Genomic DNA, 239,357 nt, shown 5'->3' with positions numbered 1-239,357 from the left:
AGAAGCAGGGGAGCCCCGGGCCCTTTAAATAGCCCCCAGAGCCCTGGGATAGCGGGGGCCTCGGGGGCTATTTAAAGGGCCGGAGATCCAGCTGCATCTGCTGCACCCCCTGCCCGCACCACCCCTACACTTCTGCCTGCAGCCAGCCCCTGCCCCCTGCCTGAAACCAGCCCGCCCCACACCCACCTGTCTCCAGCCAGCCCCGCATCCCTTGCCCTGTCTCCAGCCAGCCCCATGTCCACTGGTGCCCTGCAGTTCCCAGGGCAGTAACCTGCACAGCTGCTTCAACGAGGGGGGCAGGGAGCAGCTGCGACCCACAACTGTGCACATCACTAGGTTGACCAGACAGCAAGTATGAAAAATCGGGACAGGTGCTGGGGGGGTAATAGGAGTCTCTATAAGAAAAAGACCCAAAAATCGAAACTGTTCCTATAAAATCGGGCCATGGGGTTGCCCACCCCCAGGGAGTGGTGGGGACCCACACATGTGAAACGGAGCTCATTAATAACCGATCAACAGCCTATGATGCAATGTAATGTATTATGTAGAGCGTTATGGAAAGTAAATAAGACAGGGAAGAAAGGAAAGGCTTTTTTCTTGTTGTTGTTAATCATCCCCCGGGCCCCGCACTTCCCGAAGCCGCCTCTGCCTCCCAGCCTCCCCGGGGACGCTCCGAGGTTTGGGGGGAGGAGGAGGCGGTTCATCTCCCTCCGCCCCACAGTCCCGTGCTGTAGCCCGGAGCCCCCTGGCTCGGCCGCAGGGAAAAGCGGCGGTTAGCGGCAGCTTGGAACGGGGCGGGGCGCGCGCGCAGCTCCCGCCCCCGAGCGAACAGGAACGTGGACGGCGGCTTCCCGCATCGCCCCGCCCCTCGCTCGCGCGCTCAGGCCCCGCCCCTCGCGGGCCGGCCCGTTCAGCGCCCGCCCCATACCTCTGTGCTGCGTGTGCGTGAGGGCGGCCGGCTCCTTCGCTCCCCTGCCCTGGAGCCGCCGCCGCGAGCGGCCCTTTGCGCGGCGTGGCCATGTGCGAGCCCCGCAAGCAGGACATTGTCGCCATCTTCAAGCGGCTCCGCGCCGTCCCCACCAACAAGGTAACGGGGCAGCGGTTGGGCGGGAGCCGGTGCTGGGGGCGGGGGGAGCTGCACTTTGTTAGTGACACGTCGCACTGTTGGGAGCGGGAGGGGGCGGTGCCAGCGGGGACCCCCTCCCCCCGCTGTAACTGGCCAATGGGATCCTGGGGGGCCACTCTCCCCCTAGCGGTGACGTGCCAAGGGAGCCATGGGAGGGCCCACGGACCCACCAGCGCTTCCCCCATCCGCGATGGGCAGCGCTTGCAAGAACTGTGTGTGTGTGTGTGTGTGTTTGGGGGGGGGGGGTCTGTCATAACAGAGGAACAACCTTTTGTTTAGTCTGGCAACGGCGGTGGGGGGCCTATGGTTGCTCTCTACAGGGGAAACACTAGGGAGGGTGAAGAGCTGTATAAGCTAAAAGATGATGTTGGCACAACATATGAGTGTAAACTATCCATGAACCAATTCAGGCTGGACGTTAGCAAAAGGTTTCTAACCCCCAGAGGAGTGAGGTTCTGGAACAGCCTCCTGAAGGGAGTAGTGGGGGGCAAACAATTGGATTAGTTTTAAGTGGGAGCTGGATAATAATAAATTGGATTGTGTGATGGGGTTGCTTCTGATGGGGGGGGGGGGGGGGCTTCACTTCCGGTTTGTGTCTTATGTTCCCAAAGCTCATGCTTCAAGGTTTCGGTCAGCCTCTGGTCGGTGTCAAAAAGGATATCCCTGGCCTCCCCCAATTTAATGTGTGCGTACGTACAGTAGAACCTCAGAGTTACGAACGCTTCGGGAATGGAGGTTGTTCCTAACTCTGTAATGTTAGTTACAAAACGTTATGGTCGTTCTCTCAAAAGTTTACAACTGAATATTGACTTAATACAGCTTTGAAACTTTACTATGCACAAGAAAAATGCTGCTTTTAACTATTTTAATTTAAATGAAACAGGCACAGAAACCGTTTCCTTACCTTATCAAATCTATTTTTTAAACGTTCCCTTTATTTTTTTTTAGTAGTTTATGTTTAAAACTACGTATTTGCTTTATTTTTGGTCTCTGTTGCTGCCTGATTGTGTACTTCCGGTTCCAAATGAGGTGTGTGGTTGACTGGTCAGTTCATAAATCTGGTTCATAACTCTGAGGTTCTACTGTATATATATTTTTAATCTCCTTCTTCTGAAGGATCAGGGATGGCCACAGCTGCAGATGGGACATTAGACTGGGATCAGAGCACTGAGGTGGCACCGAGCATGCTCTCTCTCTTTCTCTCTCTCTCTCAGGGTCTTGGCTGGCTGGTTCTTACTCACATGCTTAAGGTCTAAGTCAGGGGTAGGCAACCTATGCCATGCGTGCCAAAGGCGGCACACGAGCTGATTTTCAGTGGCACTCGCACTGCCCGGGTCCTGGCCACCGGTCTGGGGGGCTCTGCATTTTAATTTAATTTTAAATGAAGCTTCTTAAACATTTTAAAAACCTTATTTACTTTACATACAACAATGGTTTAGTTATATATTATAGACTTATAGAAAGAGACCTTCTAAAAACGTTAAACTGTATTACTGGCATGCGAAACCTTAAATCAGAGTGAATAAATGAAGACTCGGCACACCCCTTCTGAAAGGTTGCTGAACCCCGGTCTAAGTGATTACCACATGTGGGGTCGGGAAGGAATTTCCGCCCAGGCTAGCTTGGCAGTTGACCTCGGAGTTCTTTTTTACCTTCCTCTGCAGCATAGGATGCAGGTCACTTGCCAGGATTATCTGGGTATGTCTCAATCATTTCCCTGTCATTGCAGGGCCCTCTGGCACTGGTGCACCTTAGTCCCTCCTAATCTCTTCCTGTGGCACCTAAGAGTCTAGTCTACTGTGGGTTGTAACACTTTGGTCTAATTTTGGTTGTATTTAATGTGCAGACACTGGGTATTGCTAGTGACCTGTGATGACCTAGTGGTCCCTTTTGGCCTTAAACGCTAGGATTTGATAATGTGACTGAGCTCAGCATATGTCTAGAAAACACCCATCTCATTCCGCCTGTAATTCTTATTTTTGCTTGGTCTGTGACACCCTTCTCTCCCCGATGCACAAACCTCCCCTGAGTGACTCACCCCCAGCAGGGCTCTTGTCATAGCCTCCCCCTGCTTCACTGCCCCTACTCCCCCGCCTGCTCCCAGTGTGAAGAAACTTGGGATCTAGCCTGCATCTTTTCCCCCCATCTCTCTTTCTGGGAGAGGTGAGTATGGGGAGCAGGGTGCCATAATCCCTTGAATCCCAACTTCCCCTACTTCCAAACAGCTGTTACTTTATGGATAGAGCTTCCCATATTCAGGACAAACACAAATGAACCCCCTCAATCCCTGTGTGAGGTGGGTAAGTAGCATCATCTCTATTTTACACCTGGGGACTGGAAGCAAAGACAGTTTCAAAACAGAAGCTATGGGTAGACTGCAGTGGATTTAACATCTTGTCTCTTTCCTGAAACTACTTGAAATTAATAAAAGTGGCATCATTCTTTTTGTAGTTCATAAATTGTGCTGTTGTCTTATTTCAAATTACTTGGACCATTGTCCAATCGGCACTTTGTTTCCTCAGTGTTATGAGGCACGGCTTCATTTTGTTGATGCCTTTGCGCTAAGATGTTCAATTAGATTTTATAAACTAAGAAGAAAACTTTATTCACTAAGAACCCCTTCGAAACTATGCAAACTAATTTCATTGGCCCTCTTTCACACCTAATGAAAGGAAAAATCGAAATATGAAAGATGCATGATTTGTAGTATAATCTCAGAATATTCTTCACGGTTTTCTCATCAAGAATTGTTTTGTGCTTTGGCCCTACCAAAATAGACCAGTGGTTTTCAAACTTTTTTTCTGTGGACCCAGTTGAAGAAAATTGTTGATGCCTGCGACCCAACGGAGCTGGGGATGAGGGGTTTGTGGTGTGGGAGGGGCTCAAGGCTAGGGCAGAGGGTTTGGGGTGCAGGGGTGAGGGCTGCAGGGTGGGGCCAGAGATGAGGGGTTTGGGCTGTAAGAAGGGGTTCCAGGTTGGGGAGGGGGGGGCTCAGGGCTCTGAACTGGGGGTGCAGGCTTTGGGGTGGGGCCAGGGATGAGCAGTTTGGGATGCAGGAAGAGGTTCCAGGTTTGGGGTGGCTCAGGGCTGGGGCAGGGGATTGGGGCGCGGGGTTGGGGCGCGGACTTACCTCCGGCAGCTCCTGGTCAGTGGCGCAGCCGGGGTGCAGAGGCAGGCTTCCCACCTGTCCTGACACCGCAGACTGCACTGCGCCCCAGAAGCGGCCAGCAACAGGTCTGGCTCCTAGCCGGAGGCATGCAAGTGGCTCCACACAGCTCTTGCCCACAGGCACTGCCCCCCCCCCCCCCCCAGCTCCCATAACCGGCCAATGGGAGTGCGGAGCCGGTGCTCAGACCAGGGGCAGCGCGCTGAGCCCCGTGGCCCCCTGGCCTAGAAGCTGGACCCGCTGCTGGCTGCTTCCAGGGTGCAGCGCAGTGTCGGAGCAGGTAGGCACTAGTTTGTGTTAGTTGGGCAGCACTGCCGATGGGACTTTTAACGTCTCAGTCGGCGTTGCTGACCGGAGCCGCTGGGTTGCTGAGCACGGCGATCCAGTGCCTTTTGAGTTGCAACCCAAACTTTGAAAAACACTGAAATACAGTGAAAATTAAATATATATGTATCTTGGAACTGTCTGGGGCACGGATTCTATCTTGTTACTGTTTGTAAGTGCCTAATAAGATTTTGATCTTATATGAGAAACAGTAGTAATGTGTTGAGGCCTATCTGGTCCAACATTTTAGCCTAATTCTCACTCTAACGGGTATGGGAATGAGGAACATGAAGCCCTGTCTTCACTGCCTTGCCCCATAACTCAAGTACCATCCACACACACTTCCTCAACTTGAATATAGTGGTGTTTTTAACTCAGGTTGGCTCGTCTGTCAGGCATAGACTAAAGCTTGAATTAGCACAATTTGTTAGCTATTCTGTTATGTGGATGCAGACTAGTTCCACTCAAATACAGCTCGTCCTCCAATGCCAACCCTCAATTCCCCCCATGTGCCCAGAGAGGACAAACAAGTTCTAATTCAATCCATTGGGAAATAATTTATAGAGCAGCTCAGCTTACTTTGGTGCAAAGAACTTTTAAAAATATGCCTGTAGAAGTCTTAGGGCCACACACAAGTGAGGGCAGCAGCTGAAATGTTCTTTCCCAGTATGGCTTCAATTACTCAAGTTAGGCTAACTCAAGAGGAGTATCTCAAGTGTCCTTAACTCAAGTGAACTTTGCAGGGAAGACATACATTGCATCTTATTCACTTCCAAAGACAGAGTGAAGAAGGGGGAGAGGGGAGGAAGAAAGACAATTCATTGTCCCAAACAGCTTTCCTGTATCTTTGTGTGCGTGTATATGTGTATGTTGAAGTGAATAATGTTTGTCTTCAAAGGTAACATATTTTTGTTCATTTATTTTTATTTTTTTTGTTACAACTTGTCCTGTGTCCTCTTTTTCTAGGCATTTCCTTATCCTCCCCTCCCCCCCCCCCCCCGCCCCCCCGGCTTTCCATACTTTCTTTCATGTTCATTTTTTGCTGACATGAGGAGGAAGTGCAAGACTGGGAAAAGCTGTGTATTCTCATATTTTTTTACTAATGTCCTTTGGCTGTACTGCTGCTGTAAATGTTAAAATATACAATTTGGGAAGAACTTGGGTATTGTTGGCACAATTTATTACAGCCCTCCCACCCCCGAGCAAAATAAGCTGTATTGGGAAAACTGCATCTACACTAGAGGCTTTTGCTGACTGTTATGTTGGTCACAGATCACATCTTATCATTCCCCTGACCAACACAGCTATGCCGCCAAAAGATTGTAGTAGATACCTGGCCCTAGTCTGCTGAGACGGAATCTGACTTGCTACCTGTTTTATGGTTGTGTCTATGCGGAGGTGAGAACTGAAAAATTTCCCTTTTACCAAAAAGGGTAGAAGGAAACTACCCTATAGATATTTGATAGGTTTCTTTGTAGTCTTAGAACTTTTCACTAGTACCCTTTATCTTCACTTAGTAAGGCCATGTCTACACTACCACTTATGTCACTCAGGAGTGTGAAAAAACACTCCCCTGAGCAACATAAATTTTGCCTGCATAAGTGGTAGTGTGCGTAATGCGAATAGCTACCGCCACTCTTCGGGGGTGGTTTAATTATGTCGATGGGAAAGCTCTCTCCAGTCGGCATAGAGCGGCCACATGAGAGATCTTAGTGGCGCAGCTGCATTGGTGCAGCTGTTCCGCTGTAAGATTTCTAGTGTAGACCTAAATCTTAAAATTTTTGTATAATTAAGTAATCCTTTCAGCTAAGTATATGACTTAATTTACTGACCTTTCAGAAATTGTAAAAAACATCAAAGCAGCTGGTTTTTGTAATTTTTGTGTCATTGTTCAATGCTATAAATTAGGGGTAACTAATCTCTTTAAACATGGGCTGTCTTTATTTTTGTGTATAGTACAGTACCCATTGACAATGCTTCACTAAAAGATCAGAATTAATTGCCTGAGCAAAAGTTTTGTAACAGTCAAAATAGATTATTTATCAACACTGTGTAGTTTGATATATGTTAATTGTATTGTTTTAAAATTAATATATCTAGAGAGGACATTACTCAGAGGGGTCAGTGCTGAATTCAGTTAATCTGCTCAACTCCTTAAGTGCCACACTCACCAAAATCTCTTAGGGCTACATTTGGTGCATCTCCATATCTGGTAGTGGTATATATCATTATATATAGAAAGATGGTACTATGTGAGTACTGGTTTAATAAATGCATGTTGCAAGACACTAAAGAGTTTATCTGAGTTATCTGTTCTCTGATGCAAACATGCTAATTAGCTGACGCTTGATTTTTCAGAAATGACTATTAAGCTGATGAACAGAAAAGCTTCCTTTAAAAAATATTTTAACATCCAAAATCAATGCAGTAAAAACAGTATTACAAGCAAAACTCGAAATAAAGTAACTGTGAATGATTTTCTGCTTTAATTGCCTGCTAGAACTTAGGATCAGGATTCTGCTTTCCTTGCTGGTGTTGACAAATGTCTGCACCTAAAACAGTGTAGGGAATACCCCAGCTCTGTTTTTAGGTGGAAATGATTTCATAAACTATTTCAGAAATGCTAGTTCTAATTAAAATTTATATTAATTTCCTGTCGCAGTTCATGCAAGTTGAGAATAAAAAGAGTTCAGAATGCTGAGTAAAATGAATGTGAATATTGTTTTAATGAGGTGGACGATTCTACTTCTGCAACAACAGTGGTGTGCACAGTGCATAATACTTAAGATGCAGTGTCTACAAAATAGCAGACTTCAGAAAGTAGTGTATACATTGTTTCTGTATACCTAACTATTTACAAATGATACGTGATTTCATACTGTGAATTTTCACAGAGGACACGGTAAAATTGCCAGTTCATTTAGAGCTAGATCCTGCACCAGCAAAGACACTGAACTTCACTGCACTGTGGCAGTCAAATTTACAAGATGATGCAATCAGTTTTATGATGCAATCAAGAAAGCTATAAGAGAACAAATGTTTATAAATCACATAGAAAAATGCAATATTTTGGACTACTTATTATGTTGAACTTTGTAAACACTTTGTTGTTTAAACATAACCACTTCCTGACATTCAGATATTTTTCTCCTATGTTCATTGGGCTAGATTGTTAGAGTCTAGGACCCAGAATAGAGCTGTAAGTATATTCTGGTGTCTCATGTTTAGAAACAAGCAGGTTGGTCTTATTAGCTTCAGTCCAAGTGTATGAATACTTCCTTTCCTTCAGTTAGAAGAAATTGGGGGAGGGGAAGGGGAGTGAAGGAAGACCAGGTTAATATTTGAAATATTTTTTATTATAATTTGGGATTATTAAAAAAAAGAGATGATGAGTTTTGGACATTAAGTCTGTGCTGATAGCAAGATTTTTTATAATGTGGCATAATTAAGGGCATGTCTGCACTACAGCCTCTACAGCAGAACAGCTACAGTGCTGTAGAGTAGACCATTCCTATATCAACAGAAGGGATTTTTACACTGATGTAGTTAAAACGTCTCTCTGAGAGGCAGTACTGTAGCTAGGTTGAGGGAAGAATTCCTCTGTCTAGTTAGTTGCTTCTACAGCAGGGCTTAGGTTGACCTAACTTTGGCACTCAGAGTGTAAAATTTTTCACAGCCCTGAGCAACATAGCTAGGTCGATCTAATTTTTAAGTGTAGATTTGGACTTAGTCTATTTGCAGTAAATGTTTTAAAGGAAAAAGATCTGTAAACTTTACCGCTTCTGTAGGCTGAGAGCATTGCACACATCAGGGGCTTTTTGCATTCCCCCATTTACTCCTCCCACAAGCTTCCTGTGTGCTAGTCTCCTATCCCATCTTCCTCTGTTTCAGGGACTCCCTGCAACCCTCCCCCAAAGCCAGGGTCTATGTCAGCCCCCTCATTACCTCCTTTCCCACCGTGCCAGGGGCTCTGTGTTTCCCCCTACCATAATGCCAAGGGCTTTTTGTGCCTCCACATTCCCCCTATGCTAAGGACTCTGTGCGCCTCCACATTTCCCTCCTTTCCTACCATGCCAGAAGCTCTGTGTTTTCCTAGGGTCCCCTCCCTCCATACCATTGTCCCCCATTCTCCTCATTATAATAAGGGCTCTAAGTTCCTCTCCCCCCCCCCCATTTCCTCCTCTTGCCCATGTCAGGGGCTCTGCGTACTCCTTTTCCCCCCATGTTAGTCACTTCTACTCATACGAACACGTACTCATTCCATCTATTTAGAATGTAACCCCAATTATTCTTCGCTTGCAATGAGCTCTTTGTGCACCCCTATCCCCCATGTTCCCTTCACCATTCTTACAACAGTCTGTCTGGGAGACAAGTCATTCAAGGTGGTGTTACTGTAAACTCTGTTGGAAGGATGGGCAGAACTGAGGTGTGGGGTATTATGCTGAATGTGTTTGTGGCTGCCATTAACCAGTCTTTATCTATAGACATACTCCTGAGGTGGTAGGAGCTGCATTTGCTAACCAGATGCAAAGGCCTCCGTTTGTGTCCCATATTCCTCTTCTGTTTTTCACCAAAATCTGTACAGAGTTATGCCCACTGATGCCTAGAACATTCCCTATAATCTTAGAATTGAAGTTCAAAAGTTATGTTACAGACAGAGAAATGCCATCAAGTTGAGTGTCAGGGCTCACTTCCCTCAGCCACCAAAAAATAAGTCAGGATTACTGAAACAAAACATGAAAGCTGAAATATGAAACTGAACTAATTTTTCCATGCAGTTCCTGAAAATAGATGCACAGGCCCAAATCCTGCATAACTTGGATGGATGCAAGGGATCCTTCCTTCAGGCAAAAGAGTGGCTGTGTGGCACTTCTGCCTGCTCATTTCTTAGGGTTACTATATTTCAGCAAACAAAAAAGAGGACGGGAGGAGCCCCGTCCTGCCCTAGCCCCGCCCCTGTCCCTCCCACTTCCCACCTCCCTCAGAACCCCCAACCCTCCCCCCCGCTCCTTGTCTCCTGACTGCATCCTCCTGGGACCCCTGCTCCTAATTGCCCTCCAGAACCCCCCCACCTAAGTCTCCCTGTTCCTTGTCCCCTGACTGCTCCCTCCTACAACCCCCCCACCCTAACTGCCCCCCAGGACCCTACCTGTACCGTGACTGCCCAAAACCTTATCCACCCTCCCCAGAAAGCCCCCTCCCCATCTCTTGACTGCCCCATCCAAAACCTCCCTGCCCCTTTTCCGACCCCCTGGCTCCCTTGTTGTTGGCCTTTGCCTAATGTCTCTGTGAGCTTGCTCAGGAACGGCCTGAGCCATTCGTCCTGGCACACTGGGCAACAGTGGAGGAGGAGCGGGGGAGGAGCTCCAGGCTGCCGGAGGTGATCTGCGAATGCAGGGAGGGAGGGAGTGATCTCTGCTGCAGGGGAAGCGGAGGAGGGGCTCCCTCTGGCTGTCGGAGCCCCATGTAAGTGGCACCATCCGGCCGGCTGCCATGTTAGCCGTGCGCGCTCTGCATGGGGTGGGGAGGGAGTCCGGACATTTACAAATTCCCCCCGGACGCTATTTTTAGCTCAAAAAGCCGGACATGTCCGGGGGAATCCGGACGAATGGTAACCCTACATTTCTATGTTATGCGGAACCAGAGGGTCAGTGTAACAGATCCTCTGGCTCTATACCCAAACAGACACATTAGGAGCCACAGAGAGCTGGATTAAGTAATACATGGGAAGAATGCTTACCATACTGGTTTTGCTGTCAGGGACGCTTTGCATCTACAGGGGAAAAGGAAAGCATGTGGGACGTTGTTACCAGCAATATTAACTGATGTTACATTAACTCATTGAGAAGAGGATAGACCCAGTTGGTATTAGACACAGGTCATCCGAATCATTTATTACCAGAATGTCCTTGAAATGCTATTCCTTAAACACTTGTTGTTTTTAGTAATATAGAATGAGTTGTAACAAACTTATTCTTGGGCTATTTTGATATGAGTTCTTTTAAATGTGCATGTCGCTTGTCTCTTTTAAACACAAAATCTTTAGAATATAAAAACTAAATGGCTGATAGCATAAGTTGATTGCGAGGAAGTGTGTTACACTTTTCACAAATATTTTGAACAAATTGAACATTATGATAAGATTCTATAATGTATGTATTTGTATGTTCCCAGCAGTGTGCTAGATGCACTGCAGGTATGCACGAAGACAAATTCTCAGCCCCAAGTATCTTATAATCTATGTAGCTGTTTACATTCTAAATAGATGGAATTAGTAAGTGTTCGTATGAGTGGAAGTTACTACTTTGTCATTAAATATGTTGAATTTAGGAGTTCCTTAGAAGATAGTGGATTGAGCCGGGAGTTTCAGATGTCTAATACTGCATGCTCCAGATTAATTGTGAGAGTTGGGCAAGTTGCTTAACCTCAGTTTGTTTCCCCATCTATAAAGTAGGGATAATATAAAATGAACTAGTCAACCTGTGGTCTGGGGATTAGTTTTAAAATGCTAAGCACTACATAGGTATTAGTCAAAAAGTATCTTTTAGTGGGAATTGATTAATTTATTCGTTAATTTATCTTTTTTAGGTGTGTTTTGACTGTGGAGCCAAAAATCCTAGCTGGGCAAGCATAACATATGGTGTTTTTCTTTGTATTGATTGCTCAGGGACCCATCGATCACTTGGTGTTCACTTGAGTTTCATTCGGTAAGTAGTTAGTATGATTCTATGCTAAATAAGTGGTAAGATTTGTTTCCAGTATTTCTGTCACGACATTATGTGGTTCTTCAGAAGCTTTTATTGTGGACACTTATTAATGAGGGAATGAGCTTTTCATTCTAAGTTACTGGTTCACATCCATCTCATGATGGTACTGGCTACAAGTTATCTGCTGTGTATTTGGGAACTAGATAAATGAGAGAGGAGAGAGTCTCAGTAGAGTTCCTGTTGTGCACGTGTTCACATTGCACAAGCTGTGGTACAAAGATAATTAAGTCCCTTGTTGGCAGCCTTGTTCAAACTTTCTTGCAGAAGATGAAGATTTGAACAGGCATGAAATTGAACTTAATTCTCTCATCTTTATGGTTCTTCCATATCAAGATTGAGCCAGATTTCTGCAGCATTGTGTAAAGATTGTTTGCCATCTTTAGCTTTGTGTTACAAGGTACTGAGTATTCTTTCATGGGTACATGCATCAGAAATGTTTAAAAGGAGGGTATGCCTCTGTTCTTTAAACCTGTAATAGTGAAGTATGGCACCATAGTCTCTTCATTGTGGTAGCAGGTGAGATCATATTTGCTTTCCCTGATAAAATGAAAAATGTGGAAAATTGGTAACAGGTGTCATTTTCCCTGCCTTTGAATATTGAAGGAACCTTCACAAAAACTAGGTGATTATCTTTGCAGGAATGAGATTGTCAAAGTTTTATATTCTCATACATAGGCACAAATGTAAATATTTGGAAAGGGAGTTTTATTGTGTCAGGACTTCCACCATATTGCCTGCAGTTTTCATTTTCTTTTTTGACTTTTGTAATTGGAAAAACTTTAAACCCAGGCAGAAGCCTAATGTAGCTTTCCCTATTCACATAGCCTAGGTCTATACTTAAAACTTTTGCTGATACAATAAAAGTGGTTAGAAGTGTGATTTTTTTTTTTAATTTTTTTTTATTTTAAACATTTTTATACCAGCTAAAGCCTTTGTGTAGATGCAATTATAGAAGCAAAAAAGTTCTTTTACTGATGTAGCTTATTTTGTTCAGGCAACTGGTGTAAGCTATGCTAGCGAGAGCACTCTTTTGCCTGTATAACCTGCATCTTACAGTAGGGGAGTTTGCAGGTGCAGCTATGCTATTAAATATTTTCTAGTGTAGACTAGACCTTAGACACTGAAGAGTTAATTAGAGTCCTGGGAGAAATTCTTTGCTAACCTTGTCTTACCTAAAGCTATGCATGAGTTTTATGGACAGCCCAAAAGGTACTTCGATTCTTGGGACTGTCCTGAGTAAACCCTTTAATTTTGTCCTCAGTAAAACAGACAGGATCCCCATGCCTACAAGGTATTCCATACTATACCAACATAATAACTCCACTTCCCCTCTGAAGTCGGTGCAAGTGCTCCTGGTGAGGACACGCACCACCGACGGAAGGAGGGTAGTGTGGATGTGAAAAACTGCAGTAATTACTGCAGTGGCTGTATGTCAACTTAACTTAAGTTTGTAGTGTTGACATGCCTTGAGTTAGTGTAGGGGTTTTGTGTACAATAATACAAGTTTTGAACTGTAATATTTATTACAAACTTCTAGTTTTTCTTAAAACCACTTTTAAAAGATGTATTTAAAATTCTTTTTGAAAATAACATTTAAAATGTTTCCTCTGCTTAGATCTACGGAATTAGATTCCAACTGGTCTTGGTTTCAGTTGAGATGCATGCAAATAGGAGGAAATGCTAATGCCGTAAGTATATCTTAGAAAGGTTTTTCTTATTTCAAGTATTTGCTTTTTATGTTTAACAGCTTCACACTTAGCTTTATTGCTCATTTCATGTGTTAGTGAAGAATTCAGGGATGAAGGAATTAACTCCACAGCCCCCTAGAATATTTGTGTATTTTTTGAGTGTTTCAAGTTAAAATAATGAATTTATTGCTGCACTCCTAAAACTTTATATATCCTGTAGAGAAGAAACTAGTTTATATGGAAATGGAGTCATGACAAATATGTGTGCTGTTTCAAGAGATTTGCACAGACCTCAAAGGCATAAGACCAATAAATGTGTCTCTCTTAGAATTCTAGCAAAATACAATAAGTTACTTTGAATTTTCCATGTGTTTTGGCCTTAGTGAAGGGAAGAATCTGCTCTGCTCAAAGATTACACAAGCATGAAATATTATTGGTTATTTTCTATCCTAATATTCTAAGAAAATCAAAAGACAAAAATGCAGGTCTTTTTTAAAGAAATGGCAAATACCCAAAATAATTAGGTTAATTTTTACTTCTATGTGCTTTTTTTGTTGGCCAAAGCTTAGTTTTTAAAGTTAAATGAATACAGACATGGTGAAGGGAAAATATTAAAATATTTCTCTTCAAAATTTGTGTTTTGTCATCTAATACACAATGATAAGAGTTCTTGTATGCAATTCAGTTGGTACCAATGGGGCCCTTGTAAATTAATTATCTAATATGAGTTACCATCTGAAATTTGCGATACCATAGCTAATGAACTAAAAATTTTCCAGGTAACTTGGTTTCTGTAATAGTTGCACTCAAATTCTGTTAAATTGCATTGTCATCTATTTCATATGAATTTTGTTTTTTACTAACTCCGGTTTTGGAATATTATTAATTTTTGCTATTTCTTTACTGTAGTTGCAATTTAATCTTGAACCTCAGCTACCACAGTGATTAGCTCCCTAGAAATATCTAAGGTAGTTAGAAAATCAGTATAGTCTTCTGAGGTTCTTCTTCTTCCCAGAATAGCTTTCTCTTGTAACTAAGGCTGAGATTTTCAAAACTGTGTGCCTAAAGTCATGCTTGTAACTGTATATTTAGAGGCCTGAATAAATGGCCAGGGTTTTCATAGTGCTGAGCACCAGAAGTTTCCATTAAAGTCACTGGCAGTTTATTTGGACATTTAAATATGTATTTAGGAGTCTAACTTTAGGCACACAGTTTTGAAAATCTTGGGCTTAGAGCCTATTACAGTTAAGACTGAAGCACAGTCGCTGGATTTGTTAGCCTTTCTAGAAACTGTTACACTCTTTTCCAGCCTTCAGCTATACAGTAGCACCTCACTTAACGTTGTAGTTATGTTCCTGAAAAATGTGACTTTAAGTGAAACAATATTAAACAAATCCAGTTTTCCCATAAGATTGAATGTAAATGCGGGGGGGTTAGGTTCCAGGGAAATTTTTTTGGGGCAGACCAAAGGCATTATATACTGTACAGTACTGTACTATATTGTTGTTGGGAAGTGCCCCTGGCTTACCCCACACAGGCACAGCCCGCTGCAGGCAAGGACGCTAGGAAGCACCGCTGCAGCGGCAGCTTCCCTGGAGAAGAACAGGCACCGACTTTGCAGGGGGATGCTCCAGGCCCGTCTCTTCCCGTCCCTGCTCCACTCCACAGGGGTGGGGCCTGGAGGTGGATAGGCTGTCTCCTAATTTTGAGTAGCCAGATATCAGGTCTATAAGAAGAGCTCAGCGTGGAGCAATGTATCTCAGGGAGGCTTTGAAAACCCATTTTAGTAATGACCCACAGTAATGTGTCCTGCTTTTCTATATTGTGCCTATCCATAGTCTGAACCCTGCTGTGACCGCTGTTTTTCTTTCTCGTGCACATCTCCCACCCTAGTGCCTCAGTTTCCCTGACCCTCCTCTTCTCTCATCCCCCATGCTTCGAATTAATAAAGATGATTTTGTTTTCAAGACATGGACTTTTATTCAGGGCTTTGGAGCAGAGCCTGGAGCTGGAGCGCAGAGCAGCTCCGGAGCAGTGGAGCTGCAGGTTTTTGCCTGGAGCTGGGGTGGAGCCAGAGCACAGCTCCAAAGCCCTGCTTTTATTGCACACAGATCTAGTGTGACGTTCCCCTCTTGTGGTATCTGGACCGGTGATCTGCTAGGTCACTTCAATCCTTGATTCTGGAAGCCAGCCTTACCCTGCTCTGCTGTGAGAACCCCCACTCCTGGGCTGTTCACGCACAGCCTCTAGCATGTAAGATGCTCCTTGGATGGTGCAACCCAGTGACACTAGCCAATATTTCTGGTCCCGGACACAACCCTAGGAACCTCCGTCTTGCAGTGTCCAGTTACGCCCGCTGGACGCTGCAAGCTTATGTTTGCTAATCAATTTAGCAAAGAAATTGATATGTACCAGGCTTGTTATCCCACGGGGAGACTCTGACATGCTTCAGACCAAACATACTGCTTCAGATAGAATAAACAAACAGATTTATTAACTATAAAGATACATTTTAAGTGATTATAAGTCAAAACAAAACAAGTTAGATTTGGTCAAATGAAATAAAAGCAAAACGCATTCTAAGCTGATCTTAACACTTTCAGTGTCCTTACAAACTTAGATGCTTCTTCTCACCACAGACTGGCTGGTTGCTCTTCAGCCAGGCTCTCCCCTTTGATCAGTGCTTCAGTCGCTTGGTGTGGTGTCTGTAGATGCAGGTGGAAGAGAGGGAGAGAAAGCATGGCAAAAACCACTTTTATCATGTCCTTTCTTCCCTCTTGGCTCCCCTCCCCCCATAGTCAGGTGAGCATTACCTCATCACGGTTCCAAACTGACCAAAGAAAGGGGGGGTGACTCCCTTGAGAGTCTAACAAATTCTTTTGTTGCTGCCTAGGCCAGCGACCTTTGTTCCTGTGAGGCTGGGCAGGGTTTGCATGCCCTGCTGAGGTGTGAACTGCCTGTCTGCTCTTGGAGAGTTTTTGCCTGGGCTTATTTTAAGCCAAGAGGATACATTTTCAGCCTAATAACTATATACATGAAATTATAGCCTATAACATTACGGTAACAACAATGCTCAGTGTATCATGAGCCTTCGAAGTCACCCAACATGACAAACTTTGCATTGGATACCACACAATCATTTTACAAGGATGAACATGGGGATTCTGGGGGTTTCCCCGAGGTACAGAGCGTCACATTTCCCCTCTTAGTTTACTTAGTTAGTCACTGACTGTCACATATAGGCACTGAAAGATCTAACAAAGAGTTAAATCTGGGAAAGATGGTGGAACAAAATTGGGAGAGGGAAAACATATTAATCTTGTCTTTAAAAGCTCAGCGGCCTTACACTGATGTATGACAGGCATGTGTGGCTGTTATTCTTGGCACCCTTCCCTGGGGTTGAGTGGAAGGGATATTGCATTGGCCCCCCTCGCCTACTGGAACCTGTGTGAGGGGGGAACAGGGAGTACAGGGATGTTGGAATGCTATTCTGCAGGGGCTGCAGAGGGAGTCGAGACTCCAAGTGTTTCTCTTGAAGGTCAACAAGATGTCTCTATATGTCTGTCTGTTTCTACAGAATACCCAGCATCTCCTGCTGAGTGCCATACTCATTCTCACGGGCTGCTCTCCTGCTCGTGATGTCTATGTCCAGATTTTCAGAGAGCGCAATACTCCACGTCCTCTGCTCGGTGTCCACTGTCCCAGAGGCGTTCATTATCTCATTAAACATGTCATCACACATCCTCTTTTGCCTTCATCTTATCTGGGAGAGCCTCTTTGCCAGTGTGGAGTAAGAGCTGAATGCCAAATTTTCAGCTGTAAACCATGCAAAGCAGAGAGGAACCACTGTCAATGCAGACCCAGGGTCTAGTGCAGAGTTGCTATATAAAAATCACATCCCTGAATCCACACAAGTGTAAAGCTGAACATTTTCATTTCTACAAAGTATTAATTGAACTGTTTTGTTGTCCCAGTCATGGTGAGTATGGCCTGCAGGTAGGGGCACTGCACCATCTTCAGCATTGGGTAGGCAACCCATGGCGGGACCAGAGGTGGGCAGGGGGCCATGCCACCTCCCCTTTGTAACATGGGCGTTGTCTGGAGAATGGAGACCAGTTTTCCCCTCTCCCAAACTGCACGCCTTGGCAGAGGCAGCATGGGTGTGTGTGTGTGTGTGTGTGTGTGTTTGCAGTGGCGGGTGGCCACCACAACATTTTCCTTCCCCCACCACTCCCACCATTGCTGCTGCTGCTTTCCAGCACCTGAGGCTTGCAGTTTCTGAGGTCAATACTGACCCCTGCCACCTAAATTACAGCCATGTGTTGTAAAGCGTTGGTGAAGGGGCAGAAAATCACAAGGGGGCCCCACAGGCACTATTATTTGTGGTTCAAGCAATTTAAAATGAAAACTACCATCATCTCCCATAGGTGACTCGAGCTAATATCACACTCCTGAGGTTAATAGAGGCAGCAACAGAACAGCTGCTGAAGGTGTCAGTTACAGACCAGGTCCTTATGCTGCTATGCTGTGTACTGTGATGATGCCAGATGGATTAATACTGGAGTGGTGTGGGAAAGTGTCCTACTGCAGTGGAAGGAATAAGGCAGCCCTCCCCAGAAACCTTCTACAATACATTGCAGTGTACTTCCATGAAAGTTTCCTGGAGATCTCTGAAGGATTCCCTGGATATCCGTGTGTACATAAAGAATCTTTTTTGCACCCTCTGTATAGCTGGTACAGTCACTGGAAAGCAGATAGCCACTCTACCTCAACTAGTTTTTTAAAATAAAAAATAGCATACAAGAGCATGTGACCCCAAAATATTAATTGGAATTGCATATTCACCAGAGGTTCCTTCCCTGGCATCATGCTCATCCATGCTGCTGTCCTGTGACTGGCTGCACTGCTCCGGGGTTAAAAACAGCTCCTGGCTCTCCGGGACAATGGATCCCCTGCTTGCCTTTCTCCCATTCTCCTCCTTTTCTTCCTTGTCCAAGACCTACTCCTCAGTATTGCCTGCAGTGGCCCTGGACTCTGATTCCTCAGAGGTATTGATGCTGCTCTTGGGTGTTGTGGTGTGGTTGCCACTGAGAATAGCATTCAGCTCCATGTAAAAACAGAATGTCTGCAGTGACTGTTCGTCTCCCTTACCTTTTGATATGCCTGCTGAAATTCCTTGATTTTCATGTGACGCTGCGTGTTCCTGGTATAGCCCTTCTCCCCCATGTCCTGAGCGATCTGCTCATGTATGGCAGAATTGGAGCTATACCTGTACAGCCTCTTCTCCCCGCAGACCCAGAAGATTCACCACCTCCTGTGTACTCCAGCGTGGAGCCGGCACAGTCAGCTATGTAGGCAGGCGCTCTTCGCCAAACAAACAAGAAATGGAAATTCAAAAGTTCATGGTCCTTTAACAGGGGCGGGGCTGTTTCCTGTGTACCTGACTCTGGGCAGCGGAGTTGAGAACGGTGACTAGGGTGGTCACAGCCGAGCATTGTTGGACATCTGCCATAGGCCAGTTAAGTCAACGTAAGCAACACAGTGCCTACATTGCCACCACGTCAACCTATGTTGAATTAAGCGCTACGCCTCTCGTGGATGTGGAGTAATTAAGTTGACATAGTAGGCGAGTTACGTTGGCGGAAGGGACCTGGTAGCGTAGACACCGACATGAGGCAGCTTACGTTGATCTGTGTAGTGTAGATCAGGCCTATGTTTATTTCTTAAATGTTGTAGTGGCAGATTGTTTTGTTTAGTTAAAATACTTGCAAATATGCCAGTGTCTAATGTAATTTCCTAATATCATTGCTATAAATGGTAACATGCTTTATATATCAACATAGAATTAATGATTTTACTAAACTAATTACTAATGTAAGAAATCATTTAAGAATAGAATGTTTATACTAACAGGGAATTCATTAATTACTGGTAATGCTCAAGCAACTCCCTCATGCAACTCAGGACGACAAGAAATAAATCTCTCTCCAAAAATTGTTATAAAGAATCAACAACTTATTTAAATAACTCTTAGACTTTACATAAATAATTACTAATTTTAAGACTGTTTTGAAACAAAAAGCTCTTATATAAAAGAACGGGTGTGTTTGGACTTTCTGAAAGCATTTTATTTTCTGTTGAACTCTAATAAAATTGAAGTGCTAACTTCAGAAAATGAATTGAACAAAAAGGTAGAGTTAAAACTCTAACTTCAAAGATGTTGTGAGACCCTCCTGCCCCAAAGACAAAAGAGATATAACTGTCAAGAAAGAATTACAATAGTAATGCATATCTCATTAACAAACTACATCTTCATAAGATGAAGAGGCTCTTAAGGACAACTCAGGAAAGTACTGAGCCAGTGAAAGAATGACAGCAACCAACTTGGAATCTAAACATGCATGAAAGAGATGTTTTCCTATAATTTTCATGAAAATAGGAAGGAAAGGGTATAAAACTGTGAAGTGAGCACCTCCTCCATCTCACACATACTGCTACCCTGCTTAAACAGCAAGCATTCCACAACTCATCCTGTCCACCTCTACAAGCAAGCTACTACTACAGATAGCTAAGAACAGAAAAGACTCAAGAAGAAACCATACCCAAGGAAAACCTACCCAAGACTTCAATGTGGATTGGTGAGAAGGTAACAAAGACACTGCGAAGGGATTATATTTGAAATTCTTGTAATGATTTTATTGGGATATGGAAATGCTGTGGTAACTCAAGATACTAACATTTTCTCCTGTTAACCATCTAATGGTTAGACCATGTATTTCTGGAGAGAAGGACTGGCCTAACATTGGTAAACAGAGAAATAGTAGGATTTAACTGGATTTGAGATTTTTAATATTTGTAATTGACCTGTCTCAAGACAGGTGCTTAAAGTAACTAAAAGTAACAAATTTCAATATTTCTTTTGGTTTCATAGGATTTAATTGAGATTGTTTGTTTGCTTTGCCCATCTATAAGCTTGCTAGCTATTAATAAAACCTAGACAAAGTTCACCTGCCCTTAAACCAATTATGTCCATATGTAAATAGTTTTTAAGTATCTAAGATACTAAGACTGGATTCACAATAATTTTGGGAAACAATTTACCTTGGTCTCAATTAACCAAGTGTATGTCTACACTACAAAATTAGGTTGATTTTATACAGTCGATTGTGTATGTCCCCACTAAGTGCATTAAGTTGGCGGAGTGCATCCTCACTACCGTGGCTAACATTGACTCACGGAGCGGTGCACTGTGGGAAGCTATCTCACAGTTCCCACAGTCTCTGCTGCCCATTGGAATTCTGGGTTAAACTCCCAATGCCTAATGGGGCAAAAACATTGTTGCGGGTGGTTTGGGGTACATGTAGTCAGTCTCCCCTCCCGCCCTCCATGAAAGCAACTGCAGACAATTGTTTCGCACCTTTTTTCCTGGGTTACCCGTGCAGATGCAAGCATGGAACCTGCGCAGCTCACCGCTGCTGTTGTGAGCATTGTAAACACCTCGCGCATTATACTGCAGTATGTGCAGAACCTGGCTAAGAGACGGCAGCACGAGGACAATTGTGAGGAGGACATGGATACAGATGTTCCTGAAAGCATGGGATGTGGCAATTGGGACATCATGGCGGCAGTGGGGATAGTTGATAGAGTGGAACGCCGATTCTGGGCCTGGCAAACAAGCACAGACGGGTGGGACCGCATAGTGTTGCAGGTATGGGATGATACCCAGTGGCTGCGAAACTTTTGCATACGTAAGGCCACTTTCTCGAACTCTGTGAGTTGCTTTCCCTCGCCCTGAAGCTCAGGAATACTAAGATGAGAGCTGTCCTGACAGTTGAGAAGTGAGTGGCGATAGCCCTGCGGAAGCTTGCAACGCCTGACTGCTACCAGTCTGGGAATCAATTTGGAGTGGGCAAATCTACTGTGGGGACTGCTGTGATTCAAGTAGCCAATGCAATCACTGATGTTCTGCTATCAAGGGTAGTGACTGGGAAATGTGCAGGTCATAGTGGATGGCTTTCCCTAATTGTGGTGGGGCGACAGACGGAACCCATATCCCTATCTTGGCACAGGACCACCTTGCCAACCAATACATAAACCACAAGAGCTACTTCTCAACGGTGCTGCAAGCACTGGTGGATCACAAGGGACGTTTCACCGACATCAACGTGGGATGACTGGGAAAGGTGCATGATGCTCACATCTTTAGAAATGCTGGGCTGTTTGAGCAGCTGCCAGAAGGGACTTACTTCCCAGACCAGAAAATTACTGTTGGGGATGTTGAAATGCCAATAGTTATGCTTGGAAACCCAGCCTACCCCTTGCTTCCATGGCTCATGAAGCCATACACAGGCAGCCTGGACAGTAGTAAGGAGCAGTTCAACTATAGGCTGAGCAAGTGCAGAATGTTGGTAGAATGTGCCTTTGGACATTTAAAAGCTCACTGGTACTGTTTGCTGAATAGGTTAGGCCTCAGCACAACCAATATTTCCATTGTTATTACTGCTTGCTGTGTGCTCCATAATATCTGTGAGAGTAAGGGGGAGACATTTATGGCGGGGTAGAAGGTTGAGGCAAATCGCCTGGCTGCCAATTTTGAACAGCCAGATACCAGGGCGATTAGAAGAGCACAGGTAGGCGTGCTGTGCATCAGAGAGGCTTTGAAAACCAGTTTCATGACTTTCCAGGCTACAGTGTGACAGTTGTGTGTTTTTCTCCTTGATGCAAACCCACCCCCTTTGTTGATTTTAATTCCCTGTAAGCCAACCACCCTTTCCCCTTCGATCACAGCTCGCAAAGGAAATAGTCATTATTGTTTTGAAACCATGCATTCTTTCTTCATTAATGTAAAATAAAAGGGGGGAGATAACTGATAAGCTAGTCTGGGGAAGGACAAGGCCACATTGCTTATTGTAGCCACAGTACAAATCAAAACTGTTTGAATGACAACCTTCTGTTGCTTGGGCCATCCTCTGGAGTCGAGTGGCTGGGTGCCCGGAGCCTCTGCCCCTGCGTTCTTGGGCATCTGGGTGAGGAGGCTATGGAACTTGGGGAGGAGGGCAGGCAGTTGTACAGTGGATGCAGCGGTGGTCTGTGCTCTTGTTGGCTTGCCTGCAGCTCTGCCAGACGCCTGAGCATGTCCGTTTTCTCCCTCATTAGCCTCAGCATTGCATCCTGCCTCTTCTCATCGCGCTCACTTAATGCTTTCCTGGACTCTGCCACTGATTGCCTCCATGCATTCAGCTGTGCCCTATCAGTGCGGGAGGACTGCATGAGCTCAGAAAACATGTCATTGCGAGTGTATTTTTTTTTGCCTTCTAGAAACATTTGCACCTATGGGGGGATAAAAAGGGAGAGTAAAATTTAAGATGATACATTTCTGAGAACAAAAGGGAGACTCTTTCACAGTGAATCAAGCAATTCACAGCAGACAGCACGTGCTTTAGGTACAAGGTCGTATTTTGCCTTTTATATTGAGCGCCTGCCGGTATGGTGACACAGCACACATGACTGGGCAACAGAATTTAGTTTCCAGGCCGCCATGGTAAGCCAAAAGGTACACGGGTTTGGCTTCTAACACCTTCACACCATGTGGGAATGTTTTCAAACTGCAGCACCCTCCTTTCCCATAGCAAGAAATGCCAGTTGGGTTTGCCATTTAAAAGGAGGGACTGCAGTTTTCGGGTGGATGTGCAGCACACACCTCCCCCCTACGGGTGGCTATTTGGGACGATCCCTTCACCCTTCCCTCTTCTGCATGGCTATTCTCAGGAATGATCCCTTTTAGCCAAGCGCAAACAGCCCAGCATGAACGGGGTCCTTTTACTGTTCCCTTACAAAAATTCCCCAATTTCAACCTGGTGACCATGAATAATATCACTCTACTGAGGCTAATACAGAAAGATATAGACCGAATGTTGCTTGAATGCGACCAAAATCCAGGACCATTTGCTGCCATGCTTTGTGCTGCAATGATTTCAGACTACTTGCTACTGGTTTGGCGTGGTAAAGTGTTCTACTGTGGAGGACGAAATAAGGCAGCCCTCCCCAGAAACCTTCTGCAAAGGCTTTCAGAGTACCTCCAGGAGAGCTTCATGGAGATGTTCCTGGAGGATTCCTGCTCCATCCCCAGACACGTTAACAGACTTTTCCAGTAGCTGTACTGGCTGTGAATGCATCCCAAGTGTTCAGGGCAAATTGCTTTTAAACCCTCTACTGTAGTTACAAATGTGCACTCACCAGAGGTGTCTTCTCCGCCTTCAGGGTTGGGGATCCCACCTTGGGAGGGTATTGGCTCCAAGGTGATGAAAAGGTCCTGGCTACCGGGGAGAACAGATTCACCACTTGCCTGCTGCGCATTCTCCTCATCATCCACAAAATCCTCTTCCATGTTGCGTGAGACTCCCCCCTTGCAGGTGTCCATGGACAGTGGTGGGGTAGTGGTAGAGTCCCCCCACCCCCAGAATGCCATGCAGCTGATCATAGAAGCGGCATGTATGGGGCTCTGACCCAGAGTGACCATTTGCCTCCTTTGTCTTTTGGTAGGCTTGCCTGAGCTCCTTGACACACGAGGCACTGCTGTGTGTCCTTGTTGTAGCCTCTGTCCATCATGCTCTGTGCAATTTTGGCATATATATTAGCATTTCTTCTTGTTGATCGGAGTTCTGCCTGCACAGATTCTTCTCCCCATACAGCAGTCAAAGCCAGTGTCTCCTGTTTGCTCCATGCTGGAGCTTGTTTGCGATTCTGGGGGGCTGCATGGTCACCTGTGCTGCTGAGCTCACCATGCTGACCAAACAGGAAATGAAATTCATAAGTTCCTGGGGCTTTTCCTGTGTACATGGCTAGTGCATCGGAGTTGAAAATGCTGTCCAGAGCGATCACATTGGAGCACTCTGGGATAGCTCCCGGAGGCAAATAATGTTGATTTGCATCTGCACTACCCCAAATTCAACCCAGCAAGGTCGATTTTAGTGCTACTCCCCTCACCGGGGAGGAGTACAGAAGTCGATTTTAAGAGCCCTTTAGGTTGACGGAACGGGATTGCTTTTGTATTCATTATAAAATCGACCTAACGTGGCTAAATTCGACCTAACCCTGTTGTGTAGACCAGGGCTAAGTGAAGAATGACCCACAGATGGCATCGTCAAAGGTGTAATCTCTGCTAAAAGCTCTCCACAAAGAGGCATAGAGAAAGTGGTTACTTCAGTTACAGTCTCTGATCATTTGGGTTGTTTTGTTTAATATTTTCTTTTCCATTTTTTAATAATAAAATAGCCATGGTTAATAACTGTGATTATTTTGCTTGGTTTTTAATCATGGTGTCCTGTAGGGGTTCTTTTATAAATCTTGTGTCTAAAATGGAGTCACATCCCCATAGATAATCTCATGAATAGACTGTATCAATAATTCCATGTTTTGATTTTTGGTTTTCCATGATTTGGCAGTAAAAGAAACAAGTAATGAGAGCTGACCTATAATTTCTTGTTTCTTTGGACTAAATATTTTTGTATGTAGTGATGATGTAGCCATGTTGGTTCCAAGATATTAGAGAATCAAAGAGGTTGAGGTAATATCTTTTATTGGACCAACTTCTGTTGTCTCTCTTACCAACAGAAGGTGGTCCAATAAGATATATAAATGTTAGTAATTTTTAAAATAAAATTATTTGGCATCTAACCATTTAAAATTGCCTTGTTCTACCACACAAATGTTTAATTCTGTTTCTCATAATATGCATGTTTTTGTTTATTTTTATAGTCTGCATTTTTCCATCAACATGGGTGCACAACAAATGACACCAATGCCAAGTACAATAGTCGTGGTGCGCAACTTTACAGGGAAAAGATTAAATATCTTGCAACACAAGCAACAAGGAAGCATGGTACTGATGTAAGTAATGCATTAGATCATTCATTTTAATATAAAATAATTGATTTCCTGGCTCCAAAGTAATTTTAGATTTCTAAACAGTAGCCAAAATGTAATGTAGAGTGGTGTTTTGTCTGTTTTTGTAGCTAAGTAAATACAAATTGCAGTGAATCTGTGGGGCTAGGAGATGAAGTAGTGAAACTAATCTTGTTAGTTGGGGAGGGAGGGAAATGCTAAGAAAGTCAAGTGTGAGCTAATATTGTCACACAGTTTTGGATTAATCAGATGAGTATTACTGTGTTAATAATTATGAATGCTAGAACCTTACAGAGTTCATTAAAAAGATGTCATTTTTATTGTTTTTAATTACAGTTATTGTAGTTATGGATTAACATATTTATGAATTTATGTAACTTTAATGGAAAAAGTGTCAGTATTTTTTTTTTAAAGTATATGTATTTTGCTTCTTCTGGAGTTGATCCCCTATCAGTTAATAGAGCAGGTGAAAATAGTACAAAAAAGGATGGTCAGCAAGGATTATGAAATGCATACTTTAAAAAATACTTTTGGGGTTTGGTAATGATATAGGGACTTTCTTTCTCTGGGTCACTGGCTCAAATCCTACTCAAGCTAGTATAGAAGTAAAGTTACTACCAACTTATTATTCTGTGACCTTTATGGAATAGACGGCTAGTATGTTAGTTTTCTAGTCCACAAAATTCGAACTACCATGAGAAGTGACTTTCTTATCAATTGTCTCAGGGTGCAGGCAAAGGATTAAAGTCCTGACTTGCAAGGTCCTGCAACGTGCTGAAAGCCTTCAGCCTTCTTTCAAAATCAATGGGGAGTTAAATATCAGTACCGTGCCAATTGAGCCCTTAAATGTGACGGAAACTTTGTCGCCCTCTTATTCTTGGGAGTGAGTGGGAGGATTCCTTCAAAGTAGGGCTAAGCCATGTTAAGAAAGTTTGGAAGGCTTTTTCCAGTTGTTGTCTAAGTCTTGTGTTTTGATTGTTATACTCTGATACAGAATAGGAATATTAGGGGGAAAAACATAGATAGCTGTGAGATATTTGGGGGAAAAAATGGTTTTATCTTATCGGATCAAGTTCCAGGGTGGTTAACGGTTCAAACAACATTTGCCCACAAAGTTCACAGTGAGGCATGTTTCCTAGGAAGAATTCAACAGTCTGGAGGGAAACTGCTTTTCACAGTGGGAAAAGAAAGATTCATTTAAAAATCAAATGGGCTTAAAAAACAACAATAACAACCTCCCTCCCCATATATTTATCTGGGAAAATAAGCAGGTAGCTAGCCTGAAAAGTTATTTTTTAAACATTACCTTATGCTTTCCTGTAATCATCTTAGATTGCTACTTAAGGTACTTGGTGGCTTTTTTTAATTGCATATAGCATAGATACACCTGCACCATGATAAATATTTTTTTGAGATTCTGAATTTTTTAAGGAAAACAATATATCTTTGAACTTTTGAACAATTCAGTTTAAAATTGTACATATAATTATGGCATATATAATAGGTATGTGATGTAAGGAATGTTGAATATGAATCAAATTGTTGAAACTCTAAAACCTATTTTTATTTAGTTCAAAGTATGTTTGTTAATCGCAATCAAATGCTACATTTTCATTACATTATAATGAGCACTTTAGGTTTTGAAAGCACTACATCAGGGATCGGCAACCTTTGGCACGCGGGCCAGGCTGGTTTGTTTACCTGCCGCGTCCGCAGGTTCGGCTGATCACGGCTCCCACTGGCCACGGTTCACTACTCCAGGCCAATGGGGGCTGTGGGAAGCGGTGTCCAGCACATCCCTCGTCCCGTGCTCCTTCCCCTGGCGGGCCACATGCCAAAGATTGCTGATTCCTGTACTACATCAACACTTAAAAGACCATTTTTTCAATTCTTGTTTTTATTAAAAAGGTTCAGAACCTGCTGCTTCAGGTAACGGGTGAGAAAAGAGAACCAGCCTTGGACAGTTATTAGAGTGGGACAGCAGACAATGTGGAAAATGAAATGTGTTGCCTTTGGGATAAAAGGCTGTGTCATGAATCTGGCATTGTCCGTATGATCAATTTAAGTCTTAGTTTTTAAAAAAAACTTTCATTTTTGTCCTATATATTTGGAAGAATTTTTAAATATATTTGTGTAATCTCAGATGGAAGTTGAAGCTCTGATCATAAGATGTTTTTTTTTTCTAGTTGTGGATTGATGGCTGTGGAATTCCGCCTGTGTCACCCCAGCAAAAAGAGGAGGATTTTTTTGCATCACATGCTTCTCCGAAGGTATAGAATATGCTGTACATAATTCTTACATTAGTCTTTTCAAGTGCTCATTGTCTCAGTGTTGTTAAATGTATACTTTGTGATAGATAGATACTAATCTCTGAAACACAACTTTTTTATAGGAAGGATGCTAGTCTGACAACAGTTGGGTTGAAGCTACTTCCCTATTTATTTTGTGACCCATAGATGCTGTACTTTTAGTCACAGTAAATTTGTCAGACGAGATCAAAACATTATAACTAATTAAATCTACCATAAATGTATAGTAAATCAATACAGGTATAATAGCTCCTAGCAAAAATTTGTAAGTGGAAATTTCTCTGAAAAAATAGAATCTCCAGAATACTTATTTGATCTTTATAAGAGCTAAAGTATTGTACTTCATGCTGTCACTATTCTTTTAATTTTAGTTCACCTTTTCAGCTGAAACTTAGTCTGCCTCACTTCCTCTGTGCCCGATGCACCTTTCTACAATTTCACATGGAAGTGATAGAGGCAACATTCAGTTCAGTTGTTAGAGCTTCAGTAGCCTTGGGAGTATGGTAACAGAAAAATCCAGTATCGGGGTAGCCGTGTTAGTCTGTATGCACAAAAACAACAAGGAGTCCGGTGGCACCTTAAAGACTAACACATTTATTTGGGCATAAGCTTTTATGGGTAAAAAACCTCACTTCTTCAGATGCATCTTATGCCCAAATAAATCTGTTAGAAAAATCCAGATGCCTGGATTAGAAAGCAGTTTTAGCAGCTATGATCTTAAATTTGTAGTAGCTTGATATTATTACAAGCAATGTCAAGTATTGCCATAATAGAATGCCCAAAGAGATAAAGAACCTTTCACAAGGTTCAGTATATTTCTCAATGGGGAGAGAATGACGATAAGAGAAACACAGCAATGGTCAGTTTCAGTTTTCCCCAGACAAATTAGCAGTGACTGGATGACTACCATAGTAAATATCAGTGTAAATGAGGTAGGATCTGAGGCTAAAACAGGAAAAAAACAACTTAAGAATAATTTAAACAAGTTAGATGTGTTCATGTCGGCAGGGCCTAATGAAATACATCCTAGAATACTTAAGGAACTGGCTGAGGAGAACTCTGAGCCATCGGTGGTTATCTTTGAGAACTTGTAGAAGATCGGAGAGATCCCAGAGGACCGGAAAGGGGCAAATATAGTACCTAGCTATAAAAAGGATATAAGGACAAACCAGGAAATTATAGACATCAGCTTGACTTCTGTATGGAAAGATAATGGAGCAAATAACGAGTTTGTAAGCACCTAGAAGAAAATAAGATAAGTAACAGTCAACATGGATTTGTCAGAACAAATCATGTCAGACCAACCTAATATCATTCTTTGAGAGGGTAACAAACCTTGTGAGTAGGGTAAGAGGAAGCAATGGGTGTGATACCTTAACTTTAGCAAGGTTTTTGATATTGTCTTACATGACCTTCTCATAAACAAATTATAGAAATATAGCCTAGATGAACCTTCTATAAGGTGGCTGGAAAAGCGTATTCAGAGAGCAGTTATCAATGGTTCACAGTCAAGCTGGAAGGTCATATTGAGTGGGGTCCCGCAGGGATCTATCCTGGGTTCGGTTCTATTTAATATCTTCAAAAATGATTTGGATAATGGCATAGAGCTTACACTTATAAAGTTTGCAGAGGATACCAAGCTGGGAGGGGTTGCAAGCATTTTGGAGGACAGGATTAGAATTCTAAATGATCTTGACAAACTGGAGAAATTATCTGAAACAAATAGGATTAAATTCAATAAGGACAAATTCCTTCCTAAGTATAGTACTTTGCATAATTAATTGCACAAATACAAAATGGGAAATGACTGGTTAGGAAAGGCAGAAATGACCTGGAGGTTATAGTGGATCACCAACTAAGTATGAGTCAACAATGTAATACTGTTGCAAAAAAAGCGAACATCATTCTGGGATGTATTAGTAGAAGTGTTGTAAGCAAGACCCGAGAAGTAATTCTTTCACTCTACTCAGCTCTGATAAGGCCTCAGCTGGAGTGTTGCTCCAGCTCTGGGCACCACACTTTGGGAAAGATGTGGACAAATTTGGAGAAGGTCCAGAGGAGAGCAACAAGAATGATTAAAGGTCTAGACAACATGACATACGAGGAAAGATTGAAAACAATTTGGTTTGGTTTGTCTGGAGAAGAGAAGACTGAGTGTGGGGATGTGGTAGCAGTCTTCAAATACATAGAAGTTGGTTATTAAGTGGAGGATGATAAGTTCTCCTTATCCACTGAGGACAGGACAAGAAGTAATGGGCTTAACTTGCAGCAAAGGAAATTTAGGTTAGACATTAGGAAACAATTCCTAACTGGAACGGCACTGGAACAAATTACTTAGTGAGATTGTGAAATCTCCGTCATTGGAGGTTTTTAAAAATAGATAAGTGCAGGGGAATGGACTAGATGACCTGTCAAGGTCTCTTCCAGTCCTCTATTTCTGTGATTCTGTACTGACAGACTAGCCCTTGATATGCAAAATGCCCATTCCTCGTCAGTTTACGAAGATTGGTATTAAAGTTGTTATAGTATAATAGCGTGCACAGTGCTTTATAGGCAAATAAAAAGTTACCCTCAAGTGCTTACTAGCTAAATTACTTAAAAAATGACAATGAAAATGACAAGATTAGAGTGGGTATAATTTTTTGGGGAGTTTAAGGAAAGGGAGATGTCAGCAGTTAGGCACGGAGCCCTACCCATTACTGTCACGGAGGTCGCGGATTCTGTGACCACCGTGACTTCTGCAGGGGCCAGTGTGGCTGACCCAAGGGTTGCCCAAGCAGCTGGCTCCGGGACCAGCTGCTCAGGTGACCTCTGGGGACAGCCACACCAGCCGCTGCTTCGATGGCCCCAGCAGCGGTCCCCGGGCAGCCAGCTGGAGCAGCCGTGGCTCTGGGCAGCGGTTCCTGGGTGGCTGGCCAGAGCAGCCGCAGCCCATGGCCCCGGGCAGTAATTTTTTGTTTATTGACTGCGACGTGTCCACAACTTTTACTAAAAATATCCGTGACTAAATAGTAACCTTAGTAATGGGGCAGTACCGCTCATAGAGTGCATTTTCAATGGAAAACAATTTTTACATTTTTCCTCAATTTTCACTTTAAATTATTTTTTAAATTAATTCTTATTGTATTTGTAAGGCTTCACAGAAATTTTTTAAGGTGCGATTCAAATCCATCTGGCTGCATGATTTTGTGGTTCCCTGTCAGCATTAGTATCTGAGTGTCTCACAAACATTAATACATTTATCCTTGTAATATCTCTGTGAGGTAGGGAAGTATATCCTCATTTTATAGATGGAGAACTAGGGCATAGAGTTTAAGTTGCTTTCCCAACATCACCCAGATATTCTGTGGCAAAGCCCAGAATTGACCTAGCTATCCTGAATTCCGATTCAGTATCTTAGTGACAAGACAATCTTTCCTGGGACTGCAAAATAAGTTGAAGACTTCTAAGCATAAAGACAGGTTTCAGAGTAGCAGCCGTGTTAGTCTGTATCCGCAAAAAGAACAGGAGTACTTGTGGCACCTTAGAGACTAACAAATTTATTAGAGCATAAGCTTTCGTGGACTACAGCCCACTTCTTCGGATGCAAGTTATCATGGAAGATGGTGAAAACAAGAGTGGGAGAAAGAGGCTAATGATTACTTGGGCAGAACCAAAGAAGAGAGCAAGAAATGAAAATGGTGAAGTAGAGTTGTAGATGGGAGTAGAGTTGTACATATCCTTGAAGCTTAGGACCAGAACCTGGAACTTGACGTGGAAGTCAGTAAAATAATTTAAATAGTGAAGGGACATGGTCTGAACAGGAGAAAAAGATGATTTTCACAGCAAGTTTTTGGATGGCCTGTAAAGGAGGGACTCCAGAGAGGAGCAAGTTGGCAGTAGTCCTTGCAAGAGATAATCAGGGCATTACAATGATTTTAACAATAGGGTTGTAGGAAAGCATTAATTTGAGTTGTAAAGGAAGAACAAGCAGGAGTTGGTGACAGGTGCGTTGTGGGGAGAGCGCATAATAAATGATGCCAAAGTTGCAAGCCTGGCTGGTGGGCAGGATAGTGAAATTTTCTATCAAGAAGGTGAAGAGCAGGTTTGCCAGGAAAAGATGAGATGGCAGCTCAATGTCCAAAATGAAACATTAAGAGAGTTTGAGATGCAAGACTACAGAAAAGGGAAGAGTTTGGGGGTAGAGCAGTAAATAAACTGTCCAGCTTTTCTGTAGCATATCATCTTGGTCAAAATGGAATAACCAGTGTAGAATAACTACAGAAATACTGTAAAATATAATAAAACAATTACACCTCTATCTCGATATAACGCTGTCCTTGGGAGCCAAAAAATCTTACCGTGTTATAGGTGAAAACCGCGTTATATCGAACTTGCTTTGATCCGCTGGAGTGCACAGCCCCGCCCCCCCGGAGCACTGCTTTACCGCGTTATATCAGAATTCGTGTTATATCGGGGTAGAGGTGTATACCCTAATCTTTAAGTGCTGAGGACCCCCCACAAGCCCTTTGAAATAAATGGGAGATAGCAGACGCTCAGCACCTTATGGAAAAATCAGGCCATTAGTATGTATCTTGTTAGAAGCAGCTGTTTTTGGTAAATTTATTTACTCCCTTATGTGGTTTGTGTATTATGGTTGTACCTATTTAACAAGAAAAAGGTCATTACTAATTGAGGGTGATTTTTAAAACAAACTGTAGCTATGATATGAGAAATCAAATCCAAGTTACCCCAAAATGTGTCATACTGAAAATGCTAAGATCAGTCACTGTCTTACTTAGTCAATGCAGATACTATTTGTATTTTACTTAATGCATTTTATTTTCTGTACATTTTTATTTAGTAACTTCCTTTTCCTGTTGCAGGTGAGTAGCACAGAATGGGCATCATCAGAACCGGAGCCAGTTTTTCAAAAGGAGGGTTCTTCAGAAATCATTCCAGAAGCTAATGAAGGTATGGTTCATCCTCCCTCCATTAACAATAAACTAAGTTCACCTCTGTGTTGATTTTAGTTTTTAATGCTACTTATTATAACAATAACAGTTATGCACCATGTAATTGTGTTCTGCTGGCAATAATTTAAGAAGCCTTTGGGTAGGTAGGGAACACTGTGTAGAGGGGTCATGCCGTGCTGTACAGGACTGCATGTGTTGTTAGAGACACTTAAATTTAATTTGAAACCCTTTGGGCCAGATTTTACTCTTTGAATGATCCATTAGACTTGGTCACATTGGAAATTACTGAAAACATAATGCAAGTCTTACACCAGAAAGTCATTTTAATAATGTATTTACATTTTTAAAGATATTTTATTATTAGTTAGCAGTTCATAGGTTACTAATAGATTAAAATTTGGTGTTGCTAGGTTACTTGAGGGCTTTTTCTCATAAATCAAGTAGCAGCTTAATTGTCTAAGATTTTATTTTATTTCACATTTGTTAAGTGAAATATATGGATAAGAATGTTAATAGTAACACTGATTTTTTTTTTCCATTATAGTTTTGTATGTGAACTCATGAAAACTATTCTGCTTATGTAAATAAAAAGTATATTGATTTTTTTTCTGCAACACTACAAATCTGAATTATGTATTTTAAGAATGCAGACAATGACCTGTAACTCAACCAGAGACTTAAGCCCTATTTATATTGAGAGTTAAATCTTGTTAGCAGAACTGGCTTTAAATAAGACTTAGAAGTGGCTCAGGCTAACTCAGTTTGTCTGGTCTATGTGAACCAGCCATTACCCTTAGTAGGAAAACAAAAAATGTATGTCTACACTACGGGATTATTCCGATTTTACAGAAACCGGTTTTTGGCAACAGATTGTATGAAGTCGAATGTATGCAGCCACACTAAGTACATTAATTCGGCGGTGTGCGTCCATGTACCGGGGCTAGTGTTGATTTCTGGAGCGTTGCACTGTGGGTAGCTATCCTATAGCTATCCCATAGTTCATAGACTCATAGACTTTAAGGTCAGAAGGGACCATTATGATGATCTGGTCTGACCCCCTGCATGCTGCAGGCCACAAAACCGTCCCTACCCTTCCCTTGACTCTGCTGATGAAGTCCCCAAATCCTGTGTTTTAGTGACTTCAAATGGCAGAGAACCCTCCTGCTAGCGATCCCTGCCCCATGCTGCGGAGGAAGGCGAAAAACCTCCAGGGCCTCAGCCAATCTACCCTGGAGGAAAATTCCTTCCCGACCCCAAATATGGCGATCAGCAAGACCCCGAGCATGTAGGCAAGAGTCACCAGCCTGACCCTTGTTAGCCATTATACTATTTACCTTCCATTACTCTGTATTCCTCAGCTAATATGTAGTTCCCGCAGTCTCCTCTGCCCATTGGTATTCTGGGTTGAGATCCCAATGCCTGATGGGGCCAAAAACATTGTCGCGGGTGGTTCTGGGTACATCCTCCCCCTCCCGCCAGGAAAGCAACGGCAGACAACCGTTTTGCGCCTTTTTCCTGGGTGAACAGTGCAGACGCCATACCGCGGCAAGCATGGAGCCCGCTCAGCTCAAGACAGCAGTCATGAACATTGTAAACACCTCGCATGTTATCGTGCAGTTTATGCTGAACCAGAACCTGCAAAACCAGGTGACGAGGAGTAGGCTATGGCAGCGCGGCGACGAGAGTGATGAGGACATGGAATTCTATCAAACCGCGGGCCCCGGTGCTTTGGAGATCATGCTATTAATGGGGCAGGTTCATGCCGTGGAACGCCGATTCTGGGCCCAGGAAACAAGCACAGACTGGTGGGACCGCATAGTGTTGCAGGTGTGGGATGATTCCCAGTGGCTGCAAAACTTTCACATGCATAAGGCCACTTTCATGGAACTTTGTGACTTGCTTTCCCCTGCCCCGAAGCGCCAGAATACCAAGATGAGAGCAGCCCTCGCAGTTGAGAAGCGAGTGGCGATAGCCCTGTGGAAGCTTGCAACACCAAACAGCTACCGGTCAGTCGGGAATCAATTTGGAGTGGGCAAATCTACTGTGGGGGCTGCTGTGATGCAAGTAGCCAAAGCAATCACTGAGCTGCTGCTACCAAAGGTAGTGACTCTGGGAAACGTGCAGGTCGTAGTGGATGCCTTTGCTGCAATGGGATTCCCTAACTGTGGTGGGGTGATAGATGGAACCCACATCCCTATCTTGGCACCGGAGCACCAGGGCAGCCAGTACGTAAACCGCAAGGGGTACTTTTCAATGGTGCTGCAAGCACTGGTGGATCACTAGGGACGTTTCACCAACATCAACGTGGGCTGGCCAGGAAGGGTTCATGACGCTCGCATGTTCAGGAACACTACTCTGTTTAAACTGCTGCAGCAAGGGACTTACTTCCCGGACCAGAAAATAACAGTTGGGGATGTTGAACTGCCTATAGTTATCCTTGGGGACCCAGCGTACCCCTTAATGCCATGGCTCATGAAGCCATATTCAGGAAGCCTGGACAGTAATCAGGACGTGTTCAACTACAGGCTGAGCAAGTGCAGAATGGTGTGATCCTGCTGCCGTTCCTGAAGCTCCACCAGACGCCGGAGCATGTCGGTTTGATCACGCAGCAGCCCCAGTGTTGCAGCCTGCCACCTCTCATCTCGACCGTCCCTTATGGCCTCACGTTCACTGGCATCTTTCCTGTACTTTGATACCGTGTCCTTCCACTCATTCAGATGAGCTCTTTCATTGTGGGTGGATTCCATGATTTCCGAGAACATTTAGTCTCGCGTCCTCTTTTTTTCGCTGCCTTATCTGGGATAGCCTTCGGGACGGAGGAGAGAGGCTTGAAAAATTTGCAGCTGCGGGAGGGAGGGAAAAAAGGGAGAAAAATATTTAAAAAGATACATTTTACAGAACAATGCTTATACTCTTTCACGGTGAACAACACTAGTCACATTACATAGCATATGTGATTTCGGTACAAGGTCGCATTTTGCATCTTGATATTGAGTGCCTGCGACTTTGGTGTTCGAGAGCACAGACGCAGGTCCGGGCAACAGAATTCGGCTTGCATGCGGCCATGGTAAGCCATTGTCTTTCGGCTTCTGCAGCTTTCCTACAAGCAGCGCCCTCCTTTCCCACATACTAAGCAAAGCCCATTGAGTGCTGCAGTTTTCCTGTTAACGTGCAGCAGCAGAAACCAAACTTACCCCCCCCATCCAATTCTCTGGGATGATCGCTTTATCCCTCCCCCCACCGAGTGGCTAACTGCAGGGAAGGATTTCTTTTCAGCCACAGGCAAACAGCCTGGTAGGAACGGCCACCTCTGTCCCCTTAATTAAATTTCCGTATTTCAACCAGGTTACCATGAACGATATCACACTCCTGAGGATAACACAGCGAGATAAAGAACGGATGTTGCTTGAATGCCAGCAAATACCGGGACGATACGCTGCCAGGCTTTGTCATGCAGTGATACCAGATTACTTGCTACTAGCATGGCATGGTCAAGTGTCCTACCATGGAGGACGGAATAAGGCTGCACTGCCAAGAAACCTTGTGGAAAGCTCCAGGAGAGCTTCATGGGGATGTCCCTGGAGGATTTCTGCTGCATCCCCAAACACGTTAACAGACTTTTCCAGTAGCTGCACTGGCCGCGAATGCATCCCAAGTCCTCAGGGCAAATTAATCATTAAAAAACGCTTGCTTTTAAACCATGTTTTATATTTACAAAGGTACACTTACCGGAGGTTCCTTCCATGGCCTCATTGTCTGGGGGTTGGGAGGGTGCTTCAGTCAGGTTGAGAAAAAGATCCTGGCTGTTGGGAAGAACGGAGTGCTGTGTGCTCTCCACAAGCTCGTCATCATCCTCCTCCCATCTGCAGAATCCTCAGGCATGGCTGAGGTTACCCCCGCCTCGGAATCCATGGTCAGAGGTGGGGTAGTGGTGGCGCCCCCTTCCTCCCCACCCAGAACTGCATGCAGCTCAGCGTAGAAGCGGCATGTCTGTGACTCTGACCCGGAGCGACCGTTTGCCTCCTTTGTTTTTTGATAGGCTTGTCTGAGCTCTTTACCTTTCGTGCGGCACTGTAGTGAGTCCCTATTGTGGCCTCTCTCCGTCATGCCCTTGGAGATTTTTTCAAATGTTTTGGCATTTCGTCTTTTGGAACGTAGTTCTGCTAGCACTGAATCCTCTCCCCATATAGCGATCAGATCCAGTACCTCCCGTACAGGCCATGCTGGTGCTCTTTTTCAATTCTCGGACTGCATGGTTACCTGTGATGATGAGCTCTGCATGGTCACCTGTGCGCTGCACGCTGGGCAAACAGGAAATGTAGAACAAAAGTTCGCGGGGCTTTTCCTTCTACCTGGCCGGTGCATCCGAGTTCAGATTGCTGTCCAGAGAGGTCACAATGGTGCACTCTGGGATAGGTCCCGGAGGCCAATACCGTCAAATTGAAGCCACACTAACCCTAATCCGAAATGGCAATACCGATTTCAGTGGTACTCCCCTCGTCGGGGAGGAGTACAGATATCGATATTAAGAGCCCTTTACATCGAAGTAAAGGGCTTCGTGGTGTGGACGGCTGCAGGGTTAATTCGGTTTAACGCTGCTAAATTCGAGATAAACTCCTAGTGTAGACCAGGCCCAAGAGCTGTAAACAGGGTAGGGATTAGTATGCCATGTCCTGCTGGCCAAGGAAAAGATGTTAACTTGAGCCAGTTTTAAATAGGTTTTTAAAACCAATTCTGTTCAGATGTATTTTTCCCCCTTGTATCATTCTGTTTTTCCCATATTTGGTTACGTCCTTGTAAATAACACACATAAGTCAAAATTTTCAACCTCTGGTTCCTGGAATTTGCTAATTTTTACTTCTGTATCTTCCAAACATATTTCAAGCTTCTCTTTTCAGGTTTTGTAGCCCAAGACAGACACTGAAATTTTGAGCAGTTACAATAGAAATTATCTGAATATCACTAAAATGCCCCTTCTACCTGCTGTTTTGTGAGTCACTGGTAATGTTACTATAGGAGACATGTAATTTTAACTGTGCATCAAGCACTATATGTCTCTGTGCAAATACAGAAAAGTACAGGTAAATGAAGAGAGAACCAGGTTTAAGATTGTGGGCAGGGAAGTTACCTTAAAAAAAAAAAAAAAAAAAAAATCTTCTGAATTCATGAGCTGTTCAAAACATCCTACTAAACATACTTCTGTTGTTCTCAATATTTTTTAAATTTTTAGGTGAACCAGACCATGGACCAAGTGTTGATTGCCTTAGTGTGTCACCAAAAGCTGCATTAGGTAATGGCCCTAAACAGATAGATGAACAATATATTTTACTCGAATATACGTTGTTAAAGGAAATGTTGGGTTGGGAAGAAATGTGCAAGTCTTATTTTAATATTTATACACATGGGCTAACTGAAACAGATTAACTTGTAATATAATATGTTAATACAGCTGTTTCTGTTAAACAATGTATGACACTTAAAAAGTGATTTTTACTCAGTGCTCTTTGTTTTTATTTCTCATTTTAGCCGAGTTGCTGAATTTAAATGCTGCAGGCATCGCACCTAACAAAGGTGATCATTAATGTTTTAGAGCTCCTGTTGGGCTGCTTCAGGTTCCACACTTAAGCACACAGGTGGAATAGAGCGTTGTACTGTAATTCATGGCCTGCTATTTACATTAAGCAAACACGTGTTTCACTAATAGGCTTGTCTGTCTGTCTGTCTTAAACATAATTTTGCTCTCTTTCCAGCAATAATTTTTAGTTTAAAACCATTTTCTAATTTATTGCAGAAAAATTAATAATACACATTTTTAGCATGTAAAGTTCATAATTTAAGCAACACTGCAGAGATGTATCTTACAGCATAAATTAAGTAGTTGTAGGGTAACTACCTGAGGTAAACGTAATAAATTAAGTTTTCCACAAATGAAAGAAAATATTCCCAAAAATATATTATAGTCTTTATGATAATTTTAGTAACTTATTATAAATATGATGGTATTCTTATAGGGGGAAAGTGTCTGTTCCTTCATGCTGACTGAAAATGGCATTCTGATGTCAAGAGTAGAGCAATTATTATTATATAAAAAAATTTAAAACTAGCTTTACATGCCACTTCACAAATATAAAGACATAGTCTCTGTACCAAGGAATTTAAAAGCTAAATAAGTCAGTAATAACAGAAAAGTTACTAGTTGAAATGGACCATCTTGAAATGGAAAGTTGCTTTCAGTACATATTTACAGAAAACGTGTATTGCAATGCAAAGTTGTAGTACAAGAGCAAGTAACTCAAACAAATTCCCGCCCAAATCATTCCTCCTAGGTTTATCCATGGAGAGGACTTTCCATACACAGGTCTTTGTCATCCCCCCTCACCCCCCCGACTCCCCTCTTTCTCTCTCTCTCTCAAAATCTCTCTGCATTTCTGGGGTGCATGTGGGGAGAAAATGTACGCTGAGAGGGCTGGGGAAGAATGGGACCCAACCAGAGGCATACACATTGTCTGGCCTCATGTAGCTTAGGCAAAAAAGATAATACAGACCAGGCTACCAGGGAGAGAGAGAAGAGGATGCTGGAGGCTTGAGCTAGTGCAGAGGCACTAGGTTTTGTGTGGTTGAACTGGCTCTTGTGGACACTGAGTCTGCCATATTTGGAGAAGCTGTTCTTGTGACTTATCCCCCCAGCAGAAACAATACGCCCTCCTCCCCCCGGAAGGGATGATCCAGGCTAGTATTTTTAAAGTTGGGTTTTTTTATGAATTGGAAATTAGTCTAGAGTATAGGAAAGTCAGATTCATCCTCCCATCCAAATATATCTGAGTGTCCTCATTATTGAGAGGTGCAGATTCTGCTGCAGATTTTTACACACAGAAAAATACTAGGCAAAAATAACTTTATTAAATGAATCTTCACAGCATTATTTGGAGCTGGAGATATATATGTAGCTAATAAAACATTGAAACAGCAACTTTGTAATAAAACATGGCACACCTTCCAAAAGTAAAATCTCTTTGGGTACATATAACTGGAGCTAGAGATACAATTTCCAGCTCGGCTAGACATACCTGCATTAGTTCTGATTGAACTAGTGCACTAAAAATAGGAGCATAGCCATGGTTGCATGAGCAGCAGGACAGGCTAGCTGGTCTGAGCACATACCTAGAGTTTCAGATATCTACACAAGCTGCAAATTACATCTCCAGCTCCAATGCACTTATAGTAAATGCAAGTTATTATGAAGGTACTATTATTATACTGAGATTTGAAGTCTTGGCTCAAAGTGTGAGTTTCAGTTCGTACTTACAAATTATTTGTTAGTACTTAATTAAGTTTAAGGAAGAATAGTATGCCTTAGGGTACATGTTTTGCATATTTCAAGGAATATGTGCCACAGAAATAAACTGAATGCTTTCACAGTTATATTGAACATTGCAAGACCACCTGTTGCCTGTAATTCTCTGTCATGTAAGATGGCTTCCAACTAATTTAGAGCTTAAACTAATTTCACAGTATACACAAACATTCATTGGACGTTATGGATTATTATAGTGAGAATAATTTTAAAATTCCTATTATGAAAGTTATATGCTTTGGCTTAATGTGTCAGTCACTGTGAAAGATTACAAAATTTTCTTCACTGTTTTATTAAAGTCATATTAACAAAAATCTCTATATTAGGGATTTTGATAGACATTATGCAAAATAACTTCACTTCATTTCCACACCTCAAAATTTAGTATTAAACACTACGGTTGAAATTTTCAAACTTTAGGTGCCTAAAGTTAGATTCCTAAATCGATATTTATGCACTTAAATAAAAACAGTTAAATTAGCACTCTAAAAAAGTAAGTGTTTAAATATAGATTATAAATCACCTAATTTTCAGAAAGGTTGAGCATCCACAAAATCCAATGATGTCCACAGGAGTTGTATATGTTTATCCACTGTTAGAGACAAGGTACTGAACTAAGTGAATCCGGGGGGGATAGCTCAGTGGTTTGAGCATTGGCCTGCTAAACCCAGGGTTGTGAGTTCAGTCTTTGAGGGGGCCACTTAAGGATCTGGGGCAAAATCAGTACTTGGTCCTGCTAGTGAAGGCAGGGGGCTGGACTCAATGACCTTTCAAGGTCCCTTCCAGTTCTAGGAGATAGGATATCTCCATTTTCAGTCTGATCCAGTTTGACAAATCCTTTGCTTCTATTTAGGATTCTGATTTTAGGCACCCAGGTTTGAAAATTTAGCCATAAATTGTAAACACTAACAAACAGGAAAACAAGATACATCAAACATTAAAGTATAGTAATACAGCTAATTTCTAAATTTCTTCATGTAGAAACTGCAGTATTCTAAAGCAGCAGAATGAACTGCAAACTTATAATCCAAAACTTAAATTGTGGAAATATGCATCTGCAAGTATTGATAAATGTAAAGTTATATATGCCAAAGTAATGATTGTTAATCTTTGCAGAGGGCACCTCCATTATGAAAAAGAAGCCAAATCAAGCTAAAAAGGGGGTAAGTCTGTAATTAATATATATTTTTCCCCATATCATTTTGTAGAATTTAAAAAGTATTTAAACTGCAATATAGAATTTTTTTTATCTAAATGTTTCATGCAATGACTGTTAAGAACATGAGAATGGCCATACTGGGTCAGACCAAAGGTCCAGCAAGCCCAGTATCCTGTCCTCTGACAGTGTCCAATGGCAGGTGCCCCAAAGGGAATGAACAGACAGGTTATCATCAAGTGATCCATGCCCTGTCACCCAATCCCAGCTTCTGGCAAACAGAGGCTAGGGACACCATTCCTGCTCATTCTGGCTAATAGCCATCTATCCTGAGATATCCTGACTGTGTTGTATCAGCAACGATTTGCATCACTAAAACAAATTAGAAAATCTGAATTATGACAAAATATCCAACAACCTTATAAACAAAATGGTCTTCTAAACTCTTGTTCGGCTGCATTTGTTTAAATATTTATTAGTAGTAGTATTGTGAGGTGGAGTACTTTATCATCTGTAAGTCACTTTCTGATTTCATATGATAATACTGAGCACTTATTGAATCTGGATATATATATATGCAATTAACTGAATTCAGTAGACATTTCGTATACGTACCAGAGAGCAGAATTTACTTTGTGTATGTATTTTATCATGTTCACGGATTCAATTACATTTCATATTTGCCCCCAATTCTGCAAATCACTGTATGCAAGTGCACTGCCACTGAAGCCAGTGGAGCTGTGCTTTGGCTCAAAGTACATTTTGCATTAAGTGAATTAGAGGAGCAGGGCCTAAGACTTTTTATGACAGTATTTTTATGTTAAAAATAGCAGTACCTTCTCCGTTGCGCGCGCGCACACACCCTCCAATAAAATAAAAAGCCTTCTGTCCTGTGTACTTTGAGATTTTTTTTTAATGGCTATCATTTGCATGTCTGAGATTACTGAATGGGAAATGCCACTGTACCAATAAATAAATAAATAAATAAATCATTAACTTGTAAAGAGACTACTAAGTACAACTCTGAACTCAAGCAAATTGCAACCCTGATTTTGTGACGATCTCAGTGGGGAGAAAGGGATAGCTCAGTGGTTTGAGCATTGGCCTGCTAAACCCAGGGTTGTGAGTTCAGTTCTTGAGGGGGCCATTTATGGGTCTGGGGCAAAAAAATTGGTCCTGCTAGTGAAGGCAGGGGACTGGACTTGATGACCTTTCAAGGTCCCTTCCAGTTCTATGAGATAGATATATCTCCATATATTATTATTTTTATTAGATAAATTTAATGCAGAAACTAACATTAATGAAATGTTAAGGTTGAGAAATTAAGCATATAGAGATATGAAATTGCAGTTAGGCTCCTATCCCAATAGCAGTGAGGCTCCTTTATATTTTATAGTACTCAGTACAGAATTTATCAGAATAGAAACAAGGTCTGACAAACTGCAGGAGGTTCATCAGGCTGTAATTGCTGTTAGGGAGACTAAAGAAGTTCCTGAATATCAAAGGCCTTCTAATGGAGGCTGAGAGCGGCATTTAGGAACGTATTGCTTTATGGTCTTCTCCACTCTGAATTTTTATTACTGATACCAGATTCTGTGGAATCAGGTACAGTGCTTGATTCTTATTTCAAAAAAATACTAAACCATAGGACAGTTAATATAGTTACCTACAGAGATAAAGCATTTCTTTTCTTTTTAAAATAAAGCTTGGTGCCAAAAAAGGTGGCTTGGGAGCCCAGAAAGTGAGCAGCAAGAGTTTTAATGAGATTGAAAAGCAAGCACAAGCTGTAGATAAAATGAAGGAACAGGAAGATCTACATGTCAGTAAGAGAACTGAGAGGGAAGAACCATTGTAAGTATGAATTACTTATAGAAGATAAAACACAACAGTAATTTTCTTAGATTTATCTACTAACATTTAGAATAATGCCAAGTACTATTTGGTGTAAATAAAGCTTCAATTGATGTTTGTATTTTACTGCAATAATGTAGCTTATATGGGTTGAAAAGTAACTTACAGAAAGCTGTGTTTAAAAAATAATAACCACAACAACAAGATTCTTCATAAAGATAAGAAACTTTTTTGGCAATAGTGAAGAAATAGAATGAAACACCATTTCCTATTTCATCTTCTGTTAAAAGCAAGGAATAGTTTGAGTACTGTTACCTGTACAAATCCATGATCGAGTACGTCAGGGACATCCTATATCTTTATCAGAACCTTCTAAAATGCTTTTGCCTGTGGGTTGCCTCATGTGTATTCAATAGGTAATGATCATTCAGACCCAAAGCAATGTAAGGAGCTATGTACCCATTCTGTCCCTTGTTTTTTTTCCAGTAACTGGAACATCTAGTTGAAACCTCTGTAGCTTCTTCCTGCAGATTTCAGATGGCTATATGTTTTTCTTTCATTGTTTGTAGTTTTATGGTCGTTCTCAACGGAGTTAATATATTTAGCAGTTGACTTTTGTAAATTTGTACTGTTGCAAAATTAAATCCTTCTTTTCCTGGAGCCAAGGGTGCCCTCCTTTAAAAACCCATTGGGAGTTCCTCAGGTTGTTTGTAGCCTACGGGGGTCATCCAAAGTTCAAATTACCACTTACATCGGGCTTGTCTTTGCTGCAGTGTAGCTCAAGATATATCTCAAATGTTATTCCTAACCCAATTCCCATCCACACACACAATCTCTAGCTCACGTTAAGTGGTGCTTTAAACTCAGGCTTGCTGACCCATCAGGGTATGTTTACACTGCAGCTAGAAACAGGTGGATAGATAGACTGAAATTACTGGAGCTTGAGTTATACTGAAAATAGCAGTATAAATGTTATGGCTTGGGCTCTCAAGTCCATTTGACTCCCTGAGTCTGAGCTCGAGAGGGTAGCCCAAGTTGCTGCTGGAGCTGTGATGTCAACAGTGCTATTTTTAGTGTGCTAGCTCAGACACCACTAGCATAGGTCTACCCTGGCTGGGAGGCTTACTACTGGCTGCAATGTAAACATACCCTCAGAGGGTATTGGTTGTGAAGCTCATATAATGCTGAGGCTTGAGCTAGTAATGCATTGGGGATGCAGCTACAGGCTACAAGCTTGAGTTAGCACAACTTGTTAGATGCCAATCCAATCACTCTGTGTAGTTCAAGTATTATGCCACAGTGTGGCAGCTCTGACTTGAACTATGTTAGCTTGAGTGTAATAACTTGAGCTGACTGTTTTAGTGAAGACAGACACACAGTGTTATCACTTTGTTTCCAACTTATCATGATCTTGCACTGGATCTTCGCTCTCAAGGGGTTTAGGGCACATTCTACTAGCTTTAAGGCAACTACCATATTTTGTCTCAGAAACATCCCTTTAATAGATAATAGAGCTGCTACCTGGAGCTCTGTCCATAACTAAGAAGCACTAACCTCTATATATGTCTTCTAGTTTTGTTACGAATTTGGAAGACTCATTATATTTTTATTTAGTTATGTCCTCGTCAGGGCCAGTATTACTGCTTGCCAATCTCCAAGTGTGACTCTTTGAAGACAGTACTTAATGAAGGAAAACAGGCTACCCATCTGTGAATGAGGTTCTTTGCATGATTGCCTTCACAGATCTGTAGGACCCATGCTGTGTTTCTACTTCTGTGGAGTCTAGGTAATGGAAGGATTGGAGGGACAGGGCTGAGGCTTTGGGCCTAAGAGCTTGAAACAGTGAGGAAGCATACATGTGACCCTCATGGCCAGAACTCTCTAGAAACTTCTGGCAAAAAATGTGGGGTGCACATGCATGCCCCAAATATGTGGATCTCTGGCAATCTTGTCTCACTCCAGTTATAGGCAAGTCTCCTGTTTTTTCCCTTAAAAATGCTTACTCTTTGATTTGTAACCTCTAGATGGCAGTGCATACAAAATTTAGAGAAGCATGAATATACTTTAACTTACACTGGGCTCCAAACAATATCTCTGCTGGGTTTAATTAAAAAAAATTGGAAACATTCAATAGGACTTTATAAAATAGCTAGAATGTGAATGTTGCTTTCAATTCACAAAAGTTTTGATGAAAAACCTGTACTCTTTTCTAAATGAAGGGCAACATTTAAAACCCTGTATACAAGATTTCTAGGGTTTTAATCTTTTCTCTCCTTCTGCTGTTTTTGTGATGTGTCCTCTGCAATAGAGTGGATAAGTGGACTTATTCAGAACCATCAACATGCTATTTATTTTAACCAGAAGCAGATCTGAAGGTTTGATATTGCTAAAATATCCTTGATAAACTGTGGTCTTCAGCTCAGTCCTTAAAATCTTGGTTAGTTGGTTGGTCTTTTAAAAATTAAAGTCTAGTAGAAGTTTCAAATTGAACTTGGCACGACCAGTTTCAGTTGCCCTATAATAGAGCCTGCTGTAAATGGGGGAATTAATAAGAACTTAATATACTTGCCCAAAAGATATGCCCTGGTTTGAAGACACGTATTTTTCTTATTTTCTTGATTTCATTAATGCTTTCACAGAGGTGTAACAGTAAGTCTATTTTATTTACAATTGTAAAAGTCAAAATGCATGTTTTTAGAAGTGAAAGTTTTCTCAGCATATAAAAACATGCACGGCTTCAGAATGGATAATTCCAAGAAAAATCTCCTTTCAGTTATGTTTACTTCTAATGCAGTTTTTTTATTTCTATTGCTATATATCCATTTGCCTAACTATCATAACTGCTTTAATTTCCATTGACTGTTATTTATACACCTTTTTTATGTCTTCCATTGTAGAACACTTTATTCAGTGAATTGTAGACTTAAAGGAGTACATGAAGGCTTAAGAACCTTGCTTTCCTTTATAGACCATCTTCATTTTAGTGATTTTTGGCCTATTTTTTTCAGATTTATTTTGTGCATATTGACTTTTCTGGGATATGTATATCCATATACAGTTTTAAAGAGTTAAATTTAAATGTTAAAATGTTAAGGTAAGGTTGACTCTTTAGTTTTAGCTAATGTGCTTGTAGAGAGAAAGTGACAGTAATCAAATGTTTAAGATTATATTTTCTCTCTGAGAGAGGTATGTGAATATCTCACTGTTAAAACTAGTAGGATTTATATATTCATTGAGAAAATATACTTCATAGCCTTAAGATTTCATACTGTAATTTTCTTGTCACAATCATATTTTAAATGTAGTTTGACATTTTCACTCTTTACTATTTGAAGAAATATATCCATCTTTGTAAGATTATAAATCATATAAAGACCAGACCTTTTCCCTCTTGTGTTTTTGGGTGATATAGTATAACTGCAGATTCATGAATATGTACATTTATGCCTTAAAAATGTACATGGTAACGAGTTAATTATTACTGTAGCTAGCCACATTGCCACAGGAATATCATTTCCCAGATGTACCTTAATTTTTAAGGGGGACACTAATATGTTTTAAAAGTATTTTTGAATATGCATTTATTTTAAGTACACCTTTGCTACAAGATTTTAAATGTTACCTTCGTGGCTGAGGCAAGATATTGCATACTTCTGCATTTTGTCACTCTTTAACAGCACTGTATCGCTTTAGGGAATGTCCTAATCAACAAATTATGGTTTATTTAAATCAGCAGTAAGGGGTTAAATTGGATACAAAACATGGAGTATTGTAATGGCTTGTTAGTGTTCTTCTGTATCAGACTGGCTGGTATGCATTTATAGTGAAATCCTTTTGAAACTGAAAACACTTAATGTGCATGTACAGTATCTAACCCTCAGACTGAAATATCTGATTAAAACTTTGTACTTCATTTCCATTCTAAGATCTTCTGTGGAGGGTTTGTCTTAGCTGGTTTTCATTATAAACTTCTAAGCATTGGGATTTATAACAAAGGCTGATCATGTTCTTAACTGTGGATGGTATAACAGTACTTGCTCTCCTGCTACTTCTTTGATATAATCCAAAAATATTGAGGCAGCATGATTATATGTAGAAATGAGAGAGCCAGAAGGCAGAACCAAGCAAAAGGATCAGCATTTTGAAGATGGCTTTTAAATACATAGTGGAGAGACAGTACTCTTTTAAAAATTCTGTGTATGTGCCAATTACCAGGCAGTCATGTCAGAATACATCATCACAAAAGTGACATTAGATAGTTGAGGAGATGTATTGATTCTGAGTCCTGAATTGAATTTAGTTGGACTAAAATTCCATCAGCCACTTTGCGTATGAAAAATTTATATTTTTCACCCATAATACCCAGATTTTCAAAAGGATGTCTGTCTGTCTGTGTGGGTGAAGTTTACACTGGTGTTTTACACGTGCAGTTGATTTGTGGTTGCGAATCAGATAGAGAGGCTGGTACTCTAATTGACACCTATAAATCATTTTGAAGGGTACAAAAATACAAGACAGAAATTTTTGAAACTTTATCCTTAGTTCAAATACCTTTATTCTGGAAAAAATAAAAAAGGTTTAATTTTAAAAGTTCTACTTGATTTACATGTATATTAAAACAAGTTTGTATAAATGTGATCTTGCGTGTATTAGGATGTTCATATAAACTCAGTGCACGTGCTTGAATCTCACTTTACATGCGTAAGTAGAAATACGCACACACTTCCCCATTCACATAATTCCTCCCCGCAGGAAATGCAAAAAGTACATTAAGATAACCTTATAGTTGAGATTTTACATGCAAAAGTTTGGACTCCTGGGATAATTATTACAGCAACCCTAACTTTCATATGTTGCTCATGTTTAGAGGGTTAGTCAGTAGCAAATACTGTTGTCAAGGTAGCACAATTGTTCCCCTTACAACACCCTTTTCTGCAGCCCAGCATCTCCCAGAATTACTGACATCTGGGCTGCTCTCCTCTCTGCTGCTCAGAGGCAAATCAGTTTTGGAGCTGCATGAGCCATGCCCCTTCAGTTCCTGCCTACTGCACATTTCTCTGCCTCAGTGGCACCATAGCATGCGGATGGTGGTTTTTAGAGCTCCTGCCTTCCCATCTGCCTGGGGGGGACGGGACTTTTTTGTCAAAATTTATGGCAGTGTTGAGCAATGACGCTCCTCCCTTCAGGCCAGTTTTTTAAGCTGGGTATTGGAACCCCCTGTCGTCTCAGCTGCAGTGCCTTCCTACTGGCTCCTTTTGTCTTCCAAGTATGCCAGAGCAGCCTAAAAAGCACCAAATGACATCCAAGTGGTGCTCCATCAGTAAGACTGCCCTTCCAGGCTCAGCAGATGGTGAATTGTGCCCAGCCTGCACTAGTGTTATGTCCCTACCTCTATGTCCTGGGGCTGTGGGTTGCACAGGCATGTAGGATCCCCCTGGAGCAACTGCGACTCCGATGTGGGGAAAAATGGATTAGGAGACTATGGGCAGAGTGGGGACAGGCTTCAAGGATGACAAAGTGGACCCCAGTCATCTGACTCAGGGGGTAAGTCCTAAGGGGTCCCTGGAGAACAGAAAAGGCAGACTTACAGGGTCACAAATCCTCTCCTTCACAAGTCCTAAAATGGGTCCTGAGTGCCCTGGTAAAAGAAGTAGGGCTTGTAAAAACACCCCATCCTTCCCAATTCAGCCAGAAGGGGTCTGGAAGCTGTTCCCCTCATGGGGGAATGGGACCCAACAGGGGAGGTCTTGGAAAGAGATCTCCCGAGAGTATTTAGGGCCCTCAGCAAAGGTAGCCACAAAAGGCCTCACCGAAGCTGCAATGGAGCTTGTATGTTCACTAAGGAAGCTAAAAAAAGCTAAAAAACCAAAGAAAGCAAAAACAAGGAACAAAAAGTGTAGAAGATCTAGGAGCTATGAGTCTACTGACGACTTATCCTTCACAGAAAATGGAGAATTGTCAGGCTCTGACACCAGTCAGGATCGGGGAAAGATTTTTTTCCTCCTGAGAAATTCATGGCCATGTGCAGCAAGGTTGTATCCACTATTCAGATTCTCTTAAAAAAATCTGGAGAGTAAGTCTCTGAGCAAATTTCTCCCCTCTAAATCCTCCCCTGAAGCTGCAATTTCCCTACTCTCCTTCAAGGATATAGTCAGGGATGAATACGATAATGAGATTAACAGAAATTTTCTCAGCTTCTATAGGATTCATATACCAAAAGTCCCAATTACTGAGATACCAAAGGTTGATGCTGACTTGGCATCCCTGGCTAAAGGTATGTTTATGCCCTCAGAAAGGGAGTTCTATTCTAAGGATTCCCACAGATAGAAAAATGAAGGCCAGAGTTTATAACAGAGACTGATCACATTCTTAACTACAGATAGCATAACCAACTACTTTAAAGACTTTGAGGCCTCCTCGGTTGCTTTCAGGGTATCCCTAGCAGCTGCTTGATTTGCAAGGGCATCTCTCTGCTGTCTGGAGGATCTCAGAGCCCTCAAGGATACATATCACCCTGACTTCAGCTCTGTTTTAACTAAAGTTTCCCCAACAACTGCATTCATTGCTGACGCATCAATGGAGGCAAAGAGATTCCCAGTCAAAGCCATGGCCTCAAATTCGGTGACCAGGTTCCATCTATGGCTCTGTCACTGGAAGGTGGATAGCTATGCAAAGCAGGTGCGGTGCTCTGCCAAATTCATGGGAGCCCTGACTTTTTGAGAGGAGCTAGACAGGGTAGTGGTGGCAGTGCTGCAAGATTTAAAGAGTACCTTCCATGCCTTTAAAAGAAAGGACAGACTGGCCTTCATCCTCTCATAAATAGCAGTGAAGAGACAGCAGGTTCTCCAGTGGAAAGCTGTGGAACTGCGGCTCAGGAGGAAAGACCTGAGGGAATCCTGTCACTCCCAAAGCCTCTTTATGAGGAAGACCACGTAGGTCTCTGCCTGAAGCTGAAGATTGGAGGCAGGGTTTTCAATATCCTGGAGGTATGGGTTGCTTCAATCATGGACCAGAAGGTCATGTAGATAGTGAGTCAGGGATACTCCCAAGTCACGGGCTCTACTCCATCTGTTTTTCATCCCGTCTCCCTGTAAAGAATGGTCTAATGCAGAATGAGATTTCTGTCCTGGATATGGGAGAAAGAGAGTGTTCCCTCTGGAGAAAGAGTCTCAAGGTTCTTTATAATTCAGAAGCATACAGAGGGAATTTGAGCCATTCTACAGTTCAAAGGGCTCAACAGGTTGATGAAGAAACCAGTGTTTCAGATGGAGACCCTAGCCTGTTTGGTGTCTCAGAGCGGCTCGCTTGGCCTGTCAGGCTTTTCTGCCTCATCTGAGGGGCAGCATGGTTCAGATCCTGATGGACAACACCAACGCCGTGTTCTATATCAACAAGCAATTTGACCTCTTTTTCCCAAGTGGGATTTGTACTGAGAGCCCTGACAGACCATCCCTTCAAACCACTTACATCAGTGTCATCATTTTATTTGTCCATAAAAACTTATCTTCTGAAAGTCAACATATCTGCCAAGTGAGTGTCAGAGCTGGTGGTGCTCTCTATGCAATAACCTTACTGCATGTGTCATGAGGACTAAGTGATGCTCAGAACTCCGGAATCGTTTATTCTGAAGGTGAACTCTTCTTTCCAAGCTTCCCAAGGAGTGCTTCTACATTCATTCTGTCCAAGGACACAGCATCCCACCTAGGAGAGGTGGCAGTCCTTAGATATCAGAAGGGCTCTGAAAATTTACCTCAAATGTAAAGAGTCCACAAGGAGATCCAGGTACCCTATTTGTATCCTTCCATCTGAAATGCCAAAGACTCAGAGCCTCCAAGTCCTCTTTTGCTAGGTGAAATGGACTGTATGTTGTGGAAGCATACAAGGCATCAGAGATTCCAGTTCCATAAGGGGTCAGGCACACTCCACATGATCGCTGGCGACCTCATGGGCAGAAAGAGCTACTGCATGCACAGCTAGCATTCGACCAGGTGACCATCACTTTTATGAAGTGCTACAAGGTAGATTTCCTATCCTCTGCAGAGGCATACTTTTGGCAGGAAGATTCTGCACACGGTGGCCTGGAAATGATTTTGCTCATTGAGCAAATATTATAGATGGGGAGGGATACCATTTTCTTATTTCTGACCTTTTCTGTAATCCTCCCTACATCTGTTTGCTGCTCACTACTTCCCAGACTTCAAGAATTGTGGGAGACACTGAGAAAGAAATTTTCCATTCTGCAGCTGATAAATTCCTTTCTGCTAGCATTGTCTCCCACAGTTCTACCTACTCTGGCTGGCTTATGAGTTGAGTCAAATATTAAATGGAATAATTATTGGGAAATTGTTATCTCTGGAATATTTGTTATTAATGATATTATGCAGGTGTTACAGCTTGGGAATAATTCTATAAAGCAGCTGCAGGGGGACATGGCCACATGGCTCCAATACTGATTCGTCTCCATGAGCTGCATAGAGAGGAGAGTAGCTAAGATGTTGAGAATTGTGGGAGACACTGCTAGTGGAAAGGAAATTATCTGTAAAAAAAAATGTGTTTCCATTTTACGTATAACGTCTTGAAAAATTCCTTCATTAGGGCTGAATTTTTTCTAATTGGTCTGCCTAAAACTGAGTTTGTTGATCAGGACATAGTGGCGAATGAAAAACAGACACAGGGATAGATATTTTTATTAACTTAACGGTGGGGAGGGGCACTGTCCATGCACCCTCTCTCTCATACCAAGCATTTGACTGGATCCAGAGTGGAGTTACAGGGCTCTCACCATGTAACCAATAACTTGTGGTAGATCCTCTTCTGCCTAACCCCTAAGACTCAGCTCACTTCTAAATCCTGTTGCCACTCTCCCTCCCCCATTCCTCCCATGCCGGGATAGAGAGTACCAAAAGGGATTTCAGTTTGAGAAGACCTCGTGTCTCCCCATCTCCTTGTGGCAAAAGGTCCATCAGAAATATCCCATTCTCATTTACTTCTTTCATTTTAGCCTTTATCCATATTGGACACTGCCTGCAAGTTTTGATGAACTAAACACTTCTGTATTACCTCCTAATATTTAAATTTTTATTCTTACTCCTTTTAACCTAAACTGTACCTCCACAATTTCTAGATTTTTGTCAGTTTACCCTCTTGGGGGAATTTTTTTTCTTGATCCTAAAAACTGGTAATCATTTGGACACACAGCATCCTGGAAACACAACTAGATATATGTCTCAAAGGAAGGGAGGGTGGGGCAGCAATCACAGCAAGATGGCTCCTGGTTGCCTGGGATGGGGGCTAACTGGCTCTCATGACTGCCTTCCCCCCTTAGTTGCTTCCAGCTGGCCAATGGGAGGCAGAGACGCCTCTATCCCAAGCACACTCCCACATGCAGTTTGAGGCGCAAGGAGTGGCAAAGCTACAGTCCAAATGTGAGCTCTCCCCCTTCCTGGTTCAACCAGGGCCGCTCATCCTCCACACCCACTATGATATGAGAGGAGCAATTTTTTTTCTTTTTATGTAGAGGAAAAATTTTTCACCTATTTCAGTGGATAAAGAATACTTTTTAGACTGTGTTCAAACGCTGGTATATTTGGATGCTTGAAACTTGGCATGCAAACACTCCTTAATGAGGAGTAGAGTATATGGTACATTTTTTGGGGGGGGGGAACACATGGGTTGACTTAAGAGAGGAAAATTGTATATCGAATTTTCACAATACAACAGTCTAAAGCAGTGGTTTTCAAACTTTTTTTTCTGGCGACCCAATTGAAGAAAATTGTTGATGCCCCCGTGACCCAGCGGGCAGAGGGTTCGGGTGCAGGGGTGAGGGCTGCAGGGTGGGCCGGGAATGAGGGGTTTCGGGTGTAGGAAGGGGCTCTGGGTTTGGGGAGGGGCTCAGGGCAGGGGATTGGGGTGCGGGGTTGGGGCACCAGCTTACCTCGCTCTGCTCCCAGTCAACGGTGCAACGGAGGTGCTAAGGCAGGCTTCCTGCCTGTCCTGGCACCGCGGACTGCGCTGTGCCCTGGAAGTGGCCAGCAGTAGGTCCAGCTCCTAGGCGGAGGCACGCAAGCAGCTCGCGTGGCTCTCGCCCACAGGCACCACCACTCCAGCTCCCATTGGCTGGGAACTGGCCAATGGGAGTTCAGAGCTGGTGCTTGGGCCGTGGGCAGCGCGCGGAGTCCTTTGGCCCCTCCGTCTAAGAGCTGGACTTGCTGCTGACTGCCTCCGGGGCGGAGTGCAGTGTCGGAACAGGGTAGGGACTAGCTTGCCTTAGCCAGGCAGCACTGCCAATGGCACTTTTAACAGCCCAGTTGGTGGTGCTGACCAGAGCCACCGCAACCCAGTGCCTTACATTCCGCGACCCATTACTGGGTCGGGACCCACAATTTGAAAACCATTGGTCTAAAGGTGTGCAATTCGAAACAGACCACAATTGCATACTTTCTGACCTGTACATCTATGTTTAAACACAGATTGAGGCACTGGCTGTTCATGCTGACCCTTCTGTCCCCTGGCTTTCTTCTCTAGCCACCTTATCTGTCCAAAAATAGTTTGTTTGAAATAATTGTAAAAACTGAATGCATTAATATTGATCACTTAACTTTTGCATTTCCTGACTTATTTTAAGGTTCCTACAGCAATATTAATTTTATCTCTATTGTCAAATGGAGTTTTCTGTTGCTTTCCTACTAATGTTACTGGATTGGGAACTAACAGTTAAGAATTAATTTACATTTATTACACATCTGTGTATTTTTGTTTTAGTGTATCGTCTTTACGATTGGCCTACAAGGATCTTGAAATTCAAATGAAAGAAGAAAAGTTAAATATGGCTGGTAAAAAGAAAACTGAAGTAGACAGACTTGGCATGGGATTTGGCAGCAACAGAAGGTATGTGAAATTCTGTAAACTGTATATAGCCCTATACATTTACCCTTCACTTTATGCATGTTTTGATGAGGGAAGTATAATTAATATTACAGGGATCAGAAAGGAAATAGAAAATGCATAATTGACCAGGAGCTATTTTTAAATCTGTTGCCAAAGAATCTGGTATTTGCCATTCTTGGAAGCAGGATACTGGACTTTATGGCCTGCTGGTATGGTAAATCCTATATTATGTACAGTGCATCTCACATTAAACAAAACAGTCAGCTAACTGAAGTTTGACTTTATGTTCCCAAAGGTTATTGTATCGTGCCTCTCCACCAAATTTCTTCTCAAGTTAACTGACTATCAGGGAGCTAGCTGGTATGTTTTTACTGAGCTCCAAGTCCTGTAAGCTTAGAACACAGCTCCTGTTTAGAGCTCCAAGTCATTAAAAAAGCAGGCTTAGCAAGCTTTAAAATCAGAGAAGATGGCCGGCATGTTCTCAAGCTTGTTTGACAGTGTTAGAAAATATACAGTGCGGACTTCAAAGCTTCCACCTCTGTCCCCAAACTTTAATTATTCATAGCTTTTGGATGTCCTATATTGGTAAGCTTTCTGATTTGTACACATTTTTAAAATATTTTACAATTCAAAAGTATGTTTTTTGGATGTTAGAATCATAGAATATCAGGGTTGGGAGGGACCTCAGAAGGTCATCTAGTCCAACCAACCCCCTGCTCAAAGTCGGACTAATCCCCAGACAGATTTTTGCCACAGATCCCTAAATGGCCCTCTCAAGGATTGACTCACAACCCTGGGTTTAGCAGGCCAATGCTCAAACCACTGAGCTATCCCTTTCTCCCCACTGAGATCGTCACAAAATCAGGGTTGCAATTTGCTTGAGTTCAGAGTTGTACTTAGTAGTCTCTTTACAAGTTAATGATTTATTTATTTATTTATTTATTGGTACAGTGGCATTTCCCATTCAGTAATCTCAGACATGCAAATGATAGAACAAGAAACACCCACAACTGCAAAACCAAGAAAAAAATACAATGATGAAGATGATTCATATTTTTCTTCCCCTAGTTCAAGGTAATGTATTAAAATTTTTGTTTGGATGTGATAAAAATATTGATATAAAATACAAGACAAGGCAGCATTGCACACAACTCTGCATCTGTTATAGTTTAGAGTGAACTTATTTGAATGGAAAACTTGCAAAATAGTTGATTTTAATATCTCAGTGACAAACATTTATCAATAGTACCTGCTTTTATTTTTGAACCTTTTTACTATTTTAATAAGTGAAGAGTTTTGGTTGGAAGGTGGGAACCGTTTAGATTTCTTTCTGCTGATTTGGTGCAGCGTTTTTGTTTTTTTTCCCCTCCTCCTCTATTTTAACTTGGGCTTGCCGATGGGTCTATTTTATATGTTGCATTATTTCTTAATTTGGGTGTGTGTATTTGCAAAGCCAGTTGGCGTATGTAGGGGATAGGAAAATCTGATTTTTACCATTTTGGTCCAGTGGGTTCTGCATCATGTTAGCTTATTCTCTTTCTTCACTTATTGGTCCTCTTAGCATGCGTAACCTAACTCTCAAACCTAACAATAGGCTTCCTATTAAAGTCTGACACTAGAATGCTGAGATTGATAGAAATATATCTAATTATACATCTGTGTGGTCAAACATGGAAAACTTAGATATTTCAGATGTATCTCTTTCATATATTGGTAAGCTTTCTGATTTGTACACATTTTAAAATATTTTACCATTCAAGGTTATGTTAAAAACCAAAAGCAAAGGAAAAATGTTATATTTTCGTTCAAAGCGCATATTTATGCATGATAGATATTGCTATCCCTGAAGGAAAAAAGAGCAAGTCCTAAAGGCCTTAATTGCTATGAAACAGGTGTTCATAGATTGAGGTAGGAACAGATGGTGCTTTTATAAATCTTAAGTATTGGGTTGCTGCCAAAGAAACAGGAAAAAATAGGCTTTGAAAAATTGTACCTAGTTACCTGCAGAATGTCCAATTAAAACACAAAGACTTTTACGTCACTACTTTGTAACGTAATCACTAGTGGTAGAAATGCAGGCATGGTACCAAATACACGGGCAACAATGTTGTAAAATAAAACATGACCCATTTGAATGCTTCTATTTGTCCCATGAAAAGAGCTCTTATTGCTCTCAAATTATTCATTAGTTCCTTGGCAGTCAAATTATGAATTATGGACGAGGTTTTTATATCTTTGTTCAATAATTAGACGATAAATCATGACCTAGCTGTTTATTTTTGTATTAGTCATGGTAATAGCAGAATTTAGTTGAAACTGGTGTACAAACTCTCCACTTCAAAGAGAATATAGCCAGTTAGACTTTGCGGTTTCTACCACAGTAAATCTCCTTCATTTTTAGCCATAGCTATGAAAGAGAGGAAGGTTATTTTAATGTTGTCTTAATATACATCAGAAGACAAAATAATTTAGCTGGAGATCAGACCAACAATACATATCTGTAATATAAGGGTAAAATCCTTTAAAAAATTGTAGTGTCTTCAAAAAAGGAAACAAATCTAAACAGTTGAAAGTCTAGAAATTTAAGTTAAGGTACCAAACAACATGGGAATTCCCTTAGTCTTTTTTGTTATATTTATTAAATATTTGGCATTCATTGGGAGTTGAGGAGCAGAATACTTCACACAGCTGTGAAGCTTCACAGGGCAGGAGAACAAGGATGCAAGGGCATGGGACTTAGGAACTCTATGTCAACCTTGGCTCCTCGCTCCCAAGCCAGTCTCTGAGTCAGCTTCTCTGTTCTCCCTAGTTTTGTTGTTGCTGCCCCTCACTGCTTCTCATTGTTCCCTGCATCCTATCCTTACTAGGCTTCTAAAAGCTGCAGAATTGGCTGATGGCCTCAGTAAGTAAGGAGGAATGATGGACTTGATGTGGCCTCTACTGTTGTCCACTACAGTTCTTGCAGTTATATGCCTCCCCCTATACTGGGGGAGCAGGATAGTAGGATGCATATAACTCAGAAGCTGATGTGGTAAATAAGAAGGGCTGCAAGATACTCTGATACTAAGCCTGTGGAGCTTGGAGCTCTGCTGTCACTCTGGACTGGTGGTGAATGAAAACATAAGAGTTTTGTAGGAGTCACATAGATTACGTGAAGTGGGAGTCAAGCTACTTGTGCTGCTGCTGAGGATTGCTGCCTTCCTGCAATTTACTTCATATATGATACCACATTGTAAATCCTAAATTCTAGTCCAGCGTTTCTCAAATGCAGCCACCAGTGGATTTTTTTACATCCACGACAGCCTCCAAAACATGGGCAGAGATTGGGGACGGGGCAAAGCAGCGCCCCCTCCCTGCAGTGCCTACTGTTGCTCCTGAATAGCTATTACCAAGGCCAGTGAGATGTGCTGTTCGATGTTTGTGCTGGCGCTGAAGCAGGGATCAGCACCCTGTACCACGCAGCCTCCTTGGGGGTTCTGGGCAGCACCTCTGGAGACATGTGGGGCCGGTGTGCATGGTGCCAGAGGTGACTCTTCTCAGTGGAGGTGGCTGCTTCCCTGGGCAGCTCCCCCATTCCCACCCCGCTGGGACACAGAGAACTTGGGTCTCTGCAGGCCCACCTTCCCCAGAGCATGCTCTTGCTGAAGGGCTGTGGGAGGCAGGGGCAGAGAGACGGGTTTGTGAGAATGACCATCAGCAAGAATTGACTCCTTATAGTTCTGATCCATGTTTAGTGATGGTAATTTATACCAGCAGGGAATCTGCTCTCTGGTTTACTTTTTAACAGTTCCCAAAACACCTAACTGATATTCTAATCTCTGCCCTGCAAAATACCCATTATTTTAAGTTTTTTAGAATTGGGTGTCAGTGTGGATCCCACTGTAGATGTGTGTGCACACGAGAGAGGTTTAGATTTTGTTGTTGTTGTGTTTTTTTTATTAATAGCAGCGTCTGTTGGGGCCATGCATGGGCCCTGTATCTCCTTGTGCTCCTGTACAAGGGTATAAATGGTAGGGTGGTTGCAATCCTACCTCAGTTCCCTTTTACCCGCTGTGACAGCAAGATAGCACCTGATGAGTGTCTGACCTGCTAGTTCTTAGCTCAGGCTAAATTCCTGCACATCTTAAAGAAAACCTTCAGAACTACTTTTGTTCTTCTACATCGACTGCCATGAATTTTTCATCTATCTGAACTGAACTCTGCAGTCAAACCCTCAGTAGGCCACTCCCTGCAGACAGACTCCCTGTACAGGGCTTCTTAAACCTTCAGGCTTTAAGCCCTGTTCATCCTACATGAACATGTAAATCACAAGGTGTGAGACTAAAGCTTCATCGTTTGGAACAATCCATACAGGTCTCATCAGACCCTGAGGAGACCAGCTTCAAAGTTCTGCTAGCAGATCAAGCCAGTTTCATCCAGTGCCCTGTCGAGCAGACAAGTGACCCCAAAGCCTACCACAGGGAAGACAGCGCTGAGTAAAGACCTGTCCCTGAGGGGGCCTGCTCTGAACACAGAGGCAGAGACTACAAGTAGAGCTCAGTGTCTTCTCAGAAGGACAAGCCCTTTAAAGCCTCTGAAGATAAATCCACCAAGTCATGGATGGTTGTGAGGTTTGGGGAGAAGGAACAGCGTATGGTGCAGCACAATCCTCCAGCTCTGATGATGCAACCTTCTACATCAATACTCTGGAGAGGATCCTCTTAGATGAGAACTAAGACAGACATTGATGCAGAGACTCATACTGGTACAGATTTTGTTACCGAGAACACCATATACTTCAATGCCACCCATGGAGGAGGTCTACTCCACCTCATCATCTCCAGGGCATGCATTCACCCTGTCTTCCAGTGGAGAGCTCTGTCTCCTGAGGTCATTGGTTTCAATTTACTTTATAGGGTTCAGCATCCACCAGCTCATCAGGAATGGCATTAGCCTGTCCAGTACCTAGCAAGCTAGCCAGCCATATTCCTGTTGCATGCCACCGAGGCCCTATTGGGGGTACTTGGGCCCACCATTTCAGGCATCCAGAAATTGGTCTCCACCAGATTTGAGGAAGAGGTCATTTTCATCAGTGTCCCTGGCCAGACTACCTATGCCAGAATACCAGGGAGAGCCAGATTCAAGGATGGAGCAGCACCAGCACTCTGTATCACTGCCAAAGGATCCTTTGTCTTCATCACATGACAAGGCAGTATTCTTAGCATTGGTACCATCACCGGATGACTTTAAAGCATTCCAAGAGCTCTTTGTGAGGATTGCTGAAATTGTAGAAATTGAGATGTCTGTCATATTTGAGAAATCCCAGAAGCTATTTGACATATTGTCAGCTTCTTGTCCAGCCAGAATTGCTTTCCCTATAATGAAGGACCTGGCCAACGTCATGTGGCAGACACTGTTCAAGATAAAGCCCACTGGGAAACAAGTTAAGAAGAGGTACCAGGTACCTCCCACAGAGTTTGAGGTTTTTCTGTACTCGTCCCAGTCTTGGCTCTTTAATCATGTTGGTGGTATAAGCAGACTATCCCCGAAGGACAAGGGCTACAAGGCATCACCTTGTACTCCTGTGCTTGTGTATAGCAGCATGTGGCTAATTGTGGGGTGGGAGGGTCTTAGAGCCTGGGCTCCAGCCCAAGCCCAGAGGTCTACATTGCAATTAAACAGCCCCGCAGCCTGAGTCGAAGAGATCTGGCACAGGCCAGCCGCAGGTGTCTAATTGCAGTTTAGACATACCCTTAGTGGCCAAGATGACCATACAGATGGTAATGGATGCTTCTGATGCCACAGCCACATCTGGATGCCAAATATTGGAGAGCAGCACTTCAATCTCTATTTGATACAGCTGAAACTACTCACTCCCACTGTCCAGGGAAGACACTGCTTGCCAGTCACCTTCAGCGGTAACCACACTGACCACATAGTGAAAGAAAAAAGAACAGTTACTTACCCTGCAGTAGTTGTCATTCTTTGACGTGTTGTAGTCAGTGTGGATCTCACAACTCACTCTCTGCCCTGATTTTTAGAGTCCTCAACAGCAAAAGCTTTGAATTTCAAGTAAACTGAGGGAGGGTTGCTGCTGCTCCAGCCTTCGTGTCCTTTCGTGGCACAGGACACACATGTAGACCTGATGGACACTGCTCTTCAAACTCCCTCCCTCAACCCCTCTCCCCCTCCAAAAAAAAACCCACTCCGATCTTAAGCATGAGCACCTACGATGGGATCCACAGAGATTACATCTCAAAGAATCACGGTTACTATAGAGCAAGTAATCATTCTTTTCATATCATACCAGTATTTACATATACATTTCACACATATAAGTAATAATTTTGCAGAACCTTCTTAGATGATGTATTCTTCCATAAGGAGAAATACTGACAAAACATATTTAGCTTAAGTTTCAAAGCCATTTGTAACAGTTTTGCCTAGTTTAATCTGTTAGCTTTTGCAGGCATTAGTAATTGCGGAATAGCTGGAGTGCTTTGAGTTAAATAAAATAGGACATTTTATTCAATACTTTTTCTCTTTTTTCATTCAGGTACTTTGATTCTGCAGAGTTGAGGAGCAGCACTTTTTCTAAATGGGATGACAATACAGATTCCTTTTGGAAGAAAGAGAGCAGTAACAGAGACACTGACACATTTCTAACTTCAAAAATTACAGACTATGCAGACAGGTATACAGAGATAACTTGTACTAACTTCAGTACAAAGAGCTAAACCTACTCATCTAATTTATGAGCATAGTCCTGATGACTTAAATGGTATTGTCTGTGAGACTAAGACTAGCAGGATTTGACCAAAATTTTGATAATTAGTAATGAGGTTTCCTTACATATGTAGCATGAGTTTCTTCTGTTTCCCTGTGTAACTTTTTGTCATTTATTACTACTTATTACATGTTGACTATTTATTGAGTGTTCAGCATTGTACAAGACACAGTCATTCCCCAAAGGGTTTATAATCCAAAAGACATGCACAGAAAAGAAGATGTAATATAAGAGGAAGTAAACCTACATTGTTTCTATATTTTTAGTTATTCTGATCCTGCTCATTTTTCTTCTGTAGACCTCCTGCCTCCTACTTTATTTAAGTTGGTCGCTAAATGAATTAAATAGTGATGCACTTGGGACTAAAGTTTATTTAATATATTTACAAGTAACAGATTTGTTTTTTTTTAATTAGTCTAAAATAAGTATTTATTGTTTTCCACAGGGAAATATTTTCAGTTTTATAGTCAATGACAATTGTAGTCTGCAACCTTCTTTTTCAGTTTTGATTTTAAGTTAATTTTGCACATATTCATTTATTGACACCATCCAACCTGCATACTAAATGAATATCCATTCTTAGAAAATAACAGCATGTGATTGTGTAACTAAGGACTGTAGCAAAATGCAATCTTAACATTTTTCAGAGTAGCAGCCGTGTTAGTCTGTATCCGCAAAAAGAAGAACAGGAGTACTTGTGGCACCTTAGAGACTAACAAATTTATTAGAGCATAAGCTTTCGTGGACTACAACCCACTTCTTCGGATGCATATAGAATGGAACATATATTGAGGAGATATATATACACACATACAGAGAGCATAAACAGGTGGGAGTTGTCTTACCAACTCTGAGAGGCCAATTAATTAAGAGAAAAAAAACTTTTGAAGTGATAATCAAGCTAGCTTAGTACAGACAGCAATGCCCCTCTGCCATGTACATTGGCCAAACCGGACAGTCTCTACGCAAAAGAATTAATGGACACAAATCTGACATCAGGAATCAAAATACTCAAAAACCAGTGGGAGAACACTTTAACCTGTCTGGTCATTCAGTGACAGACCTGCGAGTGGCTATATTACAACAGAAAAACTTCAAAAACAGACTCCAACGAGAGACTGCTGAGCTAGAATTGATATGCAAACTAGACACAATCAACTCCGGTTTGAATAAGGACTGGGAATGGCTGAGCCATTACAAACATTGAATCTATCTCCCCTTGTAAGTATTCTCACACTTCTTATCAAACTGTCTGTACTAAGCTAGCTTGATTATCACTTCAAAAGTTTTTTTTTCTCTTAATTAATTGGCCTCTCAGAGTTGGTAAGACAACTCCCACCTGTTTATGCTCTCTGTATGTGTGTGTATATATATATCTCCTCAATATATGTTCCATTCTATATGCATCCGAAGAAGTGGGCTGTAGTCCACGAAAGCTTATGCTCTAATAAATTTTTTAATCTTAACATTGACATTTCCTGACTTTAGAGTGTTTGTTTGTGAAACTTTGACATTCTTTTAATGTTATATTTTGTAGAGAATTCTGAATATATTTAGTTGCCAGTGAGATGTGGAAGGTAACGATAGTTCAAAGATGATGAACTTCTGTACTACCACTAGGCTAAGCCTGCTGTAAACAGTCTCTCATTTTGAACACTATTTTTTACATGTTCACTTTGGGCAGAGTTTAAGATAAATGTGGCTTACAAAGTAACTTTTGTAGAATTAATCTAATCCTTGTTGACACCAGTTTTGCTTGCTTTTGAATAAATCTCTCTTGAATTAGTTCTTCTAATTCAAACCAACAGAACTCATTCAGTACAAGTTATAGTCAAGTAGTATTTACCCATCTACCTATAAAATTATCACTGAAATATTATGTTTCTGCCACTATATCATTTTTTTAAACAACAGTTCTGTATATTTCTTGTTGTCCTTGTTTCATATTGACTTGTATTTAAAAAAATATATAAACTAGGTACATTTTTTGTTTTGGTTAAAAGGAGATAAGATTGCTTTCAGTTCAATCATGTTATACTGGATAGAATTTTTAAAAAATTGCATTAATGCTTTAGGCCTACATCTCGTCGTAAACCTGAATATGAGCCACCTTTAAGCACAGATGAGGCACAAAAAAAATTTGGCAATGTCAAAGCTATTTCATCAGATATGTATTTTGGAAAGCAAGACCATAGCGATGTAAGTACAAAAGTTTCTATGCAAAATAAACATATTTTTGGATGCTCAAATATTCTGTGATGACTTCAGAAAATTGTGTTAGTTACTAATAATGGGCAGGGTAAGTAGCTCGGATTAGCTAACGGTCAGAGAGAAGGTTGCCTTTGGGGAGTTTGCAGAGACACATGGATTTTTATCTGTGTTCTACAGGTAAGACTCTGTAGTCCCTTACCAGGCACCCGAGCAAATGAGCAAGACATGCCAATATACTGTTAGTGATGTTTTATTTGTAATTCTTTTCTAGTATGAAGCTAGAGCTCGTCTAGAGAGACTTTCTGCAAATTCCTCCATAAGTTCAGCCGACTTGTTTGAAGAGCAAAAGAAGCAACCAGCAGGTACTAAAGGAAGGCAATGAGAAAAACTCCATTGTATAAATGTACTAAGAGTACTAGTTTCCAGTTGCACTGTATCAGAAATCTAGCTCTCCCAGTTCCCCACAAGATGAAGTATATAAACTGCATTCTGTGCTTAGCACTTATTACAATAATTTTATGCCATGTGTCTATGCAAAAGATAGGCTAAGACTTGTAAAGGTAAAGTCTTTTATCAATGGGAAATGATAATCTGAACAAAATAAGATTAGGAAGTCAAGTGGTCCAGTATTTTCTGATATATCAGGTAGGTTTATATGGCACATAAGTCGTACTAAGTAGATTTTAATCTTTACATTTGGTAAAAGTCATAAACATAAAATCATTATTGAGGGAGTAAGTGACTCAGGAAGACCCAGGACACTTAGATAGAGTAGTTACTAGATTTGAAATTCTTCTTCCTTAAATGCCTTCGGGCATATGTGTGTTTAACAAATACTTACTACTAGGCAATATTACTTGCCTAGTTGGGCTTCTGTGAAGAAAGCTATGCAAAAGCCTAGTCTATATTATCTCAGCTCTGCCCCACTTGCATTAGCAGGGTGCAATAGCAGGTGGGGTTTGTCATAGGTAGGATTGGGGGAAGAGGAGAAAGGATAAAAGGGAAGGTATTGGATTGGCTGAAATTTAGGCTGGGACATAGTTGCAGCCTTAGTACGTTGTCATTCTAGTCCAGTTATTTATTTGACCAGTCAGTAGCATGGCATGAAGCTATAAAAGACAATGAGACATCAGAGCATTTTAGTGCTCGAATTAGTTGGGTTTCAATTATGTAGCCAGTGGGGAAAGGGAGGTAATTCAAACAATTTTTTTTAAAGAATAGTTAAAAATCTGTAAGTTATTATAAATATAGTCTAGAAAAGTGAGATACCCAACATCCCAGTTTCACTTTAAAAAACAACCACACAATTCAGTTTCAATATCTTAGTTAATTGTGGAAAATTAAAAAAAAAAAAAATCATTGTTTTCATTTTGGCTCCAGTGAAAACACATTTGATATTGCATTGGCCTCACTGAATAAGGTATGCACTGTTAATTTACTGGCTAATGCAGCAGTGTCACTTAGCACGAATTCTCAAATCGAATTTTAGTCAAAAGCACCTAAATTCAAGCAACTTGGAAGACTCTTGATAGGAAGGAAGCCACAGTCACTAACTTAGAACTGTGGCAGTTCACTAATATCCTCAGTATTGTGTGTGTATGTGTATGTGTGTATATATATATATATAAATAAAGGGGGACACTATATTTTAAAAACCAATTTTTTTCCCTGAATTTTTAACCTACGTATTAGTGTTACAGTTTATATCTACAATTACTATAGCAATTGGAAGGAGAAATATTTTTTTTCAGTTTGTTTATTTTGTGCATTTAACCACACTTTTTGTGGAGACAATTTCATGTTTCCCCCTCTTGTCAGTTCTCTGTGTGGTTTATGTGAAGCTCTCATACAGCAATGGAGGGAGGGGATGGGAAGGAAATAGAAAAATATGATTGTAAAACAAGGATTGGGGGAGATGTACTGTCTGAAACTACTTTTAACTTATATTTTAAAAATAGATTCAAATTCAGGTTGAAGCCATCCCTTTAAATATACTATCTTGTTTTAAAATGTCTTGTAGGTACCAATATTTGAGTACAGTACAAAGTATTACATCTCATGAAGACACTATATGTGCTGTGAGTGCATTCATTACTAGGGTTACCATTCGTCCGGATTTACCCGGACATGTCCTCCTTTTGTGTGCTAAAAATAGCGTCCGGGGGGAATTTGTAAAGCACTCACAATGTCCGGGATTTCCCCCTCCCCCGGCAGAGCGAGCGGCTGGGAGGGCTGCAGGAAAGTCCCGGGCTGGACTCCGGAGCAGCTTCCTCCTCCCACCTCCCCCCCCCTGCATTCTGAGCCGGCCGGCAGCTCCTCCTCCTGCAGCCCGCTCCGGCAACCCTGTGCAGGGCCAGGGACCGGGTTTTGTGTTGTGCAGGGGAGCTCAGCCATGTGTCCGGCTGGCACAGAGCCCAACACCCTGTTCTGAGCAGCAGGGTAAGGGGGGGCAGGAGAAGGGACAGGGAGGTTCTGGAGGGGGCAGTCAAGAAACGGGGGGGGGCTTTTGGAGGGGAGTGGAGAAAGTTTTGGGCAGTCAGGGTACAGGTAGGGGGTAGGGTCCTGGGGGGCAGTTGGGGGGGGGTCTTAGGAAGGGGCAGTTAGGGGACAAGGAACAGGGAGTCTTAGGTAGGGGGTGGGGTTCTGGAGGGCAGTTAGGAGCAGGGGTCCCAGGAGGGGGCAGTCAGGGGACAAGGAGCGGGGGGTAGGGGGCTGGGAGTTCTGGGGGGAGCTGTCAGGGGGCAGGAGTGGGGAGAGGGATCGGAGCAGTCAGGGGACAGGGAGCAGAGGGGTTTAGATGGGTTGGGAGTTCTGGGGGGGGCTGTCAGGGGGTGGGGAGTGGTTGGATGGGGCGTGGGAGTCCCAGGGGTCTGTCTGGGGGTGGGGGTGTGGATAAGGGTTGGGGCAGTCAGGGGACAAGAGGCAAGGAGGCTTAGATAGGGAGTGGAGTCCCGGGGGGCAGTTAGGGGCAGGGGTCCCAGGAGGGGGCAGTCAGGGGACAAGGAACGGGGGGAGGGTTGTGGGTTCTGGGGGGGCGGGAAGTGGGAGGGGCAGGGGCGGGGCTAGGGCGGGGCTCCTCCCGTCCTCTTTTTTGCTTGTTGAAATATGGTAACCCTATTCATTACTGACCACTTGAAAAATCCATATGGTTTATGGTGCTCAAGGAAGTGCATCAAATAAAGATAGAATTTTGTTGCCAAAGATGAGAGACTTTTACAAACTCTTTTTGGCTGGTATCACTAAGAAAATAATAAAGGGAGGAAGATACTGTAACAAGGTAGTAGCTTTTCCTCTGCCCACAATGGATCCCCTGCCATGCCACAGTCTCTGAGGCAGCTTTATTGTGACAACGAAACAGTTCTTCTACCCACTCTGGGTTACAGTTCCTGGGGAATTTTCCCCTTTGCCTTTCAGGTGCCCACTGCCTTCCCTCCCAGGGGACTCTGGCAGTTCTACTGTGCCCGATTACTGCTTCTGTGTCCTGTTCCCTGAACACTGCCATCCAGGCTTTTCTCCCTGGAGGCCCCTTTTCAGAACAGTTCCTCTCAGGTTCCCACTTCCTCCCCTCCCAGGGGACTCTGGCAGTCCTAGCTCTCCAGGGGTCCCTATTCCCATGGAGCAGGCAGTGTGAGAGCCCCATGTCTGTGCTCTCTGCCTCTTTCCTGACTGGCATTCAGCCTGACTCTCACAGACTCCCTTTCAAAGGGGTCTCTCCTTCTTTCTAGTCCCAGGTGCTCTCTTTTTTAAAGCTCATTTGGGTCAGCAGATGAGACAGAGTGCACTGGCCCTGCACCCTCTTAAAGGGCCAGTATCATCCTGTGGTATACTGTAGTGATTTGAACTGCCATTTTTAATTCACACAGTAGTCAGTCTGACACACACACACACACACACACACACACACACACACACACACACACCCTTCAACTATGGTGGAGAGGTAGTGTCCTTATCTTTTGAAAATTGCCTAACTTTGAGAAGCACACAGACAGTGATTCTCTATAAAATGAAGGTTTCATGAACAGCACTTAAGGTTTATCGTAAAACACTTCCAAAGTGTGTGTGTGTTGTAAAAAATCTCAGGTTAAATGTCTGCATCTTTTTAAAAAAACAAATACAAAAATAAGAGCTAGGAAAGGCTACAAAAACAGCCTCTAGTGTAATTAATTTCAAGGTTATTGATTGTCAGTAGCAATAACTGGTCAAGTTTTACTGACAAAAATGCAAGATGCTTCCCAGAAAGCCATGAGAAAAATTAAGTTGCTTAAGATATTAATTTACATTATATCTGAAGTATGTATATTTGTTCTTTGGGATTTTCATTTTTATTAATTTGATTTTCAAAATTAGAAGACCAAAGGAAATCTGAAGTGACAAAGTTCATAAGAAAGTAAAAATTGCAGTTCAGAAACTTGGTTGTGTCTTTGCTACTGTTGTTTCAGATGGGTCTCACAGGTATAAGTGAAACTTGAATCCATATCACAATGTTGATTTGACTAAAGAATCTGTGGAACTCAAGTCTGGTGATACCACTGTAGAAATAGCCAATACTGACCTTAAGGGCAGTGCAGAAAACGTATTATTGAAAATGACTTTGCATCTTTCACTACAAATAAGTTCTGCTATCCTGAACAGTTTTTAATATTAAATACCAACTTGCATCACTAGTGTCTTAGAAATTATGGGTGGGAAGGTACCAATTCAAATTATGGTTGGTCACTAAAACAGCCATGTTGTAGACTTGCCATTAGAGATGACAAAGGTGTAGTTTTAATAGAAAGTTTGGCATCTTTTGCCTTTTAAGAGTCTAAAATAGTGACAAATTCTTGCTGGAAAAAAAAGGAGCAAGAATTTTTGCAAGTGGTCAAAATAGTTGTTTTGATTGTGGTTGTAGGAAAAAAGCTCTTCTCTTAAGGAAAGAATATAAAAAATTGGAGGGACGATATCTGACCACGTTACCCGTAATGGTCTGAAAGTTTCTCTTCTAGGACTGCACCTTTTTCCTTATTGCCCACAAGGTATCATTTCACTGTAGTGGAAAAATGAGAAGAGTATGTTTTGCAGCCATAGGAAAAAGATAAGGAATGATTATGAGGCATGATCCACAGATCAAGGAAATTTAAAATTGCACTTTGGCATATAACTTAATGTGCATTTACCTTATTTACCTTAAAAAGCAACAGAGAGTCTTGTGGCACCTTTAAGACTAACAGATGTATTGGAGCATAAGCTTTCGTGGGTGAATGCCCACTTGCTCCAATACATCTGTTAGTCTTAAAGGTGCCACAAGACTCTCTGTTGCTTTTTACAGATCCAGACTAACACGGCTACCCCTCTGGTACTTATTTACCTTATAAGTTACATGCCACAGTAGCAAGCAGCTTTTTTTTTTTGTATTTTGAGCCATGTTAGTGTATTGTGAAGCACATAACTGAAGTACCATAAAAATATTTTTAAAAGCTCAATTTGAGTTTGATATTATGCACTGAATGTACAGATTGTTCAAAAATTTTGAGTGTTCGCCCTCAGTGTTTCTAAAGTATGTTTCTGCCACTGTTTGTTTAATCACTAGGATTCTCAGTGTGACCTTTTGTAACACTATGGGCCTGACCATTAGGTTTTCTATACCAGCATCAACCCATTAATTTCTGATTGAGCTACCTGATTGTCTTGTCCCTATAACTTCTAACCTTTCCTATAAAAGGAACAGTTGTAGAAAAATTATGCCTTCTGAAGAAGCAGAGTTCAGCTCTTTGTATTGAGCACCATATGGAGCTGCCAACATCTAGAAAAGTCTTGTAATGGATGTCACGTTCTGAGGTGCGGTCCAGACCAATGAAGAATTGTCACATCTTACCATGAGTGCCTCACAATGCCTTGCTACCGTGGTTTTCTGCCTGGGACACTCACAGTTAGCAACAAGTATGCACTCTGTCTATGTATTGGGCAACCCTGGTCCAATACTTTGGATCCTGGAACCTGCCTACAATGTCACAGACTTCCACTGGTCTCCACCAGTCTTTGTTAACAAGTGGTAAGGAAACTCCACACTCTCCGCAGCCCCAATTTTCCCCCAAAATGTGTGTTCTGAAACGTCTAACCTGACCTTGGAACAATCAGAGGACTGTTAAGGTCCATTGCTCCTTTAAAGAGTCAGTATTCAAGAGTTTGTTACTTTAACTGGAGTTAACAAAGAGTTGAGTTTAAACACAGCACTGGACTGGTTGACATTAAAAATAAAACAAGTTTAGTTACAGTGATAGATCTTAAGTGAGTATAAGAATTAAAGTAAGAAATGTTACAAGAGAAATAAAGATAAAATACTTTCTAGTAACTAAAATTTAAGCTCGAATAGGTACAAGGTAAAATCCTCGTCCCATGTTTCCATCAAGATTCCTGACCAAACTCCTGGGTCATGATCCTATCCCCCAAAGTCAAAGGCACCTTTGTCATCTTAGGGGAAAGACAGATAACATGGGGTTCTTCGAAGAGTGTCCCTGTGGGTGCTCCACTTTAGGTGTGTTGGCCCCCTGCATTTGTAATCAGAGATTTGTAGTAGCAGTACCCCGGTTAGCCGTGCACGTGCGGCATCTGTCTTGCACCACTCCGAGTGGCCATTTAGCGTGCGCAGCCAACAGTCTCTCAGTTCCTTCTCTACCGCCTTTGGCTTGAGTCGGAGCGACAGCAGCGTCTGTCTATCTTGTAAAATTGTTTATATTCCCAACTCTGTTTATCCCCTTTGTCGGTTTTCTTTTGTTTTCCCGTCCTTATTTACCGATTAAAAAAAAAAATTATTATTTTGTTTGCCCCACCACCACCACCGGCGGGTCTCCGCTGATGTTGATTGAACCACGACCTTCACCTTAGGCATGCCTGGTTCCCCCCGGCTTTAAACGTTGTCTGATCTGCAGGCTATCTGTTACTGTATCGGATGGTCACGCTGTTTCTGGGAAATCCATATACCACAGAAGTGTCCACCTTGCAAGAAAATATCTGCCAGGACACTGAAAGCCAGGGACCTCCAACAAAAACTATTAATGGTGGAGAAATCCCTCAGGCCAGCCTCCGACCCAGAGTCCAGGACTCCTCCTGGCCAACGGTCTCTAGCAGCAGCCTCAGACAAGGGCTCCACGCAAACCGTGTCTAAGGACCCTGCATCTAAGAAGTGAGATGAAGGATTCCCTCAAGTGGTGGATACAACCGCAAAACATCTGTTCAGGGGTCCCATTCCAACAAAAAGCTCCCACTATAACAATCACCACAGATGCCTCCGTAGTGGGATGGGGAGCCCATCTGGACAACACCACCATCCAGGGATGCTGGTCCCCAGCAGAAACCAACCTACATATATACATTCTAGCGCTCCGAGCAGTCAGAAAAGCATGCGAACACTTCCTTCCGCTTATCTGCAACAATACCGTCAAAGTCCTCATGGACAACTCAGCCTGCATGTTTTATATAAACCAACAGGGTGAAGCTCAATCATACTCTTTCTGCATCGAGGCACTCCACCTATGGCAATATAGACATTTCTGCAGCTTACCTGCCAGGACTTGAGAATACCATGGAAGACCATCTGAGCAGACACTTCTCACAAACCCACGAGTGGGAGATGGACTACCAGACCCTCATGACCATATTCAACCAGTGGGGGTTCCCTACTACAGACTTATTCGCAACAGCTCACAATACGAAATGCCCTCAATATTGCTCCCGAGCGGGGCTCGGGCACCACTTATTGGGTGATGCCCTCCTCACAAAATGGGAAGCACCACTAATGTACATGTTCCCCCTGATCCCTCTACTAAACCGGGTATTACACAAAATCAGACAGGACAAGGCCAGGGTCATACTCATTGCACCCACATGGCCCAGACAGACATGGTTCCCATACCTAACACAGATGGCGGTGAAACCTCCTTGAACCCTCCCCCAACTTCCTCATCTCCTGACACAGGAGGCCGGCCATGTCATTCACCCCAACCTAGCGGTTCTCCGTCTCAAGGCCTGGTTACTTCATAGCTAATGGGGCTGGATCATGATTACTCTGAAGAAGTTAAAGATTTTCTCTTGAATAGTCACAAGCTGAGCACACGCAAGACTTACGCTCATAAATGAATACGTTTCTGCACCTGGTGCAAGGCTCATCATATGTCTCCTCATTCTGCCCCTCTAGCCAGAGTCCTGGACTATATACTAGGTCTTAAAAAGGCAGGCCTTTCCAATCGCTCCATAAAGGTACACTTAGCAGCAATCACCTCACTACATGAGGTTAGATGGAACCACGATCTTTGCTCATCCAACCACTAAACGATTCTTAAAGAGCATGACCAACATCTACCCTCCCCTAAAACACCCTACTCCTATATGGGACTGTGACGGAGATCGACTCACCATCGCTGGCACCCCCTGCCGGTTGCTCCGGGAATTAGCTCTTGACCGCTCCAGGGCGTCCTTGCCACGTGGTAGCTCGCCCGTTGTCTCCATTCTGCTGCCCTGTGACCTGTGTTGCTCCCTGTTCGGCGGTGTCCTCTTCATCTGCTTCTACCCACTACTCTGGTCTCACCCCCTTCCAGGGTTGGCGGGGGAGGAATTGTTAACAGCAGTCCTTCTGTTTGCCCCTGCCTCGGTGGCCAACCGCAACCTTAGAGTCTAGCCCCTCGTCTCAGGGGCAGGTCACGGTCTGTCTCAGCCCCTCTCCTCAGTGGCCAGGGGCAATGCAAGGGGGGAAGGGGAGAACCCGGGTCCACACGCTACTCTGGGTCCCGACTCAGGGACCCTCTAGCGGCAGCCTCCCTCTCTCCTCCTCCTCTCCCCTCTCGTCTGCCTAGTTTCCCTGGGCCACTTCCCCTTTGGCCCTATGCACCTTTATGACCCCTTCTAGCAAGGGCCGCAGCCTGGCAGGTCTATGGGCCAGAGCTCCGCTCTACTCCCCCAAGCCTGCCCAGCACTGCTCTGTCCAAGGTGCTGCTCCATAGCTCAGGAGCCAGTCCTTCTCTCTCGCTAGTCAGGGAGTGACCCCCCTCTCCTCTGGTAGGCAGCCTTTATATAGGATCTAGCCTGGCCCTGATTGGCTCTCCCCAAGCATTGGCTGATTGGCTGCTGGTCTGTGCAGCCTCTCAGGCCTGGTTCACCCCTTTTCCTCAGGGGGTGGGGCACCGCCCCACCACAGGGACCTTAACCTCGTGCTACGCATTCTCATGGGCAAGTCATTCGAACCCCTTGCGACTTGCTCACTGCTACATCCATCAATGAAGGTCTCCTTCCTTATTGCGATCACTTCCACAAGAAGAGTAGGGGAGCAAGAGGTCCTAATGGCACACCCGCTGTATACCACAGTCTATAAAGACAAAGTCATCCTAAGACCCCACCCTAAATTTATACCTAAAGTAGCCTCTTCATTTCATTTAAACCAACCCATTTACTTACCTGTGTTTTTTTCCGAAACCTCATGCCAGTGCCGGGGAGGCATCCCTTTACACACTCGATGTCCATAGAGCTGTGGCCTTCTACCTAGAAAGAACAAAGACATTTAGAAAATCATCACATCTCTTTCTCTCAGTCACAGAGCAATCAAAGGGTGAGGCCATCTCTGAACAAAGACTAAGTGGATTTCTGGCTGTATCCACCTATGTTATCATCAGAGCAACACCCCTGCTCCACCTGGGATTCGTATGCACTCCACCAGAACGCTATCCACGTCTGTTGCGTTCCTCAACAAGGTAGCCATCGTAGACATTTGCAGGGCAGCTATCTGGGCCTTGGCCCACACGTTTACCAAACACTATGCCCTGGAACTTCATTCCTCTCCCAACACTCAGTTTGGACTCTCTCAGTGCTATCCACCGTCAACAAAGATACTCCGAAGCCCCTCGTTCCATCAAGGGGTACTGCTCCATAGTCACCTAAAGTGGAGCACCCACAGTCGAAGAAGAAGAAAAGGTTACTCACCTTGTGCAGTAACTGAGGTTCTTCGAGATGGTTGTCCCTGTGGGTGCTCCATTATCCTCCCTTCTCCCCTCTACTTTGGAGTTTCACACTGATTCTCTGGGTTAGAGAAGGAGCTGAAGGATGGTTGGCTGCGCACGCTAAGTGATCACTCGGAGCGGCGCAGGATGGCCAACCGGGGCACTGCTACTACAAATCTCTGATTACAAGCGCAGGGTGCCAAGACATCTAAAGTGGAACACCCACAGTGACAACCATCTCGAAGAACCTCAGTTACTGCACAAGGTGAATAACCTTTTTTCTTGGCCCCCTTCTCTTTTATAGTCCAATGAATCTTTGAAATGGATTCTTCTGAAGGGTAGCTCCAGATAAATCTATTTCCAACAGTGAAGTAGTGTAATGGAATACACTCCTGTATTCACATGCTACACACTATTGTAATATACTTTTGTACAAAGTATGCCTTATAAGGTATCATTTGAAAACTCATTATTTGCTGGTCCGTATTGTCCTGGTAAAATACGGATGGCAAGATTCCCCCTATGATAACAACACATGTTCCAAACCCCACAGCCCTGCCCAGGCAGAAGTCAGGTCTGTCCTAAACAAAGGAAGCAATGTGTGCTTGCCTTAATTTGCCTTTCCACAGTAAACAGAGTCATCAAGTAGGAAGGGAAAACAAAAGGAAGTTCAAACAGGTGAAAAAAACATATCCTTGTCTTCCTGGGTCTCAGCTAGAAATATTTTTCAAGTGGGGGACTGAAACTATTAAAAAAAAGGAGGGACAAACGCCTCAAGGGACACACGCCCCCCCCCTCTCCCTGCCCACCTCATTCTCCACAACTGAGAAACCAAAAGGAGACAGCCATTGGACTCTAGGGCAGGGGTCCTGACCTGCAAGTTTGGTCAGTAATCTACTGGAACCTGTGGTGAGAGAGTTTGCAACTAAGCTAGTTTCATAAGTAGATACTAGTGAGAGTTTTCTCTTTCTTTATTTTTCTTGTAACCATTTCTAACTTTTATACCTCGTTACTTATCCTCACTTAAAATCTCTCTTTGTTGTTAATAAGATTGTTTTACTGTTTTATCTAATCCAGTGTTTTTAAATGGAAGTGTCTGGATAGCTATTTAAGGTACTAAACTGGCATATTATTTCTGTAAAAGAATAATGGATTTAATATATTTGTATTGGCCAAGAGAGGGCTAGGCAGTACAGGACAAAGATTTCTGGGGGAAGATCTGGGACTGGGGGTGTATTGGGGTCATCCTGCAGTATAACTAAGGCTGGTGAGAGACCAGGTGTACCTGGAAGGCTGCAGTTACACACAGACACTCCAGGTGTGGCTTGCATGCTGGAAGGCTGTTTGTGAGCAGCCCAGGTGGGAGCTACTGTAAGGCACACAAGATTGCAAGACAGGTGACACCACTACTCATTTCCCTCTGGAGTTGTCTGCTAAAATGCAAATTGTTTAGTTCTTCAAGTGATGGTACCTATGTGTATTCCACATGTGGGTGTGCATGCATGCTATGAATCTGAGTCTGGAAGAAGTGTCCATTGACCCGCACATGCGTGGTGCTTCCCCTTGTGCTTCAAGCCAAGGGTATAATAGATAGCGTTGGTCAACAGCTTTTCGGTTCCCTTTTACCACCGCGCGGCCTGAGTCAGAACCCCTGTTCCTTCACACTCTCAGTTTTGCTAAGAGAGTGACCACTCCTTGTTCTGTGTATATAGTTGCAGATAGTTGGATTTTGTTGTTTTAGTGATATATATGTTAGTGTAGTTCTTTCCCTGTTTGTTGCTACCCTCTGGAATAAATCCTGGTACTGACAATGATCATCCAGCAGAGAGAGTGAGAGAGGAATAAGTGCCTTGCCTGGCAATAATGAAGCAGCAGCGGGGACCAGCAGAGCCAGCAGAAACAGTTCAATATCTTCCTCTTCCTCACAGACCAATAGTGTCATTGGGCGAATGTGGGACGATTGATAAGAGGCCTGCAACAGTGCCAGGGTGCCCAATTGGCCAAAAACAAGGGTCCCTGAGATGTGGCGGGTCCCACAAGTAACAGTACCAGGCCTCCGCTCCTGGATCATATGTTTGCGAGGGTGGGGGTGGTAAAGGCAGTCTAGACCATGAGTCTGAACTTCAGCGGGACATGAGAGAAAATGAGGGTTCCAGCTCTGAGAACTCTGAAGATTGTTCCAGCAATGTGGGGGGACTGTCAGTACCAGAGGTCTGCAATGCAGCAAGCTTCTCTGGCAGCTGCAGCAGAGGTTCATCCTCCTGGTTCATGGACCTCCTCAGACTCTCCACCTGCACACTGCTCTGTCTTTGAACACTCCCAGATCTATTCTCACAAGATCAGGGGAGAATCTGGCATTCCAATCCGGGCCCTCTTCACCTCACAGACTGGTATTTGGATAGGGGTTGAGGGTAGACTGGACATGCTTCACCCTGGTATGACAGATCCTTACTCAGAGCAGTAGAGAATCCACTAGGTCATGCCACTGAGCAAAATGGAGTTTAGGGAAGGAAATTAGTAATATTGTATCCAATTGAAACTGCAGGAGGAATCTTATATGTTGTCAGAGTTTAATTACTCAACTTGGTATATGGAGTGTACAGTTTTAGAAAATACAGTGAAACCCCGCTATACCGCGATGTTTGGGGTCCAAAAAATTACATCGCGCTAAATGCGGGGTTGCGGTATAGCGGAGTTTCAAGCTCATCAGTGGTCCCCAAGGCGGTGCATCGATGTGCGCTGCCTAGTGCCCAGCAGGGGGGAGAAGCTGCGGCCCTGCGTCTGCCGGGGACAGTGAGCACCGGCGCCGACAGCCCTGTTGTTCTCTGTCCCGGGCAGGCGCGGGGCCGCGGCTCCTCTCCGGCTTCAAGAGGAGCCGCGGCCCCACACCTGCTGGGGACAGAGAGCTCCAGGGCTGCCGGCGCCGGTGCTCTCTGTCCCCGGCAGGCGCAGGGCCGCAGCTTCTCTCCCCTGCCTGGCACTAGGCGGGGGCCCATCAATGTCCTGGCAGCCATCATGGCGTTGGGGACCACTGGTACAGTACATACAGTACTGTATTACTGTGTGTCTTAAAGGGGGGCCAAATTGTGATCGCGTTATATGCGATTTCGCGTTATGGCACAGCGCCTTATTGTGGGGTTTGACTGTAGCATGTTTAGTAGGAATATGTACCAATTCTCAAATGGAAATTTGAAAATATAAAGCAAGATGAGTGTGAGTAATTTGATTAATTGTTTTAGATCTAAAGATTTCTTTTAATTTTTAGAACTTTAGTTGGTATGGACATTCAGACATTCATGGGTTTGGTGTTCAATGTAGTAGATAATAGCTCTAAAAATACACTATTTTTAATACAGTATCACTATGTTTTTTTATCCCCTATATAGGAAATTACAGTATTGCAAATGTCTTGCCTTCAGCTCCTGATATGGCTCAGTTTAAACAAGGAGTGAAATCAGTGGCTGGAAAACTTTCTGTTCTTGCTAATGGAGTCATGACTTCTATACAGGTTAGTAAATTAGGAAAGTAAGAAATATTACGGGGTGGAGGGATAGCTCAGTGGTTTGAGCATTGGCCTGCTAAACCCAGGGTTGTGAGTTCAATCCTTGAGGGGGCCATTTCGGGATCGGGGGCAAAATCAGTACTTGGTCCTGCTAGTGAAGGCAGGGGGCTGGACTCGATGACCTTTCAAGGTCCCTTCCAGTTCTAGGAGATGGGATATCTCCATTTATTTATTTATTTTAAAAAAACAGGATAGATATTGAAGTTTTGTCATGAGGATTTAGTCACATGATTCCTGTTAATTAACTCCTTTGGGAAGAAAAGGTTATCATTTTTATGTAACGTAGCTGAACTGTCCGAGAACTTTCATAACAGATGGTAAAATATTTAAGGCTTTTTATGACTTTCCAATTAATAATTCATTTTTCTTAGAGAAGTTTCCATATGTACATTTGAGACTCTTAAAAATGACTAAAGTGTTCCTTTTCTTATAGTAATTGACTGTGCATTCTATCAAGCAAATTTGTTGCTCATATCCTATTTTAGAGTAACTAGTAGCAATTTAACTGTTAGGCTTTTGTCTCTGTAACTGTTGTGATAGAAAAATGTACTACAGAGTCCCTGCATGGAAGGACCAGTATTTTAAAAAATAGACGCTGAAATTTAAAATCCTCAATTCATAATTAGGCACCTAAGAAAGAGGCCTGGTTTTCAAAAGTACCAAATGCCCGTCAATTTCCACTGAGCTCAGATTAAATCAGTGAGAGCTGCTGGGTGTTTGACATTTTTGAAATTCAAGAGCCCAATATTAAGCTCTTATTTTTGAAAATCTTGGCCAATTTTCTAAATGTGGTGGCTTTAAAAATTAAACTTCACTTACTTTTAATGAATATTACCGTATTTAATTTATCTTGCTGTGGAAGACATGCCCATGAGTATTTTGTTCTTTTCCTTTTTTCTAGGATCGATATAGTTCTTAACCAATTGCATATCATCATAATTAAGTACACTAAAGAAGAATTTCTCTCCAGATATGCCAGTGATCGCATTGCTGATTGAAATGAAGGCTGCCTTAAGGCTCTAGAATATTTTGCAAGTTGTTTTGCTATTTTTGTTTACCGTGTTACTTTTTGGTTCTTGGAATTTTTTGACTGTCACTTTATTTTTATGTAGCAAAAACCTTGTAGTAACTTGTTACATCACTTATGCTTTTGTTCCTTTATAGTGTTGTATCTTCCACTGTCCTTAGTGTAACATACAATACATCTTTTTTTTTTTAACTCTCCTCTCCTCCCCCCCCCTCTCCCCCCAAGTTGGCTGTGGGGCAGGGAAGAAAAAGGTGGCTAGGTGGACGCTTTACATGGAAAGATGAGATTACTGATCTGAATCTCTGCATCTGTAGTCATAAACCTCAGATGCCACCTGTATACAGAGTTTGGCTGCTGACGTTTTTTTGTGGCCTGTAGAAACGAAATCTTAATTTAAAAAAATCATTCATTGAGATGATATTTAGTGTATTATAGCAAAATATAGGACTTGATTTGGACCTTTGCTTGTCAGGAAATAGAAGCTCTTGAAATTCATGTTGTTCAGCATTAAAATGACAAGGGAATATCACCTTTAGAACATTATTTCCTCTAGAAAATATTTTGTTTAGGGTGAGGTATGAGATATATATAAATACTCAGAGTATGTAAGGTAACAAACTTAATTTTGTCATGGGATCTATCTATTTATTCATAACTTTGAGAATTATTAAAAAATTGCAATATAGTCTCCTTAAGTGCTTTTAAACAATCAGTATCGTGTACAAAATGAACAAAATTCAAGTATACATAATTATAGGGACAAATAGAGTAGTTTAATTGACTATTTAGTTTTGTTAAGTATTTTTAGAACAATCTTAGTTTTTTGATAAATTACGAAATATGTGAATAAGAAAATATAGTGGGGCTGTGTTTTAGACAGCCTGCAATTTGCCATTGACAAAGTATATTGCAAATTTTGTGGATCTAAAAAAACCCCAAAATGAGTTTCCAACTGATTCTGTTCTATAGCTTTATTTCTTAAACAAATCTCAAATTTGTAAACTGCTAAAACCTAATAAAAACAATTGAAATCAGTTGTATTTTTCTTACATACACGTATGCAGGAGGCCAGTCTTTAGTTTCTTAACCCACCATGCATGTTTGGTCTCTTTACTAATGCTGTGCTTGCTGTTTGGAATTAGTCTTTAATTAAAAGACACCAAAGTGGCCATTTCATATCAATTTGCTATATTTGTAAAGAACACCGCTGATTTGGGGTAGGGGAAGGAAGCTACAGTGCCAGTAGCTTTGTATATTAAGATTTTAATGTAGTGTTCAGATGTATCTACGTTTCCTATCTAACTGACCAAATTTGAGTCACGTTCTTCTTTAAATTTAATCTTTACTTGCTGCTATGTCTGATACATCCTGATTTATTAATCCAAAAATCCTGGGCTGGGCTTTTGTCCTGGTTAACTACACAGCTTTACTTTATTAGACAGTGTCGTTGTCGTTGTTTCAGCCCTAATATCTAGATACAGAAGACTTGAACTGCTTCTCTAAATTCCACCTCATGTTGTATAAGGAAATGCCATATTAGAAACATCCATGCATAAATATTGGTATTGATGAGATGTCATTACATGAATGAGGTGATTATTCACAGTCTTGGTTCTATGGAAAGACTGGTATGTATATTGTGAGGAACATTGTTTTTCTCGCAGGTGCTCTGTTGAAAGAACAAATCACAAGTGGAAAAGGCTGATAAATTATAAATAAGCATAAATGTAACCATAACAAATTGCAGGTAATGTCTGTCAGAATAAAACCCCTCAGTTATCTTAAAAGCAAACATACCATAGAAAAAATCTGATTTACATGCTTCCTGATAGTTTAAAAAAGCAAAACAAAACACAGTAATGTTGTGGAGGGAATATAACAGGGGTGGCCAAACTTACTGACCTGAACCACAAACATAATCTTCAGAAGTTTGAGAGCCACAAGACACACACAACCTTTGTGCATGCATTTAAAAAAAAATTAACATCCTACTTTTACTGTATCACGGCTAGGTACTGCTAAAGCTAGAGGTCTTGTGGGTCTCCATCCGTTGTTAGGTTTGTCTTCAAGATCCAGCTCTTTGATTACATTTTTGAACTGTAGACGAGTCTTCCTATTTGAATGGATGAAATTGACAATTTCTAGGACAGTTTTTGTAACATTTTCATACATGGAGTATCTGCCTGCGAGATGTTCATGATGGATGATACAATGAACAGGGAAAAACTCCGGATATTTGGGATAGTTTTTCAAGAGTCTGATAAGGACTACTTTTTTCCCCCCACCATTGCAGGTGCTCCATCTGTTGCAACACTGACAAGTTTATCCAGCAGTACGTCAGCATTTGTCAATGCTTTGTCAAGTGTGCTCTTTACGTCAACACCGTAGATTGTTTCTTTTAGCGCCACTAAGACCAACATTTCTTCTTTCACAATTACATCCGTAGGAAACACAGCAAACAAATATTGCTAGTTGTGGTTTATCTTGTATATCTGTGGATTTGTTGACAGCTAGGCTGTATGGTGAGAATTCTTTAGATTGTTTTGCATCTTGCTTGCAACATCAGCACTGATCTGGGGAGATGCGCCTTTCCACAGAGTGGTGTGAAATTGTAATTTGCTTTATTTGTCATTGAAGTTTTTTGTTACTTGGATCTAAAAGTGCAACCACTTCTGCAATATTCTTCTTAACAAAGTCTTCCTCACAATATGGACATTTAGCATGAGCGATATTCCATGACATAACAAAACTGTCTTCGGTTATTGTGTCAGCTTCCTTAATGAATGCTGAAAGTAATGTCTGACTGTTTAGGCATAATTTTAATGTGGTTAGCTTGTTTTTCCTTAATTCTGTTTCAGGAGGGTATTTAGATGAAAAGTTATTGTTTCATTTCATAGTGACGTTTCAAGTTGCTCGCTTTGTTGTGAGTGAATGATGCATTGCAGATAAGGCCCCGGGGTTTGTCATCTTTAACACTGAATGCAAAATCTTCCTCCCATTCTGGCTTAGTACTGTGGTTTTTCTCCTTCATACTTGCCTTTCTTACAATTTGAAGATGTCATTGTCATCCACGAAATTAACGTAGGATTAACACTTAAAGCTAAAATTATTCAAATGTGACTTATGAACAGTAAACACAGCCTGTATTCTGTGGAATGCAGGGAGATCATGAGCACACAAGGTCCGCACAGCACAACGTCTGAATACAGAATGATGCAAGTTCCTGAAATAATGTGCATGTGCGAGCTTCTCTTTCTATCAGTCTCACTCTCACACCATTTGGTTCACCAGGGCTTAAATTCTCTTGAAGTACTTCCTGGAGCCCCCCCATGCACACCCCCCTCCCATTCTCCGCCTTCCAGACTGAAGTGCCAGGGTGCAGAAGCCCTGAACCCCAGTGCGCTCCCCCCACGCAGGGCTAAAGCCCTGAGCCCCATCACACACACACACACAAACACACACACACACACACCATGTGTAGGGCTAAAGCCCTGAGACCCTCCTTCTCATAGGGCAAAAGCCCCTACCCACACCACCCTGCCACAGGGCAGAAGCCCCAAGCTCCCCCCAGTCTGGTAAGCAGAGAATGTGTGGGGGGGACACCCACGGGGGATTCCGTGAGCCACACTTTAAAAGAGCTGCAGTTTGGCCATACCTGGAATATAAGCCTAGAATTTTACCAAAACCTTGTCTAATGGGCTGATAAATAGATTTAGTATTTTTAGAGAATCTTTGTCCAACTCAGTGTGTTCCAGACAGGAAGGCTTGTGTTTTTCTTTTACACATTTTGACAATTTCTGTGTATTAAAAAAAAAAAAAACACCACCACAACGTGTTGCAGTACACTGCACTCTGAAGACTGCCATTAATTTTTTACTATCATTAGTGAGTGCAGAAGCTATATGGGAAGGGTATCAGGCTGGCCTTTCTCAGTTAATCAAAAAGGGCAAGTAGTAGAGACTTTCAGTTTTTCTCCTGAGAAGAGACTCAAGGATTCTGAGCAATTAAACACTTTGCTACAGGGCAATGATCCTTTTTTTCCTAGATGGAGAGCGACTGGGAATTCAGGTCCTGGCACAAAAGCATGGAAGGTAATTGATGTAAGACTCCGATAAATACATTAGCATGATACTTATGCTAAAATCAGAAGTTAGCCTTAACTCCTATTGAAGTCAATGGGATTTAATCACAGAAATGTAGGGCTGGAAAGGACCTCTTTAGGTCAGCACTGGGGACAGGAATAGATGAGGCAGAACCAAGCAAACCTGCACTATCCCTGACAGGTGTTTGTCATTGGAGTTTTTTAAGAACAGGGTAGATAGGGATTCCACAACCTCCTTTGGAAATCTATTCCAGTGCTTAACTACCCTTATAGGTAGAAAGTTTTTTTCCTCATATCCAGCGTAAATCTCCCTTTACTACTTGTTCTACCTTCAGTGCACATGAAGAAAAATTGATTTCCCTTCTCGTTATAACAGCCCTTAGTATACCTGAAGATTATCAGGGCCTCTCTGTCTCCTTTTCTCAAGACTAAACACACCCAGTTTTTTAAACCTTTCCTCATAGCTTACTTTTCTAAATCTTTTATCATTTTTGTTGCTGTCCTCTGGACTCTTTCCAATTTGCCTACATCTTTCCTAAAGTGTGGCACCCAGAACTGTTCACAATATTCTAGATGATGCCTCACCAGTGCTGAGTAGAGCAGAACCATTACTTCCCTTCTCTTGCATACAACACTGCTCCTGTTAATGCACCTTAGATTGACAGTTGCCTTTGTTGCACCTTCATCATGCATATTCTTGATGTCTAATGCAACATATCCTTCCCTTTTTCCTTGCCTGTCTTTCCTGAACAAGCAATACCCCTCTGTACCAATACTCCAGTCATGAGATTTATTCCACAAAGTCTGTGATGCCAATTAAGTCATAATTTAGCTTATTTACTAATATGTCCAGTTCTTCCCCTTTATTCCCCATTCTCCTTGCATTTGTGTACAGTCATCTGAGATGTTGAGCAGATTCCTCCAGGGTTTTTCCTCTTGTTGACCCTATTATAATTTTCCTCCTCCCTCCCTCCCACTCAATATTTAGCCTTCTGTTAAAGTCACCTTTTTTTATACTTTTGTCACTTGTCCCCCTTGAAACCTAGATTAAAGCCCTCTTCACTAAACTGGTAAGTTGGTGTGCAAAGTTGTCTTCCCCTTCTTGGTCAGGTGGACCCCATCTCTCCCCAGCAGTCTTCCTTCCTGGAGACAGCATATGCTTAAGTGCTTTCCTGAATCAGGGCCTTGAGTACTGACACAAATTGTTATCTTTAGGTTTGAGTTCATTTAGTGAAATAAGTGAAGCAGTTAACGTTTCTAAGCTATTGTCCTATACTATGCAGAGGCACTAGACAGCATTGCATCAGTTTACAATGGGGTCACATTTTAAAGATTTTCTTTACAACCTTGTAGGATAGAAAAAATTACGGATTAACAGAAATTTAGATACAGGAGCCAAACGCTGTCACAAAGGTTAGATTCTGCAGCAAATTCCATAGTAAGAGAATTATAGAATACTTGGGGTTCTGTCTTTCAGAGGTTCACTAACTGTAAAAATTCTCATTTTCATTTCCCTCTGCTCAGTGGAATTCTTAGTTAATTCACAACCTTACAATATACAAATCTGTAGGATTTTTTTCAGCACCACACTTGTCTCTGTTATCCCAAGGTTGAGCCATAAACTGGCTATAAGAAGCTGAAATATCTGAGATTTTTCTCCTCAGCACTATTCCTTCCTCTCCTCATGCCTGCCTCCATCCACCCCAAATTCTATACTATTTGGGAGGGGGGGGGGATTCACAAAAATTAATTTCAACTGGGGGGGAGGGAAGGCCCCTCTATTATAGGAATCCAGCCACTGATGTATTGTCCAAAGTCACAAAAGTCCAACAGCCTGTTTCATAAACAATTTTATATAAGTCAGCAAAAGTTGAAGACAGACAGACTGATGCAAACCTGCATGTTTAACTTACCAGAACTTTAATTAGGGGTCTTCAAGGCTCCATGTGTAACAAGGAAATGAAAGGTTCTAGAAATCAGGGGATGTTTACAGTTGAAATCACTGAAATGTGCTTTGATTGGTCATTGTTAATGAAAAAAGGTTGCTACCCTATTTTTTTGGATATTAGCTTGGTGGGCAGGGCATGGACTGGAAGGAGTCAGCTTTACGATCATGGCTGCCACTCCTACCATCTCCTGGAACCATGAGCTCCATTATGCCTTCATTGGGTGCTCCTGCTCCTAAGTTATGAGCTTGACTGGATCAGGTCAGAGACCTTGCCGCCTCCAGCTGGAATGTGAGATTTGCATTTCTGCTGTAATCCCCTCTGTTGGGTATCATTTTCACCCTCCATTCCCCTTCTTTCTTTTATGCATTCTTTATAAAAAGAGTCTGGCTTAGCTAGCCAAGACAGCTCCATCTTTTGCAACACTGCTGTGAGCCTATGTTCAGAGAGGCAGCTAAGAACAATGCCTGAAACAGCCTGATGCTGGTTCAAGTTTGCTGCATTTTGGAATGGGTGATCAGACCATGTTCTGACTTGTGTTTCTCCAGCAGCAAGGTTGCAAGTGTAAGTTAACACGAGAGACAGAAGCTGTGTTTTCTGTCTTTGCAGTTCTTTTCTCTCCCCTTTGATGTGTTTGTCTTCAAGGAAGCAGGATTAAATTAAGTATCGACAAATCCCAACTACCTAAACTAACCTTTTCGTTTTTCACCATGAAGGATAGTAAATACCATCTTTAATACAATCTAAAAGACTGTCAAATGAGTGTTTCTCTCTATAAAAGACTATACAGCTAAAGGGGAAAAATATTGTTAAAATAAATCCTTAATACTTAACATTTCAAATAATTTCATTTTTGTTGGTTTTTATTTCTGTCTTTAATAAAAGATTTTTAATGGTGGTAAGCCATTTTCAGCAATAACTTGATATCAAGCTCTGGACCATTCTTAACTGTCTAATGTTGTAATAGTGAACAAGGGTTTTAGTTACATTTTAGTCCATGTTGGGCCTGAGACATCCCCTTTTCAACCCAACAGGTGACATTAAGAACTATCTATCTTGCCTACACTCTGTAACTCCCCCTTATCAATGCAGTTCCATGGTTTTGGTGGCAACAGTATAGCACTTCTAGCTACCCAAAGGCCCAACATTTTGGAGGCCATTCTGAAGGCTTGCAAGATTTTCCAAAAGCAAATATGCACGGAGTGTAGTTGTCCCCAGGAATTTGTCAACATTGCAGCCTGCTCCCTGTGCCCCCTAGCACTGCTCCATCCTGCTTTTCACTAGAAGGTAAAGGGTGGGGGGAATAATGCTATAGATCAGCCTAATCTCAGCTCTGCACCTATTTTCCTTCTCCTGCCAATAAGAAGCAGAAGGGGCAAGGCTGGGGACCACAGGGTTCCTCTCAGAAGGAGCTGGTAGCATCTTACAGGCTCCTGGGGCAGCAGTAAAGTCAGGTCTGAGGGTGGTGTCACCTCCTAAGGAGAGGGAGTCATTGGAGAAGGGGAAAAAAGGAGGGATGATTTGGAGAAGACCCGCCACAGAGGATAGAGAAGGAATGAGGAAAGAACCAGATTGGGGGAACCACCACAATGAGTTGAAAAGGAAAGAAGTGTGGGGATACTCAGTGGGAAGTGGGAGAAGGCAGAAGAAACTGGAAGGAAGATATGCTCCCATTTAGATGTAAGATGAGAGAGCAGGGTCCCCTGAAAGCTGCCTACCAAAGCTACTTACCAAAGGTGCACTAGAGCTGGTAGGCACCCATTTGGTCTGCCCAAGAATATAACTGGTATAAGGAAAGTTATGGTCCTGTTAGGCAAAAGGGGGAATGGTGGTTGTTGGGGAGTCATGCCATGGGGCATATTTGGCTTTAGATAAATATCTAAGATTACAGCTGGTCAAAAAAAATTCAAAATTTTTTCCATTTTACAGGATTCAAAATAGACTGGATTTCTATTTTCAGGGAAATTTTCCACATTTTAATAGATATTTTTATTGAAATTTTATCATTAGTTTTTGAAATTGTTAAATTTTCCATTTCCCAGTTTTCTTACTGAAAACGGAGTTTTGTTAAACAATTTTTTTGATTTTGAAAACAATATTGATAAAGTCGAACATTTTACAAAAGGTGGGAACTATGAGTTGCTTTTTTTTTTTTTTTAAAGGCCATTTTTCAAAACAAAAAACTCTGTGGGCAAAGTATTTTGACCAGTTCTACTTAGGATCCTTCTTGGAACTAGCTGATTTGTGATCTTTTGGGATTCTCCTACCCATGACTTTACATGTATGTAACTTTGGTGCGGTTTGCATGCTGGTGCATGTTTTGCAATCCATCTGTTGTGATGGAATACTGTAGTGCAATACATGAGTCTGAAGGCACCGAGTACTGATTTGACAACTGGTGGGGGAGAAAGTCTTTAAGAACAGGCTGGAAACTAGTGATTTTGAAGTTGAGTTAATTTAAATGTATTAAATAATCAAGGCTGCACTTGAATTCCCCACTAATGAGGCCTAGCACAGGGAAGCCCAGCCATTATCCGATCTCTGGAGCAAGGAGGGTTCCATTTCAGGGAGGGATCTGGGGCCTGTTACTAAAGGTAAGAGACAGGGAGAGTTGGAGGATACCAGGGGTCTCACAAAAGATTTGATAAATTTGAATAAACTGGAAGCATCCAACTTTGGGAGGTTCATTGATTGCTAAATTAAGCCATCCCTCAATCAGGCAATGTGTTTGGTATGTGGTAAGTATTTTTAACTGTGTGCAACAGTTTGTAGTTGTTCGATAATTTGATTTGCTATGTACACTAGCTGCCAAATGAAAATGAACATGTTTTTCTTCTCTGTTCCCATTATGTTGATTGTTATCTATTTTGGCTTCTTTTTCTGGTAATACATAATCTATTTATAACAACGTTTACTGTTTTCCTTGCATGTCTTTTCCTCCTGATTGTATCAAATTTACCTGAAGTTGCAATAACTCTTGAATTAATAAAAACACATGTCAGTGCATGAAGGTCCAAAAACCCTTGGTAAAATCTGTGGTCTTTCTGATATACAGGTCAGAAATTTGATCGAATGGAAGTGAATAGAATGCATTTTGTGTCTGACAGTGGCTAATTCAGAATTCTCTATTTACCTTATAATAGTAAGCTGCATATGCTACCTTTTTATTTTCAGCAGCTGATTTTTCTAATGTTTAATGGTACCGCCCCATTCCGTCTTAAAAAAAAAAAAAATCAGGAAATGCATGCAAGTAAAGCAGCAATGGAAATCAGTAACTAAAGGGTAAATTCAGACCTTTTTATAAACAGGTGCAACTCTGATAGGGTTGCAAAGGGAGTATTAATTTTCAGCATCTGATCCTGCATCAGTAAACAACTGCTGCGGAGCGTAACACATTGAACACTTGCGTACATACAGAGGTGTACTAACCCATTCCTTAGTTTTTAGGAAGTGTAAATGCAACTTCAACTCACATAGGAAATAATCTGACAGTTTCTCAAACTTTTGGAAGGTGAGCCCCTCATCAGGAAAATGAAACCAATTCTTCCCGCTCACCTTTCCAACTTCGGATGAGTGAAATCCTGAGTCCACTGAAGTCAATGGCAAAACTGATTGATTTCAGTTGGGACAGGATTTCTCTCCAGATGATGTTAAAGGCCTATATTTTAGATCTTCATAATATACTTCCTCTCCTTTCATATATGTTTTGCTGTGCAGTGGAATAAGTAACAGTGTTAACACAAAGTATCAGCAGTGACATCTGACTTAGAACTTATCAAAATAAATGGGAGAGTTCACACCCCAGAGATATTTTTGGGCTCTCTGCAAACTCAGGAAGATGTTGCAGTGAATATACACCCATCATGATTTTGAAGATTTGTCACACCCATAACAGATATAGACTAACTTTTATATTTATATATATATTTATTTATATATATATATAAATAAATAAATAAATAAAGGAAGCAGAAGTTCTAGAGAACAATTTGAGAGCTCTGTTCAGAATCTTTGAACACACTTTGAGAAATGCTAATCTAACCCTATGGATTATATACATGTATCAATAGGGCTGACTGCACTTCTGGTGCTCAAACAATAATACTCATTTGCCCAGTGGAGTTGATAGAATCTGAAAGTCGCTGTCCCATTTTTATAAATACATCTGAAAAGTCAGATTCTCTGGTATTAAGAGTTCCCTTGGAATGCAGAGAAGATTGTACAATATCTCACTCTAAAATCATGCTGGAAGAGTTTAAAAAAGCACTGAGAGGTAGCTTATGCCCAAAATAGAAGTTCTTTGAGTGCTTGCCCACACAGATTCCAGGCTTGGTGCATATGTGCCCCACACATGCAAGATTGAATTTGTTTTGAATAGCAGTGTCTGCAGGGGCCACGTCTAGGCTGTGGGAGCTTTCACAAGTGCATAAGGGTGGGAACCTCAACCACCTCTTTGTTCCTTATTACCCGTGGTGCAAGACAGAACCCCCACCGTATCAGTGTCTCTTTTCCTACAGAGAGGTTAGTTAGAGTTGTTATTTAGATACGTTTAGTTAATACCTTTTAATAATAAAATTTTTTTTTACTTAGGTTTAGGACTTTGAAAGGGTTACTTGCCCTCTCCCCCTGTCCACAGGCTTAAATGGCCAAAGTCAAGTCTACAGGATTCAACACGGAAATGCCTATCAATGCCAGACATTCAATATGCCTCTTATGCCTAGAGAAGGACGTATACACTGCCCAGTGTACAAATCTTTCTCAAAGTGCACCCAGAAAGCTAGAGAAAAGGCAGACTTACCCTCACAGATGTCTCTAGGGGATATCTTCAGATCCTGGCAAGTAAGTTGACTGACCCAGTCAACTCTCACTCTGGTGCCCCAGCAATCTTTTATGTCATCCCAAGCTCATGAAACACTCAGAAGTCCTGCTCCGTGCCGCTCTGGCCTCAACTCAGGAAGTGGGCCATAAGGAGCACTGCCCCAGAGGCCAGGGAATGCACAGATATCCCTCAATCAGGAGACAATCCTCCTCTAGGGCTCCGTGTATATCTAACGTGAAATTGGCAGTGATGATCACTTCCACACTGCTCCGGTACTCTCAGGGGGCAGACTGCTCTCTGCTACTGCATTGGATAACTTCTTACCATTGACATAGAGAAAACCAGTGTCAGGTAGCATATAAAAGTGATGTTTTTTCGTGTTAAATAGAAATGTGCTAAAATGTAAGTAGAGAACCGGTTTGGGAGACTAAATTTAGTCTTGACAATAATGAGGCCTGTTAAATTGTGGGTGAAATAAAGTAAGACAGAAGCAAGTTAGAGATATTAGGCTATAACCCCAGACCATTGTAAACATATTTGGGCCTAACCGGTTTTAACAGGAGTTCTAGAGGAAATGTGTATGTTTTGGAAGAACGCTTTCTATATTGATAGTTATTGAAATGGTATTTATGTGGTTAATTAAGACAATGTTTAATATAGCCAGTGAGGGAGTAGAAGGTTTTTAAATTATGGCAGGACAAGTATAGTTATGGTAAAAGTCAGGTTTAATTAATTAAGAGGTGTTATTGTAAGTGATTATAAAAAGGGTAGCATACTAATTTTAGTAGATTAGCACGCTCATCCACCATGAAGGTATCAGAGAAAGGATTACGAAGGATTATATATCCATTCTTGTCATTTGGGGACTGATCACCCCTGGCTGCACCATTTCATCTTGGAAAGAGAGTATGAAATGTAGGTCATGCTTATACTGTGGTGTCTTTTTGTTTTAATTATTTTAAATAGTCTTTTGAGTGACACAATGAGTGATATAATTACAGTTCTCCACTAAAACTAAATTTATCTGTAACCGCCCTGAGGCTCAAATCTCAAGCATTTAATTTGGTTATTGGTGGTATTATTCAAATTTAAAATACTAATTGAAAATATTTTAATCAAAGGTTACGATCAGCACCAACCACCATGATGTCAGTGACTCATACGGCACTGATGTACTCATTAGTACAGATGCACGCTTCTTTGGCACTGAAACAATTCTTGGCCCCAGCTATCATACCATGAGACCAAGATTGGAATCTCTGCTATCGGACAGCCTTAGTGACGGTGTTACACAGATGATTTCTCTATAATGGCCAGAGACTTAACTAGACAGAGGACTCCAGACTAGTGTGCTCCACCAATGGAAAAGGAATGCCACTTCTCAGCCTTTTCAGGGGAATATAGCAGACCCTCTTCACCAGAAGGTGACCCATCCCCACCATGACTAACCCAGTGGGACATGGACAGACAATAGAGGAAGGAATCCCTATGAAGCACTCAAGTCTTCTGGACTGAGAACAGAACCCCTATGCTGGAACCCTCCCATATGCCCTCCTCCCCATCAGTACCCCTACCAACCCAGCCCCTGTTAGTCTCGAGGGATATCAACCCTTTTTATTAAGAAACCAGCTCGCCAGACCAAGATCACCCTTGTCTAAACAGCAGATCCAGCCACTTCTAGCACTTGCTCTGACACATCATCAACTGGTGGCAGGAGAGCAAGAGCTCTATTTGCTCTTCCTCATCCCCTGATGAGGCAGTCAACCTTTCTAGAGTCACCTCAGTTGAATTTTTCAGGATCTGATGAGATTAGTGGGAACTTGGGTATCCCTTTAAAGCTAATCCAAGAAAAGCAACATAAATAATTATTTGCAGTGTTGTTTTAGCCTTGTTGGTTCCAAGGTAGGTGACGTAATATCTTTCATTGAACCAACTTCTGTTGGTGGAAGGGACAAGCTTTCAAGCTTCATAGACCTACTCCTCAGGTCTGGAGAAAGTAACCAGAGAGTCTGAGCTAAATACAAGTTGGGACAGATTGTTACGCGTAAGGAGTTCACAAATGCTGTCGGATGCCACTTAAAATGAAGTGGGCAATTAAGGGTTTAGCAGGCAATGGGTTGTGTTACAAACTGTAATGTGCCATACAACCAGAATCTCTGTTTAAGTCCATGGTTTTTAGTGTTCAGCAAAGTTATGAATTTAAGTTCCAGGCTCGTCTTTTGAAGGCCTTCAGGTTTCCTTTGCAGATGACGACTAAGAGACCAGATATGGAATGATCGTTTTGTGAAAAGTGTTCACCCATAGGTGATAGGATATTTTTGTCTTATCATTTTTCTGTGCGAGTCACACCGGCTCACTACCCACTGGTGCTTGGGTACTTCGTCCAGCTGCAGGGTCTCCCTCGGCAGCCCTTGCGGTCCTGGAAGACACAGTAAGCCCGACCCTGGCTCAGAGCGGGGCAACAATGCTACGTCAGGGGCTCAGGCCCTCAGTCAGGGCTGAGCAACCAGCAGGAGTATTTAGCCCAGGCCCTAGGTCAGGGCGGGGCAACAAACGCTGAGTCAGGAGCTCAGGTCCTCAGTCAGGGCTGAGCAACAATAGTAGGCCCAAGCCTCAAAAGGCCTGGGAGAGAGGGAGACTGCCACCCACAGGTTGGGTGGCAGGGGGGACGCAGACCCTCCCACTCCACTGCATCCCAGCCCGGGGCCCTAGCAGCAGCAGAAGACCCGCTGCTGTTAGTGGGGATCCTGGTCGCAACACACTGACATAGGCTCTGGCAGTGCTGCAGCCAGACTGGGGTCAGCTGCCCCCGGGCTACTTCCACACTCCCCCTCAGGGCCTACCTGGGTCCTGGTGTCAGCCTCTGGGGGATCCAGGACCATGGGTTCGTCAGGGCAGGAACTGATCGGCAGGTCCGGCGGCTCCTCTGGATAGCGGGCGCAGGGCAGTCCAGCAGCTCCTCCAGATAGCAGGCGCAGGGCAGGCCCGGCCAGGCCAGTCCTGGCAGCCGCCTTGGGCCGCGGGGTCTTCGCAGTCATGAGCTAGGCTGGAGACATCTGGTCTTTTCGGCAGCTGGGGCCTGACTGAGTTGTGAGGGCGAGCTTTTATACTTCCGGGTCGCCGCCTGGCCCTCTGAGAGGCGGGCTCAGAGCTCCCTAGCTCCGCCCACTCCAGCCTCTTCCCCCTCCGGGGCAGCAGGGAGCCACACTGCCTCACTACACACCCACATAATTATTGTTGAGACATTTAATGCACTGGTTGAGATACACCATATGTTGTGATAGGCATATGTAGGACCCATAGATCTTGAAAGTTGCATAGTGGGGAGTACTGACCATCATAGCAGGGGAAGTTATATCTGCCCATTTTGCATCTGTTGTTCTGGCAGGGTTTGGTGCCACTTTGAGCTGATGTGCCCTGGTCTATGGGGAGTTTGCTTCTGATGATGAGGTTGGAGGGTTGTTTGAAGGCCAGAAGAGGGGATTTGGGAAAGATTTCTTTCAGGATGTGATCCCCATTCAGTATGAGTTGTAATTGTTTAATGATACCCTGCATAGGGTCTAGTGTTGTGTGGTAAGTGGTGTGTGGTCAGTGTGGTGTGTTTTGTTTTTCTTTTTTTTCTGAATTGAAACAGAGTCTCTTGGGGTATTTGGGTGGCCCATTCCATGATGTGATCTACTTCTCTGTTGGAGTGTCCTTTATTTAATGAAAGTGGTTTTAAGTGTCTTTAGATGTGCATCCCAGACTTTCTCCTTGGAGCAAATTCTGTGGTATCTGAGTGCCTGGATGTGTAACAGATTTCTTGGTGTGTCTAGAGTGATTGCTGGATCTGTGGAGGTAAGTGTCGTGAGACGTGGGTTTTTTTTCATATAGTCATTTGTAGAGTTCCATTGTTAAAGATAATGGTGTCCAGGAAGTTGATGCTGGTGTTGGAAGCCTACATCACGTGTGAACCACCTATACTTACTAATCTGTTCTATCTTGTATTTAGCTCAGACACTCTGCTTATCTTCTCTAGACCTGAGGAAAAGCTCAGTTAAGCTCAAAAGCTTATTCCTTCCACAAGCAGAAGTTGGTCCAATAAAAGATATTACCTCACCTACCGGCTACCTTGTCCCTTACTTAAATTATTAGACATTCTCCAACCCTCATCTTAAGGCAGAATTGCCTACCTATTAATGAGGGCCTTCTGGAACTAGCAAATATCATATGGTGAACTCCTGCATCTATCCCAGTGACTTCCAAGCATGCACACAAGAGATGCCAGGTGCTGGCTACAAATACTCCTTTCAGGAGCCCACTCCAGGTACTCTGGTTGTCCAAGATGTTCATGTGAGAGCAATAGCCCAAATCCACTCACAGAGAGAAAGATCCAAAGAGATTAGATCTTTTGGAATGAAAAGTATACTCCTCAGTGAGACTCCTACTAAGAGTTACCAAGTGGCAAGAACTTCTTTCGAAGTATGATTTCCTGCTGTGGCACAGACTCGCCACCTTGATGGACAAGCACCCCAGTGAATAGTAGGATGAGTTAAGGTCAGCTATGACAGACGGGCAGCTCACTGCTAGAACAGCACACCAGGCAGCGCTTGATGCATCAGATATGGTAGCTAGGACGATGGCTCCAGCTGTAACAATGAGGTTGTCCCCATCCTGGCTACATATGTCTGGCATCCCTTGTGAAGCCCAAGTGATCACAGAGGATCTACTCTTTCAGCGTAATAAACTGTTCCAGAGTGGCATGAACGGGGCATTGCACTCAATAAAAGTTTTGAGTGACCTTTTGCTCACTGGATCTATATGTTCCAGCTCTGAGACAACAACAGTCCTCATACAGATACAGGCTGCAGTAGTAATGCTACCCTCAACAGTGCGCTTCAGGGCCACCAAGGAGCAGGAAACATTCTCACCAGTGATATTCTTTGGCCTCTTCCTTGGCTGCCATGCACCAGGGACAGACAACCAGAAAACAGTTTTGACTGGAATGTTCAAAGTCCGGCTGGATGACCTGTTGATCCATTCCTTTCTATTCAGTTTGGCAACAGCCTGTTTTATTTCAGAGAAGCCTAGGTTGCAATTGCCTCAGACCAGTCTCACTACCCAGTATACAGTCCTGCCCTTTACCACAGCATTACGTGTATTTAACCAAGGGTTTTGTTGCAGTGACAGTTCACCTAAGGAAACTAGGGGTCTAGGGTTACCCTTATCTGGACAACTGGGTAATTCAGGGATTGTCCCTGCATCAAGTCACAGACTATACAAAAGACTCTAGTGCTCTTCACTTCTCTGGGCCTCAGGGTCAACAAAGACAAATCCACACTAATGCTGATGCAAAGCACTGAATATATAATGGTAGTGTTTCATTCTGGGCTACCAAAGGCATACCTACCTCAGAGATTCCAGATTCCAGACCCCAGACAATGACAAATGTCTTACGGCAGCTCCACGCCTGTTCCACAATGCAAGCGTGAACCTGCCTCAGTCTTCTGGGACACATGGTGGTGTGCATGCCTGTCATATAGCATGCCAGACTTCAACTTTTTCCACAGCAAGGGTGGCTGAAATCTGAGTATCTGCTCAACAGACACACCATGGACAAGGTATCCTTCCCCATAGAAGTCCTGTCATTGTTAGATTAGTTTGCCGCCCCTAGGCTGGGAAATAATTGCCGCCCTGGTCCCGCCCCGACTCTGCCCTTTTCCCGCCCCCCCATTCCAACCCCCTCCCCAAAGTCCCTGCCCCAACTCCGCCCCCTCCCTTCCCCTATTGGATCCCTTTCCCCCAAAAAATATGCAGAGGACTTCCATTCTCCAACATCCCTTCCATTAAAGACACTAATTATGAGTGCCTCCACTCAAAGGTGGAGACAGCACCGTATTATTGCCTAGGCCGACAAGGCCTAGGCCTAGGGCAGCAAATTTTCAGGGGTGGAAGCTCCCCTCCGCGCCTCGCCCCCCTGCTCCAGCTCACCTCCGCCTCCTCTGCAAGCGCGCCGCGGCGTCCTGTTTCTCTCCCCTCCCAGCGCTTGCACCGCGAAACAGCTGGGGGAAGAGGTGGGGCCGGGGGCAGGGATTGGGGAAGGGATCCAATAGGGGAAGGGAGGGGGCGGAGTTAGGGCAGGGACTTTGGGGAGGGGGTTGGAATGGGGGTGGGAAAAGGGCAGAGTCGGGGCGGGACCAGGGCAGCAATTATTTCCCAGCCTAGGGGCGGCAAAATTATTAATCCACCACTGGGTGCCGAGCAACCCAGATCAACTTCAGACTCATGGAAAACGGCTGGTTCCTGACACCGCCCTCCACACCAACATGCTAGAACTCAGAGCAATTTGCATGGGAAGCATTTCTGCCTCTCCTTTGGTGGCCTCACAGTGCAAATACTTACAGATAACACCACAGTGATGCATTGCATCAACTGGAGGAGCCAGGACTTCCCTGCTATGGTCAGTAAGCCGTACGCCTAATGATTTGAAGGATTCACCATAACATCCCACCATAGCTCTCCATCTCCCAGGGCTTCAGAACTCCCAGGCTGATTGCCTCAACAGAAACGTCTCAGAGAATCACAAGTAGTCCTCAAACTCTCTGTCCCCTGCACTCTCTTCCACAGATGGGGTTGAAGGAGCCTCAGGAGGGTGGGTTATTGTTTTCATTTTCCTGAAATGGGACTTGACTTTCAAACATTTGGGAGACAGTGTGTTAGTATATGTGAGCCAGAATGTGAAACCAGTCTCTTTCATGATCAAAGTGAGTGAAATTCAAAGAAGCAAACAAATGGTATAAAAAGGGTTAAATAAGTTAGATGTTTCTCTTGTGTCAGGTTTAATCTAAGATGCTATTACTAACACAACTAAGAATAAATGTTTTAAAATATATTGAGGAAAATGAATTCCTGGTATGACTCCATTGAATGGAGTTACAAATTTGACCCATTAACTATAGTCTCTTCTGTATCACTTTAAAATTGGTGGTAGGGTCTGTGTGAAACATGGCAAATAATCCAGACAGGCTACAAGTGGTTTGTTAGAAATAATTCATTATTATGACATGTCTTTGTCAATTTATGAGCTCCATTTTTGTTTCTGAACAACTGCTGTATTTCAACCTTCTTTTCAAGTGTAACCTTTAGTGTGGCTTCAAGCATTCATTCCGAACCAGAAACTTGGCACCATGAAAAGACTGTATCTGGGGATTAGCGACAGAGCCATCCGCATTAGACAGCTCTCCCCTTGTGGTACAGTGGGGTTGCTACAGGTGGGGCTATTGACTTTGAATGACTGCCCAGAAGCCAGTGGAGGGGTTGGAGCATGGAAAATGCCCAGCTGAAGAGCAGGAAAACGAAAGGTGTCAGAAGCTGTTTTAAAAAGAGAAACGCTCTAAGTAATTAATTTAATTACCAAAACCAGACCATCCAAAAGGAGGAGTGGAGGTAGGAGGAACTTCGCCTCTCTTAAGGACTTGGATCAAACGCAGAGACTTACAAAAGGAGGTAAGATCAGACGGAGGGGAGTTTGTAATTTATCCATGGATCTGTAACTCTTATGCTTCTCAAGAGTAAAGTGGTGGTGTATAAGATATTCCTTGGCTAAGCCTATGTTGCCACATTTCCCCTGAAGGGTGTAACTAGGAAACCAGAGCTCCAGCAGCCAGGTGGAACCTAGTTGGAATGTGTCTAAGCAACTGGGGGGCTTAGGCGCACTAAGGCGCCGGTTCCACTGTGTAGGTGGCAGACTGTTTTGTTCCACGACCCAAGAAGGGTGGTGGACACAGAGTCTGCACCTGGGAGTGTGCCTTAGAAGAGTGGGCAGTCACTACCTGGATCCAGGGGGGTTAAAAGCTTACAGCGTTCAGTGGGTGAATCTACTCACGACAGACTGTCTGTTCTGAGAGCTATGTATGTAAATGGGAAACGCAATAGAAACATATTATGTGGAAAGGAAGTTCCAGTTAAAGAAAAACATCTCAGGAAAACAGGAAATGTTATTCTGGAAGAAAGATGCCTATTAATAGAGGGAAAATGTACACAATGTACTTTGCAATCAAGTCTTTACTTGATAATGTGAGGCAGAAAATCTATAGTAAATGAGGCTATCTCAGACCTGAGGTGATGGAAAAATCCCATGTTAAATGGAGCGTGCAAATAACACCCCGCCTACAAGATGACTCATTGGACAGTTGCATAATTCTTAGGAAAGCCTATGGAGGTGGCTATACCATCAGGCTTTCAGTTAAGGGCTGGATAATTTATGAGAATAATTATGGAATAATCTCCATATCATTGGCTTGAATTCAACCTGGGTTGATGGTGACTGAAAGCTCTTACTATTTGAAGGCAACACAATGGCTTACATGAAAGTAACTGGATCATCAACCTAGGTTTTTATACCACAGCCATTTCCATTGTACTTGAGTGCTTCATCTGTAGGTTGCATACTTGTTGGCAGTCTCAGTGGAGAGGGCTGAATGGAAGTGGAGACAGAATTCCCCTCTCTCTCTGAAAGGTAGCCCCTGATCTTCAGGGCTGAGCAAGTTGATGAGGGACGTTTGCATGGAGGCTACTTGTACACTGTGAATGATTATTGGAAGCTGGGAATGGGCGATGGGAAGCTGGGAATGGGCAACAGTGGATGGATCACCAGGTGATTACCTGTTCTGTTCATTCCCTCTGGGGCACCTGCCATTGGCCACTGTCGGGAGACAGGATACTGGGCTCGATGGACCGTTGGTCTGACCCAGTATGGCCATTAGGTTCTAGAGCCAGAAAGACAGCCCCACCTAAATTTTCCCTCCCCTGCATTCCTTGGACAGCCAGGAATTACTAACGTCAATGGAGTTTAGGAGGCTGTGTTAATCTCCATACTTGCCAAAAGTTCAGGGCTGCCAACTGTCACGCACTCTCACATTCCTGCATGTCTCACCCATCCAGCAGAGCTGTCGGAGGGCAATGGGCTTTTCCTACAGTTCTGTCTTTTAACCAGCAGAGGCCCCAGTGGCGCATCCTCCTCTTGCTCCCCCCTCTCCCCCGCTAATGGATCAGAGCTAGAAGCAAGCAGCTGGGCCTGAGAGCAGGCAGCTGGTGCAGCAGCAGAAGACAAAGCCTGATGTTGGCCCCAGGCTCCCTCCTTGCCCAATCCACCTGCACTAGACAAAATCCCCAGCTGCTGCAGTAAACATCCAGCCCCAGGAACCTCCTGCCCCTCAGGAGCTGCAGCACCTTCTTCTCTGAGAAGATTCAGCATCCCCTAATCTATAGGAGCCCCCATTGCTGCCCAAACACCTCCTCCCCTCACCCCGGAGTTCTGTGCTAGCTCTCATTGATACCAACAGTCCAGAAGCCACCCCACAGCTTCCTACTCCGATTCCTCCACAGACACCTTCAGGCATTCATTCAACTGGAGCAGCTTCCCCTGCCACTGCCGGGGCAGGGTGTCTTGACAGTAAGCTTAATTTATGGGGATATGCAAATTATTTGCAGATATTCAAATGATCTCTTTACATAATTTACATAAAACATCACAGCTGGAGCAGAACACAATTAGGTACAAAAGTCCTGTGTTGGATGGTTCCACTCAAGAAGCCTGCCGCGCTCTCCACATCATGGTGCATCATGACAGAAAACAGGTCACTTCGTTTTGTTTGTGTCAAAATCATTGGCTTTCTCTCTCTCCTAATCATGCCTTGTCTTCTAACACCAGGTCACTCCTACACACACAAAGCCAGAGTACATACAGAAGTGGCCACATCAACACTTCCAATGTAGGCACCTATATTTGCACGAATAAAAGCTCAAAAAATATGGCCACCCAAATGTTCATGGAAAATCAACATAAAAAGAGCTCTGACTGCAGATGGTTTAAATTGCTTGTTGGATTTAAGGAGCCTATTTGTAAATCAGTGATTTCACTATGTGCCCAGCTCTTCTGTGGTTTGGCACAATACCTGTTTGCAGTCAGTAGAGATGGCCAGACTCCATGCGTGTTGTGTTTTTAATTTTGTTCCTTTAAGGCTCTTTTTTGGTCTGCTTCTAAAAAGCTTTTCCCCACCCCCACCCCCAAGGCATTGATTATAAAGGCCCAAAAGCTACCAGTGAACTAGGTCAGGTTTGCAAAGGTAGTAGGTTTAAGGGGACAGAAAATTATAATTTTTTTGTCATGGCCGCAATTAGCACCTATTTTTCTTACTGGAGTGTTGAAAACTGTATTAAAATTGTAAGCTATCACTTTAAGTGCTCAGGACTTTTTTCCCTGCTCCTGCTCAAAGGCTGCGAGGCTCAGTGGGGAAATGTGTGATCTGGGCCCAGCAGCAGTCAGTCTGCAGAAAGCCAGCCTCTAGTAAGCTAGGATGAGTTGTGCCTCTCTGCTTTAGGGAGTTTTGTGGAATGTTCTGTGGATCCCCTGCAAAGCGTGAGTGTGAACAAACAGACAGATAGACCATGTCCAGCAGAGTGACAGTAGGGTTACCATATTTAAAAAATAAAAAAAGAGGACACTCCACATGGCCCTGACCCCGCCCCTTTCCCACCCCCGGCCCTTCCCCGCCCATTCCCCAAAGTCCCTGCCCTAACTCCCCCCCTCCCTCCCAGCCACGCGAAAAGGGCTGCCCAAGCGCTACCGGCTTCATGGTTTGCCGGGCAGCCTCCAGACCCTGCGCTCCCAGCCGGCGCTTCCCCAGCCCAGCTGGAGCCTGGGAGGGGAAGCGCCCAGCTGGGGGCACAGGGGCTGGAGGCTGCCCGGCAAACCACGAAGCCGGTAGCGCTCGGGCTTCAAGCAGCCCCCTTGCCTCCGGACCCTGCGCCCCCGGCTGGGCACTTCCTCTCCCGGGCTCTGGCTGCTCTGCTCCTCCCCTGACTCTTCGGCTCTGTTTAAGAGCCAAGCTGCCCGAGCCAGCGCTACGGGCTTCAGGCAGCCCCCGTGCCTCCGGACCCTGCACCGCCGGAGCAGAGCAGCTGGAGCCGGGGAGGAGAAGTGCCCGGCCGGCGGCTGGGGTCCGGAGGCAAGGGGGCTGCCCGAAGCCGGTAGCACTGGCTCGGGCAGCTTGGCTCTTAAACAGAGCCGAAGTCTGAGTCAGGGGAGGAGCAGAGGAGCCGCGGGAGAGGAAGTGCCCGTCTGTATTTTTCCTGGACATGTTCGGCTTTTTGGCAATTCCCCCCGGACGGGGGTTTGATTGCCAAAAAGCCGGACATGTCCGGGAAAAACTGGACGTATGGTAACCCTAAGTGACAGTGAAGAGTCACAGGATATGCCACAAGGAAAAAACAGGAGAAAACAGGAAACAAGTGAGTTTCCCTAAAATTGTAACGGTCATATGCTCACTGGAAAGTGAGAGCAAGCCCTGGAAACTAATCTAAACCCTGTCTGGAAAGTCCAAGTGCAAGAAAAGTTCTTGTTGGGTATAATGGCAGTGCCACATGAAGCTCCAAAATGGCCCTGGAAAGGATCTGTAAACTCCAAACAGGAGGGAGAGGCCTGAGAATATTTTAGAGTTGGAGGAAAAAAACCCTACAGTACACTGTGTGCTATTCTGGAAAATTAATATAGAACTGTGATTTGATCAAATGTAATTGCACAGTCATTTCCTATGCCTCTGCTGAGTTACTCCAGACAAATCCATAGTGAATGATCAGCAGTAGCTTGCCATCTAAAGAAAGGACCAACTCACTGTGGCTTATTTTACTTTCCTAAACAAAGAAGATCCATGTAAAAATAAGGCTCAATTCTGCAAGGCGCTGAGTGCTCTCTGCTCCCATTCTCCTTCAGTGAAAGCTGGGATGTGTGGTTTTCCACCTGCTGCTGCAAAGGGCTCAAAATACCTCACATGGCAGCACCTGTCACAGGATGCCACAATGTGTAGTTGGCATGTGCGGATAGCACACAGCCATTCATCTTCCCCAGCAAGATTTTCATGGTTTGTGGCTCTTTGAGTTTTCCTACCTATGCTACTACTGGTCACTGCCACTTTTTCACCTGACCAAGGACCTGTATAAAGGACCTGATGACTTCAAAGGGGCTCAGTGCAGGCATAAGGGTCTACACACTTGAGTGTGATTGCAGATTTGAGTCTAATTTTTGAAGGACACTTATGTGGATCTGCATGTCCATTTTTACTATTAAATGCAGCAGATAGCACTATATATAATTAAATGACTGCTGCTGGCTTGTGTCTAGGAGCAGTGTACAGCTGAACCAAATGCTTGTGCAGCACCTACCATGATGAAATCCTGCCCTGGTTAGCCTCTAGGTGCAATCAAAATATTAATGTTAAATTCTAATAAATATGATAATATAGTTAGTGATACAGGCCGCAACTGAGATTGGGACACCATTGAGCTACTCAGTACATCCACAAATAACTAACAGTCCCTGTGTGATGGGTTGGATCACAGAAACCCCCTTGGCAGCTGCCACCTAATGTACCAAGACTACTTTTATTCCTATTTTCCCTACCAGCTCAGGACTCCAGCACCCTATCTTGCTGAGCCAGACACTCCCGTCTGCTCCAACACAGACCCAGGGTCTGAATCACTTGTCCCAAAGCTGCAAGTTTACCTGAAAACAGCTCACAGAAGTGTGCTTGTCTCTAGCACTCAGATGCCCAACTCCCAATGGGGTCTAAACCCAAATAAATCCATTTTACCCAGCATAAAGCTTATGCAGGGCAAACTCATAAATTGTTCGCCCTCTATAACACTGATATGCACAGTTGTTTGCTCCCCCAGGTATTAATACATAGTCTGAGTTAATGAATAAAAAGTGATTTTATTAAATACAGAAAGTAGGATTTAAGTGGTTCCAAGCAGTAACAGACCAAACAAAGTAAGTCAACAAGCAAAATAAAATAAAATGCGCAAATCTATGTCTAATCAAACTAAATACAGATAAGTTCCTCACCAGTTCCAGAATGCTCCCTTTTACAGGCTAATCTCCTTTTAGCCTGGGTCCAGCAATCACTCACACCCCCTGTAGTTACTGTACTTTGTTCCAGTTTCCTTCCTTCCAGTTCCTGGGGGAGGGGGGGAGTGGAGAGGCTCCTTCTTTAGCCAGCTGAAGACAAAATGGAGGGGTCTCCCACAGGTTTAAATAGACTTTCTCTTGTGGGTGGAAACCCCCCCCCCCCTTCACTCCTATGCAAAGTCCAGCTCCAAGATGGAGTTCTGGAGTCACCTGGGCAAGTCACATGTCCCTGCATGATTCAGTCTTTACAGGCTGAAGCCATTGTCCACATGGTATCTTGTACGCCTCCAGGAAGACCTCTTATGTGGATTGGAGCATTCCAAGATGCATTGTTCCTCAAGTGCTTCCTGATCAGGTACTTAACCTTGCGAATTCCTTCCTAAAGAAGCTGACTAAATGCCTCACAAAGCTCACTTAGAAACCAAGCAAGCATACAGCCCATATTCTTAACCTCAAGTAGAAAACGATATATATGTACAAATAGGATGAATAGATATAGTAGACCATAACCTTTATGGGGATATGTTACATGGCACAGGCAGCACAAAACATATTCCAGTTATGTCATACATACATTTATAAGCACCCCCCTATAAAGCCTTTGGGGCAGGGTGTGACAGTGTACCCCATAACTACTTACAATCTACATAGCCAGAACTAATGGTGGAGAAAGGAAACATTATTCCCATTTTGTAGAACTGAGATTAAGGGTTTGCTCTGAAGCCAATGGAAAAGCTCTCATTGACTTCAGTGGGCTTTGGATCAGGCCCAGTGTCAAACAAGAAGTCTGTGGCAGAGCCAATAGTCTGATGCATTTATGCAAAGTTAGTATGTGACAATCCTGCTGAAATAGAAGAAACAATTTAATCTAACATGACAAAGATGAAAGAAGAACATAGCTCTTTCTCTAATGAATGAAAACAGTGCCAAGTAACTTGTAATGGAAGATCAGTGCAATAAGTAAAAAAGCAAAACAAAACTCCACCCCGGCTTGCAAAAATCACTTCTCATCTTTTTGGATCAACATTTGTCTTACAGACTAAATAGAAATTCCCATCCCCTTATCCAAACAAATCCTTAATGTAATTAGAAAAGAAGTTTAAAAGACATATCCAGAGATAAAAGACAGATTAAATGTATTAGCAATATACAGAGCCCAGAAAATGTATTTATGTTGGAGTCCAATTCCTGTGATTCAAACAACTCAGCTCTCTGATTCCCACGTACATTTTAGTAATTTGAAGAGAGATTTTTCTGAAGCAAAGCAACAAAGCCAGTAAAAAGAGAACAAAAGTAAAGAACAGAATGATGTGATTCTGCAGAAATTATTAGACAGATGGAGGAGTGAGGGGTGAATACTACTATAAGGGAAGTGTGAGGACCAGCTGGTAAATTTAATGTTGTTGTGAAGAGGCAAATTGGATCCTACAGTTTTTAGTACAAATTAGATTTAAAAGCAAAATTGACTTAAGCCAGATGTACGCTAGAAACTTTTGCTGGTGTACTAATATCAATTTAGGGGTGTGATTATTTTGGTGACACTTTTGTACTGGCAAAAGCCCTAGTGTAGGTGCAGTTATAATGGCACAAATGTGCTTTCCCCCAAATAACTTACTTAGCTTGCCAAATCAATATAAACAATACCAGCAAGAGCCCCCGCCCATTTTATTGGCCAGGATAAGTTGCATCTACGTACACTAGGAGGCTTTGCTGCTATGTTGGTTTAGCTATACTGGCAAATCTTTTCTACCATAGATGTGACCGTAGTTAAGAGAGAACCAAATCATGAGCAGGCAGAGGAATTTTATGCTGGCCACGCCTCTGTTGAAACCAGGAATAGCTTTGTTTAATGGAACTGAGCCCACGGCTCCTGAGATTCAAATCTGAAGTTCTGGGAAAACTAGACCAGTGCTTTATACACTGAGAGGCTGCAAATTAGCTACGAAAGGGGCTAATAATGAAGGTCTGATTTTCTTTGCGGTTCAGCGTGAACAAGCCACATCCACTCTGTGTGTGTACATACACGCGTTCTTGTATATGGAGAAGTATGACTCTGTGGCGCTTATAAAGTAATGACTATCCTTATTTAGACATATATCAATATCCAGGTTCTAAAATTCTGGTTTGTTTTCAGCATTAACGGGCTGAAAGACACTTTCAAACTGAGATTTGACACTAGGTTCAACAGCAGGTGACACTATAGAGTAAATCTAAAAAGTATCCTGTCAAATAAAACAAAATGCTTATTCCAGTACAGTCAATTATCCAATGGTGTAGCTAGAGCATTGGTGGGCTGTAGTCCACGAAAGCTTATGCTCTAATAAATTTGTTAGTCTCTAAGGTGCCACAAGTACTCCTGTTCTTCTTTTTGCGGATACAGACTAACACGGCTGTTACTCTGAAACCTAGAGCATTGGTGTTTTTCAACATGTTATGGGCCAGCTTTACAGCTGTGGCTGCTGTATTTCAAGGCATAACGCTTATCTGGATTAATGACATGTAAATTCAGACCTGTTGTTGGGTAACTCCAAAGTGATAAAAAGGAGATTTCAAGATGATAAATTGAGAATAAAGAAAACAGGAATGTTTCTGATTTTAAAGTACCATAATATAAGTCACAGAATTCATGTTGGAGGAATTCACCCCAGTTTAAAAAAAAAAAAAAGTAGAAGCTACAGTGCAAGAGTGTAAACATGGTCTATGACCCAGATCCAACTCCATAATGTATTTAGTTGGCCTGCAAGACACATTCCAGTTCTCCTTAATCTAAGCTTTCATTTAAAAAAATAAATACATTGCTGTCATTCATGGCTGCAGAGACTATCCAACCATGAACTGTGATGCCGTGATGTCTGCCTGAGGCTGCAGAGAACCTGAAAGTATGTCTACACTGGGGCTGGAAGGTACAATTTCCAACTCAAATAGACATAGCTGTGCCAGCTCTGATCAAGCTAGCATGCTAAAAATAGAAGTATAGCCATGGCAGCATGAGTGTTGGGAGGGACTAGCTGCCCTGAGTACAATCCCATCCAAGACTGTTGGTATGTACTCGGGTGGCTAGCCCTTCTTGCTGCTCACACTGCTGTGTCTACACTACTCAATCAGAGCTAGTGTGGGTATCTCTGCTCAAGCTGGAAATTATACAAGTGTAGACATGCCCTGAAACGACAGCACAGAGAGGTGAACTTCCCTGTGCTTTATTAATCTCATTGGCATTTAAACTTTTAATATGGGAGCTTTTATGAAGGCAGTTTAGAGAATGTGCTTTAATGGGCAAACTATGCTTCTTAATGATGACAAAGGGAAGAAGAGAGAGAGGAACTTGATTATAAAGGAAGGCTTTTCAAAAAACGTTCTTTGTGAGGCAACATGCTTGGTGGAAGCAAATGGGAAAGAGTGTAAGAACTCATGACTCAGATGCTAGCTAGCCATTTGGAAGACTCTGAAGGGATCTGGACAGACAGACGTGACAGAGTGAAATCTGGCCCTGTTGAAATGAATGGGAGTTTTGTCATTTACTTCAGTGGGGCCAGAACTTTACCCAAATGTCTAGTTGGGAAGTTCAAACCTTTCCAATAATAACACAAACGCAACAGGATGTGCTGTTGCTGAACACATGGTAAAACAGGCAGTGCTTAATTTGTAATGAAAGAGGCACAAATTAAGCACTGAAAACAGGACTCAGAGCATCCAGACATTAATCCCTCGTATAACTCCATTGACAAGGACCAAATTTGTCCCATGATTATTGATGATGTTGTCTATGGTAGTACCTAGGGACCAACTGAGATCAGGCGCTGTTCAAAGATAGACTAGTAGACAGTCCCTACCCCCAAAGAGTTCACAATCTGAATAGACAAGACAGACACAGTCTTGCAGTTCCTCCTTCCTCTGGCTCAGCAGCTCCAGGTCAAAACTGAGGGTATGTCTACACTACGGGATTAATCCGAATTTACAGAATTCGATTTTTGGCAACTGATTGTGTAAAGTCAAGTGTATGCGGCCACACTAAGCACATTAATTCAGCGGTGAGCATTCATGTACCGGGGCTAGCGTTGACTTCCGGAGTGATGGGTAGCTATCCCGTAGCTATCCCATAGTTCCCGCAGTCTCCTCCGCCCATTGGAATTCTGGGTTGAGATCCCAATGCCTGATGGGGCCAAAAACATTGTCGCGCGTGGTTCTGGGTACATCCTCCCCCTCCCTCCGGGAAAGCAATGGCAGACAACCTTTTTGCACCTTTTTCCTGGGTGAACAGTGCAGACGCCATACCGCGGCAAGCATGGAGCCCGCTCAGCTCAAGACAGCAGTCATGACCATTGTAAACACCTTGCGCATTATCGTGAAGTTTATGCTGAACCTGAACCTGCAAAACCAGGCGACGAGGAGTAGGCTACGGCAGCGCGGCGACGAGAGTGATGAGGACATGGAATTCTATCAAACCGCGGGCCCCGGCGCTATGGTGATCATGCTGTTAATGGAGCAGGATATAGCCGTGGAACGCCGATTCTGGGCCTGGGAAACAAGCACAGACTGGGGGGACCGCATAGTGTTGCAGGTGTGGGACGATTCCCAGTGGCTGCGAAACTTTCGCATGCGTAAGGGCACTTTCATGGAACTTTGTGACTTGCTGTCCCCTGCCCTGAAGCGCCAGAATACTAGGATGAGAGCAGCCCTCACAGTTGAGAAGCGAGTGGCCCTGTGGAAGCTTGCAACGCCAGACAGCTACCGATCAGTCGGGAATCAATTTGGAGTGGGCAAATCTACTGTGGGGGCTGCTGTGATGCAAGTAGCCAAAGCAATCACTGAGCTGCTGCCCAGAAACCTTGTGGAAAGGCTTTTGGAGTACCTCCAGGAGAGCTTCATGTAGATGTCCCTGGAGGATTTCCGCTCCATCCCCAGACACATTAACAGACTTTTCGAGTAGCTGTACTGGCCGCGAATGCATCCCAAGTCCTCAGGGCAAATTAATTATTAAAAAAACGCTTGCTTTTAAACCATGTTTTATATTTACAAAGGTACACTCACCGGAGGTCCCTTCCATGGCCTCATTGTCTGGGGGTTGAGAGAATGCTTCAGTCAGGCTGAGAAAAAGATCCTGGCTGTTGGGGAGAATGGCGTGCTGTGTGCTCTCCGCAAGCTCGTCATCCTCCTCCTCCTCCTCCTCATCTTCCCCGTCCGCAGAATCCTCAGGCATGGCTGAGACTACCCCCGCCTCGGAATCCACGGTCACAGGTGGGGTAGTGGTGGCGGCCCCCCGTAGAATTGCATGCAGCTCAGCGTAGAAGCGGCATGTCTGTGGCTCTGACCCGGAGCAACTGTTTGCCTCCTTTGTTTTTTGATAGGCTTCTCTGAGCTCCTTAACTTTCACGCAGCACTGATCTGAATCCCTATTGTGGCCTCTCTTCATCATGCCCTTGGAGATTTTTTCAAAAGTTTTGGCATTTCGTCTTTTCGAACGAAGTTCTGCTAGCACTGAATCCTCTCCCCATATAGCGATCAGATCCAGTACCTCCCGTACGGACCATGCTGGGTTCTCTTTTTCGATTCTCGGACTGCATGGTTACCTGTGCTGATGAGCTCTGTGTGATCACCTGTGCTCTCCACGTTCGCGGGGCTTTTCCTGTCTACCTGGCCAGTGCATCCGAGTTCATATTTGCTGTCCAGAGCGGTCACAATGGTGCACTGTGGGATATGTCCCGGAGACCAATACCATCGAATTGCGGCCACACTAACCCTAATTCAAAATGGCAATGTCGATTTCAGTGCTACTCCCCTCATCGGGGAGGAGTACAGAAATTGATTTTGAGAGCACTTTATTTCGAAGTAAATGGCTTTGTTGTGTGGACAGGTGCAGGGTTAATTCGATTTAACGCTGCTAAATTCGAACTAAACTCATAGTATAGACCAGACCTGAGGCACATTAGCAGGACGCCAGGGAGTTTGCATTGGCGTCTGCTGCTGCCTGTGCTCTAGTTGTTACATGGATAAATATAGAACTTCAAACTCCAGAGCTGTCAGTCGGCTGCCTCTCCGATTTCTACACTAGTCCCCCCTCTCTGGCCAGCAATTAAAAAGAAAAAAAAAGGGGGTGGGTGGGAATCTTAAATTGACACGTTTATGTCGACAAACTGAGTGTGTCAGTGTAGCCAAAAAATTAACAGCTTAAGTCTAGATTTTATATCACACTGGGATGGGAAACCTGCTTGTTGCAGGGACAGAAGGAGGAGGGGCCCTTAAAGAAAAACTTGACACCATGTACAGTTCCCAAGGCAGCTGGGGGTACTCAGGCCATTGTTTTCACTGAGTTTGGAATTATCCTCTCTCTGCCAACCTGTTTCTCCAGTTTAGCTCATAACCTTCCAAGTAAACGGCCGGTCAAGCTGTTCCTGTAATGCGAGACCAAGGTGGAAAAGCAGGTAAGATTTCCCTCCTCTCCTCTCCCCCTTCCCCCCCCCCCCCCCCCGGCCCAGTTTTCATGAGTTTGCTTTGGTTGTGTGGACTTGGTGTGGCACAGTTAAAAAGAACAGCTTTGGCTCTGATATTCTTGCTTGATTTTTTGATTCGATGTGGTGCCTCTTCACTTCAATGTCATTGGGGAATAGGGTGACCAGATGTCCCGATTTTATAGGGACAGTCCCGATTTTTGGGTCTTTTTATTATATTGGCTCCTATTACCCCCCCACTCCCTGTCCCGATTTTTCACACTTGCTGTCTGGTCACCCTATTGGGGAACCTATCCAGGCAGATGTGTGTGATGAAATTTCTTGGGAGTCCCCTGGCAAGCTGCCTTTTGCAATAATTTGCAAATAAGAATTTGGAACCCCTCCCTTTTTTTCTTAACAGAGTTGCTTTTTTAAATGATCCTTTACCATACATAGCACTGTAATGTACATGGCAATTAACAGAATATTTCCCTGCCCCAAAGAGCATATACAATCAACATTCAGAGAGGAGTTTGCATATTTCTGCCTAACAGTGGGCCAAATTCTCTGCTGATGTAAATTGTCACAGACTTATCAAAGTCAATGGAGTGGCTCCAATTTGCATCAGGTGGGCTTTCCCACCAGTTTTCCTTTTCCAGTCAATCCTCAATTTGTTTAACAACATATGCACCCGTTCTTTGATCACAGGAGAATTGGAAACAGCCTTCTTTCTCTTAGTATTTTTTTAATTTGCCACCATAAATACAAGAAACATAACAGAAGAAATATAGACAAGTAGAGAACTGGGAACTAAGACTCCTTGGTTCTGTTCCTGGCTCTGTCACTGACACTGTGAGAGGTTTGTTAGTTACAAAGGACTCCACATCTGCAGTCCTGTAAAAGTTAATAGAAAATAATATCCTTTTCATATCAGCTTAATACCTGATACAAGATACAGAATCTTGATACTGTTTAGCTAATGCTAGCTAGATCGCATTAATAACTAGCCATATAGATTGTAGGCCTGATCCCATTGTGGGTATTGGGCATGCTGGCAATGTAGAACTAGAGGGTCTATAACTAAAGCTGTATAGAACTGGGGCAGTTGTGCTTTACAGGGGTTCAAACTAGTATTTTGCTCAATCCATGTGTGTTACACACTCCACCCCCTTTTTGTTTTTAAAATGTACAAAATCATGAATTTTGATTCAATACAGTGAATTGTCCCAGATTGTACAAAAGATGTATGAAATGGAGCCAGTCTTTCAGTGAACTTGGTCTGAGTCTTGAGTTTAAAATGAAATCCTAAACCGGGTGAGTTTTGAAGTGGCTTTGCATTGCTTAGTGACTGTTTCCTATTACTCAAAACTTGTTTAATTTTTAGATGAAATTTTGCAGCTCTTTAATTCATTATATCAAGTGAACTTATGGGAGAATTGCACACACAAAACAAAACTGTCACAGTTTTTCAAAGAGACATTATTAAGGACATTCTACAAATACATTAGATGCAAGAGGAAGACCCAGGACAGGGTAGGCCTGTTACTCAGTTGAGGGAAGCAATAATAGAAAATGTGGAAATGGCAGAAGTGGTAACTGACTTTTTTGTTTTTCACCAAAAAGTTTAGTAGCAATTGGACGTTTAACTTACTGAACACCTGTGAAGATGAAGTAGGATCAGAGGCTAAAATAGGCAATGAACAAGTTAAAAATATCTTCATCAATGATTTAGATATAGAGAGTACAATTATAAAGTTTGCAGATTATACTGCAAGCTGGGAGGGGTTGCAAGTGCTTTGGAGGATATGATTAAAATTCAAAATGATCTGGACAAACTGGAGAAATGGTCTGAAATAAATAGGATGAAATTCAATAAGGACACATGCAAAGTGCTCCACTTAGGAAGGGACAATCAGTTGCACACATACAAATGGGAAATGACAGCCTAGGAAGGAGTACTGTGGAAAGGGATTTAGGGGTCATAGTGGATCACAAGCTAAATATGAGTCAACAGTGTAACACTGCGTAGTGGGGCAGTTGCCCCACTCCTGGAGAACAGAGATTAAAAGCAGCCAAGCTAGGCTGATTGGGGAAGCAGCCACAGCTGGAGCCACACCCAAACAGGCCCCAGCTGGCCCTGATAAGAGGGCTGGGAGTCAGAATAAGGTTACGATACGTCCGTTTTTTCCCGGACATGTCCGGCTTTTTGGCAATCAAACCCCCGTCCAGGGGGAATTGCCAAAAAGCCGAACATGTCTGGGAAAATGCCGGCTGGGCACTTCCCCTCCCGCGGCTGCTCTGCTCCTCCCCTGACTCTTCGGCTCTGTTTAAGCCCCCATGCCTCCGGCAGCCCCCATGCCTCCGGACCCTGCACCGCCGGAGCCCGGGAGGGGAAGTGCCCGGCCGGGGGCGTAGGGTCCGGAGGCAAGGGGGATGCCCGGAGCCCAAGCACTACTGGCTTCACGGTTTGCCGGGCAGCCTCCAGACCCTGCGCCCCCGGCTGGGCACTTCCCCTCCCGGGCTCCAGCTGTGCTGGGGAAGGGCCGGCCAGGGGCGCAGGGTCTGGAGGCTGCCCGGCAAACCCTGAAGCCGGTAGTGCTCGGGCAGCCCTTTTCGCGTGGCTGGGAGTGGGAGGGAGGAGGAGGCGGAGTTAGGGTGGAGAAGGGGGCGGAGTTGGGCGGGGCTGGGTGGGAAATGGGTGGGGCCAGGGCCCCGTGGAGGGTCCTCTTTTTTTATTTGTTAAATATGGTAACCCTAAGTCAGAAGCTAGAGGAGTCTCACTTTAGCCCTGGAGTGGGAAGGGCTAACTGTTTGGGAGCAAGGTACCTGAGGTGGAGCAGTGCTGGGGAAGGGCAAGAGGAGCTGGGGAGCTCCAGCCTGGGAAATCCCCAGGCTGCAGGCCCTGATAAAGGCCAAAACTGGTACAGGGGTTGCAGAGGTGCAGCCTAGGCTTAGGCAGAGGCAGCTGGTCTGACTCCCATGCTGATGATGAGTGGTTTACAGCCTGCCATCTGCCCCAGGGAGCGGGGGCTAGATGATGACTGGCAGTAGCCACTGAGGCAAGGTGGGTTTAGAGGGTTGGGGGGTTCCCCAGGGAGCGGAGACCCAGAGTGTGGGGTACTGCTGAGGCAGAACCCCTAGGGTAAAGAGCACTGGGGTCCGGGAGGGACACAAGGGCCAGTGGTAGGTGAGACACCGGCCTGCAGAGGGCGCTCCAGAGGCTGGCGAGCTAATTCCCGAGACAACCAGCAGGAGGCGTCACGCCGGTGAGTCATTGCCCCCCCACACACTTGCAAAAAAAAGCAAACATCATTCTAGGACAGAGGTTCTCAAACTGTGGTCCGCAAGCTCCATTCAGGTGGTCCACGGAGAGTTCTCTGTAAGGTGCATGCCTGTGCAGCTGCACACGAGAGAATGAAGGGCCACCCACCTAATTAGGTGGCTCCACTAATTAGGTGCCTGGAGAAGACACACCTGTAAGGTGAGGTGGTGGCCTTGGGAGGAATAGGGGGTAGGTGGGAGGGGGAAGTGGGGTGAGAAGAGGGGGTGGGGGGCATATGGGACGTGCAGGGCTGTGGTGGTCAGAGAAAGAGGCGACTTTCCCCAGCTTCAGGGCTGTGGCTGCCGGGGAGAGACAGCCCTCCTTCCCAGACTCAGCTCTGTGGCTGCTGTGGCGGGGGAGAGACCCCTCCCCCTTTCCAGCCCCAGCTCGGGGGCTGCTGTGGTGGGGGGGAGAGGCACATCAATCGCATTAGAAAGGTAAGATTACTGATATTAAAATATGAGTTGTGTGCTTTTATTTGTAGAACTAAAAAATGTTAATTAAGGGTTTTTTTTATATAGTGCTTTTATCCAAAGCGCTTTACAATAGTTAGCTAATGGTAAAACAACATTTGGAAAAATCATTAAGTGGTCTGTCGAGACCCTCAGCAATTTTCAAGTTGTCCATGAAAAAAAAAGTTTGAGAACCACTGTTCTAGGATGTATTAGCAGGAGTGTTCTAAGCAAGACACGAGAAGTAATTCTTCCTCTCTAGTCTGCGCTGATTAGGCCTCAACTGGAATATTGTGTTCAGTTCTGGGCACCACATTTCAAGAAAGATGTGGAGAAATTAGAGAAAGTCAAGAGAAGAGCAACAAAAATGATTAAAGGTCTAGAAAACATGACCTGTGAGGGAAGATTTGAAAAAAAAATGGGTTTGTTTAGTCTGGAGACTAAACATGATGGGGGACATAACAATTTTCAAGTACATAAAAGGTTGTTACACGTAGGAGGAAGAAAAATTGTTCTCTCAACCTTTGAGGATAGGACAAGAAGCAATGGGCTTAAATTGCAGCAAAGGTGTCTCAGGTGGGACATTAGCAAAATCTTCCTCACTGTCAAGGTGGTTAAGCACTGGAATAAATTGCCTAGGAAGGTTGTGGAATCTCCATCATTGGAGATTTTTAAGAGCAGGTTAGACAGACACCTGTCAGGGATGGTCTAGATAATACTTAATCCTGCCATGAGTGCAGGGGACTGGACTAAAAGATCTCTCCAAATCCCTTCCAGTCCTATGATTCTGTGGATCCCAAAGCAAATACGTGCACGCTGAAATATGACTAGTAGACATGCAAAATAACATTTTATCAGTATTGTTGCCATGCCCTAGAGTGACAGTGTGTGAATCATGTATGTAAGTGGTGTCCCCTCTGGAACTTAAGAGAGTGGATATATTTTAGTGACATGCTGCCTTGAGTTGTTCTGTTTGTGTGACCCCTTTCTTTGTTCTTGTTATGGGGTTTGATGATGGATTGATTGCCTCTGTTATTAATAAAGACAGCTCTAGAATGCCTACAGGTAAACCTAGATCACTTGAAGACTCTCCAGTAATGGGCATACTTTGCTCACTAGTTATGCCCCACAAAAATTTAACAACAGTGAGGCACCTGGTGTGCTGAGACCACTGCCTGCTATGTTGACCAATATTGTCTTTGTTTCTTTGTATTCCGCCTCCCCTCTATCTCTGTCTCCATGTGTTCTCTCTCATCTTATATAGTGATTGTGACGTCTTTGGGATAGAGGCAGACTTTTTGTTCTGTGTTTGTACAGCTCCTGCTATGATGGGTGTGGAACCTCTAGGTGCTGAAATCAAAGAAACAGATAATAATGTGACCATTTCCAGATGTGGGGATGTCCTCATTGGGTAGCTGAGCCATGCCTGTCAGGGCTACAGCTGAATTCCTTTGGAAAAATCTTCCTTCTGAACAGAGGTCTGGCACTTACAGATCAGGAATTCTGTGGGAGAAGTGTGTGAGGAAATAACAGGACAATCTGGTGCACTTTATACTGTAGGATTGGTACAACGGCTTCTTCCACTCGGTCCTGTAAGGATCCACAGATCTTGACCCTGATTCTGTGGGTCCCCAGACAACCCTCACATCCCAGTTGCCATCCAGCAGCTTGTTAGTAAGTGGTAGGCTGAGCAGCTAATGGAACTTTAGCACCACCTGTGGGGACCTGATTGGCAGAATGCCCAGCCCCAATGATCCAGCGGTGCTGTTTAAGCCTGAAGCCGGCACAAAAAGTTGTCAGTGCAATTGGGTGAATTCTTGGCTGGCTGCTACATTGGACCCTACCTTCTCACCTGAGACCTGCTTGCCTAAGACGTCTCTGGTTCTAACTTCCCTGTCTTGTTTTGGGTTCCTTCCTTGTTCCTGGCCCCGGCCACTGATCTCTGCTCGGATTCTGGCCCTCGGCTTGGCTTCCAGCTGTGGCCTTGGCTCTGCTCCTAACTCCAGCTCCGACCACTAGGTACGACTGCCCTAGCCCCAGTCATCACATTCTTTTGTATTCCTGCTTGTTAGTATTGCTATATTACTATCGTGTGCACCTTCTATTCAAAGCTAGAGATCTAAATAGTTAAAGAACCATCATGTTTCTACAGGACCTATCCTTATATAACTCATCTCAGTTATGACATCATGATTTACTTTTGTTATGCATATCTTCTTTGCATTGGAAATAACCCATTGGATGACATTTTTCTAGATGGTTTAATGTTCAGTGGAAGGAGGCTCACTTGGAAAGATTAGAAGCAGAAAGAAATGCAATTTGTGAACCCACACATGAATTTTTGAAATTATTTTAAAATTGTTCTGCATTGATCTTCATTAACTGGACATATGGGTGGGAGAGCAGAACACTATTCAGCTAGTTGCCATTCCAGAAATATCATGATGCCTTAAATCAAACAGCTCTTGAGACACGTGTATTGTGAAAGTACTCTTAACGCTTCCCATGCAGCACAAAACATAGACAAAGAAAGAAATGATCACAGTCCTTGAGAAAGTACAAGTGGCACTTCAAACATATAGGGTTAGCTATTTAGATGGCTGGTGAGTCATTTTGCCTGACTTGTACAAATTATGTATGTGCATCCCTGGGAAACCAAAACAAGTTGTGTTTGAAGGCTACAGTGGGTCACAGTCAGGGCTGCCCAGAGGATTCAGGGGGCCTGGGGTCTTCGGCGGCGGGGGGCCAGAGTGGAAGGAAAACCCCCCCCCCCCCCCGCTGCCGAATTGCCGCCGAAGACCCGGAGCGGAAGAAGCTCCGAGGGCCCGGGCCCTGTGAAAGTTTTCCGGGGCCCCTGGAGCGACTGAAGGACCCTGCTCCAGGGGCCCCAAAAACACTCATGGGGGCCCCTGCGGGGCTTGGGGCCTAGGGCAAATTGCCCCACTTGCCCCCCCCCGGGCAGCCCTGGTCACAGTGAATGTTTTAAATCTGCCTGCTTCTAAGAAGTCACTCTATTTGTCAGCTATATACTGCCAAAGGTTTCTGTGGGACTTTCTGAAGATCAGTGAGGAGTCCAGTGGCACCTTAAAGACTAACAGATTTATTTGGGCATAAATTTATGCCCAAATAAATCTGTTAGTCTTTAAGGTGCCACTGGACTCCTCGTTGTTTTTGTGGATACAGACGAACATGGCTACCCCTCTAATTTTTGAAGATCTATTACAGTCAAACATCCTCTTAACTCGTGGTCATACACTGCTTACAGGGAAGTTATTTACTAATATAATCCTGTCTTGTTGTTTTATAGAGTCTATTAGTGTACTTTGTAAAGTATGTAATCCCTAATATGAAAAACAACCAAATCACTTATGTACAGTAATTAGAACAGTTTGGAAAATGTTCCCCCCAATATCCCATGGAAAATTTCAACATTTAATTTAAAAAAAATGTTGGTGAAAATACCTGAAAGTCAAAACATTTTGGCTGAAAACCATCAGGTAACCACCCAAAGTCATTAAAGAGGTACTGTGAGCCTAATGACCCAGGTTTACCTGGTCAGCCATGCAGCCATAAGTTAAGGATTATAAGGAATTTTCCCAGAGATCCCATATTAGGTGTTGCTTCTATGCTTTTTGAGTGAGCAGAAGCAGTTGCAGTTGCAGTGTGATTCTGAACAGAACCAGAGGCAGATAGATGATGCTTCTCAGGCTGGCTGGAGTGGCTTATTTGGTTTTTAACTGAGCAAAGAAATACATCCTTGTTGGTTTTGTTTCTACCATATTCAGGGAAACAGGACTTCTTCTTTGAGTGCTGTCCCTGTGGGTGCTCCACTCCAGGTGACGGTGTGTCCTGGCGCCATTGATTGGAGATGCTGCTGTCTTGCGGTCTCGTTAGAGTCTGCCTGAGCGCGCGCGTCCCGTGCCCCCCTCGGTTCCTTCTCAACCATCCTTGGCTGAAAATGGGACTCGGGGCAGTGCTGATCCTCTTCCCTGGTCTCTGAAGGAAACAATTACAAAGAATATAGAAATAGTTAGTTAGTAACACCCCAGTTGTTTCCCTTCCCTTAGAATAGTTACTTAGTTTAAAAAAAAAAAAAAAAAAAACTTTTTTCCTCAAGCTTGTGTCCTGCGGAGACACTCTACCCCGGCATTCCCAGTTCAATAATGCCGGGGTTTCAGGATTCAAGAAATGTGCTTCCTGTCAGGACTCTATGCCAAGGTCCAATGGACACTCATGTTGTGTGAAGTGCCTCGGCGAGACACACATCCCTGCCAAGTGTGTCCATTGCACGAGCCTCAAAACCAGGGCTCGTTGTGACAGAGACCTGCGGCTGAAAATGCTTATCATGCAGAAATCCCTGCAGCCGCCTCTCCCTCACGTTCCCCGGCCAAGTCCAAACCAATTGGGAGCATGGCTTTACCCTCTCAAGCGAAGAGGCAAGAAGCCCAACTCTCTCCAAGCAGAGACTTTCACAACGGTAAAGGGTCTCCTGAGAGATCCTTCCCCTCAGTACTGACAGCGCCAAAAGCAGGCACCTCCAACCATCCCAGCACCTCAGCCATGGCTCCCGTGCAGCACAGAGGCAGGGACCCAACTTCCCGCGCCAGGAAGGTCTCCTCGGCACCGGTCCCCTCGGCACAGAAAATAGACCCGGTGCTGACAGCGCACTCTGCCCCAGTGCTGAAAAGAATGTCAGCACCGAGCCTGCCTGCCGCTCCGATAGCAGCAGCAGACCTCCCGCAGGGTGCCTACAAGAAACCCACAGCACTGGGAAAAGCCAAACAAAAGTCTGTGCACGCCTCTGAGCACAGACCACACGCAGCAGAGTCAGAGCCTAGGGAACAGGAACAACAGTTCCTAAGTCAGGATGACCTTTCAGTGGCACCTTAGCCTAACTCTCCGCTCCTGGACACACAGTGCTCACTCTTTCACCAGCTGCTCTCCCCACCTGACCTGGCTACCTTTACTGACAGCGATTCTGATATGCAGCAACAGGCGGAGTTCTCCCCACCTCCCTCTCCTCCTCCACTGGAACCTTTTGCAACTCAGGTCACGGCTGACAACCACCAGCCTCAGTTTCCCTACTTTGCCCCTCCATGGGCGGCACCTAACTTTTCTTATCTGATGCCTTGGCCTCATTGGTACCCTGGGCCAGCTCCTACTGCCGTTCGCCCTCATGCTTCTTCCACCAGACCACAAGCTCCTTCTGCACCTCTATCTCCAGCTCCGTCTACTTCTAGAGCACCTGAACTCCCCTCTGAAGAGGTGGGCTACGGACCATACCCTAACTCTCCATCAGCTCCAGACAGAGCCCTCATGCCTCCACCTCCACAGAATGTGTATGACTTCAAACAGTTCCAGGAACTTTTCAACAGGGTGGCACTCAGCCAAGACATCCCTTTAGAGGAGGTCCAGGAGACACAACACAAATGCCTCAAAATCCTCCAACCCTCTGCGCCCTCAAAGATCACGCTTCTCATAAATGAAGCTCTCCTAGAACCGGCTGACACACTCTGGCAGACCCCATCCTCTATCTTACCAACTTGCAAAAAGGCAGAACGTAAATATTATGTTCCTGCTAAGGATGTAGACTTCTTATTGTCCCATACACAACCAAATTCTCTTGTAGTGGATGCAGCAACTCACAGGACGAAACAGCCACGCTACTGGCCCACCCCGCAAGACAGGTACCTCAAACACCTAGACATCTTGGGCCACAAGGTTTATACCTCCTCTACTCTGCAATTCAGAATTGCAAACTATTCCGCCCTACTTGCTAGCTATGACTTTGATAACTACAATAAACTCTTTGATTTTTACCTCCCATATTCCGGAGCTCAGGAGAGGAGACTTTAAGTCAGTCCTTGTCGAGGGCCAATTGGTCTCCAGAATGGCCCTACAAGCATCTCTGGACATGGCGGATAAAGCTGCCCGCATTACTGCAACTGCACTGGTTATGCGCAGAACTTCCTGGCTCTCTGCATCCGGTATCTCCAAAGACCTGCAGACCAAAGTAGAGGACCTCTCCTTTGATAAAGACAAACTCTTTTCCAAGAAAACTGACGAAGTCCTTCACACCATGAAAGACTCAAGAGCGACCCTGCGTACCCTGGGCATCTACCCATCCCTTCCCAGGAGACAACGGCCAGAGGCCACGCACACAACAGTATCACTGGCCTCAGAACAGACCATACAATATATCCAGGAATCACCTTAGACCTCCTAGGTGCAGACAAAACCAAGCACAAACAGCTACCTCCCACCCATCGGGAAATAAACGCCAATTTTGAAGCAGGATATCAAGGGAGGAAAAATAACTTTTGAAGTGGTAAGAGAGTGGCCCATTACAGACAGTTGACAAGAAGACTGGGAGTGATTGGGTCATTACAAAACCTAAACTTAATTTTCCCATTACTCATTTTTCCCTACTGTTACTCACACCTTCTTGTCAACTGTCTGTAATGGCCACTCTCTTACCCTTCAGAAGTTATTTTTCCTCCCTTAGTATCCTGCTGTCAATTGATTTATCTCGTTAGACTGACCTCACACTTAGTAAAGCAACCCCCATTCTTTCATGTATTTATACCTGCTCCTGTATTTTTCCCTTCATGCATCTGATGGGTTCTAGCCCACAAAAGCTTATGCCCAAATAAATTTGTTAGTCTCTAAGGTGCCACAAAGACTCCTTGTTGTTTTTCCTAGAACCGAGGTATGGTGACAGATGTGGGGCTGCTGTGTAATAACTTTATGAATACTGTGTATGGCATGGTTATCAAGATGTTTACTGTATAAATATGTTGGACTAGTTTAAGAGCAGATTGATGGAAAAACGAGCAGGAAGTCAAATAATAGCTCAAAGTAAGCTACCTCCTGGTAAACAGTTCATGGTGGTTAAGAGACAATGCTATTAACTGTGAAGATCCTGTCTCCAAGTTACAAGGCTGGTTTGGCCAGTGCTGGGGGCCAGCTGATCAAATGGACTATAAACAGTTTGTGTCCAAAGATCAAGCATTTGTTGATAAGCTGTTCAAACTGACACAGACACACAGATGCCATTGGGATGTCTGAAGAAGTTAGGCCTTTTTAGACTTCCATCAGGAGTCAAGAAGCTTCTAGGTAAGATAGACACGGGTATAGACTGTTTTATTATTGTTATATATTTTTTTCTCTCATGTTGTGCTTTGTTCCTATTGTTAAGATTAAACAATACTTTGGTTTAAGAAGGCTGTCTGGTCATTCCATCCACTGGTCACAGACTCCTGAGGGCAAAAACCCCAGGTACAAAACGCAGTCAGAGCGACAGTGTGAGCATAGTCAATACACAGGGTACTATAGCTCAGGGTGTGGTCTGAGAATGGTGAGAGACCCCAGGAGATGTGAAGGCACTAGGCATGAAACCTGAGGGGTGCACCCAGAGAGGATGCAGCTAGCTCCGTAACGGTTACAAATATTTTTTTCAACTGTTGTTCTTTAAAGCAGATCATAGGCCCCAATCATATAAGCTATTGCAGGCAATTGGGCCTCTGCGTCCACATGAACCCCATCAAAGTCAGTGAGGTTCCCTGAACATACAGGGGTCCAATTGGCCGGCCATAGGGATCTGCCTGTAGAATCGGGACCATAAACAGAACATATTGCCCATGGGGACATATCAATGATACAGTGTCTTGTGGAGGATTGTTTGACAATATTGATTTATATACCCAAAGCTAGACATATTAAACATGTCAGGGCTGAAATATGCTATCTTTGCACCCTTGACTTCTGCATCAATGAACTGAAGTATCCCGAGACTGCTAGCAAAATGCGGCAGTCCTACTGAGTGGTTTAAAGACTGAGTTTCTGCTCCCATTTGAAGTCAATACAACAAGAGGACGGGAAAATAATATGCTTGTTAAAACTGCGTCTGTCAATGTTTGACATGTGTAAACACCTCTTCACAGGTTAGCTCTCCCCAAACAGATCAGGTTGCTGACACGGCTGCGGCATTGTAGCTGCATTTTGTTTTAATTAACTCCGCTGGCTACTCTTTGCTATGAAGCCAGGAAAAGTGAATGTTTGGAATCATTATTGAGATTGTTCTTTTAATTTCTGTGTCTTTTCAAGTGAATTGTGAGTTAGCACAGGACTGGCAGCCTCTTCAGCTTTATAAGACGCATCTGATGTGAGAGCCATGGATTGATCAGGGAGAACAGGTCAAGCTTTTAGACTGACCAGTTGATGTCCACAAAGGTCCTAAAAGATTCTGGACTCATGTTGCTTATTAAAAGAAACATGATTCAATATGAATTTTATAAGTTTAATAAAACATTTAAACAAACAAAAAATAAAGTCAAGAAAAGTCATATAATCATAGACTCGTAGGACTGGAAGGGACCTCAAGAGGTCATCTAGTCCAGTCCCCTGTACCCATGTCACCAAAGTGAAGCTATTCTTACTAATGTTAAGCTGAGTAAAGAAATATAACTCTGAAATCAAGGTTAAATCAACAAGTTAGCATCAGTTTTGGATTAGAATTAAATGATAAACTGAATTTAATCATATTAGTTCTAAAAATAATCCTTATATATTCTCAAGAGGATTCTACGAAGGTGACTGCCCATTTAGATATAAAGCCTCATGAATGAATTTTACCAAAGTCAGTCAAATCTATAACTTGCAGCTGATTAAGTGTCTTAATATTGAAGCACAATTATTTTTGTTGTGTTCTGTGAAGGCTCTTATATTGCACTCTGTGACGTTGCGCTCTGTGTTTATGGAAATATGCTTATGAGTGTAAATATGACATAACTGGAATATGCTTTATGCGCAATACACCATGTGACATCTTTACAAAGGTTATGATCTACTGAACATATTCATCCTATTCGTATGCATGTATCATTTTGATATCTGAAGTTATGAGCATTGGCTCTGTTTGTATTTAAAGTGTTTGCTGTAGGAAACACATAAGGGAGGTTTGGCCAATATATTGCGAAGGAGCTATTCAAGTAATTGGGAGTCCTTAACTAACAATGGACTTTGGCAGATGCCAATCCGCATCTGAGCTTTCCTGGGAACATTCAAACTAACATGTAAACCATGGCGTCGGCCTGCAAAAAGCTGAATCATTCATGGACACGTGACTTGCCCAGGTGGCTACAAACTCCATCTTGTTGCTGTGATTTTGCACAGAAGAACAAAGGGGTTTCCGCCCACAAGAGAGGGAATATAAAAGGCCCTGGAAGCCCCTCCATTTTGTCTTCAGCTGGCTCAAGAGATGGTCTCTCCACCCCAAAGAGATGCCTGAAAGAAACTGGAATAAAGGACTGTAACTACAGGGGTGGGAGTGATTGCTGGACCCAGGCCATAAACTACAATGTTGGTCTGAAAAGGATTGTACCTGAGATAACATCTAGGGTGAGATATTAGTATTTGTAACTAGATCAGGGGTTCTCAAACTGGGGGTTGGGACCCCTCAGGGGGTCGCAAGGTTATGACCTGGGGGGTCGTGAGCTGTCAGCCTCCACTCCAAACCCCACTTCACCTCCAGCATTTATAATGGTGTTTAAATATATATTAAAAAAGTGCTTTTAATTTATAAGGGGGGGTTGCATCTAGAGGCTTGCTATGTGAAAGGGGTCACCAGTACAAAAGTTTAAAAACCACTGAACTGGATCCTTAGTGTATTAAGTTAGCCTTGCGTATTTTGTTTTATTTTGCTTGGTAACTTACTTTGTTCTATCTGTTATTACTTGAAACTACTTAAATCCTACTTTTTATACTTAATAAAATCATTTTTGTTTATTAATTTACCCAGAATAAGTGATTAATACAGATTAATACATAGAGAGATATGCACAGCTGTTTGCTCCCCTATCTGTGTTATAGAGGGCGAACAATTTTTGAGTTTACCCTGTATAAGCTTTACACAGAGTAAAATGGATGTATTTGGGGTTTGGATCCCATTGGGAGCTGGGTGTCTGGGTGCTGGAGATAGGAAACCTGCTGAGTGGTTTTCAGTTAAAGCCTGAAGCTTTTGTGGGGTGGTTCAGACCCTGGGTCTGTCTTGCAGCAGACTAGCATGTCTGGCTCAGCAAGGCAGGGTTCTGGAGTCCCAAGCTGGCAGGGAAAATGGGTTCAGACTCAGAGGTAGTTTCAGCACATCAGGTGACAGTCCCAAGGGGGTCTCTGTGACCAAACCCATCACAGTGGCGTAGTTGAGCAGGATCTGTGCACAGCTGATTGCTTTGAGACACTGGTAGTGATTTTAAGTGAGTTTTAAGTGTGGTGGCTGGAGAACAGACAAAGTGGTTACTGGTTTGTTATTTTCTGTTTGTTTATTTTGGATGAGGGAAATAAGCGCAAGAAAGCAGGAAAATGGCTACCAGTGAGGCAGCTACAAAACTAGAGCTGGCCAGACTGGAAGCAGAAGAAAAGGCAAAGGACCCCAAGTTTCAAATGTGGCAGAGAGAAACGAGGCTCAAAGAAGCAGCTGCGGCCAGGGAAACCATGGAGGCTCCGACTCAGGCTCAAATTGAAACACAAAAAGCTGCTCATGAAAGAGCCATGGAAGCCCAGAGGTTAGCCCAATAAGCTACTCAAGAGAGGCAGCTAGCCCTGGAATTAAAAGACAGAGAAATACAGGCCCAAACTGAGACCCAGAAGCATGAACTGGCTGTTACAGAGTGGAAGAGACAAAACCCTTCAGCAGCTGGCTCCACTTCCCCAAAAATGCATAAATGGGAGCGATTATGCCCGCAGTATGATGAATCCAGTGATATTGCGGAATATTTCATCACCTTTGAGAGACGTGTACTCTCCATGTGATTCCTGAAGATCAAGAAATGACTACTTTAGTTGCAAAATTGACTGGGAGAGCTCTGGACATATTTAATAAGATGCCTATTGCTGATGCTTCAAACTATGGTAAATTTAAGGAACTGGTTTTGAAACATTTTCAGATTACACCTGAAACCTACAGGGTTAGATTCATGAGTCTTAAGAGGGGATCTGCATTGAGTAATGTGGCTTATGTAAATGAAATGAAAGATTTGTTAGACAAGTGGGTGAGGGGAAAAAGATATTACAAGCTTTGAAGAAATGTGTGATTTGGTTACTCAGGAACAGTTCCTGAATATGTGCAGTGATATAAAACAGTATTTGTGGGACAAAAAGGTGAATGCAGTGGGGGAATTAGCTGGGTTTGCAGTCTCTTACGAGCAGTCACAAGCTGCAATTAAACATAAACCACTGGCAGAGGGGTACAGGGTTGGTGGAAAGCAGAATCAGCATTTTACCCCCGCGAAAAAGGAGGTGGGGTGTTCACCTCCCCATTCCCCTGTTACTCTTCCCAAATTTCCTGTAGAAGCACAGGAGCCCCAAAGGTGCTATCATTGTAAATCCACTGAGCACCTGAGGAATAAATGCACTTGGCTGAGTGGGAACAAGCAGCAGGTAACACATGAAGCAGCCGTTTCTCAGAGCACAGGGGTATTTCAGGCTACTGCCTCTTACCACACAGGATTTGTAATGGTTGCGTCTACACAACCAAGCAGTGAGTATATGCATGCTGTTAAACTTAATGGCAAAGTGCTCCAAGGTTTAAGGGACACGGCTGCATAAATTTCTGTGGTCAGGAGAGACCTGATTCAGGAGAGAGATTTGTTACCAGGAAAAATGGTACAATTAGAATTGGTGGGAGATTGCAAAGTCCTTGCACCTTTAGCTAAGGTGTACATGGAAACTGGTGATTTGCAGGCTGAAGTAACTGTTGCAGCAGTGGCACACAATTTTGCACCATTTCTATTGGGGAATGATTTCTTCGATGTGGCAGACTCTGTCCCAGGGTTTGTTAGCAGCAAGAAGGAATCTTGTGCTAAAAGCCCCAGGGGGGAGGCTGAAGTCCAGTGGCTTCCCCAGGAATTGAAATGGGGGGGGATGTTTGAATTTACAAGGGGGGGGTGTCAGGGCTGATGAGGGGTGAGACTGTGAGGGTGAAGGCGTGCTTTATGGCACCATAGTAAAAACTAAAAAATGTTTCATGACCATTTTATTAGATTTAACTCATGTTTTAAAATCATCACACAAATTAAAGTTGGCTACTCAAGCCTTCTATGAAGCACTGCATCTACATCCTTCTTGGTTTCTTGTTATAATTTTGCACAACTCTGTTAATGAACTTCTTGAATGCAATGCGTTCATTTTTGGTGGCTTCTCGTGTGTCCGGTACTTCCATTCTTTGAGTTGATATGCTCATTAGTTCATTCACATGATCAGGCAGAAGGCGACTTCTTTCAGAGCACAAAATTCTATTCAATGATTAAAAAAAACGCTCAACTGTAGCTGTTGTGACTGGGAGTAGCAAGAGATGAATTCCTACTTCTTTCATCCCAGGAAATAGAACACAAAGATCGGGTTGAGCCACTAGTGATGATAAAAAAGAAGTTGAAGTCAAATCATTCATTCATTCATCCTATGATATTCCACTCTGTGTTCAAATTCTCAATTCTGTCCTAATCACACGGCAGCCCCATTGCTGGTAGTGCCTCATTCCACTCAACTGTTAATGTTTTATAGGACAGGCATCTGTAAAACCTACGTAGAGGTTGAGTAGAATCTAGAAGTCGCTGTTGTAGATTTTAAAGAATCAAGTCTGTGTACTTTTTCAGTTATCTTAACAAACACTTCTTGTCCTCTTCACTTAAGGATTCAATATAAATGCCTTCATTAGTCAACTTCTGGACTGAAGTCTTTGCTTCTTCCAGTACTTTTTCAATGGATAGATCTGATTGATCCAAATGTAGCTTCTATTGCTGGACAAAGATCTACTACTGTTGTAGAGATACCTGGATGGCATTGTTTAATGACCCAAGTGGTTTCAAGAGTAGACTTACAAGAGAGAGAATGGCAATAGTCTTCTCTGAACATAATAGCAAAAGTAATCCACCAGCCTCACTACTTAGATCCATCCCATCTTGGTAGATACTTTCCAAAGCCAGTAATAATGGCTGGAGTAATTTTAAGACAACAGCCAAGGATCACTCATGAGAAAGCCAGCGGGTTTTCCCAGGTTGGACTAATTTGAACTTCAGTCCCAGTGTATCTTCTATATTTTCCAAGATATTCAGTCTTTTTGGACTCTTGCTGAAAAAAGAATATAATGAAGACATTAAATGTATGGCTTTTTAAATGTCTTTTGAAGATTCTGCAGCTCGTACTAGTGCTAGTTGGAGTAGATGGCCTCTGCAGTGTGTATAGGAGAGATTAGGGTTACACTTTTCTCTGAGCAAAGCTTGTACTCTACCATGTCTTCCGGAGAAGTTTGCAGCTCCATCAAATGCACAAGCAGCCATCTGTTTGGGGTCCAATTGACAAGCATTTAACTCTTCTAAGATGTGGGTTGTCACAGATGTGGCCAATGTGTCTTCTATAACTTGAACATCTAGAAATGCATCTACTGGCCTACCCCTGACATCAAGATAATGTACACAATGACTTAATACTTGATGCCCATTTGCATCGGTGCATTCATCAGCCATGTATGCAAATTTTTTGAATGTGGTGAGAGAGTTCTTCACTTTTTCAACTGTTGAGTCTTTCACTGTTGCACTGCATGCTTCTAGCCAGTCAGTTGAGTTTCTTGCATTTGCTGGTCTTGTTCAGAACCAGTGTTCAACTTCAGGATGAACAAGTGACAATGCATTTAACATTGGCCTCCAGTTTGTAGTGTGTGGTATCTCTTGCTTAAATAGAAAGTAGGATGCCACAGCCATGTTTGTTTGCATGAACTGTGTTGTGTCTCCAGCATTCTTAACAGCCTCATTCAGTATTTCTAAAATTGGCTTTGAAAGTGGGCTTATAGGGCTTTCTGCATGTTATTACACTCCAGAGGCCTGGTGTGTTGCAGCCTTTTCACGTAGTTTGTCAGCATTGGCTTTGCTGATCGGTTTGACAAACCAAGCTCCTCCACTTTTACCAATTATAGCACTGGGAAGCGTTCCTTCTTCGTAAGCTTTTTTGCAAGAGGTGCACCAGTAGCTATCTTTTGTAACTTCAATAAATGGGAACACTTTAACCGACAAACATCGGGAACTGCCTTTAGGTTTTGGAGACACTGTTTCTTCAGTAGGTAGCTGTATTTGTGCTTCGGGCTGGTCAGATATAGATATACCACTTGAACCTTCAGATGACATGTTGATATATTTTTGGTTCTTGATGTGTTCTTCACCTTGGTTAGTTTTTGAGGCCTTTGAGTAAAAAAACTATTGTACTGTTTCTTGTCTTTTCGTTTTCACTTTGACCTGCAACATATAAAAGAGATATCAATAAAGTAAATGTTTTGTTAGGATAATGCAAATTTAACATAAGGATAATGCAAGTTACACCAAAACACATAACAGGTTTAGATTTCTAAAAAAATTATATTTTTATTTAAAAAATGTATTTAATTGAAATTGACTTTTGAAAAGTAAGCCCTCATGGGATAAGAGGGAAGTCCTCTCATTGATCAGTAACTGGTTAAAAGATGGGAAACAAAGGGTAGGAATAAATGATCAGTTTTCAGAACGGAGAGAGATAAATAGTGGTATCCCTGAGGAGTCAGTACTGGGACCATTACTGTACAACATATTCATAAATGATCTGGAAAAATGGGTAAAAAGTGAGGTGGCAAAATTTGCAGATGATACAAAACTATTCAAGATTAAGGGATCTCACAAAACTGGATGACTGGGCAATAAAATGGCAGATGAAATTCAATGTTGATAAATGCAAAGTAATGCACATTGGAAAACAATCTCAACTATACATACAAAATGATGGAGTCTGAATTAGCTGTTAATACTCAAGAAGAGATCTTGGCGTCATTAGGGATAGTTCTCTGAAAACATCCACTCAATGTGCAGCGGCAGTCAAAAAAGCAAACAAAATGTTGGGAATCATTAAGAAAGGGATAGCTAATAAGACAGAAAATATCATATTGCCTCTATGTAAATCCATGGTACATGCACACCTTGAATACTGTGTGCTGATCTGGTCACTCCATCCCCCCAAAAGATATATTGGAATTGGAAAAGGTACAGAGATGGGCAACTAAAATGACTAGGGGTATGAAACAGGAAGAGAGATTAAAATGACTGGGAATTTTCAGTTTAGAAAAGAGACAACTAAGGGGGGATATGATAGAGGTCTATAAAATCTTGACTGGTGTGAAGAAAGTGAATAAGGAAATGTTATTTAATCCTTCTGTTGTACTTAAAGTACTGCACAGGATCTTTTCAGGGGGAATAAGGCAAAACGCCACATTTATTAGTAATACAGGTATTCATTAACACTGTATTATATTACACTTACACTCACACACACACACAAACACACTCTGTCTTGTTGTTACCAATTAGTTGCTCCCCTTAACTTCACTGGCCAGGTGAGTTAGATGGGGGAGGGGGTGGAGCCGGGCTTCTGCCGATCCAGATCGATGCTCCCATGTTGACAAGACGAGACCCGGGGTCCTCTGCAAGACACCTCACTTTTATAGCAGCTTTCCTCTTATGCAAATCTATACCAGATTCAAACTCTGTGTCTGTGTCCATTGGTCCTTTGTGCTGCTTTCTTTTGAGTGTTGTCCCAATGCTGCAAAGAGGGTGTTTCCAAAAGAAGGTGCTTGCTTCTAACCCCCGAGGCCCTCGGTATGTCTGCTTGTCTTTAATGAGCCCACTTGACACGTTTTATTGTCCTTGGGTCTGGCTCCCAGCCCCTCTCCAACAGTTGAGGCTGTCTGGAGGTGCTGCCTTCCATGCCTTGCTCATCCACACCTCATTCATTCAACAGGGCAATTGATTAAGAGTGGGGGGGGGGGAGAACTCTTGTTCTACTGCTAGCAAAAAGAAATGTTTCTTCTATCTTATTCTATCCTTAGGGGCTATAATATTATACCAAGGGCAATGCAAAGTTTCTAAATGAGGCTTTGATACAAAGCCCCATGAAAACAGAGGTCACACATGGGTAGACCCACCACAAGGTTATATGAAGAGGCACAATGTAAATTATCATATGAAAATTATCAGAGATTTATCTACACTTCACATAACACAAGAACTATCAGTCACCCAATGAAATTAATAGGCAGCGGGTTTTAAAAAAACAAAAGGAAGTACTACTTCACACAACATAAGTTAATCCGTGGAACTCCTTGCCAGGGGATGCTGTGAAGACCAAAACTATAACAGGGTTAAAAGAAAGAACTAGATAAATTCCTGGAGAATAGGTCCATCAGTGACTATTAGCCAGGATGGGGAGGGATGCAACACCATGCTCTGAGTGTCCCTAGCCTGTTTGCCAGAAGCTGGGAATAGGCAACAGGGGATGGATCACTTGATGATTACCTGTTCTGTTCATTCCCTCTGAAGCACCTGGCCTTGGCTACTGTCAGAAGACAGGATACTGGGCTATATGGACCATTGGTCTGACCCAGTTTGACCATTCTTATGTAAAAATTAATTATAATAATAAAAATGTTTAGTACAGAAACTCCCCAACATAATGACCTCTCAAGATAGCAACGACGTGAGATAACAATCTTGGCAAATAATGCATTTTAAAAATCTTGGCCTACTAGGAAACGTATTTATATAAGTTTCCATTCCCAGTCACAAATCTAGCATTCTGGAGCAAAGTGACTAAAATATAGTCCAACAAACAAATGTTTATTTAACGTGCCCCTCACTTTCCCCTCCACCGCACCCCACTCACCGGTGTTGTCCTTGGTCAGTGGAACTCAGAGTTCAGAGGTGCTTTCATGTGAGTACACCTCCCAGGTGGGGGGCAAGAAGGCACCTTGCTCATTCCTCCAGCTGCTCACTGTTCACTCTGGCCACTGCTGTTCGTTGTGCCACCGTTCACTCCACCACTCTGTTGCCAATGGCCCTGCGCAGTCACCTTCTGCTGCCACCTGCCACTGTGACCTTTGCAAGTTGGTCTCTTGAGGTTCCACCCAGCTCTCAGTGATTTCAGCTGAGCTCTCAGTGGGGGAACCTCGCTGCTAGTGAAGTCTGGGCCATCTCTTCCACAGAAACACTGGCCCCACAGCACGACTAAGCACTTAGACCTGATTGTCAGTGATTTCAGCTGCAGCGGTCACTTAACAGAACAAAAGACTATCTATGGAGCCTAATCAGCTCTGTCTTTAAACAGTGGAGCGGGACAGGTCCCCACCCTCTCTCTTGATGCCCTCAATCAGCACAGGCTAAGTACAGTTCTACTGCCCTTTACTCATACAATAAGAACAACAATTTCACTCCCCCCCCCCCTTGCATTCAAGCGATTTGTAACCCAACCCCAACCAAAATCTATCACTTGGGCAACACAGCTCTGTTTGCTGGATACCTAGGTAGATTAGGTGTGAATGTAAATACAATCTGGTCCTGAAGCCTTTCCCTCCAGCCCCAGTTCATCACTAGCTGTCTGGGAGAGCTCATTTAGACTTTGCTTACAAATCATCATTTGAAATTATTAGGTTGGCCAACATCACCAAAATGAATGCACTGACATGGTCATAAAAAACAACAGCTATATAAGGAAGCTAGTCTATGTTCATACTTTTCAAATCTATTATACTTTTTCAGATACACGTATATGCTTTTAAAGTGTGTATTAATGTTTCAATTTCAATTCAAATTTCCAAATGGTCACTAAATTGGCATGTAACTAGTTCACAAAACGGGGGTGGAGGGGGGTGTAGGGAAATCACTGCTGAAGTCACGTGCTGTTGGGGGAATAGGAGAGTGTTTCTTTAATTCCTCTGTAGCAGTGGAGAATGCAGTAAATGTCTGTTTCATTGTACACATACAGACTGACAAGAAATATTTCTATCAATGATAATAGAATTTTTTAAAAAGCAAATTAAAAAATGCTGTTTGAGAATTTACGAAAGTTTGACGTAAGACAACTTGTTTTGTATATTTTAACAGTGATCTTTACAATTGGTGTTTTTAATGGTTATAAAGCTTTAACTTTTTGAATCCCAACAGCTATTATCATAATCATCTAACCCACTCCCATAATTTTGATAAAAATTGAACTACATATTGATATCAGCCATCAAACTTATTTTTAAAAATTGAATTCTGTGAAGTCTAATGATAACGCTTCCTTCTTAGAATTCTTGGGTGGTCACTAACCCTTTTCTCTCCCTCCTAACACAGATATTGTATACAGACTGTAACAGAACACTCTTGATAAGCAGAAGTTTGACAATTCTTGTTTACCAGAAATTACAAATGGCTATTTCGAGCTTCTGAGGCCTTTTAAACATAAGCACAGAACATACTTGAAAGAGTAATTTTATGAAACAATTCTAAGAGCTGTTTAAATCTGAGGAGGCCTTCCCTGTATGGACTTTATGGGAGCTCATGCACACAGCCACACTTTTACCACCTAAAAATAAAAACTCTAAAAAGGCAGGGACATCTCCAACGAGAGAGACAAATAGAAAAAAGAAGTTACTTAAGGTACCAGGGAGTTAGCAAATTCTTCAGTTCTCACCATCTTCTGGGCTTTACTGCAGCAGAAGCTGGAACAGCAGTCAAGGAACCAGCTGAGGATTCTGGCTCTGCTGGCACAACACTTTGTGGTAGCAGACATATGCCCCGACTTTCCCCTGGGTGTTCAACCCCCCCCCCCATGCCCTGCCCCCACTCCACCGTTTCCATGAGGCCCTTCCCCTGCCCTGCCTCTTCCCCCAAGTCCCCTCCCCAACTCCACCCCCTGCCTGCCCCTATTCCAACTCCTTCCCCAAATCCCCACCCCGGCCCCGCCTCCTCCCTGAGCATGCCACATTCCCACTCCCTACTAGAGTGTGCTGATGCCGCCAAATAGCTGTTTGGTGGTGGCTGGGTGGGAAACGCTGGGAGGTAGGCGCAGGAGCGGGGACACGGCATGCTCGGGGGGGGGGGAGGAAGTGGGGAGGGGAACTTGGCTGCCAGTGGGTGCAGAGCACCAACTAATTTTTCCCCATGGGTGCTCCAGCCCCGGAGCACCCACGGAGTTGGCGCCTATGGTAGCAGACCTTCTTTGCATGCCGCAAGTCTGGGTAAAGGCTGGCATAGCCAGTTTGTTGATGTCTTGACTTCCTCCCTCCAAGATGGCTCGTCTTGAAGAGTTATGGCATATCAGTCTCCCCTTAGCGGGTTTGCTGATCCAAAAGGTAAGGTTTCTTGGCTTTACCCTTGATTCTTATGGCCTGCGGACTACACGAACTCCACCATGCCTTTGGACAAATCAGGTGTGAAGCCTACCATGGAGCCACGCAACTTGGTCCAATTAGGTTAGAATTATGTCATTCTTAGCTAGCATCATTTTGGGGGGAAAGTCAGCAATTTAAAAAATATTCAGTGTTCTACAGACTCCAGAGACTGCATTCCCATGCCCCTTGTAAAATATGAGACCACATTTGAGGAAGCTGGCATGGTCTTATCTGGTTAAAAGATTTTGAATAACATTGTGTCTTCAATTTATGGAATGTTCAATATAAAAAATAACTAGTGCAAAACCCCCTAGTAGCAAAACCAGTAAATCAGTTCAGATCTTTTCAGCTTCATCACTTTTAATTCCTTCTTGTAAACAGGGATTTTACAGTAATCTATTTTGGAACTGGGCTATAAATCAACTAGCTTATCTTTTGGGATCTTCATCGTGATAGAGAAGTTACTTTCAATATGAAATCCTCTGGAAACATTACATTTTATAGTGGGTCTTTAGTCTCATATCAGCTATTCCTTTCACCCTGTGTTGCTCAGGTATGTCACTTGCAGTTAGAGATTGATCAAAATCTGAAATGCAGCTCTAGAGCTGAACTGTGACTGTATTCAGGATTTTTGATTCCTATTGGAGATAAGAAGTACAGTGCCATATCTGGTGTTCAGATCCATGGTCTTTGGAACCATCTTGAAGATGATCAGATTTTGTGTTTGCATTGAGATTGGATCAGTTCCCAGATCTGGAGTTTGGATCCAGGATTTAGATTTGGGTCCATCTCCACTTGAAATAATGCACATCTCAATCATTTCAGTGCTTGTAAATTAGGAGGGAAAAGATATTTGGTGGCAGGTGGTTAGGAAGAATGCACAAGGGCTTGGGAGTCAAAAAGTCTTGAATTCTTTTCCCAGGTCTATCACAGTTGCTGTGTGGGCTTGGGAAAATAATTTCAACTGTCTACCTCAATTTCCCCACTGAAAGTACTGCCAACATTTTATCTACCTACATCTCAGGGTTGTTGTGAGGATTAATTAGCTCATGCTAACAAAGTTGTGAATATGTAAAGTATGAAATAAATGCTCAGTTTAAAACATAATAATAATCCTTAGATTTAGTCCTTCTGAATAGTCCTGCATTGGGATGAACTAGCTAATTTCATAGGTCTTTCCCTTTCTAATTTCTATGACTTCTACAATCAGTTCTGGGCACCTTCTGTGCCTGTCAAATTGCAATCCGCATTTTAATCTACTCAGGTTTTTATACTATGTAGGCTACAATTCTTCCCACCTCCGTCCCCTTTCTGGCACAGATCATTATTTCCTAATTATTGGGGAATTTTTGCACTAATGTGGAAAAAAGTTCATACTTTGAAAAGGTCAGGTGAGCTGGCTGCAATGTAATTGGTTTTGTGTGTGCTTCCACAAATTGTAGTGAGAACAAAATGGATGGTCTTGCAATTTCGCCAGTGGACTGAGACTCAGCAGCTCTGGATTCGAATCCTAATTTTGCTACACACTTCCTGTGTGATCTTCAGCCCGTCACCTAATATCTGTGCCTGGGTTCCCCAGATGTCAGATGGGAATAATGTTTGAGTGGGTTAAACCTCTCTGAAACTAGCATGTGTCTAGCATTGAACATAAATGTAAAGAAGGCATTAAGCTCCTTTTGTAACTAGGTCACTATAACAACAGGAGTACTACACGAACACAGGCATGTTATCACTGAAAATGAGGCAAATGTAGGCAGAGAGGTTTCACTGGCTGTCGTTTTGTGAAGGTTTGAGTGCTTACGAGAGAAGCAGGGGAAAATGCCAGAGAGAGACAGAGAGTGTGTGCGCAGCAGGGAAGTACTAGACAAAGTCCGAATAAGCAGTGGGAACATGGCCTGGGGGAAAGCTAAGAAGGTGAGAGAGCTTTTGGGAATGTGGCCCCGGGGAACGCTAAGAAGGCGAGAGAGCTTTTCCAAGTATTGACTGGAAAAGGGGCTTGGAACTGTGAGTGAGGAGATTGTTTCTTGTTGTTTGATTCCTTCAGTAGTTAGGGAAATAAGGCTTTATACATTTTTTGGAAATAAACAGGATTGCATCAAAGAAATACCTCCTCCAAACTGGAGCAACCCTGGGCACCTCAACTTTTTGGCAAACCACTCAGGTCGAAAGGGGGTAACAATATTTCCTTTTTCCAACTCTTCTGTCTGTTCAGTCTGTAAACTCCTCCGGGCAGGAACTGCCTCTTCCTACATGTTTAGAGCCCTCATTGTGCAGCTCCCAGCACAATCATAGTTTGGGGCATCTCGGCACTGTTGTAATGGAATATTAATATGTAGTGCTGAGGAGTAAGGGTCTGTTGCTAGAGCTCAGGATGGGATTTCTCAATCTCTCTCACGCGTTATGCCAAGTATCCCAGCCAGCTGTTCATTCTATCACTAATGAATTGTGGATTGTGATACAATCTTTCTCTGAAATTGTATATTCAGCAAAACCAGGTTGGTCTGCTGTGCATACCAGCCATTTGTTCCTTATCAACCCAGAGGCTGCTGAAACCATTGATGGAGAACATTTTAAGGGTATATTTGTGACAGATATGGCAATTTCCTGCAGTATCCATTGTATTAAATGCACAGGTTATGTATTATTGTGGGTCAGGATTGTATGCAATCTCTCTTGGGGGGAGATGGGATGCAATCCCTGGAAAGTGCTATAAACTTCCAAGGACTACAGGTGAACAATGTGCCAGACAAGTGTCGACTTTCGGGACAAACAGTGTAAAGTAGTATCCCTGGAGAATCTCTAGGGGGAGGTGAATGCAAACGCTCCATCTCTGCTTATGCAAAAACCTATCCTTGGTGGGGTGGGGGGCATTGTCTGCTGATTACCTGTTCCCAGAGTCTCAAGATCAAAGGCCCAGGCTGTATAAATGAAAGACTGACCTAGTTATGGGGGTGCTAATTCTGAGCTAAGGCAGTTGTGAATGTGTAACCACAGAAAAACTCCATGGTGAGGTTTGAAGGACTGCTCAGAGCCCTTGTTGGAGTTGAGGAGTGATCTCTGGTAAGCTTATTAGCACATGTGTAGGTTCTTTTAATGTTTTCTCTGTAATGTTTTCACCTAAAGAATAAATGTGCTTGCCTACTAAGGGCTGTGTGGTAGCTTATAACTGTGGGCAATTATACTGATCAGATCCTTTGGAGAGAAAGCAAAGAGTGGATGCTGTTCTGTTTAGGCAGTCAGGCTTGCTGGGGATATCACGGCACAGAGGTGCCAACTTCTCTAGTTCCCCAGGGGGTGCTCGGCCCCCCGCTCCACCTCTGGCCCCAAGCCCCACCCACACCCTGCCCCTTCCTGCCCTGTTCCACCCATCCCCCTGCCTCTTCTTGCTCCCTGTACCTAGCAGTGCCTCCTGCACACTGCTGAATAGCAGATTGCGGTGGGCTGGAGGCACTGGAAGGGAAGGGCAGGAGCTGATTGGCAGGGCCCACTGGTGTGCAGGAGGGTTGTGGGAGGAGGAGGAGCTGATCTGTGAGGCTGCCGGTGGGTGCTGAGCACCTATTATTTTTTTTCCATGGGTGCTCCAGCCCTGGAGCACTCACAGAGTCAGCGCCTATGTCACAGCAGAGCCAGGGAACTGTGCAGCCTGAAAAACAACCCCAACATGGTCACACGGAACAGAGAGACAGCTCTCCACCCATCAAAGGTGAAGGTTCAGGTGCGGGGAGCAAAGAATAGGAGCTCTCAAGGGCCTACGGAGGGAAAATATGTGCAGTTGCTTTGAACTGTGACAATACTATCCATTCTATTTGTTGGGGTAAAAAGACACATCCAACACAAGGCACATAGGGATAAATGGAAGACCCTTAAGACTTAGCAAGGGAACGGTGAACCAGCTGCAGAAGAGTTGGTAAATGAGGAACGGGAATATCCATACAGTGCTGAAGGCAAGAAAAGCTCCACAATAAGGATATTGCTGGAAATGCACAAAGGAATGACTCGTTATAAAGTAGCAGCCGTGTTAGTCTGTATCCGCAAAAAGAACAGGAGTACTCGTGGCACCTTAGAGTTAGTTTCTAAGGTGCCACAAGTACTCCTGTTCTTTTTAGAGGAATGACTCCTATTTCGTCCCCCCAGTAATCCCTGAATTACACCTTATAAATGTTCCATGTTGACAATAGCTGCAGTGAGATGGTTCTGAGCGTATTAGTCATGATGATATAGTCCTGTGCTATTACACTTGGTCTGTGACCCATGATAGATCTCCACTACAGATCTCTCTCTCTCTCTCTCCCTGTGTATTGTAGCTGGAACACATATCTGTCATGAGTCTTATTTGCAAGGTCTGGAGTGCTCTTCCAGCTGCTGCTCCAACTCTGCCTGGCCAGCTCCTCCTCCTCGGACTGAGGCACTACTGTTTGAGAACTTGGAGAGGGAAGACAAGACAGACACAACAGGAGGAGACGATGGGTGATTAGAGAAATGTGATGACGATACAGGGAGATCGTAGAAAGGGGCGCAGGGGTGACAGTACAAAAAGAAAATAGAAAAAAGCTGGAGAAAATCCATCTTGCTTGGAAGAGCACGTTTGTCGGGAGAGCCAGTCCAGGCACTGGGAAGTAAAGGTGCAACAGGGAAGCAAAGCGCTTGAAAGGCCCTGCAGAGGGGGAGAGTCAAAGAGGACACATTTTGGGATGGCAAAATGCTTTCACTTTGCGTCAGTGTCTCAAAAGACTTATAATTTCCCGACGCCCAGCTTTAGGATTCAGTTCTTTCCCTACATTTTGATTCTCAGTGGGCTGCAGATCCTGTTTCTGTCTTAACTCACCTCTCCCTAATGAGGTCCTGTTGAAGGGGAGGGGCCTAGTGTAATTACATTCCCTTTGCCATTTCAACACAATACCGCATTCCTCTTTCCCTTCTTTCTTTGTATAGAGTTGCTGTTTACTTTTAAAGAGCTGTTGTCCTCCCCCCAAGAGGTGGATGCATTTCAATAGAGATTCCTGTATTTTTAGTTTATAAAGCACTTTGGCATCTATCCAGCAAAGCATGTAAGCACGTGCTTAATTTTAAGAATGTGAATAGCTCCAGAGAAGTCAACTGAACTAACCACACGCTCAAAGTTAAGTACATACTTAGGTGCTATGCTGAATCTGGATCATTGTGCTAAGCAAAGCTATATGAAAGAGTTGAACAGCTCTTGTACTCAGGAACGGCACCAGGGTTTTTGGTGCCCTAGGTGGGGGTCCTTCCGCGCTCCCGGTTGTCGTCAGCAATTCTGCGGCAGGGGGGTCCTTCCACGCTCCCGGTATTCCGTGCACTTCGGCGGCAGGTCCCGGAGCGAGTGAAGGACCCGCCGCAGAATTGCCGCCGAAGACCCGGAGCGCGGAAGGACCCCCCGCCGCCGAATTGCTGCTGAGGGCGGCAAAATGCCGTCCTCCCCCCCCCAAATCCTGGTGCCCTAGGCGACTGCCTAGGTCACCTAAATGGAAGCGCCAGCCCTGCTTGTACTTTACATCCATAGTTACCCTATACAACTCTCAAGCTCTCTGAGATACATAAAGATGTGAAATATTTTTGTGATGTGTGATTCAGGATATTTGTGAGCTGTCTGATATAGGGTACATCTGTGTGGTATCTGTTCCATGGATGAATGCTTCTGTTTCTCAAATTAAGCTTGGCAACTAAATTATCTTGTACAATTCTATAGTTTATCCAACTAGTCAAATAATATTTTCAAAATGGTGCAAATTATTTTCACTTTGCATTCATAGATAGTTCAAATGAACAAGAAATATTTTATTGAATAATCTCTGAGCTCCCTAAAACTCTAGGGCTAAGAACAGACCATTTGGATGCTCTCTGGAAGGTACATTAGCAGTGCACCTTGAAATGATGGCAGGGAATCAATAAAGATACGGACAGTTTTTGAAAATGGATTTTCTTGATTCAATTAGGAGTGTTTGCCTATGTGTAACATAACAAAAACCCCCTAAGTTACCTTTGTTTCCCACTAGTCTCAAAAACGTCTTTCCAGTTTAATGATATTTGCTTTCCAAAGACTGTGTGTGGGACAGATTATTTTCCTCCGGTAGCTGGTGGGTCACATTGTTCAAGTATATTATTAACTCAACATATGTTTATGAAGAAAGGACTGAACGAAGCAGTGGTAGCAATGAAGCCCCACAACGAAAATCACCTAGTCACTCACTGGGAGCACCTTAAAACCTGGTCAGATTTAAGGGGGCGGGGGTATTGGAACCAGTGGACAACCTGTCATGGGAGTAGAGATCAAACCTGAGAGGAAGGATGGGCCAGTGTTTAGGTCATTGGCTGAGGGACTTAGGCAACTTGGCTTCAATTCCAGCCTCCACCACAGACTTCCTGTCTGACCAAGGGCAGGTCTGTGCTTCTATTCCCCATCCTTACAATGGGAATAATAGCACTTTTCTACCTCGCGGGGCTGTTGTGAGGAGAAATACATTAAAACTTGGGAAGTGCTTTGGGATCTACTGATCAAAGCTCTACATAAGAGCAAGGTATTGTTTGGCTTGTCCTGGGCACTTAAGGAAGTTTGTTCCCCAGATAAGTGTGTTGTGTCATGAGCAAAAGACATGGTTTTTAATCATATTTGTCTTCATTTTGTATTGTCAGGTCTGAGGTAGAGAATCATTGCAATATACCATGGTGTGGTAACCTGTTGGTAAAAGCTGGATCCAAAATTTTCGAACCTGGGGGCCTAAAGTTAGGCTCCTAAAACCATGTTTAGGGGTCTGATTTTCAGGCATTTACAACTTCCATTTGCACTATAAACTTTAATCAGCAATTGCTGGCTTGGGGCCCAACTATTTGGTACAAAATTTGTCCTTCCAGACCGTAATTGCCAGAGTCAATTTTAAAACTGGTCAGGAACTTTGTGATAAAAGACTTTTTTCATGAGCAAATATCCATTTGTTGAAACTGTCTAGGAAGGTTGATTTTGATGAGTCTCCTAACTCAAAAGAAAATTTTGGAAAAAAGACATTTCAGGTTTGTTGAAATGTCCCATTTTGACACTTTCAAAATGAAAAGTTTCATTTTTTTTTATTCAAAATAACTTCGCTTTGAAATTTTTACTTAATTTATACTATAAATGGTTTTTAAAATTCAAAATCAAAATGAAACATGATCAAAATTAAACATTGTGATTGATCTACTCTGATTTTTTTTTCCGGATTATCAAGTCACAGAAGTTTTCAAGATGGTGACTTTTCATCCCATTTCGGGATGGTGGCAAAATAGTGACATCTCAAAAACTCTTATGCAACAGGAAAACTGTTTGCTGCTGAGGCCTAGTCAACATTGCATGCTATGAGACTTCCCAATATCAAAATAGCAACCTCCAATCCAGCGCAATGTACTTTGCATCAGGATATAAATTTGAGTAGCCTTTGGGGCTGCTCTAATTTATACTGGGGATTTCTCCCGTCCTCTGCCGATGTCATGATAAGGGAGATGTAAAGTTGGAGTAAAGCCGCCTTTGACCATCCCTACACCACATTGCTGCACTGAATAGATGAACTGGAGACTTTGTTCTGGCCACATGAAAGCACTTTCTGTGCAATAATATTTCTCCTTTTGGGGTTCATAATTTTCTAGCATTCTGGGCAGATAGCCAGGTTGTCACCTTGTGCGATTCCCCCTCTATCTCATTTCATTTTTGATTAAAGAGACTCTACTTGGTAAACAAATTATTTTTAATCCTTGTTGCCACTGACGGGCAAAATCTATCACCGCACTCCCCTACGTGCTGAATATTAATCAATACCCAGAACGTTGGGTTAATGTTTTTAAAAGGTTTTATTCATAGCTGCCAACTTCCTCATTAAAAAAAAAAAAACAACAACCCTGTCTGGATAGCGGCTGATCATCCTTATTTCTGGCTGCCAGCAAAACCATTCTGTGGATAATCCCTGCCCCACACCTACAGAAATTAGATCAGGAAAATGTTGAGGCATGAATCCTCTCCAATTTCAATTAAATTGTGTCTGAACAGGAATACAATCTTCCTAGCAACATAATACTCAGATTTTGTACTTTAAGAGTCTCATTCTCACATCCAGCTCATGCTGGAAGTGGGGTGGGGAAGAGTTCATGCCCCAACTCCTGAGATGGAAAGATGTATTATTAAAAAAATGCAGTTGGTCTCACTCCCAGAGGCTGAGAGGCAGGTGTGTATGGGGGAAGAGCAGCTCTGAGCCACCTTTGAATGTGCTGCCACCTGCCAGCTGAATGCATGTGGTGACAAGCTACCTCGATCCCATCAGCTGAGACACAAGGAGCAGCGATGAGTTGGTGGCAGTGGACAGCACTGGTGCACCTTGAAGCTCCTGTTCTCTGTCTGTGGCACACAATAGCTTCATGTCTTGAGGGCTGTAGTACTTTGGTCTAATTCTGGTGGTTTGAGCTTGGTGTGGAAAGGGCTGGCTGGTGTATGGTAGCCTGTGATATACAGGAGGTCAAACTAGATGATTTGTTGGTCCCTTCTGGCCTTAAACTCTGTGAGCTTGGGCCCAAATGGCTCCCAGCAGTTCAAAGGTTGGAACATGTGAGGGAGAGAAAAGCTACACCAAGGCCATGGTTACACTAGGAAAATCAGGTGTGTTTTCGCAATGAAATACCTATCATGTTATAAAATCCTAATGTAGTTAGGGCAAGCTGAATATTCACCTTGATGTAGTTGGTTGAGGGAACTCTAGGCCAGGGCCGCTCCCTAGGCCAAATGGTGCCCCAGGCGAGGAGCGGCTTTGGCTAGGGTTACCATACGTCCTCTTTTTCCCGGACATGTCCGGCTTTTCGGCACTCAAACCCCCGTCCGGGGGGAATTGCCAAAAAGCCGAACATGTCCGGGAAAATGCCGGCCGGGCACTTCCCCTCCCGCGGCGGCTCTGCTCCTCCCCTGACTCTTCGGCTCTGTTTAAGAGACGAGCTGCCCGAGCGCTATGAGCTTCAGGCAGCCCCCTTACCTCCGGACCCCAGCCACCGGCCGGGCACTTCCCCTCCCGGGCTCCGATGGCGCAGGGTCCAGAGGCATGGGGGCTGCCCGAAGCCGGTAGCGCTGGGGCAGCTCGGCTCTTAAACAGAGCCGAAGAGTCAGGGGAGGAGCAGAGCCTCTGGCCGCGGCGGCTCTGCTCCTCCCCCACTCTTCGGCTCTGTTTAAGAGCCGAGCGCTACCGGCTTTGGGCAGCCCCCATGCCTCCGGACCCTGCGCCGCCGGAGCCCGGGAGGGGAAGTGCCCGGCTGGGGGCGCAGGGTCCAGAGGCAAGGGGGATGCCTGAAGCCCAAGCGCTACCGGCTTCACGGTTTGCCGGGCAGCCTCCAGACCCTGCGCCCCTGGCTGGGCGCTTCCCCTCCTGGGCTCCAGCTGCGCTGGGGAAGCACCGGCCGGGGGCGCAGAGTCTGGGGGCTGCCTGGCAAACCATGAAGCCGGTAGCGCTCGGGCAGCCCTTTCCGCGTGGCTGGGAGTGGGAGGGAGGAGGGGGCGGAGTTAGGGCGGGAAGGGCGGAGTTGGGGCGGAGTTGGGGGGTGGGGAAATGGGCGGGGCCAGGGCCCGTGAAGGGTCCTCTTTTTTTATTTGTTAGATATGGTAACCCTAGCTTTGGTGTTCCCTCTCCCCCATTTTTAAACTTTTAAATACCTTATGTAACAATGCTGGTTCTGGAGCAGGGCCGGTTCTAGGTTTTTTGCTGCCTCAAGCAAAACAATTTTTGGCTGCCTCCCACCCCAGCCCTGGGCTCTCTTCTCCCTCCCCCTCCCCCCAACTGCACCCTCCTTCTGCACAGCCCTGGGTCACTGGTAACTTGCTCCCAGGGCGGGTCATTCAGCAGGAATTTTGGATGTGCACAGAACACAGGCAGGATTGGTTCCCATATGGTTACAGAACTGCAGTGAAGTGGAACAATTTTCAGCTTGTGTGTTTGGAGGATATCTGGATGCATATTATAAGACTGTCCTACATAAATGAGGAAAAGTTGAGGTGCCTTTATTATTCTTTTGTTCCATTCTTTGTTTCTATGGGGAATTTGCCAATGCAATATCACGGTCTTCCTTTTAAACAAATGAACAAAAAAGGCAATGGCTGTTGAAAATAGCAATTCCAGTCCTAATAACCACTGGGAAGCATTTCTTGCTCAATTTATTCTACTTTTTCTACAGCAAGTTACAGTGGATCAGTATATTTGATTTGGGAGAAATGAAGTAACAGCTGCCCAAACTGAGCTTGAGCATTCCTGAATTTTGAGAGTGTTCAAATCTGGAAAAGAAAACTCAATTTCTGCTTCCATGGCTCAGAAGTGGAAATCCTGCTACGTGCCTGGTACTGTATTTAAAACTGCCCAGTCTAGTAGAGACTCCCCTCCCTTACTTTTCATTTTAAATTCTAGTGGGATCCACGTACCTCCCTTGCTAGGCTTCAGACAGAGAGGGGCACTGTCCATTTAGTCAGGGCCGGCTCCAGCATTTCTGCTGCCCCAAGCAAAAAAAAGAAAGAAAAAAAAAAAAAGCCACGATAAGTGGCGGCAGTTCAGCAGCAGGTCCTTCGCTCCTAGAGGGAGTGAGGGACCTGCTGCCCCGAATTGCCGCAGGTGCCACCCCTCTCCCTTGGCCGCCCCAAGCACCTGCTTGTTAAGCTGGTGCCTGGAGCTGGCCCTGCATTTAGTCCACCCAATTCTTTCTTTGGGGGAGAGCCCAGGGCTGGGGCGGCAGGAGGTGCAGGTGGGGCCCAGAGCTGGGACGGCAGAGGATGCGGGAAGAGCCCAGAGCTGGGGCGACAGGGGGTGCGGGTGGGGAGAGAGCCCAGGGCTGGGGCAGCAGGAGGTGCGGGTGGGGGCCAGAGCTGGGAAGAGCCCAGAGCAAGGGGTGCGGGGAATTGGGGGGAAGAACCCAGGGCTGGGATGGCAGGAGGTGTGTGTGTGTGGGGGAGAGCCCAGGGCTGGGGCGGCAGGGGGTGCAGGTGCAGGGGAGGGGAGAGCCCAGGGCTGGGGCGGCAGGGCGTGCATGGGGGGGGGGGGGAGAGCCCAGGGCTGGGGCAGCAGGAGGTGCGGGTGGGGGCAGAGCCCAGGGCTGGGGCGGCAGGAGGTGCGGGTGGGGGCAGAGCCCAGAGTTGGGGCAACATAGGGGTGAGGGAGGAGCCCAGGGCTGGGGTGGGGGTGGCAAAAAACCTAGAGCTGGCTCTGTCCCTACCATTCACAGCAAGCTGCAGGTTTCAGTTCCATACTCCTTCCCCCTCCCTTTCCTATTGCTAGTGGCTGAGGGAATGCTGGGAAATGTAGTTCTTTCCCTGCTCCAGGCTGGCTCTATAGATAGGGAGCTAACCAAGGAACTACGGCTCCCAGGGCTCCCTGTTGGTTCTCAGCTCCCATGGTGGATTCTTGCGCCCCTGCAAATATGCCGCCCCAAGCAACTGCTTGCTTTGCTGGTGCCTAGAGCCGGCCCTGTTCTGGAGGGACCCAACTAAGAGTGCCAATTCAGGACAAATCGCTTAAAGCAGGGCAGTTACAGCTCAAGGCTGGGGGTTTTCCACCTCTAAGGCAAACCAAACCAGCCAGACAGCTAGGACTTTGTTTTACCCCACTGGCTAACCACAAGTCACAAAAGCAATTCCCTTAGACACTCCAATTTCCCAGTATCACCACCAGTGCCGCTCATGATGGGGACAAATAGTTATGAAAACCAATACCCCAGTAAAAGAAAAAGGGTTCTCTTGATCCCAAAGGACCAAGCCCCAGACCCAGGTCAATATACAAATAAGATCTTACCCAGAAATCACACTGTCGCCAATCCTTTAGAATCTAAAATCTAAAGGTTTATTCATAAAAGGAGAAAGATATAGATGAGAGCTAGAATTGGTTAAATGGAATCAATTACATACATTAATGGCAAAGTCCTTGGTTCAGGCTTGTAGCAGTGATGAATAAACTGCAGGCTCAAATCAAGTGTCTGGAGTACATCCACAGCTGGGATAGATCATTTAGTCCTTTGTTTAGAGCTTCCAGTTGTAGCAAAGTCCCTCCAGAGGTAAGAAGCAGGATTGAAGACGATGGAAATGAGACATCAGTCTTTTATAGTCTCTTGCCCATGGGAGGACACCTCTTTGTTCTTACTGTGGAAAATCACAGCAGCAAGATGGAGTCTGGAGTCACATGGTCAAGTTACATATCCATGCATGACTCAGTTTACAGGCCTACGCCATTGTGGATGGGCATCTCCCAAAATCCATTGTCAGTTAAGTGTTTCTTGATTGGGCACTTAACTTGTGAATTCCTTTCTGAAGAAGCTGACCAAATGCTTTACTAAGACTTCTTAGAATCAAAACACATTGAGATACAAGTACATAGCCAATCTTCATAACTTTAACTACAAAAATGGTACACACCTACAGATAGCATCATCATAACCAGCATATCATAACCTTTCCACGGACACCTTACTCAACAACCTTCATACAATATTTGTTGCAAATATATGACAGTGGTTGCAACAATGATCTATACGTTACAGATTATGTCACTAACGTCACACCTTATTTTTTTATTGCATGTGTAGCCCATTTCACAACTTTTTTTGCATGATTTGCATGCATGATTTATCTCTCTCAGATAAGATGATAAATTTGCATGCTAGGATCTGTAAATCTGTATTTATTCATGCCATATATAAGCAAATAAAAAAAATAGTTTCCTCTAAGCTTATAGAAACTTTTTAATTTTAAGACTAACTGAAATGTGCTAACATCAAGAAATTGAACTGTGCACCAACATTGGGTGGACCAGTATTAAATAGTGTTACAGTAGGTGACAGCCTTAGAATGTTAACCCTAGTCCTGTAGTTCAAAAGGTCGCTTTTCTCACCTTTGCCCTCATTAACTGAAGCACAGCATCAGAGAGATCCAAAAACTGGCCAATGGCATTTTCAAGCAATAAAATAGCAAGCGATGTTGGTCTCTTGTCCGCCATTGTCGATTGAAGATATGTTCTAATGAGCCTGAGCTTTGAAATGAAAAGCTGCACTCACCACTTGTGACTGTGACTAGCAGCGTGAGCAGAATCCTCAAAGCTATCCACAGCTAGGAAAAGTGTCCTTCAGCTCTTCATCATAAATGAATTGAAGAACTTGAAGTGGAGAGCGCTTCCCATGTAGCAAAATGTAATGGATGTTGTCCAATTTGACATAAAGGTTGTTATCATTGATGTTCGAACATTCCCCATGTGTCAGCATCCAGTGAAGGTCTGTATAATTGTTCAAGAGTATTTTCCTGTCCACTGGCAGCTTACTAAGGTCATGCAAAAACTCCCAGGTCTTTTCATGGTGCTTCATCTGTCTGAACCTTTCTTCAGTGGACAACGGAGCAGTGTCAACGAATGAGCAAAAAACCTCCCTCTTGAATTTTTCTTCCGAGCTTCCCATCACCTCATCTCTGCCCTCATAACCAAACTGTCTCTTCTTCCAATGAATCTGAGTTTCCTTGAAGACAGGCTCAACTCCTAAGTTATCTGCCATTTCTTTGGCAGCAGTGATGGCATCTTCAAATCTGCTGTCTCTGTAAACCACAATGAAATCAAGGAAGCTTCTCATCAAAGTAGTGTCGGTCATGATGTCCATCAAATGAGTTTGTATTGCCTTGCTTACCATGTTGACTTAGAACATGATATCATGCCAAACCACAACTGAGACTAGAAACTTGAAGTTAGGGATCTGGTTTGCCAGGCATTGAGCCTGGTGTCAGATTCTGGCCTCGACTTTACTCGATTGCGCCAGTTCCATCAGGGCATCGTCAACCTCAGTCACTTGGTACCTCACTGGCCTTATGCTGTCAATAGGGCTCTCCAGCAAGTGTCACTTAGCAGCTTCACAGTCAGATTTATAACATTGTCCGTAAGGCTCTTCTGCCTGATAGTTGATGCTGAAAACAGGACGTATGTCCTTTGCAATAGTCTGAAGAGAGAGACTGAATCTAAAGATGCTGCTGCTGCATCTGACACAGCCATGCTGAGGGAATGGCGGCCACAAGGCACAAAGAAAGCTCTCCGATTCAGTGCAAGGGTCCTTGCCTGGACACCACTGTTTCTTCCAATCATGTTCACACTGTTGTCATAGCCTTGGCCGCAGCAGTCCTAACACTTTATTTTATTCTCATTCAAAATGTTCATAAACAGTTCTGTTTAGGCCTTTTCCAGTAGAGTTGTCCACAGACTGGAAACAGATGAAGTGTTCCTTTACTTGGATATAGCCATCCTCATAGTCAACAAATCTTACTGTAAATGACATCTTTTCACTGTGACTAATGGTAGGAGTGCAGTCCGTTATTACAGCGTAGTACTTCGCTTTGCCGAGCCACATCAATATGTCATCAAACATTACATGTTAAGCATGGCAAAAGAAGGAACAGTATTTCTGTTATATTATTGCATAGATAGAGGTTTGATAGATATCTCTGGTGTCTTATTAAATATGTCCTTTATTAGTCGCTACGTATGACTCTTCAAGTCTTAAAACACAAGTACATTTTCACAATTACACAGTAAAACAAGGTTCATGATATCGCAGGTGGGCTTTCACTTCAGTTCATTCTTATATCTCACTGACTGACTGGCAACCCTCTGTCCCTTATATACCCATGAAGACGTGGCTGACAACATTCTAAGAGGTTCGAGGAAAATGTAGTTCTCAGAAAGTCTGGAAGGTTCCATGAGATTCTACAAAGGTCCAGCATATTCTAGGAGGCTAGTGAAAAATGAATCCACCCATGGAATACATGAAACATGTTACTTCGAAAATTCTATTTTCCCTTTTGTTGCTAACAAAAACAGCATTCCAAGCCCAGTGCCCCTAAAGCCTGTCACCCCAGTTGGTCGCCTGGGTTGCTTGACCCTAAATCCAGCCCTGTCGTAGGCTCCTTGCTAGGGTCATCTTGTGTCTCTGAGCTGCTGCTGGTCCTGAACCCACAAGCCAGTTCAAATCAAAATTTCCCTACCAGCTGACAGGAAGGAGCAGAGTAGGGAGTTATAAGAAAAGGAGGAATGGGCTGGGAGTGTTTACAAATGGTCTCTTGCACTCATTGATTGGGAATGTGGAATTGGCACATGGGGAATTTTTAAACACAGAAGTGGTTCTGCCCTTTTTCTGGGTCATTCCTTGGAGGATTATTTGCATAGTGCTAAAGGGCCAATTTCTTTATGGTGGTGGTGGTGGCTAAATATACTTAGTGTGCATTCATCATCCCAGATACATGCACCTTGGGTGTGCTATAAAACAGATATATCAGAAAAAGTGACTGTAAAAATGGCAACTTCCCAGAAAACACCCCGGTTCACTGCATTTTAGTTTAGTGACAAAAAATAAGCTTTTACTATTATTTGTTCTATGAATACAGCTCCTTATGCAGTGCTCTGACATTGTAAATACTTTAAAGCTGTGTCTCTAGTCTTCCATCTTCTCTTCCCTTTAGTATCTCCTAGCTTGCACTGATTTCTATTGGCATCCTAGTTATCAGGATCATTCCACCAGTTTTCACTAATTGAATTTTTTTTCATCAGCCCAATCACATGTTTTAGCGCCCTATTCTGTTCTCCATTATACTGTTATAAATCTACAGTAGCTCCAGTTTGGCCCACTAGTTCTCAGAGAGGACTGTGTCCATGCAAGTTTCAGACTTTAGCCTTTTTGATTGCCTTTGCTTATATAGATCCACTTTTATGTAACAGAATGAAACAAAGTCTCTTGGGCTGATAATATAAGGTGTTTCCCTAGGGTTTTGTGTTCATGTGTGTTTAAAATTTCAGGAAAATTTCTCCAGCCATTTTTGAATTAAGGAAAAGTGGGAGAAAACCCCACTTTCCCATTGTAAAAATCTAACCACTTTGTATAAGCCATATAGCGCTTGTATAGAAAATATCAGCTGAAAAGGTGTTCCAAAAAACCTGTGTTTAAAACATTCCAAACTCTAGTGGGAATCTTTAATTATGTTTTCTAATAAACTGCATACCCTCTTTTTTGGGAGGGCGGTGCTCTAAATTAATTGGTACAGTCTCTTTAATAGGAGGTTGATTTGAGATTTTTTTTGAGGTTGAGAGATTTTTTTCATAATTTACATGACTTTGGATCTAAACTTTATCAATAACTCTCTCATGACTCTGGAAATCACTGCTGGAGAATATCAGGATGAGTGTGAATCTCAACAACTTCAAAACAAAATGCAAATCCAGCCTTCCCACAATAGCACTGCAAAAAATAAAATAAAACCAAAATCTGGGTTCTGCTGACTGGAGGGAACAGCAAAATATCTTATGTGCACTCTTCATAATTTTTGGGTGGCACTCAGATACTAAGGTAATAGGGATCATATAAGATCCAAGACAGCCAGACAAATGGAAGATTCTCTAGAGTGACAATTGAAAATAATTTTCATTCTAAAGCCCTATTTTTACCTTCTGTAGTTTCCGCTTGGAAAATCAGTTTGGCCTGAAAATTATTAGATTTACTCTGATGACAAAACAAAACAGAACCTGCAAAGTTTGAAGAAAATTCATCAAATGTTAGTTTGAGCTATTGGGCATTTTAAAAAAATTACCCTGATTTGATATTGTCTTTTGCCTCCCCCAGGCTCAATGAAACCTGTGTTACTATCCCTTCAAACTTTCCTTACTCACAAAAGCTATAGAGCAGGCCATAGTTGAAGAAAAATTGTGATCAAGCAATGTTGTTGTGTTAATTGTTTTGGGAGGTGAATTGATGAGAGTTTTGAGCCCAATCCTGTTCCCATTTTTTTTAACCATTGATTGCAGTGGGATCGGTATTGGGTACTCTAGATTTCTCAGAGCACACTGTGTGGTAGAGATTAAAAAGAGCAAAGGGATATTCAGGGTTCCAGTCCCAGTTCTGCAAGTATTTAGTTTATGAAGTGGTGGTAGCCTCTCCACAGTTAATGGTGCAGCTCTGGTAACATTAAAAAGGCAAATTCTGATACCCTTTGTTATTCAAGGAATCCTCATGATCTCAGATTTAGGGTTAAATCTACCTGACAAAAATAGAATTTGTTCTGATAACTTGGAATAAATGAGAGCACATAATTCTTGTGATTAAACCTTTACACACTTTTTTGTGAAGTGTGTAACATTTCTTTATCTTCCTGTTTCAGTCCAGTGCCATCAAATTATATTACTATGTTGTTATCAGGTGCTTAGTGTTTACAAGATCACTATTCATATACCTAAGATGTGGTCTACCCTTATGAATATGACGGGGTGTGATTCTTTGCTGACATAGTTATACTGGTAAAACCCCTAGTGTAGATGCTTTTAGAGCAGGGGTCTCAAACACACGACCCGTGGGGTGATTTTCTGCGGCCCGCGAGCCCCTCGCAGCCCCCCCACCCTCCCCCAGTGTTTACCAGAGCGGCGGCCGGATGTGCACTGGGAGCAGGGCATGCTCCCTGCCTGCCTGTCCTGCGCAGCTCCGGGAAGAGGCTGGAACGTGGGGAAGGGGGGGGGGCAGAGAGGCTGTGTGTGGCTGTTGCTTTAGGCAGCGCCCCCAGCGGCTCCCATTGGCCGGGAACGGGGAACCGCGGACAATGGGAGCTGCTGGAGGCGGTGCCTCAAGCAACAGAAACACACAGTCCCTCCGCCCCCCCCCTTCCCCACGTTCCAGCCTCTTGCAGGGGCAGGGCAGACAGGCAGGCAGGGAGCTTGCCCTGCCCCCAGTTCGCGTCAAGCCAGATCCTGCCCCCCGAACCCCTCCTGCAGCCAAAGCCCCTGCCCTAAGCCCCCTGCCACACCCAGCACCCCGACCCCCTGCCCTTCACCCCCTGCCACACCCCGCACTCCTCTTGCACCCCAATCCACTGCCCTGATCCCCCTGCCGCACCCTGCACCCCGACCCCTGTCATACCCTGCACCCCTCCTGCACCCCGACCACCTGCCTCACCCCGCACTCCTCCTGCATCCCAACCCACTGTCCTGAGCCCCATGCCGCACCCTTCCTGCACCCCAACCCCCTGCCGTACCCTGCACCCTGACCCCTGCCCTGAGCCTCCTGCCACACCCTGCACCCCGACCCCCTGCCCTTCACCCCCTGCCGCACCCCACACTCCTCTTGCACCCCAACCCACTGCCCTGAACCCCCTCTGCACCTCTCTTACACCCCAATCCCCTGCCATACCCTGCACCCCTCCTGCACCCTGACCCCTGCCCTGAGCCCCCTGCCGCACCCTGCACCCCAACCCCCTGCCCTGAACCCCCTGCCACACCCTGCACTCCTCTTGCACCCCAACCCACTGCTCTGAGCCCCCTGCCACACCCCACACTCCTCTTGCATCCCAACTCCCTGCGCTGAGCCCCCACCACACCCTGCACTCCTCTTGCACCCTCTGGGGGCAGGGAGAGTGCAGAGCTGGGGTGGGGATTTCGGGGAAGGGGTTGGAATGGAGGCAGGGAAGGGGTGGGAAGAGGCAGGGCAGGGGTGGGGCCTCATGGAAGGGGTGGAGTGGCGGTGGGGGTAGGGGGAAGGTGTCAGTAATGCGGCCCTCGGGCCAATGTACTAGTCCTCATGTGGCCCTCATGGTCATTTGAATTTGAGTCCCCTGTTTTAGAGGGATGTAAAATTGAGTTTTTCACCCCCTCAAGTACCATAGCTATGTTGACCTAAATTCCAAGCCGAGACCAGCCCTTGTAATTTATTTAGATTACTGGACAGGAATAAGCTATATTGGTATAAGCACTTTTATGCTGGTGTAGCTACATTTATTTTTGATACGTCAACCCTACCAGTCTAGTCGAGAAGTTTAGTTCAAGTGACAAAGCTTTTAAGTGTTGACAAGCCCTTGGGGTTTCCAGGATCAGGTCCTTAAAGCTAGACAGACCTGACCCCCTGTTCATGTGCTCTCACATAGGAATTCACTTCTTGGCATTATAGTGCTGAATTTTTCAGAGACCACAGAGGTGTTTTAGGAAGTTATCCAGGCTCTATTAATATCCGCCAGCTAACTTCTTTCCATGACTGGTGGTGGGGGAAGAGGAAGATGTCAGGAATATTCATTCCAGCTGCAGTTCATGCCAGGGGAACAAGCTGATTAATATGCGAAGGTGTTCACAACCCTGACAACACCGTCCCTGCTGCTCTAGTCCCTTCAATAGAGTTAGTCCAATTATGAATTTGGCCCAGGCTGCCCAGCAGCTACAGGGTCTGGCTAAAGCTGCTGGTGTGTTGCTGTGATTTTCCAAAGAGCTAATCAGGGAGGAAGTGAAATCCAAAAAAGATAGGCGAGGAGAGACGCCTCTCCCGATGAGCAAGAGTGAAGCCAATTTAGGATGTAGAACAGGGGTAGTCAATTATTTTTTTGTCAGGGCCCTAATTGCATGGCCAAGGTATAGTGAAGGTCTAGACTCCAGATAAAAGAATAATAAAAAACCCAATAATAATGATAAGTAAATAAAGAGATTGTGGGGTCCTTTCAAAAGCATCTGGCGGTCTGGATTTGGCCCATGATCTGCCTATTTACTACCCCTGCTGTAGGCCTTTCCCCCTAGTACATATTGGGTTCCGGGAAGTGGGCGGGCGTAAGGATCCACTGCTAAAGGATCCCCCCCCAGCCTAAGGGGAGGATCCACAGGGCCTGGAACTCAAATAATTACGGGGGACAACTAATGTAAAAACAGGGACAGGAGTGTGGTCAAAGGGTCAAAAGAAGAGAACCAGACGGGGACACCGAGCAGAGAATCCTGGACAGCGCCCACTGCTCCTCAAAGGCGTCAAGGGAGCCAGTGGATGTCGCCCAGAGGAACTCTGCCCGGATACGTGAACGGACAGAGGATCGGAAACAGGCCCCACAGTCACAGGAACCTCCATTGGCCAACCTCCTCTCCCTGGTTTTATAGATGGCCTGTTTAGCCAGTGCCAAGAGGAAGTTGACCAGGAGGTCCCGCGACTTTGTGGGGCCACGGATAGGCAGTGCATAAATGAGAAGGTGAGGGGAAAAGTGTAACCAAAAACGTAACATAATATCGGTGAGGAGCCGGTGTAGGGGCTGCAACCTGGCACACTCTAAGTAAACGTGAGCCAGGGTCTCCCTCACGCCGCAGAAAGGACAGGTGTCCGGGACAGGGGTAAACCGCGCCAAGTACACGCCCGTGCTCACGGCCCCATGAAGGAGCCGCCAGCTGATATCCCCGGCGGGCCTCGGGGCCAGAGTGGAATAGAGGCTGGCCCACCGGGGCTTCTCACCCTCGACAGGTGGCAGGAGGTCCCGCCACTTTGTATCGGGGCGGGGCACGAGGGTGAGGAAGTGAAGAGTGTGGAGCACAAGTGTGTATAGATGTTTCCTTGGCGCGGTCAGGAAACGAACCGGCTGCAAGTCATGCAGCCGGCTCACGGAGAAGGGGCGGGGGAGCCGGTTGGGTCCATGGGGCAGGGGCTCAATGAAAAGGTCCGGAGGGCCAGGGGTGGAGGGTGGGCGGGGCGTGCCCTCGTGCAGGATCCGGTCGAGGCAAACCCGAGCAGCGGGCGGCAAAGCGGCCCTCACCTCCTGAAGTATGCGCTGGGGAGTACAAGGCCTGGAGAGCCCCATGCGCCGAGCGAGCGTCAGGGGATCCAGCCAGTTTTCCCGGTCGTAGTCCAGGAGGTCTCCGACTCTAGTGACTTCTGCCAGGACCAACCTCTGGCGCACCGCGGGGGACTCCGCCACCTTTCCCCCTAGTAAGGAGGCAGTAAGCATTAGAGGAGGGGACATTTGCCTTTGCTACCTGCAACTAACAGAGGCAGAAATAACAAGGAGTCTGGTGGCACCTTAAAGACTAACAGATTTATTTGGGCATAAGCTTTCCTGAGTAAAAACCTCACTTCTTCAAATGCATAGAGTGAAAGTTACAGATGCAGGCATTATATACTGAGGCAGCTAATTGCCAATTAACTCGACATCCCTTGGTTCCTGGGCTGAGCCGGAGGGAGCAGAGGGTGGAGCGAGAGATTACTGGCCTGGGGGCTGGGAAGGCGGCTGTTTGCCAGGCTCCAGCCCTAAAGGTGGTGATGGGTTAAAGAACTGTGTTCGCTGCTGCAGCCGTGTGTTGTGCATTGTTTCTGGCAAGCGGGACTTGGTCCTGGGAGAGAGATGGGGCCGCAGCAGCTGAGAGCGAGCAGGGGTGTAGGAGCTGCGATAGCAGCAATTGGGAAGCTGAGTGGTTGAAGAGGAGGGGAAAGGGACCGTCGGGGAGGTGGATCCTCCTTTCACAAGGCGCCTCTCTCCTTCTGCGCTTAGCCCTCCGCTCCCAGCAGGGAGTGGCCGCCTCGGGAGGGGCCCCGTGGGCCAGCAGCGGTGGAAGTGGCTGAAGGTAGGTTCTCCCTTCCCGCCTAGCTGGGGGGGAGGCGGGGGCAGCTAAGGGGCACTAAGGGGGTGCCGGTGCGACATTGAGGCTGAAGGAAGGTCGGGGGGGGGGAGAAAAACGACACCACCCCCCGCGCCACCTTTTCCCCCCTCCTGCGGGCTCTCCTCTCTGCGACGCTGGGGCTGGGCGAAGGGGGCGCGAGTGGAGGGCCGTCCCCGCGCGCCCCTGCCCGGAGAGGGGAGAACTCAAAGGCTGGGAACTTGACCTGAGACGGGAAGCGGCACAGCTCCGGGACTGCGTTCCCGGGGGATCGCCTGCTCCTGGGGGGTTGGCTGAAGTTCTCTTTCCCGATCATGGGGTCTGCGATTTCCCCCCAGCTCCATTAGGAAGGTGAAGGGCAATGGGAGTGTTTCTAGCCTCCTGTGTAGCCCCTGGGCGGGGGGCGGGGGGGAGAAGGAGCTGGAGAAGGGGATGTGCCCTTGCATCTCTGCATCATGAAATAGATCACACTGGTGCAGTCCGAGTTCCACTCTTGCTTTGGCTTCAGGGGTAATTAGCGGGGGAGAAGGCACCCCATCATCCTCAAGATGGGCACCACCAAGACTCAGGTATGTCTTGCGAGAGAGAGACGCACAGAAATGGCAAACTTAAGGCAGTGTCGCTGGGTTTTGTAAGGAAAACCGCATTCAACGCACAGATCACTGGGGCAAAATAGTGTTTCCAATACAGCTGTGTGAAGTGTTGCTTTATGAGAATTTGGGTCCATTGTCTTCAACATCTGGAACGCACTTGAAATTTCCATCTGTTGCTCCAAAATTCCATACTGTGTCTGGGCGTGTGTTGGGGGCGGGAGGACAGGGAAGGAAGGGATGGGCAGAGGAGTGTGCACCTAAGGGGCATGGAAGAGATGTAGGTTTCCAGTGATTAGCCCCTGAGCCCACTGTACTTGCAATACTATTCAGATGACTACATATGGACACTTGAATGTAATTTTTCTGAGTGGGGTGTATAGGAAGGAATGAGAAGGACTTGATGAAAGAACTGGTAACATTCTTGTATTTAATCATGAAGATGGGCAGAAACCACAAAATTAGATCCAGATCTTGAACACCCATAGCCCGGCGGGAATTTGAATCCAAAGTTTTGGTTTGTGCCTGTCCCAGTTAATATTAGACTAATTTTGTATAGCAGCCAGCTCAGACTCTTAAAAATGTGTTTTCCCCCCAACAAGCTGTATTATTAATAAAAACATTTTCCTATCCCTGGGCTTGAAAGACATCCGCTGTTTCTAGACAGTTCTTTTTTTTTTTTTTTTTTTTAACGGACTTGCCTAGTGAAAGCAAATCCTTTAATTTCACAAATGTTAGTAATATACTCCTGCCACTGTATCTACTATTTGGTGCTCAGACACTAACATGGACATAATCAATAAGCAGACTAGCCCAATCTGTGGCTGGACTGACTTCATACTCCTACTGTGCATTATGGGAACCTTCTGGTCTGTAGGCAGCAGGTCTACCAGGCGAGTCAAAAGGAAGCCTTCCCTGGTGTAGACAGTAAACGCCGTGTAACTCCTTGGTTGGAAGCTTCTCTTTGTCTGTCTGTCTCTCAGTTGCATTCTAAGAAGTTCTATAAGGGTAGGGTCTGATTCTGCAAATCCATACACATGTGCATCCTCCCATAGAGGTAATAAGGACCACTTGGATAAGGGTTTGCAAGATTGAGCCTGTAAGGTGAGAATCACCCCACTGCAGAAAGCCAGCATCACTGCTTATGCACCGTATTTTGAGCAAAAGGCTGGTATTTCCTGGGAACTTAAAGGAGATAGGTGGAAGAATCTCACTGAGTTTGAGTGGGAGTTGGGTGCTTAAATTCCTTAAACTCCTTTGGTAATCTCAACCCTAAGTGGTGTATTGGCTTTGTGGAGGCTCTGTGCACAGGTGTGAATTATACCCCAGAGAGTTAGCTTTTTCACTACAGAGAGACTCTTTCCTTTTCCTTTGTTTTGTTGTTTCCGTGAGCTGGTTCTGTTTTACATTTTATCACATAGTGAGTGAACTCATTGTGACTGTCAATATGGAACCTTCACATATTTGGCTTTGATTGTAGTTTTGTCTGCATTTGGAAGAGCCTATGATGCAAATAGGTTGTTTAGTCCGTTGAGGTTATTTGGCATACATGCTTTAAAATAACATGAAATAAGCTCAGTATTGGTGGTGAAATTCTGGTCCTTTTGAAGACAGTAGCAAAACTTCCATTGACTTCAGTGGGACAGGGTGTACAAACACCTCAAAATGTGCAGGTGCGTGGAATGTTCTATTGGTACAATGGTACATCCACGGTTAAGGAATCTTGAACTGGTCTGTCTAGATATAGGCAAAATTCTGAAGGGTTCATCTGCTTTGTGTGAAACTTGTAGATAATACAGTGAAATAATTATTGTTACCAAATAATTATAAGTTACCAAAGGAACTGAAATGTGAAGATGTGTGTTCTCTGTTATGAATCCTGATGGTCTAAACAGGGCACAGCAAACTCCTTTCATTTTATCTAAAGAGAGAGAGCAGGCACAAAGTTAGGCCCTGATCCCCCAACCCTTCCTCAGATAGAATTATTGCTGTGAGTGAGGGTTTGCAAAATGGGCCCTTAATACCTGCTCTTGCGAGGTGCAATACGCCATCAACTCGCACTGAACTGAGGATGCACAAAAGTGAACTGGGTCAGGGCTTTAGTCCCCCTTAGCCCTACTGAGTAGGTAGAAGAGTTAACAGATGTTTGGAACTGATTAACATCTTCACTGGGCACAAGAGATTGTGCTGATGTGGCTGGATTGAGCAATGCTTATTACTGTTTAATTTTTTTAATTCAGGTTTACCGTTCAAAGATACACATGGGCAGTAGTGCCTATCTGATTCCTGTAAGCAATAGGTGCACAAAAAAGCAATGACAGTAAGACCGGACAGCCTGAAGTCATAAAAATCAAGCCAAAAGTAAGAGTGTATTTAAGAAATTTTCATGGTGGAAGCAAACGCTGTGGTGGTCATCATTTGTATTACAGCAGTGCCTGGAGGCCTTCACCAAGGTCAGGGTCTAATTGTGTTGGGCATCTCACTCCTAATAAGAGACAGTCCCTGTTCTGATCAGCTTGCAAACTAAATAGAAAAGACACACACAAGATGGGAGAAGGGGATTTATTATCATCCCCATTTTACAGAGGCACACAGAGATTGACTTCCCCTGTATCACAAAGGAAGTGTGTTAAAGCAAAGAATTGAAATTAATCTCCTGTCACAACCCAGTTCATTAAGCCACAAGTACTGTTTCCTCTTGACATGCACAGATGTCCACAAAGGGTACATCTACACCGCAGCTGGGAGATGTACACTTCCTCATTCTGCTCAAGCTAGCAGGCCGAAATAGCAGTGGCTGCACTGGCTCAGGCTAGCCTTCCAAGTACGTACTTCGGATTTTGGCCGGAGTTGTACCTGAGCAGCTAGTCTGAGTCACCACACATACCACACTGCTGGTTTTAGCATGCTAGCTCGAGCACAGCTAATGCACATATGCCTACCCAAGCTGCACTGTGTACACCTCCCAGCTGCACTGTAGACGTAAGTGAAGTGTAGTTTGTTGGACTGCAAGTTCTACTAAGTTCTTGTTCTTGGAATGTACCTCTACACAGCCCGCAGGAGAGAGACTCAGGCTAGTGGTCTAAAACAGCTGTGTAGACACTGAGGTTTTGACTAGGACCCAGGGCTGGATTTCCAGTTAGGCACAGTAGGCATGTGCCTAGGGGCGCTAACTTTTAGGCAGCCCTAGAATTCCAAGAGGGCTCCTGGCAGGGGTTGGTGGCTACCCAATGTACGGGGGGTGGAGCAGGATGAGCATCCGAGTCAGCCCACCTGGGAGTGCTGTGAAGCGGGCAGCTGCTGAAGGTGCTGGGAGCATCCACCCCCTTCCCACTCTCGGCAGCCCTGCTGCCTCTGTCCTGTGCTGGGAAGGGAGAGGGAGAGACATGGCCAATGCCCCGTTCACTTGCACGGGCAGAGTCGGAGTGTGGCTGCCATGCCAGGCTGTGGGAGGGATGGAAGACACCCGGGGACCACTAGCCGTGGGGAGAAGTACAGTTCCACCCTTGCACCTCACCTGGGGCGGATGGGCTGTGCCCCGGGCTGGGAGGCCATGCATGGCAGAGGGTCTCATGCCTTCCCAGGAAGGCTGTGTCCTGGCCTCCCCTGCTGCCCTTGGGCTACTTCATTGGCAGAGAGGGGGGGCTAGGGGCGGGCGGGGCTGCTGCGGGGAGGAATGGGGCTGGTATATTGTGGCCAGCACAGATTTAATACAATACAAAATAAGTTTCACATTCATATTGGTGCAGGGTCAGCTGTAGGCGGGGTGGGGAGACGCTGAAGTTGCTGTGCCTAAGGGCATGTAAGGTGTAAATCTGGCCCTGCTAGGACCCTCTCTTTCCCTGTGCTTTAGAGCCGGAGCTCCAGTCAGAGTCACGATTGCAAAGCACTATCTACACAGCTATTTTTAGACGGCTACTGCAAGCCCCACTAGCCCAAGACTTCTGACCCGGGTTGGGAGCTTTACTGCCACAGGCGGTGCAGACAAACCCAGAGTGAAACCAAGCAGTGCTTAGAGGGGAGGAGGCAGTGGTGGTGTTTGTCCCATAGAGGTACCCTGCAAAGCTCAATTCTGGGTTCCCTACCTGGGACTGTGAGGAAGATGGGGGGCCAGTGGGGGTGCTGGGAAAGGCCCAGGGAAGCTCTCTAGACCCATCCCACTTCTCCCTGCCCCTGCCTGGCTCCTGCTCCAAGCTGTGGGCTCTGCTATCCAGGTGGCCATAAAACTCAGCTCTGGCTCCACCTCTGGGTTTGCCCTAGGCTTCCAGCAGCTCTGGCCCCTGCCTGGTCCCAGGCTGCAACCTCCCTGTGCTGACCTGCCTGACCCCCTGTCCAGGAGCAGTGCTGGCACCTGCTGGTGTGGAGGGTGCTCTGCAGGGGAGGGAAAGGGGGCCACCTGGCAGGGGAGCACAGCGGCTGGAGCTGCTGGTGAGGGCCTTCTGTTTGGCCCATTGGGCATCAGCTTTTCCTTCCTGCTCCCCACTGGGGGCTCTGCTGTAAAGGTGGCCCCACTACCTGGCTCTGGCTGGCACTAGGCTCCTGGCAGCTGTGGCTCTTGCACTGCTAGGCAGCCCCTTTCCCTCCTGGCTGCAGAGCATCCTGTGAGCCAGAGGGGTGGAGATGCTCAGAGGCAGGTCAGTGTGGAAATGCTGCAGTTGGGGTGGGTTGCAGGGGCCTGAGAGGGTCTTTCCCTTATGAAAAGGTCTGCAGAATGGAAAAGTTGGAGAACCACTTGTTGCGGAGTATTGGGGGACTCAGGGCCCTGCACCCCCGGCTTCCTGCGATTCACCATGACTCTCAGCCAGCCAGTAAAGCAGAAGGTTTATTTGGATGACAGGAATACAGTCCAAGACAGGTCTTGCAGGCACAGACAACAGGGCCCCCCTCAGTTAGGTCCAGCTTGGGGTCCCAGGGCATGCCAGCCCACCCCCCTTTGGGGGGTCAGAGCCATCTCTGCCTCCCAGCCATCTCTCCAGCCTCCTTCTAGCCTGCTTCCAGCACTCTCCTTTTGCGACCCCTCCCACAGCCTTTGTTCAGTTTCCCGGGCTAAGGAGTCACCTCACCTTCAACCCCTTCCTGGGTTCTCATGTTACACACTCAGGTATGCGCCCTCGGGCGCCCTCGGGCAGATCCCATCCTGCAATGCAGACTATCCCAGCACACTCCCCTGTCAGCATTCACAGACCACCGTGAGAACAGGCCCAGTTCGTCACATCTCTCCCCCCTTTGAGACCGAACTGAGCAGGGTCACTTTAGCCAGTGACCCGGGGAAGTTCGAACCTACCCCCGTTCCCATGGATGCCCCCGCATCCCTCCCATTCCTTGGTGAGAATTACACCAGGCCCCTCCAGTTTCACGCTCCCCCTTAGGTTGGGGTTGCTTGATGGCACTCGCAGTTCGCATGTGGGAAGGTTTATGCGGCCTGCGCCCTTTTCCCACCCCCATACCTCTGGGGCTCCAACTGGGCTGTGGTCTTCTCCCAGCGCTCCAGTCTGGAGGTCTGTGCTTTGGGCTCTCTTGGTTTAGAGCCGCCCTTTTTACCTTGGCCACCCTCCGAAAAGGCTCCTCTATGCTGGGCAAGGGTCCTAAAGCTGTTTTCCCCTTGTCCCAGGCCTTCCTCCCCCTCTGACAGGGGTCGCAGGATCCGCAGTACTGTCGGACAGTAACAAAGACCCCAGGCCAGTAAAAGCTCCGTAGCAGCCTCTGCTGGGTACGCCAGGTTCCCTGGTGCCCTGAGAGGGGAATGTCATGGGCCCGGCACAGCAGCTGGCGGCGATACTTCTGGGGTACCACCAGCTGCCTCCTGATCCCCCCTGACTCCATTTTCCCTGGGGGAGCCCATTCTCGGTACAGGAACCCCTTCTCCCACAGGAACCTTTTCCGGCCACCTCGTCCCATGGTCTGTACCGCATTGAGGTCGGCCAGGTCCCTTATCTTCCGCAAGGAGGGATCTCTCTGCAACTCGGCCTGGAACTCAGCAGCTGGGACGGGGATGGCCACCTGCTCTTTCTCGCCCGCTGGGTCCGAAGCTGCAGCCTCCCTGAGCCGCGTCCCTGGGCGTTCCCTCCCCACCAGGTTAGAGTCCCGCGCCTCAGGCAAGGCACCCCCCCCAAGGCCAGGGCGCAGTGCCCCTCGCCGGCTCTGACCGCGGGTCACAACTAAGGCGGTCTGGGGGCTGCTGGGCCAGTCCTCTAGGTCCCCCCCCATCAACACCTCAGTGGGCAAATGGTGGTGCACTCCCACGTCCTTGGGGCCCTCCTTGGCCCCCCATTTCAGGTGTACCCTCGCTACGGGAACCTTGAATGGGGTCCCGCCCACCCCGGTCAGGGTCAGGAAGGTGTTGGGCACCACCCGATCTGGGGCCACCACCTCGGGCCGGGCCAGTGTCACCTCTGCGCCCGTGTCCCAGTAACCATAAACTTCCTTCCCATCCACCTCCAGGGGAACAAGGCACTCGCTCCGCAGGGACAGCCCCGCGCCAACCCTGTAAACGGAGAACTTTGAATCCGGAGCATCTGGCCCCCCAGAGAAGCTGGCCTGGGGCTCTCCTCCCTCCTTAGCAGGTGGTACTCTGCCAGCCCCCCTTCCCTGGGAATGCTGCCTCTCGCCGGGCTGGGTCTCTACCCAGTCAACCCTCTGTGGGTTCGGCCTGCTCAGTCTGTCCCTGAGCCTGGGGCACTGGGCCCGTATGTGGCCCTTTTGGCCACAGTGGTAGCAGCCCATGTCCCATGGGTCCCCTTGAGTGGGTCGGATAGTCCTGATGCCGGATGTTCCCCTCTGATGGGGTTTTTCTGTATTTTCCCACGGGGAGGTCCCATGGTGACTCTCTCTCTGCGTTGTGGTGGGATTGCTCCTTTGGGACTCCTCCCTGCCACCCCCTGACCGGCTCTTTACAAACTCATCAGCCAGCTGCCCGGCGTGTCGCGGGTTCTCTGGCTTTCTGTCCACCAACCACAGCCTCAGGTCGGATGGGCACCGCTCATACAGTTGCTCCAGTACCAGCAGTTTAATCAGGTCCTCCTTCGTCTGGGCCCCACCAGCCCACTTGCTGGCGTATCTTTCCATGCGGGCGGCTAGTTGCAGATATGAGATCTCAGGGGTTTTATCTTGACTCCGGAACCTTTCCCGGTACATCTCAGGAGTCAGCCCAAACTCTCGTAGCAGGGCCTTTTTGAATAGTTCGTAGTCCCCTTTCTCTGCCTCTCCCAGTTGGCGGTACAATGCCACGGATTTGGGGTCCAGTAAGGGGGTAAGGACCCGGAGTCTGTCCGCGGGATCCACCCGGTGCAGCTCGCAGGCCGTCTCAAAGGCCTCCAGGAAGTCATCCATGTCCTCCCCCTCCTTGTATGGGGCCATGATGCACTTATCAAAGCTCCGTGCAGTCCTGGGTCCCCCCTCACTCACCGCAGCCGGGGGTTCGCTGCCCTTCAATCTCGCCAGTTCCAGGTCATGCTGACGCTGTCTCTCATTCTCCTGTCTCTGTCTCTCATTCTCCTCCCGTTCCTGCTGACGCTCTCTCTCTTTCTCCTCCCGTTCATGCTGTCTCTGTCTCTCTTTCTCCTCCCGTTCATGCTGTCTCTGTTGTTCACGATCCTCCAGCTCTCTCAGTTTTAGCTCTTTCTCCCATTCCAGCCAATTCCGCTCCCCGGATGCCGAACGTCGCCGGGAGGATCCTCTGCTGGCCGGCGAGCTTCGCCGGGGGGACCCCCTGCTGGCCGGGGGGGCCACGGCGCCTTCGGTATTTGCTGGGCTCCTCCCCACCCTTCCCCTAGGCATAGGAAGGAGGGGTCTCGGGACGCCCTCAGCAGCCGGCTGACCACTCCCAGCTGGGACAGACACTGGTGCCTGCGCTGCATTTGCCAGGCTGCTTCCCTGAGACACAGGGATCAGTTCATTCGCGCGATCTTCTGCCTCCAGCTGGGCAATGAGCTGTTCTTTGGTGAGCCTCCCAATGCGCAGCCGCCTCTGCTTGCACAGCTCCACCAGGTCGCTCTTAAGCCGCTTGGCATACATCTTCCTGCTGGCCACTCACCGGCCTGTGTGCTCACAGCTCCCCACAGTTCCCAGGGGGCCCCCTAGTCTGCCAGCCCTTCTCGAGGTCACCACCTCTCTGCCAGGGTCGAGCTGCAGACTCCTCCGCCCCTGGGACCACTCGCTGCGATCCCCTCGGGGGACCCTGTTACTGCAAAAGTCCTTCTCGCTGGTCACACACTCCCAGGGGTAATAACCGTCTCTCTCTCACTCTTCAGCGCGCCTGGTCCCCGTCAATCCCCCTTCGTTTTACTGCTCCCCAGTCACTTACTGCAGGAAGCGCCGTCCACGGGGTACAGTAGATCCCGCCGCTGCCACCAGTTGTTGCAGAGTATTGGGGGACTCAGGGCCCTGCACCCCCGGCTTCCTGCGATTCACCATGACTCTCAGCCAGCCAGTAAAGCAGAAGGTTTATTTGGATGACAGGAATACAGTCCAAGACAGGTCTTGCAGGCACAGACAACAGGGCCCCCCTCAGTTAGGTCCAGCTTGGGGTCCCAGGGCATGCCAGCCCACCCCCCTTTGGGGGGTCAGAGCCATCTCTGCCTCCCAGCCATCTCTCCAGCCTCCTTCTAGCCTGCTTCCAGCACTCTCCTTTTGCGACCCCTCCCACAGCCTTTGTTCAGTTTCCCGGGCTAAGGAGTCACCTCACCTTCAACCCCTTCCTGGGTTCTCATGTTACACACTCAGGTATGCGCCCTCGGGCGCCCTCGGGCAGATCCCATCCTGCAATGCAGACTATCCCAGCACACTCCCCTGTCAGCATTCACAGACCACCGTGAGAACAGGCCCAGTTCGTCACACCACTCATGTACAACATTCAGCCTCTACTGGATTTCATACTGTGGAAAGTCCTTGCTATTAGTTGCTTGCCAAGGTTTGCATGACTTGTCTTTGCATAGCTGCTGGAGCTGAGCAAACTGCTCAGTGAATAATTTATTGGTTAAATTTAGCCCCTCCTCCCTTCTTTTGTTGTTGATGTTTTTATGAGTTGTCTGTGAATAGATCACAACTTCTGCCAACCGTGTAGTCGATTAGAATTATTTGCTTGTATTATGTGACCATGTAGCTGTGGGTATAGCTTCAGATAGATTTTGAATAGCTAATATTGACTATGCTGTTTTGAGTGAGCATATATGTTGCATGGTGTTGGTTCTGGTCCCCAATAGGCCATTGTGGTTTTAGGAGCTACTAGGGCCCTCTTTTTTTTTTTTTTTTTTTTTCTTTTCAATCTTGGCCTGTATATGTGTGTTTCCCTAATTATGAAAGTTGTTGTTGTTTAAATTTTACCCTATGCTGTGTTTGTTCTAAAATAATCCATATATAATTGTCAGAATAGAAAGGAAAAATAACATTAGATTAAATTTAAGATATGTTATACAGCAATAACAAGAGCATTAAGGGGAAAAATGTATTAATACTTGTACAAAGTAAATATGAGAGAAACTAAGGCCCCAAATCTGCGAAGACTTAAGTAATGTGTGTAACTTTAAACACATGAGCAGTCCCACTACAGCCATATTCTTATGGGTAAAGTTACATATGGGCTTAAATCTTTACAGATCAGGGCGCTTCTGAATAGTACTTTATTATAGTCTTATGAAAAAGTAAACAATAGTGGTTTGAGTTTCTTAAGTTTACACATTTTTTTTTCTCCAAACCAGTCTCCAACAATAATGAAAATGAATGCACTAACCCCACCACCACCACCCCCCAAAAACTGACAAACACCACTAAGTATATTCATCTCTTGTTAGTTATTTCTACAGGGATGCAGGAGGACTGGTTGAAGTGAAAGAACTTCATCCCACAAGATAATGGAAAATGTTAGACACCTGTGTGGTTTTAAAATGCAGAGGAAAGAAAAGGAGGTTCTTCAGTTCTTATACTATGCCTAAATAAGGTACATAACAAGTGGTTTTTCAAGTTGTTTTGAATTGAAAAAAACCGTTTTTGACAACTTCAGAAATGCTTCAAGGTGTGACTATATACAGGAAAGAATACAAAATCAGTTTGTACTGTTGAAGAATCCCAACTTTATTGAAAGTAGTTGATCTTTTTGAAAAGATCTGATTTTTGCATTAACTAGAATAAGTCGCATGCAATAGATATATCCAGAAGACCAGATCCTTCTCAGTTTCAGTATTTTCAGTTGCAAATATGCAAAGAAATAACTTCTTGAGGTGTTGAAATTTGTCCTGATCTTCCCAAAATATTGTCTATAAATATGGTCTCTCTCTCTCTCTTTTTTTATATATATATTTATATTCAAAGAAAATTTCAAAGATGTATAGAGGGGGCATCTCCTCCCTCTGTCCTTATTGGGGAGAATAGAAAATAATCAATATGAATATCTGCCCAAGAATGACTTATATCATTAGCCTATTGCCTTTCAAGTTATCTCCTTTGCTCTTTGCTCTCATAAATAGGCTTATCATCCAATTTATATGGGATTTAAAAAAAAGCCTTGCTTGTCACACAAGGCACTTAAAAACTCCTGGGCAACTGGAGGCATGGGGTTGCCAGATTTGTATCTACCATATATTATCTAGATTTCTAAATACATTCTATTTTAAGGTGGGTCCCCTCCAATAGCTTTGTATACATACCAGTCTGGTTTGAGATTTAAAAAAAAAAAAAAAACTTAGCTATGCCATTTGGTTCCCTCTCTTCTTTTGCATATCTTAAGAAAATCCAATCTTTGCATCTACTACTTCTGAGGGAATTCTGCACCAAAAAAATAAAAATTCTGCACACAATATTTTAAAATTCTGCAAATTTTATTTGTTAAAATAACACCACATAATCATGCCAGCTTCAATTATTTTGGTAATTTACTTCGAAATACCTGTCAGCAAGTATGTGTGTAACAATACAGATGCACACACAAATTCTCCCAGGAGAAGAGAGTTAAAGAAACCCCTATGACAACCCAGTTCTTAGTTCTCTGCCCCTCCCCACCCTGCAAGCTCAGCCAGGGGGCTAGACACCCATAACCACCCCCCCCCAGAGCCCAGCCGTGCTCCCCAGCCAATACACCTGAAACCCCTACCCCCCAGAACCCAACTGCAGGCCCCTCCCTTGCCCAGACACCCGCTCCCTACCCCTTAGAGCCCAGGGATCCAGAGGGAGAAACAGCCCAATGCTTGGTCTCAGGCTTGTGTGGAGTTTCCTGCACGCCGCCGCCTCCGCCTCCTTCCCTCACGGTGTGTGGGGAACTGCAGCTGCTGGGAACCCTCTAGCTCCGTCCTCTTTCCCCCACACACCCGATAGTGTTTTCTATGTGTGAGTTGGGCTCTGCTGGGTCCAGTGGCCCCTAGTGAAGGTCAGCAGTTCTGCAGCTCATTTCTATAGGGGGAAAGGAAATGCTGCGCGCACAACATTAATTTCTGCAAAACTCTGCGTTGCACAGAATTCCTCCAGGAGTAATCTACATAGGCATCCTGCAATGTGTTAAGATGATTACAGCATCCTATTTTACTCATTCTCTTCTCATACCACTATGGAATAACCTGTGCCTCAGAATCCAGATCAACTCCACAGTTAAGACAATATGGATAGAAAAACGATTAGCAAAAATTAAAGATGTAATAGGGGATGATAGACTTGCCTCCTTGGTTTACGTGTGTAACAAATCAGCCACCACTATCTCGGAGTTCCTTCTTTCAGTGGCTATCCTCAAGGATTCAGGCAAGACTAGGGGACAATTGGTCTGTTTCAACTCTCTCACCTCTAGAGGAGCATGTTAAAAATATGTAAACAAAAGTCAGTTTGTAGGAATTAGTTATAAGTGGCTTAATGCTTTGCATTACCATCTCAGTCTCCAAGAAAAATAGGAAAAAGAACTTAGCCTTACTTTCACAACAGAAACCTGGGAGGATATCTGGTATAATGTGAAATATACTTCAAGTTCCTTATCCTTCTGATTCTTCCAGAACAAGTTATTAAACAGGCACTACTGCACTCCAGAACGATTGTTTAAGGTTAGATTGGCAACAAACTATGAATGTTGGAGATGCAAACAGCCACATGCCAATCTTTCACGCATCCTCTATACCTGCCAAAAATATGCATATGTTCTGGAACGCCATGTTAAGTGCTCTCTCAAAAAATGTGTTACTATCTTTCCTTCACCAAGCCTGTGTATTTTAGGGGTGCTGAGTGAGTTGGTATTACCAGTGAATACTAAGAAATGGATTGCAGTAACTATTTTACTGGTCAAAAGTTATTTTGAGAAAATGGAAATCTGCAATTCCTCTCTCATACACAAACTGCCTTAGTGAGTTCTTTACTACTGCATTAATGGAAAATTGACTGTAATAGAAAAAATGATTGCATACTTTTGCAGTTTAATATATATTAGTACTCGATACTCATAGGTTATGTCTTACTTATTTATCTATTTAGTCACTGTAATAATTATGCTCTGCACGACCTCTACAGGTTCAGTTTTTGTTGTTGTTTTCCTCCAAGCTTTACAAGGAATGAATACTGAATTTTGTTATTTATAAGGTATTTCCATCGTGTGTGCGTGTATTTATATATGCTTTGTTTTGTTGTGTTTATATTTTCTATAAAAATAAAGCTTATAAAGAAAAGCTTCAAAAATTGTTTGGAAATGGGAAATTTTGTCAAAACCAGCATTTCCTGAAGAGGTTTTGAGAAATTGGCTTTTTTTTTTTTTTGACAGCTCTAATTTAAATAACTATGATAAAGAAAACGTCTCATGCGAAACAACATTTTTAAAGTGTTTAATCTTGTTACCATTAGCAAGATTTAAACACTGATGTACACTAATCACTTGTATGCTGCAAAGTGTAACTTGTGTGTGTCCTCAACAAAAAAAATTTAAGTACACTATACTATTTGGTATTTTTGATAGGCTCATTAAAATGTAATTTATAAGTTACATTTTTTCTTTTGCATGAAATAAAACATGGCATCAGTCCTACTATTTGATATTTTTAATGATACTGTTCATAATCTAGGATCTGATCGAAAGTCCACTGAAGTCAATGGAAAGCCTCCTGTCGACTTCCATCTGACATTTTCTTTTTCATAACTGAAACGGCAATCCTCCAAAACTGGTTCAACTAATAGTTAATAACAACGTATAAAGTACAACTAGGAACAGTCCTTCAGCAAAAAAATTGAAAGGGTACTTTTTAGATATACCATTAAGCAGAAAAGTCTGAAGTGAGTGACTTTAGAAGAGGAGAGAGTGGAGTACATATCTCCAAAAAAGGAGACCTGTTCCCTTCCTTCATGGAGTTTAAAATCAGGGATGAATAGCAAAACCAAAACCACCTCTGTGTGTCGTTAAGACTCTCTCCAGTACATAGAAAGGCATCCTAAAATGTCGGACATTCACATGTTGGGATTTGTAATGTAGGTGAACAGGGCCGGCTTTAGCAGGTGCGGTGCCCCATGCCGGGACACGAATTGTCTCGCGCCCCCCTGGACCCGCCCCCTCCCTGCCCCATTGGATCCCTCCCCAAATCCCACCCCTGGCCCCGCATCTTCCCCAAGCACGCCGGATTCCTCCTCCTCACCCCTCCCTTCCAAGCTTGCGCTGATCAGCTGTATGGCAGCGCAAGCGCTGGAGGGAGGGGGGAGAAGCAGCCCCGGACGTTGTGGGGCCCCATTCCAGGGAATCGTCCGAATCGGCTTAAAGCCACCCCTGTAGGTGAAAGGAGAGGCTCAGGATTTATAATACACTGTTGATGCAGTTCCTGAATAGCAGTATGAAGGAGGATGCACTTTTATACGGTTACCAGATCCATGTGCACAAAGACATTGGTAACGGGTCAGAAGAAGAAATATCTTTCTTGTAGTCTTGTGGGGATGTATCATCCCTACACCAACCTAATGAAAAGTTCCATGAGGAGGTAAGGGTCACGATGGGACACTTGCAAGGTAATAAATCATGGCCTTATGTAAGGCCCCCCTGGTGGTCTAGGATTATATAAGATGATCATGGCCTTATGTAAGACCCCCTGGTGGTCTAGGATTATATAAGATGATCATGGCCTTATGTAAGACCCCCTGGTGGTCTAGGATTATATAAGATGATCATGGCCTTATGTAAGGAACAGTTGAACCAATCGGTGTGGGGCTATACATGTGATAAACACATGATTCTCCTTCTTGTCCAATCCATAGATGTGTTATTATAGCCTAATTGTGTTATGTAATGTTGAGAAAAACTATAAAAGAAAGCTTGCAATAAACAGGATTCAGATTCAGCTTGCAACCACATTGGTCGTGTGCTTTATCTGCTCCATATGGAACCCCACAAATGGTGACCCCGACGTGATTCGGCTTGAACATCAAGGCAGCCAGAACTTTGCCCAGAGTGAGCTAGCAGAGATCATACTAGACACAGCTGCCAGTGGAGCAGGGATCAATGTTCTCAGACAGTAGACCCAACAGGTGTTGTCTCAAAAGCTGAGCAAAGAGAAAGCAGATCCAACCAAAAAAAAGGATCTGAGTGGTCAGACTCTATGTCATCTCTCATGAAGAAACTGGAACAATTGAATTTAGATATTGAAGAGGCTCTCAGTGCTGGCTCTTCTCCTTCCAGAACTCCTTCTTCCAAAAAGCGCAAACAGCCATGCCCTGTTAAGGTGGAGACAGGCCTTATTCACAGAGATAAAGGGAATCTGTGGGAATAAGAGGGCAGGCTACCAAGATTTAGATGGTTTGCCAAGCTCAGTGTCAACTGGAGCACGACCAAAAACTGAACATGGTTTGAGAAAAGGCGGAGGTGGCAGCCGCAGCAGGAGGTACCGGAGGATACCGGCTCCTGGTCGTCCGAGAGAGACGTTCGTGAGCTCACAGCCGACGGAAGCGTTCGGTAAGAAAAGGCGGAGGTGGCAGCCACGGCAGGAGGTACCGGAGGATACCGGCTCCTGGTCGTCTGAGAGAGACGTTCGTGAGCTCACAGCCGACGGAAGCGTTCGGTAAGAAAAGGCGGAGGTGGCAGCCACGGCAGGAGGTACCGGAGGATACCGGCTCCTGGTCGTCCGAGAGAGACGTTCGTGAGCTCACAGCCGACGGAAGCGTTCGGTGAGGAAAGGCGGAGATGGTAGCCGCGGCAGGAGGTACCGGAGGATACCGGCTCCTGGTCGTCCGAGAGAGACGTTCGTGAGCTCACAGCCGACTAAAGCGTTCGGTGAGAAAAGGCGGAGGTGGCAGCCGCGGCAGGAGGTACCGGAGGATACCGGCTCCTGGTCGTCCGAGAGAGACGTTCGTGAGCTCACAGCCGACTGAAGCGTTCGGTGAGAAAAGGCGGAGGTGGCAGCCGTGGCAGGAGGTACCGGAGGATACCGGCTCCTGGTCGTCCGAGAGAGACGTTCGTGAGCTCACAGGTGAGCGGCTGCTTTTAATAAAATGGGCTCTGCTTTGTCTGCAGGGGAGGAGATGGTGCATGATTTTTTATTACGCATCGCTAAAAAGCGGGGAGAGAAGCTTCCCTCTGACGCGTTGTCCCGTTTGTTGAAATGGGGGCAGAAACGCGGGAATGTACAAACAGGGCCTTCAGCTACAGGACATGCTGAATCAGTTGTCCCATTTGGCCGGTGAGAGCCATCCCCCGCAGTCCCACACATTGCGGGCCCTGTGGATTTACTAACCTGGGGACGGGGATATGCATGTGTTTCCACCGATGCGGGTCCCCGGTGGGTTCCAGCAAAGTGGGTCCGGCCGTGGCTCAAGACACGAATTGCTAAAGAGCCCGACGCCGCCACGCAGGAGCCGGACGACAACCCCGCGGCACCAGACTTGCACTTGTTGTTTGTCACAGCCTAAACACCTAATAATGCTGTACTTATGTTTGTTCAAACTCCTTATTATAGGAGCAGGGGTCTTTGTATGTCCAAACTCTGTACCTTTTGTTAACCCACGACAAAATGTTTGAATCACCTGGGCGAACCAAACTGGCCAAAAAGCCCTTTTTGCTTGTTCATGGCCACCCCATCGGATCCCCAATGGTTTTCGTGGGTATTTATGTAATGTTATGTTTTTTAATAGTTCCCAGTTGTTAAATGTCACCTGTCGTCAGTTTTATAGGTTCAAAAAAAGTAGTCAGGTGGCTAGTAATTGTCCTAATGTTAGTTGGACCCTCCTATAGGCCTTATTTAAGAAAAAGGGGGGAGGTGTGGGGATGTATCATCCCTACACCAACCTAATGAAAAGTTCCATGAGGAGGTAAGGGTCACGATGGGACACTTGCAAGGTAATAAATCATGGCCTTATGTAAGGCCCCCCTGGTGGTCTAGGATTATATAAGATGATCATGGCCTTATGTAAGACCCCCTGGTGGTCTAGGATTATATAAGATGATCATGGCCTTATGTAAGGAACAGTTGAACCAATCGGTGTGGGGCTATACATGTGATAAACACATGATTCTCCTTCTTGTCCAATCCATAGATGTGTTATTATAGCCTAATTGTGTTATGTAATGTTGAGAAAAACTATAAAAGAAAGCTTGCAATAAACAGGATTCAGATTCAGCTTGCAACCACATTGGTCGTGTGCTTTATCCGCTCCGCCTGGGACGCCACATAGTCTCAAGGATATCATAGACAGGAGAGCTGGTAGAAATGTTTCATATTTGCAACAACATATTTTCATGAACATTTTTGAACAATTTTCATCATTTATCGACCAGTTCTATTAGACAGGGACTGATTCTTAAGCTCCAAAACAATTCTTTTTTTTATTTGAAATAATAGTCCTTGAGCTGAGGCTGGAAATTCAGAGCGGGTCTGAAAAGAAACCATAGGAGAGATACTCCAGTGTCAGAGAAAACATAGAGGCAGCTATTTTACTTAGTTCATCCCAATTTGTCAGAATTAGCCAAGAAGATATGATCTATATCTTTGGAGAAGGACCTGCTAGAAAGCTATTCAAAATGAGGGCAGAAAATGATGGTGACTTCTCTGACAGCACAGGATGAGGTCTGCAAGTGTCACCCAGTGAGTGGCAGTAACTCACACAATATAGCTACCGAATGCTATGTATAAATTCAGTTTTATATTAAGTTACATCAATTAAGGTGGTAGGATTATGATTATTTTAAGGGCTGACAGTGTTTTTGATGGTGTAAACCAGAAAAAGGTTTTGTTTCTTACAATCTAAATAGAGAAAACAATTCAGACACACAATGTCCTGGATGATCAGAGGATAGGGAGGCCTGTGAATTATGGGCCAGATCCTCTGCTGGTGTAAATTGGCATAGCCCCATTGACTTCAATAGAGCTATGCAGGGTTCAAACTGGGACAGATCAGTGCGGAGATATAGGAAGAAAGGGACACACATCAGCGTCCAAATGGGGCTCTGGGTGATCACTACTCCCCACCACCCAACACAGATGTAATGAGGTTAAGTGGTGTCCATATAAAGAAATGAAAACTACTGATTATTCTTCAGGAAAGGCTTTTAATGACTTACAGCTATAAATGCAACACAGAAGACACAGCACAAGTAAACTTTTACTACTATTTTTAATACTGCAGTATTAATATAATCTGAGATCAAATTATTCCGACACTATTATTTTTTAATACTATAGTGTTAGTACTACTTGAGATCAAAACAGCTCGAGCAACCCAGACTTCTTTACTCTGTTACCTTATTTTGCATGCAACCAGACTATTTTACTTTAAAACCTTACCCTGCCGAGAATACGTTACCCTTTAGTCGACCGCTCTTTGCATTGGCCAGGTGCAGATAGTCGGTGCGGTTTAGGGGGTGCGGGTCAGACTGATCAAAGAGAATAACTTCTTAGACCAAGACACACACACACACACACACACACACACACACACACACACACACACACCCTCCTGAGGTTTTACGCATTTAATCTCATCTGCCTGCCATGCTTTGAAGCAGGTTAACCAATCAGGTTAGGCCAAATTTAGTGTTATCGCTTTGGCTGTATAATTCATGTTTACTTATTTTCTTGTAGCCAATTATTGTTTTAATTTTATAAGTTATGCTCAAGGAGATAGCTTATGTTTATATAGCCCACTGTGTCGACTGTGGTTTCCCTTAGTTTTCTAGGTAACTTAACTCTAAATGGGCTATTGGCTTGATTGTGGGTAAGGTTATTTTGATGACCTATGCCTAAAGGCCTAGCCCATCAAATCCACTTAGGAATCAGTTCTTTGGTTGCAGCGTCTCTTAACCACAAATTTTAAAGGTGGTTTCAATAAGCCGTACCTAGGGGCATAACCTATTATACCATATAGGAGTCAGAATAAAATGTTGTCTGGTTGTAGGCATTTTTTGACAGCAAGTTGTAGCTTAAGTTTGCAAAGCTTGCTTTTTAAAGATAATTTTGCAAAGCCCATTCTATAAAGCTTCCGGAAGTTTAGGCTTAACACTGGCAATACTGGTGTTCATTTTAAGCTTGACAACAATCTTGCTCAAATTAATCACAATCAGCAATACAACACTTTTTTTTTTTTTAAAGGATATCATCTTGTTCTCCAGAGTCTCCTCTTTCATTTAAAAACAAAGCAGAAGTATCTAGCTTTCATAGCAGCAAAGACAACCTTCAGAATACGAACCTGGTATAAAATGATGCAGAACTGTCTGGCTGAGTCTGCAGGGAGCCTGAAACACTAGCTCTGGAAGCTGCCCCATTCATTTCAGTGGGGTGTTAACTTATCATCATCGAGCTTATGAGTTAACTGTTGTTGACCTTGGCTTGTAGAGTGAGCCTGTATTGAATACTATGACATTTTCCCTCTTCCAAATCAAGCCTTGGAGTTATGCCATTGATAACAGTTGAGTATTAGGTCCTATATCTTTTTATTAATGAGCTGTGGATAGAAATTCTTTTTAATATGGATTCATCCTGCTGGGTGTCATTTGAAGAAGTGAGTTTTTAAAAGGGATTTGAATGAAAAAGGGTGGTCACCGGATGCACTAGGAAGTTCCAAGCCATGGGGCACTGTGGACAGAAACTCAAATATAAGTAGGTGATGGATAAAAAAGGAGCAGGGAGATAGGAGGCTTGTATGGTGTGAAGAGAGTAGGAGGAAAGGCAAGGAGAGAGGTAGGCAAGGATGGAGTTGCACAGCCTCTTCTAGGACAAGAGGCTTGAGCTTGATGTGGAGGGCAAGGAGAGAAAGTCACTGAAAGCATTTAAAGGAAGGAGGGAGACAATCTGTTTCATGGATGAGAGATGATTTTAGTCGCATTGTTTTTGCTTAAATTGGATGAGCACATAGATGGGAATCAGGGAGGCCAGCAAGGAGTGAGTTGCACAAGTAAAAGAGGGAGATGACTAAAACATGGACATGTATTAGCCATATGAGTGGAAAAAGTGACAGCTGACCTATTGTGGAGAAAGAACCAGCAGGATTTGGCAATAGCCTGACTGTGAATGGAGAAAGAGAGGGATGAGTCAAATATAACAGAATTATGAGAGGCTGGGTCATTGGGGAGGTTATGATTTCAACAGCAGGGAAGAAGGAAAGAAGAGGAGAGATCACTGTATCCCCAGTTTATCAACATCCTTCTTGAATTATGGACACCAGAAACGATCACCGGATCACAGTACAGTCAGACCATTGCCAAATACAGAAGTCCTAGAACCTGCTCTTCTCCTCTGCTGTGACTCGTGATTCCTTTGTTCATACTTCCAAGGATTGCGCTAGCTCTTTGGGCCACAACAGCTTCTATTGAGCTGATTAACCCCCTTGATTTCTAAGTCTTTTTCAGAGTCACTGCTTCCCAGAATAGAGTCCCCCATTCTGTAAGTATGGCCTACATTCTTTGTCCCTAGATGTATGCCTTCCCCATGTGGCCATATTGAAATGCATATTGTTTGATTACACCAAGCTTACTAAGTGATTCAGATCACTCTGTATAAATGACCTGTCCTGTTTATTATTTATCTCCCTCACCACCACCTTTATTTCACCTGTAAGCTTTATCATATGCTGTGACTGTCATATAGTTTTTTCCCAAACAGAACAGAAATATGTATTGAACACTTCTGCCTTGACTGCATTATTATTGATAATTCCACCATTTCGTAATAGACCAATACAATTTTTAGGATTATTTTTGTTCCTAATATACTTAAACTCCTTCTCATTGTCCTTAACTCAGCTGGCCATAGATTTCTCCTTGTGTCCTTTTGTTTCCCTTATCAGTTTTCTGCAATACCTAGCTTCTGATTTATATTCTTTTCTTTCATTTGATATATATATTTCTTATGTTACTTTCACTTCCTCTCTAAGGCAGGTTTTTCTTTTTTTAACCAGTACATCTTTCTTGATTGTGGAATTGTGGCTTCTTGGGCATCTAGTAAAATGTTTTTAAATAGTTCCCAATTATCCTTCACATTTTACTATTTAAATTCTCTCTCCCAACTGATCTGGCTCACTTGTTTTCAGATTTGGCCCTTTTAAAGCACCATATATATGTTAAAGAATTGTACTTGATTCTGTTTCCACATAACATATATGATCAAGTCATGACCACTTGTACGTAAGCCACCACTAACTTTTGGTTTTGTGATCAGTTCCTTTTTATCTGTCAAGATGAGGTCTAATAAAGATTTCCCCCATGGTGGATACAATGCTTTTTCAGTTAAGATATTGTCATCTGAAATATTTAGAAATTCTGATAATGTTTTAAATACTGACAGCATGCAACCATAAGAAGAGCTCTGTGTAAGCTTGAAAGTTTGTCTCTCTTGCCAACAGAAGTTGGTAGAATAAAAGATATTACCTCATCCACCTTGTCACTCTAATAGTCTGATACCAACATGGCTACAACAACACTGCATACCTTTACCATATGTTACTCAAAGACTGATGTACCCTATGATAATGCAGCTTTTTTTCTGGACACATTGTAGATAACTGCTTAAGGAGTCAGTCATCCTTTTCTCTGGTGTGATTTAGAAATCTGTAGCAAACAGTGGAGACAGTAGCAGGACAGTCCAGATGAGATGTTGGAAAGATAGCAGTCAGAGAGGCATGGCAGGATTGCAGGAGAGAACTTGTTCTCCTCTTTACATCATGAGATTCCTAGGCTGAGATGATATGAAGCCATGTGAATGGATGAGATCACTCAGGAATAAGATCTAAGGGTTAGAGGAGAAGAAAGGGCCAAGTACAAAGCCATGAGGGACAGTGACAGAAACTTTGAAAGGAAAGGAGTTGCAGAAGAAGTGAGAGGACAACTTGGGGCCATGGTAGCCGTGGAATGACAGCGAAATCAATGGTGCCTATGGCAGCAGATAGATTGAGAAGGATGAGTTAAGAAAAGTTGTCTCTGGTCTTGGCCAAGAGCAGGTCATTAGTTTCAAACCTACTAAACAAAGTTTGTTCTTCTTTAATATAGGTGAGCACCTTTCTGGTAATTGAATATTTAGATGAGTCAAAATGGAAACACTTTCTCCAATCCTGACCAGGTCCATTCCCTTTGGACCTTCAATGGCTTGCATTTGTATAATTATTTGTATCACAGTAGTGCCTCAGGAAGCAAATCTTAGTTGAAGTTTTTCAGAGCCAAAATTCAGCTTTCTTTGGCCATCTCTAGTGTCCATTGCAACTTAGTCTCTCAATAATAATATTTTTCACTTCTAAAGCACCTCAAAGTGTTTAAGTCACTGAACATCCCTATGCAAGGGTTAAGCATTATACCCATTGTCGGAGAATAACACAGTTCTCACTCTGTTTGGGTACAGCAAAGTCAGATACTTTATTCTCTTTAACAGCTGTGTAAAGGAAGAGAGTGCACTAGGACACAGGGTCTCCCTCTCCTAGGCAGGTCTCTTCTCAGGTAACCAATTACAGCAAGCATTTATACCTTTTGTTAGACAATGAAAAGCAACCACAGCATTTTGTGTTTATATAAGTCATTCTAATATCTTGTTTTTCTCATTAATGTAGACAGTCTACATTCCATATTGTTTGCACATTATCTACACAAGATCGCAACAACTTCTCACAGCATTCTTTCCCACTCGCCTCACACATTCCTCACTTCTTCAAATCTCACGTTATTAGGGTTACAGTTAGCCTGACTCTTGCTAACAAACTGTCATGCATTGCAATCCCCTTCCTGTCAGTTCTTTCTCTGCTTCCACACCATTTTACAGAGAGATTGTGATTTGCCCCAGCTCACACAGGGAGTAAGTGACAGAGCCATATAAAGAACTCAAAAGTTATAGCACACAATCCCCTGATCTAACAACTAGATTAATGATGTTCCATGGTAGAGTAAAAGGAGGTGGCTATAAAGTGTCTGAGCTAAATAAAGCTGTATCTTAGGGTGTGTGTTCATCTTTTCATGTATTTGTGTATGCTATGGTTATACAAATGCCCCAGGCACACATACATTATTTCAAAGTGGTCTCTGTACTGTGATCTCTTAATAAATCTCTTAATTACTAAAAGGGACCACTATGGTCCTCTAGTCTGCAATAATGCATATTGCAGGGGTTCTCAAACAGGGGGACGTGAGGTTATTGCATGGGGGGTTGCAAGCTATCACTCTCCACCCTAAACCCCACTTTGCCTCCAGCATTTATAATGGTGTTAAATATATAAACAAGTGTTTTTAATTTATAAGGGAGGGGAGATCGCCCTCAGAGGCTTGCTGTGTGAAAGGGGTCCCCAGTACAAAACTTTGAGAAACACACTAGCATATTGCATAACACCTGCTATAGAACTTCTCTCAGTGGTGGGTAGCAATGATGGTTTTTCACAGTGAAAGTCAAGAAACACCCAGGCAATTTTTTTCTTCTGCTGTGTAGTGAAGTAGTTGTCAATGATACTGGTTTGCGGTCTTTTGCTAGCATTTCAAGAAGGAATAGCAAATAAGGAGAAGGTGGTTACAGCGGCGTCTGTGTTTGGATAGCAGACGCTGTATACATTTAAATCACCTTTTGATCTGTGAAGGAAGATGGGTTTAAAAAAAACATTTTGAAATGCAATAAGGAAAGGATGTAACCTTGCTAATGATGGTTTGAGTGCTGCAGTGCTGAGCATTACCAGAGACGACCACTCTAAAGTAACGGAAACTAAAAATAGACTTTGAACTGGGAATTGGAAGAATACCGAGGAGGACAGTAATCTAATGAGAATGAAGATGAATAAAGATGTACTAAAGGAACAGAGTGTATGACCGTGGGAGGAGATTTAAAAACACAAATCGCAAAACAAGGGACATGATTAGATGTGCTTCACTGAGGGGTAAAAGAAAGCAGTACAGATGTATTGATCCTGCTTCTCTTGAAGTCAATGGGTATGTCTACACTACGGGATTAATCCGAATTTATATAATTCGGATTTGAAAAACAGGTTGTATAAAGTCGAAATGTATGCGGCCACACTAAGCACATTAATTCGGTGGTGTGCGTCCAAGTACTGGGGCTAGCGTCGATTTCTGCACCGTTGCACTGTGGGTAGCTATCCCATAGCTATCCCATAGTTCCCGCAGTCTCCCGCGCCCATTGGGATTGTGGGTTAAGATCCCAGTGCCTGATGGGACAAAAAACATTGTCGCAGGTGGTTCTGGGTACAGCCTCACCTCCTCCCTCCCTCCTCCCTCCCTGCATGAAAGCAACGGACGGCAGACAACCATTTTCGCGCCTTTTTTCCTGGGTGAGTGAACACTGCAGACTCCATACCACGGCAAGCATGGAGCCCGCTCAGCTCAAGACAGCAGTCATGAACATTGTAAACACCTCGCGCGTTCTCGTGGAGTTTATGCTCAGCCAGGACCAGAAAAACGAGGCGAGGAGGCAGCGGCGGCGGCAACGCAGCGACAAGCATGATGAGGATATTGACATGGACATGGACACGGACACGGATACAGAATTCTGTGAAACCACGGGCCCCGGTGCTTTGGAGATCATGTTGTTAATGGGGCAGATTCTATCCATGGAACGCCGATTCTGGGCAAGGGAAACAAGCACAGACTGGTGGGACCGCATAGTGTTGCAGGTCTGGGACGATTCCCAGTGGCTGCGGAACTTTCGCATGCGTAAGGGCACTTTCATGGAACTTTGTGACTTGCTGTCCCCTGCCCTGAAACGCCAGAATACCAAGATGAGAGCAGCCCTCACAGTTGAGAAGCGCGTGGCGATAGCCCTGTGGAAGCTTGCAACGCCAGACAGCTACCGGTCAGTCGGGAATCAATTTGGAGTGGGCAAATCTACGGTGGGGGCTGCTGTGATGCAAGTAGCCAAAGCAATCACTCAGGTGCTGCTACGAAAGTTAGTGACTCTGGGAAATGTGCAGGCTATAGTGGATGGTTTTGCTGCAATGGGATTCCCTAACTGTGGTGGGGCGATAGACGGAACCCATATCCCTATCTTGGCACCGGAGCACCAAGCCACCAAGTACATAAACCGCAAGGGGTACTTTTCAATGGTGCTGCAAGCACTTGTGGATCACAAGGGACGTTTCACTAACATCAACGCGGGCTGGGCGGGAAGGGTTCATGACGCTCGCGTTTTCAGGAACACTACTCTGTTTAAAGGGCTGCAGCAAGGGACTTACTTTCCGGACCAGAAAATAACCGTTGGGGATGTTGAAATGCCAATAGTTATTCTTGGGGACCCCGCCTACCCCTTAATGCCATGGCTCATGAAGCCGTACACAGGCAGCCTGGACAGGAGTCAGGAGCTGTTTAACTACAGGCTAAGCAAGTGCAGAATGGTGGTAGAATGTGCATTTGGCCGTTTAAAAGGTCGCTGGCGATCATTATTGACTCGCTCTGACCTCAGCCAAAGAAATCTCCCCATTGTTATTTCTGCTTGCTGTGTGCTCCACAATCTCTGTGAAAGTAAGGGGGAGACCTTTATGGCGGGGTGGGAGGCTGAGGCAAATCGCCTGGCTGCTGATTACGCGCAGCCAGATACCAGGGCGATTAGAAGAGCACACCAGGAAGTGCTGTGCATCAGAGAAGCTTTAAAAACCAGTTTCATGACTGGCCAGGCTACAGTGTGAAATATCTGTTTGTTTCTCCTTCATGAAAACCCGCCCCCTTTATTGACTGATTTTCTGTAAGGAACCCACCCTCCCCCTTCCCCCAGCTTTCTTTCAAACCAAATAAAGTCACTATCATTTAAAAATCATTTATTCTTTATTAATAGATTAGAAAAAGAGGGAGGGAACCCGGGTGGTATTTGGGAGGAGGATTGCTGGGAAGGAAAAAGCCACAAAGAAAAGGTTAAAAAAATGACAGCCTTTTGCTTGGGCTGTCTACTGGGGTGGAATGGGAAGGTGTACAGAGCCTCCCCCCCCGTGTTCTTACACGTCTGGGTGAGGAGGATACGGAACATGGGGAGGGGGGAGGGTGGAACAGGGGCTGAAGCGGCAGTCTGTTTTCCAGCAGCCGTTCCTGAAGCTCCACCAGACGCCGGAGCATGTCTGTTTGCTCACGCAGCAGCCCCAGCGTTGCATCCTGCCTCCTCTGGTCTTCCTGCCGCCACCTCTCATCTCGAGCGTCCCTCCTGTCCTCACGTTCACTGGCTTCTTTCCTATACTTTGAAACTGTTTCCTTCCACTCATTCAGATGAGCTCTGTCACTGCGGCTGGATTCCATAATTTCAGAAAACATCTCGTCTCACATTCTCTTCTTACGACGCCTTATCTGTGATAACCTTCGGGATGGAGGAGGGAGGCTTGAGGAATTTGCAGCTGCTGTAGGGAGGGGAAAAAAGAGAGAATTGTTTAAAAAGCTACATTTTGCAGAACAATGCTTATACTCTTTCACGGTGACCAACGCTATTCACATTACATAGCACATGTGATTTCTGTGCAAGGTCGCATTTTGCCTCTTAATGCTGAGTGCCTGTGGCTTTGCTGCTAGAGATCACAGGTCTGGGCAACAGAATTTGGCTTGCATGCGGCCATGGTAAGCCATTGTCTTACAGCTTCTGCGCCCTCCTTTCCCACATACCAAGCATAGCCTGTAGAGTGCTGCGGTTTTTCTGTTAACATTCAGCAGCAGCAGCAGAAAACAAACTAACCACCTCCCTCTCGCCATGAATTCTCTGGGATGATCGCTGTACCCCTCCCCCCCACCGCATGGCTGGTATCAGGGAAGATCCCTGCAGGCACCAAACTAACCACCCCCCCCCGCCGCCGCCCCCCTCCCGCCATGAATTCTCTGGGATGATCACGGTACCCCCCCCCCCCACCGCGTGGCTGGTAACAGGGAAGATCCCTGCTAGCCAAACGCGAAAAACTCAGGGCCAATTTCCCATCTGCGCTTGGCTAACTGCAGGGAAGGATTTATTTTCCGCCACAGGCAAACAGCCCAGTAGGAACGGCCACCTCTGTCCCCTTAATTAAGTTCCCATATTTCAACCAGGTTACCAGGAGTGATATCACTCTCCTGAGGATTACACAACAAGATAAAGAACGGATGTTGCTTGAATGCCAGCAAACACCGGGACCATACGCTGCCAGGCTTTGTCAGGCAATGATACCAGATTACTTGCTGCAAGCATGGCGTGGTCAAGTGTCCTACCATGGAGGAGGGAATAAGGATGCACTGCCCAAAAACCTTCTGGCAAGGCTTTCGGAGTACCTCCAGGAGAGCTTCATGGAGATGTCCCTGGAGGATTTCCGCTCCATCCCCAGACACGTTAACAGACTTTTCCAGTAGCTGAACTGACCGCGAATGCATCCCAAGTCCTCAGGGCAAAGTAATCATTAAAAACCGTTTGCTTTTACAACAAGTTTTATATTTTAAAAGGTAAACTCACCTGAGGTCCCTTCCATGGGGTCAGAGTCTTGGGTACTGGCTTGGGAGGCTTGGGAGGGTACTTCAGTCAGGGTGAGAAAAAGATCCTGGCTGTTGGGGAGAACGGAGTGCTGTGTGCTCTCTGCAAGCTCATCCTCATCCTCCTCCTCCTCCTCCTCTCCCCCATCGGCAGAATCCTCAGGCGTCGCTGATGAGACTATCCCCGACCCAGAATCCACGATCACAGGTGGGGTAGTGGTGGCAGCCCCCCCTAGAATTGCATGCAGCTCGGCGTAGAAGCGGCATGTCCGCGGCTCTGACCCGGAGCGACCGTTTGCCTCCTTTGGTTTTTGATAGGCTTGTCTGAGCTCCTTGACTTTCACGCGGCACTGCTCAGAGTCCCTATTGTGGCCTCTCTCCATCATGCCCTTGGAGATTTTTTCAAAAGTTTTTGCATTTCGTCTTTTAGAACAAAGTTCTGCAAGTTCTGCAATCCTCTCCCCATACAGCGATCAGATCCAGTACCTCCCTCACTGTCCATGCTGGTGCTCTTTTTCGATTATCAGCCTGCATGGTTACCTGTGCTGATGAGCTATCTGTGGTCACCTGTGCTCTCCACGCTGGGCAAACAGGAAATTAAATTCAAATGTTCGCGGGGCTTTTCCTGTCTACCTGGCCAGTGCATCCGAGTTTAGATTGCTGTCCAGAGCGGTCACAATGATGCACTGTGGGATAGCTCCCGGAGGCCAATACCATCGAATTGCGGCCACACTATCCCTAATTCGAAATGTTAAAATCGATTTTGGTGCTACTCCGCTCGTCGGGGTGGAGTACAGAAATCGATTTAAAGGGCCCTTTACATCGAAATAAATAGCGTCGTCCCGTGGACGGTTACAGGGTAAATTTGAATTAAAGCTGATAAATCCGAATTAAAGTCGTAGTGTAGACCAGGCCAATGAGAAGTTTGCCTCTGATTATTTCATTGGGCCCACTGGAAAGCATGGCCAGAAACCAAATTTTGTACTGTAAAGAGTTCTGGGAGGTAAAGAGATGCTATTGATAACGTGAGCAGCATCACATTTTAGACGGCCTTGCTGTCTAGAAAGTGGAAGGCACATTAGAATCAAATCTTACTGGGATTTATTATTAAATAAATATTGTTTTTGTTGTAAATAACAGGTGAATTCCCAGTCCTGCCCTCCACTTGAGTGAGGCAAGCATAGGGATGCTGTTACTCTGATGGTTCTTAGAGCAGGAAATCAAAGCAGTGTCACTCAGAAGGTAGAGTGCCACATGCTCTTCTAGGACACTGAATGGGACAAGTTGACATTTTAACCCTTTAAGCCTGTATCCCTCTATGAGGAAAAAGCCCCAGACTCCTCAGATTATTTGGGTGAGGTGAGCTCCAAGCCAGCAGAAGTGTGTAGAGAGTCACTGGTACAAGCTCTGTAGGGGAAGCCGTGGATGTAGAATTTTCATCTCTGAAGTCCTTTACTGTCCCGTTGGGGGGGTTCATGAACAGCACAATGGCTGTAGTTTTAGTTTCTACATGAATGTATAAGTTATAGAAGGTTAAGGGTCTGCTGGTGAGTTTATTTAAGTCCACCTGTCAGTAATTACTTTATGCTCATGACATAATGTAGGTGTGGGATTCAGGCCCCTCAGCCTGGTCACTGCTGGCAGTCATGATGACCACTGACATAGACTTTTAACTTCTCAGGACGTTTTCCCACCTATACAACAGTTATAAATTCTGTCTCACAGGAGTATTTGAGGCCTAATTAATTAGTGTGAGAATGTGATTTGAGCAGTTACGCATGAGTAGTCCCACTGATTTAAATAGTACCTTCCTCCAAAAATAGGCCTATTCACTATGAGTGAAATCCTGACCCTATAGAAGTCCATGAGAATTTTGCCACTCCTTCAGTGGAGCCAAGTTTTCATTCCCTTAATCAGAGTATCAGAATCTGGCTCTTAGTATTTATAAGGCTCTTTGAGATCCCCAGATTACAGGTGCTATAGATATGCAATTTATATTTATTACTGTGCAGCTGAAGTCACCAATTTATCGAACAGCAATGTGGTTTAATCTCTGGAGAAAGTTATATTCTCCTATACCAGCCAGCGTGCTTTCTTTAATCAATTTGAGCTTGTACAGCTCAATTCAGGATTGAGACTGGGCAGCTCTATCCATTAATCTACTTAATCTTGCCAGTTACTTTAGTTCTGACATGAGACTTTCCTGTTCACCTTATAGAACATGCCAATAGTCAATCTGATTCTGGGGGTGGGTGTTGGTAACTATTCTAAATGTTGCCCTCACAAAGCCATATTTTTAAATGTTAAATATTTTGGAGCATGATTAGAACTCATGAAATGACCTTTATATAAAAGGTCATTTCAATTTTTTGATAGCATTTGGTGGGTAGTACAGAGACATGTAATTTATGACATGCCAGTCACAGGGCAGCTGTGTCATGAGAAGCTGTGCATTGATGACAGAATCATTCTGTGTGTGTGATTTTTAAGGGTTGGGGCTGTGGTCTGAAGTAGGCTGAAGTCTTTCCATCAATGTCAGTGTGCTTGGATCAGGCCCTGGGATTTGTGTATTGTTTTTATTTTAGGGTGAAACTTACCTCAGTGCAGAGCCTACATGAGGCCTATGTACCACTCAAGCCTTACATGGAGATATTTAAGTGGTGCAACAGGCCATATGCTGCATCTCTGCACAGGGTGAATTTCACCGTGTGTGAATAAAATTCCTCTCTTGTGATGGATTCTCACAACAGCATTATTCTCCCTTATCTGGCCCACAATGCCATGTTTAAATAAAATCACATACAGTGTAATGGGATTTTGAATTATGTTAAACTTATTTTGCTAGATAGAAAAGTACAAAAGGTGAGAGGGCAAATTTATTTGCTATGGCCATAGGTGCTGACTCTGTGGGTGCTCCAGGGCTGGAGCACCAATGGAAAAAAAATAGTGGGTGCTAAGCACCCACCAGCCACAACTGTTGGGCAGTCTGCACCAATCAGCTGTTTGGTGGCTGGGGAAGGGGCTTGCAGAGGGCAGAGAGCAGCAAGCAGCGGGTGGGCAGGGGCCTCTGCGAGGGGGCATAGTGGAGGCGGAAAGAGGGTGGGGCCTCAGGGGAGGGAACAAAGTGGGGGCAGAGCACCCCCCAGTGAAAAATAAAAGTTGGCATCGATGGCTATGGCCAAGAATACTAAAATACCGAGACCTATAAACCCATAGGCCAGACTGTCAGTATGTGTGGTACTTACATGGCTCTCATTACTTTAGTGTCAGAGTGACACACCATCTTTAATATATTTATCCTTGCAACACATCTGTCAGGTAGGGAAGTACTATCCCATTTTTATGGATGGGAAACTGAGGCACAGAGAGACTAATGCTCAGATCCTCATGGGTATTAAATACCTTTTGAGGATCTGGGCTTAAGTCACTTGCCCAAGGTCACAGAGAGCCTGTGATGGAGCAGGGTATTGCATGCAGGTGTCCTAAGTCTGAAGCGAGTGTCCTCCTCCTATTAGACCATCTGTCCTCTCCAGCATATCTTCAGATTTTACAAGTAGGAAAATAGAAATCAATTCCTTTTACCAGACTAGAGAGGGAAGGAAACAAAGAGAGAAAGAGAAATCCCTAGAAGTACGTTGGTAGTAATATTTATTTAAGACTAAGTATTCTTTGTATTCTAAAGTATTTAAGACTTTAAAATTCTTTGCAGTGCCTAATTCCAAAGAGCTCTAGGCACTTGTGCACTTGTTAAAATACACAGGCTACTGATCTGCTATTTGATGCTCAATTACATATAAAATAACAAAGAAGAAAAGCCTTCCACTACAGAAGCTCAGTAAGAACAGGACAAACTCTAAATTGCCCCTTTCCATGCTGCAGTCCCTATTATGTAAGTTTATGAAACGGGGTTAGACAGTTGCTTTTCCTAAATGGCAATATTAATCTGAGCTATACTTTTGTCCAATGTATTAATTTCCAAAATGACCACAAATCATGGTAATAGCAACTGAAAGACAGATATGTTCCCAATATCCTGGCGCATATCCTTCCAAAAAGGTTGGTTCTTCTCATGCTTCACCTTTCTGATTAAACTCAGGAACATCTAATTGTGAGGGCTAAAATGTTGCTCATACTTAATGTCCCCACTAGATTTAATTAGTTGTGCAATGACTATGCTCAGCATTGTACAAACACATACCATCTTTGCCACCAAGAGCTTACAATTCAGTTCCATATTACATATTACTAGTATCAATTTACTCACCTACGCATGTAGCTATTGCTACAATATCAAATTACTGTATTTCCATCCTTTTTCTCCATTGTCTCTTCCAGCACTTACCCTACATTCCATTTTAGTGTAAATATTGGCAAGGATTTGTAAATTCTGCTTGTCTATGCCTTTCAGAGTCTAAGAGCTGTAAACAATAGTTTTTCCAGTTAAGGGGGACTAAAGGCCAAAGTCTACAGTCCTTTCCTGGACAAAATTCTGATCTATTCTATAATGCTTAGAATCAGGACACTTACTGGTATATTCTATGGCAACATCTTTTACTCACTAATTCTGGCCTTGGAATTTATTAAGGGACCATTGTGGTCATCTAGTCTGACGTCCTGTTTAACACCGAACTTCCCCAAAATAATTCCTAGAGCAGAAATTTTAGAAAAACATCCAATCTTGATTTAAAAATTGTCAGTGAGGGAGAATCCACCATGACCCTTGGTAAATTGTTCCAAGAATTAGGCTATGTCTACACTACACATCTTTTAGCAACACGGCTGTGCCTCTATAGCCGTGCCACTAAAAGGCACGCAGTGTAGCCGCTGTGTGTCAGCAGGAGAGCGCTCTCCTGATGACAAAAAACTTCCACTCCCAACAAGCAGCATTGGTGTTTTCGGCAGGAGGGCTCGCCTGCTGACAAGTCGCTGTTCACACCAGTGTTTGTCAACAAAACGTTTGTCTTTTGGGTGGTGGTTTTTTTTTTTTAACACCTCTGAACGACAAAAGTTTTGCAAGTATAGACAAAGCCTTAATTACACTCACTGTTAAAACTGTACAAGTCTGAATTTGTCTGGTTTCTACTTCCTGCCATTGGATTGTATTATACCTTTGTTAGTCTGAAGAGCCCATTATTAAATATTTGTTCCCCATGTAGGTACTCATAGAATGTAATCAAGTCACCCCTTAACCTTCTCTTTGTTAAGCTAAATAGATTAAGCTGTCTGTCTATCACTATGAGGCATGTTCTCTAGGTCTTTAATCATTCTCATGGCTCTTCTCTGAACCCTTTCCACTTGATCAACCTCCTTCTTGAATTGTTGCCACCAGAACTGGACACAGTATTCCAGCAGTGGATGCACCAGTGCCAAATACCCATCTGTAAAATGGGGATAAGACTTACTTCACAAGAGTACTGAGGATTCATTAATAAATATGAGTAAATTAGTTTGAGATCCTTTTATGGAAATGCAAAGTATTATGGGGGGAGGGATAGCTCAGTGGTTTGAGCATTGGCCTGCTAAACCCAGGGTTATGAGTTCAATCCTTGAGGGGAACATTTAGGGAACTGGGGTAAAAATCTCTCTGGGGATTGGTCCTGCTTTGAGCAGGGAGTTGGACTAGATGACCTCCTGAGGTCCCTTCCAACCCTGATATTCTATGATTCTATAATTTATTCTAGATTCAATCAATTTACTGAGAGAAAATCTACAACTGGGAGAGGAGAGACAAACAATCCCCCTCTCCATCAACCCAAGTTCTTCCTTCCTGATTGAAGCCATACACATAACAATGTGTTGAAACATGTTCTGTTCAACCAGCTCACAGGTTACATATTCCAGGAGACTGATTCTGCTTCACTTTATGAATAAAAGTAAACAACAAGTTATTAACCTGTCTCCAAAAATTATGGATGTGTATTACTATCTAAGTAACTTTAGTTTAGATTTAGTCCATTTAAAAAGGTCAGTGTCTTAATTGTATTAATGACCCTATCTGGCATATATATATTTTTTTAAAGGTCACATGTTTACATTTGCTGTCCCAGTCAGGCAAATGGCTCCATGTGGGTGGCCTCTTTTGCTTGCATAGAATCCTGTTTTAGTCAAGGGAGCGCTGTATGGGTGCAGGTGTCCCCACACACACACAGCTCCAAACTGAGGTTCAGGGCCCTTGTTTATATCTGGAGGCAACTGTACACCAAATACTTCCCGTTCTTGCAAGATCAAAGGCCCAGATCCATAAAGGTACTTAAGCATCTAAACCCCAGACTTAGCTCTTTAAGTCCCGTTTTAGTTCCACTGTGATCCGGAAAGCTCCTGCCGAACCTGGTAGTTGCCTGAACTCACTTGGCCACTGTTTTTAGAGTAAAAAGTTCCTTAGGCACATAAATTTCAGCATTTCGGCATAAGCATTGCTGCATCACTCCAGGCACTTGGGACATTTATCTCCCCCCTATGCTCCAGAGAAGATAAGAATTTGGCTGTCTAAGTCATGTGTGTGGCCCAATCGGGTAGGTGACCACTGAGCATGCCTATGGATCCGGCCCCATTCAAAATCCAGAAGGAGGTGATGGTGGTGCCCACTCTATAACTTTTAGCCCATTGATTAGAGCACTCTCCTGGGATGTGGGGAACTCAGGTTCAGTTCCCTCCTCTCTGTCAGAAAAGAAAAGGGGGCTTCCCACCTCTTGAGAGGTTGCTCTGACTACTGGACCAAAGAGTCATTCTCCCCCCACCCCCTCTCTGGCCCAATGACTATAAGTATTTATGCACAATGCAACAGTCATTGAGCCAGAGAGAGAGAGGAAAAATGGGAATGACTTGGTGGTCCAGTGAAAGTGTAAAAACACTCAGCTGGAGTATCGTGTGCAGTTTTGGATACCACACTTTTTAAGAAAGATGTGGATAAACTAGAGAGAGAGTCTAGAGGAGAGCAACAAAATGATAAAACATTTAGAAAACCTAACTTATGAGGAAAGGCTTAAAAAAAAACAAACTGGGCACATTTAGTCTTGAGAAAAGATGATTGAGGGGGACTGGATAAGAGTCGTCAAATATGTTAAGGGCTGTTATACAGAGGACCATGAACAATTGTTCTTGTGCACTAAAGGTAGGACAAGAAATAATTGGCTTAAGCTGCAGCAAGGGAGATTTAGGTTAGATACTAGGAAAAACTTTCTAAATATAAGGCTAGTTAAGTGCTATAATAGATTAACAAGGAAGGTTGTGGAATCCCAATCAGTAGTAGTTTTTAAGAACCGGTTAGACAAACATCCATCAAGTATGGTCTAAGGTTTTCCTGGTCCTGCATCAGCACAGGAGGCTGAATTAAATTACTTTTTGAGCTTTCCAGCTGTACATTTCTATGATTTTATAATAGGGCCTGATTCTCATTTACACTATCCCCACCCCCACTTCCTTTAAGGTCACTGTTCTAGCAGTGTTAAGGGGGCTTAAGGTGAGTGGGAAACCACTTTAGGCCACTTTAAGACCCATTATCACTGCCAGAATGGTACAAAGTGGAGTTGGTGAGAATCAGGCCCAAGAATGAGTCTTGAGGTATCATGGAGATAACCCTTAGCTTTATATTCACGACAAATGAGGGCTAACATGTTGGCAGCAAACTCCTTAAAAAAGTTAAAAGGGGGTTTCCAGGAGCCATGATGGAGACCTTCATGACCTGTAATTTAGATTTAAATGTTTTGAATGATCTAGTAGCTATGATGTAGATATTTTCACGGAAAACTCACTGCTTCCCTTAGGTCAGAGAATAGCAAAAAGTAAACACTATACCAGACAGAGGGAAATGCAATGTTGGAAGTATTCTCTTCCATTAAGCAGTGGAAAAACACCAGGCTTTGAATATTTTATTATAATCATCTAGGAAAACATCTGAGGCATCTTGGGCTCAATATTAGGAAGAATATTTAATGAAGCATTTAAAACCAACATGTTACTCTGGCCTCTTAAGAATGCCTTACATGTTTATTGTACTGTTATATCACCTTGAGTATATTATGCCTTTTTGCATTATGGAAACACTTAACTGATAGTCTCTTATGCCTCCCTCCACAAATGTCCAATTGGTTCGATAGTGCTTAACGAACAGTCATGGCTGAAGTAGACTCAGGTATATAAGCCCTTCTTGAGTAGTTTGGAATGCGCTTTTTAGCATTTGGGCACAAAACTTATTTCAGCATTAACTGAAATAATTAATCGCACTTCCATGCGTGTGGAAATAAAATGCTTTCAGTAGTGTATAACGGAAAACTCTCCCTGGTACTTGCATTTTTGAGATGGGCAAATCTCAGAAGACTAGATTGCCACAACCTTTACTTGGCCACATAGGGGTGTAATCCCCCTTGGTGTGCCAGACACCTCCTGGATTATGATCAGAGGGACTGGCGGACCTTGCGGCACTCGGCCAGCACATCGGGTTGCCTGCTCTCTGTGTTCCTTGTTGTGCTCTCCAGAGGTGAGGGCAGCCTTGCCTTTTACTTCTTTCACTTTCCTCGAGTGGGCCAGGCAGGAGAGTGCTCCCTGGGCCTCTGGAACTTGTCATTGGGCCCTTGCCCCACAAGCCACCCCGACATGCCCAACCTGAGTCAGCTGCATGACATCCTGCCCATCTATCTCCCAACCAGGCCCAAAAAGCATCTTACACACTTGTACTTCATACCATCCATTTCCTCGCCCTTATGTCCTGCCCCGACATCAAGTGGTGGGACCTGCTGGCACCTAAAGAGGGTGAGGAACCCCACTGCGCCAATCTGTACTCCACTCTGGTTACATGTCCTGCCAGGGATATTAGTTTGGCAGCTCCTCCATGGAGCTGTAAGCAGAGACATTAACTCCCCTGACACCTGTTCCTTCTGCAGCGAGAGGGAGACCCTGGCACATATCTACATAGGGTGCGTCGGGTTGCAGCCCCTCTTCTGCCGCCGCCGCCGCCACCTCCTCCTCCTCTTTATGAGGTTCTTGCTGTACTTCTTCGCCACACCTCCTCATTTATGCACAACCCATCTGTGGGCCTTGTCAAGGCTGTATCCCCACTTTGAACTTTAGGGTACAAACGTGGGGGCCTGCATGAAAACTTCTAAGCTTAACTACCAGCTTAGATCTGGTCCGCTGCCACCATCCCAAAGCTAAATCCCTTCCCTGGGTAGCCTTGAGAGACCTTCACCAATTCCCTGGTGAATACAGATCCAAACCCCTTGGATCTTAAAACAAGGAGAAATTAACATCCCCCCTCCTTCCTTTCACCAACTCCTGGTGAATACAGATCCAACCCCCTTAGATTTAAAAACAAGGAAAAATTAACATCCCCCCTCCTTCCTTTCACCAACTCCTGGTGAATACAGATCCAACCCCCTTAGATTTAAAAACAAGGAAAAATCAATCAGGTTCTTAAAAAGAAGGCTTTTAATTAAAGAAAAAGGTAAAAATCATCTCTGTAAAATCAGTATGGAAAATAACTTTACAGGGTAATCAAACTTAAAGAGCTCAGAGGACCTCCCTCTAGCCTCAGGTTCAAAGTATCGCAAACAAAGATAAACACTCTAGTAAAAGGTACATTTACAAGTTGAGAAAACAAAGTAAAACTAAGACGCCTTGCCTGGCTTTTTACTTACAAGTTTGAAATATGAGAGACTTGTTTAGAAAGATGGGGAGAACCTGGATTGATGTCTGGTCCCTCTCAGTCCCAAGAGCGAACGAACTCCCAAACAAAGAGCACAAACAAAAGCCTTCCCTCCCCCCCCCCCCCCCCCCCCCCCCCCCCCCAAGATTTGAAAGTATCTTGTCCCCATATTGGTCCTTTGGGTCAGGTGTCAGCCAGGTTACCCGAGCTTCTTAACCCTTTACAGGTAAAGGGATTTTGGAGTCTCTGGCCAGGAGGGATTTTATAGTACTGTACACAGGAGAGCTGTTACCCTTCCCTTTATAGTTATGACAGCCCTCCTCATCAATCTCCCCCAAGATGACTGTTCATATGGGTGATGGGTGAACCCTCGCTTTGGGGAGGCTAGCCCGCTGGCTGCGCCCCTTCCACCCGAGGTTCCGTCCCCTTATGTGCCGGAGCCACGAACCGCCCCCCACTCTGTAACCGGAGAAGTCCTGAGGACCCTTCCCCCCACAACTGAAGGAGTTCCAGTCTGCCTACCACAGCCCCGACGGACCGTGCCCCCACCCCGACTGCCAGTCCAGTCCTGGCCACACCGTGCGGAGCCACCGCCACCCCCCTGAACTGTTGGGTGGGCCCTGGCCATGCTGGGTGGAGCTGCTAGGCTCCCCCCCCCCCCCCCCCCGCTGCCGGCCACACCAGGCCAGCACCAGTGCACAGCCGAGCTGCCGCAGACTCACTCCCTCTCCAGACCCTCCTGGCCACTGCTGGCTCGCCGCATTCCCTGAGGAGGAGGGATGCGGTGAGCAGCATCAGCAGGAAGGAGCAGCAGAGGCAGGCGGGGTCTCAAGGAAGGGGAATGGCCACCACGGTCCAGATGTCCAGCAGCAGGTCCAACCCTTCCCTGTCCTATTATACCCGTCACAAATGGCCGTTCATCTTACCATGAGGAGGAAGCTGGATGGGGGCAGAGGGTGCTCTGCAACTGTGGGGCCTATTTCTGGGCTCTCATCCGATCATGTCGCTGGGCAGGGTTTCTTTGGGCAGTGTCCGCTGGCTCCTTAGACACCTGTGAGGATCAGTGAGTGCTGCTCGTGGGTTCTCTGCTCAGTGTTCCCCTCTGGATATCTTATTTTTCACCTTTAACATTCACTCCCATCCTTGTTTCATTTGTTGTCTCCAGTACTAACTTGTGGCCTGGGTCCAGTGGCTCCTCCCCCTCAGTTGCAGGGGCGGACCTCTAGCTTTGGGCAGGCTAATTCCACCTGTCCCAGTACCTGCAAATAGTTCAGAGGAGTAAGCCCCTGTTTATGCTCTGGCACTAGCTGTGACAGTGAGACCTGGCATGTCAGCTGGATACTCTCTGTAACAGGATGGCTTGCCTGTGGGCTGGAGAGCCTGAGGCTAAGCCAACCTCACTACAGAATGGGCCCCACCTGAGAGGAATTAGGTGATTCCTGTGTAAAAGAAGCCAGGCCTAAGTAGTGATAAAGCCAGCTGGGCGAAACACCTAGGGAGATTACTGTAAAAGTAGGATGTACAGAAAGTGCTGGTGGGAAAGCCCAGTCCAGTCCAGCAAAAGAAAGGAAAGGGAATCACCATTACTATAGCTGTTCAGGCTGTAGGGAGCAAGAAGGTTCCTGTAGGGCCCTAAATTGGCAGGGGAAAAGTCTCTTGGCAGGGAGGCCTGGGAGAGACCCTGACTAAAAGCAGGGAAGAGGATGAGGAATAGCCCCAGAGAGCGCAGGAGCTTCTGTTGTATTAAGATAGTTTTGCACCTTTAGTTGGGAAGAACTGTGACCTGGCTGGAGGGGTAAGTCATGGGATGAGTTACCAGGCAGAGAAGCTGCCACAGCACTAGAGCAACTGTTGACAGGGGGTGCTAGCCCGGTGAGGAGCTGCTACACCACACCTGACCTCGAGGGCGCACCTAGGGGTGAGTAGATTCATTTACATTCTTGCCTGGAGGGAGTGGATGGTGAGACAGGAAATGGGAGAAGTCCTGGCTCCAACCCACCTAATTCCCTGCCAGTGATCTGATCAGGAGCTCCTCCATCTAAAAGGGTGAAGTAATTTCCAACCCACTTTGCAGTGCAACCAGAGAGAGAGAGAGGACTGAGTCATTTCTGCTCCTGAGGCATACAACTACATTCCCCACTCATTCTGAGCAGATAGACTGTAATTTTACAATCTTTTAAGGTTTGGAATTGGGGTTTGGTTTAGTCACCAAAAGTCTGGGATCACAGCGAGTATTACGCTATTCTATGAGCATCCCCACTGATTTTGGTGGGACTACCCAAGCTATAAGGAACTATCCAATAAGAGTGACCGAGTCTGGTCCTAGATCGGGGTGGGCAAACTTTTTGGCCCGAGGGCCACATTGAGGTGTGAAATAGTATGGAGGGATGGGTAGGCAAGGTTGTGCCTCCCCAAACAGCCTACCTCCCTCCCCCATCTGCCCTCTCCCATTTCCCGCCCCCTGACTGCCCCCCCTCAGAACTCCTCACCCATCCAACCCCCCTGCTCCTTGTCCTCTAATTGCCCTCCCCTGGGACCCCCTGCCCCTAACCGCCCCCCGACCCCCACCCTCATCCAACCCTCCTGCTCCCAGTTCCCTGACTGCCCTGACCCCTATCCACATCCCTGTCCCCCACAGGCCCCCTGGGACCTCCAACCCCCCTGCTCCCAGTTCCCTAACTGCCCTGACCCCTATCCACATCCCAGGTTCAATTCCGCCCGCCAACAACTAGGGTCTGTCAGTGTTACAAATGAGAGGCTGCAGAACAAGTGAGGTGCCTCCTTGCCTCCACTCAGGGCGGGAGGTGAACTCTGCAGATGCACCTCTGAACTCTGGGTATGCACTGACCCAGGACAGCAACTGAGTGGGGTGCAGAGAAGGGACGGGCACATTAAAGGGACTTTTGGATTCCTGGGCTTTAGAACCTGAGGGTAAACAGACACTGCCCAACTTACGGGGGTGGTGGTAGTCTTTTGCTCATGGTTTATGTTTATGAATCCTGTTTGTGGTGTGTTCCCAAATTAACACTGTTACTTCCCTTCTTTTATTAAAAGTTTCTTTTCTACACTCAGACTCTGTGCTTGTGAGAGGGGAAGTATTGCCTCTCAGAGATGCCCAGGGGAGGTGTGTAATTTTCCAAGGCTACTGGGTGGGGGCTGGAGCCAGTTTTGTGTTGTATTACTGAACCCGGCCCTTGTTGCTGGTGGCTCCACCTGGCAGAAGAGTTACATAAATACACCCTATATTTCATTACAAAAGATAATCAACAACAATATACAGCCAAGTCTGGGGTGAATTGACCTCTGCTATTGAAGACACAGTAAAATCATACAATTTAGGGCAAGAAATGAAGAAAAATACTATGGTATATCTGACTGAAACTGCAGAGGGAAATTAGGAAGACAAAGAATATTATCATCCCATTTGGAATTTAGCCAAGACACCATGGCCAACATTCTTTTTATTGACCAAAGTAATGAGGGATCTTAAAAGACCACAAAAAGTGAGGAAGAACTTAAAATCTGAAACTCCTCGTTCAGCATATTTCTTTCTAGAACCATGGTCATTGGATATGTACTGACGCTGAAAGGAGGGTGCTATTTCTTGGATCTACAATATTACTTGGCAAGGTTGTCCTTCAGGACTCCAATTCAAGTAGTGACCTGGTTTACCTTGTATGAGATGTACCACCACCCTAGATCCTATGGCAGCAGACATGCCAGATTTCAGTCAGAATTGGAATGCTGCCTTGGTATGATAGTGATAGTCTCTGTTTCTAGCCCCTGGGTATGAGGCAGTGTGGTGTTATGCTGCCCCAGGAGGTACATCCAACTCCTTTCACTGGAAACTTCAAAGGAGTTTCTGCCATATCCATTCCCTGGTCTTATGTTTGGGGGCAAGTACTGGGCGTGTAGCTACTGTTTTCTCCTAAGTGCCTGAGCTGCGATGCAGAAGCTGAGCAGGGGTATATGCGCGTGTTACACTCATGCATGGCCTGGATACAATCTGGCCCATGATAAATAGTGGAGTTGTTCCATAACAGATATTGGACTAAGTATGACGTTGATCAGTCATGTATGAAACAAAGTCAATGGATTTTTTTCCCACATCAACAAACTGCCAGCAATCTGCATGATATAGTAAAGTATGTAGATTAAGGGGAACTATGTATGGCCTCTATTTTATTTTTCTAAGGGAATTTCCATAGTTCATATATCTGCTTCTAAATGACCATTGCACAGAGATGGGCTATTAGTTACCAAGAAAACATAGCTCATGGGCCCCCAACTGGTTAACCTCAAACAGTTAATGTTTTTTAAACATGACTGTCTTTGTTAGCACTAGGTGCTAAGGTGGTGTTTAACAGTGGGTTAATCAAAACTTGTGAGGTAACACATTTCCCCTTTGTAGACAAAGGTTAAGGCCTGCTCTGCACTCGAAAGCTATATTGGTATAAATGTGTTGGTTGTGATTTTTTTTTTTAAAACTAATATGGTTATACTGATACAACTCCTAGTGTAGATGCAGTTATGCTGGTATCAGTAAACTATTCCCATGCAGGAAGGGGAATAAGTAATCTCTACAAAGCACCTTTATACTGATATAACTTCATCCATTCTAGTGGGGTTGTATTACTTTACCATATAGTTGGGCTTGGCAGAATTTAATTTTTAATTTTTGTATAATTTTGACAGCTAATACTGTTTTGGTTTTAAGCATTGTTTATTTTTAACTATTTAATTTTCACAGTTGTGTAAAATTGTAGGGTTTAAGCATTACATTTTTTTTTTAAACATTTTAAAATTTTCACAGTTGCAGGAAGTTCGGGGGGTGCAGACAATTATTTAATGGAAATAGACATTGAGATTTAAAAAGTTAAAGCTTTATAACCAGGGTGAAAGTAACTTAAAGGACTTACCGGTACACCGGAGTCCTGAGCAGGGGGCGTGGCCTCAACCAGAAGGGGCAGGACCTTTAGAGCCCCGGGCCCTTTAAATCGAGATTTAAAGGGCCTCTGGCTCCGGCTGCAGTAGTGGGGGGCTGGGAGCCCCGGGCCCTTTAAATCACTGCTGGAGCTACCAGCTGCAGAGGTGGCTGGGAACCCCTGGGCCCGGGGGCCATTTAAAGGGCCCGGGGCTGTGGCCGTTGCTTTAAATCGCCGCCTGAGCCCTGCGGCCGGAGCCCCAGGGTAGCAGCGGAGGCCAGGGGCTTGGGCGGTGATTTAAAGGGCCAGGGGCTCCCAGCCGTCACTACTGCAGCGGCGCCCCGGGCCCTTTAAATTGCCGAGGGAGCCCCGTGGGTCCCGTCCACTGCCACTATCCCGGGGCTCCGTCAGTGAGGCTTGGGGGGCAATTTAAAGGGCCCGGGGCTCCAGCTGCTACTGGGAGCCCCAGGCCCTTCAAATTGCCACCTGGGGAAGCTGGCCCGGCATGGCGTACTGGCGCGTACTGGCTTACTTTCACCTCTGTTTGTTTATAACCATTAAAACTCAAATTGTCAATTTCATGTCAAAATATACAGAATAAATAACCTTAAATCAAACTAAGTTCTCAAGTAGCGTTTTTCTTTGCTTCTCTGTAAATGTTGAGATGTGTCAATGGAAAGTGTTTTCATCATTTGTGTGTGGACAGTGAATAAAACTCAAATCCTTCCAAGACTATGCATAGTGAAACTAGTACAACTTTCTAGTGCAGATAAAATCTCTTTCCTCATTCTGTATGCTTGTGTAATAGAGATTAAAGAAAAGGAGGAAACAGAGTGTGGGCAGGAAGAAATAGGAGAAGGTAGAGACTATGCTGCTCCATTTTAAATATGCACACAGGCAGCCATTTGTTCCACACATAGAAAAAGAAATTAGTAGGTTTACCCAGCTGATAGTCTCAAGGATTGGTTAGGTGCACCCAGTCACTTTGAGGTGGTCCAGATATATTCGTGAGGGAGTGTGGGCAAGTTTTTGTATTATCTCTTTTGTGAAAAAAACATAAGACTTCAGGCCTGTCAAACTGTCAGCTTTGGAAATACTAAAACATAAATGCAGAAAAATAAAATAAAATGGTGAGCTGATTTGAGGATGGGTGTTGAAGAAAACCCTAATGGGAAGGCAATATAGAAAAGTTATTCTCTATTAAATTCAATAGACTTGTTAAAGCATCCTACCTCTGTAGCAGAACTATACAACTCTCTGGTAAATTCGACAGACTTGTAGTGTACAGTTTGATAAAACCCTTGAGTTTCCTTCCTGTTTAAATCCTACAGGACTTTTTCATAAGGAAAGCTAGAAATGGGGAAAATAAATCTCTCTCAAATGCCAAAGTACATAACTAAACTAAACAATTTTGCATTCCTTTAACAATTTAATACTGATTTTATTTTTTAATCTACTTCTTATGCAGAACTCCTAGCCTCATAGGAGAGGTACTGCAGTAAAGACTCCATGCAGACCTTGATATAATCCACAGAACCCTTACCCTAGCTCATTTTTCTTAAAGCACATCAGGCTTTTGCAATACATATCTGGGTGGGTGGTGGTGGTGTTGCTATGAATTGTCTGTTTATGGTAAGTCTACCTTTCGGATTGCAGGGAATTAAACCTGCAGTTAGCCTGGACTTTCAAAGTATATATATATTAAAAAAACAACAACAACAACAACAAAAAAACTAAAAGGAAACAGACAGAACACTTAAAAACTCCAGCCTGTGTGTACTGTGCTAAAAATAATCACACACTAAAACCTATTACGCACAAAAACATGTTAGTGTTGTAAAGTCAAACACTCAAAAGTCAAGAAATGCTATAATTAATGGTGCCTGTGAAACCTTAATTTGCCCCCTTTGTGGGGATACAGTCTTTAATTATATGATTCATAGATACCAAGGCCAGAAAGAACCATTGTCATCATCTAGTCTGACCGCCTGTATAACAGGCTACAGAACTCCCCCCAAAATAATTCCTAGAACAGATCTTTTAGAAAAAGCATCCAGTTTTGATTAAATAATTATCATTGGGGAGAATCTACTGTGATCCTTGACAACTTGTACCAATAGTTAATTATTCTCACTGTTAACATGTAGACCTTATTTCAACCTCCAGCCATTGGATGGTGTTATACCTTTCTCTGTTAGACTGAAGAGCCCATTATCAAATACACCTCTAGCCCAATATATTGCGACCCGATATAACACGAATTCGGATATAATGCAGTAAAGCAGTGCTCCGGGGGGGCTGCACACTCAGGTGGATCAAAGCAAGTTCAATATAACACGATTTCACCTACAACGCGGTAAGATTTTTTGGCTCCTGAGGACAGCGTTATATCGGGATAGAGGTGTATTTATTCCCAATGTAGGTACTTGTAAACTGTAATCAAGTGGCTCCTTCAACTTCTCTTTGTTAAGCTAAATAGATTGAACTCCTTGAGTCTATTATATCCGCAACACCGAGCTCTGCCATTGAGCTAAAGGAGCAACTGATAGCAATAGTAAGTTGTCATCGTCTCTGGTAAGCAATAGTAAGTTGTCAGAAGTCTCTGGTAAGTGGCTGAGCCTTCATCAGTGGGCGGGGCATTCATACAGGCCAGGGCTTTATAAAGCAGCGCACAAGCGACCAGGGAGCTTTGCGAACAGGGGCTGCTAACAGGGAGTTTCGCAAGGGAGTTTGGAAGGGAGCAGGAAGGGGGTGAGGGTCCCTTGCCAGTTCCATCTGTTCTCTCTTGATTCCCCTTAATACCTATAAAGCAACTACATTCATAACTTTTCGCTTAAACAACCCTTTCAGCTGACAGGGGGCTGCAGACGGGAGTTTGACAGAGGGAGGCTTACGATGGTTAGGAAGACCCGCAACACCTGTGCCAGCACTGCTACTGTCTCCTCCACCTGTGCCTGTAGCCAGACAGAGTGCCTAAGCATGGATGCCTCTACCCAGATCCTGGTGTGGTTTTGCAAAGACTGTAACTTGCAATTTCCACTTACTGATATCCAGACTGGGGGGACCATCCAATGTGAGAGGTGCCTGCTGGTGGAATCTCTCAGGCAGCAGGTGGGAGAGCTACAGGAGGAGGTGGCTAGGTTGAGGAGCATCCGTATCCATGAGCAATTCCTCGACAGTGTCCATGTGGAGACAGCTGAGGTAGCTGTCCCAGTACACAGGACTGCTGATACACCACTGGTGGAGGAGGAGATGGCTCAGGGTGGACACTGGCAGCTGGTTACTTCTGGCAGCAGGCAGTGCTCCACCCTTGCTCCGAACCCTCCTGCCGTGGTTATAGGTAACCGTTATGCTCTTCTTGACACAGGAAAGAAGGAATCACTCCCTACAGTAAAGGAGGAGAAGCCTCGTACCCCTAAGGCTGGAAAGTCTGCTGCCACCACTGCGAATAGGAAACGTAGGGTAGTGGCGGTCGGAGACTCTCTGCTGAGGGGGACGGAGGCGCCCATCTGTCGCCCTGACATTTCATCTCGGGAGGTATGCTGCCTGCTGGGGGCCCGTATCCGAGACGTTACGGAGGCATTGTCGAGGATTATCCAGCCCTCTGACTACTACCCCATGCTACTCATCCATGTGGGCACAAATGATACTGCGCGGTGTGACACTGAGCGGATCAAGAGTGACTACAGGGCTCTGGGAGTTTGGGTGAAGGAGTTTGGAGCGCAGGTGGTATTCTCTTCAATTCTTCCTGTCAAAGGTAGGGGCCCGGGCAGAGACAGATGCATCATGGAGGTGAATGCCTGGCTGCGAAGATGGTGTCGCCAGGAGGGCTTTGGCTTCCTAGACCACGGGATGCTATTCGAGGAAGGACTGCGAGGCAGAGATGGCGTTCACCTTTCGAGGAGAGGAAAGACCCTATTCGGACACAGACTGGCTAACCTAGTGAGGAGGGCTTTAAACTAGGTTCGATGGGGACAGGTGAGCAAAGCCCACAGGTAAGTGGGGAACATGGAGACCGGGGAGATGGGTCGGAAACGAGAGGGAGTGTGGGCTATATTGGCAGAGAGAAAGGAGAGTCAGGACAAAACTGGGAGGAAAGATCAAACCAGTATCTTAGATGCCTATATACAAATGCGAGAAGTATGGGGAATAAGCAGGAAGAACTGGAAGTGCTAATAAATAAATACAACTATGACATTGTTGGCATCACTGAAACTTGGTGGGATAATACACATGATTGGAATGTTGGTGTGGATGGGTACAGCTTGCTCAGGAAGGATAGACAGGGGAAAAAGGGAGGAGGTGTTGCCTTATATATTAAAAATGTACACACTTGGACTGAGGTAGAGATGGACATAGGAGACGGAAGTGTTGAGAGTCTCTGGGTTAGGCTTAAAGGGGCAAAAAACAAGGGAGATGTCATGCTAGGAGTCTACTACAGGCCACCTAACCAGGTGGAAGAGGTGGATGAGGCTTTTTTCAAGCAACTAACAAAATCATCCAAAGCCCAAGATTTGGTGGTGATGGGGGATTTCAACTATCCGGATATATGTTGGGAAAATAACACAGCGGGGCACAGACTATCCAACAAATTCTTGGACTGCATTGGAGACAACTTTTTATTTCAGAAGGTTGAAAAAGCTACTAGGGGGGAAGCTGTTCTAGACTTGATTTTAACAAATAGGGAGGAACTCGTTGAGAATGTGAAAGTAGAAGGCAGCCTGGGTGAAAGTGATCATGAAATCATAGAGTTTGCAATTCTAAGGAAGGGTAGAAGGGAGAACAGCAAAATAGAGACAATGGATTTCAGGAAGGCAGATGTTGGGAAGCTCAGAGAGCTGATAGGTAAGGTCCCATGGGAATCAAGACTGAGGGGAAAAACAACTGAGGAGAGTTGGCAGTTTTTCAAAGGGACACTATTAAGGGCCCAAAAGCAAGCTATTCCGCTGGTTAGGAAAGATAGAAAATGTGGCAAAAGACCACCTTGGCTTAACCACGAGATCTTGCACGATCTAAAAAATAAAAAGGAGTCGTATAAAAAATGGAAACTAGGACAGATTACAAAGGATGAATATAGGCAAACAACACAGGAATGCAGGGGCAAGATTAGAAAGGCAAAGGCACAAAATGAGCTCAAACTAGCTACGGGAATAAAAGGAAACAAGAAGACTTTTTATCAATACATTAGAAGCAAGAGGAAGACCAAAGACAGGGTAGGCCCACTGCTTAGTGAAGAGGGAGAAACAGTAACAGGAAACTTGGAAATGGCGGAGATGCTTAATGACTTCTTTATTTCGGTCTTCACCGAGAAGTCTGAAGGAATGCCTAACATAGTGAATGCTAATGGGAAGGGGGTAGGTTTAGCGGATAAAATAAAAAAAGAACAAGTTAAAAATCACTTAGAAAAGTTAGATGCCTGCAAGTCACCTGGGCCTGATGAAATGCATCCTAGAATACTCAAGGAGCTAATAGAGGAGGTATCTGAGCCTCTAGCTATTATCTTTGGAAAGTCATGGGAGACGGGAGAGATTCCAGAAGACTGGAAAAGGGCAAATATAGTGCCCATCTATAAAAAGGGAAATAAAAACAACCCAGGTAACTACAGACCAGTTAGTTTAACTTCTGTGCCAGGGAAGATAATGGAGCAAGTAATTAAGGAAATCATCTGCAACCACTTGGAAGGTGGTAAGGTGATAGGGAACAGCCAGCATGGATTTGTGAAGAACAAATCATGTCAAACCAATCTGATAGCTTTCTTTGATAGGATAACGAGCCTTGTGGATAAGGGTGAAGCGGTGGATGTGGTATACCTAGACTTTAGTAAGGCATTTGATACGGTCTCGCATGATATTCTTATCGATAAACTAGGCAAATACAAATTAGATGGGGCTACTATAAGGTGGGTGCATAACTGGCTGGATAACCGTACTCAGAGAGTTGTTATTAATGGTTCCCAATCCTGCTGGAAAGGCGTAACGAGTGGGGTTCCGCAGGGGTCTGTATTGGGACCGGCTCTGTTCAATATCTTCATCAACGACTTAGATATTGGCATAGAAAGTACGCTTATTAAGTTTGCGGATGATACCAAACTGGGAGGGATTGCAACTACTTTGGAGGACAGGGTCATAATTCAAAATGATCTGGACAAATTGGAGAAATGGGCTGAGGTAAACAGGATGAAGTTTAACAAAGACAAATGCAAAGTGCTCCACTTAGGAAGGAAAAATCAATTTCACACATACAGAATGGGAAAAGACTGTCTAGGAAGGAGTACGGCAGAAAGGGATCTAGGGGTTATAGTGGACCACAAGCTAAATATGAGTCAACAGTGTGATGCTGTTGCAAAAAAAGCAAACATGATTCTGGGATGCATTAACAGGTGTGTTGTGAGCAAGACACGAGAAGTCATTCTTCCGCTCTACTCTGCTCTGGTTAGGCCTCAGCTGGAGTATTGTGTCCAGTTCTGGGCACCGCATTTTAAAAAAGATGTGGAGAAATTGGAAAGGGTCCAAAGAAGAGCAACAAGAATGATTAAAGGTCTTGAGAACATGACCTATGAAGGAAGGCTGAAAGAACTGGGTTTGTTTAGTTTGGAAAAGAGAAGACTGAGAGGGGACATGATAGCAGTTTTCAGGTATCTAAAAGGGTGTCATAAGGAGGAGGGAGAGAACTTGTTCACCTTAGCCTCTAAGGATAGAACCAGAAACAATGGGTTTAAACTGCAGCAAGGGAGGTCTAGGTTGGACATTAGGAAAAAGTTCCTAACTGTCAGGGTGGTTAAACACTGGAACAAATTGCCTAGGGAGGTTGTGGAATCTCCGTCTCTGGAGATATTTAAGAGTAGGTTAGATAAATGTCTATCAGGGATGGTCTAGACAGTATTTGGTCCTGCCATGCGGGCAGGGGACTGGACTCGATGACCTCTCGAGGTCCCTTCCAGTCCTATAATCTATGAATCTATGAAATCGTATATATGGACCAGCTCTAGAGCGGGGTGAGACAAGTACTTTGCAGGTGGGCTTCACAAATATTTGCAGACATCAGAGGGGTTGTGAGACTCGGTACCCTTGGGTTCCATTCCAGGCTCTGGAGGGGGAATGTAGACAGTGAAAGAATCTCTTGTGTTTGGACTAGCAAACAATCGATGCTGTCAGTGGCTGAGCAGCACTCTCCGATTGTACTTCATATAATCTTTCACACTAAGAACAGAAGCCAGGCTGGAGCAAGAGGGGGAGTGAGTGCAGTCTACTGGGCACAATGTTTCCTGCCCCACACTTGACTCCTGCCCTGTTGCATCCAGCCTGTCCCTGTCCTGCCTCTTATCCCCTTTTGGCTCCTTATACAAGACTCGCTGACCTCACCTAGTCAGCCCAGGTCTCCCCTGCACAGACTCCTAATCCCAGTCCCCTTTCCCAGCCAGTCCTAGTCTCCTTCACTAGGACCCCTATCTGAGATTCACTCTTCCATTCCAAGCTCCTCATCCCAGTCTCCTCCTCCCCACACAGACCTCTTAGTCCAGTCTCCTTGCCCAGCTAGTCTTCCCCACTGGCTCCTTGTCTGATCTCAGTTCCTTCCTGGTTCCCAATCTGTCTCCTTGCCCAGCCAGGAGCACAGGAGAGTCTCCTGCTCTTAGTTCCTGTGTTCAATACCACAGTTACCAACTCCAGCCAGAATAAAAATAATTCACCAAATTTAGTCATGCAGACAGCTGCTTTTTAGAGCATCATAGGCAGAGAGGTATATAAATCATATACAGTTATCCCAGTTTTAGTTCAACTGAGGACCTCTTAAGAAAATCAGACCGTGAAAGATTTTCTTGTCTCTGGACTAGCTCACAATCAGTGCTATCAGTGGCCATGCAGCACTTGCACTTTCAAGACTTAGTCTTTCACACTGAGAACAGAAATCAGGCTAGATCAAGGTATGTATCAGAACATAAAAATGGCCATAAGGGTTCAGACCAATGGTCCTGTGAGCCCAGTATCCTGTCTTCCAACAGTGGCTGGCTTCAGAGGGAATGAACAGAATTAGTGATTGATCCATCCCCTGTCGTCCATTCACAGCTTCTGGCAGTCAGAGATTTAGGGGCAGTCAGAACATTGGGTTGTATCTCTGACCATCTTGGCTCATAGTCATTGATGGACGTATCCTCCATGAACTTATCTAATTCTTATTTGAACCCAGTTATACTTTTAGCCATCACAATATCCCCTCGCAATGAGTTCCACAGGTTGACTGCATTGTGTGAAGAAGTACTTCCTTATGTTTGTTTTTAAACTGCTGCCTATTAATTTCATTGGGTGACCCCTGGGTCTTATATTATGTGAAGGGGTAAATAACGCTTCCTTATTTGCTGTCTCCACTCCAAACATGATTATATAGACCTCTATCATATTTCCCCTTAGTCATCTCTTTTCTAAGGTGAACCTTCCCAGTCTTTTTAATCTCTCCTCATATGGAAGCTGTTTCATACCCCTAATCATTTTTGTTGACCTTCTTTGTACTTTTTCCAATTCAATATATCTTTTTTTTTTTTTGAGATGGGGTGACCAGAACTGCACGCAGTATTCAAGGTGTGGGTGTATCATGGACTTGTATAATGGCACTATATTTTTCTGCCTTATTATCTCTCCCTTTCCTAATGGTTCCTAACATTCTGTTAGCTTTTTTGACTGCTGCTGCACATTGAGTAGGTGTTTTCAGAGAGCTATCCATGATGACTCCAAGATCTCTCTTGAGTGGTAACGGCTAATTTAGACCCCATTATTTTGTCTGTATGGTTGGGATTGTTTTCCAATGTGCATTACGTTATATGATGACATAAGCCTCAGCTCAGCCAAATAACAGATGAGCAGTAAATTGTCGAACCAGAGCTCTTTTCCCCGCTTCCAACCAAGCAGAGTGAACAATCAATCCAACTCTTGCGAGGGCTACAGAATGGAGATATTGGTAGTAAATAATATAATATATGGAGATATCTCTATGTCATAGAGCTGGAAGGTCATCGAGTCCAGCCCCCTGCCTTCACTAGCAGGACCAAGTACTGATTTTTGCCCCAGATCCCTAAGTGGCCCCCTTAAGGATTGAACTCACAACCCTGGGTTTAGCAGGCCAATGCTCAAACCACTGAGCTATCCCTCCCCCTGAGTAATTATTTCCTTGTGTGCTACCGATTTAAAAACAGCAATGAAGGCATTGTTTGTTAGCTGGGACATGTGGAAATCTAGCAACCTAACAGAAATATTTACAAGGGTGGCAAGAAATGGACTGTAGATTGCTCTGGCAGGAGACGGTGTGTAATGATCTATTGCTGTACTATAAACCTAGAAACCAGTTAGCAACAGCAAAAGACCATGGGAGCGGGAACCCTGGGGCATTATTTCCCCAAAGGTTTTATGTGCTATGTGGTTTTTCATTTGAGATACATACAAATAGAAACCTATCCCCAGGTACCTTAAAGACATTGAGAGTAGCTGCTAAGCCTTGTAACCAGGCCACTCAAGGTAGACATGCAGCATCATGTCCTGTCCATATCATGTCCTAAGTGGGGGATTGAGTTAGGAGACCAACTGTATGTGGGTGTGGGGGGGAGGGATGAGAAACCAAAGAGAAAGGGAGAGTTTTTCTCACCGTTGTGGGAGAGAAATAGATGGTGAAAGTCTGCAAAAGGTTCATATAAGAATCCAGACATATTGCTTATCAGGAACAACTGAACCATTCTGGTTTGCTCGTCACTAGCATAGCTATAATTCCTCTCAAATTCACACTGCAGTTATGCCAGCGCGGACTTGGTAAAAACCCTGTTTTAGAAACAAATCCTCAGCTGGCATACACTGTCTGCAGATCAATTGAGGATCTGGCTTGCAGTTCACTGCCCTGTTTTCAATATATCTTGGTGGTTTTCTTTTAAAAGATCAGAAAAGTAAGAGGCTGATGTATTGAGCAAAGGCAGGAAGGAAGATGCTTTTTCTTACCCTTCCAAAATGTTATGGAGAGGTGGTCTTTCCAGAATAGAGATTTTGCTGTTCTCTCTCAAATCATCAGGAGATTAAGGCCTTGTTTACACTACAGTTTTGTCGAAAAAGTTATATCAACACTCCAAAAAGCGCTATAATAAAAATTGGTATTGCATGTTCACACTCGCTCCCTCTGTCGGCAGAGCATGTCCGCAGTTGGGGTACTATCAACAGTGTGAGCAATACACTGTGGGTACCTATCCCACAGTCCAGCTCAACACCTTCTGCCACTAGGTCTTGTGGGAAGGCGGAGCAGATTGCCGCGCATCTTGGGACTGGGCTCAATGTTCCAGCATTCCATGGGCTTCCGGCTTTTTCACTACATTTTTCAATGGCCCTGTTTGCTGTGCACCCCGGCATCTTTGTGAGAAGGTGTGGATCCCGCATTGCTCTGCTATGCTCTGATAACTGTCATGAAGACATCATGGATGGCAGTGCAGTTAATCACGAAGTTCCTAACTGACGAAGACTCCCAGTTGCCTGACATGCTGAGTGATGTGAATAGGAGCAACTTTAGATTGCTTATGGCATTCACGGAACAGCTGCAGACAGTGGACCATTGCTTTTGGGCTCGGGAAATAAACACTGAATGGTGGGATTGTATCGTCATGCAGGTCTGGGATGACGAGCAGTGGCTACAGAACTTTTGGATGCAGAAAGCCACCTTCCTGGAACTGTGCGGCGCTCGCCCCAGCACTGTGGTGCAAAGACACCAGAACGAGAGCTGCCCTATCGGTAGAGAAATGCGTGGCAATCGCTGTGTGGAAGCTGTCAACTCCAGACTGCTACCAGTTGGTCGCGAATCAATTTGGAGTCGGGAAGTCGACCGTTGGGGCTGCGTTAATACAATTGTGCAGGGCAATTAATTGCATCCTGCTACCAAGGACCGTGACTCTGGGACATGTGCGTGAAATAGTGGAAGGCTTTGCAGAAATTAGTTTCCCTAACCGTGGAGGGGCGATAGATGGCACAACATGTTCCAATTTTGGCACCAGACCACTTTGACAGAATACATCAATAGGAAGGGGTACTTCTCCATGGTGTTGCTTGTGGATCACTGTGGTCGTTTCAATGCAGGGTGGTCCGGGAAGGTGCATGACGCATGCATCTTCAGGAACACCGGCCTGTATAGAAATCTACAAGCAGGGACTTTCTTTCCAGACCAGAAGATTACAGTGGGGGATGTTGAAATGACCATATTGATCCTGGGAGACCCGGCATACCCCTTACCGTCATAGCTCATGAAACCTTACATGGGAAACGTGGACAGCAGTAAGGAGCGGTTCAACAGGCTGAGTAGATGCTGGATGACAGTGGAATGTGCCTTTGGCAAATTAAAGGTGTGCTGGTGAGGTCTTTATGGCAGGTTAGACCTCCGTGAGGATAATATTCCCATGGTGATAGCTGTGTGTTGTATGTTGCATAATCTTTGTGAATCTAAAGGTGAAAGGTTTGCTCAGGGATGGAGTGTTGAGGAAGACTGCTTGGCTGCTGATTTTGAGCAGCCAGATACCAGGGCTATTAGAAGGACACAGAGGGGGGCAATTCAAATCAGGGCGGCTTTGAAGCAACACTTTGAAAATGAGAACCAGTGATGTATATCTCTGTGATTGGTCCTACAATGTTACGTTACATGTAGTTTTCCTAGGAAGCAATGGTGAAATTTGGGGCCTTCCATTCCAGTAATCAAATGATTAAACTGCCTGTGTATGTATTGGTAGTGCCTGCTATCTCATTTTGTAGGAAACAAATAAAGATGAGTTATCATTCAAAAACTTTGCTTTTCTTTCACAAGAAACAACAGGCACGCACGCAGAGACGCTTGGTGGGAAAGGAGGTACCAGGCAAGGGCAGACTTTCAGAGCTGTGTGTAGGTCCAGCTATCATTTTGAAAGTTGTCCGAGGGAGTGAAGGGGAAAGTGGGAAGGACTGTGGAGGCGGAATTTGGGAGAGGGACATGGAAGAGAGTCCTGAATGTGCTGCAGGGGAGGGCGGGTACGCATCTGCTCAGTCTGCAACATTATTAAGGACTTCAGAATCTGCGTTTGCTCTTCCATGACTTTAATCATCCGCTCAATAGAGTCCTTAAACTCCTGACTCTTTTTTCTGTCCTGCCTTTCGGCTTCCCTCCACTCTTTGTGTTCCCTTTTCTCTGCATTGGAGAAGTGCAGCACCTCCCGGAACATGTCTTCTTGCTCCGTGTAGGGCACTTTCTTATCTGGTGGAGACACTCAGCCAGGGTGCGTGGGGTGTTCCTCAAGGCCACATTTGCCGAAGCACAAGGAACAATGCACAGAAGCATGGTTGTTAAATTCGTGCACAGCATTGAAACATTTCAGTAAAATACACCTCTGGTAACATAACAATCACTCTCCCTTGGCAAGTACACATCTCGGAGAACACCCAAAGCATGGTGAGTGTTGGCTGAGGGTGGGGAGGGGCAATACATGGGGAAGAGAGGATTCAACAAAGTTGCGCTGCAGCCAACTAGGGGAAAAATTCAAAAATTCTCCAACACTTTTCCACAGGCAGGGGTCATTGTAGCAGATGCCTCACTCCTGAGGGTAAGCAGGGAAGCAAGGGCACATCTACTACACACTTGTGGCTTCTGCCCTGGTCCCTATGCTGCTTGCCTGTGTGCTGCTTTGGTCCCTGCACAAGTGATTGCTAAATGGTGTGGGAAAGTTTTCTTCCTCCATTGTAAGAACAAAGCAACTCTACCAAGGAACCTTCGGCAGAGGATTGCAGAGTACCTCCAGGAAATTTTCCTAGAGATCTCTCTGGAGGATTCCCGTAAGATCGCATTGTGCATCAACACCCTGTTCTGCTGTACTGATTAGCTGTACAGGGGATTGTCCAGCAAGCAGAAACAAGGCCAGACTTGTATATATCTATATTCTGAACCCACCTCTGCACTACACAAACCACAGCGTCTCCTCTCCTGGCGTCTCCTCTCCTGCTTCTTGCTAGACACTCCTGGAGTGGTGAACAGTTCCTGGCTGCCTTCCCCATTGGGTGACCCCGCTAGGAGCTCCACATTTGTCATCTAACTCCACCTCTTCATCAATGACTTCATCCTCCAGGTTAGGTCCTCTTTCCACCGCCTCCAGGCTCGCCAATGTATCCACAGGGCTTTTGGTGATGGAGGTGGGGTTGCCACTGAGGCTAGAACTGGCAGTCTTGGGTGCAGCACCAGAGCGACTATTTGCCTGCCTTGCTTTATGGTGCACCTGCCTCAGCTCCTTTATCTTCACTCTGCACTGCAGCATGTCCCGAACATAGCCCTTTTCGCACAAGCCTTGAGAAATCTGCCCGTAGGTATCAAAATTCCTATGACTCTAGTGTAGCTGGGACTGCACGGCCTCCTCTCCCCATATACCAAGCAGATCCAGCAGCTCCGCAGTGGTCCAAGCGGGAGAGCATTTGCTGCGATAAGCCGCCATGGTCACCTGGGAAGATACAATGAGACCTCTCCACGCTGAGCCAACAGGAAATGGAATTTCAAAAATTCCCAGGGCTTCTAAGGGGGAGGGGCAGATGGTTGTTACCTGGCTGTGGGGCAGTGGAGTTCAAACTGCTGACCAGAGTGGTCAGGATGGACATTGTGGGACACCTCCTGGAGGCCAATTAAAGTGAAAAAATCAAGCGCCGTGTCTACACTGGCATTTTGTCAATGAAAATTTTGCACAAAAAGCCTTATATCTCTCGTCAGGGTGGTTTTATTTTGTTGCTGAAACAGGGCATGTTTGCCGCCAAAAGTCATATCGCAGTGTGTACACCTTTACTGTTTTGTTTGACAAAAGCTGCCTTTTTGTTGACAAAACTCTGTAGTGTAGACTGTGAATTTGGATGGTGTGTGTGTGTGTGTGTGTGTGTGTGAGAGAGAGAGAGAGCGCGCAATGGATCAGAATCAACCTCTGTGCCATATTGCTAATTCTCACTTAAACGCTGTGAGGAAGGGATTGTCCTCTCATCACATGTTCTTTGCTAGATTTTGGGTCACTGAGTCTTGTTGGGATTGTTTCCAGTGCCATTTTGATATGGACACTGAGAACCTGTGGGGCTGACTCCTCCATCTAGCGGAAGGAGAAAAATCTCCTGGCCCTGTGTGGAACTGAAATTACCCTCTCTTTCTCTCTCCCCACCCCCCCCATAGGTTTAATTTATGGAGTCCTGCTTGGCACTCCTCACACAGTGGTGGCTCCTGCAGCTCCCGTGCTGTGGGGCTGGCTCTCCACTCTAAGTTAGGGTTACCATACATCCGGATTTTCCCGGACATGTCCGGCTTTTTGGGCTCCAAATCCCCGTCCGGGGGGAAATCCCAAAAAGCCGGACATGTCCGGGAAAATCGGGACCGGAGGGGCTGGGCCGGGGGCCGGCGGGGCCGAGCGGGCCGGGGGCCCAGCAGTGCTGGGCGGGCCGGGGGTGCCCGGGGCCAGCACCCCAGGGCCCGAGTGACCCAAGCTGGAGAGGCCGGGAGGGCCAGACTGGGCCGCGCCTCCTCCCCCCACACCTCCCTTACCTGCTTCAGGCTTCCCGCGAATCAAATGTTCGCGGGAAGCAGGGGAGGGGGCGGAGTTGGGGCGGGGACTTTGGGGAAGGGGCGGGGTTGGGGCGTGGGCGGGGCTGGGGCGGGGTCGGGGGCTGTGGACTGTCCTCCTTTTGGAGGCTGAAAATATGGTAACCCTACTCTAAGTGTTGCAGCCTCTGGGGTTGCAGTGTCGCTCAGGTTTGGCCCCGCCCCCCTGACTTGATCAAATTTGTGTGAGTGGAGTTGTGACCTGGCTCATGGAGTTGCAATGCCGCTCACTCAAATTTGTCCTACCTGGACTTCCATCATCATGACAGCCGGGCTAAACCTGAGTGGTGCTGGGACCCCAGAGGTTGCAGTTTCTGGAGCAGGGAGGCGAGTCCAGCCAGCCCCATGGGATAGGAGCCACAAGGAGTTGCCACATGACCCTTCGAAACATTTTGGCAACCCAATTTTGAGTCCTGACCCACTGATTGAGAAACCCTGCTGTAGGCTATAGTCTGTAAACCTGCCTTTATTTGTCAAACACTGTGTTCCTGCCATTCAGAAAATCATGCTGATAAATTCCCATAGATTTTTTTTTTAAATGTGTTTGCAGTTCTCTAATTGTACATGATTAGCTTTTGCTTGTCATTATTACTGATGCTGTTATAAGCAGAACTGTATGCATCAGAGATTACCTGTCATGATGATGATTCCTTGTGAATGTTTCATAATGCACCAGTGAAAAACATAAGTTAATGCAGTATGAAATACAAAAGTTGTTGTTCACGGGACTAATTGTGTGGTGCAGGGGAAGAGAAGATTGCAGGTAATAAAGCTTGTGATCAAAATGTAAAAGTTGCCAGGAGACACATGCAAGCACCATCATTTTAGACTAGCAGCTAACGATTTCAAATGTACAAAACGGGATGAAAGTGGAGGGGCTACTCTAACCTTTAGAGACTTGTATCAACTTAACTACGTTCCCCCTATTGTTTAGGTGACTACGGTAATTTTTTCACTTTCTGCCTTTGATTGTTATGTAGTTTTGCTGGACACTGTCAGTGTGCTTGTACTCTGAATAATGACGTTGTAAAAACTACATTTGTGGAGTACCATGTTTATTGTCTCTCACTGTCTTCTGCCTGCAATACAACAAAATAGAGGACAGACTCCCATTGACTTCAAGGTGCTTGGATCAGGCCCCAAAGGAAAAAAAGAGCAGTAGTATGTTTAGTTTTTCAAATTTGTAATGGCAAGCAACCTTTCTCTGATCTAATTTTGTCCCAAATGATTCCTTTTGTTAACTGTTCAGATTCATAGGGTTTGGCTATACAAAGTAGGTCAGAATTATAATGGTCAACAGTCTCCCCTAGCCGTTAGTTTATTGTAAAGGAAAGCTGTCCTCCCCAAGTGACATTTTTGCTGGGTTCACAGTAGGCTTGACACATTTTAATGAGTTTTGTCTAGCAGATTGCACTTCACGTCATGCTCATGTGTGGTCAGTTTCCACCACCTGTAGGCCTGATACCTAATACTGTGGAAAATATGACCCTTGCTATGGCTGAGTGACAATTTTTCAGCAAATAATAAATTCACCCCCCAAAAAAGGTTTTTTTTTGGTTGCTCCAAAATGCATTGGTGAATTTGGGTCACATTTGGCAAATAGCTTCAGCCAAATAAAAAAAATGAGGGGTGGGGGGGGGGTTAAAAAAACAATCAAAATAGCCCTTTTTGACATTTTTGTCTGGAAAGAAATGGTTCTGCTCCCCAAATGTGAGTTCTAATCAAATTTCACTTGGAAAATGTCATTTTGCTCAACCCGAATGAAATCTTTTGTTTTTATTTCAGCCAGGGGAAAAATCTAAGCTGCAGTTGATCCAAACCAACCTTTTTTATTTCTGTCTTTTGGCTTTGTATTCACTCAGCTCTAACAACTTGCCTATTTCTCAACAATATCAAATGCTTCTGGGAAAAATGGGGAAACACTAAGGCCTGATTGTCCAGTTCTGACTGGTTCCTTTCTAGACTGAAGAATTTGGGTGAGTTAATTTTGCTCCATTTCTGCGATGGTTTACTCATTTCATCTTATAGTACAGATGTGAGCATAAGATCTCTGAAAGCTGTCTTTGGACTTGTCTACATTACCCGCTGGATTGACCGGCCGCGATAAATCGCCCCCGCTGGATCAATCGCATCTAGTCTAGACCCGATAAATCGACCACCGAGTGCTCTCCCGTCGACTCCGGTATTCCACCAGGGTGAGAGACTGAGTTGACGGGAGAGCGTCAGCTGTCGACTTACCACAGTGAAGACAACGTAACTTAGATCTTGGATAATTCCCCTTCTTCCCCCCCCCCCCACTCCTTGCGTAGACCAGGCCTTAATCACCAGCCTATAAAGTCACTTTTTCTGGCCCAGTGGATATGTAATTATTTGTACAAAGTGGAATAGATCCAACAGGAGAAACTGAAAATGGCCTGCTGACTAGGGCGGGTCCCTGCTCCAAATCAGGCTGAGGTGGAAGCTGACCGTGGGTCTTCTCCATCCCGGGTGAGTGCCCTAATCACTGGGCTATTGGCCACTTTGGGGCCTGGGTGGTGTCTTTCACTCTCTCTTTAAAGATTTCAAAAATTTCTGCAAAACGAAATTGTTGTTTTCTAGCCAGCCATAGTAATGAGGAGTCCCATCGAGTGTTACTGACTAAAATGATTTCTTCAGAATGGAAAGTTTAAAAGAGAACTGAAGCCAACTGTTACCAATGATACATTTTTTTGGCAAGAAGGCAGCGCTGAAAACAACACGTTGCTTCTCACAGCACTGCCAGTTCCTGTTAGCTGTTGTTCTCTTTACTCAGATACCATAGCTATCTGTCTCCACCACCCTGCCCCCCAAATCTGGCTACTTCAGCAACACTTCAATTCTGAGGCAAAGGTGCACTGCTTTGTTGGGATTTATTAGATGCTGCTACATGCAATAGGTAGAACTGGGTGCTTCAAATTCCTGAAGAGTTTCCATCTGCCTATTGTGACAGACCCAGACTGGTTGGGTGCAGGAGTCTGGTAGAAGGAAAACATACTGGACACTGGATGAATAGTTTTTTCTTCCCTGAGTGACCAAGGCAGGGGCTGCCCCATAGCAGTCAGGAAGGAGGTAGAAGCAGTTAAGTCAGGCAGATTCCATAAGACACCTGGAAACAATTAAGAACTGATTAGAAGCAATTAAGGGAAACAGGCTAATCAGATCACCTGAAGCCCATTTAGAACCTGCTGGGACTAGTTTAAAAGGAAGCCCCTTCAGAGAGGCCAGCTGGTAGGAGCTGGGAGTAAGGAGGTGTGTTGTGGGAAGACTGGGAGAAAGAAGGTGCGCGGTGAAAGAGCTGGGAGGACAAGTATGGTCAGGTACCAAGGAGGGTGCTAGGAGGGGCCATTTGGGGAAGTAGCCCAGGGAAGGGCTATAGCTCCGGTAGTATAGAAAAACTACCCATTGCGGTGCCATTAGGGTCCCTGGGCTGGAACCCGGCAAAGAGGGCAGGCCCAGATTCCCCCCAACCCCTACAAAAACACTCCCTGAGAAGGAAGACTGGGACTGAAGTGGCCAGTCAATGGGTTTCGTGTAAGATGCCTATCATGAAGGTGAATCAGTAAGCTGTAACCCTTGCCTCTAGGAGGGGAGAGAAGCTACACTGAGGGTCACAGCAAACCTCTGAGGCAAGCCCTACCCGCCTAGAAGTGCAGGACCGCCCGAGGCAAAGCCAGAGCTCTGCCACACTATGTAAATCAGAAGAGGGTAAAATAAACTGCCTAGTAGAATGGTCTGGGCAGATCAAATACCTTCACTTGCTGAATGGCAGGAAATCCTGTCCAGTGAACTCTGAGGAATGACTTGGCCCCAGGTCAAAACATTACGGGGCTAGTAACAGCAGGACCGCAGTAATGTACCCTGGTCCAACTGCAGACTGTGATGGTAGACCGGCTTCCCCCACACTTGTGGAGATACTCCAGGGGGAGGCATAGACCCTGATAGGGTGCAGGGAATGGGAAAAGGGCACTGGTTGTTTCCCCTTCCATCCCGGAGGATGGTCTTGGTATACGGGAGCATAGGCCTGTGTTGTGAAGGGGGAGGTGATATTCCAATTTAGATATTTTCATTGTAAAGGTCTAAATATTAAATCAGGGAGCAGACAAGAGTGGAGCAGAGCCAGAAGTACGAGGGCAATCTGGATAATGCTCTGACATTGTGTGCAGGGGTGCTGGAACAATTTGTATAGTGGGGGCTATTGAGAGCCATAGAACCAACCTGTAAGTCCTGCAGCAGCACCCTCAGCATCCCTAGTACCAGCACCTTTGCTTGTGGGACTTTGTAACAACAAAACAGCACAGTGGGGTGTCACAAGGGAATGAGAAAGCAGAGTAAGATCAGCAAAGATCATTGCATGTTTTGCCAGACTAGCAGTTGAGTTCGTGTGAGAAGAAACATGTGACCATCCTGGCTGGCTTCACTTGAGCAATCAGAGTCAGAAAATGACTGTCCTTGTCCTTACTAAGTAATCAACATCCTGTCCTAACAATTGCAGCCTTTCCACACCAGGGCTTTTCCCAGGGTTCTAGGATTGTTTGGATGGCAGCCCTACAGAGACAGTAGCTCCCAATCCCCAGCTCTCTAGAATCATTACTACGTTAGTCTGGTGAAGAATGTGGCCTGAAGTGAAAGAAAAAGCTAGTTTGGGGCCAAATTCTGCTCCAAGCAACCCCACTGAAATCCACATAGTTGCATGGGTGTAAACAAAGGGCAGAATTTGGCTGCATGGTGTTAAGGGGAGCATGGACTGTCCTCTGTTTACATGTTTTGTAAAGCGCCTACCACAATAGGGCTGCAGTTTCTGATTGGGGGCCCTGGATGCTTCTACAATACAAATAAATAATAATGGTGATTAATAAAATAACCAGTGTAGTGTGAAAGTCAAAAATATATAATTGCATAAGGTTACAAAATATGGATTAATGTTCACTGTTTCTATTGTCTTTTTTGTGTTTAATAATTTCCTTTTTTATTTTTTTCCAGATCACCCTATTTTTTATTGGAAGAACAAGGCCCTGGGGTAGAGGCAAAAATGTACAAAACGCCCATCTGCGTGCTACAGCTAAGCAGGGTGGTGATGAACCACAAGCTCTGGGCTGTGTTTATCATCACCTTCAAGTTCATGTCCTTTGTCTCCATAATGTTTTATTGGAAAATCACAGAGGATGCCAAAGGCAAGAGTCTGCTCTATGGCTTGCCTCTGGATGTCAAATGTCCTCGATCTGTGCCTTCTCCTCCCCCAGCTGTATCTGGCAGGCCACCTCCACCGCCTGGGGATATATTTTTTGTGGAGACCTCAGAAAAAACCAACCCAAGTTTTCTCTTTATGTGCTCTGTCGAATCAGCAGCCAGGGCTCACCCTGAGACCAAAGTAGTCATCCTTATGAAGGGCTTGGCAAACAGAAATTTCACTCTTCCAAAACACTGGGGTTTCTCCCTGCTGAGTTGCTTCCCCAATGTGGAAATCCGGCCACTGGACTTGAATGACCTTTTCTCTGGTACCCCTCTAGCTGACTGGTATTTGGTGGCCCAGCACAGATGGGAGCCTTATTTCTTACCCATACTTTCTGATGCCTGTAGAATTGCTATCATGTGGAAATTTGGGGGTATCTACTTAGACACAGACTTCATAGTCCTTAAGAACTTAAAGAACCTCACCAATGCACTTGGAACCCAGTCCAAATATGTATTGAATGGAGCTTTTCTCTCTTTTGAAGCCAAACACAAGTTCATCGAGCTTTGCATGCAGGACTATGTGGATAATTACAATGGCTGGATCTGGGGGCACCAGGGCCCACAGCTTTTAACACGTGTTTTCAAAAAATGGTGCTCGATCAGGAGTCTCCGGAACAGTAAAAGCTGTAAAGGAGTCAGAACTCTTCCCAGAGAAGCCTTTTATCCCATCCGCTGGCAGGACTGGAAGAAGTACTTTGAAGTGGTCAGCTCTTCGGAGCTTCACAGACTCTTCAAGAACACCTACGCGGTGCATATTTGGAATAAAAAGAGCCAAGGGACAAAATTTGAGATCACCTCAAAAGCTTTACTGGCTCAGCTGCATTCCCATTACTGCCCTTCAACGTATGGGATAATGAAGAAATATTTTTGAAAGGAATTGATTGACCCACCTGTCACCTAACTGAACAAAGGAAGTAGCCAAAACTGTTCAGCCTTCCAAGCAAAAATGTACATTTGAAAGTGCTTCTATCTCTGTGAATCATCAATCACCAGGCAGTGTGATGTAGTGAAATTCAAAGATAAATATAGGGTAGGCTGAATGTAGGTTGAACACAGGAGTTAACTAAAGACTGAGCAGTGCTTGCCTCGTTTTCCTTCCTTTCCTTACACTCGGGTCCCTTTATACTACTCTGGCTGTGTAAAGGGACCTTAAGATGGGAGTAAATGTTGCAACACTCTGGCAGCATAAAGAGGTTTTAAAGTGAGAGTAAACCGTCTTTATTCTGCCAACAGGGCATAAAGGGGCCTTAGTATAAATGAAAAGCTGGACCCAGGTCATTGGTTGATTCTTGTGAGCTCCCAAATATCTTCAAAGAAATAGTGAGGGAAGCAGAGGGAAGATGAATTGAGGAAGAAGTTAAAAGGAGGATCAGAAAAGGCAGCAAGGGAAGGAAATAAGGAAGACGAGAAAAGAAAGAAAGGGCGATTTTTTTTTTTTTTTTTACCCTTCTTTTTTTTCTTCTTTTCCTTACTGCAGAAACCAGTGGCTGAATGGAACTTCCACATGTTCCAGCTCTTATTTTACAAACCTTTAACGGGACACTTCTGTGTGTACAAGGAGCCATGTGCTATATTGTCCTTGGTCAGTTCTTAATGGGGCAAATACCCATTGTCTCCAGCGTGAGGTTTGACTGTGTAAGGAATTCAGGGTTTGTCCAAAGGTGGGGGGGGGGTTTGTTTTTTTGTTTTTTGTTTTTAAATTAAAACTTCTAAGCAGCCATGGGACAAACTTTATTTTAAACGAGGGTCAGAATTAATATGCTATGAAGATGCAAGTGATGGGTGTGTCCAGATTGTCTTGCCTGTCTTCTGATTGGAGAGCTGTAAAATGTCACTTCCTTTTATTGGAATGATCTGTGGATTTGTGTGTATACCCACTGCAACTCTCCCCACCCCTCTCTGTCACTGTAGTATCTGAGCAACTATTAATCATTTTATTCTCACAACACCACGAGGAGGCAGGGAAGTACCACTCTCCTATTTTACAGAAGGACAACTGAGAGACAGAGATTAAGGATGGGAGTTAGTTGCCTAAATACCTCTGAGGATCTGGGCCTAAGATCCTTGCCCAAGATCACATAGGAAATGCATGGCAGAACTGGAAGTTGAACTTACATTTTTCTGAACCTCACTTTAGCACCGGAACTGAAAGACCCTGCTTCTTACACTTTCAAATCTTCTGTGGCATTCTGCTGCTATTTCTGGCACAGAAAGTAGCCTGGAGGTGCAGGAGTCATCTTTGAGCCCTGAATAAATGCTGCTGAAAGCATCAGTGGCTCTCAGACTCTTCCTAACTGATGTGTGGGGGAGACAGTTTCTGTTGTGGAAAAAGCTGTGTCTTTGCAGACTCCCAGCACTGACATGAGCCCAAGGAGAGACCATAAAAGCTTTGGGACTTTTGACAGGAAATTCCAGTTTCCATAAACTCAGTGTAAAATAAATGATGAAATCCATATTTCTTTTCTTACACAACAGATTGTAGCTGTGTGCTGTTACTAATGGGATTGGGTAAGCATTACATCATCTGTGAACTACCTGCTCTGTGTGAAGGCAGAGATGAGCTGCCAACAGACCTGTCAGGGGGAGTGTAGCAGTGATGGAGGGCAATGAATGGGATGGCTTTTTGCAGCATTGAAGGGACTTGTTGCTGAAAGGGTCAGGTAGAATAAAGTGGTGGTATACTTTGGAAAGGAGGGGGAAGCATAGGGCGGGAGAGAAATTTTACTGCTCCATCTCCCAGCTTTCGAGCCTTCATTTGAAGCTTCTGCTGCTGCCACCACAGGGCACCTCTCCTGTCTTTAATTCACCACCCTCCCATCTGTCTGTCTCCGATCTTGAGACCTGACACTGCAAGAGACTGAACATCTCCTGTGAAGTGAAGGGGAGCTGAAAAAACGTAGAATCTCACAGGAGGCACTCAACACCTTGCATTAATGGGCTCTTACTGGTTAAATTGGATTCAACTGTAGCCTCCACAATGGGGAAAAAATGTGCCGCCTTCCTCTGTCTTGACCACCACTTCTTCCTGCTTTTTGATTCAGCTGTGAGTCTATAGCACGATTTGGAGCACAGCTGAACTGACAAAGAAGCATTAGTAGCTATAAGGGAGGCAGGCTGCCAGTTAACGCATCAGTCTCAGTGCACACACACTCTAAAACAAGATTTATAGTAAGAGGGGTCACCCAGGGCCACAGACATGTGCTGAGATGGTTGTCATGGGCGAGTGGAGCATCATCCATCTCCTACCCTGTACTCTGTAAAGGAAACCATAGTACTATAAAATATTTTAAACACCTTGTCTGAGCCTTAAACAGTTGGTTTTCTTATGAATAAAGATGGGCTTGAGCTATTAACTTCAGATCTAAAAATAAGCTTTTCTGATGTTCAGGGACAGTGGCTGATCCAGCGCTCCATTTCATGAACATGACTAATGCTGCATCCTAATAGGATGGTATCATCTGGCACTTCTGGAAAACTGCTCGAAGTCGTGATCCGACCAGCACCACTGGCTGCTCTGGCTCTATCTGACCTTCAAGTCTGCAGCTGCTTCAGGGCTTTTTCTGCTTCCCAGCTCAACCACAAGCAAGCACAGATTTGCTCAGCTGAGCCAAGGATATGTATAAAACAAAAGACGGCCTGAAGCATAGCAGGACAAAATCTCTTTCTTTCTTTCTCTCTGTTTATTTGCAACCACCCAAATGACCCAAACAGCAGAGCAAAAGAACCCTAACCTACTATGGAACTCATCCCCCTCACTTCACAAGGCTATGAGTAGTCAGGTGTGGCTTATTTTCCCTCTAAACCTTAGGTCACGCTCTTAGTTTTACTCTCCTTTTCCTATGTGTCCTACAGTCATTTTGATCTTGTTGGTTTCCTCACAGTCCCCACCCTGAGCACTTCAAAATACAGAATACACACTTTTCAAAAACAAGTGTACTTACCAAAAACCAACAATGTCTAAGAGCATAGGGACTGTGTTCTTACACAGACCATGGGGCTGCTGTATGTCAGTATCCCGTCTCCATCCACTGGAGCCAATGTTGGCTATTTCAGAGGAAAGCAAACTGTGTACCAATTGTAACTTTGCAACACTATACGCTGGGGATCTTCCTGAGCCCTACCTCATGAACATTTTATATCTGAGACATTAGCATTGATAGCCCTTGTATGTTTTTTCCAGCTTGTGTCAGTGCAGCTGCTATTCCTGTCTATATAAATGGATAGAAATGCAAGAAATTGCCAGGCTGGGACAGATCCCTGGTCTGGGTAGTATGGTATCCTATTTCTGGTATTTCTCTTTTACTTGGCCTCAGTCCAGCTGAGCAATGAAATGTTAGTTGAGCCAAGGACAGCCTAATGGTCAAGGCATGGACTTAATTTGGTCAGGCTGCATCACAGTGTGCACTTTATTTGGTCACACTCTTTGCCTCTGAATTTCATGTAAAATCTAGCACTGCTTATGTGAAAAAGTGCCTTTTCATAGAATGGCCTATTTCTCTGCAACTTGCAACCTGCATAAAGAGCTTTGCACTAATCCCGTGTTCTCTCCACTGCTGCAAATAGACTAGAGGTCAGTTGTTAAATTGGGAGGGAGTCCCTCTGTCCTAGTAGAACATAGGAAGTTGGGTCAGTTGTGTCCTGGCAGATTAGCTTGCAGTATGTTAGGAAAATTCTAAATTTAGGATTTGGGTGGGACATTGTTGATTCATGGCAGCTTAATATCAGGCTAAAGGAAGAGGCCAATCTAGTCTGCAGTGAAATGCATAATAAAGGCCTTTGCACATTAAGGATCATGTGCCTTGAATATCTCCATTCTGACTGCTGCCTTAGTGATCCTGATCACACAGATAAAAGGGGTGCCCAGTGGAATTCAAATGTTTCATTTGCCTGGTGTTTCCTTTTCCATTTTGAGGGAAATGAATACAGCATCTCTCTCTCACCCATGCACGAGGAAACAGACTTGAGCCAGTAGTGGTTGTATTTGAGTCATTTGCCCCTATGGTCCCACCTCAAGGGTTAAATAGATCTGGTTTAAAAAAAGAAGAACAGGAGTACTTGTGGCACCTTAGAGACTAACAAATTTATTAGAGCATAAGCTTTCGTGGACTACAGCCCCCGAAGAAGTGGGCTGTAGTCCACGAAAGCTTATGCTCTAATAAATTTGTTAGTCTCTAAGGTGCCACAAGTACTCCTGTTCTTCTTTTTGCGGATACAGACTAACACGGCTGTTACTCTGAAACTGGTTTAAAAAAAAATTGGATAGAACACTTTTCTGTCATAATGCAGTTTTGACTAAATCAAAACTTTTTGCAGGAACATACAGATTTTTGACTAAATTTTGAAATGGGTAAAAGTCGAAACATTTTGTGTTCAGAGTAATTTTGATTTTTGTTTGGCTTTTGGTATTAAACATGTATGTAATATTTTAATATGGTATAAAAGTCACAACAAAATGAATTGAAATGACACTTTTGAAATGAAATGTTTTTACGCTGATGAAACATTTCAAAGCTATTGAAATTAAATGTTTAGTTGGTCCCAAGTTGATTTTTCTTTTTTCCCCTCTTAATTTTTGGTTCACAGGAAACTACAACATTTTGGCTTTTCGTTCTGGTTTTGAGCAATTTTTTTTGTCAGACTCTCCTGCAGAATGCAAATTGTGGCTCCCAACCAGCTCTAATAAGCTGTAATGTTGTCTGAAGCACCAGCCAAATGCAGTTCAATGTGGAAGAATCATTATCGAGAAGGGAAAGGGAAAATTTGGTTGTGTTTTTTAAAAAAAAAAAAAAAGTTCAAAAAAAGCTGGAAGAGATCCACGGTGACCTTTTGTTAGTCAGATAAGCAAGCATCTAGGTCTTTCCCTGAAGACTGTCAAAATTTAACTGGTGCTCCTGTTACTTAGCTTGCACTGAGATATGGAAACTGGTGGGAACTTCCTTTAAGCTGTAGCCAGGACTTGCACTGATAATCGAAGGTAGAGATGAATAGTTCGCTGGTGATCTTTTCTCATCTTTTTCATGGTACTGTCTTTACGAGGCAACCTGGGTCAGGATTTTAGCTTCTAGGCAAAGGAAGCTCCTGCAATATTGCAGCACCCTGTGGGGTGAAAAAGCTTTAAAAAATTTTTTTTTTTTTTTTGGTATGGATAGAGACCATAGGCATCATTTTTATTGCCAGAGGTCCTAAGTAGAAATCCTGGCATATTTTAAAATCAAGAATTAGTGCTGCTGTTGTCTGGATTTATGCCATTTGATGCCTTTTCAGAGATGATCTCTTTTAAGAAGAGGATGAAACCAAAGCAGCCTTTGGCCTTTTCCTACTGTTCAATGTTTATGGGGGGGGGGGGGGGGGAGGGGAATAAATGTAATTTTTACCTTTTTATTTCATGTTTCTAAAAAAAAAAAAAAAGTTTGTTGGAACTTTATGTAATCTGCATTAGTCAGTCTAGACAAGAAATTTTCATCTTATCACTAGAAACAACTTGATTAAATTTAGCAGTGTTGAAATAGCATTAGACTAGCTGAGTTTAAGCAATTTTTAAAATATAAATTACGGCATGCAGGCTGGATGCGTAGGCAGTTGGTAATGTCAGTGCAAAATATTCAGCTCCTGTTCTCTTTCCAGGGTTATGGTGACCATACAAAATGACTATTTGGTAACCTATGTAAAATAAGCTTGGTGATCTTGGTCCAGAAAATGGACAGAGATCCACACCATAAGAAATTGTATTGCAATTTACACTACTCTTATCAGTGAGGTCAATAATCAAGGCCCTAAATTAGCACCAATCACCCTCTTAATCTTAATAGCGGAAAGTTTGCACTTTCATTGCCCTACCTATATTTGTGGACCTGATCCAAAGCCTGTTGAAGTCAAGGGGAGTCTTTCCAGTGACTTCAATGTTTTTTGAGTAAGGCAATGGATGAATAAAGGACCTTGTGCACCAGTACTGTCATTTTGATCCCCAAACTGACTTATTTGCAAAGTGAAATATGTAGCTCCCAGGTTTGTCTTGTATCCTGTTGAGGTTTAGATAGGCAGTGAAATTGGCAGGTTTATAAACACCCAACCCTGCGCCAATATACAAATACCTGATAAGTTTTCAATTATTAAATACTAGCTCAGCTTTATTTCTATAGCTTTGTAATGGCAGTTTGTGTGTTCTATTGTTCCCAAAAGTGTATCTGATGATAAAATCATTTCCAGTATGTTCAAATCATGTTAATAATAGCAAAGTGACTGAAGTTTTACTGTGACCACACTGAATCATGAATGAAGGGAACAGATTTCATTTTTAATGTGCAAATATTAAACATATTGTTTAAATACTAAATAGTAATGTTCTTCTTTTAATTGTATGCAGTGGTGGTGTAGCTGTGTGTCCCAGGATATTAGAGAGACACGATGGGTGAGATAATGTCTTTTATTGGACCAACTTCTGTAGGGGAGAGAATGACAAGCTTTCAAGTGACACAGAGCTCTTCCTCGGGTCTGAGAAGAGCTCTGTCACTTGAAAGCTTGTCATTCTCTCCCCTACAGAAGTTGATCCAGTAAAAAAAAATATTACCTCACCTCCTTGTCTCTTCTTTTAATTGTTAACCCAATTTCAAGGAAGGATGGGAAGCAGTGGATCATCTGACTGTTGCTTGATTGAGGTCTTGTGGTTCTGACATTATAGACAGTGACCTTTTTAACAAGGTGAAACTGCTGCCCACGGAGGACTGAGGAAAATCCAAGTGAGGAAATATAATGGGGAAATGATCCATATCACAAATTTTGTTTACTTTTATGATGGAGCTGGATCCCTTGTCAAATTAACCCCATGTAAGCTTTAAAGGAGATGAGACCATTGCGGAGAAGCTAAATGAACTCTACACATCTGTCCTCACTGAAGAAAATGTGGGGGAGATGCACACAGCAGAGCTATGTCTTTTGGGTTGACAAATAGGGTTGCCAACTTTCTAATGGCACAAAACCGTACACCCCTGTCCCGCCCCTTCCCTGAGGCCCCATCCCTTCTCAAAGGCCTTGCCCCTGCTCACTCCATTTCCCCCCACACACACTTTCACCAAGCTCGGGTAGGGGGTTGGGGTGCAGGGTCCCAGCGACACTTACTGTGGCTCCCAAGAAGCAGCCCCCAGCCCCTCTAGGCGCATGGGTGGCCAGGGAGGCTCTGCACGCTATCCTCATGCCCACAGGCACCATTCCCACAGCTCCCATTGGTTGCAATTCCCAGCCAATGGGAGCTGTGGAGCCAGCACTGGGGCGGGGACAGTACGCAGAACCTCCCTAGCCACCCATGCAGCCGCTTCCAAGAGCCATGTGGAGCTGGGCAGGCAAGAAGCCTATCTTAGCCACGGGCCCCCACTGCCCTGCCAACCGGACTTTTGATGGCCCGGTCAGTGGTGCCAACTGAAGCCACCAGGTTCTCTTTTCAACTGGGCATTCTGGTCGAAAACTGGTCACCTGGCAACCCTAGTGACAAATCTGAAGTATTGTACCGCATTGATGTGTCAGTAGAAGAGGTTTTAGAACAAATTGATAAATTCAACAGCAATAAATCACCAGGACCAGATGGTATTCACCCAAGAGTTCTGAAGGACCTCAAATATGAAATTGCAAAGCTAGTAATAGGAGTATATAACTTATTGCTGAATTGAACCTCTGTACCAGATGATTGGAAGGTAGCTAATGCAACACCAATTTTTAAAAAATGGGCTCCAGAGGCAAACCTGGCATTTATAGGACAGTAAGCCTAACTTTAATACTGGACAAATTGGTAGAAACTATCATGGACTGGAAGGGACCTCAATAGGTCATTTAGTCAAGTTCTCTACACTCAAGGCAGGACTACATAATAACTAGACCGTTCGCGACAGGTGTTTGTCTAGGGTGTTCCTAAAAACCTCCAATGATGGAGATTCCACAGCCTCCCTGGGCAATTTGTTCCAGTGCTTAGTTACCCTGACAGGAAGATTTTCCTAAGGTCCAATCTAAACCTCCCTTGCTGCAGTTTAAGCCCATTGATTCTTGCCTATCCTCAGAAGCTAAGGAGAACAATTTTTTCATCCTCCTCATAACAATCATGTATTTACTTTTATGAACTATTTTTTTCAATCTTTCCTCATCGGTCACGTTTTCTAGACCTTTAATAATTTTTGTGGCTCTCCTCTGGATTTTCTCCAATTTCTCCACATCTTTCCTGAAATGGTGGTGCCCAGACCTGGACACAATATTCCAGTTGAGGCCCAAGCTGTGTGCAGTACAGGGCAAGAATTACGTCTCATGTCTTGCTTACAACACTCCTGTTAATATGTCCAAGAATGATGTTCGCTTAATTTGCAACAGTGTTACACAGTAGATACTCATTTAGCTTGTGATCCACTATAGCCCCCAGCTTCCTTTCTGCAATACTCCTAGCTAGGCAGTCCTTTCCCATTTTGTATGTATGCAACTAGGGGCGGATTCATGGGGCCTGGGCTAGAGCAAGTGGGGGCTCCCTCCCCACCCATTCCACCTGTGGTCCTGCCCCTGTTCCACCCCTCCACATGTGACCCTGCCCATGGCCCTGCCCCTGTTCCACCCAGGGCCCCCCCCATTCTGCACCCCCACTGTGGCCCAAAGATGCTCTGTCCCCCTGCCGCAGCGAGGAGTGAGAACTTCCCCAACCCTAAGGCCTTAGCAGGTAGCGAGAGCTCCTCCAGTCCCAGGGCCACAGTGGGGGTCCCAGTGCTGGTGCTTTCCCTGCTGCCCCCTGGCAGATGGGGTGTGAGGCGCCAGGGGCTTCCCCTGCTGCCCCCCGGCTTCTGCTGGGGATGGGGTCAGGGGGCACTTGGGGCTTCTCCTGTGCCCCCCCGGCTTCTGCCAAGGACAGGGTTGGGGAGGGCAGGGGGCTTCCCTTGCTTCCTGCTGGCTTCTGCCAAGATTGGAGGGTGCTGGGGGCTTCCCCCACCACCAAGCCCACCCCACCCATCTGGCGTTGCTGTCCAGGAGCAGGGTCTGGGCGTGGGGGCTATCCCCACCCACCCGGGGCCCCTGGCCATGGGCCTTGTAGGCCCAGTGGCTAATCCGCCACTGTATGTTACTAATTGTTCCTTCCTAAGTGCAGAACTTTGCATTTGTCCTTATTGAATTTCATCCTAGACCATTTCTCCAGTTCATCCAGATCATTTTGAATTTTAATCCTGCGCTTGCAACCCCCTCTCCCAGCTTGGTATTGCCTGCAAACTTAATAATTGTATTCTCTATGCCACTATCGTAATCATTAATGAAGTTATTGAACAGAACTGGACCCAGAACTGATCTCTGCGGAACCCCACTCAATATCCCTTTCTAGCTTGACTGTGAACCACTGAAAACTACTCTCTGGGAACAGTTTTCCAACCAGTTATGCACCTACCTTATAGTAGCTCCATCTAGGCTATATGTCCCTAGTTTGTTTATGAGAAGGTCATTCAAGAGAGTGTCAAACACCTTACTAAAGTCATGTTATATCACATCTACTGCTTCCCTCCCATCCACAAGGCTTGTTAAGCTATCAAAGAAAGCTATCAGGTTGGTTTGACACGATTTGTTCTTGATAAATCCATTGTGACCGTTGTTACTTATCAACTTATTATCTTCTAGGTGTTTGCAAATTGATTGCTTAATTATTTGCTCCATTATCTTCCTGGTAGTTAAGATGACTGGTCGGTATTCCCCGGGTTATACTTAATCCCCTTTTTATAGATGGGCATTATATTTGCTCTCTGCCAGTCCTCAGCAATCTCTCCCATTTTCCGTGAGTTTTTAAAGATAATCGCTAATGGCTCAGATATCACCCTAGTCAGCTCCTTGGCTATTCTAGGATGTATTTCATCAGGTCCTGTCGACTTGAAGACATCTAACTTGGCTAAGTAATTTTTAACTTGTTCTTTTCTTATTCTAGCTACTGTGCAGGAGGGACATCCCACTTACACTCTGGGAGCACTAGGACACAGGTGTGAGTTTGGTGAAAAGGGACAGGAAGGAGAGAACCAGAGACTCCACCCAGTAGAAATACATAAAAACGGCCATATTGGGTCAGATCACAGGTCCATCTAGCCCAGTATCCTGCCTTCTGTCAGTGGCCAATGCCAGGTGCCCCAGAGGGAATGAACAGAACAGGTAATCATCAAGTGATTCATCCCATCGCCCACTCCCAGTTTCTGGCAAACAGAGGCTAGGGGCACTTCAGAGCATGGTTTTGCATGGTAGCAAGTAACAGCCAAAGCAAGGGTCTTTGGACATTCAGAGACCTTTCTATAATTTTGACTGGACTTTCTCTGCCCTGTGCTGATTGGCTGTTTCCTCCAATCCTCTCCCACCCACTCCCTCACACACTCTTCATCTCACTTTCACTCCACAGCTGTCCCTCTTACCATGTTCTCCCCATTGTTTTCCCCCACACCACCCTTCCCTTCCATGTCCCCTCTCTGTTCCCTTTTCTTTCCATTTAGCTGATCCTCTCCTAAATATCCTCCAAAACATGTAGCTAACATGATGTTTGCCACCATCACATTGTTCACTCTACTTGTGTGTTCTACCCCTTCCCCGACTCTGTGTCTGTTTTGTCTAGTACATTATAAGATCTCCAGGACAGGGACCTCTACTACTCTTCATTGGCACCACACCTAACACACTGGGGCCCCATTCTTGGTTGGCCTTAAGCACTAATGTAATACACAAATAATAACAGTGCTTGCATAATTACAATATAAACCAGACATCTGAGAATGCCTCTGTGGTGTCCTTTGGTCTGTTATATATGTAAGAAGAGTCTGAATGAGCTCTCCCCTGACATTTAGTGGTGAGCTGTGGAAAAAGATTTCAGGAACTGATCTCGTTTGCATGGACACACCCACCCTTCCTAGGTGCTCAGCATGTTGGGACTGCTTGCCCAAATGATCACTTGTGGCTGGTGTTGGATCCCCAGTCTTCTTGTTATTGAGGAAGCAGTAATAAAGGGTTGTTACCCTTGTGTGAACCGAGGGCAGCAGAACTGTACCTGGCATACCCCAATGGAGGGGGGACTCCTCAATTGAATGCTACTGGCTAGGCAGGGGGCATGGGTTTCAACGCCCAGTGAGTTGAGAGAGGGTGGGGATAGGTATTTGTACTTGGTGGTGTGGGTCCTAGATACCAGTTGACCCTTCCTTTCTTCACAGTATTTAAAAAAAAAATAAAAATAAAAAAAAGTTAATTTAGACTTAATTGAGAGTCTTGTTACACACTGAAGATCTGAAATCACTGATGTCTACATATTAGATCTACTTTGGGACAGTATCTCTATTGCAAGAGACTACCCAGTATGCACCAGCAGTGAGGTTCCCCCACTAACAGCTGAAATCACTGAGAGCTGTGTTAGGTGTGGGGCCTGAAGACATCCTGGCGTGGGCAGCTGGTGGAGAGGGCCAGACCAGAGAAGAACCCCACAGAGAGGCACAGCAATCAGCCGTTGGGGCGATGAGCAAGTGCCCAAGCAGTGCAGTATGTAAGGTGCCTCCTTACCCTCCCCCCCCCCGCCCCGCCTTCCACACAGGGTGGGAGACAAACTCTGCGGATGAACCTCTGGATTCTGGGGCTGCACTGGCCAAGGACAGCAACTGTGCGTGGGGTGCAAAGAAGGGACAGGCATATTAAAGGGACTCTTGGATTGCTGGACTTTAGAACCTAAGGGTAAACGGACACCGCCCAACTTACGGGGGGGTGGGGGGGAGGGTGGTCTTTTGCTCATGGTTTATGTTTATTAATCCTGTTTGTGGTGTTTTCCCAAATTAATGCTGAGTTACTTCCCTCCTTTTATTACAAGTTTTGCTACACTCAGACTCTGTGCTTGTGAGAGGGGAAGTATTACTTCCTAGAGGTGCCTGGGGGAGGTGTGTAATTGTCCCAGTCACTGGAGCCAGTTTTGTGTTGTATTGTTGTATTACTGAACTCGGCCCTTGTTGCTGGTGGCTCCACCTGGCAGAAGGGTTACATATAAATAACTTAAAGCTGAGCAAGGTGGATTTATGCTATGTACATAGGAGTCCTATACATGGAGAATACAGGTTTAGGGTCAGCAAAAGGAGTGAGGAGTATTTCCTAGCAGGAAATAATTTCACAACAGAAAATAGGGAGGCATAATAGGACAAACTCAAGTGTAATATGAATTTTGTGCAGATGAGGGGGAAAGGGAAAGTGGATTTTATCAGAATATTGGCCTCACCAAGTATCATTAACTTTTTATGTCTGGAGAGGCAGTTAACTTTAGTGGGGGTGGGGAAAAGGTGGCTGCATACATAGATAATGAGTATGATCAAAACTAAATGAAACCCCAGATAGAAAAGGAGTAAGCAAACAGCTGCAGGATGCTTGGTTGATGACTCCTCTGAAGATTAGGTTCCAGTCAGCATGGGGCAAAGTTGGTGGTCAGAATTCCATGAAATGCTCTAATCAGAGCCATTTGAGACATGCACAGTGACACAATTTGTAATCAAAATTGTGAATAACCCACATAAGACTTGGGATAGTGTGCAGGGCTTAGACCTGAACCGACACTAGGAACACCATCAAAATTGCCGGTCACTGGTGGCAACAAACAAGGTTCCATTGTCCTTTACACCATGATAGGAGAACACTGTAACCCAGAAAAGAGGGGATAGTGTTTTGGTTATATACCCCCTAACTGCACATGGTGAGCACACTGGAAAATAAGAAGTCATAGTCACAGGCGAATACCCAGGTAGTATTTCACATAAACATGGTTAAAACTCTTTTCCAGAGAAAGACAAACATCACAGGCATCTGCCATCACAGCAATGACTGTTATGAGGAAATGAGGGTGAGGCCTCACACAGCAATGACTCATTAGAAGAGACCATTAAAAGGGTGAGGTTGGAGGAAAGCTGTTTTCTCTTGGTGAAACCATGGCACTGAGTAGGATGTGAATTCTGACTTCGGTGAGAGCTAAATAAACTAGTGCTGACTCCATGAGGGCTATGCGAGCTGCAGAACAAATTTAGGCTACAAATTTTAGGTTAAGGCAGTTACACTTTCTCTCTCTCTCTCTCTCTCTTACAATGAAGCATATTGTCTCTTCCCCACAACCCAGAGTAAAGCCTTTTGTTGTCTTTAGTCTCTGTGCTGTTGCTAGGAGGGGAAGTAGCCTCCAGTTACTGCCCTCGGTGAAACCAGCTACACAGTCAAATGTGTGTAAAACAATTTATAGAAATGCTCTTATTTATGACGCGGTTGAGAGCAGATCAAGTGGGAATCTGGGTCCCTGAGCCCCTCTCTTTTCCACAGTCAAAAATCATCTTTAGCGATTGGCACCAGAACCTCATGCAGAAAAGTAGCAACTGTGGCTCCAAAATGAACACACTAGTCTTACTATTATTGCTGCTTGATCTATAATTTCTAGAACTAGTGCTGCCACTGCTTAAGGTCTGCTATCCCCATTATGGCTACTGGCACTGACAATGTTACTTAGGCATGGTCTAGTGAGAGTTAGAAGACCTGCACCCTATTCCCAACTCTGGTTTTATTTGGCTGAATAACCTTGGATAACCAAACTGGTTTTATGCCCGAGCTTTCCCCATTTGTATAGTGATACCTTTATAATCCTGAGAAAAAAGTAGCTATATAAATTCAAATTATTACTGTTACTCATGGAGGGAATGGCAATATCACGTTCTTCGGCCCTTTCTTGATGGAGATCGCAGAGTCGCACTCTAAGGATGAGATCCTGCCTATGTGAATGGAGATCCACAGGTTTGAGTTGTTTCAGTACAAACTGCTCTAGAACATCAAGAGACGCCAATGAGGGATTAAAAATACTGGGGATGATAAAAGTTCAGTGTGTTCATTTGTTCAGCAAAGAGTGAGAGAAATGAGCTGTAGCCGCTTTCTGCTGAGCATTTATCCCAGACACACTTTGCTAAGCTCATTCAGCTTTAGGCAGAAGTTACTCTCCACCCAGAAGTTACATTCCTGTCCTGTATTAGCACAGCTTGCCTGGCAGTGCTTCTCTTGGCTCAGTCTCCATACAGTTCCACAGGATTTATTAAATAGCATTTCAAAAGAGGCCTGGCCTGATTTTCAGAGGTCCTGGACATCCACAGCTTTCACTGACATCACCTCTGAAAATCAATCCAGCAGGCTTGTCTCCTATTTCCATTTAGGACTCTGAACCTGGGCATTAGCTGATGTTTCTAGAAGTTCATCTTCTTGAAGGTAATCTTATTGCCTTTTAAGGTGAGCTGGGCTCCAATCGTAAAATTCTGATCAGGGCCCAGAACTGGATTTTAACAATCCCAATTTCAGGGATAGCAGCAAAGAGTCCTGTGGCACCTTATAGACTAACAGACGTATTGGAGCATGAGCTTTCGTGAGTGAATACGTGCACATGCATCCGAAGAAGTGGGTATTCACCCACGAAAGCTCATGCTCCAATATGTCTGTTAGTCTATAAGGTGCCACAGGACTGTTTGCTGCTTTTACAGATCCAGACTAACACTGCTACCCCTTTGATACTTAGGGTATGTCTACACTATGGGATTAATCCGAATTTATATAATTCGAATTTGGAAAACAGGTTGTATAAATTCGATTGTATGCAACCACACTAAGCACATTAATTCGGCGGTGTGCGTCCATGTACCAGGGCCAGTGTCGATTTCCGGAGTGTTGCACTGTGGGTAGCTTTCCCATAGCTATCCCATAGTTCCCGCAGTCTCCTCCGCCCATTGGAATTCTGGGTTGAGATCGCAATGCCTGATGGGGCTAAAAACATTGTTGCGGGTGGTTCTGGGTATATCCTCCCCCCTCTCCAGGAAGCAACGGCAAACAATGGCGTTTCGCGCCTTTTTCCTGGGTGAACAGTGCAGACGCCATACCATGGCAAGCAAGGAGCCCGCTCAGCTCAAGACAGCAGTCATGAACATTGTAAATACCTCGCGTCTTATCGTGCAGTTTATGCTGAACAAGAACCTGGAAAACCAGGCGGCGAGGAGCAGGCTACGGCAGCGCGGCGAGGAGAGTGATGAGGATATGGACATGGAATTCTATCGAACCGCGGTACCCGGTGCTTTGGAGATCATGCTGTTAATGGGGCAGGTTATAGCCGTGGAACGCCGATTCTGGGCCCGGGAAACAAGCACAGACTGGTGGGACCGCATAGTGTTGCAGGTGTGGGACGATTCCCAGTGGCTGCGAAACTTTCGCATGCGTAAGGGCACTTTCTTGGAACTTTGTGACTTGCTTTCCCCTGCCCTGAAGCGCCAGAATACGAAGATGAGAGCAGCCCTCACAGTTGAGAAGCGAGTGGTGATAGCCCGGTGGAAGCTTGCAACGCCAGACAGCTACCGGTCAGTCGGGAATCAATTTGGAGTGGGCAAATCTACTGTGGGGGCTGCTGTGATGCAAGTAGCCAAAGCAATCACTGAGGTGCTGCTACAAAAGCTAGTGACTCTGGGAGATGTGCAGGTCATAGTGGATGGCTTTGCTGCAATGGGATTCCCTAACTGTGGTGGGGCGATAGATGGAACCCACATCCCTATCTTGGCACCGGAGCACCAGGGTACCCAGTACATAAACCGCAAGGGGTACTTTTCAATGGTGCTGCAAGCACTTGTGGATCACCAGGGACGTTTCACCAACATCAACGCGGGCTGGCCGGGAAGGGTTCATGAACACTACTCTGTTTAAAGGGCTGCAGCAAGGGACTTACTTCCCGGACCAGAAAATAACCGTTGGGGATGTTGAAATGCCAATAGTTATTCTTGGGGACCCAGCCTACCCCTTAATGCCATGGCTCATGAAGCCATAGACAGGCAGCCTGGACAGGAGTCAGGAGCTGTTTAACTACAGGCTGAGCAAGTGCAGAATGGTTGTAGAATGTGCATTTGGCCGTTTAAAAGGTCGCTGGAGATCGCTATTGACTCGCTCTGACCTCAGCCAAAGAAATCTCCCCATTGTTATTTCTGCTTGCTGTGTGCTCCACAATCTATGTGAAAGTAAGGGGGAGACCTTTATGGCGGGGTGGGAGGCTGAGGCAAATCGCCTGGCTGCTGAGTACGCACAGCCAGACACCAGGGCGATTAGAAGAGCACACCAGGAAGCGCTGTGCATCAGAGAGGCTTTGAAAACCAGTTTCATGACTGGCCAGGCTACAGTGTGAAATTTCTGTTTGTTTCTCCTTCATGAAAACCCGCCCCCTTTATTGACTCATTCATTCTCTGTAAGGAACCCACCCTCCCCGTTCCCCCAGCTTTCTTTCAAAGGAAATAAAGTCAATATCATTTAAAAATCATGTATTCTTTATTAACTGATTATAAACATAGGGAGAGAACCAACAAGGTAATCTGGGTGAGGTTTGGGAGGAGGATAGGAGGGAAGTAAAAGGCCACTGAACAAATTCAATGTAATGACAGCCTTTTGGTTGGGCTGTCCACTGGGGTGGAGTGGGAAGGTGCACGTAGCCTACCCCCCCGCATTCTTACACGTCTGGGTGAGGAGGATATGAAACATGGTGAGGGGGGAGGGAGGTTATACAGGGGCTGTAGTGGCACTCTGTCATCCTGCTGCCGTTCCTGAAGCTCCACCAGATGCCGGAGCATGTCCGTTTGCTCACGCAGCAGCCCCAGCGTTGCAGCCTGCCACCTCTCATCTCGAGCGTCCCTCAGGACCTCGCGTTCACTGGCATCTTTCCTAAATTTAGTTACATGTCCTTCCACTCATTCAAATGAGCTCTTTGATTTCGGGTGCATTCCATTATTTCAGTGAACATGTCGTCTCTTGTCCTCTTTCTACGCCGCCTTATCTGAGATCGCCTTCGTGACGGAGGAGGGAGGCTTGATAAATTTGCAGCTGCTGGAGGGAGGGTTGAGAAAAAGGAGAGAAGTTTTTAAAATGATACATTTTACAGAACAATGCTTATACTCTTTCTTGGTGAAAAACACTATTCACATTACCTAGCACATGTGATTTCAGTACAAGGTCGCAATTTCCATCTTAATATTGAGTGCCTGTGGCTTTGGTGTTAGAGATCACAGACGCAGGTCCGGGCAATAGAATTCAGCTTGCATGCAGCCATGGTAAGCCATTGTCTTTCGGCTTCTGCGCCCTCCTTTCCCACATACCAAGCAAAGCCCGTTGACTGCTGCGGTTTTCCTGTTAACCTTCAGCAGCAGAAAACAAACTAACCCCCCCCCATCCAATTTTCTGGGATGATCGCTGTACCCCTCCCCCCACCGTGTGGCAGGTATCAGGGAAGATCCCTGCAGAAACCAAACTAACCCCCCCGCTCCCGCCTCCGGCCATGAATTCTCTGGGATGATCGCTGTACCCCTCCCCCCACCGCGTGGCTGGTATCAGGGAAGATCCCTGCTAGCCAAACGCGAAAAGCTCAGGGCCAATTACCCCTCCCCCCCCCGCCCTTGGCTAACTGCAGGGAAGGATTTCTTTTCAGCCACAGGCAAACAGCCCAGTAGGAATGGCCACCTCTGTCCCCTTAATTAAGTTCCCATATTTCAACCAGGTTACCATGAGTGATATCACTCTCCTGAGGATCACACAGCAAGATAAAGAACGGATGTTGCTTGAATGCCAGCAAACACCGGGACCATACGCTGCCAGGCTTTGTCAGGCAATGATACCAGATTACTTGCTGCAGGCATGGTGTGGTCAAGTGTCCTACCATGGAGGACGGAATAAGGCTGCACTGCCCAGAAACCTTGTGGCTTGGCTTTTGGAGTACCTCCAGGAGAGCTTCATGGAGATGTCCCTGGAGGATTTCCACTCCATCCCCAGACACGTTAACAGACTTTTCCAGTAGCTGTACTGGCCGCGAATGCATCCCAAGTCCTCAGGGCAAAGTAATCATTAAAAATGCTTGCTTTTAAAACAAGTTTTATATTTTAAAAGGTAAACTCACCTGAGGTCCCTTCCATGGGGTCATGGTCTTGGATACTGGCTTGGGAGGGTTGGGAGGGTACTTCAGTCAGGCTGAGAAAAAGATCCTGGCTGTTGGAGAGAATGGAGTGCTGGGTGCTCTCTGCAAGCTCGTCCTCCTCCTCCTCCTCCTCCTCCTCCTCTTCCCCGTCCGCAGAATCCTCAGGTGTAGCTGATGAGACTATCCCTGACCCGGAATCCACGGTCACAGGTGGGGTAGTGGTGGCAGCCCCCCCTAGAATTGCATGCAGCTCGGCGTAGAAGCGGCATGTCCGCGGCTCTGACCCGGAGCGACCGTTTGCCTCCTTTGGTTTTTGATAGGCTTGTCTGAGCTCCTTGACTTTCACGCGGCACTGATCTGAGTCCCTATTGTGGCCTCTCTCCATCATGCCCTTGGAGATTTTTTCAAAAGTTTTTGCATTTCGTCTTTTAGAACGAAGTTCTGCTAGCACTGAATCCTCTCCCCATATAGCGATCAGATCCAGTACCTCCCATACGCTCCATGCTGGTGCTCTTTTTCGATTATCGGCCTGCATGGCTACCTGTGCTGATGAGCTATCTGTGGTCACCTGTGCTCTCCACGCTGGGCAAACAGGAAATGAATTTCAAATGTTCCCGGGGCTTTTCCTGCCTACCTGGCCAGTGCATCCGAGTTCAGATTGCTGTCCAGAGTGGTCACAATGGTGCACTGTGGGATAGCTCCCGGAGGCCAATACCATCGCATTGCGGCCACACTAACCCTAATTCGAAATACTAAAATCAATTTTGGCGCTACTCCGCTCGTCGGGGTGGAGTACAGAAATCGATTTAATGAGCCCTTTATTTCGAATTAAATTGCATCGTTGTGTGGACGGGTGCAGGGTTAATTCGAATTAACGCTGCTAAATCCGAATTAAAGTCGTAGTGTAGACCAGGCCTTAATTTCAGGAATGTATGGAGTTAGGGCTTGGCCCATTGTAAAATCATGGACCATTTACAAAATTAATGTTTTCTAAGCCTTTAATCATTTTTGTTGCACTCCTCTGGACTTTCTCCAATTTGTACACATCTTTCCTGAAATGTGGTGCCCAGAACTGGACACAATACTGCAGTTGTGGCTTTAGTGTGGACTAGAGTGGAAGAATTCCTTCTCGTGTCTTGCTTAGTACGCTGCTACTGATACATCCCAGAATGATATTCACATTTTTTTGCAGCACTGTTACGTTCTTGATTCATATTTAGTTTGTGATCAACTATAAGCCCCAGATCCTTTTCTGCAGTAGTCCTTCCTAAGCAGTCATTTCCCATTTTGTATTGATTGTACAACTGATTATTTCTTCTTAAATGTAGTATTTTGCATTTATCCTTACTGAATTTCATTCTATTTATTTCAGACCATTTCTCCAGTTTGTCAAGGTCATTTTGAATTCTAATCCTGTCCTCCAAAGTGCTTGCAACCCTCCCACCACCACCCTCAGTTTGGTATCGTCTCCAAACTTTGTGTACTCTGTGCTATTATCCAAATCATTTAAGAAGCTATTGAGCAGAACTGGCCCAAGGACAGGCCCCTGTGGGACCCCACTCGATATGCCCTTCTGGGTTGACTGTGAAATATTGACAACTAGTCTCTGAGGGCATGGCTACACTTGCAGATGTAGAGTGCTTTGAGTTAAACCAGCCTTCGGAGAGCGCAGTAGGGAAAGTGCTGCAGTCTGTCCACACTGACAGCTGCAAGCATGCTGGCATGGCCACATTTGCAGCACTTGCAGCAGCATTCGGAGCGGTGCATTATGGGCAGCTATCCCAGAAAGCACCTCTTCCCATTCTGGCACTGTGGCTTGTGGGAAGGGGGTGGAGGGTGTAGGGCATTCTGGGTCCTGTCCCAATGCCCTGTTATGCATCAGTTCGCATCCCAGCAATCCCTGTGCTTCCATCCACATTTGGCGCCAACTTTCAACGTTTTTTGTGCTGCGCACTCTGTCTTCCCTTTTGGGTCCGCGGGAATGGAGCCCAAACTGCCGAGGAATATGCTGACGAGTCTCGCCAGCACGTCACGTTTGGCAGTCGAGTTACTCCTTAAGATCCAAACTGACAGTGAGGACTCCGACGATGATATCGACTCGAGTAACGCATACAACATGAGATTGCATGTGGCATTGATGGATATGCTCACCACCTTGGAACGCCGCTTTTGGCTCGGGGAAACAAGCACTGAGTGGTGGGATCACATCGTCATGGAAGTCTGGGATGACGAGCAGTGGCTGCAGAACTTTCGGATGAGAAAAGCCATTTTCATAGGACTGTGTGATGAGCTTGCACCCACCCTGCAGCGCAACTCCAGACAGCTACTGATCGGTCGCTAACCAGTTTGGAGTGGGAAAGTCGACCGTTGGAATCGTGTTGATGCAAGTTTGCAGGGCCATTAATCGCATCCTGCTCAGAAGAACCGTGACTCTGGATAACGTGCATGACATTGTGGCTGGCTTTGCACAAATGGATTTCCCTAACTGCAGAGGGGCGATAGATGGGACGCATATTCCATTTCTGGCACCAGCCCACCTAGCTTCTGAGTACGTTAATCGGAAGGGGTATTTCTCTATTGTTCTCCAGGCACTTGTGGATCACCGTGGGCATTTCATTGACATTAACACAGGCTGGCTCGAAAAGGTGCATGATGCATGCATCTTTCAGAACACTGGCCTGTTCAGGAAGCTGCAAGCCGGGACTTTTTTCCCAGACCAGAAGATTACCATAGGGAAAGTCGAAATGCCCATTGCGATCCTTGGAGACCCTTGAATGCCGTGGCTCATGAAACCCTCACAGGGAGCCTTGACAGCAGCAAGGAGCGGTTCAACAACAAGCTGAGCCAGTGCAGAATGACTGTGGAGCAGAGGTGAAAGTAAGCCGGTACGGAGGACCAGTAAGAAAAAGTGCAGTCTGACTCCTCCTCCAGCCAGGCTGACAACGCTAGGCTCCGTGCTTTCCCCCTGCCTGGCACTCAGCAGCGGCTGCAGAGGCTCCCCTCTAGCTTGCAGCAGGGAGCAGGGAGACTGGCTGAGAGGGAGAAGTAAGCCTACCCCCTGCATAAGAATAGTTTAAACTCAGCTGTTCCCTGCGCCATTCAGCTCCCGGGGTTAGGAGCCGTTTCTGGCATCCTTGTTAATTTCACTCCCAGTTGCTGGGGGGAGGAGGGCCTGGCAGGAGGGTGTGTTTGACCATGGCAGGGGCAGTTCTTTTCTGCGCCTAGGATGAGGGGATCTCTCCAATACTAATATACACAACAAATACAAGCATTTGGCTGCACAGCTTAAATCCAGAGCTAATAAAAGCAGGTGGAAGGGGAAAACTCACTGTCATCTTGGTTTCTCGTCTCCTCCCCCCTCCTCCAGCCAGGCTGCAGATGGTTAGGCTCTGCGTTCCTCCCCAACCCCCACTCAGCAGGGGCTCTCCCCTCTAGATTGCAGCAGGGAGACTGGCTAAGGGAGTCCAAGAAGCCTGCCTAGGATGCCTGCTGCTGCTGCCTGCATAAGAACAGTTTAAACTCAGCTGTTCCCTGAGCAGTTCAGCCCCGGGGTTAGGAGCCGTTTCTGGCATCCTTGTTAATTTCACTCACAGTTGTTTGGGGGGTGGGGGGAGAAGGGTGTGTGTGACCATGGAAGGGGCAGTTCTTTTCTGCCCCCTGGATGAGGGGATCTCCAATACTACTATAATACAATAGTAGGGGCCGGTTGCTGGGGTCGGGTGGCAGGTTGCAGCTGCATTGTTTGAGACACACACATTCATACACATACATACTGTATGTATTACTGTCCTGTGGGGAAGGTGCCAGTGCCCTTTTGGGGGTGGGGGTGAGAGAAGTGTTTCTGGGCTAACACCTCGGGAACTTCTGCTTAATGTGTGCTGCTTAATGGAGTCCATCCTTCCCCAGGGGGCTGTTGGTCCAACTCCTACACTGAAGAGCTATCTTTTTTGAGCGATCCATCCATACTGTACTGTGGAGGAAAAATGGTCTAAGGCCTAAAATTTTGGTTAAAAATCATTTCACTGCTCCAATGGGTTTTGCACAGTCCTGCCATGGAAATGTTTTATTGGTTCAATTCACATGGCAAGAAGGTAGGCGCACCAATAGTTTTTAGGGTGAGTATGTTCCAAACAGCAGCTCTACATTGTGCACGAAGGTCCAAAAATCATGAGTCCATCATTTCTATTTGTTCTGGGTTCCAGATCAAGTAATGTTTTGTGTGCAGTTCATACCCGCAAAAACCTGCACCGCTTCCCCACGGACAGCAGGTGATTCTGATTTGTCAGCTAGCCGGGCCTGTGCCACCCGAGGCAGACTAAGATTAGTAGAAGAGTTAGAAAGCATAACTGGGGAAAATCATGCTCCATGAAATGCAATCTGCAACAGGGGTCCACAAGAAGGATGTCCATCGCCACCCCCACTAGTAGGGGCATGGATTGGTGGAAAATATTGTTATGCAAGTTAAGCACTAAACAGCTGAGGGCAAGGAGGCTTATCAGGAACCTCCAGAAAGTAGAAATCTCCCATCAGAAAGTGGAAATCTGTATAAGTCAGAAGCTTGTGGCAGACGTTGAATTGTAGAGCACTCCTGTGCCAGATATGGATGAAAACAAAACAGGAGGCTTAATCTTGTTTAATGTAAACCCCCCACACCTGCCATAATGCACAGTCAACCTGAAATCCAATGCACAATGGATGCCAAAGGCACCCGATCACACCCTTTATGAAGCAGCAGGGGAAGGCTAACAGAGCAGCTATACAAAAATAAAAGTAAAAGGAGCACAGCATGAAAACAAAGGAAAAGAAATATTTTCTGGGTGCACAATGGAACGTGTCACGCAACATGTGCAAGAACTGTACAAAACTGTCTCATCTATGCAGGATGCAGCCTGAAGTCTGCCATAGTCCTCATGCAAAGAAAAGAAGTTGTCCACACTCTGCAAATAAAGTGAAGTTTAGTATACTCTGCACACAGAGAAAAGCATCAAGATTGTAGTAAAGTGGCCATGATAGGGTTAACTGGGTTCCTCAGAGTGTTACTTGTTACTGGAAGGTAAATTCTCTGTGAGAATATAATTAAAGTTATAATGAGCTCCCAGTGAGATGATGTAACTGAGAGGGCCAAGATGATGTATAAGGAAGGGATATATCAAGTAGGAGTAGAAAGAGGTATTTCCTATGTATATGGCATTAGTGAAACTATTACTGGAATAGTGTGTCCAGTTCTGTTGTTCACACTTCAGTTAAGGTGTTGAAAAACTGGAAAGGGTTCAGAAAAAAGCTAGACAAATGATTTGAGGTCTAGAAGGATGCCTTATAATGAGAGACTTAATAAAATCAATCTACTTAGTTTATTCAAGAGAGGTTAAAAGGTGACTTAATCACAGTCCCCAAATACTAACATGGGGAAGATACTTCTGATAGTAGATGCCTCTTTAATCTAGCAGAAAAAGGGATAACGAGGTCCATTGATTACTGGTTTGATGCTAAAGCTAGACATGCTTTAGTTAACTAGAAATGTTTTGAGAAAAGTTTATTGGTCTCAGTATGGAGTAACTGGATGAAGTTCTGTGGCCTGAGTTAAACTGGAAGTCTGACTAGATCAGTGGTTCTCAAAGCCGGGCTGCCGATTGTTCAGGGAAAGCCCCTGGTGGGCCGGGCAGGTTTGTTTACCTGTCGTGTCCACACGTTTGGCCGATCGTGGCTCCCACTGGCCGCGGTTCGCCACTCCAGGCCAATTGGGGCTGCGGGAAGCGGCGCAGGCGGAGGGATCTGCTGGCTGCCCTTCCCGCAGCCTCCATTGGCCTGGAGCGGCAAACCGCGGCCAGTGGGAGCCGCAATCAGCTGAACCTGTGGATGCGGCAGGTAAACAAACTGGCCCGGCCCACCAGGGGCTTTCCCTGAACAAGCGGTGGATTGGCTTTGAGAACCACTGGACTAGATGACCTAATAGTTCCTTCTGGCCTTAAAATAATTAAGATTCTAGACTAACTGAGACTAGAAAGACAGTTCCAATATAAAAAAAATTGCAGAATTTACCTTGAGAGATGGTAGATTCTTTACATCAAGGCTGGATATCTTTTCAAAAACTATGCTAGGGCTCAAACAGAAGTTTGGGCTTAATGCAGAAATTGCTAGGTGAAGTTCTATGGCCTGTGCTAGGCAAGAGGCCAGACTAGATGATCACAATAGTGCCTTCTGGTCTTAATATCTCTGACATTTATTAATTAGGTCTACATGCCTACATCTCTTAGAGATGGAAACAGACCAGTGTTGTTAGTTGGCAGCATTTTTATCTCAATCCCAGTAATCCAGAATGGTGAATGGGAATGCCAACATGGAGAACTCGAGAGAGTTCTATTGATTGGTGATCACTTAATACGAATATATAAATAAGAAAGTAGGACAAGCCACTAATAGGTGTATGGCTTGGTGGAAAATATTGTTATGCTAAAGTTAAGTACTAAGCAGGTTCAAGGGATGGGGAGGGAAAGAAGCCTATCAGGACCTGTTCTCCCAGCTGAAAGTAGACATCTATATGAATCAGAAGCTTGCAGTAGTCTTTGATTAGGAGAACAGTCCTGTACTGAATATGGACTAAAACAACAAAGGAGGCTTATTCTTGTTTAATTTGGAAACCCCAAGCCTGCTGTACACATAGGTTGAATTCCAACATACAATGTATTTCAAAGGCAGCCCGTCACACCATTCACAAAGCAGTAGGAGAAAGCCCACAAACCAGCTACACATAGTAGTGTAGAATTAAAAGGAGTGTGCTAGGTACAGAATAAAGACAGAGATACAAAGGAAAAGACATACTTTTCTGGGGGGTGCATAATGGCACCAGTTGTCCAACATGTGCATCAACTGTACAGAAAGTCTCCTCCACACAGGATGTAGCTGGCAGCCTGCCATAGTCCCCATGCAGAGAAGGAATGTTTGCCACACTCTGCAAATA

At 44.7% G+C, this 239,357-nt stretch overlaps 3 protein-coding genes and 1 long non-coding RNA gene across 13 annotated transcripts in view; 2 read left to right on the top strand and 2 right to left on the bottom strand.

Moving 5' to 3' along the window:
* Positions 1-1,019, bottom strand: part of LOC128841979 (uncharacterized) — a 12,067-nt gene extending 11,048 nt beyond the window's left edge. Inside the window, exon 1 of the long non-coding RNA XR_008445930.1 lies at positions 929-1,019. This is a non-coding gene — a long non-coding RNA (uncharacterized LOC128841979). The remainder of the gene's footprint in view (positions 1-928) is intronic.
* ARFGAP3 (ADP ribosylation factor GTPase activating protein 3) lies at positions 930-78,055 on the top strand. Of its 2 annotated transcripts, XM_054037546.1 has the most exons (17): positions 930-1,087; positions 11,205-11,323; positions 12,999-13,071; positions 24,829-24,960; positions 27,162-27,245; positions 32,150-32,237; positions 37,470-37,529; positions 37,766-37,810; positions 40,710-40,756; positions 42,455-42,600; positions 53,362-53,487; positions 54,439-54,561; positions 60,023-60,160; positions 62,329-62,452; positions 62,736-62,826; positions 75,819-75,940; positions 76,896-78,055. In XM_054037546.1, exons 1-17 carry the CDS (start codon positions 1,019-1,021, stop codon positions 76,911-76,913), a joined length of 1,605 nt encoding a protein of 534 aa, XP_053893521.1. In that variant the 5' UTR covers positions 930-1,018; the 3' UTR covers positions 76,914-78,055. The 2 variants fall into 2 exon arrangements, with proteins under 2 accessions (XP_053893521.1, XP_053893530.1); XM_054037555.1 differs by lacking the exon at positions 37,766-37,810.
* Positions 78,056-107,089: 29,034 nt separating this feature from the next.
* On the top strand, positions 107,090-218,481 carry A4GALT (alpha 1,4-galactosyltransferase (P blood group)). Of its 8 annotated transcripts, none has more exons than XM_054037500.1 (4): positions 151,357-151,608; positions 162,020-162,165; positions 210,060-210,173; positions 213,196-218,481. In XM_054037500.1, the coding sequence occupies exon 4, from the start codon at positions 213,245-213,247 to the stop codon at positions 214,316-214,318; it is 1,074 nt and encodes a 357-aa protein (XP_053893475.1). In that variant the 5' UTR covers positions 151,357-151,608; positions 162,020-162,165; positions 210,060-210,173; positions 213,196-213,244; the 3' UTR covers positions 214,319-218,481. The 8 variants fall into 8 exon arrangements, with proteins under 8 accessions (XP_053893467.1, XP_053893500.1, XP_053893475.1 ...); XM_054037474.1 differs by having other exon boundaries at positions 209,983-210,173; XM_054037492.1 differs by lacking the exons at positions 151,357-151,608; positions 162,020-162,165 and adding an exon at positions 107,090-107,253 and having other exon boundaries at positions 209,983-210,173.
* Positions 218,482-230,290: 11,809 nt separating this feature from the next.
* LOC128830479 (myb/SANT-like DNA-binding domain-containing protein 2) lies at positions 230,291-233,252 on the bottom strand. 2 transcript variants are annotated; one of them, XM_054016313.1, is made up of 2 exons: positions 232,382-233,252; positions 230,291-231,318 (listed from the first exon to the last, which is right to left on the bottom strand). In XM_054016313.1, the coding sequence occupies exons 1-2, from the start codon at positions 232,932-232,934 to the stop codon at positions 231,167-231,169; spliced, it is 705 nt and encodes a 234-aa protein (XP_053872288.1). In that variant the 5' UTR covers positions 232,935-233,252; the 3' UTR covers positions 230,291-231,166. The 2 variants fall into 2 exon arrangements, with proteins under 2 accessions (XP_053872288.1, XP_053872289.1); XM_054016314.1 differs by having other exon boundaries at positions 230,291-231,315.
* Between the last annotated feature and the right edge of the window lie 6,105 nt (positions 233,253-239,357).

Source organism: Malaclemys terrapin, chromosome 1 (assembly GCF_027887155.1).
Source record: "Malaclemys terrapin pileata isolate rMalTer1 chromosome 1, rMalTer1.hap1, whole genome shotgun sequence".
Lineage (NCBI taxonomy): Eukaryota > Metazoa > Chordata > Testudines > Emydidae > Malaclemys > Malaclemys terrapin.
Note: the sequence above shows the minus strand (reverse complement) of the source record. Positions and strands in the feature narration are given on the sequence as shown.

Excerpts from the sequence above, each read along its gene's own strand:
- ARFGAP3 (XM_054037546.1), top strand. The coding sequence starts at position 1,019 with ATGTGCGAGCCCCGCAAGCAGGACATTGTCGCCATCTTCAAGCGGCTC. Across the intron at positions 53,488-54,438 it reads GGATTTGGCAGCAACAGAAG|TGGCATTTCCCATTCAGTAA; the intron begins GTATGTGAAATT and ends TTATTGGTACAG. Across the intron at positions 60,161-62,328 it reads ATTACAGACTATGCAGACAG|GCCTACATCTCGTCGTAAAC; the intron begins GTATACAGAGAT and ends TTAATGCTTTAG.
- A4GALT (XM_054037525.1), top strand. The coding sequence starts at position 213,245 with ATGTACAAAACGCCCATCTGCGTGCTACAGCTAAGCAGGGTGGTGATG.
- LOC128830479 (XM_054016313.1), bottom strand. The coding sequence starts at position 232,934 with ATGCAGGCCGATAATCGAAAAAGAGCACCAGCATGGAGCGTATGGGAG. Across the intron at positions 231,319-232,381 it reads CCCCATGGAAGGGACCTCAG|CAGCTGCAAATTTATCAAGC; the intron begins GTGAGTTTACCT and ends CCCTCCCTCCAG.